Source organism: Urocitellus parryii, chromosome 2 (genome assembly GCF_045843805.1).
Source record: "Urocitellus parryii isolate mUroPar1 chromosome 2, mUroPar1.hap1, whole genome shotgun sequence".
Classification (NCBI taxonomy): Eukaryota; Metazoa; Chordata; class Mammalia; order Rodentia; family Sciuridae; genus Urocitellus; species Urocitellus parryii.
The window spans coordinates 82,531,245-82,819,602 of record NC_135532.1 but is presented as its reverse complement, the minus strand read 5'-3'; the positions used below and the strand labels follow the sequence as shown (position 1 = coordinate 82,819,602).

General features: G+C 37.5%; 2 protein-coding genes across 6 annotated transcripts; one reads left to right on the top strand and one right to left on the bottom strand.

The window, feature by feature from the left end:
- The first annotated feature begins 78,329 nt into the window (after positions 1–78,329).
- On the top strand, positions 78,330–155,897 carry Sacs (sacsin molecular chaperone). Of its 5 annotated transcripts, none has more exons than XM_026394967.2 (11): positions 78,330–78,890; positions 108,435–108,585; positions 114,398–114,485; positions 116,305–116,390; positions 119,674–119,785; positions 124,655–124,801; positions 127,065–128,559; positions 129,447–129,538; positions 139,323–139,349; positions 143,382–143,627; positions 155,620–155,897. In XM_026394967.2, exons 1-11 carry the CDS (start codon positions 78,871–78,873, stop codon positions 155,700–155,702), a joined length of 2,547 nt encoding a protein of 848 aa, XP_026250752.2. In that variant the 5' UTR covers positions 78,330–78,870; the 3' UTR covers positions 155,703–155,897. The 5 variants fall into 5 exon arrangements, with proteins under 5 accessions (XP_026250752.2, XP_026250751.2, XP_026250748.2 ...); XM_026394966.2 differs by having other exon boundaries at positions 143,382–143,632; XM_026394963.2 differs by having other exon boundaries at positions 143,382–155,705.
- A 5,188-nt stretch (positions 155,898–161,085) lies between these two features.
- Sgcg (sarcoglycan gamma) lies at positions 161,086–241,308 on the bottom strand. Its single transcript, XM_026394928.2, has 8 exons — positions 241,166–241,308; positions 217,360–217,554; positions 203,551–203,652; positions 198,458–198,545; positions 183,409–183,528; positions 172,617–172,689; positions 164,970–165,093; positions 161,086–162,122 (listed from the first exon to the last, which is right to left on the bottom strand). The coding sequence occupies exons 2-8, from the start codon at positions 217,552–217,554 to the stop codon at positions 161,949–161,951; spliced, it is 876 nt and encodes a 291-aa protein (XP_026250713.2). The 5' UTR covers positions 241,166–241,308; the 3' UTR covers positions 161,086–161,948.
- Between the last annotated feature and the right edge of the window lie 47,050 nt (positions 241,309–288,358).

Sequence of the window (288,358 nt, the reverse complement as noted above, 5' to 3'; positions counted from 1 at the left end):
CACCCCCAGGTTCTCCTGATGCTTCCTCTTCTCTAATGTGGCCCTTCTCCCTTGTCCCAGCCTCACCCCCAGAAATACAATAAATAACTTCATTTTCCTGAAGCCACATTCAGAATCTCTTTGTGCAGTGATTCTTGGGTTGGAGTCAGGAATAAAGATAGCTAACTTTGTGAACCAAATTCTGTGTAATGGTTTGTGACACCAATTTATATAAACATGCAAAAGACTCCAAACCTATTTTCACTTCAAGATTAAGTTACATTTTAACAGTGTAACCTGACCAGGAAAGATTTTGATGAGCCGATAGTAAAAATCCCTGGTAACCGGAAGGCAGCACTAGCATCAGGGACGACCGCTGCGTAAGCACCATTTCAACTGAGTGCCTGAAAACAACAATCATTGACTTGCTCGTGATTCTGCAGAGTGGGCAGGCTGGGACCCCCACCTGAGAGTCCAGGAAGGTCCAGGGTGGCATCAGGCTCCTCTGTGAGGCTTCAGCTGTGGGTGGCAATGTCTAGTCTCCCACTGGACCTCTCCCCGCCACACCCCTGGCCCTGCCTTCTTTCTCCCTCTCCATATACTCTTTCCAGGAGGTGGCTGAGCCTCTTTCTATGAGTTCTGACAGTGAAAGCTGTCCTGAAGGCTGAGGCCTGGCCCTGTTACAGCTTCATTTCTGAGAAAAGCCCACAGGTCAAAACTCAGAAGAGCAGCCCAGTTCCTGGGAAGGGTGAATAAACTCCAGTTCTTGTTGGGAGGAGTAACTTAAAAAATGTGGCCACGTTTAATCCCCCACAATGTTTGTGCAGGTAAAGTTGGACAGTCACTCCAAACCAGAGAGAGGAAGTTCGGGGGTGGGGGGGGGACTGAGAGTGATCTGAAGATAATTGTGCCATTATTGTTGTTGGTTTTATTTTCAGTTTTGCAGACATCCAAGTAAGTTTAGGCAACCACATGTGTCTCTGTCCCGATGCTTAAATCTGGCCATTCACAACATCTTTAGCGTCTGTGTTCAAAAGTGTAGAATAGGAGTGACAAACTGCAGCTTGCATGGATGCCTTTGTAAATAAAATTTTATTTGAACCCTCTCTCCCCAGTCATTTACACATTGCTTGTGGTTGTTTTTGTGCCATAACAATGCAGTTGAGTGATTTTGACCAAGATCACGTAATTCACAAAGCCAAAGACGTTTACTTTATGGTGTTTTTGATTTGAAAGTCTCCTACTGTAACAAAGCACCATGGACCGGGTAGTTTAATCAACAGAAATTTCCTGTCTCACAGTTCTGGAGTTCACAATATGTTGGCAGTTTTTTTTCTTCTGAGGACTTTAAGGGAAGGAAGGATTTCAAACCTCTCTCCTTGGCTTGTATGCCCAGTTTCTTCCTGTATCTTCATATCATCTTCCTCTGTGTCTTTCTGTATCCATATTTCCTCCTCTTATAAGCATACCAGTCATATTGGATCAGGAACCTCATTTTTAACTTGATTACTTTCTGCAAAGACCCCGTTTTACAGATTCATTTCAAGCAATGAAATTGTAGATGCCATCAAAAGCCTACCAAGAAAGAAGGGCCCAGGGAAGGCCAGATGGATTCTCAGCCAAGTTCTACAAGACCTTCAAGGAAGAAATAAGGCCAATTCTCCTCAAATTATTCCACAAAATAGAAGAGGAAGGAACCCTTCTAAACTCATTCTATGAAACTAGTATCACCCTAATATCAAAATCAGACAAAGACACATCAAGAAGAGAAAATCTTGGACCTATATTCCTAATGAATATAGATGCAGAAATTCTTTAGAAAATACTGGCAAATGGCATACGAAAATATATTTTAAAGATAGGACATCATGACCAAGTGGGGTTCATCCCTGGGATGCAAGTTGAGTTCAATATATAGAAATCGATAAAAATAATTCATCACATCAATAGACTTAAAGACATGAATCACATGATTATCTCAATAATTACGGGAAAAGCATTTGACAAAATATAGCACCCCTTCATGTTCAAAACACCAGAAAAACTAGGGATAGTAGGAACATACCTCAACATTGTAAAAGCTATCTATGCTAAACCCAAGACCAATATCATTCTAAGTGCAGAAAAATTGAAAGCATTTCCTTTGAAAACTGGAACAAGACAGGTGTGCCCTTTTTCACCACTTCTATTTAACATAGTTCTGGAAACTCTAGCCAGAGCAATTAGATGAAAGAAATTAAAGGGATACAAATAGGAAAAGAAGAACTCAAACTATTGCTATTTACCAATGACATTATTCTATATTTAGAAGATCCAAAAAAGTCCACCAGAAAACTTTTAGAACTAATAAATGAATTCAGCAAAGTAACAGGATATAAACTCAACACCCATAAATCAAACACATTCCTATATATCAGTGGTGAATCCACTAAAAAAGAAATTAGAAAACTAAACCACTCACAATAACCTCAAACAAACAAACAAACAAAAAGAAAGAAAGAATCAAAAAACAAGCAAGCCAAAAAAAAAAAAAACCCCCAAAACAAACAAACAACAAAAAAAGAAAACTTGGGACTCAATCTAAAAGAGGAGAAAGATAGCTATAATGAAAACTACAAAACACTAATAAAGAAACTGAAGAAGACCTTAGAAGATGGAAAGATCTCCATGATCTTGAATAGGCAGAATTAACACTGTCAAAATGTCCATAATACCAAAAGCTTTATATAGATTCAATGCAATTCCTATTAAAATCTCAATGGCATTCTTCATAGAAATAGAAGAGCAATTATGAATTTCATTTGGAAAATAAGAGACTCAGAATATCCAAAGCAATCTTTAGCAAGAAGAATGAAACAGGAGGCATCACAATACCAGACCTTAAACTATACTACAGAGTAACAAAAACAGCATGGTTTGGCACCAAAACAGACACATGGAACAATGGTACAGAATAGGAGACAGAGACAAAGACACATAAATACAATTATCTAATACTAGAAAAGGCTCCAAAAACATTCATGGGAGGAAAGATTTCCTCCTCAACAAATGGTGCTGGGAAAACTGGAAATCCATATGCAGCAAAATTAAAATTAAACCCTTATCTCTTACCCTCCACAAAACTGAACTCAAAGTAGATCAAAGACTTAGGCACTAAAACAGAGTCCCTGCACCTAATAGAAAAAAAATGTTGGCCCAAATCTTTACCATGTCAGCTTAGGAAAGGACTTCTTTAAAAAGACTCCTAAAGTGTGAGAAGTAAAATCAAGAATCAATAAATGGGATGGACTCAAATTAAAAAGCTTTTTGACAACAAAGGAAACGATAATGTGAAGAGAAAGCCTATAGAATGGGAGAAAATCTTCACCACATGTACCTCAGACATAGCATTAATCTCCAGGATATATAAAGAATTCAAAAAAACTTAACACCAACCAATCAACAAACAAACAAACAAATTTCTCAATCAATAAATGGGCAGAAGAACTGAACAGACACTTCACAGAAGAAGAAAGACAATCGATCAACAAATATATGAAAAAAATGTTCAACATCTCTAGCAGTTTGAGAAATACAAAACTATTCTTAAGATTTCATTTCACTCCAGTCAAATGGCCATTATCAAGAATACAAACAACAATAAATGTTGGTGAGGATGTGAGGGAAAATTCATACATTTCTGGTGGGAATGCAAATTGATGCAACCATTATAGAAAGCAGTAGGGGATTCCTCAGAAAACTTGGAGTGGAACCACCATTTGACCCAGTCATCCCATTCCTCAGTTTATACCCAAAGAATTTAAACACTGTAGTGTATGTTCAGCATACTACAGTGATGAAGCCACATCAATGTTCATAGCAACTCAACTAACAATAGCCAAACTATGGAACCAACCTAGATGCCCTTCAACAGATGAATGGATAAAGAAAATGTGATATATATACACAATGGACTATTACTCAGCATTAAAGAAGAATAGCATTTTCAGGTAAATGGATGGAGCTGGAGAATATCATGCTAAGTAAAATAAACGGATCCCAAAGAACCGAAGGCCAAATGCTTTCTCTGATATGTGGATGCTAATTCACAATAACGGGTTGAAGGGAGGGGAGGGCATATTGGGGTAGGAATGATAGTAGAATGAATTGGACATGATTACTCTATGTGTGTATATGATCACATGACTGGTGTGATTCTACATCATGTACAATCAGAAGGATGAGAAGTTATACTCTGTTCATGTATGATGTGTCAAAATGCATTCTACTGGCATGCATAACTAATTAGAACAAATAAAAATAAATTTTTAAAAAGATGAAGATTATAACGTCTGATTTTACAGGGAGTGGGTTACAATGCAATCTACTGTAATGGCCCTGTAAGAAACAGTGTACTACTGGGCATGGTGGCATGCCTATAATCCCAGGGGCTCCAGAGGCTGAGACAGGAGAACTGAGAGTTCAAAGCCACCCTCAGCAAAAGCAAGGCACTAAGCAACTCAGTGAGACCCTGTCTCTAAATAGAATACAAAATAGGGCTGGGATGTGACTTAGGGGCTGAATGTCCCTAAGTTTAATCTCTAGTACATACCTACTCCTCACCTCTGCCCACCTGCCAAAAGAAAGCAATTGGGGAAAGTCATTTAAGAAAATTCTGATTTTTTTCCCAAACTATTTACATTCTGAATAACAATCACCATCAAAGGAAAAGTATGCAGTCAGCTCATTGATAAAAGTTAGCATAAGATATGAGATGGTGAACTTGGATAATGTTACCAATTCTTAGAAAGTTAATATCTTTATCCCAATAATATTTTTTGTGGCATGGTTTGGTTTAGGTAAAATATATATTCATCTGGCATTTGTTTTTCCTTCTAAATGGATTTTTATTTAAAAAGGGTTAACTGCTCATTTTAGACATAAAAAATTAACATTCATCTCTTGTCTGCAGAGGGGTTTGGGGTAGGAATGATAGTAGAATGAATTGGACATGATTAGTCTATGTGTGTACGATCACTGGTTGGCTTCCAGAAACACATTCTTGCTCTGTTATTTTGCAAAAGGCAAATTTGCATAGCTGGGCACAGAAGAAAACCAGACCTTTGCTGTATTCCACTAATACGGCATCCTAAATTCAAAAGTGAGGGGCTTGGACGCAACTCAGTGGTAGAACACTTGCATAGTATGAGTGAAGCCCTGGGTTCAATCCCTAGTACTGGAAAAAAAAAAAAAAGACAAAACAGGGCATTAAATTCAAAGAGTATGTCTACTTTCAGACAGCGATACTCTCCCCGAGTAACCCATCAGCTCTGAGTTGGACATGGTTTCCTCCCCACGGAGGACGCCCCAGGCATGCTGCCTGCAAGAGCATGCCACCTGCAAGAGCAGGCCTGATGTCTGACGACTCCCTCTGCAAGTCTCAGCCACTTGAGGCAGCTGATTCCAGCTCTGCCCAGGACTTCTTGCCACAATACTCAACTACAAAGATCTGTGTTCCTTATTTGACATTCTGGAATTAGTGACAACAGAATTTAGTCCTTTGATGATTAACATTTGACTTCTGGTGTTTATAATCTACACTACAAAAAAAATCACTTCAGAAACAACTGTAGCATGTGGCTGCATTTATAATTTTATTAGGAAAAAAATCTTCAATTGTTTAAACCAAAGACAACTGCTTCCAAACTTGGAACAATATATATATATATATATATTTTTGTACCATCTTCAAGCAACTTAGTGAAAGCTGCAATTCACCTCACTAATAATATATGATCGCTCAAATGAACATTCTCCTTGCTTTTCCCAGGCCTGATATAACACCAATCAGAAACATTAACCATACAAGTTACAACAATCCAACAACAAGATGCAACAAGAAAGCTGATTATTGCTAAAGATATTTTTATAATGGCCTCTGTAGTTTGAGAAAATAAAACAACTTTCAGGAAGGTTCCAAACTTCCATTTTCCATACAGACCTTGTTAAATTATTAAGCGTGGGCAAGCTGGGCATTTGAAATAGCCAGGAGCCAGAACACAAAGGGGGTCCTTACTCACCTGAAAGAGTTGCTAACAAGGGAAATGGGCAGGTCTGAAGACTGTGCAGAGGCCCTTCTCAGTGGTGGACATAGATCCTGCTATTAAACCTATTCTCCTGCTAAGCTAAAGCTCTGAACTTGGTAGTCAGCCCTCCACCCAGGGCCACACCATAGAGATATGGACTGAAAATTCATACCCTGGCGTCTAGATCCCCAATGTTGTAAAAGATGGGACTTTGGGAGGTGATTAGATGATAAAGGAAGCACTTTTATAAATGGGATTAGTGTCCTTTACACTAAGGTGTTGAAGAGACCAGAACCACTCCCCTGACTCAACACATGAGGACAAAACGAGAAGACAACCATCTGCAAAACAGGAAGTAGCCCTCAAAAGACAGAATATGCCAGCACCTTGACCTTGAACTTTCCAGCCTCTAGAATGGTGAGAAATAAAACTCTGTTGTAAGCCCCCTACTCTGTGGTGTTCTATGAAAGCAACCCTAGCTGATTAATACAGACCCTTTGCTTCTGGGGGAGTCAAAGCAGAACTTGACTGCCTTGGGAGAGGAATGAACAATTCTCCTGCTCCTGGGACAAATGCATCACTTCATGACTTCTCTGGGAGAGAGGAAGTTTGTTTCCTTGCCTCTGGAGGAGGGGCAGGATACATTCTTGAGCCCAGGATCTACACAGTGCAGAGTTGGTTACTGCACTCAAAGGGTGAACTCTCTTCCTACCTCACCTGGATCCAAGGCAGGGTTCATTTTCATGGGGAACACAGACAGGACAATGGGAAAAACCACCCCATCCCAAAGCCCAGGTTGAGGGTCTGAGACAAGCCCACCTGATCCTATACCAAAGACCAAGACATAGTGTCAACCCCCAGAGGAGACCCAGGCGCATAGGGAGAGACCCTCTCTGTGGCCCAGGTTTCTGAGGGTTGCTGGAAATGGAGAGTGGAGTGGGAACCCTGGAAAAACCTTCTAGCACACCAGACCCTACTCTAAACTCAGGTAATAGCAGCCCACAGTGAGAGGTACTTGGAGTCTGTGAATGGAAAATATTGAAACATCGAACAACCCAAGGATGTAACCCCACACAACAGCCAGGCAGAAGAGGAGTTGTGAACATTTCTTAGTCTGAATACAGCACAATTCACCACTGTTTTCACTGTTCTCCCACCCCATGATGTGCAAAAACAAACAAACAAACAAAAAACCCCAATATATATGTGACACATTTAAAGGCAACAGAGTGTCTTCATAAAGATTTAAAGGTGTTACAGCTTCAAAATTTATTCTGGAGAAATTGAGGTTCATTGATTTACATTTTCCACTTATTTAACTTAAAAATAAACAGATTGAAAACAAGAACTTTGTGTTTTCTGTGTTAAATGCACTTTAAATGAGTCAAAGAGGCAAATATTTTAAAACTCTGGTTTGTGATGAAATAGGTTATGGCTTCATTCTCAAGAAAACCAGTATGATTTGAAGTAACCTATAAATCTGTGATTTTACTTATTTAATAACTGCTATCTTTCTAAATTTGAGACAGCTCAACATAAAATATAACTAACCAATAGGCTTGATAGGTCAAAATCAGAGAAGAGGCTATGCTTGTTAGGAGGACTAGAATGATTGTTGATGGAGTATAACAATTGAACATGGATTTGGTTCTGAGTTTGACAGCCAGGCAAAAACAATCTAAGTTTGTGGGCTACATAATTCTAATGTAGGATGTTCACATATTCCTTTCTGTTTTGGAACTGGGGAATTGAACCCAGGGCTTCATGCACGCAAGGCAAGTACTTTGTCACTGAGATAACTTCTTGATGCCAAAATCTGAAGGAATCACGTTAGATTTCATGCAAAGGGCCTTGGGTGATAAAATCGTGTTGCTCACTTATATCCACTTTTTTCTTCAATGAGTGTTCATCGAAGCACCTATCATGGGCAAGATGTTGAGAAGGAGAAGCCAAGATTCCTGCTCCCCAGGACCATCCAGTCTAGCCATTAGGAGAGTTCATGATCTGGTTGCCATGTGAGGATGAAAGACCTCTTGTCATAAACATTCAGAACATTCCAGCAAGCGTTCTTGCTAAACTAGAAATATACAGGGTGAGTTATTAAGACCAACTCTGCAGGCAGAGTTGGGGTTTTCCTCAAAATGAAGCCTTGAATTCAGCTGAATGTTTAGGTAAAAAGTAATCTGAGCCTGTGGAACTCTAGGAATAGATAGGCTTCATTGTATGTGTGCTTGGTCACTTGTGTGGTCATCCAGGGGCATGTCTGTTCTGAACTCCAGGTTGTCTGATAGGATAAATTAGTTGTGAATGAGAGACATAAAGAGCGCCTCAGAATATCAGACTGTGGGCAAAGGACTGGGCAGTTCATGTGGGAGTAAGACCTTTCAAAACAAAACAAGTAAAAGCAGGTATTCTGGTTAGGATAAAACTGAAAATTTGTATTTGGTAAGAATGAAATAAGATGCTTTGGGATGCTATTGGGTGCCCAGTTACTTGGGCTCTTGAGGAAGAAGGTGAATTAGTATTTTTAGGATGTTAGGTTTAGTTCTTTGTCCCATTTCCACAATTGTGAAGAAGGCCTTGGATAGAGAAACATCTGCTGTGATTGGTACTTCTCAGTCACTATGTGGGACTGGATGCCCAGGGATGGAGGAGTGTCCTCCTGCCTCATAAACCATTTTCCAATCCTTGAGAAACAATCAGAAAACACCTCATTTAGCAAATTCTCCTTAAATTGGCATGGCAGAGATTCATTAGGATTCATTATTATAGAAAGCAAAAGAGTTATAACAACTGAGTTATAACAACTGGATAAATGATCATTATTCTGAATCAGTTTGCTGCCTCCAGAAAGAAGTGCCTATAGAAGCATTCAGTGTGTCGTCGGTGCCATTAAGGACTTGGCGACTCATCAAGAAAAAAGGCACCATTCGTGGGGTTGAGCACATAGTTACCATTCACCTACAAACACCCAGACTCATTTCCCATTTCAATACCTCACTTTTTCATTGTACCTCAAATTATCCAAATAATTATTAGTTGAACTTTTTAAAAAGAACTTTGTGCATTAGTCAATACCTTTTATCACTTCAGAGAGCAAAATTTCCCATGGGCAATAGTATGAAAATTATTATGGAAGCAGATGACTATCTACAGGGCTTCTGGAATGTCTCCTGGGGCAAATTTATCAGTGATCTAGTCATCAATAACTCATTTAGCTTATTTTTAGTTCAAAGAAATCACAGTCCTTTTACATGAGCTTTCATTTATGCAACAGCTCGCCAGTGAGCTCACATGGCAGTTACTTTGCTTCCTGGAGGCTGAGCTGGCTTTAATTCAGTAAAGCAAATGGAAACAGCCAGATGTTCATTTCATAAAACAAAGCAGAAAGGTTTGCATAGTCTTTAGCAACATAAACTTTTAAAGAATGGTTTGTAATTGAATTAAGACTCAAACTAATGTTTTTTTTTTAAAAAAACCTTTATTTTAGATACTGTAGAAAGTATCAATAGCTCTAATAGATATTTGATCTTTAATTAAGGTGTTATACTTTTGAAATTTCTGGAAATTAATATTGTTATGTCACTATTAACTAATCTCTAGACTTTATTCAAATTTCAACATGTTTTCCCATTAATATCCTTTTTCTGCTACAGGAACCCATTCTGGTCACCACAATGCATATCACTGTCATGTCTCCTTGGCTCTTTTACTCCATGACAATGTCTCAGACTTCCTTTGTTTTTATAACCTTAATGGTTTTGATGAGTATTCATCAAGTGTTTAGTAGAAGAGCCCTTGATCTGAGTTTTTATGATGGTCTCAAAATTGAGTTGGGATTATGGGTTTCTTGAAGGAGCATCACTGAAGAGAAAAGTCCTCTAATACCCCATGATGTATCCATGACATGCTGGTGATGTTAACCTTCTCATCCTGGTTCAGGTAGTGTTCGCTTGGTTTCTCCGCTGCAAATTCATTTTTCTATATTCTTGGGAAGTTAAATACCTACCCTCCAGGGAGGACAGTTAAGCCCTCCCTCCCAGAGAAGGGAGTATTGGCATATATTATTTGGAATTCTTCTGTAAGAAAGATTTGTCTTTTCTTCCTCATTTATTTATTTAATGGCTGGGAGTGTAGCTCAGTTGTAGAACTCTTGTCTAGCATGCATAAGTCCCTGGGTACAATCCACCAAATTGTATTGGGCTGGGGCAGGACATATATAAAGATGGGACTGGAGAATTCAAGACTGCTCTCTTGAACTCCTTTCTTGACCTCTTATCCCTTCCTCATATCCCCCCAGCCTTAATAGCCACTTATCTTTCTAGGTTGTCAGGATTTGACCTAATCTTAGGAAGAAAATAATCTGCTTAAATGAATCCTGCCTTAGGTGTGAATGATAGAATAATCTAATAAGATGAGTGGTTCTTGTAATTTTGCCTGCAAATGACCCAATCATTGACCAGTTGAAAATACAACTACCCACATCCCTCATTCCAGGCTGAGTAGGAATCTTGGGGCGGGTGTGGGTGGGTCGGTATGCTATTACCTCCATAGTTTGGTGACCTAAAGTGTTTTGTGAGTATATGTAAACTTAGATCACTTTAATGACACAAGAAATATTAGTGTGTGTATGTATTAATCTATTGCATACACACACACACACACACACACACACACCTTCCAGTTTCTGAAAACTCCATTTCAGGCGTGGTCAAAATCGACCTTTTTTGGTCCAAATACCAGGTGTGCTGGTTATTCCCATTTTCCCATCTCCCTCTCACATCCTTCCCAGGTCCATTCTCCACTCTGTCTGAATCTGGAAAAGTATTCCCTCGAGACTTTGTTTTTCAACCTATCATCAGCTCGCTTCCAGGTATAGCCAGAGGATGGAACTCAAGTAGAGAGAGAAGTTAGGACCATTCTCTCTTCCCTTGCTCTCCCTGAGTTGGTAGCACAATTTGGGTGATAGCTGTGTCCCTCCAAGATTGTAGTTACTGGCTCTGCCTACACTTGCTTCTCCTTGCTCTTACAAGACTTGGGACCATAATGGCTTCCCAACCTTGCTCATCTCTGGGTGTCTCAGCATCTTGAACATTGCCAATGCGACCCACATCTCTGTGAAGAGTCCCTGCATCGCGTCTTATAAAGCGAACCTTGTGAGTGAACATCTGTTTCTTACAGGGAGCTGGTACACAAAGAGTTAAGTGTGCCCCTTCCATCTGTGAAGACCGGTGTGGCTTTTGGGGTCAGAGGAAAAAGGCTGAGACTTACTGTTTTGGTTGAGAAGCCCAAACATTAAGATTTGTGAAAGATTAGGCTAGGGCATACATGCTTTACAGAAAAAAAAAATGTTTTATTTTCCCTTCTTGGTGTTCAGAGGACAGGGTTAGGATTTATAGCCCAATTTTATAGTTGCAGTTGACTTCATCTCAGACATATAATTAAATCAACAAAGAACCTAGTTGAGCATTTCTAATGACATTATCTCTGGATAACCTGCTATAGAGTTCTTGAGATTAGGAAGTTGGCCCAGGAAACTCTTTCCAGAGCCTTTTTGGACTGTGATGCTTCTGGGAAGAAAAAGTAGAGATGCTGTCTTGGGAATCTCAGCAATATTTTATCGAAGGAGTCAATCCTGGCTCAAGTGTGTTGGCTTTGAATTTCTACAGGATACGCCTTCACTGTTTCCATGAATTAGTTTATTATATTTTCTTCCTGATTACCCTGCCTGCCAGAGACGGGATGGGATTGTTTTTACGCACTTTCCCAATTTGCTGGCAAAGTACAAATCAGTAAACCCAAACAGATGGGAGCAGAATGCACTGTCAATCATTGTAGGGCTAGATTTTTATCTCTGCTGTTTATATCTTGTTTCTACCACCTTGTGCTAAGGTACTGCATATCTGATCTTTTCTTTTGGATTCCAATTGCTTAGTGGTTTTAACTTTTTCTTCTCAGACACCCTGGTGATTGCTTTTCCTGGGAGAATTTTTTATTGAATCTCCTCTATCATCTGTGCCTCTCTCTAGACAGTCTTTCTCCTCATTGAATTTTCCTTTCTTGAAAACTGAGGGTAAGAGCTTCTAGGCATTCCTGGAGTTTAGATCAAGTCCAATCAGAAATTATAAGTAAATTGGAGAAAGATCAAATATGGTCTTCTTAATATGTGGGGACAAGGTCATTATCTACTATAGATACAAATAACCTGGAGCATGATTCGCCTTCGTGAAAGCACTTGTGCCTAGACACGGAGGCACCAACCCACCTAAAGTTTCAACTCATATTTTCATAAAATCATTTTGAGTGCTTTAAAGTTGACTTTGGATTTCATACTATGAGCTACCTTATTTTCTACTTCTGTTTCTTAATTTTTATTGGTTCCAAAGTTTATAATTCTAGAAAATTCTAGCATTTTCTAATTCCAATGACTTTAAGTATATATTTCAAAGTCTTTTTTTTCTCCCCTTCCTAATTGAATCCAGTTTGGAGAATAATTTTGCCAGTGGAAATTCCAGCTTTACCCAATTTTATGGTATCAGGAGCAAATGCTCTGCTAGTTTGATTATTTTTGCATGTGCTCCTTTTAGTTTTACTTTTTATCAAAGTCATATATGCCTGTAGTTTAAGCCAATGAGGTGGTTGTGAAAAACAAAGGCTTCATGTCCTTTTCCCCTCATCTTCTTTCTGGACACCCCTTCTTCCTCTTTTAGCTGATGTTCTGCAACAACTTCTGTTTCTCTGCATGGCATGTTTGTAGTCCCGCATTTCCCCTTCCCAGTTGCAGGTTATCTTCCCACTGGTTACTTAACTGTTTCCTCCTCCCACCTATAGGCTCCTGCAGACCCTCCGGAGTCTCCAAACTCCCCAATAGTTACTTTGTAACATAGTGAGCTCAGTTTTCAGTACACCATTGTACACTATGTAAATGGTATTCACAGCTGAACCATGCTGCAGTCAATTTTGATTGCTTTTTCATTTCTGCAAAAATTTTGCTTTTCCTGGAGTTAATAATCTTTTTTTCTCATTTATTTTATGTCATTTTATTAATCTGATTCAAAATTCTCACAAGTTATCTTAACTTTCCCCTCAAGGCTTTCAGGTACCTTGGGCATTCTACCAATTTCATTTTTTTCTGGAGAAATCTCTTTGACTGCTTTCCCATTTCCTCTGATCTGGATTGTGTGTCCTTCTTACTCAGGACCCAGCTGTCTTCTGGGATCTCTCATAACTTGAATTTTGCCTTTTTCCATGCTGATTTCTTATTTCCTTTCTTCCACATCTTTGTGGGTTAGCTCCTTATGGAACTCATCTTCTAGTACCTTTTTGAGAGATGCTATGCCAGACAGGAAAAAAAAAATGTTTCTGAGGACTTGTACATTTTAAAATACCCTTCTTATGTTCTTACACTTGATTTACAGTTTAATTCAGGGTCTAATTTGGGGATGGAACACATTTTCCTTTACAATTTCAAAGGCATTATGATTCCATTGACTACTGGCTTCCACTGCTGTTGGTGAGATGTCTCAAGTGGTATGCCATTTTTTCTTTTTTGTTTTTACCTCAGAAAATTTTAAGATCTTCTATTTGCCCCATATTTCTGAATCTTTTTGTTAATGATTTTTTTTTAAATTAATGTTTGTTTCTTGAGTTCTTGGCTACAGGGTGGTTCCTTAATGGAAGAATCTCCTGACTCCTGACTCTTAGTTCTGAGAAAACTTATTGTGTTGAGTCTCTAGTAAGTCCCTTTCTTCCATTTTCTCTGATTTTATTTTTATTATTTATTTACTTTTTTGTGTGTGCAATTCCAACTTTTAACTTTTAAAGGAAAGCAGAGAGAAGGAGTGTGTCGGATGCTTTCCTTATTCTGGAGGTTTAAAGACGTAAAGGAAATGAATTGGTGGAACAGAGAAACTAAATACCAGTGAAAGCCAAGCGAAGATAATGGAATCCAGGGAGAATGATAACTTACATATTCTTTTCTTTTCTTGAAGAATAAAGTTATTTGACTGGAATGAAAGTGAAGAGTGATTTGGATTATCTTTCTGGGACTTTCTATGGGGTTGGAGAGGAGTGGAGCTTCAAGGAATAGGATCATATTCTTCACCTACCTCGGGGCTTAGAGGTGCCTGGTGTGCTCCCCGGGAACTTGGGCAGAGTAGGCTGGTGAACTGTCAGGGAGTCCCACCCTTCTGGCCTTGTCCACGGTGAGCTTGCCAAATGGTTGATTCAAGAATCACTTAAACCTGGCCCTTAAGAAGATGGGACATATCAGCAGATGGGGTGGGAGAGAGGTCTCTCCGTGAGTGAGAAGACAGCGTGCTCGTCAGGCATCCTTATTCATTTTTTCTTAATTTTTGTTGGGTCAGATGTGCAACATCACTACCATCTTCTCAGCATGCATACACGCTGATGGGCTCACAAGCCCAACACCAAAGAGAAATGGAACAAAACTCAAGGTCCACATGTTTCTATAGCACACGGGGACTGTTAGGTTTGAATCTGGAATGTCCCCCCAAAGCTCATGTGTTGAAGGCTGGGTCCCCAGTGCAACAATGTCCAGAGGCAGGGCTTTTGGAGAGTGAGGGCTCCAATGTCATCAGTCAATCAGTCAATTTGATGGATCAGTCATTTGAATGGACTCCTGGGAGAGAGCAGCAACTGTAGGCACGAAAGGCATGGGCAGAGGAAGTGTGTCACTGGGGGACATGTTCTTGGGGACAGATATTGTCCCTTTCTTTCCCTGTCTCTGTATCTGCCTCTCTGTCTCTCTCTGCTTCCTGGCTGGCTGCCATGAGCTGAGCCCCTTCCCTCCGCCATGCCCTTCTGATACGATGTTCTGCCTCATCTCAGGCACAAAGCAATGGTCGGGTTGACCATGGACTAGAACCTCTGAAACTTGGAACCAAAATAAAATTGCAGCCTCTGAGTTGTTTTTCTTGGGTATTTTGGTCACAGCAATGCAATAGTGAACCCAGGAACACATATATTTATCTCTGACACAGTTTTCTATCTCTGTTATTATTTACCATTTTGTTAATGAATCTGGTATAAATAAGCCATCGAGGGCTAAGACATTGCTTTATGACTCCTTCAATGCTCTATACCAGGGCTGGTACTTTCCATGTATACACCCACAAATATTTGTAGTTGGTGATGACCCTTTTACATTTTCTCTTTAAGTCTGAGAGAAAGCCAGAAGGGGATCGCAATACCCAAGTAGTGTGTCAACCAGATTTCCCAAGAATCAGTCACAAGGAGCCTTACCTGGGAACTAAAGATAAGTCTCTTAGTCCATGCTGTGTTACTATAACAAAATACCCAAGGCTAGGTACTTTATAAAGAAAAGAGATTTATTTAGATCACAGTTCTAAAGTTTCAAGGATATAATGCTGGCATTGGGTTCTGGGGAACCCCTCCCTCACCTGATGCATCACAGCATGGCAAATGGTATCATGTGATGGGAGCTAGTGAGCAAGAGAAATGTCACTGGATGAGACAGGAAGCAAGCCAGGAAGGGGCCAGGCTTGCTCCTTTAGAGCCAATTCACTTTCTCAAAAATTAACTTGGTCCCATCCAAACTACCTTCATCCCTTCTGAGGGTGGAGCCACCTAACCTAATCACCCACCAGGCCCCACATCTAAAAGGCCCACCAGCTCTCACTACTGTTACCTTGGGGACAAACCTTCCAGTACATGAACATTGAGGGGCACAAACCACATCCAACAGCAATTCTTGAAAGTGTTCTTCCAAGCTGGATGACTGTCGCTAAGGAAAGCTACTCACCAGAGGAAATTAGTTGAGAGACGTTCTTTTGCAATTCATCACAAAGTTTTCTCGGATTTCTTGGGCATCCGCCCACCTCCTCGATTTCTACAAGACTTCCACAAACGGATCCCTTTGGTGACTTCAGTCAACCATGATGAGAGACTGGTTGTGTAAAGAATTCCCTCTGGAAAGTTAAATCAGGATAAAAAGTGACATGAGCAGTTGAAGGAGTGGTGGGTGGGAGCACAGAGGCCCGGGGGCTGTCAGTGACAGCAGCAGATGTGGAATGCCTGCATTCCGGGGCTTGTTCTGAAGCCAAGAGAGGCCCTGAGCCAGGGAGCAAGCCAGCACAGCCTTGGCCCTGAAAAGCAAAGAAAAGCCTGCAGGCACCCCGCGCTCCCCATCAGACCCAGGGAGACAGCAGACTCCTGCTTGCCTGCCCCAGAGCTGGCTTTGGGCATTATCATTCAACTTCAGATCTGGCTGCAGGACGATTTTAAGTAGAAAGAGAGTTCAGGACAAAACAACGACAACGAAATCCAAGCACACAGCCACCGTTATTAGGCAAAAGCATCTATCCTAATGACAAACTTTAAATCCTATATAAAAAACAGACTGCTAAAACTTAGTTTCCGGTATTTCACTAGAACTACATTAAAATGGTCTTTTTTTTTTTTCCCTAAGAAAATAAGCATTTTCAAAAGTAGCTTCAAAAAACAATTCCCACTTTAATGTAATAAACACTTGGCTTTTGAAAGTTTATAGCATCATGTTCCACATTTTAGTTCAAAGGAAATGGAGCTAATGGAGCTGGAATTTGTTTCAATTCGACTGCCAGCTCTTGGAAATAGACAGGCCGTGGGCACCGGGTGCCAGCAGAGTGTTTGCTGCCTCTTGCCACTGGAAGGACTGGAGGATCCCGCAGTCTCTCTTCACCTCTTAGCAACAGCCTCCTTGTTAAAGTGCTCTTGTCAAGATGATTGACAGATACTAACCAATAATAGCAGGGAGTAGGCTACACTCTGTCCTAGGCACTTTCCTTACATAATCTTACATTATCTCATTTAATCCCCACGCACCGGACTACTGTCATGATCCCCATATCACAGAGGAAGCTATCTTCCCAGAGTCCCAGAGTTTAGTGACTGCTGAAGCTGGGATCAAACTCAGGACTTAATCCTCACAGCACTTCCAGACCCAACAGGGGACGGCATCGAAACCTGGCAGGGAACAGTGTCTGTTGTCTTTGCTGAAGGACATTTTCTGTTACCTCACACCCAATTCTACAGAGTTCTTTCCTTCTAGTCCTTATGTAAACCTGGCAATCAGTGCTCACTTTGTAAAAACAGACTCTCCATCTTTTCTTTTCAAAATTTCCATCATCATTTCTTCTTTATTACAGGGTACATGAATGGGGCAATTTTACTACTCCAAGAAAGCTAGGATGACTCAGAAATGTAAGAATCAACATCATCCTCAAGTTTCATAAAAGAGAAAAAAAAAAAACTCAGTAAGAAATTAGAATACCCAAGAAGCCTGCCAAGATTTAGATCTATTCCTTCACCTGTGACTAAACCCTCTTAGAAGCATCATTTTTATATCTGTATTACTGTTACATGCCTCACCTTCTAGAAAATACAGTTTTCCCCATAGTCTGGATTAAAAGGTCCTAGAAATGGAATAAATTCAAAACGGATCATTAAAGACTATGTGAACATGTGTATGAAGGCTTCTTTTGATTTTTTTTTTTTTTTTTTTTTTTTTTTTTGCAGTACTGGGGATGAAACCCAGGATCTGGCACACACTGGGCAGGGGCCCTACCAATGAGCTGCACCCCAGCCCTACGCCTTCAGTCTTGAAGTAAAATAAAAGAAAGGGCTTAAATAGCACAAAAGCCAATGACATCATAATACAGGAGCTAATCTCCACCGAGTGCTCTCTCCTGACCAGGACTTTTCCAAGTACTTTCCATAAATTAACTCACTTGTTATGTAAAACAGCCCTCCTATCTCCAGTCTGCCTTCAGATCCCAGCTTTGTGACCTCAAGCTTTGGGACTTTAAGACACTCTACTTCTCTGGGCCTCAGTTCTCTCATTTGTAAAGTCTGAACAATAACGAAAGTAACTACTTCTTACTATGTTTTAGAACTGTGCTATTTATTTATTTATTTGCAGTGCTGGGAATAAAACCCAAAGCCATGCATGTGCCAGGCAAGTACTCTATCACTGACATCCCCATCCCTGTGCTATGTTCTTACAGATGTGCTGTCCTTTAATCTCAGGTACAAGGTGGGAGAGGTGAAAGTTTAAAGACCCCCAGGTAGGACACTACAGACAGTAGGTGGCACATGTAGTAGGCCACCCTGACTATACTTGAAACTGCATGTGGGCACACTCAAGCATTAAACATCCGGGTGAGGATTTAAGTAGTCTGCTGAGTACAGTAAGGCCAGAGCAAAGGCTGGTACAAGCTGGTCTCCATGAGATGTCCCTCAGAACTTCTCATGACACTAGGATTGAAAGCAATGCCCACTTCCATTTATTAGCTCATATGTGTCTATTTCAACACAATGAGAAATGTTTAGGGATTTTATTGGTAAGAAATTGTTTCTTACAAGATTCTTTAGTCAATCAATGTTTGCCTGATGAGTATTGATAGTAATAGAAAGACTTGCAGGTTGATTTTATATTTGTATTTAAAAAAATTTTTTTTTTTTTTTACTTAATTCTTCATCTTGGAATATTTGTCTTACTGTAGCTCTCTCTTCCATGGACAGAGCCAGGATGTTTTTAAAATTTCACTGAGTCGTATTGCCTTAAGGAAAAGGTGCTAGTCATTTTTTTCTCTCTTTTGTATTTTTTAAACACCATATAAATAGTAAATGAGAAATTTATTAAATCACTTCCATTCTTGTCTGGAAGGACTAGACAAAGTTCTCCCCAGTCTTTTACATCTTGGTTATATTTCCTGCCTCATGGGATTTGTCTAATGACTCCATGCCTGGGGAATGAGAAGGCAGGGGTGTGGGCACAGCCTGAGGTGGGAGCCCATCTCTCACCATGAATGCTATTGGCCCACTCCTTTCCAGAGGAAGGACCTGGGAGATATGCATATGATGGCCTTAAACTTGATGGCTAGTAGGCTCCCTATTTGCATATCCAGGTAATAAGATGAAGGAAGCCTGGAGTACATCCATCCACCCATCCCTGGGTATCCTCAGGGAATGGGATCCAGGACTCCTTACAGACACCAAAATCCACAAACACTTGAGTTCCTTTTATAACATGACACAGTATCTTCATGAAACCTATTCACCACTTATACTTCCAATCATCTCTAGACAACTTATCACACCTAATACAATGCACATGCTTTGTAAATAGCTGTAATATTGTATTGTTTAGGGAGTAATTCTAAGAAAAAAGTCTGTAGGTGTTCAGTGGAAATGCAGATTTTTAAAAACTGTTTTTGATCAGCAGTTGGTTGAATCAGAGGGTGTGAAACCCACAGATCTGGAGGGGCCACTGCATTCAGTTCAGGAGGCTCAGGCGACAAAGCCAGGGAAGGCCTGGTTTCAATTTTCTATGGGAAATATTTGGTTGGGTGGATATGACCAAAAGGCAGTCCTAGTCCTACTTCTTGTTTGCTTACATTCAGAAAAACTGTGCAAACAGTGTGTGTGCCTGACTGCCTGGAAGCTCTCCAATTGGTTTATTAGCCCTGTTCATGCTCACTTTATTTAAAAGGGGGTCCATGTCTGAAAGCTTCCTGAGTGCCCAGCAGAATGACTCTGAAAACCCCCATGCACATTGTAGTAATGAAGATACACGGGTTATGAGACCAACAGTTTGGTTGTCAGCAGGCAGCTTGAAGTCCTCAGGTTCCTTACATTACTTGGAATCTCAAAAACTTCTTACTATGTATTTTCCACAGCCAACAGTCTCTCATCAGCCACCTTATCAGGTTAAGAAGGTTGTGTCATGAGGCTGAAATGGTATCGATGGTGACTTTGGCAGGGTTCTTGCACAAACAGATGACGACAGCTGATAACATTAGCGACTTCACTTGTCATCTTTGTCATCTCGTTTTTGCTGGGGCACCTGCTTCCCTGAGAATTATTTATGTTTGCTGTATTAATCCATGGCAACCACTTAACACAGCTGTACCAAATGTCACTGCTGACATGACCAGTTGCTTAGACTCCTTTCCATGGTTCTATTTTGGGGGTGGCATGGACTTTTGACCATGCCCAGTTGAGTTCTTGCTCCCATCAAGTTACCAAAGTGGCTTGTAAAAGAGTTTTCCACTTGGCCTTCGTCTTTAAAAGAAATAAATTCTGCTCATTTCCCCAGAGGGCACTATTACTCATATTTAAATTCTAAAAGATTAAAAACAGGCAAGGTTTCTTCCTGCATCAAGAAACTTAAACATTTAAAACACTTTAATAGTGAATTGCAGTAATACATTGCATTTTTGATACATAGAGTCAAAAAGTGTATAGAAAAGGATAAATGCTAAACAACTGCCTCTGTTTCATGCTTCTTCAACTTCTTCCATGGTTCCTTTATGTTCCTTCACAAAAATAATGACAAAAAAAACCTGAAAAAGTCAGAATGAACTTTTTAATTTCTGTTGAAATTAACCAAAGACTTTCAGCCACATGGGAAACATTTATTCAAGAAAAAATATCTGAATCTAAGTAAGAACAGTAATCTGTATGGCATTTTAACTTACCCTAGCCCCATATCCCATTCTCCAACTCAGCAAAAGCCTAGAAAAATAAGAATGACATTCTAGATATTGAGAAATCAGAACAGAGCAGGGGCCGTTCATTCCCAAAGACTTGTCATTATTTGGCCTATCAGGTAGATCTATGAAAGATAGTGGGATGATATTCAAAGGAAAGAAAGAATGAATGAACTATGGGGGATGGTAATAGGAAAGACTGTAGAATGAATCAGACATTACTTTTCTATGTTCATATGCGAATATATGACCAGTGTAACTCCACATCACGCACAACCATAAGACTGGGAAGGTAGACTCCAGGTATGTACAATATGTCAAAACACATTCCACTGTCATGTATAACTAAAAAGAACAAATACAAGAATTTTTTTAAATAATAAAAATAAAACACATACAGAAAGAACTGCGCAAATAATTCTATATTCACCAAACCAACCTCCAAAATGAGAGAGAAATTGAAAAATTTCTACATAAATAAGAGCTGAGAAGACTTGTTGCGAAGATACCTACTCTATAAAAAACACCAAAAGAAGTTCTTCTAGGGCTGGGCTTGTGTCTCAGTGGTAGAGTGCTTGCCTAGCATGCATGAGGCACTGGGTTCGAACCTCAGCACCGCATATCATTAAAAAAATAAAGATATTGGGTCCACCTAAAACTAAAAAATAAATATTTTAAAAACAAACAAACAAACAAAAAAAACCCCAAACAAACAAACAAACAAAAAGAAGTCCTTGCTCTGGGCCCAAGGTGAGGCAGAGAAAGCCTGGCAGAGGAAGGCTGCTCAGGACACAGCAATCAGGAGCAGGGGGAGAGGGCTCTGTGCACCAAGGATGAAATAGAAACCTCAAGAGCACAGCCCCAGTGGTCCACTTTCTCTATCCACACGATCCCTGCCTAGATACCGCCCAATTAATCAATATCAGTGGACTAATCCACCCATTAGGTCGCACCTCTCACAATCTAATCATTTCACCTCTACACATTCTTGCATTGTGTCACCATGAGCTTGGGCAGATACCACATGTCCAAACCGCAACAGAGACTATATACCAGGGTAAGTGTACTTTTTACTTGTAACTTACTTTTTCCTTTCTATATGATTTGAGAGGCCACCACATAAAGCAATAATTATAAATCCACATTGATGATTACACAATGTATAATGATGTAACTTGTGACAATAACTCATATAGGAGGGATAAATGGAGTTATATAGGAGCAAAGTATTTGTATACTATTGGAATTAAAAGTTGATATTATTTAAATAAGGTTGTTAGTAAGTAAGATGCTACTGGTAGTCACATCTTAACCAGTAATTTAATTAACTCAAAACTATAGTAAAATAATAAAAATTAACATAAAAAAAAATTAAAATGGCACATTAGAAAACATGTTTAAAACAAAGGAAGTTGAGAATGGAGAAGTGTAGGAACAACAACAACAATAGACTAACAAATGTAGAAAGCAAAAAGTAAAAGGGAAGATGTTAATCCCAATTTACCATAAATGATGTTAAATGTGAATGAACTACGCATTCCAGTCAAAGAGCAGAGATTGGGAAACTAAATATTGTCTGTAAGGGACATGGCTTAGGTAAATAGATAAATAGTTTAAAAGATCAAGAACGGAAAAAGATGTGCCATGCAAACAAAAAGAGAGCTGAATTTATCATAATATCTGAGGAGCTAGGCTTTGAAACAAAAATTGATACTAAAGACAAAGGCATTTCATAATGATAAAATCATTAATCCATCAAAAATATATAATAGTTATAAACATATATGCACCTAACAGAAGAGCTTCAAAATACATGAACCCAGACATTGTAGCAGATTTGACGTGGGAAATGAATATTTAAGCAAAGTAGCTGAGATATTAACACCCTAATTAATAGAAGAACTAACAAGAAAATCAACAAAAAAGTAGAAAACTTGAAAAACACTATAAGTAAATTAAACCTACGAGACATCTATCTAGCCAAATAGCAATAGCAGAATACACATTCTCAAGTGCACTGGAACATTGTCCAGTATATACCATACGTTAGGGCATTAAAAAAAGTCTCAATCGCTGAAATCCCAGCAGCTCAAGAGGCTGAGGCAGGAAGGTCACAAGTTCAAAGCCAACCTTAGCAACTCAGTGAGGCCCTAAGAAACATAGCCAGATTCTGTCTGCAAATTAAAGTATTTTTAAAAAGATCTGGGGATGTGGCTCAGTGATTCAGTGCCTCTGGGTTCAATCCCTGGTACCAAAAAAAAAAAAAAAAGTCTCAATAAATCTAAACGAGCTAAATCATATAAGGTATATTCTCTGACCACAATGGAATGAAACTAAAAATCAATAAGAAATATGAGGAATTCACAAACATGTAGAAATTCATCAACATACTTATAGAAGAAAGCAAAGGAAATTAAAGCATAATTTAAGATGAATGAAAATGAAAAATTAATGTACTAAAATAGATGGTGTGCATCTAAAGCAGAACATAGGTAGAAATTTATAGATGCAAATTCCTATTAAAGAGAAAGGCCTTAAATCAATAGCCAAATATTCAACCTTAAAATGCTAGAAAAAGAAAAGCAAACCAAGTCCAAAGCAAACTGAATGAAGTCAACAATGGAGCAGAACAGAAATGAACAAGAGATACGGAAAAAAATAGAGTAGTTAAGTAGAATCAAAAGTTGGTTCTTTGAAAAGGAACAAAATTGAGCAATTTTTGCTAGACTCACCAGGAAATAAAGGGACAAGACTCAAATTATTAAAATCAGGAATGAATGGACATTATTATGAATCTTCTACAAATATAAAATATTAAAAAGGAATATCATGAACAGTTATATGCCAGAAAAATTAGATATCTTAGAAGAAATGGAAAAATTCAGAAACACATAAGCTCCAAAAACTGACTCAGGAAGAAACAGAATCGCCATAAACCTAAAATGACTAAAGAGATTGAAAACTTTCCACAAAGAACATCTTAAGCCCAGATGGCTTCACTTTCAATGTCTGCTACATGGATTTTAAAGAAGAATGAACCCTAATCCTTTGTAAACCCTTATTAAAAATTGGAAAGGAGAAAATACTTCTTAACCCATTCTATGAGGTCAGTATTATCTTGATACAAAACTAGGCAAAGATATCACAAGAAAACTATAGATCAGTATCTTTTATGAATATAGATGAAAATCTTCAACAAAATACTAGAAAAACAAATACAGCAATGTATAAAAAGTGTTATACACCATGACCAAGTAGGATTTATCCCAGTTACACAACAGTGGCTCAATACATAAAATCAGTCTGTGTAATATGCCACATTAATATAATGAAGGAGGAAACCCCATGATTATCTAAATATAATTAGACAAAAATTTGACAAAAAAAAATTTGGCAAAAATCACACCCTTTTATGATTAAAAAAATCAAAAAATTTACTCATCTGATAAAAGGTATCTATGAAAAATTCGTAGTCAGCATCATATTTATTGTTAAAAGACCCTTTCCATTTCAGAGATAAGATGCTATACTAGAAGTTCTAACCTGAGAAATGAGGCAAGAAAGTTAGATAAAAGACATATACATGAGAAAGGAAGATGGGAAACTATCTGTATTTGCAGTTGATATTATTTAGTTACAGTTACAGAATAACATAAACATACTAATGTAATGATTATCTGTTTTAATGACCTATGTATGCACTTTCAATCAATGTGCACTATTTTTGTAATTCTTTTCTTCTTTCTGATTACACTTATTGAAATGTAATCTTTTGGTTTCTGAATCTGATAATAAAATATTAGGATTTGTGTTTTGTGAGTCTTGCTTTTTAAATTCTACTTTTCTAGTAACTTATTTTTTTTACTGCATTTTAGAAAGTAACAACAATCAATTAGAATTTTCAAATGACTGGTCTTTCACTGCAGATGATTCAGAAGCACTGGCATGATTCCGTTTTGTTTGACATTGTCACACTTTTTGATTAGACACCGTGTAAGTGTGTGTTACAGTGGTATCTCATTGTGATTTTAATTTGCATTTTTCTAAGCACCAGTAACATGGAGCAACTTCTCCTATGCTGATTTGTAATCCATAATGTATTCTTTGGTGAATTATCTGTCCAAATCTTTTGCCTATTTTTTAATAAATTGTTTGTCTTCTGTTATGGAGTAATAAGAGTTCTCTATTCTAGATATCAGTATTGGCTGGAAATTACAGAACAATGTTAAATCATAATGAAATCAATAGGCTATTTTGTTTTAGATTCTCACAGAAAGTTGGTTACTACTAGGAAATATATTTCATGCCAAAACTATAATTTGACATTTATTAGAGTTTGGGGACATTTATTACATATAATTTGACATTTATTTAAAATCTTTTTAAAAATTGATTTTATTTTTTTTTAAATACATAACAGCAGAATGCATTACAATTCTTATTATACTATAAAGCACAATTTTTCATATCTCTGTATATAAAGTATGTTCACACCAATTCATGTCTTCATACATGTACTTTTTCTTATTTTATCTTTTTATTATTAGTTTAATGTTTATTTTTCAAAGAAATGAGTGCTTTCTTTGCCTGTCCTGTATATTTGCTTTTACACTAATAGCCATTTCATGATGCTCAAAATTATTAAAATGTGATGCATTACAATAATAAATTTCCCCAATATTATTCCATCCTTCAATCCTCCAAATGAATTCTACATAGCCTTATTTTTAATATAGCTTAAATATTTATGTAATATTTTCTTTATGATTTCTATACTTATATTTGTAAAAAGGTTAAATTAAAACTTAATATCTATTTTAGGTTTTTATGTTTTGTTTTTATAATTGATCTTCATAACATGAACCCAGTTGCTTGCTTTGTCTTTTTTCCTCTGTTTTAGTAGAGTCTATATGGCTGGTAAATTACGTATTTCTGCAAAATTTAAAGGAATTTATTTCTAAAACCCCATAAGACTAGAATGCAGGTTCTCAAATCTAGTTGCATATTAAAATGACATGGAGAGATTTAAAAAATCTCAATGCCTGGGCCATACCACTGACAAATGAAATCAGAATCTCTAGGTTAGCAATAGATGTCAGCATTTCAAAATGCAAAATAAAAGGAGAGGCTCAATGATTTATAAAGTTAGTGCTAGAACTTATATTTTGTATCTTTGTCCATAACTGGTCCAGTAGTAAATACTGATTCATCTGTAATCTTCTTGGCATCAACTGATAGAATCCAATGGTCATAACCATAGCAATTGTATAAACTAGCTTCTCTACTTTTACCTTACTTTAATCTTACACAAATTTAATAAGTAAAGCAGATAATATAATCACTGTTTTAAAAGCAAATAAAATTGGGGCTTGGGAAGGTTAAGTGGCACAGCCTCTTGACTCCCATCATTTTGGTATTTCAATCAATAATAGTCCAAGGCCAAACAATAAAACAATGGTTAACATACAAGAAAAGAAATACGAGCTCATTAACTAATCAGTAGGTCTCATTTCCAAAGAGTAAATCTGATTACATTGCTTCCCTTTAAAACCCTTCAATGGCTTCCTTATGTCTGAAGGGGGAAAAAAATCCAAATTCCTTTGTGTGGCATAAGAGGTTCTTTGTATGATATAAGATCTGGCCCCTCACTGCCTCTCTAGCTGTACTTCTCAAAGAACTCTCTTGGGCTCCCTATACTCAGTCATGCAAAATGTTTTTCAGTTTTCCAAATGCTTTGGCTTTTGCTCAAATAAAAGCCTTTGCTCAAGTTATTTGCTCTTTCCAAAAGGTCCATCTTCCAAAACGTTCTTTTCCCTCCCTTATCCCCTCCAACTCTGTTGACTATATTAACTTTAAAAATGGATTCAGTTTTTGGGCTACCCCTTCTGTATGCTTCTAGAGTTCTCCAATAAAAACAGTGCTGCCTGAAGGTAACAACCACTGGTTAATTATCTTATTCCTAGAACAAGGCGATCATTGGTGCTTAGTAAAATTTATCAAATGAATGAAGACTGGTCATTATCAGTCTTGATTCCCTGCAACTGAAATATGTAAAAGATACAAAGGGCTGGGGCTGTAACTCAGTGGTAGAGTGCCTACCTCCAATGTGTGAAGCACTGGGTTCAATCCTCAGCACCATATAAAAATAAATAAATAAAGATATTGTGTCCATCTACCACTAAAACATTTTTTTAAAAAGATACAAAGTAAAAACTGTTATAATTTCCGATAGTGGTAATATCAGGGACTGTAGGGATCAGTAGATTGAACTCCAGGTCAATCTCAGCTTTTGACCATATCTGCCCCTGGATTCTCAATGAGTCTTAACAGAATTGGTAGGTTGATGAGACTGGCAGCTACCCCACCACTGATATGTTGTTTTGGTAATTCTAGCACTTACTCCTTTCCTCAACAGTAATAATAAAACATGACAACTAAATGCAATGTGGGGTCCTGGATAGCATTCTGGAAAAGGGAAAGAATATTATTGGAATAAATGGTGAAATTCAAATCAGGTCTGAGGCTGAGTTAATAATAATCATATCAATGTTAATTTCCCATCCTCAATAATTGTCCTATGGTCAAAGAAGTTGTCAACATTAGTGAAATATGGTGAAGGACATAAGATCACTCTTTAATTCTATTTCTGAAACTTTTGCAAGTCTCCATTGAGTTCAGAATAAAATTGGTTTAAAAAGTGATTATAAGTTAGGAAAATCAAAGTACTCTTCATGAGGGAAAAAAAACTAAGCATTTCTTCTTTAGTTGATTGTTACATTTTTGATGAGTTGAAAGTTTGAACAAAACCAGAGTCACAAATGCTGTAATTGTTCTTGTCTGTTAATAACCGCAGTAGACAATTTGATTGTGAGTGTGCAACATGCCTGTGAGCTAGTTTCTATGTGCTGTGTTTTTAGTCACATACCCACAGTTTGCAGGACAGCTTCACATATACCGGGTCAGGTGTCCATGAGGTGGTCAAAGCTGTGTAAAAAGCCTGAGATGTAATTCTTCTGCACAAATTTACACCCTGGGGTGCTGCCCCACCCTGTTCCCTGTGTGCTCTGTGGCTACACACCTGCCTGAGGACAGGATTAATGATGATGAGAAACGTGCCTGTTTCCCTGCACCAAAGATGATGTTGGAGTGGAAAGTCGCCAAGGGAGGATTAAAAGCAAAAATGTGAGAATGTGCTCAGGAATCTGCGTGATGAAGACGATGAGCTTGTGAGCCGATGTTGGCTCTGTGAGGGTCCAAGTGTCTTATTCACTGGCAAGATTATTTTTCTCTTTGTTCAGCCTTCAACAATTCATGCAAAGATTTCAAAAAAGATCTAACAGAAACCAGGAACAATGGTGAAATTTGAGGAAGTCGATTTAGATCTGAATAAATATTTGTCAGGTTGGAGAAAAGAAGAGAACAGTGAGACTCGTTGATATTTCTTCTTTGTCAAAAAAAAAAAAATTATTATGCTAGTGAAACACCATGATCACTCTTCTCCAGGATGGTTCGTCTTTTGTTGAGTTTAAAATTTAAAAACTGTAGTATCTTTGGGAATAGAAAAATAAAAGTTCATTTTATTTTGTAGCCCAGCAGTTTTGTGTTTGAGTTTGGAGTCCAGACATATTAGAATCTGATACACAGGTATTCATTGGTATCTTACTTTTCCATCACTATGACGGGGATAATCAACTTACAATGCAGAAAGTTTTTTTTGGGCTCATGGTTTCAGCAGTTTAGTCCATGATCCCTTGGCTCTGTTACATTTGGGTCTGTAAAATGGCATAGCATATCATGGTGGGAATTCTTGGAAGAGGAGGTCTGTTTACCTCGAGGCAGCTGGGAAGCCAAGAGAGGAAAAGATGGAATTCCAATATATACTTCAAGGTGACTCCTCCTGTGACCTACCCTTCTACTACTAGTTCCTACCTCCCCAGGGGTCCACCACTTCCTAAGCCTTGAACATATAGACCTTTGGGGGATGCTCATCCAAACCCAGAAATTCATGAATTTATTACAAATGCTTTAAAAATAAAGTAATGGCTATTATTTAAAAATAAAACCAAACTGTAAAGAACTTCTTTTAGTTAGTGAAACTTTTCCATGGATTTTTTTTTTTTTTTTGGAAGGAGTAGGAAGGCAGTGGGCATGTTGGGTTTCCATTAGAATGTTTTGCTGCAAAGAAGAGAGTCTTAGAAGATAAGGGAGTGGGGAAGAAGCCAAACTAAGCTGATTTTTTAAGTGCTTATTTAATTTCAAAACACAGCATCTTCCATTTCTTTCTACCTTTAAAAAGAGAACAATGCACATCTGCTCAAAATTCAATCCAGAAATGCAATTATGAAATAAAGCTGTGTTACATAGGAACCATTCAGATGTCCTCTGTTCATGCATAGCGTCTACCAGATGACACACTGAAGTGGCCTGGTGTCTGTATGCAAGATGCTGCCAAGGGACCAGGCAAATGGCTAATGAAAATCATTTATCATTTTAAATCAGAGATGCTGAATTCTTGCAGACTTCTGTTTTGAACAATGCCATTTGAGTTTACATTGGAACAGGCTGTCTTCAACATTTAGGATTGGCCTTGGTCCCAATGACGTAGACAGAAAAGGCATCTCTTTCTCCACATCTCCATTTGTTGGAATGTTTAATAAATTGTGTTTTCAGAAGTTTATTCACCTCCCACAAGATTAACTTTACTGAGTCGAATCTTATTATCAATTCTTATCTCCTTCAATTGGTGCAAAGACTCAGATGGGAGATATTGTTCATGACTTTTTTACTTAAAGCCATACATATGAGTTATTACAGAGAACAATTCGTTTTAAATTTGGTTTCTGGGGAAAAATATTTTAAGTCTGCATTATCTCTTCTGTAGGCTAATGATAATGCACATTTATCTTGTTTCCATTTTGGCCTTGGTCTCAAAAAAGATTCAAAGCTACGTTTGATACTTAAATCACAGAAACTAGGTCAAGTGTTAGCATTATCATATTCATTATTTTCTTTTCTCTTGATCTTTAGTTCCCATTTCCATTCTTTTTTAATTAAGCCTATCGTGGTTTTCTTTTGTTGTTGTTGTAGAACTATATCAAAACCACCCGCATTTACACATACGCATTTAAATGTGAAATTGTTAGACTAAATGTATTAGTGAATGTGCATGTTAATTTTTATATTGTGATTGAAACTATATTTAGTTATTATAATTCTGTGTTGTAGAAAACAAAACAAAAAAACACTTAGTAGGGAAATGATAAAGTGTAACTGTCTTTTATTGTCTAGCTAAGTGAGCTTTGTTTTAGATTATAGGCCTCTAGAAGAAATCGTCTCTTTAATTAAATGAGAATCAAGCCACTTGCTTCTTCATGAATTTAACTATGAATTCATCATCCACATCAATACAGATGTCTGATATCTGACCAGAATTGTGATTGATAACTGGGAGATTTATCTTACACATTCTCCAATAAAACTACCACTAAGTTAGAATTACCACGATTGAATAGAGCAAAGTTGTAATAAAATGAAATAAAGAAGATAAAATAAAATAAAAGGAATTTTCCCCGTGAAATGTTGAGGAAGTGCGGGCCCAGGTAATCAGTATTGAGATCTGTGGGTAGGTCTGCTTCAGGGTCTCTGGCTTTGAACTTGATGGTTGCCCAGTTATCTCAGTGGGCAGCCCAGGTCCTTCGGAGCTCAGCTTTGAAGAGGACCCTCCTCCAGCCACGGGCAGACAGAAACTCTGGACTGACATAAGTGGGAGACTGACTCCTGAGTTTTTCTCGGATGCTTCTTGAAGAGGGCTGCTCCAAGTCTCTCCCGTCCTTTCTTCATAATCGTTTAAATCAGATCCTTCTTCCAACCCTGAGTGGAGAACAGAAGCTACTTTGTCAATTACCAGAGGAGAGGAGGGCCAGGGCTGGAAGCCAGGGATCCCTACTGGAGACAAAGGCGGCCGCAGGCGTTCTCCAGGCCGGCTCAGCGGGCGCTGGTGCCACCGGCTTCACTCAGGACACCCGTGGGCCCTCTGCCTTGCAAGCTACAGCTGCATCGAGTTAAGCACTTCTGAGGACCATGTGTTTCTGTGAGCGGCTCTTCCTGTGCTTTGTACTCTTAAAATTTTCCTATGACATCAAGTGTTCCTGAAATACGGGGACGATGCTGACTTTTCATTCTGTGACAGCAGTGGGGCTCCTGTTTCCCCCTCTGGTGTCCCTGCTGAGCTGGAAGCGCCCTGCTGTCTCTCTCCCTGGCTCTGGTGGAGTCCTGCTCGGATTCTTGGGAGACAGGATCAGGGCAGTACCAACCACTTGTGCACCTTGGGCAAACTCCCTGGAATTTGTCTTCTCCTTGGCATAACGAAGGGATTGGAACAGCTTCCTAATCTGAACGATCTCATTTGAGTTCATATCAGAACAATCTGTTATTTAAAAAAAAAAAAAAAAAAAAAAAAAAATCCGTGGGTCTATTCCCAGCCGCTGCAGTGAGGATCGTTTTTTTAACGGTACCGCGGCGCCCTCCTGTGGTTGAAGTGAATATGCCTGGGGTCAACTTGCAAAGAGCCATGCAGTTTATAGACAGAGGGCTCTCGATTTCCGTGGCTTCTGCATGTGCGAATTCCACTAACCCTGAACGGAAAATATTTGGGAAAAAAATTGCTACTGAACTGAGTTTCTACGGACTTTCCCCTTGTCATTATAGACAATTGACATGGCTTTTATATGGCATTGGGTGTTACAAGTGATCTAGAGATAATTTAAACTCTAAGGGAGAATGTGCATAGGTTCTATGCAAGTAGGACACGGTTTTATATAAGGGACATGAGTATCGGTGGACTTGGGTATCCTCTAGGAAAAGAGGGAGGGCCCTGGAAGGCATCCATCCCTGGTGAATACCCAGAGACAACTGTATACACCAACTATCCAGAAAGCACAGAGTTGCTGTGTAGAGGGTTGCCAAGTGTAACTGAGAGGCTGGGCTGATACTTTTGAATCTCTCTTTTGCTGGCTCGTAGTAGGAAAGTTCTGGTTACTCCAGTAGAGTCCTTCCACAGGCTGCCACACTGCTGAGAATTCTTTGACTGCTACTGTCATTCTTCCCTTTCCTTCTTCCTGTGCTGGGGATGGAACCCAGGGCTTTCTGCATGTGAGGCAAGCACTCTACCATTGAGCCCTAATCCCCAGCCCCACTTCATTTTTCTTTTAGGACCAGTCGTCAGGTAAGCCCCCAGGCAGTCTTGGCTACTGCTGCCTGCCCCATCCTGACACCCAGCAGTCTTCTGTAGGGCCTTCTGAAATCCTGTTTAGGTGGCCTGTGGAGCCTCACCTGTGCATCCCCATCAGCCATCCATCTGCCATGTCAGAGGAAGAACAGCCTTCCTGGGAATGAGGAAGGCTAGGAATCACAGGAGACCCTGAGGTGTGGAGGAGGAAGCATCCACTCTGTGCCCTCAGACTCCCACTTGGCCCTTCACAGGTGAGCCTCCCTCTGTGGGATCGGTAGTCCAGCTCTGCCAGCTTCTCTTTGCTCTCTTGTAAAGACCACTTTGATCATGATGTTTGTTGGGAGGCTTAAATTAAATAACCACACTCTGAATTCTAGGTCCCCACTCAGATCTCAAGGTATAAAGATACATTTTTAGACTTGTTCGGTGCAACACAGAACTGGGCATTAGTGGAAAGGAGGGACTTATTGTCTTAGTGCATTTTGTGCTGTTATAACAAAATATCTGAGACTAGGTAATTCCTAGTGAAGAGATATTTATTAGCTCTCAGTTCTGGAGACTGAAGCCTGAGAGAGCAGACAGAGCTGCATCTGGGGAGGGCTTTTGTGGTGAGACAGAGAGGAAAAGGGATCTGAACTCATTCTTCATAAGGACCCCTGTCTCATGACAATGGTGTTAATTCATTCATGATTCCTAATGGCCTCTTTAAGGTTTCTCCTCTAAAAACTGTTGCCCTGGGGATTAACACATGATTTGGAGGGCATATCTGAACCATAGCATTTACCTAACTTAAAGAATGAAAAACAAAATGGTGGACTGAAAAAAATTAGAGCTCTGCATTCTAGTCAAAGTCTAAATACTCAGGAAGTGATCTGACAGACATTCCTAGATGGTGAGAAGAATGGCCACTCCGCCAGTGTCTATGAGTCCCCATGAGCTGCCATCAGGAGATAGAGAAAAGACGAAAGAACATTTGGGTTCTTGTTGTCATAGATGAATGTTTGCTAAGCACTTACTCTCTATAGAGCAAGGTGATAGATGTGGGGTAAATTAATAAGAGAATAAGCAAGGCAACCCTTTTGGGGTCAGGAGTTCACTCACTCACTCACTCACTCACTCACTCACTCCAAGAGTTCTTTCTTGCAAGGTCTCTGTACTGGTCAGTCTCTGAGCCCTGACTTTGGATCATGCTATAGATTTAAGACGTGATTTCTGGACGAAGAGCTTGAGAAGAAGATTTACATTAACAGGGATGAGAGGTGGGAGGGAAAGGAAGTGAGAAGGGAAATCGCATGGAAATGGAAGGCAATCCTCAGGGTTATACAAAATGACATATAAGAGGAGGGGTAAGACAAGATAATACAAATGGAAGAAATGATTAACAGTAGAAGGGGTAGAGAGAGAAAAGGGGAGGGGAGGGGAGGGGAGGGGAGGGGGGATAGTAGAGAATAGGACAGACAGCAGAATACATCAGACACTAGAAAGGTAATATGTCAATCAATGGAAGGGTAACTGATGTGATATAGCAATCTGTATTCGGGGTAAAATTGGGAGTTCATAACCCACTTGAATCAAACAGTGAAATATGATGTATTAAGAACTATGCAATGTTTTGAACGACCAACAATAAAAAAAAAAGACGTGATTTCTGCCTCCAAGAGATTTATATTCTGAAAAGACAAGGAAGATATATAAAGAAATAACTAGCAGCTGAAATATTTAAATTTTTAAGTTGTGTTAAAACACAGCATAAAATATAGCATCCGAATCACTTTTAAGTGTATCGTTCCATAACATTAAGGACATTCACATTGTGGTGCAACTAGTCTTCAGAAATTTTCATTTTGCAAGTCTGAAACTCCATAGGGACTGAATAGCATCTTCCCATTCTCCATTCCCCCGGCCCCTGACAACCACTTTGTCTATGAATTTGACTTCTCTAGGAAGCTCATATAAGAGTCATCTAATAGTTGTCCGTTGGTAACTGGCTTATTTAACTTACCATAAAATCCTCGGGGTTCATTCAGGTCACAGTATGTGTCAGAACTTAGTTCATATTTAAGACTGAATAATATTCCATTGTATAGATATTTCACATTTTGCTTATCTGTTCATCCATCAGTGGATTCTTAGGTTACTTCCACTTTTGCCATTTGTGATCAACGCTGCTAAGAACAAGGGCTTACAAATATCTGTTCTAGTCCCTGCTTTTGGTTCCTTTGGTGTATACCAAGAAGATCAAATGTAATTCTATGTTTGGTTATTTACTTTTTTTTTTTTTGCATTCCTACCAACAGGGCTTAAATGTTCCCTAGACGTTTTTAGCCTTTAAAGAAATCTACAGAACACCTTCAAGAAGAACACAAAGAACACTCCTATTTCTCTTGCCCATGTTCCCCAAATTGAGCATTTGCCACTTTGCTTTCATATACAAATATATTTGTTTTCTGCCATGGTGCTCATCATCTCTAAAGACCTCAGTGTGGACCTCCCTAGAACTAGGGCATCCTCCTAGGTAACTGCCATGAGAGTGCAATCTGTCCATATGATACCTGTTCCCCAGGCAGCTCCTCAGCATCTGTGTGGCCAGAGTTCTGCAGTCCTCCCTGCCCCACAGCTGAGATCAGTTCTAAATTTAAAGTCTCCTTGACAGAATGGTTTCCAAAATTGGAAAACAAGTTTTCCATCCCCTGTTCTAGTTAAAATTCTCCAAGTGTTTTCTGTTCCAGTTTCCGAGTTTTGTTTTTCAGAGGAAGTCATGCTTGGACTTTCCGTTTCAGCCAGCCAGTTTGAGGAGAGGATGGGACTCACTGCTTTGGAGTAAGTACTGACCTGAACATGCAGAATTAAAGTAAGCAGTGGAAAATGAAAGTCAGGGAAAGAATCAGCTTCTTACACAGCAAGGGAAGAAGGACCAGAGCACAGACAGCACAGGACGAGGACATCAGAATATTCCTGTTTTCTACCTAAGAGGAAATTCAGCAAGTGTCTCTTGAGATCAGCTATAGGTTGAGCTGGGAGCTTTCGGACTTTAAACATCTTTTGAAGTTGATATTTTTATCTTCATTTTCCCTCCAAAAAAGTGCAGCTCAGAGATGAAGTAGGTGGCCTCAAGTCATTTATTGCGTCAGTGCTGGGGCTCAGATTGAAATCCCCATTTGTCCTCTATCTGAAGACCTCAAGTTCATTTTACTGATATCAGGCTGAATACTATTTTTTATTTGAAAATTCAACTTTATTTATAAAAATTATCTTATCAACCAAGAAGACATTCTACCCCTTCAAAATAACTGATAATTTAAAAAAATCTACATAGTTTTTAATCTTTCTACATAAAACTGTTTTATGGGATGAGCAATCTCACAAGATGCTCCAAGACATATAAACAACAACAACAACAAGAATGAAAAATAAAAAACAACATCTAGCATGAATGTTCTATTGACAGAATGAAGACTTAGGAATCACCCTTTTTAATGTGTGGCTCCACCAAGAAATGTAAACATGATAATACTTTGGGAGGTAAAGGTTTCATAGTAAACAGTCTTTTCACATAGGATAGTTTAATTGTGATTGGGTAGGATTGATATTGCAGGCTAGTATTTCTACTCATTTTATCAAGTAAGTCTTCATCATTGTAAAAAGGGCACAGACATTTCTACATAGATTTTTCTCACAATGAAAATATGCAGATACTGGTTTGGTCTCATTATTCAGAGCAATTAATAACCAATGCATAAAAAGAACTAAAAAACAATCATCAGGTGACTGACTTACAAAATTAAAATTTTCCCTGAAATCAGAGTATTGTCCTTTATAGTGTGTGAGTATATATATATATATATATATATATATATATATATATATATATGCTGAGAAATGAATGTTCGGGCTGAGGATGTGGCTCAAGCAGTAGCGCACTCACCTGGCATGCGTGCGGCCCAGGTTCGACCCTCAGCACCACATACAAACAAAGATGTTGTGTCCGCAGAAAACTAAAAAAATAAATATTAAAATTCTCTCTCTCTCTTTAAAAAAAAAGTAATGAATGTTCTAGTAATGACTTAAGTTATATCTTCCACTGGCATCTCTTCTTCTGGGTCTCCCTTTGTCCCACTGATGTTTGCCCAAATAGTAAACACATCACCAAAGCAACTGAGTTTACTATTATCAGTGGTGCTCATGGCACATTTCTTACAGATGGAATAAGGCTCATTCGCTGAGATTTAATTCCTGGTTCCTCTCTGAATCTGCCAATTCCCTGGTGTGTGATTACTCACTAGGATTTGAGGAAATGTGTTTCTCAGTTCCCCAATACCATTTGACAGGATCTCCTTCCATTTGATCCTAGTGCTGAGGGTCAGTCAGTGAGAGGCTGTGCTGAAGGCTTGTTGCTGGAGTGAGAATACAGACTCCTCTCCCACAATTTGACATTGAGTGCCTCCATTAACCTATGCGATCACCAGTGTCCTCGTTATAAAATGGGAGTTATATTTGCTTCCTAGAGTTGTAAGGGTCAAATGAGATAATATATACAGCAAGCTTATAATAGGGCCTTGCAAGTGGTAAGTACCCAATAAAACGTTATGGTTTGGATCTGAAATGCCCCCTCACAGGTTTGTGTCTTGAAAGCTTGGTCCCCAGAGCAGCCACATTCAGAGGTGAGGCCTTTGTGAAGGTGATTAGATCCTGAGGGCTCTGACCTTATCAGTGGATTAACCCCCATAATTGGCATTATTTGGAAGTAATAGGGGCGGAGGCTAGTTGGTGGAAGTAGGTTACTGGGGGCATGCCCTGGACACTTTTTTCCCCCTGGATTTCCTGCCTGCTCTGAGCTGAGCAGCTTCCCACCGCCTGTCCTTCTGCCATGATGTCCTGCCTCATCTCAGGCCCAGAGCATCAGAGCCAGCTGACAAGGGACTGGGACCTCGGGAACTGCAAGCCCAAACAATTCTTCCCTCCTTTAAGTTATTGTTATCAGGTATTTGTCACAGTGGCAAAGAGCTGGTGGCACAACTGTGATTACTGTTTGTTAAATGGTCTGATTCAAGAATGCTGATTAACTTATCAATTGGAACCCGACATGCTGTTCCCAGGAGGTGGCAGAATTCTTCCCTAAGCCAGATCCTACTCCATAGCTGAAATGGGACTCTAGTGGGTGTGCGTGTGAGCCACATACTCACCACATTGAGGGTGATCTGAAGCTGGGAGCTGGGGGGCTGTGCACCAAGTGTCTCTCATCCTACTCTCGCGACCAGCCTCTTGGGATATATATATTTTTTAATATTTATTTTTAGTTGTAGTTAGACACAATTTTATTTATTTATTTTTACATGGTGCTGAGGATTGAACCCAGGGCCACGCATGTGCCAGGCGGGCACTCCACCGCTGAGCCACAATCCAGCCCCTCTTGGGATCTTTCCTCCTCTGAGCTGTTCTTGTTGAGTATTTGGGTCGCAGTGACTAAAATCTGACAGATACAATCGTATAAAGAAGAAACTAGACATATTTTGAATTATTTCATGTGATAGATCTCAGACTGATGTTTTAAGAAAAAGAGGATTGAAATCTGAATCAGAAAAAAAAAATCACTTTTTACCACTCTTTAGCAGTTATGTGACCCTGGCTACTGCACACAACTTCTCTGTGTCTCTATGTCCTCATTTGTTAAGAAACAATAATGTAAATGAGTCAGTCTTAATGGGAGGGTTAAAAGAGATAGGTGCCTGTATAAAGAAACAGACCTAATAGATATGTACAGACAGGGAGAGGATCTGCTATGGGAATTGGTTCATGCAATTGCACAGACCAAGAATTCCCAGTGTCTCTCAGTTGCAACCTGGAGAACCAGGAGAGCCAGGAGCATTGTTCAGAGTCTAAAGGCCTCAGAACTGGAGGAGCTGGTGGTGTAACTCTTAGTCTAAGGAAGAGGGGTGGAGATGGAGGACGGCTGTTATAAGTCCTTGAATCCAAAGGCTGAAAAACCAGGGTCTGATGTGGAAGGGCAGGAGAAGATGGATGCCCCTGTTCAAGTGGAAAAAGAGGAAGAATTTGTTAGGGTCTGTAAACAAGTCAGGGTGGCGCCTGGCATTTTGCAGAGGGAGTGTTTTGTGAAGTAACGCCAGCGAGCCATTAAGTGTGGAGACTCCTTTTTGGTTGACTGCTGTATCTAGTTTATGTTAATTAAGATAAGTTGTGTGGAATGTATATATACCCCTCCTGTCCTACAATAAACGGCTCCCACTCCTGCTGTATCAATGTACACAAGTTGTTCGTCGCCCCCCGGTTAGTTTGCTGCAGCCGGACTGCGGCAAGAATTCACCTTTGGTGTCTTTTTCTCCCCACCCATGCTCACAACTGATTGGATGGTGTCCGCCACATAGGTGAGGACGGATCTTCTTTACTTAGTCTGGTGATTTAAATACTAATCCTCCTAGAAACACTCTCACAGACACACCCATAAATAATGTTTTACAAGCCATAGGGACATCCCTTTACTCAGCCAATTGGCATCTAGGATAAAGTGCTGTACACTTCACGTATAATAATATAGTGTCAGGTTCCTGTGTGATTTAGGATAATGGCCTCAAGGTTTGGAATGGCTGCTTGGGGGAGGTCATGAGACTGTCTAAGCTGGTTGGAGACTCCTAGGAGTCTCTGGCAAGGATGTGTGGATTTCAGGCAATGGGGGGATCCTCCACCAGATTAACTACCCAAGTCCCTTTCACTCCAGGCCATCTGCAATTCTGCTGAAGAGAGAGTGTGCCAACTGTAATAAAGAGAAAGCACTGAGTAGCTGCAGATCTTATCTGTGGCCTGGGAGGGTGATTTAGGACGCTTGAGTGAAAAGTCCTAGAAAGGGCTGTAATTTTATCATCCTAGCAACTGTTGCTAGGTGCTGCCTCCCTTAGGTCAGAACCATGCCCATTGACCTGCCATTCCACCTGAAATATTACACTTATTCCCCAGATTCATTCCAGGGAGTACATGTAAGTGAAAGAAATTGGCTGGGTGGACACTGTGTGAACTGAATCCAACTGAAGCCCATTTAGAGAAAACGACCACTTCTCAACCTTAGCTAATTGTTGACCACTGGCCATTTGAGAATGTGGGTCATGAGTTTTCAGGCCTGTCAGTTGTCAAGGGAAGCCAGGAATATGGGTTACATGGGAATTGTCCCAACTTCTAAGGATTGAAAAGTTTTTTAAATGTTAATTATTTGTTAAATACTGGGCTACCCAAATAATGTGAGGGCCAAATGATACAGTTCTCAAGTAGCAGTTGTACTAGGGGAGAAGCAAGGGAGAATATCAAACTTTCATATTCTATATGCAATATAGAAACCATCTTTTTTGTGGTTGGGATCATAGAACGTTCTTGAAAACATAGGCAATAAGTTTGCACGTTGGATTTTAAGATTATGATCAAAAGAGTAATTACTAAAAAGGCATTAGTTAAAGCTCTGTGAAAACTAAATGTCAAAACAACTAGAAAAGATAAAGGGTAACATATTTAAAAAAATGTTGTAATTATTTCCCCACAATCCTCTGGGAAAAACTTTCTCAGCTTGCCTGTCAATACCCGCCACTAATGTCGTAATGTGACTCGGTTTATTTAATATTAGTTTAGTCTTTTCCCACCAAAGAAAGAAGTACAGAACTCTACAACACTTTGATTAACATAGATTAAGTTTTATGGGAAGGAGAGAATAAGCAAGCGATTAGCCTGGAACCCAGAGCCTAACCATGAAGATGGCAAGACTCACTGGGACATCACCAATATAAGTGTTGAACAACTAGTTCCCTGAAAGCCCTTGTTTATGTCATCTGCCTAGTTCCACTTTGCAACCATGGCTAATTCCAATCCACCAGTGTGATGTCACCAAAAGTGGGATGAGAGAGAGATGGCACAGTTGGCTTCATTTTCCCTCTGGGCCTATCGCAGTGGGATCTTGCAGCAGAGTGGAAAGTAAGAAGGCACAGGTACTAGACAGTGGGTGGGAGGAGATCCCACTAAGCCCAGTCCAAATACCTCCTTCTGCATAAGGCCTTATCAGAATCTTCTATCTGTGGAAGGTATATCCTTAACTGATTAGGATATCAAACACAAAATTTAATTAAGTAATGTCGTATCCTGATGGGCAGTTATAGATGTCCATGAATAATGAAAATAATTAGTTAAGGAGATGAATCAAACCTAGGCACAAAATTGTGGGCTCCATGGACATTCCTTTCTATCAAATATAGAATCCTTTTTTTTTTTTTTGTGGTTGGTATCACAGAACAATCGGTCTGGATTTGTGGAACCTCTGAGCTCTGGTCTCGGTCTGTATCTCTGGATGTTAGGTAGCCTTACAAGCTGGTTAACTCCAAAATTGTTGCAATCACATAATTATTCTTTTTAGAGGGTAAGCACCTTGGGCCTCTGGGAGAAGCTTTGAATTAAATATAGAAATATTGAAGGGATCAAACCCATCAACTTTTTGGGATTTATGGATTACTGTTGAGAAATAAATTGTGCACATTTGGTGTTTTAAGTATAGTCATTCTTCAGTCTCCAGTAGAGAGTAGTTCCCTGTGGATACTAATATCTGCTTATGTGCAAGTCTTTTCCATGGTGTGGTATTTGCATACATCCTCCCACATACTCTCAATCATCTCTAGATTAAATATAAAGCAAAATTATGTAAATAGTTGTTATGTTGTATTGCTTAGAGAATACCGACAAAAAAAATCTGTTCATGTTCAGTATAGATGAAATCATTTTTCCTGAATATTTTTGATTGCTAGCGATGATCAACTTTTTTTCCATATATTTGTTGATTGATTATATATCATCTTCTGAAAGGTGTCTGTTCAGGTCCTTGGCCCATTTATTGATTGTTTTTTTGGTGTTTAGTATTTTGAGTTCTTTATATACCCTAGAGATTCGTGCTCTATCTGATGTGTGAGGGGTAAAAATTCGCTCCCAAGATATAGGCTCTCTATTCACCTCACAGATTGTTTCTTTTGCTGAGAAGAAACTATTTAGTTTGAATCCATCCCATTTATTGATTCTTGATTTTAATTCTTGTGCCAAAGGAGTCTTATTAAGGAAGTTGGGGCCTAATCCCACATGATGGAGATTAGGGCCTACTTTTTCTTCAATTAGACACAGGGTCTCTGGTTTTATTCCTAGGTCCTTGATCCATTTTGAGTTGAGTTTTATGCATGGTGAGAGATAGGGGTTTAATTTCATTTTGCTGCATATGGATTTCCAGCTTTCCCAGCACCATTTATTGTAAAGGCTACTATCTTTTCTCCAATGTATGTTTTTGGCACCTTTGTCTAATATAAGATAATTGTAATTTTGTAGATTAGTCTCTGCATCCTCTATTCTGTCCCATTGGTCTACCAGTCTGTTTTGGTGTCAATACCATGGTGTTTTTGTTACTATTGCTCTATAGTATAGTTTAAGGTCTGGTATAGTGATGCCACCTGCTTCACTCTTCCTGCTAAGAATTGCTTTAGCTATTCTGGGTCTCTTATTTTTCCACATGAATTTCATGACTGCTTTTTCTATTTCTATGAGGAATGTTATTGGGATTTTGATTGGAATTGCATTAAATCTGTATAGTGCTTTTGGTAGTATGGTCATTTTGATAATATTAATTCTGCCTATTCAATCTATAATTGGTTAATTCCACAAATGGTTAACCCATAATTGGTTAATCCCACAGATGTGGTGGACCAACTATATTTGTATTGTTTAAATAAATTGGAGTCAGAGATTAGCCTTACAAGTCTATTAATATTATTAAATAACTCACAGTAAGTTGTGGCTGTTTAGCTCAGCTGGTTGGAGCATGGTGCTAATAACTCACATTAGTTTGTTTTACATTGTAGTCTTTACATAAAGGTCTTTCTAAAATGACACACATTGATGGACGTCATTATACAAAGTACATGTATGAAGACTTGAATTGGGTGTCAACATACTTTATATACAAATAGAGATATGAAAAATTGTGGTATATATGTGTATTAAGAATTGTAATGCCAAAAAACCCCCACAAAGTACATGTATAAATGCATGAATTGGAGTGAACATACTTTATATAGAGAGATATGAAAAATTGTGCTCTATATGTGTAATAAGAATTATAATGCATTCCACTGCTGTCGTATATTTAAAAAATAAAATCAATAAAATATTTAAAAAATGACATACATTTAACATAATTTAAGAATATTACATTCGTAAGTTTATTAGATTTGTAGAGGTTTTTTAAGCACTCAGGAAGATTTTGCTTATTAAATTACAGTGCTTGAAAGGAGAATTAAATACTTTATATTTATAAGTAAGTTTAAATTATTTATGATCTTCTAATTAAGTTGTAAATATATCCTTAGTAGGGACTGCTGAAATTTGCTAGAGCCATACTATTCATTTTATAAAATAATAAGATTCATAAATTGCATTAAAAACTAAAGGAAAATTTAAAATTTGTAACCTAAATGAAATGAATATTAATTCTGGAAGCAGAAATAACCCTTGAGTAATATTTTGGGGCACAAAAGCCACTCTTGGGAGTATCCAACAATCTTTCATTGTCACTTAACTCCCACGGGCAGAGTTATTTTCTGCCTCCCTGTGCCTTGTTCCCCAGTATTTGTGCAATGCATTCAACTGTACCCAGGCCACACTCACTGTGTTAGTTTGCAAGATTCCCTTTCTCATGAGACTCTGTATTCTCTTGGAACAAGTGCAAGACTTGGCGCTAGGGGGAAGATTTCTAAATCTAAAAGAAATATTTGCTAAATAGTGGGGAGTAAATAGTGGGGTGAAGCCTGAGAAGGGAGGAGAAAGCTGCCCTAGGATGGACTTGGGGCAGGTGTGTGGAAAGGAGGCCAAGGGTTGACCTCCACTTGCCTTCATAGCCTGGGCTCTCGCATAACTTCTCTTTCAAGCTCCATGTGATTCTGCAGCTGTTTGTGTATCTGGGAGTTGGGCTCCATGTTTTGATAAGTGGCTCTTCTCCACATTCCAAACACTCATTCAGCATGAGATTATGCCAACACTTGCCCAGTCGTCATTTGTAGAAGGATTCACTGAATTATGTCATCCCATGACCTGATGCAGCTGTTCCAAGGCTATCAGAAGTCACCGTCTCCTTGACAAAGTGGCCTCGGTGAAAGCAACAACTGCTTTTCTTGGTCCATTTCCTGTTGCTACAGCTTAATAGCACAATCCGTGTAATTTATAAAGAATAAAGGTTTATTGGATTCTGAAAGCTGGGGAGTTCAAGATCAGACAGTGTCTCTGATGAGGATCTTCTTGCTAGTGGGGACTCTCTGCAGAGTTCAGAGATGGTACAGAACATCACAGAGGAAGATAGAGCAGCCTAGCTGAGGTCTTTCTCCCTCTTCTTATAAAGCTATAGTCCCATTGGATTAGGGCTGCACTCTTATGGATTATTTTACCTTTGACACCTCACAAGGATGTCACCTCCAAATATCATAATCGGATTAAATTTTCACCTGTTAATGCTCACAATGGGGATTAAATTTCAACTTCAGTTTAGATAACAGCATTAAATCCAGAGCAGAAAGTAAGGCCAGCTATTTGGGCATTTAAAAAAGTAAATGGATTTGTTTTAGCTATAAGAGTAAGAGAAAATTCAGAATCTTGGGTGGCTATGTTTTATCCGTCTCTATGATTCCACCTTGAATAGAATCATAGAAATGAAAGGCACATGGTAGACATTTAATTATTTGCTGCATGAAGAAATAAGAGCATGGATGAATAAAGAAAGCATGACTCAACAAAAGGAGCTGAAGTCTATAAAGATACTTTCATAGATGGTGGTGGTAACTGGCAGCTCTTCTATCTGTTTGCAATAGCACCCCCTCTTCCTTAGGAGCACTATGGATTCAGGTATGATTAGGAGCTAACCTCCTTCCTCAAATCCCATGCCCAGGCTGTGGGGATTGGACAGAGCTGGGCACCTGAGCCAACCTGAGCCAGTCTGAGTTCCCCAGACATTCCCAGGGAGCCCTTGTCATTCAAGACCTCCCAGGATTAGAATAGAGTTGGCCAAAGAGTTAAATACAGAGAGAGAGAGAGAGAGAGAGAGAGAGAGAGAGAGAGAGAGAGAGAGAGAGATTAAAGGCATTAGGAGTTTAGTCATCCCTGAGGTCTATTTTTTTGTTTTTAGTTTTATTTTTGCCTAAACCAGTTTGAGGTAGTATTTTTGAAATGCAGAGTGTATTAGAATAATGGGCAATGATGGTGCCAATAATAATAGTTTAGCATTGAGTACCTTCTGGGTACTGAGTACTTTATTTAGAGTAACATAAAGCTGACACAGATGCTCTTGCTCTTGTTCTACCTGGTGATCGGCTCTTAGGAGGAGTCAAAGAGGAGGAAGAAGAATACTTAGAACATGATTATTGGAGTAAGGGAGACTATCAGGTGAGAAATGACAGAATATGGATGAGGACGGTGGAAGTGAGGATTGATTCTGGACTCTCCGTCTTGTGAGATGCAATAACAGCAGGCAGAGGTTAGCAATGGCTCCCCTCTGAGGGGCTTACAAGGCTCCAGGCTCTGTCCCGTGGGTTTCACATGCATTAAATGGCTTAATCCTCACATAGGACCTAGAGGTGGGAACTGCTGATAACCCGCTGCTTCAATTGTACCTAGGACTGAATTTCTGGAGGTGACTGACAACACAGAGAGGTCAATGCCATGGAAAGAAGTTTATTACAGATTCAGAGGAAAAGGTTTGCCATCACATGCAGGGCCACAGTGTCACAGGGAAGTACTAGGGTCATTCAGGAGTCCGAGGAGCAAGGAGAGTGCATTCCAGAACCTTTCTTGTGGTTTTCCTGGGAAAGAATGAGTGTGGTGGGGTAGGTGCGTTGAGAAAATTTAGGATTGACTACTCTTTGAAATTTTTCAGTTCATGGTAGACTGAATTGGGTGCCCTAATTTTTGGTACCTGTTCCAGGCATGATTTAGAATAGGGGAAATTTTGGTTTGGTGTGTGAGAATTAGATAAAGAAGGTTGTTGGAGACATAGGCTTTGAATTGGTTGGTGTGTATATGAAAGGCCAGCTGACAACTAAATGGTTGGCTATCTCTAGGCATTACTTAGCCTCAGAAGGGACAGTCTCTTCATGGCCTGCAAGATGTCAAGATATCAAAGCATCATAAGGTATAGAAACTTAAGCCCTTGCCCCTGGCTTGATAGGCTAGGGAATTCTGATGAAGAGGGATGATTAGTTTGCACAAGGTTACCCAGCCAAGTGGTGAAGCTGGAGATTCAATCAGGGGATGGCCTCTATGTTTAATCATTGTGATAATCACCTCCAGAACCATTTAGTCTTTCTAAAAATGGTAACATGCAAGAGTTCAGTAACTCTGGAAAACTTTTACACATAGATAAAAGTTTATTTTATGGTATGTAAGAATATTGGAGACAATTTTTCAATGTTCACATGAACTTATAATCTGCTATTGCAACTTGAATAAATATGTTTCACTTTTGTGATCAAAGGAAATACGTTGTCATGGAGCAGAATGCCTTCCAGAGTCCCAGAGGGCACGTTTGACTCCAGTGGCATTTTTGATTAATAAGGAGCAGGTGGCATGAATGTGGCTAGGCCAACATTCATCTCTCAGGGGTGGTTTAGGTTTAGGCTGGACTGAAACAGAGAGATGGTCCTTCATGACCTTTCAAGGTTTACTGGGGACATAACATAATTTCTTTCTAGTTTCCTTATCTGGCTAATCCACAGTTTTCTCCTGGTTTTCACAAAAAAAGCCAAATGAATTAATTATTCAAGTCACTTCCATATTTTTCAAGTAAGGTAGACTAGCACAGCATTGTAAAATATCTCTTCACCTTGCTTTATCCCTTTTACAAAATGTTTAAGTGGAAATACATATTTAGATGAAAATTGTGAATTCGTAAACCTCAGTTATTTCTTTTTGTGAAAAAATTATCATTACTTTTTCCCAAATATTTTTATTTCAAATAATATTTCATTCATTTGCTCTTATGTAAAAAAAGGACAAAAACTCACAAGTAAACCATAGCACACATTTCTTGTATAGCTGTGGCATATAAGGTTTCTTGCTGCAGGCTATTATTAAAATATCTTATTTTGATGTCTTGTTTATAGATGTGTTACCTTATTGAGCTCACATAATAATTCTGCTGAGGCAGGCAGGATGGGCTACAGACATGATGGTAGGTGCTGTTTTTTGTCTGAGGAGCCACATTTCTTATCCTGTGAATAACAAGAACCCTCATTGGCTTGCCACCAGGGAGGTCCAAATGCTTTTGGTACATAACCAAAAGGTTAGGGGCCTGTAGTGGTTGACATTGGCTTGACTGCACATTGAAACCATTGGGCACTCACCTCCTTCTACCTTTCCATCCTTAGTTGGCTCTCCATACTTATGGCTGCTAAGGTGCAAGCTCTTGTTTAAATTTTACACAGAAAACACTGGTAGGAATTGACTCAGTTTGACCCCTTCTCACTGTGCAATAACTCTTTTATTTTTAACCTTGAAATATATATATATATATACACACATATATACACACACATATATATATATACACACATATATATATATACACACACACATATATATGAATATATATATTTATAAATGTATATTTTATATATTAATATTATATTTCAATATATTTATATTTAAATATTTTAAATATACATATTTTATACATATTTTAAATATACATATTTAAATATATTCATAGAAAGATAGATATAGATAGTTGTTCATGGATCTAAAACATTAACTGTACAAGGTTATACTTGCTGGGAGAAGGAAATGAAGGAGAGAAAATTATCTTTTCATTCTTTAGCTGCAAAGTTGACTACAGAGGGTGGTGAGAAGAATCAGATGATTATTTTTACATTAGCTTTTTAACACACAGCTTTGTCACATTTTCCCTGACATCCATCTCTATTCTTAACCAAGTTTTGGTCTTGTACTCCTACGGGGACAATGAGTCATAAGGTCTTGGTCAGAACTTTTGGAAGGAACAGTAACTTCTGAGTTAGAAAGCCAGGGGACGGGCTGGTGGCATATGTCAGTGGTGTAGCAGTTGCCTAGCGGTGTCAAGGCCTGGGTCATATCCCCATCACCAAAAGGGTCAGGGGAGCCAGAAAGACATTGTGAGAGCACAGATTCCAGCTCAGCACCACTGAAGACTCCCCTAGAGTCATACTTGGGAAAGTATGGTGGTTTTTCTGGTGTCCAACTTGGTGAGATGACCATCCCTGTTAATTAATCCCACACTAACCTAAACCTTGATTTGAAGGTATTGTGCATATATGATTAAAGTCCAAAGGCAGTTGACCTTAAATAAGGGAGATGATCTTAAATAGTGTGGGAGGGCCTAATTCAGACAGTTTTAAAGTCCTAAAGGCAGGGCTGATGCTTTCCTGAGGAAGAAGAACATCTACCACGGACAGCAGGCTAGCCAGTGCTCAGGTTGCCCAGCCACCCTCCGGATTTCAGATATGCTTAGCCAGGCCCACACTCAGGTGAGTCACTTCCTTTCAACAGATCTCTTAATAAATGTCTTCCACTGGCCTCAATGAACCTTGGTTTAGACAGATGGTATTACTTGATAACTTGAGAGAGTGAGAATTTCAACTCACTAAATGAAGGTTTCTATTTGTATTGATTTTTAATGGGTCTGTAATTGTATAAGGAATGGATTCTGATCATCTGTGACCTCATCAATCTGATTTTTTTTTTTTTTGCAGGAGTCACTACTTTTAAGGTCACCAATAATGTTGAAAACACTTGAAAAGATGGAGGTATAAATATAAAAATAAGCATGAATATACATACAAATCACAATATGTTTATTCTTCCATAGAAATTAAATTTTATTTGATGTTAAAAATATAGACTATATCCCCATGTTGATTTTTCATTCCACCTTAAGAATAGAATATTTAAAAAAATTAGGGTTGTCTTCTCTGCATAATTTTGACTTTGCTGCTGTTCTCAAAAGCAGAATGTAAACCTCCCAAATTTGGAATGCTTAGAGGAAGAAAAACAAGGATTGCATTGGAAAAGGCAGAACCAGAGTGAAAAGCCAGTGTAAAGACAGAACGCTCAGTTCTGACTCTGGCGAAGCCGTGGGTCGCCTTTCCAGGACTTCTGTCCCCTGCCCTGTCTCATCCTGAAGCACCTGTGCCCATTTGCTTAGTAGCGGGTTTCAGAGATTACTTTTTCCATCCTTGATTCCTCTCCATATCTTTTCATTTTCTCCCAGTAAAATTAATCAATATGTACATACATCTTTTTACTTGTCACCATCCTTATGTTTACAACCGGATTTCAAACCACTTTCAGTTTTCACCTGAAATGATTCCAAAGCTCTCTGTCTGAACTTTCTGCCTTCACACTTGCTGAGCTCAAAGGGAAACCAAAGTGATCTTTCTTAAGGATCAATTGGACCCAATGTTTTCCAGTATCATTAGAACAAAGGTTGCTGTTTTCCATGCTGACTAGCCCCTCTGTCACCTGGATCCTGACTCCCTTCCTAACCCATCTCTTGCCACTCTCTCCTCTCCTCTCTGTGGTCTCCAATCTGCCACCCCTTTACCCACCCCCCATTTCAGGATCTTTGCACAGGACACTCCTTCTGCTCCGAAGGTTCTTATTTGGCAGTTGCTTTATGCAGTTGCTTCTGTCTTAGCACAGAACTCTTATCATTAGTACATAAAGGGCATGTACCAGGGGCAGGGATGTGGCTCAGCGGTAGAGCACTCGCCTGGCACAGGCAGGACCCGGGTTCGATCCTCAGCACCACATAAAAATAAAGGCATGGTGTTGTGTCCATCTACACCTAAAAAATAAATATTAAAAAAAATAAAAATAAAGGGCATGTACCATGGACCCATTAGTACATAAAGGGCAGAGAGACATTGGCCATAATCTTATGCCCAGTATTCAGGAAGTGTCCACAATGTATTTGTCAAATTTATCAAGCCAGCTAAAATAGTATTTCCTTGGTGAAACTTCTCTTGGCATCCTATGAAACCTCACCCATCCCAGTTACTTTTTGTCATAAAATTATAAGTATGGAAATAAATTATGAATTCATTTTAATTTTTTTGTTATTGACCTTCCCCAAGCTAATGCAGACTCAGAGAATTTAATCCCAAAATAGGTTTAAAGTATCAATAGGATAAATTTGCCTATTAAAAAGTACTAAAATAAATAAAATGCTAAATTCAAACTGCAGACTATTACATAAGATACAGAACTAAAGAGATTGTCTTTGGATGATCAAGTGAATTATAGGGAAAAGAGATACTGGGATGGTGATATTAATACCAGATAAGATTGAATTCAAGGCAAGATCTATTAACTGAGATAAAGAGAAACACTTAAAAATTAACAAAACAGTGTACAATAATGAAATATCTTTAATCTTTATGCAGAAAAAATACCATAAAAATACATAAATCAAAAACTTCAGGAAATTCAAAGAGAAATAAAAAGAAATATAATAGTAACAGAAAACTTAAATTTATCTTTCAACCATAGCAGAGCAAGTAGACTAATAATAAGAGCATAGTTTTAGTCCATTTTTGTGTTGCTATAACAAAATACATGAGGTTGGGTAATTTGTAAAGAAAAGAGGCTTACCTAGCCAGAATTTTAGAGGTTCAAAGTTCAGGATTAGCAGCCACATCTGGAAAGGGCCTCATACTGTGTCATAACATGGTGTCACATGGCAGGAGTTGTAGGTCAGGCCATGAGCAGCCTGTGTGGAAGATCTCACATGGTGAGAGAGGAAGAGACTAGGTGAAGTCAGGCTTGCTTTTTTATAGTAACCCACCATCATGGGAATTAATCTACTCGTGCGAGACCTAACTTACTCATGAGATAAGCACTAATCCCTTCAAGAGGATGATCATGACCCAAACACTTCCCACTCGACCCCATCACTTAAATATCCCACCACTGTTCAGTATCATCACACTAGGGAACATGCTTCCAACGTAGGGGCTTTTCAGAGACAAACAGCGTACAAACCATAGCAAACATGCAGGGTCAGAAGAATCTCATCAACTAGGTTGTTGTCACAATCACATGTTTAACATCATAGTACTGTAACAGACCATGCACAGTCTTTTATTTAGACGCATAAATTAATAAAAGTTAAAATAACTTAATCCATGATATCTGACCACACATTTTTAACACAAGTAGAATAAAAATGAATGTTTGCTACTTGGAAATGACAACATTTTTTTTTCTGAACATATGGTTCAGAAAAAAATAATCCAACAACTCTCAAATACCTATCTAATAATGATGATTAAAACATTATATGTCAAAATAGAAGAATTTGTTAAAGTTGTACCCAGGGGCGCATGCATCATCTTAGCACATATATTTATTTAGAACTAAAAAAAAAGTAAGTGAATAAAGTATTCAACTCAAAAAGTAAGAAAAGGAAAACAAAAAATCAAGGGAAAACCAAGAAAAAATAAAGATAATTACAGAAATAAACTAGAATGCAGAAAAAAAGAACCAACAGATCCAATAACTAGTTCTTTGAAAGATAATACAGATAAACTTCTAGATAGTAACCAGTGAAATTGGGGGTAAATCACAAATACCATAATTGAGATAGACCAAGGGAATAAACAATATCAATAAGAGAAGTTAAAACATTTATGGAACTATCTTGCAAAACTCTATGCATTTACATTTGAAAACTTTTATGACCAAACACCACAATTCAGCTTAAAAACTGCAAAAGAAGAGATGCCTATTGTATGTTTCAGTAAATATTGAGTACATAATATCCCCGTGTTGGCGCTGGAATAAAGAAAAATATCCTGGATGAGGCATGATGCAGTGCAGGTTTTAACCAGAGCTTTCAGGAGTCCTGATGCTTGTTAACTGTCTTCTCCTTAGGACATCACAAAGTTTTTTTGTTCCTCAGTTTTTATTGTCTATACAATGAAGAGGTTTGTGATTCGATAACAGTGAGCCTGAAGAAACCCAAAGCGGGAAATACAACTGCTTTTCAAAAATGTGTAATGAAAGGTTATTCTATTATTTTACTGCTTTAGCAATTTCTTAATGAATGATGGAAATCCATCATTCATTATATGACTTCAGACCTAACTAAAGATTAAGTGAAATGCATTGATGATGTGGGGGTTAAATCTGGAAGTGGCTCCCTTGAAGAGCCAACTGGTTTGACCAGGAACATCTCCATGCCTTGTGAGAGAGGTCAGGAACAGAACCAGTTGGCATGATGAGTGTTCAGCCGGCATGAGCTGGATGTGGATGGGCACAGAGGAAGCAAGTGTTCAAACAGAGCTTGAATGTCTAATGTCAAGAGAGGTGGTACCTGAGGCAGGGAAAAGGAATGAGAATATTCCATAAACACTCATTCGAGAAGAACGTGAGGCTATGTGCTGAGAAGTGACAGCATTCAAATATCCTGTAGGCAGAGATGGCGGCTGTTCGTTTGGATGGATACAATTTTCGGAGCCTGGGGTCTGAGCTCTGGCTCTCCAAGTCACTCCATGTGATCTTAAGCAAGTTTATTTATTTATTTTTTAACAGTTCTGACTGAACAGAGTGGTGAACCTACCTGTCAGATGTTAGGAAGTAGCAGGACTGAGTCTGTATGGTTGGTTATGTTGGATTTGCCTTGTGAAGTATGTGGTTGAAAATTGCATCACACATAAAGTCCAAGTAAGCCTCCAACTGTGTAGTTTATCAGCAGTTTCTATGGTATTAATTTCTTAAAGCATCTAAGGCCAACATCTGTAGGAGGAAGCAATCCTGAAGAATCCTCCGGAGAAGGCTGGATTGATGTGAAACATCCCACCCATGTTATAAGGTTATTTAGTGAGCCCTCCAGGATTCTAAACTTGGTACCTGGCAAAAATAAGCATCCCCACAGCTTTCTGCACTATTCAGTCTTGTTTTGCATTGCTCTCAACAGACTATGTGTTTGTTTTTCCTCTCTGACTTTGCTGACATTTGGAGACGGTCCTGGGTATCAGGCCTGACTGGCTCTAAGGTCCAGTTTACATCTCTCATTTGGCAGCAGCTCCACACCCAGGTCTGCCCAGGCTGGGACCCCTCACAGTGTTCTCAGGTTGTCAGCTTCGTACAACTGCAGTGACAAGAGGCTGGCTGCTCCAAGGAAACTGGATGCAGATGGTATAAAGCACAGGGTAGTGTGAGACACAGGCTCAGAGAGATACCTGGACCAGGGAAATCCCTGAGAACCAAAACAGACAAGGAAGCTCCCCAATTATGGCAGTCATGTACAGAAAAGTGTCTGAGTGAGGTGTCTTCCTGTGGTCACAGACGACTACACTGCAGTCAACCCCAGTGAGGACAGCAGGAGAACTGGCTGTGGATCCACACACAGATCTGCAAGACCACATACCTCATTCACCCATCTTTGTAGTCTTGCTCATTATCCTCTTTCTACAAACATAGATTCCTATCCTGTTTTACTAAAAATAAACTTTTTATCACAAAAGTAACAGAATGAAAATATCATGGAGGAGTTTGCCACAACTCCATGATCTAACCACCTTAACATAGCTATTTTAGTTATTTAAAGTACATTCCCAGATTTTTTACGTGTGCATATTTATTTTGTGTAATTATAATCATGCTGCATTTATTCACCTATTCTGCTTACCATGTAGTATATTACTCAGTTTGTCTATTAGGAATGGCTAAATGAAGTCACAGAGGGTTCCATGCTTAGAAGGTCGCCTGCCTTAATGCTCTGTAGTTACCATCTCAAAATTCTTAATAATTTTGAACAAAGTACACAATATTTTAATTGGTAGTGGGACCTGCAAATTATATAGCTGGTTCTGATTTCTATTTTATTTTGTTTTTATTTTTAGGACTATATTATTTTATAATTTATGTGATGCTCAGACATTCGAGCTGTACTCTTGTATGGATAGTCTTGCAAGAAGATATCTAAATTTCGTTTTGGTAAGTTAGTTATTCAGGATAAATTCTAGGCATGATCAGTGTGTGTGTGTGTGTGTGTGTGTGTGTGTGTGTGTGTGTATTTTTGTGTCACATGTTGCCTTGTGATGTAACACCTCATTCCTTCATATTATTTATTGAAATAGCACCATGATCTCACTTCTTTTGAGCCAAGAGGATGATCACTCGGCTTTAGATCTCTTGAAGAGAGCCCCCACCTTGTCTGCCTGCTCATCAGCCCTGGGATAAGGGACATGTATAGGAGATGCCACTGTTCGCTGCTCACTGTGCCTCCTGGGAAGGAGGGTGGTGGTTACAGTCACCTGGGAGGGAACCCTTCTGGACTCAGCCTTTTCTAAAAATGGAGGGTCAACTGAACAATTATTTTGTGTGGATTAGGAAAAACATTATAGTAACCTAATGCCTGGAATAATAATGCCTGGAATGCTGTTGATGCAAAATTCATGCTAGTTTTCCATTTCTCCTTAAAATCAAATTTTTCCACTTATTTGCTCCAGTACTCAACAAAGCAAAGACTAAAGAGACTCAAGCTCTTCCTCTCATTCTGAGCTTTTCTGAATTTACATAGACACATGTTATAAAAATTGGCTCTGTCTCCTCTTATTTGATATTCTTTGAAGTTTGGTTACATTTTTCTGCTTTTGACCCTTTTCCTGAGCCCTCTACATCTGTTTCAATGATGAGATTACTTACTCATAAGATTTTATATATCCCCAAAGTAAGGTTAATAAAAAACATTAAAATGACAATAAAATCAATATACTAAATTCATATGCCAATAGTACCAGTATTATTCTAATTGAACATTTACTCAGAACAAAGGCCAAAAGGCAGATACATGATCATACAGTTGGATCAAATATATTTGGAAAAAAGTACTTGTAACTCATTGCATCTGTGTTGAACATGTACCGTCTTTTCCCCATGTCATTATTTTCTAAATATTATAATAGCTAGTTACACAGCACTTACTTGTATTAGGTATTATAATCATTTAGAGATTATTTCAGTTATTCAGGAAGCTGTCTATAAGTTATATGTAACTCCATTTTACACACATTATATGTAACCCCATAAGTTATATACTACCCCATTTTATATAAGGACTTGAGTGCCTGTAGATTTTGGTATCTTAATGGTGCTAAAACCAATCTGAAACCTGCAGATACCATAGAATGACTATATAATCCCTCTGCTGACAAAACAAAGCACTCTTTTAGCGAACAATCTTCCTAATAAATTCTCCAATAAATTTGTCACATGGATGAAAATACTGTCTACTCACTTACTTCATAGAAAGTAGTCAATAAGTAAGATGAATAAGGAATTTTGGACATTTTTGCATCTAAAAGTAAGCATGGAAACAGGAACAGTATAATAACTTGTTGCTAATATTTATATGAGAACCAAACTAGGTGTTGTGCAAAAAACTTTAGCTCATTTATTCCACACAAACACTCAATAGGGTATGGTACCATCCCCACTTTACATTCCAGGGAACTGGGGCATGCAGACAAGTCGTGCCTCAAGGGGCCAGTCATAAGTGGGCAGCCAGGGCTTGCCAATCTGTGCATTCTCATAGCACCCTGCCATGTGGGGTACATCATGCTGCAGGGCCCCTGCCCAGGTAGAGAGTTTTCCACCTTCACAGAAACTTTCACAATTGAGTAAAACTGGAGGAACACCCTGGATGCTCTATAAATGAATGTGATTATTCCCATACTCTGCTGTTGGAATTGTCTTTCCAGAGGGCCATTTGGCAAGTCTTGTATAAGATGTCCTCAACTTATCCATCCCCTTTGGCCCAGTATTAAACTTCAAGGAATATGGTATCAGGAAATGACACCTATGTATACACAAGATTCATAGACACAAATTGGATATAGTTGAAATATTCAACAGTAGAGAAGTAGTTGCAAACACTATAATGGAACCAATGAAGTGGAATCATATGCCTCTATGAGTATTTTTTTACAGGACCTATAAATACACTGATAAATGTTCACAGTATTTTGTGAGGTGGGAGAAAATGTAGCCTCAAGATACCTCTATTGTGGTTCTAATTTTGCAAAGGATACACAGTGTTTTAATAGATAAAATCATTAGATAGTATATATTAAAATGTAAAGTCCTATGGTCCAGTAGTTTTTCCCCATATTATCACCCATAGGGCCATAATCACATGAACATAAAAAGTTAAGTATGCAGATGTTAATTGCCATCCTATCTTTTAATAATGAAAATTGGAAATCACATTATATTTATCAAGAATGAAAGAGTTAAATACATGGAAGTTCCTGACTGTGGAACACTATGCAAAAGTTAGAAGGAATGGGATACAGGCATGAAAATAGAAAGATACTTTCTAGCAGAGTATAAATTTTGTTTTTGTTTTTGTCTTAAGATGAGTCTTGTTGAATTGCCCAGGCTGGCCTGGAACTTATAAGCTCTTGCCTCAGCCACCTGAGTAACTGGGATTACAGGTGAGCACCTTGGCCCTTGGCTTGGTTATGTTATTTTGGTGATTCAATGCAATATACTGCTATGTTTATATGAATATGCATTGTTGAAAAGGTTTAGATTTTCTCTAGAAGAAGAATGACTGATGATAATGGTTACTTAGTCTGAGATAATAAATGGGAGACATGCTATTTATATATGTAAGATTTGTTTTAGCTATAGTTTTTGATCATTTGCAAGAAGAATACAATAATCTGTTACTTATGTAATTTAAATTCACCGCTCATACACTGAGTGTGAAAGAAAAACAAAACTAAGTATACAAAAATGTTGAGTGCTGTCTTAGTATTTGATTTTGCTTTGATTATTGTCCATGTTAAGGTCATTAAATTGCTAATTTTAATTCTAGTTCTAGGTCTGAAAATGCCATACTTTATAAGACTTGCATAGGATAAATGTCTGATAAATAATTTTTGACAGAGCTGGCTGTTTGTCGAAACTAGCATATTCCAATGTCATACTGCTATCTTCTTCCTTTACTTGATTTTCTTCTTAATATTATTGTATAACATTTGACATGTATGTTTATTTGTGTGTGGTTGGTCTCTCCTTGATAGAACATAAGCTCCCCTAGGCGGGCCCTTGCTATTTGATTTATTGCTATTTGTTTTCTGTGGTGCATAGCATAGGGCCCTGAACAAAGAAGGCACTAAATAATTAAATAAATAGTTGTTTTTGCACATATATGCCCAGGGAAGGGCCTGACATGATTTACAATCACTAAAACACTAATAGTGTTTTTCCTAGTGGTAGGGTTATTGGATTTTTATTTACATGAAATGAGCTCTGTTTAAAAAAATGTTTTCTAAATGTGGGGGCTGGGAGACTGATCTAAAATAACTGCTCCTTGTATAGAGTCTGTTTATCTTGTGGCCTCAGGGAAATTTGGGTTATTGGCATAGCCTTCCTTTTATAGTGAGTGGATGATTCTGTAAATTGATGTGCACTTTTTTTTTTTTTAGGTGACCACGTGGCCTCAAGCATTACTTTAAGAATCAATGATTAAAAAAAAAAATCAATGATAATTTTGCCTACACCACATCATGTGGCAGAAACTGGGTATGTTGTAATTAAGGCACAGAAAGCCTGCAATTTTTCTTTGTAATGTGATTTGTATTGTGAAGCAGGGACAAAAGGAACTCAGTTTCAACTTTGTATGAAGAGCTCCTTATGAGGAAGCTGCGTGGGGATTGTCTCTGTTTGCCTCTATGTCTGTGCCTCGGAAACTGCAGGGGATAAATCAGAGATGAGCTTCGGGGAACCGACTTCTTAGAAGCAGTTCAAGGAACCCATAGCAGGCTTGTTAACACTGTGAGGCCTGAGGACAAAATTGGCTTGAGGAAGTGAGCTTTGCCTTGAGTCTCCTCTGTTCAGCTGGTCTTGGCTGTGCACCTTCTATATGCCCACCCAGGACTACAAGCTGGGGGGCTGTGTCAGGGATCTGTTACATGCTGTCACCTGCTGGCCCACCTCTACTGAGAAGCCACAATGCGTGTGAGGTCTTCTTTCTGTTGATAACCGAGTACCTCTCATATCTTCGGGGACTGTAAGTTCATCTTTCGATATGCAGTGGAATTGTTTGTTGCTATTGTTAGAAATGTAAATGAAAATTTCCTGAAAGATTTAGTTAAAGGACTTCAATGTTTATTAAGGAGATGTCTTGTCCCTTTCCCTAAAATCATAATTTTTAAATTAGAAAAATGTCTTAAAGTAGAGAAAAACCTATATACCAATAAACTGTTATTTGAACCCTTATGTGCCAAACCCTAGGTACATCCACACGAGAAAGCACTATTCCTATTTCACAGATAAAGAAACGGAAGGTCAAAAAAACATGACTGACTGACTTACCGAGACATTTACTAGCTTACAGAGACGGAACTCCTGGCTTTCTATTTACAGCCAAGAGTAGTTACTGAGATAGAGAGTGCAGGCGTGAGATGCAGGTGAGTGAACAGAACCTTCAGGAAAGGTATGAAAGCTAAGAATCTAGAATGGTCAGTATATGCTGAGATTGAGTTGATATCCCTTTGGTGGAACTGTGGACCTTTCTGAGTTAATAAAATGTAACACTTAAGCAACTTTGTAGAAAACAGCCAAGAAAGCCACATGGTCACTAGGCCATGAACAGAACTTCAACCATATGACATAGTTGGAAAGGAAGTCTGGGCTCAGTCTGAACAAAGGCTAAAGTGATCCAGGAGAGGAAGCCAGAGTGTGGGTGGTGCCAGCTCTTTGAAAGCTCTGGACAAGTGAGAGAGACATATCCTCTGGCTGAGCCTTCATAGTTCTGGACAATGGTGGAACCAGGTAATACCATCTTACATCAAGTTCTAAGGTTAGTTTAAGGTAGGTGAAGGCATTGTATTAGAGTTCTCCAAAGAAACGGAACCAAAAGGATATGTGAAGATGTCTGAAGTTTTGGTTCATACGATTATGGAGGCCAAGAAATCTTCTGATGTCTGATGGCTGTCTACAAGTCAGAGAACTAGGAAAGTCAGTGGTATAGTTCAATCCAAGCCTAAGAACCAGGGAAGTCCCAATACAGGAACAAAGCCGGAGAGCCTTGGGCTAGGAGAGGATTGGTAGTGTAAGTCCTGGTGTCTGAAGTTCTGAGAACAAAGAGACCTGAAATCCAAGGGCAAGAGAACACAGATATCCTAGCTCCAGGAAAAGGAGAGAAATAATTTGCCTTCTTCTGCCTTTTTTGTTGTGGCTTTTGGGCCCTATTTTTAAAAAATTTTATTTATTCTAATTTGTTATATATGATATCAGAATGCAATTCAATTCATATTACACATATAGATTATAATTTTTCATGTCTCTGGTTGTGCACAAAGTAGAGTCACACCATTCATGTCTTCATACATGTACTTAGGGTAATGATGTCCATCTCATTCCACCATCTTTCCTACCACCATGCCCCTTCTCTTCCCCTCCCTCCCCTTTGCCTTATCTAAAGTTTGACTATTCCTCCCATGCTCCCCCCATCCCTATTATATATATCAGCCTCCTTATATCAGAGAAAACATTTGGCATTTGGTTTTTTGGGACTGTCTTACTTCACTTAGCATTATGTTCTCTAACTCCATCCATTTACCTGCAGATGCCATGATTTTATTCTCTTTTAATGCTCAGTAATATTCTATTGTGTATATATACCACATTTTTTTTATCTATCTACTGAAGGGCATCTAAGTTGGTTCCACATTGATGTGGCTGTGTCCCTGTAGTATGCTGTTTTTAAGTCCTTTTGGTATTAAATGAGGAGTGGGATAGCTGGGTCAAATGGTGGTTTCATTTCTGGGCCCTATTTTTATAGGTCTTTTGTAGTAACAGATTGGATTGTTCTTTTTAACACTGATGAGAGCCAGTATAGCTTGGATATTAAGAGCATCTCCCCGCCCAAGCCTGTATGTTAAAAGCTTGGCACCCAGATTGGAGCTAATGGAAGTTGGTAGGAACTTTTAGAGGTAGGGCTGATTGGGGTCTATGGGTTATGGGGGAGTCATGGCTCCAAAGGGGATTGTGAGACCAAAACCCTTCTCTTTCTTTTCTGCTCCCTGGTCATGAGGTAAGAGGTTCTACTTCACCACGAAGCAATAGGACCAAGAGATCATGCACTGAAACCTCTCAAACTGTGGACCCAAATAATTGTTTATTTTTAAGTTCACAATTTTTTCTTTGTAAGCTGATTTTCTTAGATTTTTGATATAGTAATGGGAAGTCAAGGACAGATCTACTTTATTTGGTCTTACAATTGAAATATTAGTTTCTTTAATAAACACCCTCACAAATACACCCAGAAATAATGTTTACCAGTTATCTGGGTCATCCTTAGCCCCGTCAAGCTGACACATGAACACCATCACAGACATCTTGACCTCTGTCCTGGTTAGCAGTAGATCATCTCCCAGAACGTGGAAAATCCATGATTTGCTAATTATGCCGAAACCTTTGCTTTGTAACATTTTTAAGACAAAGTATAAATCTTTTGATGACAACACTCAAATGCCATAAATAGTGCCACAAATATAAATTGTGCTCAGATGGTTTATTAAGTGTGCCATTGTATCTGGACCAGGGCAGGGTGAAGGACTTGGGGTGCAAATGAAACCATATTCAGAAGGCACACAAAGCTAGAAATAAATCCGTGCAACTTATTGACAGTAAAAAAGCCTACACTATGCACTACTCACGAGGTATTTAAACTCTACATAATGTGACTATTTTTAAATAACCATATTTCACCGGGCACCTTTTACAGGGTGAATTGGTAGACAAAATGGTCTAACCCTTCTGAAAACACCACATATCAAGTTAGAAGTCCCCAAATAAGGAGGAGGCTGAATAAATTATGGCATAATAAGAAGGGTCATAATGCAATAGGACCAAGAGATCATGGTCTCAAGAAATAAAAGAAAAATATTTTTATTTTTTATTGTTTTTGGCAGTAGTGGGGCTCAAACCCAGAGCCTTGATCATGCTAGGCAGGTGCTCTATCACTGAGTCACATTTCCAACCCAAGGAAATATTCTTAGTATAATGTTAAGTGGAAAAACAGATTCAATAGCATATTCAATGTATACTTTATCTTTATGTATTATATGTATATAAACACACCCAAATACAATCTGTGTATATCTGATTTGTATATATATAATCTGCATGTATGTGTGTATCAGTGTGTGTGGTCAATCAATGGGTACTGGGTTAAAATTAGGAGTAAGCACAGCTGATGTGTGGTGGCACAGTAGAATGACTATATAAAACAATAAGAGTCTATGCATTTTGAAAAGCAAGAAGAAAGGATTTGAAAGTTTTCACCAGAAAGAAATGATAAGTATTTGAGGAGATACACACGTTTAACCTGATTTAAACATTATACAATATATACAAGCATCAAAACATTACATGGCACCCCTTTAATATGTATAATTTTTATGTGTGAGTTAAAATAAATTTTAAAAAGATTGAGAGTAGTTATTTTGGATAGTAAAAGTACTGCTATATTTCTCAGGTTTTCCAGTATAAACACACAATGCCTTTGTACTCAGCATAAAACAGTAACTGTCACTTAAGAAATACTGTAGCAGGCTGGGGATGTGGCTCAAGCGGTAACGCTCTTGCCTGGCATGCTCGGGGCACTGGGTTCGAGCCTCAGCACCACATACAAATAAAATAAAGATGTTGTGCCCACTGAAAATTGAAAAATAAATATTTAAAAAAGATTTAAAAAAAAAGAAATACTGTAGGGACTGAGATGTAGCTCACCAGCAAAGCAGCTTGCCTCACATTCCCAAAGCCCTGGGTTCATTCCCTGTGAGAGAGAGAGAGAGAGAGAGAGAGAGAGAGAGAGAGAGAGAGAGAGAGAGCTGGCATTGTGGCTCAGTGGTAGAGCACTTGCCTAGTATGCGTGAGGCACTGAGTTCGATTCCCAGCACCACATGAAAAATAAATAAAGGCATTGTGTCCATCTACCACTAAAAAAATAAAATAGAAAACAATTTTAAAAAAGAAAAACTGTCAACACGTAGGGCCACTGGGAAGCAGGAGCAGGGTAAGAGCTACCTCTGATGATTAAAATATTTATTTAAGACAGTAAAAATCAATTGGAATCACCTATACATGGGGTGAGGAGATGGTGGTAAAGCCGATGCAGCAAAGCGATATTACAGGACATGAAGGGCCACCCTGCAGGGTAGGGATCATGAGCAGGAGACCGTAGGCAGGCGTTCCACACTGAGGAGCTCTCTGGCCCAGAGAGCAGAGCTCCACATTCAACCTGCAGGAATCTTTTTGTCACCTGCTATGGTTTGAATGTGGTCTGTTCTCATCAAAACTCAAGTAAGCCTTAATTCTCAGTGTAGAAGTGCTGGGAGGTGGGGTCTAGTAGGAGGCATTGGGTGGTGGGGTGGAGTGCTTGTGGATGGGTTAAGCTTTTCTTCAAATAGTGAGATCTTACTCTAGTGGGACTGGGTTAGTTACCAGGAAAGTGGGTTGTTGTAAAGCCACCCCTTGTTGCTGGCAATCCTGCGTGTGCCTTCATCATGAGTTGAAGCAACATATAGTCATCGCTTGATGTAACCACACAGGTTCCAAAACCATGAGGTCTTTTCTTTTTAAATTACCCAAACTTGGGTATTTTGTTGTAGCAACAGAAAACAGACTAAGACGTAATGTAAGTATACTCAGCATTGGGTCCCAAACAGGAATTTTTTACTGAAGCTTTTTCATGATGAGAGTACTGAAGACAGAATTATATTGCACAACCCATAGTAGGACATTCTAATGTACGGTCCTTATTTCTTTCCCGTCTCTTTTCCCTCTTCTCCTTCCCTTCCTCTCGCCCATCTCTCAAACACCTGTCAGTCGCCTGGATTTTCCTATCCTGAGAATCCCTCCCTCCACTCTAGAGTTGTCACCAGCTGGGCAATCCTTTGGTGCAGCATGATGTAGCTCTTCTCTAGGCTCCTGCAAGAGACTTTTCTCTTGGCTTCTGCCTTGTGCATCCTAACACTCATACACTGAGCAAAACAAAACGGTCTCCCTTAAAACCCACTTTTCTCACTCATGGGAGTGAGGAATTATACATATTCACAACTTACAATCCAATTGTTGCACCATTAATTAATTTGGTAAGGAAATGGTACTTAAAACTGATGTAGCCTGGAAGGAGGCAGGCTTACTTACATAAGGTGCATGCCACCCAGGGCCACACTGCTGGTGGCCCATGCAGCACTTTGGTAAGAATCCAGAGGTCCCCTCAAGACATCATGCTCTCTGATAAAGTTATTTTACTTGTTATGTATCAATTTTGTTGGAAAAAGTCATTTCACTACTATCTCCCAGGAAATTACAAACAGTTCACCCTTCTTATCCATAGGTTCTACATCTATGAATTGAAACAAACACAGATAGAAAATATTTTTTAAAAAATTGCACCTGTACTGAACATGTACAAACTTTTTTCCTTATCATCATTCCCTAAACAATGCCCTGTAACAACTATTAACATAGCATTAACATCGTATTGGATATTACAAGTCATCTAGAGATTATTTAAAATGCAAGGCAGGATATGCATAGACTTATTTTATATAAGGAACTGGAGCATACCTGGATTCAAGGCTCCTGAAACTGATCTCTTATAGATACTCAGGGATGACACTACTTGAAAATGTGAATCTCAGATCTAAAAGAAAGGCTGCGAGATTGATGTATTATGCTGCAGCCCCGTGTAGGGTTAGGCTGCAGAGAACTGGGGACTCTCTTTCTGAGGACAGTGCAGACATTTGGGACCTGCTTTTTCCTCAGAGAGATGATCTGAACCTTTCAGGTCCAGAGTTGGCTGAACTGAATTAGGTATTTTCCCCAGGGGTAGAACAAAGAGGAGCTTCCAAACTCTGGTAATTCTAGATAAGCCTAAATTCTAGATTTATACAGATAAAGTAGGCAGTCATCCTGGGAGACTACAATATGGAATATAGTGTACACGAGCCCAGGAGAGCAGAGCCATAAAAACAGATGATATTGGGATTTCAGATCCCCCATTTATAGGACGCAAGAAAATAAAGATCTATTTGCTTTATTTTATTAAATTGACGTTAAAAAATACAACTGTATGGCATTTCCAAGTTCACAAAGCATTTTGAGTGAATGCTTATTTGTTTTTCACCTTTGGAACCTCATATCTAAATCCAAATAACACAAATTCATGTGGTGCAAACACACCGTGTTGTTGTGTTTTATCTGTGAGTGCATGGCTAGGATTTTTGGTTTCTTTGTAATAAATTGTGGGATCTCCTGACTGGACATTGCCTGCTCACAACTCTTCATTTCCCATGAAGTCAAGGAGACCCAGCCTGAGGTCTAAAGCCCCAGTTATTGTTTAATAGAGTCAATCTTCCATCAACCAACCTCCCCTGATAAAATGAAGAAAATTAAAAAATCTCTCAACGGTTACAATCCTGTGTCTGCAGCATCATGGAAACCTAAGGTTGATGATCTGCCTATCTCTTTAAAAAAAAAAAAAAAAAAAGGCCGCTGGGTAGGGGGAGCTACTGACTCTGCGGCATTCGGGTGCTGGGACCCAGTGCGGCTGGCTGCGGTGGCAGTCACGCTGGAACCTGCTGATGGTACAAAAGGCAAACAAAGGCACCAAGACCGTGATGCGTGATGCTGACAGCGACCAGTAAGTATCTGAGGCTCCAACGAGGTCGTGAACGAGGAGGGGACGTGGACCAGAAGCCTAGGGCGATCCCGGGCTCCGCGGTGGGATCCTGGGTCCTGCAGTCCCCCGGGAGCGCCTGGGAGCCAGGGTCGGTCCGTCTCTGCAGCCGTTTGCGGGGATCCCGGACCCCCTTCCTTAAGGTCTTGGCCTCCGTTAGAGGACAGAGCATCTTCTTAGGTGTGCGGTGCCGCTGTGAGTCATGAGTTCTTTCAAAAAGGTTCAGTTTGGGCTGGCTGCCCGCGGGTGGGTGGGTGAGGCGCCAGCTGCAGCGTTACTAGAGATCCACTCTGGTCAGGACGCGCAGACGAGCCGCTTTGTCATTGTAATTGCCACCCTGGGCTGCAGAGTGCTGTCCCCATGGATCTATTGCTGTAGTACTGTGTGAGGAGTCTTGAAACCATCAAGTGGGGTTCTCAAAGGAGCTTGTTGTTTAATTTCTAGTGGTTGTCCTCCTTTTAGACAGCCTGTCTTTAAACCATCCCAGGCAGGACTTATGTAATAATATTTGAAAATCCTTTTAGTTAAAACCATTTTTCTTATTTAATTTCATTTTGATCAGTGATTGCTCAATTCTTAGACAGTATTCCAATGTAAGCAGGAAAATCTCATGACTTCTTTCTTTTCTTCTTCTCTTCCTTCCTTTTCTTTTTTTTTTTCCCCGTAAAACAAGGCTCATGTCTCAGAGAAGAGGGTTGACGTTCTTTCTCACATAGCGATTGTTTTGGCTTTAAATTTATTCTGCCTCTGAAGATGGATGGTTCTTCCATTTAAGTAAAATGTAAAATACAGATTGATTTCATGTGTTTCTCAAGCATTAGCTTCCAGAAATTATATGGGAGGCCAGCTCTTTATTTCTACACCAACACAAATAAAAGTAATTGATGCTAAAACCCATTTTGTGTGTCACATGACAAGTAAATCTATCACTTTTTAAGCTACTCATTGATAACCCTATACATACTAGGTTAATGCCTGGTTCTTATGTTCCTATAGTATTATTTTCGATTAACCAGCTTTCATTCCTTAATCTTGTCCATGAAGGCTTACTTCATGCTATGACAAGTCTCTCTCATTCTTGGTCATTCCTTTCATCCTTTGTTTCCCTTCTCTGAATTTTTGGATGGATAATTTTTCTCCTCTTTTCCCCTGGGATCTTCAAGACTTGCTCTGTAAATCCTTCGAACAAACCAAGCCAGATTTTCTAGCTTCCCATATTTTTTTGGATATCTTGCTTGAATTCTATAAACTTTTCTATGGTTAATGCAATGTTTTATATTCTTCAGTTTTTTAAAACTAAGATCAGAAGCACATTGGGTACTATTGCTTTGTGCTGGATTTGTCCTCTGTAGTCTTGGGTTCAAATCTATGTTCTGCCATACATATTGTCACTCTGCAGTCACTGAGGATTCACTTACTTTCTGTAAGTCTCAGTTCCTTCCTCTGTCAGAGATGATGGGGGTCCTTGCTCACAAAATTATCATAGAGTTGAAACCAGAAAATGTGCATGAAGATGCCTAGTACATACTTCACACAATGTAATCATTTGGTGTTTTGACATTTTCTCATTCAATCCATTCATCTACTATCCACCCATCCATGATCCAGGCAAAAGTGGTTTCACATATTAGTTCACAAAAAGAATGAACTTCTGACTGTGTGCATCTTAATCAGCTGTGATCAGTTCAAATATACCTATTCAGTTCTTGCTACGGGATAAACACTGTTCTAGCAACTTTTACTTATAAAAGTGATGCTAAATTTCCATTTTGTCATAAGAGTATTCTGTTGGAGGAAGGAAGACCGATTTCCTTAAGTCCATTATGATAGTAGCAGTGATGACAACATTGACCACTCCCACCATGAGTCCAAGGAGGATCCTTAAATGTGATTGATGTAGACGTGCCAAATTGTAATTGGAATAATTCCGTTGCTATTCTGGTCTTGGACAGTGTCAATGGCAATGCAATTTTTGTATTTTATGTTGCTATTTTAATTTCTATTTTATGTGTCTATCTCCTTTCTCCTTGCCATCTTTTCTTTCCTTAAACTTGACATTTAGCACATTGCATTCGATTTCAATGTTTAGGATGGAGCTGTTGCACCCTAAGAGGGAACATAGTGAAATTGGAAAAAGCACTACGTTTTATTGATTATGGAGTGTGGCTCTAGCGCTACCTTGGCTTCTCTTTGTGCCAATTAGAAAGTCATTCACCCTTATCCTAAGGTAAGAGATCTGATTAGAGAATCTTCATATTTCCTTTGTGCCATGAGTGTGTGATTCTTTGGTCTATCCTCAGTTTATAAGAACTACTTGATCCAATTAGACATCTTTACCTAGGTTGTCTCTTCTGATTCTCACAGTAGCCTTATGAAGCAGGCAGTTCCATTTTTTTTTTGTAGTACAAAATATAAGATTAAGATATAGTAGAAGCCTATCCATTTTTTAGTTGTTAAAGGAGATGTTGATGAGTGTGATATTGGGGTTCACTTTTCTTGCTGAAACTCTCAGTCTAAAAACCCTGAGCTCAGTTCCTTTCTGCAGTGTCCTTTCTCAAGGCACTTAGAATTTATGGTGATTTGAAACCCAAGATGCCATGATTGCTCTTGGTTTTGTAAGGACTAATTTTGGTTTCACTTATAGCATTGCTTCATCCAGACGGACATTTGTTTTAAACATTCTACTCTGGATTAGATCAGGAGTCTGTTATCTAGGACAGTCTGTTATCTAAAGGCTTTGCAGCCTACAAAATCTTCATGTGTTCTGAAGCGATAACATTTTAATATAAGTCAAATTCATCCTAATATCGTTTACGTTTCAAAGGCCTCTTTAGTTTATTAAAGTACTAAATGCTTTAGTTTGAATTTTATAAGTATCTGGAATTTGTACATAATGGTAGATAGAAGCTCAGGTTTTCTCCTTGTTTTTAATACAATGATAAATTTAACCATTAAAAATACCAATAGATGCAAGATAAAATACAAGAAATATTGCATAAGACAAACACACTAATGAATTATTATTTATCTGAAATTCAAACTTAACCAGACACATACACTTATAATTAATCTGCCAAATTTGGCAATACTCTATAAACAAACTTCACTGATGAATTAAACGATAGTTACTTTGCATGTAAGGATCACAATTTGTTAGTTCTTTAAGTTTAACACATAAAACCAATCACTGTCAGTTTTCCACGAATCATGCCAAACACCCCACTAGTTTTTACTGTTGATGTTTTATTTTTTAAATGTTTACGCTAAGTGACCATCATAAGAAAATTCTTACCCTGAAGAACATATTTGTGTCCAACTCATGTTCCTGTTCCCCAGAGACCCTCCTAAGAATTAAAAACAAGCTGATACCCAGATTTTAAGTGAGTTTATTTGGAGTCAAGAGTTGATTTTGAAAAGTGACATACAGTATACTCATTCTGACGTTTACCCTCTTGAAGCCTCAGTTTCTTTCTTCTTACACGGGATCAAGCATGAGTTAACAATCCCAACTCAGAGGTTAGGTGACAGGTCAGCAAGCCTCTGGCATGGCTGTATAGGATGGACTCCCTCTCCTAAAGCTATTTTTTTAAACAAACGAATAAATATTATTTATCCCTCCTCAGAGCCACTTGATATCAATCATCTAATATCAAGCTAGATATATTTTAATCATAGAATTTTAATATTAATTTTAACAGCTTTACTGAGATATAATTCACACACCATACAGTTTAACCATATATTATATTATTTTTATATAAAATCTTATCTGTGAGATAAATTGAGCTTTTTTAAAGGGAAACCTAAGAGTCCAAGGAACTTCTGTTCTAGTGCAACCCCCCACAAACATCTGCTTCCCACAATTAGCTCTGCTGTTTGGTAGACTGAAATCTGAGGCTGGATCAACTGGATTCTAGATATGCTAATAAAAGAAGGTGTGTTTTTATTACTTGGAAATTGACCAAAGTTATTAAAATGTTCAGTCTCTATTAAATACCTTATGTATCCATAGTCTAGAACCTATTTGAATGGGGGAGTCAAAGATGAACAAAACATGCATGAGGGATTTCAGCAAAGTAAATGACAAAGACTTGTGTAACACAGAGGGCTTTGGAACGCTGAGGAAATAAGTTTTTTTTTTTTCTTATTTAATCTGAAACAGAGTATCTTTACTATTGTACATTTTCCATGGAAGTCTTTAATTACACACATATGCCCAATGAGTGGCACTCACTTTTAGCTTTACCTTTATGTGCTGTATAAAATGCATTTTATACACCTATTCAATCACAGGGTGTGCATTCGAGGTCACGTAATGGCTATGGTGACCGTGACCTTTTCTACAACACATCATGCTGAAGCAGTACTGCCGGTAATGACATCAGCAAGACTTACTATGCTGTAGATTCTGTCTGTCGATTTATACGTGATCTCACCTTTTCCATTTTGCAAAAATTCCATTTTAAACCAAGTCTGCCTTTGCTGACTCACGTTTTTACCCTGACTCGACAGAGGATGAGACAATCAATCTCTTGGTGATTCCAGTGGGGGCTTTCTGGTGGGCTTCAAGTCTGTCTGCATTGGACTCCTCGTTTCTGTAATGTTAGGGACTTTTTAGGGTAATTTTCCACCATATCCTAGAGGATTTAGCCATGTATGAGTTTGTTTGGTCGTAAATGATAAAAAATATTGTGGATTTTTAGTTCTCTTCTTCAGAGGAATGTGTACCCTGTTCTCAGGAAGTGGCTAAGGGCAATGCTCTTTTTTGCTGCAAGAGTTAAAAGACAGTATCTTGGGAAACAAGGCTCTCCTGATAGGTCAAGCTGCAGAGGGCTGTGCCCGGGAGCACTGCAGCACTGAGCACAGTGAAAGAGCAGGAGTTGTCTCTGCTGTCCTTCCTTCTGCCCTGACATGGCCCTTCGCCCTCCCCACCCCCCACCCCATGAGGAGGGGGTTTTACTAGTCTTGAAACAATGCATGTGGTTCTGAAATTTGACAGACAAGCAGAAAGGACATCACATTGAAGAGGGTAGATAGCTCCCGATTATATTTTTATGCCATCCCTGAAGGAAAAGCCTTTCTTGTCATTTCCTTGGGTGACAGCCAGCTGTCCGTGTTCTAGTTCTTAGGGTGTTCGCTTTGTCCTCCTTCTTTCTGCTGCAGTTCACGTCATTGTACCTCAGAATCCCCTTCATCTTCCCACATGCTTCCCCCTGCCCACCTCTGCCAAAGGGCAACTTTGAGTTAAAAGAACATCACCTATGGCTTGTCCTGCAGCTGTGTTTAAGCCTGGAGTCTCCAAGCTGTTTCTGTTTTAAAAGGAATTTTCACATCAGTGAATCAGTGGACCTGGCATGTTTCTCTTCCTACTCCTTAAATGAGATCATATAGAGTGCCAAATCCTCCCACTCTGGGTAAACCCCAGGTTGCCAAGATAGAATATTTTTGCTGGGAAGGCAAAGAGGTCACCGAGTGGACACACTGTGCTTACGATAGCCACGGGCAGCGGCTGCAGGTTTCAGAGCCAGACGACCGTTTTTGTAGTTGGCAAAGATGTATGTCCAAGCCCCATTTCCCAACAGTGACTCTATGGCTTTGATTGTTTTGGTCCCTGATGCAGGAGGCGAGGACAGGGATCAGTGGGCAGACACTTTCATGGACACATTTCGTATTATTTTATGCATTACAAAATATGATATAAGTAAAAGTAGAGGCATCCGATATGTGTACAAACTGGACTTTAGTAAGCACTTTCAGACCCAGTTCACTTTGGACTTTGTGATGATGCTGTCAATAGATAGGGCATATCCTGGTTTTGCAGGTGAGGACAGTTGGGCACTGAGAGATTGTGTGATTCTCAAGTCCTGGTGAGTAGATGGCCCATGTTGGAAGGTTCCATTATGCCTCACTGCTTCTCAAATCACATGGTAGAAAACGCTTTATCCCCCTCCTAGAGAAGGTAAAAGAGGAGAAGGAAATAATATTTGAATGTTCATGCAATTTTCCCTCGATATCTGCAGTGGATTAGTTGTTATTGGATGCTGAATCTGAGATGCCCAAGTCCATTATATAAAGTGGTACATTTTTTACACAGAACCTACACACATCCTCCTGTAGACTTTAAGTGGTGCTTAGATGACTTATAAAACCTCATACAAGGTAAATGTGCAAATAGTTGTTATACTGTGTTGCTTAGAAAATAATGACCAGGAAGAAAGTCTGTACATGTTCAGTAGAGATGCAGTTTTTTAAAAAAATATTTTTGATCTATATTTAGGTGCATCTGTGGATGCAGCACCCATGGATACAGAGTACTGTACCTGTGTCAGGCACTCAATATTGGGGAATAAGGAAAGTGCTGGGAGTTAGAGGACCTGTGTTTAAGTCCCTATATGGACTGATGCTTAATTCTTCTAGGCACCAGCCTCATTACTATAAAAGGGAATTAACAATTACCTACCCAATCATAAGCCTGTAACAAGGCTGAAATGAGATAAAACCTATGGAATCATTTTAATGAATTAAAAATAGCATGACTGGGCTGGGGTTGTGGCTCAGTGGTAGAGTACTTACCTAGCATGTGTGATGCAAAGGGTTTGATTCTCAGCACCACATATAAATAAATGTATAAAATAAAGGACCATCAACATCTAAAAAAATTTTTAAAAATACCATGACTATACCAGGTAAACTTATTATACTGCACTTTAATATTAAATATCAATAGCATTTTAACTATACATAAAATTTAGGATATACTCATTTTTGGGGGGCATGTTAATGAAATACATGAACACAAAATTTTCATGAAAGTGGTAAAAGATGCCAGACTTATTGTATCATGATTAGTTTGTCAGTCTTATTGAAGAACTGTCTTAAATTTTTTAGTATGGAGTTTGAATGTTGGTATTTCTTCCTTTAAAAAATTGCATTAGGCTGCTGTTCAATCATATTATATGCCAGAATGAAGAAGATTAGCTTTTATCTTTCAAGGTTCTTGTTAAGGATTTCCATAAGTAAATGTGTCATATATTGAAACATTCAAAAGTCATGCATTATTAAATAAAAACATTAAATATTTAAGTGTAAAAGTTCTGACTAGGATTGGGCATGTAATCAGTAAAGAACAGAAGGCATTTCTGTAGTCTACAGTGATAAAACTATAGTAGGACAAAATATGTATTTCATTACAAGCAGTGACACTCTTTGCATTCATACCTACATATCTACTTATTTAGAATATTTAAATTTAGTGCATCCGGCAATGACTATTTTGTTGAGTTTGATAGATGTGTGTACAGGGAATCATAAACTGGAAATTTAAAAAACGATTTTAATATTTCTCTTGCTGGCATTTGTTGGTCTTGGGTTAGTGCAAAGAAATCATGAGAAAAGATACAATGATATACAATAAATATTTAGTGAATGTTGATGTGCTTTATTCATTTCCTGACTATTCTATGAGAACTGATCTGGTTTATTAGATAAAGCCAAGCTGGGGGCCTGGTGATCATGTTGGAGTTGTCTCCTTCTCAGGGGAGCCCTGCAGGGGCCCAGTGTCCCAAGAGGCACTGTGGTAAGTGTTCATTCTCCCTCCCTCCATGCTGCCACCACGTGGTTATAGTTTACAGAGACTAACATTCATGTGGCACCCTTATAGACTGGCCCGGGGGATTTTTGTCACTGTGTCCCCTTCTTTTCTATGTCCTTAGGGTCTGGGTCCATCCTTTAGCCTTTTTGAGCTTCTGTCTCTTAAGCCTTAAAAGGAGGAAACTCTCTGGTCTACCTCTCTTAGAAAGTTGTTTGGATGATCGTGTGACAATGTGTGTAATTGTAAAAGATGATACAGATTTAAGAATTATTATTTAATTACTATATGTCGAATTTAGTAGTCATTAGAACGGGTTTACAAACATATCTTGTGAACCTTTGGAAGACTAAGGGACAGGTTTGGAATGATTGAGAAATACACTGTCATGGAGCACTTTCCAGGTGTTAAGATGCTGACCCCGCCTACAGAGAGCATGACTGGTGGTTCAGGAAGGGTATAGGTGCTGCTAAGGGTAAAATGATTCCATGCAATGAGGAAGTGATCCCTTCTGCCAATTCCTTCTCTCTTTGCTTGGCCTCCCTCCCCAGCCTAGGAGGAGCTGGGGATGGAACCCAGGGCCTCACTTAATCCTAGGCAAGTGCTCTACCACTGAGCCACACCCTCATTCCCCTTATTTTCTCTCTGTAAAGGCTTATTAAATAGACATTATTCCATCTCTAATTTTTTATTTTTGTTTTGTGGTACTGAGCATTGAACCCTGGGGCATTCTGCCACTGAGCTGCATCCATGGTCTTCTTTTATTTTTTTATTTTTTTGAGACAGATCTCACTAAAATTATGGAGGCTGACCTGGAACTCGTGATCTTCCTGTCTCAGCTTCCTGAGTCCCTGGGGTTACAGGTGTGCCCCACCACATCTGGCTCTAATTCTTAATCAACAGCTGTTTTGATTACAAATCAAAGATATTAAAGAGGTCACTGCATGATAAATCTGCTTTCAATACTGTCTGATATGCATGACATAATTTATAGTACAATTCTAACTTTAATTCTATTTAAATGAAAATAGTAGGCATAGAAAATAGTATATGTAAATTATAGTGTGTTGCCAATTTTCTTAGGTACTTTCTTTCTTTCTTTTCAAGAGTTCTTTCTGTATTCTAGACACAAAACCTTTGCTCATTTTTCCATATGGCATGTATGTTTTGATTTATATAGCATGCCTTGGGTGAACAGAAGTTTTTAATTTTAATGTAGATTGAATTTAACAATCTGTTTCTTTATGACTAGTGCTTTCTATTTGTTATTTAAGAAATTCTCCTCTATCCTGAGGCCAAAGAGAGATTGTGTTACAGTTCTTTCTGAAAGTTCAAGGTTTGATTACCATCTATGTCCTTAATCATCTAGAATTGATATCTGTGCACAGCATGGTGTTCAGATAAGTTTTCTGTGCTTGTCTCTCTGTTGATGAATGCTTGTCTTAGTAACATTTTTGGAATGGTCTAGCTTTCCCACTAAGCTCCCTGATAGCTCTCTTATGGATCAAGTTTCTATTGACACTTGGGCCTGACTCAGCTGACTCTGATTGTTCCTGTGCAAATGCCACACTAATTATAATAAGGCTTGATATCTAGAAAAACAGGACTTCTCCTTACTTTTTCAAGGAGTGTCTTTGTTTATTCTTGTCCCTTTGTTCTTCCACAGAACTTTTAGAACTAGCTTGTCAAGTTTTATAAAAAGTGATTTGGATTTTTGTTTCCAATTGCTCTGAATTATAAGATCAATTTTCAGTGATAGTGAGTCTTCCTGTCCATTGTACACATAGCTCCATTTTAAAAAGAACATCTTTAATGTCTTTTGTTAAGGTTTTTAGATACTTCTTCAAATTTTTTTATGTTAATTCCTTCCTGATAGTCATTCCAAGGAGTCTCACAGTTAGCTTTAAAAATATGCCTTTAAAAAAAAACCTCTTACTGGTGTTGAGTGGGGCTGGGGTTGAAGCTCAGTGGTAGAATGCTCACTTAGCACGTGTGAGGCATATTTTTGATCCTCAGCACAATACAAAAAGAAACAAATAAAATAAAGGTATTGTGTCCATCTACAACCGAAAAATTAAAAAAAAAAAGAAATGCAACTGAGCTAATATCAGTATGCTTGGTTACTATCAGTACTTTATTATTAATTTTTGTTGTCGAAATTTATGAAACTTTTCTGTGAATCCCGACAGTTTGGTTCCTCTTCTTCCTTCTTTCTTCCTCTTTGTTTCTATTTTTTTCTGTCTTGTACTAACTACCATCTCTGACAAAATGTTGCATACAAGAGGAGAAAGCAAAATATACTTATTATACAGTTAAAATTTGACCTTTAATCTGCTCAGCTGATTGTTTAGTAAGAGTTTTTGTTCTGTATTTTTGGTCATGGATGGATATTAAATTTTTCCTATGATGAATCCAATTTGATATTATCTTTATTATACATTGTTGGGTTCACCTTGCTAATATGAATTTTGAATTTTTGTGCCTATGATCTTGAGTAAGCGTGGCCAGTAATTTTCCTTTTTTTCATACTTTCCCAATCTGATTTGGACACATTTACAGCCTCATGAAATTAATTGGGACTATTTCCTGTTTTTTATATTCTCTGGTGGAATTCATATGATATTAGAATTATCTGTTTATTGAATATTTGGTAGAACTCACCAGTAAAATCATCCATCCTTGCATTTTTTTTCCTTAGGGAGATTTTAAATATCAGCGATTGAAACAATTTAGTAGGATCAACTTATTCTTTTTTAATTTTTTTTTGTAGTGTAGGACAGAATGCCTTTATTTTGTTTATTTTTATGCAGTGCTAAAGATTGAGTCCAGTGCCTCACATGTGCTAGGCAAGTGCTCTGCCTCTGAGCTACAGAACCAGCCGGGATCAACTTATTCTTTAATGAGTTTTGGTACTTTATATTTTGTAGGAATTCATCCATTTTCAAAATGTTCACATTCATTACCTCAAGCTTGTTTATAGTATTCTTCTTTATTTTCAAAAATTTTCCCATTCCCAATACATTTTAAAACTTTTTTGCTTTATGATGATCAATCTTCCAGAAATTTTCCAAGTTTAGTAGTCTTTCAGAAGAATTAACTTTTGTTTCTGCTGAAATTTTCCTTTTTGTTAATTACTCTCCTATCCTTATTTCTCATTTCCTTTGGATTTGTCCCCAAAGGAAAATTTAACCTTTTTCTAAGTTCTTGAAATGGATATTTAACTCAATTTTCAACCTTTCTTCTTTCTGAAAGAAATCACTGAAGGCTAAGCTTTCCCCCATAAGTTTACTAATCCCTACTTTTAATAAAGAAAAAGCAGGTCAAAGACTGTTTTTGGTGAGCACTTGTATCCAGTCGGAATTTAAGAATCCCTTTGCATTCATTTTAGTTATCTTCAGAGTTACCTTCTCTTTGTAGCACATGGCATTATTCAGTTTCTATTTATGGTAGAGATAGAAATTTTTCTTTTATTATATATTTATTTGAACAGAGAGTGGCTTAGTCCGTATTTTTGTTGTTGTTGCTGATAATACAATATCACAGACTGGGTAAATTATAAAGAAAAGAGGTTGATTTTGGCTCATAGTTCTGGCCCAAGGTTGAGTAGTCACATAGAGTGATGGCCTTATTACTGACAGTCCCAATGCTGCTCCAGGGCTCACATGGCAATAGACAGGGAGCATGCTTGTGTCTCCACTGTTATCTCTCCTTTTCTTATACAACTACAGAACTCTCTCATGGCAGCTGCACCCCATGATTTTACCTAATCCTAATCGCCCCCAAAGGCCCTACCTCAAAACACATAGATTAAGCTTCTACCCTCTGGAGACCGCACAATGGGGATTCAACTTCAACATGAGTTGTAGAGGGAACAAATCATATTCAACCCACGACAGAGTCATTTCAAGAAAAATATTAATAATTGAAAAAGTGCTACAAAAATTGGCCAAAGATTCCCAGAAAGGTATGTTGTAGCTCAAATATGAAAAATTATGAGAGTGATTTATCGGGGACTCTTTTTTGGGAAACTAGAGTTCTGAGGAACTGCTACCTTCCCTCATTCATATGTACCATCTTGTTGCATGTGTAATTATTCAATCATAGCCGGTAATTTCTGACAATTATGGAAAATAAGGCAGAGATGGACGTGTACAATGTTCTAATGTCCAATAAAGAGAATAATTACTCTTGAGAATTCCAAATTTTGGGTTAGATGTTAATTGCAGAAGTGTTATTAAAATTAAAGATTGGATTATTTGAGAGTGAATTCAGGAGGTATTAGAAAAGGTCACAGTGATCCAGCGTGTGTTCATCAAGAGCAAGTCATGTCATATTAAACCACTTCCCCCTTATTACTAAGACAAGATTATTTGATTGGCAGATCAGTGTAAATCAGGAGAAAGACTGTATTGTGCTTTAGTAATACATAGGCCAAAGTTATCATATACTGTAAAGTGATAGAAATAAATGTGATTGACTCTATGTTGTTTAGCAATCTTATCAAACATACTTGATGATATAAAGATAATTAATATTTCAAATCTTAGAATATTTGTTTTAAAAAAGCATCGAGAAACTGGAATTGGAGATTCAGTGAGGTTACAAAGCATGAATATGTAGTGTTCCACTGAGATCAGTACTTCTCCAGTTTCCCTCTAATGTTCCCCCAGGGCCAGGGCATGGTGAGCAGATACTCTGTACAGACGTAGGACAAAGCCCCAGAGGTTTTGCTTCAAGTATAACTAATCCCGGATTTCCCTGTACTTGTATCTTCTATCATAAAGATTCCTATAAAACCTGCATCTATTCTACAATACATTTATATTTTATGATTATATTTAAAATAACATTTTGATCAGCCAACTTTGTTTTTATTTAAAAGACCTGTTTGGAGCTTGGGGTATAGCTCAGTGGTAGAGCAGATGCTTAGCATGTGGGAGGCCCTGGGATTGATCCCCAGTGCCAAAAACAAACAGAAAGAAGGCATATGTAGGTGAATTTCTAGTCCCAGAATCGTTGAGGGGTTTTAAAACAAGTATACTTGTCTATAATTGTAGAGTTTTAGAGACATTAACAACTTAGAACACTTATTCCCGGCTCCTTGCTTTATAGATATAGAAATTGATCCTCATCTTCCACTTCCTAATACTTGACCTCTCTTATTAATCTAAATATTTCAAATGAAGAATCCAATTTTAAAAATCTATTGTCACATCAAAGGCTTAGATCCTCTTGCTGATGGAATCCTTAACTTTCATTTCTAAATTTTAAATTTAAATGTACAATTTCTTGAATTCTTGGCATGTGGCAATCAAGATGTCATTGTTTTAGTTAGCTGTTGCATGGCTGTGACCAAAATACCCTACATAAACAATTTAGAGGAGGGAAAGTTTAGTGGAGGCTCAGTTTGAGAGCTCTAAGTCCACGGACAGCCCACTCCATGGCTCTGGGCCAGAGGTCAGGCAGCACGTCATGGGGAAAGGACCCAGCAAGGGAAAGCTGCTGCACTCATGGTGGGGACCAGAGTGGGCGCCAGAGAAGAACAGCCCTTCCCAGGTAGACCCCAGAGACCCACCTTCTCCAGCCATGCCCTACCTGCCTACTCTTATCACCCAGTCAGTCAGTTCATTCAAAGTAGGATGGATTTAGGTTACAGCTCTCACAATCTAATCTGAATATTTTTGCATTAACAGGAGTTTTGGGGACACTTCCTATTCAAATTATAGGAATCATGATATTAAATTTTATTAAGATTTTGGATTGATTTGTTCTAATTAATCTTAATCACAATGCCTAGTTAAATTTTTAATTGTCAAGTTGTTGGGGAAGTGTTTTCAGGGAAGGGTGTGGGTTGAGATTTAAGTTCTTTTCTAGGGTTTTAATGAACATCCAAATACTTATAACACTATTACTATAGCTTAGATTATCATCTCTCTTACTTTTGTCCACAATGAAAGCTTGGGAGTATAATCTGGTGGTAGTATTTTCCAGCATGCTAAAGCCCTGGAGTCTCTCCCTAGCACCACCAGGTTATAGGATAGAAAAGAACCAAAGAAAAAATGAAGAGGTATTTTTTTTTCAGTTTGAGCCCATCCCTCCTTGAGTGATTTTAAACAAATTTACTTACTTTCCTGCATCCACATTTCTTTAACATATATATTAGCTGCTCTACCTCTCGTGTTCTACTTCAAAGAACCATGAATTGTAATCATGTGTAAGAGATAATTTTCAAATATTTGAAAATTATCGAGTATTTATAACCATGGCATCTGTGTGAGTGGCAGAAAATTTGTCTTATGTGTCCTACTAGTTTATCACTGTGGTAAAAAGTTTGTCATTTTCCCCCTTCTCTTTATTTCTGAAAATGTTAGGCCATTGCGGCACCAATAGTTATTAAGAACATGACTATAAGGCAGTCTTTATTTATTCCTCTTTTCCTTTTTCTTTATTAAAAAAATAGAGTTTAATTTCTCATTTTTCTAGTTATACATGATGTAGAATCCCACTAGTCATGTAGTCATATACGTACTTAGGGTAATAATGCCTGATTCATTCTACTATCCTTCCTATCCTCACATCCCCTCCCCTCCCTGAACTCCTCTCTACCTAATCTAAAGTAACTCTATTCTTCCTTAACCCTTCCCCCCACCCCCATCCTCCTTTATTGAGAGTTATCATCCACATATCAGAGAAAACATTTGGCCTTTGTTTTTTTTTGGGGGGGGGGGGTCGGGGATTGGCTTATTTTGCTTAGCATGATATTGGCTACTCTTCTTTTTTCCAAGGTAAATGTTTCTCTTTCAAACACAAAATATTGTGTGTGTCAAGTCATAGGTTTGAGTTTTAAAGGTGTTGTTCCTGAATAGAAAGTGCATTGTATGTGAGGAGAAGCACATATTTCCACTTGGAAGAAGCCAGGGAAATAGAGCATGAACCTAAATGGAGACTTTTTTTTTTTTTAATTTCTAGAGACCTCCATGTATGGTGCTGTGTGTGTTTGTTGGTTGTGTGTCTTGCTGGGAGGGAGGGATAAATGGCATGCTGGTTGGCTGTAGTGCCACCTGTGGTTTATAATTAGAAGGTTACTGGAGCTAGGAACCATGGCTGTTTTCCATGAGGAATTGCATTTTCAGTGCACTGACTTCGAGAACTTTCCCTTATTCTGGTGTTTACCCTTCCCTGATTTTCCTTTCAGGACCCCAGAAGTGAGGTCAAGATGCCCCTGTCACAAGAGCCAGAAGAAAGGCTGTCGCCAGGGAGTATTTTGTATCTGCTGAAATGAAGGGGATTAAGACCGAGTCCAAGGACTTCTATAACATCTTCCCCCTGCAGCTTCAAGAAGAAATACAAGAGATTCTCAGATGAAAAAAAGTTAATTTTGTTTTGGGGAAAAGCCAAGAACTCTTAGCCAATCCAGTGTTCTACCTTAAGAACTTCCAGGGGTTACTGGATCAGAAGGCAGTCATTATCAGGCTGGGTGTCACACTTTAAGAAACACAGACACGAAACACAAGGATGTTTTCTGACATCAGATGATGAAAGGATGTTGAAGGCAAAACCCAGCTTTTCACCAGCCAGGAAGAGCTGAACTTGGAGTGCACATTTAAAGACAAGACAAGCAAAAGACTTAAACAGAAGGAAGAAAAGTACTTTCATGGTTTTCAAGGACAAACATTTCAGAAGTGATAATGGAGACCAAGGAGAATAGGTAAATGAATTCATATTTTAGATTGAAAAACAGTTGTTTGCATTGAGATTTTAAGGCTTGTCAGGTTTTCCCAAATGAAATGTAGATAGACAAAAACAAATGCCTGTTCTCTAGAGGTAAAACTGAATTAGCCTCTATACAGAGGAACTCTCTATATAGATATACTCTCTATATAGAGATACTCCAGGTTTAAATTAGATTGCATATATAACATTCCAAGCCAAGCCAAGGATTAAAAATAATTTCTTCATATTTGTACACATAGTTTTGCATTTTTCTGTTTCCTTATGTGGCTATTCATGTTGTAGAGTTGATTAAACTCTCTTATTTTCCTCTTTCATGAAATGTATATGTTAGTATCTTGCATCAACCATATGATTATTTGGAAAATATAAAATAAATAGCTGTGAAGTACTTGAAATTGTACTGAATAACCTGATGAAGGAGAGAGAGAGAGGGAGAGAGAGAGAGAGAGAGAGAGAGAGAGAGAGAGAGAGAGACTTTTCCTTTATAAATTATGATGATAAAAGATAATGCTTGCTCCTTTTCTCAAATTGCTTATTTTACAAACTTGAGGATTAAGGTAAAAATGTAACATTTATGTATATTTGCAACTACTGCTTAAATTTCTCTGTGTTCTTCTTTTCTTTTCAAGCATATAACAAAACACCCTTTTATAATTTTTACTGCTGTATGCCAATGGCACACTCTTTAATTGAGATTTTACTGCCATAGAGACCAGGGAATGCTTCACATTTTAAGCTAATAACTATGTCAGCAGATAAAAAGGCTTTTCAAATTTGAAACATTAGGGGAAAATGCTATTTGTTTTTCTCTTTACTTTTTGAAAACAATTTTGCTCATTAGAGGAATTTCATGTTATCATTTCAGTAGAACTTGTCTCTTAGTGTATCCAGATTAATCTTGTGACTGATTTTTAAATTAATTATATGACTAGAAGCTGGGTATGGTAGTGTGCACTGATAGTTCCCAGCAGTTGGAAGGCTTGGTGGGAGGATCATTTGAGACCAGGAGTTTGGAACCAGCCTGAGCAATATAGTGAGATGAAAAAAAAAAAAAAAAAAAGAATGCACAAGGTATTATTTATTTTCTGATACTATTAGAAGTTGTCTGAGATGAATTTTCTTACTACTACTGATACTAAATTGTTTGGACATGAAAGAAATGTACTTTATTGTCTCATGTTATCTTGCAATATTGCTGTGGATTTTTTTTAACCTTCTTAAGTATTTCTGTATTAGTACTTCCCCCCACCAGTTTAAGAAGTAGATGTTTTTTCAAGTGAAAGTCTAACTCATTTTCATTTACCTTGCCAGTTAACTAATTTTTAATAATTTCATTTATACATTTATTTGAAAACTGGTGGTTATATAAAATCACTGATGCTAATACTGATTATAGGTGGTCAACAATCAAGATTGATTTGAAGCATCTAATGATATTGAAAAACCGACAAATTACATTGTCTGTACAGGCACTAGGTGATAAATTCTATTTATAGCTAGAAAAAAGTATGAATAAACTTTGCAGTTAATTCAGGTGTTTTTGTGCAGAGATTTACATTACGTGGACTTTGGCTACTTAGAATTCCCAGTTTACTTAAAGCCAAAATATTAGTGGCTGCATAGAACAACATTTTGAATACATAAAGTAGATGTGTTGAGAGTCAAAGCATCAACTTTGAAGTTTTTTTTTCTTAATAAACACTGCAATTAAGACTTGTAAAAACCTGTCCCATTAAGACCATAAATTTGTGAAATACAGTTGCCTGGTCTCCTTGTTCCTAGTGCAAGATCATTTTTAAGGCTTAAGATAGAGCCTAGGCTTGCACTCTGGGGCTTTGTACTTGAGGTTGCTGGTGTGTGTGGATGGTGGTGGCTTCCTCAGAGTCTCAGCATTAGTATACAGGACCTTCATAGGCATTGGCTTTATGTAATTTTTTTCTTTTTGCGGGGTGGGGAGAAGTTAAATTATCTATTAAGTTATATGAAATGCTATGTATATGCCAACATAAAACCAGATACATTATTGAATACACCCATTTGAAATTTTAAGTTAAAAGTTGCAATATACAGGATGTCCCTTCTTGAAGGCTGCTTTGAGAATCATCCCTCAATCCTTTGCCTTCAGGAAGACATTGGAGCAACAGTATGTGATGGTACAAAAAGCAGATTCCAGGAATGGACTAGATTGGGGGGTGGGGAATGCATGAGGGTGCCAAAGAAGAAGCAGCTCTAGCTATAGTACACTTAGGAGCATGACATATTTGGGATCCATTCAAGCTGGTGACAATGTCTAAGAGATTTCCTCTTATGGGATGGGTCTCATTTGGTAGATGAGAAAATGGAGGTCACATGATTTGCTTAAAGTCATAGGGTTTGTTAAAGAAAAAAATTCATTTAACACTTGTTAAAATGGCAAGGGAGATTTTGTTCAGGACAGGTGCTAAGACTATTGCAGTAGAGGAGAGAGATGGGGTTCAATGGGTAGTTTATAGCCAGCATTCAGAGTTAGGGTTTGGTGGATGGAAAATTACTGAGTGGACATCAGAGAATTCTTGTTAACTGGCTTGATGGAATGATAAGATATGAAGGATGAAAGATAAGGAATTTAATGAGATGTAAGTTGTGATCAAACATCAAGTTTGGGGGATTCTCACCAAATGGATTCATCAGGATGCTTGCTACAGTTGAGCCAGGTAGGTCAAAGACAGGACCCTAATTGAAAAGAGTCTCAGAGGAGACTGCCTAAAGTGTGGTTAAGGAGAGACTCTTTTTTGGTCCCTTCTCTCATTTAAGGAAAGAAGGGACAGCTTTCTTTTCTCTGAATAATTTAAATGAATTTCTCATTCCATTATCTTTAGTTCATCACTACTAGCTGAGCCTTCTGCTGAGTCTTGGTAGTACAGAACATTTGCTGGATGGTGTGAGAGGTCAGGCATTTAATGAAGGGGGATTTCTATGAAAATAAAAATAAAGAATAATCACTGGAACGGACTGTACATCCAATTTCTGAGACTAGAGGGCAGCTCATTAAAAAGATTTCCAGATATCAGCCTCAAAGCCTCTTCAGATGGTGGAGTGAGGAGGCCAAGAGGCAGTCTAATGGATTTCCTGGTTTGCATGTCCTGGAGATGGTGTAGCTGTCAGGGTCTAGTCAGGGTTCTTTCCTGGAGCAGAGCGTGCAGATGCAGGTGAAAGGCAACGTGCTGATTGAGATCACCCTTTGGGTGAGCCAGGCACTTTGGTCTGTATTTGATCACAGATGTTTTCAAGGATGCATCAGAGTATAACAAAAACTTCCTGTGGACCAAAAAAAAGACTTTAAAATGACTGTGGTTAAAGAGCAGATGAGTGCATTTGATCTGAAAATTCAGTTATTTATGTAGCATACATTTAAAAATAAAGAGAATTATGATGGATAACATTATAACAGGACTGTCAAGGATAGCAAAGTTATCAACAACTTTTCTAGGAGTGTCATACAACTTCTGAAATATTTTGTTAATGTATTTACCTACACAAGGATAACAGAGGGAAGGCTAACAATTTATTTTTTATTTTACTAAGTTTTTCATTCAATTAAACATATTAAATAAGCCCAATTATTATTATTGTTATTTGAAGGGTTATTGGGGATTGAACTCAAGTGCACTCAACCACTGAGCCACATCCACACCCCTATTTTGTATTTTATTTAGAGACAGTATCTTATTGAGTTGCTTATTTGCTGAGGCTGGATTTGAACTTGTGATCCTCCTGTCTCAGTTTCCTGAGCCACAAGAAGCCCAATTATTATTATTATTATTATTATTATTATTATTATTATTTTAAAGAGAGAGTGAGAGAGAGAGAGAGAATTTTAATATTTATTTTTTAGTATTTGGTGGACACAACATCTTTGTTTGTATGTGGTGCTGAGGATCGAACCCGGGCCGCATGCATGCCAGGCGAGCGCGCTACCACTTGAGCCACATCCCCAGCCCCCCAATTATTATTAATTAAAAAATATTTTTAGTTGTAGATGAACATAAAACTTTTATTTTATTTATTTAGTTTTTAAAATGTGGTGCTGGGGGTTGAATACAGTGCCTCAGGCATGCTAGGCAAGCGCTCTCCTACTGAGCCACAATCCCAGCCCCTAATTATTTTTTATTACCACTCTTTTTACAAAGTGAAAGAATAAATCTTTGGGGATTTTCCAAGTGCCCTCTGGGAAATCTCAAAGTCAGCTGCAGATTGAGACATTTTTAGGATTTGATTTTGAGAAGATAAAACTCAAAAATGTTAAAAGTTTTGAACTCCTGGCTGAATCAGGTCCTAGGATGCTGTGAAACAATTCCTAGCTACCTATTTAATCAAAGTGACCATAAAAGAATTTAAAAGGAGATAACACAGTTGTTTTTTTTTTAACTTAACTCTTAAGAGTGAGACTAGTCGGTCCTCTTAAATAGTCAAAGACACAATAAAAGTTAGACAGGAAATTATTCTGATAAGACAGAGAATTCTTGTTTCCTAGGTGGATTACTCAAAAAGTAAAGAAAACCTTTTAAAAATTTCTTATTAAGGGCAGACTAATAATCCAAGAAGATCCTGTTATTTAAATAGGTTTTTGCCATTAATAAACAAAAGAACAAATTATAAATAAGTCCATTCAACCTCAGTTTTGACCACATGTGATAAAATTCCTTTGGGGCTATTTTTTCATAAACTTTCTATAATTTTTCATAAACTTTCTATAACTTTTCATATCCAGTCAGGTTTTATCCTATGTTTTCCTCTTTTTATTTCTGGAACAACCATTTCTATTATGATGAAATGCTCTTTTTTTTCTTCCTCAGTAAAAACACACTTTGCATATTTTTCATAGAAAGTTGTTTCTCTTTCTCTTTATACTTTCAGTAGTTTCACTTACATATATATAATATAATATATATTATAACATTTAACAATTGGTAACATTTTTTTTAACAGAGAAAATTACGGTGTGGATAGTTGTGGATTGGCTGTCACATACCAGCATTCTGTAATTCTGACTGCAAATTTTATGAATGTACCTTCTCAAAATTTTGGCAGGCATGTGCATTGTAGTACAATTTTTCATATTTATTAACAGACCAAAATATATTTTGCCTCTATACACCATATAAAAATAAGCCAAAATTTTATCAACTTAAAACTTGTGCTTAGTAATTAAAGTGCCAGAAGTTTATCTTAGTTAGAAATTCTAATAAACATCTATTACCTAACAGAATTCTAAGGTTTCAAGTTACCGAAAAGATTATGGAAACTTTTGAGTAGACATTATAATATTAAACAAAGCTAGAATCTTCTCAAGTTACTTCCCTGTTAAGTATTTTTAGAGCATCTTCGTGTTAGGCAAGTATCATAAAAAGCAAACAAAAAAAATAAAGAAAGATAAAGATAAAGAAGACAAGAAAACCAAAAACTTAAAACACATGGGTGTTGTTTGTTTTACCTCTGTGCTTGATATATGTCCAGTGACAGGTATTAAGCATTAAGCAATTCATCTTTACCCTCATCATTTTCATAGGTTAAATACAAAGTTTTAAAAAGAATTTAAAGCATTTGGTTATAATATTAATTTATTTGATTAGTAAATCCAAATATAATGCTTATATTATACTTATTGCTGAAAGCTTAGAACATATACCCATTTTCATTGAACAATAATTCTTTTTTCTGTAAAATTTTTTAGTTGTAGATGGACACAATACCTTCATTTTATTTATTTATTTTTATGTGTACTGAGGACTGAACTCAGTGCCTCACATGTGCTAGGCAAGCACTCCACTACTGAGCCACACAACCCTAGCCCTGAACGATAATTCTAAATTGACTTTATTCATTAGAGATTTACTCAAAAATTGTATGAGCTTGCTTTGGGGTTAGTTTCTATTTTTCCTGGAGTTCTAGGAATGCTCAATTCATGTAAGTGCTTATTTATCACTGAGCCAATTTGAATAGAACTCCTTTAAGGGAATTCATAAATTAATTTGGTGATGCTTTCCAGAGGTAGAAAAATATCACGTCTATCTAAACATCCTAAGCAGACAGACAGACACAAAGAGAGACCTCATAGCTTTTGTTCTATAATTTTAAACAGGAGTGAGGTAAACACAGTAATACAAAACTCACCGGTTTTTATAAAATAGTTGACTCTTGTCTTTGCCTTAGTCTTTATTCTATCTGCCTGGGGTTTGCGACAAATAGAGTAAGTCAAGGTTACCTGCTCTAAAGGAGAGAATGTTTTCCACCAATGTTTATGGAGGAGACTTTTAGGTGTTGATATCCAATTGCTTCTGAGGGTCCCCGCGTCCTTTGTGAGCTCCTCATGGGGGAAGAGGGTCCAAAATTTAAGTAACTGTGGGGAGTTGAGAGGCTGGAGTGGAAAGGGAAAGTTCTGGCAGGGGTCAGAGGAGGTCAGGGTTGGAGGGCAGCCTACCTACCAAAGGATTCAAAGGAACTGAAGGGACCACCAGAGGTGGGTGGTAAGAGGAGGAAGACAGAAGTGAAGGGGAGGGGGGGTCTTGGAGGAGTCAGCTTAGGAAAGTTCTAAATTATCCTTAGTGAAATCAAGCCACAAGAAAGAAAAGGTTCAGAAGTAGGGCTGCAGCAGTGAGCCCAGGGTCATCAAATATGGGAGAGGTATGGGTAGATGGGGAATTCAGTCATGGAGAAGTGCCCATCTTCTTAATTCACGATACCTTGCAAACATGGAAGCCTGGTTCTCACAGCCAGCCTTGAGAGTATACCCAGAATCTTAGGAAACCAAATCTCTCCTGGCCATACTTCTATCAGCTATCATCAGGGTCCTGGCTTGGGAGTTGGACTCCCCAGTGGATTCCAGAGCAACCAGTCAGAAGACAAAAGCTTCCAACGTGCGCCATGGCTCCTGGATGAGTGGTCTGGGGTCCCGTGATGAGTCTGATCTTAAACAAGTCACACAGCACCGTGTGTGTTAAAGAAATAATTATTTGAACGTTTGCTAAATCAGTAAGGAAGACATTATTCAGGATGATTACAGCAGGCATGAAGACTATCATGATGGAGGGAGGGGTTGAGTTCAACTGAAATACAGTGAAGACAGCTGGGAATTATGTGGAGACATGGAAGATGGAGGGCTTCTTGCTAAACTGATTTGATAGGTTTCTTGTGGAAGGCCAGGAAGGGTGATGGGATGGGGAATTCTCACCAAACTGACTTAGGGAGTTCCTGCTACAACTCGACAAAGATAAGGGCAAAGACAGGGTCTGAACATGAGGCCTACTGGGAAACAGGCCTCAGAGGCGAGTTCTAAAGTCTGGTCAAGAAGAAAGAATTTGTCAGGTACAAACTGAATCATTCTGGACTGGTCTCTCCTGTCTTCCTGCAGGTGTGCCCCGTGTGTTTGGCTTGACATCTAACCTGGGGATTGATTGCAGTGCGCCATTGTTAGTTAGGATTCTGCCAATAATCTTCTGTTCATAAAATTATTCATCCAAATAGCACGTATTAAGCTTTTATTTTGTGCTGGGGACTTGGAATATATCCAGGAATGAAACGGATATCGATAACAACTTTTGTTGAGTTTTTCATTTTCACAGAGCAAGACAGAAAACAAACAGTAAATCTAATAAATGACCAAATGATATGGCATATCGTATGATGAAACAAAGGGAAAGGTGGACAAGGAAAATGTGATGGGAGTTCGGTGAGGCTACGTGGGAACGCATGTTGCTGTTTTAAATAGTGTGGTCAGGATAAACGTCATGGAGGAGGTGAAATTTGAGCAAACCCTTGAAGGCGGTGAGGGAATTGGTCATAAGCTATTAGAGGAAGAATGTTCCAGACAAAGCCCCTCAGCGAGAGCCGCCTGGCATGTTCCAAAAACAAGGAGGGAGCCAGCCTGGCTGGGGTGAAGTGACTGAGGGCCAAGGAAGTCACAGACGCAGGGGAAGATGTCAGCCAGGCACCAGATCACTGTGGAGGAGTGATATGATCTGACTTGCCTTCTCAAAGTATCCCTGTAGCTGCTCTGCTGAGGGGCAAAGGTAGAAGTGGGGAAACCCATCATGGGTTTTGTAGTAATTCAGGCAAGAGATGATGGTGACTGTGGCCAGCGTGGTTGGGGGTTGACGTTACTTGCCTGATGGCTTTGTGCTGATGTATGTGTCTGTCTCTCCAATGAGAATTCATTTCCTTACCACCTGGCAGTGTTGGAATGTTGAATACACTTAGGACAAATTTCAGCACCCTGGTTATTATAGGTGCTGTGTTGTTTTCCAGAACCACATATCCTCCAGCCCTCCAATACTAGTTGGGTATCCAACAATTCCACTGACTACCTAGAGATAACTTAGACTCCGTAGGTGAAGGGCTCAGTCCCACCAGACTGCTCCTCCTTCAGATGCTAGCTACAAATGAGGCCTCCACCTGCAGTTCTTCCCAGCCAGCCACAAATGAGAGAGTTCCCATGACTCTTCCCACCTCCAGGTTTGACAAGTTGCTGGAATGACTCAGTCTTCAGGAAAGCATTTTCCTGAGGATTACAGTTCATTATAAAGGACATAATTCATAGTCAAATGGAAAAGGTGCAGAGGGGCAGATGTGCTGAGGTGGGCAGGTGTGGGGCTTCCAGAGCTTTCCTGAGCAGACCAGCCTCTCAGGATCTTGATGTCTTCACCTCCCTGGAAACTTCCCTCATTGTTTCAGAATTCATATTAAAGTTTTATTACATAGAAATTATTGATTAAGGCTTTGGCCATTGGAGATTGAATTCAATCTCCAGCTCTTCTGTCCTCCCTGGAATTCAGAGAGTAGGGTTGACATTTCTAAACCCTCTAATCCCATGGTTGGTTTGGCAGGCCACCAGCCCCCATATTGAAGCTATATAGGGGGCCACCCAGAGTCATCTCTTAGAATAAAGTCAACTGAGATGAAAAAATGAATCCTTAGGAATAATGAAAGAAACTCATCACTCAGGAAATTCCAAGGCTTTTCAGTGCTCTGTGCCAGGAACCAGGGGCAAAGATCAAAAAAAATATATAGATATATATATAATTTTTTTTTATACAGGGAATTGAACCAAGGTTGCTACTGAGCTACATTCACCAGTCCTTTTTTAAATTTTGTGACTGCCTCAGCCTCCCAAGTCTCTGACAATATAAGCATGCACTACAAATATGTATATATTTTTTTGTGGTACCACAATGGAAGTAACAAAAATTCATATATAGGAGCAGAATCAGTCTTCAGGACAGCAGGCCGAGTAGCAGAGTCCAAGCATATGAAAACAAACTCAGGGGAGAGCAGGTGGGCAGGAGCCGGCCAGGAAAATTAGCCAGCCCAACATGTCTGATGAGGGACAGAAGTAGATGCAGGCCTGAAGCCATGACCCAGTGGCAGTAACCCAGAAATAGAGCCAGGGTGCAAAGACTGCCTAGGTTTCAGGAGTTCATGGGTATAAGCAAGGTCAAGTATTATTTACATGCATATCTCCATGGCTCCCAATCTTCGCTTGTTTGTCAAGACCTTCAACCCCCATGCTACTGCCCTCTGCTTAAATTTTTCCCCAGCTATTTCTGGGCATTCTCAGGGCAGTGATGTCTCACAAGCTCTCAGAAACAAGTTTGCTCTTGTTCTTTCCACTTGAGCCTCTTGGTCTGGAGGCCTTGTGGTGTTCTGCAACTGGTGCCCTAGGTAAGATGTCATTCACCTGCACCCAGTGAGTCCCTTGAGCAATGTTGGTGGAAAGGGGGGGAGGTGACTGGCTTCTTATCGAGCCTGTACTAATTGTATTCCCTGACCTTTCTTATGTTGGAAGAAAAAAATGACTAAATGCAGAGTCATAAAAGAACAGATTTCAGACACTAATTTATTTGTTCTTTTATCTGCATGGAGAAGAATAGAAGCACATGTGTCATTCCAAGAGAATAATGTAGTGAATACCTCTGTGCACCTACACCAAACTTTATTTTAAGTAGGGAAGGCTTAGCTCCGACCTTCAGTTCAGTTCCAGAATCACATCTTTGTAAACTAAGAGAGGATAGTGTTTGGCCAAAGAGCATGTGCTTTGTAGAGATCATGTTAAGTGTAGAGGCAGCTAATCGTTTCTTTCTGCCCATTGATCAAGGCCACTGTCATATTCTTTTGGATCATGTTATAACAAGAGATTGTTAATAGCCGTCACTTCCTGTTTTGGAACAGGGCATTGTTACTGTATGTTAAGAGTAAATACCACTAATGTTTCCTAATTTAATCACATAGTGAGGGCTGATAAGGGTTAGTTTACGGCTCCTTAGCCCACTGCTTTGATTCATAAAGTGGATTCTCTGTAGATGAGGTTGTAAACCCTTGTCCAAACCATGCTTAGTCTTTGGTGGTTTATTTTTACCTTAAGGTCTAGTAAATAGAGTGGCAGTTTCCAGTTGATAATCTTTCATATGAATTGTCTCATACTACAAAAAGGTTAGATTTTGTAGACCTTGTTTTCACAGTTTAAAAGTTACTTTAAGTGGATTTCAAACTTAAATGACAAATTAAGTTGCAGGTTCATGCTCAGGAATAGCATTCTCTGAACTGTGCTGTCCTCTGGGTAAACTCCAGAAATGCTTCTCCTAAGCTGCATTGCCTGAACCAAACCATCACCCTATGCAGACAAATGGTGCCTTCATAAAACAGCCGTTCAATGTCAGCCATACACAAAACCAAAAAAAAAAAAGTTTGGGGGAACCAGAGCGACCTAATCTCCAAAATGTCCTAGAATTTAAAAGTATTTTCTAAGCTGTATTCTCTTACTCTAAATGTTTTTTTTTTTTAAATTGGTGAGCTCTTTAAGTAAATTATTTACCCATTCTGACAATTATAGAAATAATGAAATAGCATATGATTTTATTTAGACATATTTTTGAGTGAATTCAGAATAAAAATATATAATTTGAATATTATTATTTGCTTTACCATTTAAAAATTCTGTCCTTAGTGTTTCAAATCTTTCATTTTTTTAAATAATCAATAAGTAAATAGACATCTTTTTCAATTTTATAACTAGTGTATCCAGTGAAATTCTTCCAAGAGAAAATCTAAAATTGTTTGGGAAATGAACAACATGTAGGATTTTAACAGATGAAGTTTCTATTCGATTGTAGTAATTATGTAAAATCCATTCATTTTGTTTTTCTGTGGATCCATTCCCAATTTTCCTTTATAAAACTCCCTTGACCTATTTCTAACGGGCGCTCTCTTTGTGTCCCCTCCAGTTGTGGGTGCCTGCCAACCACTATAATTGTTCTACAAGACAGGAAATGTGTGTAGCCATTTATAATGTCTTCTACATGAGGAAGGCTGTAGCATGCTTCTCTTTTAATAAAATACAGAGAAAAACATTCTTTTCAAGTCTATAGATTTCATAGATATGTTAGTTTGTGGGAATGGTTTCCAGAATTCATCTTTTGAATTATTGTAGCATTGAGTGTACAGAAATAATAATGATCCTTTGAAATGTTCATTGACAATACCACTCTGAATTCAGATACCTAGAAGGGAGATGAAAAACCTGTTTTTTAATTTTTCGAAACCTGAGTGAGGGATGGGGAATGCAGCTCAATGGTAGAGTGCTCATTTAGCATAATGTGAGGCCCTAGGTCTGATCCCTAGCACTGCAGAAATAAACAGACAGCTATGTGAAAGTAAGCAAGAAATATTAAAAATAAATATGAAAAAATCCTAAGATTCCCATTTATTTTTCACAAATAAACTCATGTTTCTCAATTTCTTCTGGCCAGTGGGGGTTAATAAAAATGTAGTCTAAGGATTCCATCTGATGTATTATTTTGGAATTAAGGAAATATATTTTAAGAAAAGGAACTCAGTTGCTATAACTAACTGAATAGAGTAGACAACTGTAGGGTTATTTTTGGATCAGCAGATAGTTGTAAGATTTTTGCTGAATGCTTATACCTCTATTCTGCAGTTCATATTTATGTATTCTATATATTTGGTATAGGTGGAAGATCTTCAACTCCAAAAATGTGAAATTGAAATGCTCCAAAATTTGAATTATTTTGAGAATGACAGCACAAGTGGAAAATTCCATCCCTAGCCTCATTCACATGAGGCAACAGTCAAATGAAGGTGCACCAAAAATATTATATAAAATTATCTGTAACCTATATTTATAAGGTGCGTCTGAAACATAAATTAATGTCATGTTTAGACTTAGGTCCCATTCCCAAAATATCTCATTATGTATACCCAGATATTTCAAAATTTGAAAAATCCTAAATCTAAAAGTCTTCTGAGCTCAAACACTTTGAATAAGGGATAGTCAATCTGTAGAATTGTTTTCCAGCATGTATGTGTGAGGGCTCGGTGCTACCTGCATCCAACCAGTCTCTAAAATTGTCATGTTCTTGAGATTGTAAGATTTCGATTAGCCCTTAGGAGATATTTTAGGACCCTGTGGTCCCTAAAGAATGCTGACCATGATCTTCAGAATCTCAAGCAGAGTGTTGATTCAATGTCCTTACCTCAAAGTAGGGAGCAGGGCAGCACAGGAGAAATAGAGCAAGACTTGGGTTCCAAAACTGATTTGCATTTACAGGGAAAGCTTAGATAAATTACTTACCCTTTCTGGATCTTGAATTCTTATTATGGTTGCAGACATAAATGCGGATCCAATGTCTTCCTTGCAGGGTTATCTGAGAATTAGACATGATAGTGTGGATACATGGATTTTGTACATATTTAGAGACAACTGATTAAAAATGAGTATTTTTCTAGTTGTTGAAATGTTTTTCTTTAGAGTGAACCAATATTTATATGTATCTAGAGCCACAGATGCTTTTATACATGAAAGTCATTCTCCCATTTAATCTTAGACTCTTCCCCTGGACTCATGTCTTAGTCCCTTTTCCATTGCTATGACAAAGTACATGAGACCAGCTAATTTTAAAAGAATAGAAGATTTATTCAGTTCACTATTCTGAAGGCTGGGAGGTCCAAAGTGGAAGAACCGTAGCTGGTGAGGGTCTTCCTGCAGAGTCCCAAAGTAGTGTAGGGCATCACAAAGAGAGGGGTTTATATAAGAGACAGGGCCAAACTGACTTTTATAGCAGACCCATTTTAGAGATACCCCATAAACCCATGAATACATTGGTCCATAATGGATTGACGTATTCCTGAGGACAGAGTCATCACGACCTAGCCACCAGGTCCTATCTATTCCCATCTCTCAACCCTCACAATGTAGTTAAATATCAACGTGAGTTTGGGTGGGAACATTCAAACCATAGCAACTCATCTTTCCTCCAGGGTAAACTTCTTTAGTGATGTCATTGACAAACCCATATGGGGACATGGACTGTGATGAAAAACCCAGGCTTTGGCCCCCCCCCCCCAGGACAGGGTGAGGTCTTATCCTGTGTGAGGTTTTGAGCAGTTACGAACTTTCTGAATTTCTCCTCCACCATCTGTAAAATGGGCATAAAATGCTCCATAGAATTGCAGTGCAGATTACATAAGAGAGCATTTGTAGAACACTTAAAAGTAAATAAGCATCTGGTGTCAACTAAGTTGTTAATTAATGGCAGTTATTATTATATTATTGCTAATGTTAGGTATGTTTTTGAGTTTCTCACCCTCTTAATTATTGCTTTAAATGAACAATTATACTCACGATATGATTTCAGAGGTAGTTGAGGGCTAACCTTTTCAAAATATGAACCCCATATTCCACATAGCAGTAGAAATTAAAATCATCTGTTAAAACATAAATACATTTGAGAGTAGTATTGGCTATTGCTTTCCTTTGTGAAGAAGCAAGCAATGATCAAAGGACACCACCAAAGCCATTAAGAATAAGTACTGTTGACAGGTACTGAGTCTGCCTCATCTTTTCTAAAGATCTAAGGAAATGGAAAGAAAGATGCATTCTTGTAAGCAAGCCACATGAAGTGAAATTTTACCAAAGCATTGTCTAGATGGGAAGTATTATAGAATCAACGACATACCTGATAGATATTCCTGGGTGATTAGCTGTGTAGTATTCTTGGGAATAAAGATTCAAAAAAATTTATCCCAGGTATAAAATCAACCTCAAAAGGCAATCATTATCCTGACTGGGGAATTAGCCATGGTGGTAGTTCCGAAAACCCTGTTAACAAAAGACAGCCTCTAGTCATTTAGCAGTAACTATTGACTTGGATAAGTTCTTTACTTCAACACTTTCCCTTTTATATCAAAATCATGTTTATTAAATTTGCGTATCATCCCTTTCTTTGAGCTCCATATAGGAAGAGATGTTACATTTGATTTCTCAGTTCCCGGCAGAATGCCAACAGGTAGAAAGTACACTGCTAATATTTCCTGAATGACAGAATTGAGGAGGGTGTGGAGGAAAGAGTAGGAAACATCAGGAGAGGAAGGTAAAATTATCTTAATTGTCCCCTCAAGGTATATGTGTTATAGACTTGTTCAACGGGGTGACACTACTGAGAACTTTTAGGAGGCGGAGCCTCGTGGAAGGTCTTTAGGTTACTGGAGACATGCTTGAATAGGGTTGTGGGACCCAGCCCCTGGCTTTTCTCTTTTGCTTCTGGCCACAAGGAAAGCAGTTTTGCTGACTCCCCATAGACCCCAAACAACAGGACTAATCAGATACCAACCGAGACCTCTTAAACTCTGAGCCAAAATAAACCTTTTTATTTTAAGTTGATTATCTCAGGTATTTTGTTACAGTGAGGGAAAACTAACATAGAGTTTAAGATGTTTAGGATATCCTTTGCCTACTTTTCATTTTTTTCCCTCACATTGGCGTTGACTGTGCAGATGACAAAGCAAGAGAGAGGGAAAGGAAGAGGCCAAGGGTGAGGAGAATAGAGTATGGAGTCTGCCATCTTGTAATCCCTTCCTGATTACCATTACCCTGAAGTGGTGTGATTCCTGAGCCAAAAAACTATGTTTCTTTTTCACAACACCAAAAGGTACCTCATTTTTTAATTATATGAATAAATGAGCACCACTTAGGTCAGGGACAGCCTTATTCCACTTCACAATAACCTGGAAGGAAGCTGTTATCCGTCTAATTGTACTGGTGAAAAGTGAGTTGAGAGGGGTGACTTGATTTTCAGCTGTAGGTGTGAGACCAGAAGTAGAGGAGAGAGAAGAGGAGAAAATAAAGAACAATGACTCAGGAAAATAAAGGACAAAGCAGAAAGACAATTGACTGATTGGAATAGCAATACCTGGAGACAGAGAAAAAAGGAAAAAGTTCACCGTGACATTCTATGCTCATGTTATTTCCTTTTTTGTGTGTGTTTGATTTCATCAGTTTTATAATGGAATATTTCAGGTGTTTATGTCATAAGTTTCCTACCATTGTAACTTGGGCTGAGATCCTATTATGACACACTGTTAGCATCCAATACGTTTATTTTTATGTACTACCGCTGTAGCCAACTCACTGTATTCCCATATTTTCTATCAATGTTGCAAAAGAGGATGTTTAATAAAATATTTTAACCCATGTAAAAGGAATTCGCACCTGGCTTTAATAGTCCCCGAAATGGCCAATACGACTCAAGAGGTGTCACTTCGCAATATCTGAGGGCTTGACATATGTTTTTCCTTTCTCATGCAAAGTCCCCTTGGGTCACTCAGTTGAAGTATGTAAGCCTGACTACCTTTGAGACCCTTGCGGGTTAATTCTGTTTTAGCAAAGCTGCCTTCAAACAACCTAGGATGTTTGGTAACCAAACAACCAGCTGTTATGAAGTTGAACAGTGGGAAATGGATGGAACTGGAGGACATGATGTGGAGAAAAATGAGACCGACACAGGAAGACAAATATTCTGAGAGTAGAGGAGGGACTGTTAGACACAATAAAGGGGTTATGTGGGGGGGGGGGCGGATAGAGAGAGGGAGGAAACAACGGTAGAAGAAGAGTGGAGGGACGGGATTAGTGCGGTGTATGCCTGCAGGAAAATATCACAATGAATCCATCGATTTGTACCATGAAGATGAGTTGAAAATTATAGCAAAAAAAAAAAAAAAAAAGAAAGAAAATTGACAGCAGAAGGGCCAGGCATGGTGGTGCATACTTATAATCCTAGAGTCTTGCGAGACTGAGACAGAAGAATTGCAACTTTGAGGCTGGCCTCAGCAATTTAGCAAGGCCTTCAACAACTTAGTGAGACTCTGTCTCAAAATAAAAAACAAAAACGGCTGGAGATGTGGCTCAGGGGTGAAGCACTCCTGGGTCCAATGCCCAATACCAAAATCAACAAACAAACAAACAAAAAAACCTACAGACCAATAAAAAATCAGTACCAAAACCTCATGTAAAGTCTGTATACTCCTATTTTATAACTTTCACAGCACTCTAGGAATGCGTTCTCTGGAAGTAGAAAAGGCAGAAATGCTAACTCAGAAACATGACATTATTTCCCAGAGCATGTTTAATGAAACTAAAAATAGAAGTTCACCAAGTGTATACAGTTAGTGCCTAGAGAGAAGGGAAGTTTTCTCACTTGTCTGGCCTAGTGGAGGATGACTGTGACCTGTTGCAGGAACTCCATCTGGGTCCACAGCCTCTCTGGGGGAGGAGTTGGTCTTCCCTGGAAGGGATTGCTGTGTGTCAGGTTTGGATAGAGGAGCTGGTGATCCAGATGCCCTCCCTTGGACAAGCTCCTGGCATAAGGAAGGGGTGGGAGATACAGATGAAGTAGCAGAAATGAGGTGGCTTTGATGACATCTCATGAGGCATCAGGTGTCCCCAAAAGGACACGTGGGTTGAATCTGAAGGGGGATGGAAGCCGAGGAATGGAGGAGTGTGTGCAGAGGCCACCTGAGCAAGCTGGGTGAGTTAGAGGTACTACACGGAGCACAGTATTAAAGGGGAAGAGGGGATGTCCCTGGTGGGTGGAGAATGAGAGATGACAGTGAAAAGAACTCGGATGTTCTGATGCGTGTTGTTTTATTCAGCTTTTTCACTGCTGTGACTAAAGGATCCGATCAGAACAATTGTAGATGAGAAAAGGTTCATTTGAGAGCTCATGGTTTCAGAGGTCTTAGCCCTAGAAGGCCAGTTCCATTCCTTGGGGCTTGAAGTGAGGCAGAGGGAAGCAGCTCCCATCATGGTGACCAGAAGGCAGAGAAAGAGACTCCACTTACCAGATACAGATATATACCCCAAAGCCATGCCCCAGATCCCTTCTCCTCTAGCTATACCCTGCACTCCAGTTAATCCTATCAGGGATCAATTCTCTGATTAGGTTCAGGCTATAACCCCATCATTTCTCCTCTGAACCTTCTTGCATTGTTTCCCAAGTGAACTTTCAGGGGGCCACCACATCTAAACCATAACGTGTCTTGGGAGCAAAGCTGCTGTTTCTCACCCTTCTGGTAGTGGGCTGAGAGCACTGTACAAATACAGTTCAACAAACTTGGAGCTCCCTAGCAAGGCCACATTCAAATGTTTTTGTGCCTAGAGGATTTTTACACATGGTGGTCTTAGAAAAACCTTTGTATTCCTGTCAGCTACCATGCTTATTCTTTTTTTTGTTCAATGTAAATTATCGGATAATTTACATATCATAAAATGTGCTGTTTAAAGAGTACAATTCAGTGGGTTTTTTTTATTCACAAGATTGTACAACTGTCGCCACTAACTCTAGAACATTTTCCTCATTCCCTAAAGAAACCCCATGCCCATTAGTAATCATGCCTCATTCCTACTCCCCGCAGTCTCTGGGAACCACCAATTTGCTTTCCATCTCTCAATTCTGGACATTTCATCTCAACGGAATCATACAGTGTGTGGTCGTTAGTGACTGGCATGTTTCTGAAGGTCGTTCTTATAGCATGACTCACGGCTGCATACAAGCATACAATAAGTTTATAGTTTTTCCACAAAGGAAACCAAGACTAGGGCAAAAGGAGGAGGTGGCACAGAGGCACAAATACCCTGGGTATCAGGTCTGGGAGTTCAGGATGCACCAGTAATGAGCATTCAGTTATTCAGCAATATTTATTAAATACCTGTGGTGCTGTGGACTGACTGATTGTTTCCCCTTAAAATGCATGTTTGAAGCCCTAACCTCCAATGTGATGTTATAAGGAGATGAGGTGTTTGGGAGGTAATTAGGGTAAGATGAGGTCATGAGGGTGGGGCCCCAAAGATGGGATTAGTGCCCTGTAAGAGGAGACAACAGAGAGCTTGCTTCTTCTCTCTGCTCACAGTCACACACCCAAGAGGTTATGTGAGCATAAAGCCTTCCAATGAAACCACCTCTCCTCTTTCTTGATCTTGGGCTTCAAGCCTCCAGGACTGTGAGGAGTCAATGTAATTGAAGTCACCCTGACTCTGCTGTTTTGTCATCGCAGCCTGAGTAGACTGAGATTATGGTGTCATGTCAAAAACCTGTTGTAAGTGCTGGGAAGAAAGTAGTAACTTAAACATGTTCACTTTGCTCTCTTGGGGCACAAGCATAGTTGTCGATGGACATTGTCCAGATAGACAATTGAATATAGATCTGTAGAAAAATGTGATGGAGCCAATACAATAATTTAAGGGGGATGAAAAGAGGTGCACAGCATGGGGGGCGTTGCCATTTATATAGGCCAGTCAAGAAGGCCTCCTGGAAATAATGACACCTCAGCACAGATGTAAAGGAGATGAGAGGGCGAGAAATGCCCTCTGGAGGATCAGGCCAAGCAGGGGAAAATCAGCAAGTACAAAGACTCTCAGGCAGGGAGCAAGCTTTGATGCTCAAACACTTGAAGGTGCCAACTGTGGCTATGAGAGAGCTGGGCAAGATGATGTCAGGGATGCTGGGGGAACAGGGAGCCCAGGGGAGATGAGGCCATGACAGAGCAGGGATTGATCACGATGGGTTTGTTAGGCTAAGTTCACTGACTTTCACTCTAAGGGACACAGAGAAGCCATTGGTTCATGACTTTTCATCCTGAGTTCACACTGATTTTGCTCTAGTTCTCTGTCCACTTTCTACTAGACCCTGACTGCCACCTGCAAGTCTCCGTCATGCTTCTCAGATATTGGGTCTCCAACTCATTTCACGTGTAATCATGTTCTGAACTCAAAATTGTTTGTCCAAATGGAATTTGTACCTGAATATTCACTCCCAGAGAGGCCCGAGGGGAAGGGAAAGGCGATGCTGGTGGTGCCTCTGCGGGGAGCAGATGGCAAATCGAGGGCTTTGGGGAGACAGAGGGCAGGTGTGGGAATGCCCCCAGGAAGCCTCAAGAGAGCCTGATGGAGAGCCAATGAAATCCATGTGGGAGATGCACTTCTCTGTTCTTTCAAGTTCAAGTGTATCTGATGAGAGGCTGCATGGCGGGGGGGGGGGGGGGTCTAACAACACTGAGGTTAGAAACTCAAGGATAAGGAAGGGAAGAAGGTCCAAGAGGTAAGCATCGAGATGTTCGGTTTTGTGCTAGATGAGGTAGAAAGTATTATAATGGCACCATGTGGTATCATATTCAGTCCTGCTGTCTTGGATCTGGGGTGCTACCTGCTGCCTTTTCCCTCTGCCAAGACTGTATGAGGAATTTCAGGCTTTCACAGATGCCCACGGCACTTGCGTAGCCTCTGTGCACACATGGTGGGAAGTCCTGTGGTCAGTTTCCATCGGTGGTAGCAGTTCATTATGGCTCAGAGTCATGATCACTCATCGTGTGTTAACAGAAAGGGACAATTGTTTTCTATATGCCCAAGCACACGCATACCTCACACACACCAGCTGTCTTGTAAGACTATAAATACAAATGAAGTGCTTCCCCCTTAAAGACATAGTACCCAGTGAACTTAAAAACAAAAGCCAGTATTGTACAAAAATATCCATCCGTTTGAAGAATGCCTCAATTAAATAGGTTCTTTGATTTTAGAAGAGATCTTTCATGTCAAAATTTGCAGTGGGTAGAAAATTTGATATTCCATGTAGAAATTTTGTAGCAGGTAGGATTCTGATGTGAGTGTCATCTCAATTTTAAGTACTTTATGTGGAAATTGTGGCAATAAGGAGAATGACCTAGAATAGCTTCATTTCCCTTTTATGGAGAAGAAATCAAAGATCCTTGCACTTGACATTGGGGTGAAGATCATGTCTCCTAGATCCCCAAGAGCATCCTACTGTTTCCTTTGTGTTTTTTTCCCCACATGTTTGGTCCCCTTCTCAGTTGCACCTTATATTGTAGCACACTGACCCACATAATTTTCTAGTCCTCTGCCCATTATATTTCTTCATAGGATTTACCTCTACTTCGTATTTCATATCTCTATGCATATGAAAGTGGGAGTCTTAAAGAAGCTGGGGGATGTTTTTTTAACTCCCAGATTCTGGTGTGTGGTTGGGGTTTGAACTATAAATTGGTGAAGTACATATGGTTGCACATATGGTTATTGATTGATATATTATTTGTATGCTTTTCTCTCTTGGGTTCTATGAGAACACAATTTGAGTTGGAACATGTGTATTTAATATAAAAAAAAATTTCGATGGACTTATACAATGAAACTACAAAACCTTGATTCCCGAAAGAAACTTAAAAAGACATACATCAATGGAAACACATCCCATGGCCATGGCTTGGAAGATTTGATATTATTAAAATGTCACTGTTCTCCAAAGTGATCTAAAGATTCAATGCAATCCCTGTCAAAATACCAATGATACTTTTTATACAAATAGATAAATTCATCCTAAAATTCCCATGGAATCTTGAGGGACTTCAAATATCCAAAGTGAATAAGAAGAACGAAGTTGGAGAACTCATATTCCAAATTTCGAAACTTACTATAAAGTTTTAGTAATCAGTACAGTGTTCAGCTAACATAAAGTCAGGACAGTAGAATAGAAAAAAGAGCCAGGAGATAAATTCTTAAATACATGGTCAAATGATTTTTGACAGGGGTGCTAATACCATTGAATGGGCATAGGGCAATCTTTTCAACAAAGAGTGCCGGGCAAATGGTGCAAAAGAATGAAATTGAACCCTTAACTAACACCATACAAAAATTTCAATGAATGGATAAGCAAAATACATCCTACCATGGAATGTTTTTCAAAAGAAATGAAATTTGGGGAACTGGAGATTTAGCTCAGTGGGAGAGTGCTTGTCTAGAATGTGCAAGGCTCTGGGTTCAATCCCAATACCACACACACACACACACACACACACACACACACAAGAAAATTTTTGCAGTATGCTACCAAATGAGTGCCTTATGTTAAGTGAATTAAGGCAGCCACAAAAAAATCAAATAGTGTATGATTCCGCTTATATGAGGTACATAGAGTCATCAAAATCATAGAGAAAGAATGTAGAGTGTAGTTGCCAGAGGCTGGCAGGTTATTATATAATGTGTACAGAGTTTCAGTTTTTACAAGATGGAAAGATTTATGAAGATGGATGATGGTAATTGCTGCAAATTTTGAATTTATTTATTGCCACTGAACTATCTATCAAAATGGTGAAGATGGTAACTTTGAAGTTCTATATATTTTACCACAATTTAAAAATTTTGAAGGAACAAAGTACTAGGGGCTCATGTATAGCTAAGATAAAATATGTTCTAAACAAAAATGTGTCTTACTTTAATTTTGACAGTAGATACTGTATACCAATTTGTGGGCGGGGGGGGGGATGACAAATCCCTCCTCATGTACACTATTTATAAAACACCTCAGAGCAGAGATGACACTGGAACATTTGAGGCAGAAGTAAGACAGGGAGAGGAATTTTGTAGAGATTTTCTTTTCTTTTGGTCACAGATGTTGCTATAGACAAGAGTAGAGGGGAGTTACCTCCTTCACCAGGCCTGGTGAACCACAGACTCCCAGGGGCCCAGGTCTGACTTATGCTGAAGCTAAAACACCCCCAGGAGGCAGGGAGGGGTGGCTGGACTATCCTTGGCTTGTACTGCCTGAGCTTGTCAGGTGAGGGATATGAGAGAGCCTTGTCAGGTAAGGGTATTTTCTGCAGACCACACCTGAGCCAAGTGGCAGTGCATCAGAGATGGGTAGGTTTGGAGTCTCTTCTATAGGGTCTTCTTATGGGGAAGAGGGACTCCAGCAACAAGAAGTGGGAGGTGATATGGAATGCCTGGAGGTGTGTAAGGAGACACAAGTGAACATCAGATATAAAGATGTACTTAGCAGGGTCCACAGAGGTCCTGAGTGGTAAGACTTTCTAAAGACTGCCGTGAGAGGAAGGGTGAGCTTTAATCACCTGACAGAGACCCACAAGGCTCAAAGCCATCCTATGATTCTTTCCCATATTCCTAGCTTTGACCTGGGTGGGATCAAATAGCTGGTAACTATTTGGGGGAACAGCAAAAGAGCAGAAACTCTCATAACTCCTTCATGGAAGAGGAACTCTGGGCAGGAACAAGGACAGATACATCTTTGAATGGAGATTGAAGGTAGAAATTTTATTTTATGACTGGCTATACTTGATCCAATCATAAAATTAATATGATTTTTTTCTTAAATTTAAAGTGATCTCCAGACTGTCATTAAATGAGAATGAACAGAAAAGACATGGGATCCGCCCAAATTCCCATCCCAAGGCAGAGAAAAATTACTTGCATGAGATATCCTTCACTAATAGCCTTTAAAAAATATCTTTTGATTATGTTACTAGCAAGCTTTTAAAACTTAATAGTTGTTGCTTTCTAATATTTCTGTGGACACTTTAAAATAATTTTGCTGAGTAAATTAGGGCGATGATGTAGATGACATTGTTGGATGATCCAATAGTTACTCATGAATCTCTACTCTCTTGCTGAAACCTTCCATTGTAAAGGCTTAGAAAGGTAAGAATTCATATTCTCTGTTTTCCTTGCAGCTAGAGGTGGCCGTGTGATAAAGTTCTGGCCAATACAAAAGAAATAGAAGTCTAATGGGAAACTTCTTGTTTCTCTGATAAAATAGACTGACGTTCTCCCTCTTCTCCTTCTTCCTACTGAATTGTTCATTCAATGTGAATACAGTAGAGCTAGTTAGCCTTTTAGGACAAAGAGAGAAAGACATAAAAGGTCACCAGGACTCTGGTCCTGATATTGTTGAGGTATGTCCTTCCTACAGACTTCTTGACACATGAGGGGAAAAAAAAACCCAAAACCCTTATCAGCTTAGCTATTGCTAGTCAGGCAATCAGTTACTTGCAGCCAAAAGAATGTCTAATAGAACCAAAACCAAAATAGAACCTTGTTGACTAATGTCAAGATTAAAGTTAGTATTCACCCATATGAAATCATTCATTCAAAGTCTCATGTTTTAGGTAAATTTGTTACCTATTTCTTTGTGCTAAGCCTTTAAGATACAAAAAGGGATGTAAAGGAATTTTTATTGCAAAAAATAAAAATTAATTATAATTAATAAAACTGTGATATTTGCTATAATACCAACGTAAAGACAAATTTTATAGAAAATTCATGGAGGCATAGAGGCAAGCTGTGGGAGTGGTGGTTCTTGCTTGAGGACTTAGGGATTTATCAGATGAACAGTGATGGGAAGAAGATGGTAGGTAGGTGGAGACAACCCATGTACAGCATGGGGCTAGACAGACAACAGGGAGCAGTACTGACAGATTAACATTTACTATTTCATAATTTGACACTGGGATTGGGTTACCTGGGCTCAAATCCTGTATTTCCCATGGATTATCTTTGAGAATATAGGTAGGATGTTTAGTCTCATTTTTCTTATCTGAAAATTGAGGTTGCATATACTTCTTGGGATTGTTGGGGAAGAGAGAGTGAGCTAAATCACAGATGGGTTTTGATAGGTGCCTGACACATAGTAAGACTCCATCAATGTTGTGTATGGTTATCAGCTGGTTATGGAAACAGAGTGTATTATGTGTATGACCTACAAGAATCCCACAGGATTGATGGGGGTTAAGTTGCAATGGACCTTTCATGCCATGCAGAATAACTAGAACCTGATACTAGTCATTGGAAAATTCTTGAAAGTTTTAGAGCACAGAACTAAGCCAATGATAGCCTTCTAGTTGTCAATTCCTATGTGTAGGTGATATCTGTCACTGCCCATTCCTTCTTAAAGCTTTTCTCTAAATCTCATGGAAACATCTTTTTCTTGGTTTTATTCCTATTTTATATCTTTTCTTCTTCCAAGTAAGCCTCAATATCTCTGCCTGAGGAATCTTTGTAAATTGTTGACTCATTAAACAAAGGAATAATAATTAGCTCTACTTTTGTCTTCGTGTAACTAGTGAACATTCACCAGAAGGGATGACTGATTGATCCCCTGTGATAAAAGACATGCTATGAGACACATAAAATTACCAAGCCCTGTTACTGGAGAGTTCACTCTCACACACACACTATTCTTTAAAACTGCAGGCCACACCAATTTGTGTGACAGAGAATGGAGGGAGGGTAAAGGGAGAATATCAGGGTAAAGGGATCCTGGTAGCTATTTAATAATTTTTATATTGGACCAAAATTATTACTCAAGATAGGTTTTTCAGTTACTAAAATAATTACTAAAATAAGTTCATTTTAGGGATTAGAAGAAGCTCATCATTAGAGAATGATGAGAACTTGGATTCCTGACAGATATTTCATCCAGAAATGAGGAGAGAGAAAAGCAACTTAAAATGTGGATATCATGAGAAGGACTAATTTTGTTTTCTGCTTCAATCCTGTGGAGTCCAGCTTGTGCAGTAAATCAGTTGTATTTGCTTCTCTCCACAATTGAAATGGGCTTACTCGGATCTGGGGTTATAGCTCAGTGGTAGAGCATTTGCCTAGCACATGTGAGGCACTGGGTTCAATCCTCAGCAACACATAAAAATAAATAAATAAAATAAAGGTATTGTGTCCACCTTCAACTAAAAAATATATATATTTTTATAAAAGGCTTACCAAGTGGTACAGTGCCTTTCCATGGCTTATTGGTATGGACTGTCTCTTAAGGAAGGGCCTAATGTTTTGATGTCATACTGTTGCACTTGAGAATCTGTTTCTGAAGAATGAACTAAAAGACTTAAGTAAACATTTCTTAGAACATGTTAGTTTTGCAAATTTCCTTCTCATCGGAGACAGTGGTAAAAGCAATGAACCAAAATATTTATTGAAGTGTTCAATTTTGAAATAATAAAGTGAACACTTTAGGTAGACCAAGACATTTCTTCTCAGTGGAATATTATGCAGAAATTAGAAATGAGGTTTATACAATGATAAAATGTTGGAAGATGCTATGTACTCATGATAAAACTGCAAACATATTTAAAAATCCTTACAGTAATGGCAATGTACAGAAATGTACGTAGTGGTAGAACTACAAATAATATATGAACTTATTTATTTCTGCCTTTTTATGTTTTCCAGATGCTCTTTCCTGTCTCTTCTCCCTTCTTTCTGCCCTCATCCTTCTCTTACTCCCTCCCTTTCTCCTTCCACTTCTTTCCTTTCATCCTTCTTTCCACCCTTCTTAATATTTCCTAAGCAAGCACCTCTTCTCAAAGACCTCTTTATAGCTATAAGAAGCCATAAATTACAAAATATAGATATCAATTCTGAATCTGTTGTTATCATAGGTTGGGAATGAATTGGAGAGGAAGTAACTAGAGATCTCTGACAGGGTAGGGATATGATGCTACCCATTCAGGTCAAAGATGATCAGAGTGTGAACTACATTGGTTGCTCTGAGTTTGTTTTCTTCTCACTTTCTTTGTGCAATCTCATTTTATTCAGGCCTCTAATTAAAGTCCATTCTCAGAAAAGTATTCTATAATATTCTGTCTTCTTTGCTTTTCTATCTTGCTCTGCACACCCCCTCCTTCTATAAATAGTATTTATCTGATATCATAGGAGGAATTCATACATTATTCATCTATTTATTTTTGTTTTCCTTTCTCAGAATGAAAGCATGAAGTTAGAGACTTTGGATTTATTTTTTATTCTTTAAACATATATTTATTGGTTTTTAATAACTACCACCAGTTTAGCCCATTCCACCTTGGAAAGAGCCTGCTGTTTGGAAGCAGACCTATGTTCCAGGTATGGCTCTACCATTTCTCATCTATGTGACTTTGACTTTGGGAAAATCATTTCAACCCTCTACTCCTTAGGATTCTCACTAAGTTGGAAGTTAGATTCTGATTGATTTTTTCTTTCTTTCAACTCATATGTATTCATTGATGGCTTTTAATGAACTAATCCTGTCATTTATTTAGATAACATACTTTAGAAATCTTCCTTCTACACAGGAACACAAAACCTTACAGAACTTGAGGTCTCTCCTTCACTAATATCAATTATGATATTAGTGCTCATATTTTATCACTTTTGCCTCATTCAGGTACTAGCTGTTCATCTTTGTTCTCTTCCTGGCCTTGACATCTTTGGCAGCTTATTGTCACCTGCCAGCCAGGGTATAGTATTAAATGTCTGGTTGGTGATGTGACCTGCATCATAATTAGCCTACAGCCTGCCCTCTAGCTGCCACCAGCACCAAACCTTGGCAGCTCTTCTCATCAACTCCTTTTGTGTTTCTGAACTACTTTAAAAAATATTTTTTTATTATAGTAGCATGCACATAATCCTAGATTTACCATCTGAGCCATTTAAAATGTGCAACTCTGTGATATTAAATACATTCATAATGTTGTGTAACACCATCCATCTCCATATTCTTTTTTCATCTTGTAAAACTGAAACTCTCTACCCATTAAACTACTTGGAGACTTTGTTTTGTTCACTGTATCCCCACCATTGAGACCTGTCCATTGAGAGTCCTATAGCAATGCAATACATATTATCTTAATGATTGAATAAGTGTTTCCAAAATCTAACTAACCCTTCAAAATGTATCCCAAGGACACTTTGAGCTCCAGGTGTTCAAAGCATCTTCTGACTAGCCTCTTCGCCTAGTTGAATCTCCTTCACTTCTTGTGAACTCTTGGTTGAGGTCATTCCTTTGTCTCTCAAGTCTTCAGCCCCACCCCTAGGTTCCATTGTCATTACATCCTGTTTGGCTTCCAAAGAGAGAGCATAAGGAAAGCTGGTAGAATGAAAGTTTTACTCTGAAGTCTTTTTTTTTTTAAACATATTTATGGGAAACCATGTGGTATTTTGATTCATGTATGTATTGCATAATGTTGAAATCAGGTCAAACATTTATCTCTGTAAACATTTATCATTTTTTTATGATGAAAGCTTTCAACATCCTTTATTCTAGCTTTTTGAAATATACAGTCCATTATCATTATCTATAGTCACCCTATAATGAAAGCATGAAATTAGAGACTTTGGATTTATTTTTTATTCTTTAAACATATATTTATTGGTTTTTAATAACTACCATTGGTTTTTAATAACTATTGTGCAATAGCACATCAGAATTTCTTTTTCTTATCTAACAAACCCTACAATATTTTAATCAAAGGATTTGTCCTGAATTCTGTGAGTGCTGTGACAGTGTAGCAGGGGCTGAGTTTCCAGGTATAGGAGACTGAAAATGGTGCTTGGACCAGAGAGAGATAATAGAGATAGATAGAGATGGACATGTTACTTGGGAGAGATATTAGAGATGGAGATGTTATTTGATAGACAAGAGCTCACATTTTTTCCACTTGTTGATATTCTAATATATTTGTTTGCATATACTCATCTGATGAAAGAAGTGGATAATTGTCCATGAGAGTTTTTTGGCCTGATTTTTACATTGAATTACCATATTCTCCTCCAATTGACTGAACATGCTTACTGTCTGCCAAGTAGGAAAAGACCAGCATCACTTATATCACTTTCCCTTTTAACTACATTAAGAGACAGGAATGGAGAGCTGTAAGGATATACTATGTAGTTATTGCTAATGATGAGTTCTGCATAATTATGTTATTTTGGGAGAAGGATAGAAGTGGTAATTCAATTTATACCACTTTTTTTTGGGTCCACTCTAAAATTCTATTCTATTCAGGGTGTTTAAACATGCAAGTTTACTTATTCATGATGTAGCTTTTGAATTGCCTTAATAGATGTTATCCATACCTATAAGAAATAAGCCAAAGGAGGGGCCTGTATTCACTGAAGCCTTATCAAGCCCCCTACACTTGCCAATTACCAGGCAACTTTAATTATAACTAAGGGCGATTCCATTAACTAGGTCCTGCTCTCAAGGAGCTTGCAGGTGCTATGGGGAGACTCAGACTACCAACGATGTAAGATAATACCACCAAAATAAGTTATCTAAGTTTTTAACATATCATAGGATATATTTTTTAACATGTCATAGGATATATTACTTTGCTGCTGGCTGTCTTTCCTTGGGCAAACTGAATGACTGATTTTACTTCTGTGCCTTAAAAGCAAACATGAGGAGCTGGGGTTGTGGCTCAGTGGCAGAGCTCTTGCCTAGTATGTGTGAGGCACTGGGTTCGATTCTCGGCATCGCATATAAATAAATAAAACAAAGGTCCATGGACAACTAAAAAAATAAAAATTAAAAAAAAAAGCTACCATAAAATAAATACACATAAGACATTTGTATTCTGCAACCACAGCATTTCCCTTTCATGCCTGAGGCTACTGTTAATCTTATTTAGAAATGCTTCCATCGGAGTATTAGAGTTGAAGAAGATGACTTCAGTCTACAAACGTCTAGTTCTGCCTTTTAAGACACTGCTCAACTATCAGGGGGAACGTATCTCTTCCCTAGAAGTACATTCCGCAAATACCGTTGCCCTGAGTTGAGGTTAGGGCTGCAGAGAGACGTCTGGGCTAGGCGGGGCGGGGCCGGGGCGGGGCCAGGATAGGGCCAGGGCGGGGCCAGGGCGGGCGGGGATCTTCAGATGGGGTTGGGTTAAATGTTGCATGGAGGCTGGGGCTGGGCGCGATCTTCAGTTACAGGTTGCGTGCAGTGGGGCGTGATTTGCTGAGGCGGTACGAAGCCTGGAGGAGGGGGCGGGAGGCTCCTCAGCTAGTGGTTCTGGTTGGACTAAGCCGGGCTTGGAGGGCGGGAACAGGCGGCTCCTCCGCTCAGGGTCGCGCCTGGTTGGGCGGGGCTTCAAGGATGGGGCGGGGCATCTCCTTAGTTAACGGTCCGGGCGGCCAGGCGCGTGCCCGCGGGCGGCGCCTGCAGGGGCCCGGGCCGTTCTGGAGCGCGCCGCGGCCGCCTAGGTCTGCTCCTCCTCCGCCGCGGCTTCCTCTTGCCTTTCCATCTCGCTGGGGCCCCAGCTCCCCCGGCTGCGGCTGAGTCTCCCCGCGGCGGCGCCCCCTGCGCCATGAGGATCCCGCCCTCGGGGCCCGCTCTGGGCCTCTCGGTGTGGCGGCGTTGGCGGTGACCAGGCGCTGGTGCTGGGGGCGGACACGGGCCCCGCGGCCGGGATCGCCCGCCATGGGGGACAGGTAACCAGCTCCGGCCCGGCCGAGGGCCGCGTGGGGGTTCGGTGCCCGAGACCCGCACGCTCTGTGGACTCGGGGCGGGGCCGGTCCTCCCCACGTGGTCCCCCTGAGAGTCCTTTGCCTCTCTTGCAGGTGGGTCCGCGTGACCGTCCTCCCTGGCTGTGTGGGCTGCAGGACAGTGGCGGTGCCGGCCTCCTGGACCGCGCGCGACCTCAAGGCGCGCATCTTCGCTGAGACTGGCTTCCCGGTGTCGGAGCAGCGGCTGTGGCGCGGCGACAGGGAGGTAGGCGGCCGGCACTAGCGCCGCGCGAGGGGCGACTCCAGTCCCTGAAATCAGGGCCGGCACTGGGCTAGGATGTAGCACACCACCTCGCTGATATGGAGCGAAGGGCTTTACTTAGTGTCAGAGAAGACCATCACTCAAATTTAAAAGTGCTTTGTAAATTTCAACATTTGTATTGCCCCCACCACCCATTTTTTTTTTGTCTGAGTCTTCACTTACTGAAATTAATATGATTTTTTAAAAATATATTTTTAGTTGTTGTTAGACCTTTATTTTATTTTTTTATATGTATTGCTGAGAAACCAACCCAGCGCCTCATAACATGCCAGGCAAGTGTGCTACAGCTGAGCCCCAGCCCCCAAACTAATAATTTTTTAATGGGCGTTATAACCTGAGTAGTTTTTTTTTCTTTTCAATTTAGAGACATCATTATGGAAGTGACTTAATCATTACTCACACTTTCTATTTATGTTTTAAGTTTAACTGGAAGATTATTGAATGTCTTCACAGTAGATACTGTGAAAGTTTTCCTCCGTTTCTGAATTATAGGCATCTAGGACTGAAAAGGATCTTCAGACATAACTTACTATTACATATTACAACTTCTAATTTGGAAGAGAGACCTTACATTAAAACTTTTGAAGTGCTAACAAATAACTTGGTAGAGCAAAACTTTGGACAAAAGGAATATTTCATATTGTGATCTGTATTCTTTAAGATTGGTGAAAAGTCTGCAGTTTTCTTAAAGAGGGAATTGAATACATTTTTACTGAAAATTCACTTATTCAGTTAGTCTAATAAGGGTCTTCACCTTTTTATGTGAAAAAAGAGCATCATTTTCAGGATTTGAAAGAGGCAAAAGGAGTTGAGCAGATAGACAAGAAGTACTTGAACAATACTGAATGACGTTTCTAGCACTGGATTTGCTTATTACAAAATACAAATAATAAAGTACCTGCTCCTGATGATTTTTATCCTTCAATGTAGTCTTGACTTTCCATGTACCTAGGTCAGTTTTTTTGCTTATTTAGATATAGGTTTCTGATTGATCTGTTCTTATGCTCCTCTGTGGGTGGACTCAATCCTCATTGTCAGTTCCCTCTAGTGTTTCTTGGCATGCCAACATCGACTTGATTGAGGACTTTAGACAAAGTTGAAAAGGATCAAACTCTTATCATTCCTCTCTCTTTTTCTGTGCCCACCCCTATCCCATAACTTCCCTATCCTTTCTACTCTCCTGGTTCTCTGCCCACTTTTTTGGTGGATCCTTTAGTTCTACTTTGTCATCTTGTCCCCTAGATATGATCATACCTCAAGGCTCATTTGTGGCACCATCTTGCCATTGGAAGTGTTTGAGCAGATGTGTGTGCAGATCCTGGGTATGGGATGATAGAAGTTGTAGTGGCATAGTGTTTAGGATTGAGTAGGTGGGTGAAAAGGGTCTAGGTAGGACACTGTCCTGATATGAGGCCACTGGGTTCTAGACTGGTTGTGAAGGTGAAACTAAGATTTACAGGAGACTTTGTAGAAGAATATGGCAATTTGGTACCAAATGGGTCACCAGGATTTGAGGATGGATGTAGACTAAATAAGGCAAAAACCTTGTCAAGGATGTCACAAAACCTAAAGTTAGATGAGGAAAATAAGGGTTCACTTAGCAGAGATAATAAATACAGAGTTAGGTAAGGAATTCACTGGAGGTGACCAGTTTGCTTTTAAATATGATTTAGCTGATGGTGAGACATAAAAGAAGGATCTAGGAACATGCACACAAGAGAGAAAAGAGTGACCTAGACCCTGTTTTCTATTTTGTCAATGTACATATATAACAAATGCCAAATGAATTCATGTATGAGGCTCTGCTTTTTTATTTCTAATAATAATACAATAAAACTAATTCTAACCAATTCTAAGGTCACCACTGGACAGTGAAATCCAGCAGGTAGCTGCAGCTCTCCGACTAAAACTCAAGGGTGAGCCAAGGTTCAAAGAGATGAAGTATCAGGGCAGGATTTGAACCCATGTCTGCTTGATTCCAATGTCTATGGACTTTTTACTGTTCCATTCTAAAGATTATCTATTTATCTGTTGGGGATAAATAATATTTAAATGCAAAACTCTGTAAAACAGGGAGGAAGGATTTGTACTATTAAAATATGAACTTTAAAAGTTAAGGATGAAGTTCATGCAGAAAATAAGTAGAAGGCACAGTTCTGATTCAAAGAGGATGGGCTTATGCCATCCAAAAGGGACACCTATATACAAGCAGATCTTTCACAGAAGTGTAATTTTCTTTTCCTTTTTAGTTTAATTTTCTTTTTCTTTTTATGCTGCTTAGAACTTTTAGATAAGAATTATTGATGAGAATTCTGAATACTTAAGGATAGGCAGGAAGTTAAAGCTGTTAACAACTCCTTGTCTATGCTTTGGGTTGGTATTAGACATTGTCAGCAATAAGCTCTCTTAGTTCTTAGTTGGTCATCTATTATCTTCTTTCTCTTTGTCTCTGTTTTACTTTTTCTGGCCTGATAGTGGAATTTGTAAATGTTTCACTTTAACTCCTGGTCCATGGAGAGACCAAACCTGTAAATTATAGCTGTGCCTCTTCCTGTCCCTTTTTGCTCTTTACCAAATGTGTTTGGGCCTCCAATATTTGATGTATTACTTACTTTTATTTTAAATGATCATGAATGCTGCCCATACCTCCCCTTCCCTAACTTTTTACTCTTTAGCGTCTTCTGTCTTTGAGAGGTGTTGGAAGATTTAGACAGTAGTTTATATTGTTTGCTTAATAATTTGGAGAGTTATTGTTTCCTAGTAAATGAAGATGAACATCTCTGAGATCTATAAGACACATAATGCTGGTAAGGCCAATATTCAGAGGTTCACATTGTCTTATAATCTCTGTTTTAAAAACAAATAGTTGAAATGGGCAACTTTTAAGATTTCATATGGCACATTGCTTGTAGGTTTAAATAGGACTAACATTCTTTGCCTGCTTGGAGTATCCAGGGAAGGGAGAGGCCTAAGCAAAACTCCCAAATCTTGTCAAGCTCAGTAAGAGATGGTGCTGCTAAAGGTATCTTTGCTGCTTGATTGCTTTTTTGGACAATCATTTCCCTGTAGTTGGGCCACAGATTGTTGATTGCCAGACCCATGTAGTCAGTTACATCTCTTTGGTGTGGTCCTATTTGGTGTCTTCTTCCTAAGTCTTCTTTAAGACCTGGAAACCCCGTATAGTATAGATTTACTTCCTTCCTGCCTACCTTTCTTTCTGTCGGCCTTTCTTTCAGTGCACCTCAGCCACACGAAATTGAAATAATCCTTGTTTTATGCAGGGCTGTCTTTTAGTAATTCATTAGTTAATTAACCAAGAGTAGAATGAAAATCTATGATAACATTATCCAGCAGAGAATTAAAACACTGTCCAATGGCTTATATTGATCTCTGTATGTCATCTTCCTAGCCTGTTAGCCTGCCTCTCTTCCTTTACCTTTATGTGTGTATTGTTCTGTTGCCTCTTGGTGTTGTTTTAATGTTCTATAAGTCTATGTTTTTATATATACATATGTGAAAGTGTATGTGAATATGTGTGTGTGTACCTAAATATATAACCAAAATAACACACTGTTTAGTTTTAGCTGCTTATGAACTTTTTTTTTAATTTAAAAATGTTTTAATATTAACATAATACATCATTTCAATAGGTCAAATGAAAAACTCACAAAATCATCTTCACAGATGCCCACAATGCTTATGAACTTTATAAGAAACTTATTATCCTAATGTAGTAATGTTGAACTAGGTTTGTTCATTCAAAATTGTTTTTTAATATTCACCCAATTGTGTGCAGCTTAGTTAATTCATTCTTTACTGCTCTATGTCATAGAATTTAGGTTGCTTCTAAATTTTCTTGTTAGAAACAGTCCTTCTATTGATATTCTTATCCATGTTGCTGAAGCACCTTTGCAAGTGGTAAACTAGTTTTTTATAGCACAGCTTTAAGATTCAGTGGGAATATGTGCATAAAAGTACTCTATAAACGAGAATAGTAACAGTGTGCTCAGATTTGTGTTTTTACATATGGGAATAGGATGAGCATGATGTACAGGAAGGAGATCAGATAGGGGAGATAGTTATAAAAATTGAAGAGAGATGCGGAGAGTCTATGTGAGTGGGAATGGAAAAAACAAGTTAATTTAGAGAGATTGGGGGATGGACATTCTGGGATCTAGAAGTTAATTGGAAATGTGGTTTGAAGAGAGATGTTCCTCCAGCATTGTTGACTGAGATGAAATAAAGATGAGAGAGGGTTTTGGAAGGATAGTTAGTGACTTTGCTTTTTCACAGGTTAAATTTCAGAAATCTTGGAGGATATCATGTGAGATGAGTGGTAGTCAGTTAGAAATATTGAATGTTTAAAATAGTAAGTAATGTCCTCCACCTTATTTGTGTAGTGCTAGGGACTGAATTCAGGGATTCATACATGCTAGGCAAGTGCTCTACCACTGAGCTACACCCCTAGCCCACATATACAGTTTTAAATGAATCAGATCATTAACATTGAAAATCATTCTTTTTATCAACATACGTTAAGTATATTTATTACTCAGAACATAGGTCCACTAAACCTAACCAGATAGCAGAGTACAAAGGAAAACCTTTTGTTTTTAAATTGGTTGGAATAATTTACTTTTTAGGGTATTTAACATATTAATATGTATGGTAAATTTGTTTTTCTTGGTTCTGTTTTCTTGTTTTCTTGGATATTCTACCCAGGGGCACTTTATCCTGTCAGAGAAGTGTATACTGGGTGAGCTTTTGATTAATGTTGTACACTATTGACCTTTACAAGGTCATTCCATATTAGGAAGACTCAAGAGTGGATCTGGTTGATCTGACTTTAAAAAAAAAATCTCTCTTATGGATCATAGTAGTAAATCTTGTACTTGATTTTATGGTATAAAAATTGCCAAAAGGGAAGCAAATATCAAGACTTTTCTGGGAAAGTCAATGTCATAGATGTTATAGACCTGATTAGCTTCAGGAGTTGAAAGGTTCATTTGTCCCTTTGTTTCACACCACACCTTTTTTTTTTCTTTTTTTTTTTTTTAGTAGCAACATCTGTGACAATATTTTCCAAAGTGTGTTTCTGTAGGAATACTAATCATATTGGATGCTCTTTGAAAGTAAAATTTTATGAAGTGCTGCTAAAATTTGGGAAATACTATGTAATAACTCTAAGAAAGTTACCATGTGAGAGCCGGGCACAGTGGTGCATGTCTGTAAACCCAGGGACTTGAGAGGCTGAAGTAGAAGGATATCAAGTTTGAGGCCAGCTTCAGCAACTTAGCAAGCCCAAAGCAACTTAGTTAGGCTCCATCTCAAAATATAAAATAAAAAGGGCTAGAGATGTGGCTCAGTGGTAAAGTGCCCTGGGTTCAATGCCCAGCACCAAGAAAAAAAAATATTAATATATGGTAGAGCACTTGCCTAATGTGTGTGAATCCCTGAATTTAGTCCCTAGCAATGCATGAACAAAAGTATCCACAAAAATGTAAATTATCACCAGCAGAAAAATGTGTAATCTATTTCTAATTATTTAAAGAAGCATCCTTAAATCTTAAATTTAAATCTTTCAACTTTTTTGACTTTTTGTTTTCTGCAATCTTCACTACAGAGGAAAATATTTCCTGATAAAAACAGTTAGCAATCATTATTTCTTAAGTGAAAAATAATTTGTGGTAATGTTTTGAATTTATAGTAATAGAGATTATGTTGCTTTTCATATATCTTATCTTCTTCTTTTTAGTTACCTGACTGGATCAAGATCGGAGATGTGACTTCCAAAAATTGTCATCTTTTTGTAAATCTTCAATCAAAAGGCTTAAAAGGGGGAGGTATAATATCGACTTTACATGAAGATTGTGTTTTTATGTAGAAATGGGAGAGTAAAATGATTGCAGAGGCTGGGGGGAGGCTTTGAGTAAACTGCACAAAGTTTCAGTTGGGCAAAGTGAATGAAATCTGGCAGTTTACTTAGTATAGGGCTGGATTATGATTAGGAATACTGTGTTGAATACTTAAAAAATATCCAGGAAGGTAGATATTAAATTAAGAGCTCTTCAACAAAAGCGGGAAAAAAGAAGAATGGGAAGAAATTTTTGAACGTGAAGGATAAGTTTCTGGGATTGATGGTAATGATGGTTTGATAGTTTCACAAGTGTGGTGTATTTGTCTCCAAATTTCTCATGTTGTGTACATTAAATATCTAGCTTTTTGTATGCCAATCATGCCTCAGTAAAGTGGTTTAAAAATGATTATGTTTTAAAAGTGAATTGAAAGCATATAATGTTGGGATGTAATGACGGGATACCAGAGTTAAAGGAGAACAAAGGTGGGTGGAGCTAGATGAGGGATGAGTGAGAAAGAGTAGTAATAATCTGTGGAATTGGTCTTGGTCTTGGTGGATAGTTGTACCAAATTGTGCAAGTAAATGTGCACAGGTTGAGTATCCCCAGACTGTGAATACAGAATGCTCCTAAATCCAAAACTTTGTTGTGAGTACCAACATAGTGCCACAAATGGAAAGAAAATTCTATGCCTGATTTCATGTGACAGTTCACAGTTAAAACAGTTATACTAAAAATATTGTATAAAATTATCTTCAGAGCATTGTGTATAAGGCAAATATGAAATGTAAATTAATTTCATGTTTAGAGTCGGATTCTATCCTCAAAATATTTCATTAAGCATATGTAAATATTGCAGAATTTGAAATCTGAAACAATTCTTGTCTCAGAAACACTTCTGGTTCCTTATCTAGTTGATAAAGAGAACTCAGTCTAAAGTAATGACTTAGTTTTTTTTTTTTAAAGTGCCAATTACTTTTTACTTATATACAGATTTTGTTTTGTTTTGTTTTTTGGTACCAGGACACTTGACCACTGAGCCACATTCCCCCGCCCTATTTTGTATTTTACTTAGAGACAGAGTCTCACTGAGTTGCTTAGTGCCTCACCATTGCTGAGGCTGGCTGTGAGTTGCAATTCTCCTACTCAGCCTCCTGAGCCACTGGAATTACAGGCATGTGCTATGGCACCCAGCTATATACATATTTTTAAAATTGTGTGCCTCTGAGGAATTACTTCCTTCTTACACATTCTTGTAAATAACTTCCTGTTAGCTATTAAAGGTATCCTTGTTAATTGATGTAAGAATATCTAGCATAGGCAAGACTACAGAGTAGTTAAACTAGACAACCATGGAGATAAGGACTGCTGAATTTCAGAATTATCAGAGCATTGGTTGAGTTTGAGAGTATTAAGAATGTGACACAAGGCACCACTGTCTCTAGCCAATAATATATTGGCAAAGTAATGACAAATAGCACCATTTATTTAGTTTTCTTTGGAAAATAGCAACATTTCCACACCTATTGTGCTCTTTATTTTTGAATAAGTAATCTTTTTTGATAGTATATTTAAAATATTTTTGTAACCTAATTTGTAGCTCAATTAAAAGTCTTGAGATTTGATAAAATTGAGTTTGCTTTACTTCATAATGAATTGCTTAGGTAGATTTTTGAACCAGGGTCCTGCTTGAGATATATGAAATAAACTATACTATCTATAGTTATCTATGTCATGGAACCAAATCATATGGCTGATAAATCGAAGATATTTATCTAAATCATTTTAAAGGTATTCTGTATTTTAGGTCGATTTGGTCAAACAACTCCACCACTTGTTGATTTTCTCAAGGACATTTTAAGAAGATATCCAGAAGGAGGACAGATTCTTAAGGTAGGGTATGTGTTGTGCTCATGTTTAATTTCCTTTGATAAAAATGAGACACCGCAAAATTTCTTAGAAATCTTTTAGTGTTTAAAGTTTTGAAGTTTTGTCTAGATTTAAATGGCTATATTTATTTATTTCTGTGACTGCAGTGTATAGGTGGATGGGATAAGTTTGAGAATGCAGTCGGTGTGAGTATGTGAGTTTACCAGGGCAGAGGAGCTTACTGAGCTGCTGTGACTGTCATTAGGCACAAAGTGTTGCTCTAGGAAATTGTGTAGAACATGGTGCAGGAGCATCACACAGCAATCAAATTACCAGCCAACCAAACTAATATAAACTTCATGTCAGGGACCAGCAATATATTTACATTTGGCTTTTGGATTTAGAAGTTTACTTTTTGGGCAGGTTTATTTAATAGGATAATTATTTATTTATTTCTACTGGCTGATATTCTTTTTTAATGTACTCATTAAAAACAAAGGGGTGTGGCTCAGTGGTACAGTGCTTGCCTAGCATGTGTGAGGCACTGGGTTCAATCCTCAGCACCACATAAAAATAAATAAATAGAATAAATGTATTATGTACATCTACAACTAAAATAATTAAAATAACAATAGCAATAATAACAACCCCCTCCCAACTGAACAACCATAAAAGAAAGCAATAAAGGAAGATATTGCAAAAAGTAGATTTTGTGTTTAATAACAAACCTCCTTAATGAATTATAAAACAGATCAATTATTATGTCTTTTTCCTTACTAATTTGTTTAGTATTTGTTATCTTTGGTATCTTAGCCCTCATTTCTTTAGAGATGGTTAGGACTGGGTCAGTTGAGCTCACATAGTAATGTTCAGTTAGGCACTCAGTGAGCGTAGTGTCATTCTTTAATGATGGTCATGAGATGAAATACTGAAGGAATTTCAGAATGGGCACCAGTGGTTTATAGAAGGTTAATTCGCAAACTTATTATATTGATTAATTAGGAAAATGGACCTGGGAAGAGTATGGATATGGGATTATTATGGGGGTAGAGAGAAGTGAACAGAGTGAATTCAGAATGAAGATGCAGTTGTGACAGGAAGTAGGGTCTCATCAATTCATTAGTGAGTGATTCGGATCATTGCTAGGAAATGAGGCAGTGGTCTGAGCAAGGTGTATTGCAAACAGCTGGTGATTGATTCTTCTCCTTTGCTTGTTGTGTATATTTATTTTGTAGCCAGTTCAATAGAATTTTGTTTCTTGGATATTTTAGTGCTAGATTTAATAGGAACCTTAAAAAAACTGCCTGTACCTCAGCTAATACCTTTTGTGATTTTTTTTTTTTAAAAAGGGTCCGGATATTTTAGTGACCTGCCCAAGAGCAAATACAAAATTTATTGCTTCTGCTTCTCAGAATCAATTTATAAGTGATTCCCTGAGGAAATAACTGAGGAGAAAGTTTCCCATCCTCTTTGGAGCCGGGGACTTAATATTTTATCTTCATTTTTTTTCCATTTCTGCTTCCTAAAATATATACAAATCACAGATATCTGAATGAAGACAAGATCCAACCTCTAAAATGCTATCATTTTGTAAGCTTCCTATTGTTTTGGTAATTATTTCATCCTTATTTTTCATTCTGTATGTTGTATCATAATATAAATAAGGTTGCTAAGTTTTAGAGATTTTGTTAGGTTGAACAGAATTAAAATGGGCTTAAAAAATAAAAATCCTATGAGAAATGGGCAGTTTGTAAATAGGAGGAATTAATAGCTGACAAGGATGTAGTAGAAGGGTGTGGTTCAAATACTCAAGTTTGGGGTTGAACAGCTTCTCAGTTCAGCACTATTCCTTCAGTATCCTTTCAGTTGTTGTATTTCACATGGAAGTGTCTCCTGTCTACTCTAATTAAGGCTTTCCTCTCCACACTGCTATGGTATCAGTGTCAGCTCTCTTAAATTCTTATTCATCCCTACCTCTGATTTAGTGAACCTAAGGTTTTGGGGAGGTAAAAAGGTACTATATTTCATTGTATAATTGTTGCAGATTTTATGCCAATTTTTTGGTAAAAAAGTGGGGTGCAACCATTATGTGAAGTTTTTTGTTTGTTTAAATTGTGCTGGTGTTACTTAAAAATCCTGTCTGAGAGGCAAGATTAGGATGTACTCCTGAATTAATGTCAATGTGGTGGTGACAATCATGCAGTGAAGTATAGTATTTCTCCTCAAAGTCAGGTTCCTGAGTATAATAATACAGAGTGATTTATTGTGTTTGTAATGACCTGCCTATTTAAACAGAAGCCCTTGATTGGTTTGGTCTTAAGTCATAGCTCATTTGGAAAATTATCATCTATTGATCTTTCCTTACTTTAGACAAGATCTGAAGAAAATAAACTAGGGATAATGTCTATGGAGTTCAGATCAATGTTTTGATGATTATAGCCTGACTTTAGGAGTTAAATCTTACAATGAAGTTTCTTTTCAACTTACCAGGGCTCAGCAAGTTTTGGTAGATGTCCAGAAGTGGTTGGGGTGGTTGGGGTTGGAAGTTTTATTGAGGCCAGTGATGGGTATAAATCTTAAATTTTCCTTTCATTTCTACATTACAGGGGTCTTGTCACCCATTCACTCACCCACCATCCACCAAGGGAACAATATTATTATCTCCTTTGTGAAAGGACTGAAACAGTCCCAGTCATCACACTTTGTACTTAGGAGAATGCCATGTTCATGTGTCAGGCTCTCAAGAATGTAGCATATGAAAGGGTACATATAGATTGATACTACTTGGTTCTTTTTTTTTTTTTATGAGAAGGTAAGTGTGGTAAGCAAACAATAACCAAAGGTCTGTTTTTGGAAATTGCTCAATAAGCATGAGATACTCTTACAGAGAACAAGATGTGCAGCTTTTGGAAATAATTTCTTTTTAAGGAAGATAAAAAGTTTTAGGTAGATTGAAGAAACAGTTGAAAATAGTTCCAGGATTTGTATTTAGAGGTTAAACTTAGTAATGGTGACTTGAAAAATGTATATAATTGGAGAAGGACTTTTCAGCCACACCTTCATATGTATGTAGCAATTACTATTTTTGGTAACCTCACTAGAGCTTAAAGATAATAAGTAGTTGATTTCCTTATATATATGTACTTTTAAAAATTGTTGTAGGTAAATACAAAGTCGGGCAATAAATAACTATATTATTGAATTGTATATTATTTAATGTATTTCTATACATTAAATTATTTTGTAACATGAACTATATTATAATGTATTATAATGAACTATATTATTTAATGTATTTCATGTTTAGGAATTAATTCAGAATGCAGAAGATGCTGGGGCCACAGAAGTTAAATTTTTATATGATGAAACTCAATATGGAACGGAAACTCTTTGGTCAAAAGATATGGCACAATATCAGGGTAAGAATCAATAAATAGGAGCAAACTTTATTTTATGCAACAAGTGATTTTTAATGATGTATGATTCTTTGTTTAATGAACAGTCTAATTATCATTTGCATTTCATGTCTTGGAATGTTTAATTACACTTATTCAGGCACTTTTCTCTGCTTTTGGTTGGAAAATGTCTCTGCCACTTGGTAATTTTAGAGAACAAAGAAAAAGCAATATAATTACATAAGTGTTTTATTCTATTCAATCACTTTGGATTTATATTTTTACTAAGATGATGGGATACCCTTTCCATATACATAACATTTTTTGAATTTTGGAAAGAAGGTTGTGCTTTGTGTGTGTTTTGTTTTCTACTTCAGGGGTACTTTACACTAGGAGTGAGAGGAAAGATTGAAGGGGAGGAGGAAACAGGAAAATGAAAGAAAAGATAACAAAAGAGCCATAGCCAGTAGATTACTCTGAGCATACTTATACTCTGAAGCAATGTATTAAAAAGAGTGTTCATAACTTTTAGTGCAGCTCTGAAGTTGATAGGGTGATTGTAAATGACTATAAATGAAAAAGAAGGTTCGGTTCCCTTTGCTCACAGATTTTCAGAGAGATGAGTCATACAGTTTAAAAAGATGCTTTGTGATTTAGGAGGGTGATCACCATTGGTAACTAAGTATTTGGCATAGTCATAACTTAGATGCTTTGTGATTTGGAAGTTGCACTTTCTTTATTCTTTAAAAAGAGACGTATGAGTCCTGGTAACATCAGAAGGCTTGCATTTTGGATCTGAGTTCCTGCCACTGTGCTGATTTATGGTCAGTCACATCAGAGGTCATATTGTTTCAAGCGAGGTTTAATGTGTAAGATTTCTCGACTCTTAAGTCTGTGACTGAAGGTAATCATGTGGCAAGACGTCCAACTTGGATTCTAGGGACCTCAGGCTATGTCCTAGACCTACATGGGGCTACCATACTGTCAGCTCTTCAGGCACAGGTGCACCAAGTGGCACCTCTGATCCTTACATTTATTCCTGCTCACCTACAATTGGTAACAAGGGCAAAATCTGTCTCCTAGTTAGTTTGATGATTAAATAAGATCATAGACATGATAATGTTTGTGTCTGGTATTATTCTGATGTTGTGTATGTACTGTAGAACCATAAAGGTAAGATTGTAATGAGATGTTAGAAAGATTTTGCTTCAAAATTCTGCCAGATGTCTGGGATATTTTGCTTCCAGTCTTTTTACCTCATTAAAAAATATTTTAAATAAGATTATTTAGTTGAGTTGGTGCATATTTATGGATAGCCTCTTTAAAAGCATTATCCATTTAATCATTTTTAAAACAAAAGTCGAGCCAGGCGGGGTGGTGCATGCCTATAATCCCAACAGCTTGGGAGGCTGAGGCAGGAGGATCATGAGTACAAAGCCAGCCTCAGCCAAAGTGAGGTGCTAAGCAACTCAGTGAGAGCCTGTCTGTAAATAAAATACAGATTAGACCTGGGGATGTGGCTCAGTGGTGGAATGCCGTTGAGTTCAATCCCTGGCATGCTCCTCCCCAGAAAAAGGTGACATATAAAAATAGGTGACAGTGATCTTTATCTGTATTTTAAAAAGATTTATTGAAGATTCTCTGTGCTCTTGCATATTTGGGAATGACTTTCTCTTGCCTTTAGACATGAGCAATCTTCTTGGATCACAATTTATTTCTGTTTTTTTTTTCCTCCATGTAGTGATATTTAGAATTTATATGAGAACTCTTCTGTATAGCTTGTTTTTATTTCTTTTTATATAATGAGTTAATAGAAGGCTAAGATGGTAAATCAGATGCACCAGAGTAAGAGATCTTACCCAACATTGCACTTAATGAGTCTTTCAAAGATAAGAGTTAAGACATACAGGTGAAGGGAACACGGAAAAGTCTGGGACTCCTCTTACCTATCTTCAGGTTCTTTGATGCTGTTAGGACACACACTGGCCTTGGTTTAACAGAAATGGTCCCTGAGTTGTACATGTGGATGGATCATAACTTAACATAGGAGCTATTCCAGTCATAAAACACACTCATATTTTTCTCTGATAATCACAAAACTATGACATTTTCAAGTGGATTATCCTTCATAAATGTATAAATTCCAGATGTTTTTACAATAAGCTGCCTTTTTGAAGCTATCCAATAGCTAAGGACTCTCCTCCTAGTAAATACTGCGAGTTTCCCCAGAGATCTGTCATCAGCATGTTTACAAGGAGACTTAGCTAGGCCATCTCTTTCTTGAGTATTCCCTAGGTAAAGAAGGTAGGTTGCAGGCCTCTGCTAATTTTTTTCTACTGAAATGCACATTTTCTTCTTTCGGGATGCTTTTCTCATAAATATCTCATTTTTGGAACTAAGAGCACCCCCCTTTTAATCAGGTGCTGATTTAATAGGTGGTGGAGGTTAAATTGATCTCAGTGTTAGAAACAGAGAGAGATCCAGTGAGACTCCCAAGTTGATTGGAGCAAGGGAAAAATATGTGGTCTCTCCTAATTCCAGGATGAGTATGATCAGAATTAACCCTTGAATTAAAGACACTGAGAATTGACAAGGCTTTTCTTGCTGGATGCATAGACTTGAGAAGGGATGTATCTGGCCCACTTTGACCAGTTCCCTGTGCTGCTGTAGGGTCATGTTTGTCTTTGGTTCTGTGAACAGACAGGGTGTAAGGAAGCTCCGGTTCCCAAGGCCTAGGAAAGCTCTGCTTATGGGGTGGTTTTCACTGTGTTCCTTCTTTTAGGACCTATAATAGCAATTTGAATACGTACAAAAGCCTCCGAAAAGAGATGTGAGGGGGAAATTATTTTTCAACAAGCATTTTATTTGAATTTTCCAAAAAAAGGTCCTGTTGCTTTGTAATTTAATGAATGTTTTAAATAGGCAGTCAAGCAGTAAAGAGTTGGCTGCCGGCTTTCCTGTTAGTGGGAGGGATGGTGGGTCTTCCTTTGGGCTGGTGGTCTGCTGCATTCCTGGTAATGTTTTATTCAGGGTGTGTCCCCTGCTAAATTTCTTAATTACCTTCCACAGGCCTTACAGTTACATGAGTTCTTTGTAGTTTTGGGTAAGAAGATCACTCGGGCCTGGTGTTCAGTGTTGAGTTTTTGTGGTCCTTTATTCTGTGTCTTCATAGCTATTTTTAATGGACATGGAGCAGGCAGAACCAGGCACTGCTTTGTTAGATTCCATTTTAAATCAACTCGGGTTAACTGTTGTACAATAACAATATGTGTTTGTTACTATTCCTATGATATTGTGTAAAATTATATATTTTATCATACTATGTAAAGACTGCTAGCATTATATTAAAGACTAATGGTATCATATGCTGATACTGATTACTTTAACACTGACACTTTTAGGTATGTTCTCTCTCCTGGGTGCTGTGCTCAATCTCTTATTTGTATCATCAGATCTTCAATGCTTCTTTGTGGGTAGCTACTATTCTTGTCCTTGTTGCCCAGATGAGGAAACTGAGCCTTCTGACTCTGGTTGATAATGGTCAGGCTGGTGACATCCAGACTTATTTAAGTCCAGAATCCTCTCACTTGTCCTTTCCAAAACAACCTTTGCAGTTTTAATTTATTATTATCCTGATTATTTTGAAATTAGAAGTGACCATTTTTTTTGTAAAACAAAACAGGCTGTCATCTTCATATCTGGGCTTAAATTTAAAGGAGCATGAGGAGAACCATTTGAGGGTGCTGAGAATTGCCTAAGTTCATTTTCATAGTGTATAAATACACATAGCATAGCTTTTTTTTTTTTTTTTTTTTTGTACCACTGAGCCACATCCCCAGCCCTTTTTTTGTTTTTTGTTTTATTTTATTTAGAGACAGGGTCTGGTTAAATTGCTTAGCCTTGCTAAATTACTAAATCTGGCTTCGAACTTGCCTCCTGCCTCACCTCCTGAGCTACTGGGATTACAGGCATTTGCCATCACACCTGGCACACATTATTGTGTATGTGTTATTAAATAACTATTTTTAAGAGAAAGCATGTTTAAAGTATGAGTTAATACAGTTGAATATTTAAAAGAATGTTAGAGCTTCTCAAAATAGAGTCCCAAAAATATTGGTGCAGAATTATAAAAATAACTTTTTAAAGAAGCTACTTTGGGTACATGTATGAAGATACAAATTGGTGTCAACATACTTTATATATAATCAGATATGAAAAATTGTGTTGTATACATGTAACAAGAATTAGAATGCATTCCACTGTCATTTATTTAAAAATTATAATAAATAAACAAAAGAGAAGCTACTTTGGATATAATTCTGGATCACATATTTAAACATTTGTCACATTAATGACTTTTTAAATTTTATAAGTAATACCTTATGTAGAAAACAAAAAGCAAAACTAAAAAAAGGCAAAACTCCAGAATTTTTTTTTTTTTAAAGAGAGAGTGAGAGAGGAGAGAGAGAGAGAGAGAGAGAGAGAGAGAATTTTTAACATTTATTTTTTAGTTCTCGGCGGACACAACATCCTTGTTGGTATGTGGTGCTGAGGATCGAACCCGGGTCGCACGCATGCCAGGCGAGCGCGCTACCGCTGAGCCACATCTCCAGCCCCAAAACTCCAGAATTTATAACATGATTATTAATAGTGAAGAATTATTTTTCATTTTATTGAATAATACATTAATAAGGTTTTTTTGGTCAGCAATAAATTCTTGATTTATTCAGCTGCTAATTTTTACCATTACATTCTTTTTACTGTGAAAATAATTGAAATTATAATGAATTCTGAATTCTGTCACTGCATTCACTTCTCTCCATTTTCCCTTCCAAAAAAAAAAAAAAAAAGTGTACTACTTTCTGAATATCTGCCTTGCATTTTAACACCTAGGGTCAGCTCTCTATGTGTACAACAATGCGGTTTTCACTCCAGAGGACTGGCATGGCATTCAAGAAATAGCAAGAAGCAGGAAAAAGGATGATCCATTGAAGGTTGGAAGATTTGGAATTGGGTTTAATTCGGTCTACCACATAACAGGTGTAGTATTTGACTTTTAAGTCTTGATAATGGAAGATATTTTAGACTAAATTGTATAATTTATTTGGTTAATTTTAGAAATGATACTCTTTTAAAGACATCTTTCCCACATTCTTCTGTCAGTAGCAAGAAGTATGTTAATGAATATCAGTGTTCCAAAGTTTCTAAAATCATCATAGTTAATTGTACCCAAATTGTGCTTCATTATGTCATGTTAAGAGTTAAAGTTATTATGATTCTATGGAATCAGTGTAATATATTGTTATATTGTGTGTGATTTAAATTGTAGCTTTTGAAGTATGAAAATTGTCATTATGAAAATTTGTTATGCTAGAAATCTCTAAGAGTTAAACTGATTCATATAGATTTCCTTGTACATGTTTGCACATATCAGAAGGTTAAAGAGAAAGTGTAGTATCTCATTGGTACTGAATAACTGAAAAAAAACGAAGGTCTTTAAATTGGTTCTGATATCTCTCTCTATTTTTTTCTCTTGAGTAAACATGCTATTCTTCTTAGATTTACCAGTATTTTAGAGATCACTTTGAAATCATGTTTTGAATCTGGAAAGAACCTGAGGTTTCTAGAACATAGATAAAATTGGAAATGCTTGAAACTCTTAGTGTAGACATTTCTAAGAGTAATGTCTGATCTTCCAAAATCACAGCTTTTAGTGCTTACTATAGTTGTGCAATAAAAATTCTTTGTTGAATTGGTTCTTACTATAGTTTTGTTTGAAATTGATTTTAGGAGAAGGAGAGACTGAGTAGGTAGGGCTGTGACTATAGGTAGGATGACCCAGTATTTTATCATTGAAATTGGAACATGTTCAGGAGTAAAGGAGGGTGTTATTATTTTCAGACAATTAGCCTAAATTAGAATTGTCCTGGGCAAATGGAAAGTGGGATCTTCCTAACTATACCTGAATTTTACTAAACTGTTGCACTTACATTAATATTGATCTATTAAATAACATTGAATGTCTCGTATATGAAAATTACATTAAATTATATATTGGAGTATATTACATATGAATAATAATATTCATGTGTTCACTTATTCACAAGTTAGCCCTCAGGACTGCAACATATGGTGGTTTTGAAGTGTTATGTAGTATGTATACGAATCACACAAGTGTGGAGACTATTCTGCAGGAATGAACCATGAAGTTAGAACCAGGCTGATAAATCAGCATTTGTATCTCAATGTGGTTTTGTTAAGTTGACAATGAGCACATTTATGTGGGACATTAACTGGAGAGAATTCTCTAACCTGAGGATTTGAGAGGCTGTAGGTAATGCTTTTATAGTGTCAGAAATCTCCTTAACCTGATTTCAGTCATGGGTATTTGGCATTGTGTAATGGGTATACAGACAAGTGTGTCCTGGACCGTAATGTTGCCACGTGGTTAAATCCATCCATTTGCTATCCAAGAGCTTATGAGTTTGTGATTGTGACAGTTAACCACACGTAGATATTAAGGGTTGACATCATGGCGTTACTTCTTGGATGAAGCTTAGGTGCTAACATCTGCATGTGAGACCACATATATCAGAATTACCTTGGGAATTTCACCAAAGGGCATCATGGATAGAATTTCTTTTAATACAGTAGGTCTGACACATCTAGTTTTTTTCTACCAGTGTTGAAATATCACTCAGTCTTTGATTAAGAATCAGTTGAAGCAATTTTCACTTCAGGGCCATGTTATAGAAAAAATATGTGTTTCTAAGTACTATACAGGCTCAGTGTGGTGAGACTCTTCCAATGTGAGAAGCACTTTCACCTGAGGGAGCTCACTTCTTATTCACTAGAGGGCCTGTGCTTGTTAGTGACATGGTGGGCAGAACCACCTGCATTATAGTTCTCCTCCCATCTTCTTTTCATAGTATAGAGTTGAATTTTAAATTTTGAGCATAGGTTGTAACTTTGTTAATTGGGTTCAGTGTGGCTGTGGGGGCTGAGTATAAATATCAAATGTTCTTTATATCCTATGTTTAATGACTTTGAATATACAGCCTAGGTTTTCACAATAATTATGGACAGTTTCTGGGCCTGGAACTTGTTATTGATTAGATTGAATCAAAAGATAAATCATTTTTAATGTTCAAAGCATTACTTTTTCAATGCCAAATTAAGTCAGTTTTTGAATCATGTTTTTCAGGTGCTAGATTTTGATGGTAATTTTAATCTTATTATAACCACTTATTATCACAGTGCATTAAATTTCAGAGTTGATCATGACTTTAATTTTTATTTACAGATGTTCCTTGTATCTTTAGTGGTGACCAGATTGGGATGTTAGATCCTCATCAAACACTTTTTGGCCCCCATGAATCAGGCCAGTGTTGGAATCTCAAAGATGACAGCAAGGAAATTAGTGAGCTTTCAGACCAGTTTGCACCTTTTATTGGCATTTTTGGAAGCACCAAGGAAACATTTATAAATGGCAATTTTCCAGGAACTTTTTTCCGTTTCCCTCTTCGCTTACAACCTTCGCAGCTTAGTAGCAACCTCTATAACAAGCAGAAAGTTCTTGAATTGTTTGAATCTTTTAGGGCAGACGCAGACACAGTACTGCTCTTTCTGAAAAGTGTGCAGGATGTCTCTTTACATGTGCGAGAGGCTGATGGGACAGAGAAACTGGTGTTTAGAGTGACTGCCAGTGAAAATAAGGCCCTGAAACATGAACGGCCAAATTCTGTAAAGATTCTGGAAACTGCAATAAGTAACTATTGTAAGAAGATTCCAAGCAATAGTATCACCTGTGTAACATACCATATAAATATAGTTTTAGAAGATGAGAGTACTAAGGATGCACAGAAGACATCTTGGCTGGTGTGTAACAGTGTGGGTGGGCGAGGGATTTGTAGTAAACTTGACTCTTTAGCTGATGAATTGAAATTTGTCCCAATCATTGGAATAGCCATGTCTTTGTCATGCAGAGGTGACGAAGAAAAAGGAGCAATATCTGATTTCTCAGGAAAAGCATTTTGTTTTCTTCCTTTACCTCCTGGTGAGGAGAGCAGAACTGGGCTCCCAGTCCACATCAGTGGGTTCTTCGGCCTGACTGACAACCGCAGGAGCATAAAATGGAGAGAGCTGGACCAGTGGAGAGATCCAGCAGCCCTGTGGAATGAATTTCTTGTTGTGAATGTTGTCCCAAAAGCATATGCCACCTTGATCTTAGATTCAATAAAACGTCTGGAGATGGAAAAGAGCTCTGATTTCCCTTTGTCTGTGGATGTTATCTACAAGCTTTGGCCTGAGGCCAGCAAAGTCAAGGTGCATTGGCAACCGGTATTGGGGCCTCTGTTTAGTGAATTATTCCAAAATGCTGTGATTTACTCAATCAGTAATGATTGGATCAAGTTGGAACAAGCCTATTTTTCAGAACTTGATGAAAGTTTGGAATACACAGAATCTGTGCTCAACTACCTCCAGAGCTCAGGGAAGCAGATTGCCAGGGTGCCAGCAAATCTGGCTGCTGCAGTTCAGCTCAATGCTGTTGCCTCCTCCAGCTCCACGCCTATGAGGAAGGTGACACCTGCATGGGTGCGGCAGGTGCTGAGGAAGTGTGCACATTTGGGCAGTGCTGAAGAAAAGCTTCACCTTCTGGAATTTGTGCTTTCTGACCAAGCCTACAGTGAGCTGCTTGGGCTGGAGCTGCTACCTTTGCAAAATGGAAATTTCATCCCCTTTTCCTCATCTGTGTCAGATCAAGATGTTATTTATATTACCTCAGAAGAGTATCCAAGGTAGAGATGATCATACCTCTCAAATGCTTGTTTACTCTGGGGCTTCCTGCCCCTCCCCGCATCTTTTATTGTAAAACATATTAGTTAGCTATGTAGATTTTGTGGTTGGGAAGGTTTTTTGAAGAAATATTTTGTTAAAATACTAAAGGATATGTTGCACATTTTAAAATGCAAAAGGGTGCCAGTTATTTATCATTTAAAAAATTATCTAAAAGCTGGGCATGGTAGCATACATCTGTAGTCTCAGATACTTGGGAGGCTGAGGCAGAAGGATTATTTGAGCTCAGGAGTTCAAGGCCAATGTGGCAATAGTGAGACCCCATCTCAAAAAAAAGTTATCCAAGTAGTTATTTACCTTAAATTTGAATAGCATCCCTGAGAACCATGATTATAAAGTGCTAGTAATAACTAAGTCAGATTAGTCTCTATTGAGGTGTTTTGATGTATCTCTTTATAACTGAGGGTATGTATTGACATTTCAGAAAGGAAAACTGATTTTATCCTATGGTGTTTAGAACATGTCTGAATTATTTTTTAAGTATTTTTCTTTAGTTGTAGATGTACACAATGACTTTATTTATTTATTTATTTTTATGTGGTGCTGAGGATTGAACCCAGTGCCTCACACGTGCTAGGCAAGCGCTCTATCACTGGGCCACAACCCAATATGGTACACAATACCCTCATATTTTAAGCCAAAGCCTAGGTAATAATTGGTCAAAAGTACTCAAACTTAATTTCATCTGTATACTTTATGTAAATTTAATCTTATCATTTTATGTAAGACAAAAATAGTAGGTTTAACTGGCTTGAAATTCTATGGTAGAATATTTTTTAATTTTAGAATTATTAAAAGATTATAATTGCGTGTGCCTTTCATTTTCTAGGTCCCTTTTCCCAGGTCTTGAAGGAAGATTTATTTTGGATAACTTGAAACCTCACCTTCTAGCTGCTTTAAAGGAAGCTGCCCAAACCCGAGGTATTGTAGTTGTTTAGAATTTTTTAAAAAAACAAACCTCTTGCTGGGCATGGTGGTGCATGCCTGTAATTCCAGTGGTGTGGGAGGCTGAGTCAGGAGGATCACAAGTTCAAAGCCAGCTTCAGCAATTTAGAGAGGGCCAGAGCAAGTTATCGAGACTCTGTCTCAAAATAAAAAGGACTGGGGATGTGGCTCAGTGGTTAAGTGCCCCTGGGTTCAATCCCTGCTACCCCCATGCCCCCCCAAAAAATGAATCTTACAAGGATGTAAATAGGTTTTGTAAGTTTTCTATTAATAATTATTCATTTTAGACTTGTCAATCAATGATTGTATATGGTTCAGCCTAACAGTATTGCTATATTTTAAGATATTTCAGAAGTCATTCTAGCATCTAAAAGAATCCAAACATAATGTATGTAAGAGTCTCTCCTGTCATGGTCTGATGGTGGCTATTTACAGAATCTCATCTTTACCAGTGTAGGGCTTTGCATTTTTTTCTAGTGCTTTTCATTTTGACATTTGAGCCTCTTCTCCTCACACCTTGCAGAGCCTGTGTAGTAATAAGGACAGTAATTATTAGTTAAGTGGCATGGATAGGAATAGAAAGGTTAATAAGTTCAAGGACATTACAGAAGTTCAGGTCTTTGACCTTGCCCTCCTTGTTTCCTCCAGGGCTTCTTGTGGTTATGCTGGGTTTGCATTAAATGTGATCAGCTTCCTAGAAATGTGAGCTGGTACATTGAACCCCATAAAACTTTTCACTGAAGTATAACATACATACAGAAAAGTGCACATATCATGAATGTTGGCTTAGAGGAATTGTACAAACTGAACATACCTATGTCACCTAGATCAGAAAACAGGACCAGAGTCCCTCTCTTTCCTTTTCAGTTCACAACTCAAGGGGCACAGCAGAAATTAACTTAGCTAGTTATCATCCTTTTAAAAGCAATCATACAGTATGTACTTTTTGTTTTGCTTCTTTAACTTAACTGTAGTGCTACTGAGATTCTTCCAATCATTGTATGGTGGTATAATTGCTCTTATTGCTATAGTACTTCATTGTGTGATGGATTACTTTCTTTTGAAGAGAATATTTGGTTGGTGGCAAATAGTTTCTGATGTGGATATGGATTTACAAATCAGCTGAAAGTTATTCAGAGCCAAATTAGGTGAAAAGAATAGAAGGCCAACAGAGTAATACTACTTTGGCTTGGAATTTTTCAGATATCCTGTTGTATAGAGTGTGGCCAAAGTTTGCTTTTCTAGTCCCAGTGGATTGGTTGGGGGAGAACACACTTGGTGTTATATTTGTAGGAGTGAGTTAAATTTATAAGTTAATTTTGGTAATTTGATATCTTTACAAAGTTCAGTCTTCCTACTTTACATATTTTCTCTCTCTCTCTTTTTTTTTTTGTTCTTAGGACTTAACCCAGAGGTACTTTACCAGTTAGCTATATCCCCTATATCAAAAAAAATATTTATTTTTTTGAGACAAGGTCTTGCTGAGTTGCTCAGGGCCTTGCTAAATTGCTGAGACTGACCTCAACTTGCAATCCTCCTGCCTCAGCCTCCTGAGTCACTGGGTTTACAAAGTGTGCCACCATGTCCTGCTCATTATCTCTTTTGCATGTCCTGTTATTTCCTGGTCATACCATAAACATTGTGTTTTGTCTCTTGTTAATTTATCTTTTGGTTAATTTTTTTTGAATGTTAACTAGATGTTTATTCAAGGCTTTCTTTTGTTTGTTTTTCATCATCCATCATGTGTACTTATGGCAGCCAGTGTCCTGTTCTTCTATTGAGCCCTAGAATTAAATGCAGTAACTCACAATGTAGTTATAGGCAGCATTAGAAAAACCACAGGCTTCTTTACATGTGTCCTGCCCCTGCAAAATATGGAGGAGCTTGCTGTAAGAAACATACTGAGAATGTGCAGATTCTCTTCCTAAATTTACCAATTGGGTCATTCTACCTTTTGGAGGTGTGGGGTATATGAGTATGAGAAGAGAGAGGCCGAAAATATCGTTTGTGGAGATCTCTTCATGTGGTAGGAAACACCAAAAATACATACAACATTTGGTATTTTGTGTTCCAAGTAATGGTTACTCCATTGTTTTGCTGACAGAAAGCACCGTGGACTCTCAACTTGTGTTTACCTGTAAAACTGCTCACCCAGTCTTGAAAGTACTGCTGCATGAAATTGAAATGTGAGGTTTCTTCCCATGCAGTGGATAGTTCTCTTCTACTTCTGTAACTCAAACAATTTCTCTTATTATTTGATAATTTCTCCTTTTACTTATAACACATTTAAATTCTTAGTCAAATAGTAATTACTACTTGTATTTTCAATGTTTACATCTATTGTCCTTTTGTCATTAGCAATTGAACATGTTTCAGTATCTTCTATTTCAGGGAAAGCAAAAGAAACCTTGACTTTGATTTCAATTCTTGAATTCTGTCACAGTCCAGTTTCTAAAAGAGTAGTCTTATTACTCTGATCATTCATTATCACTGTAAACAGACTTTTACTTCTACTATCATTCCTCTGAACGCTGGTTGAAGTCAACTATTAATAATTTCTGTGTTATTATGTTTAGTGTATTCTTTTTTCCCTTTTATATGATCTGCCTGAAGATCTCGTGCTGTTGCTCACTACTTTATACCCTCTGCTTTTAAGCTACTATTCTTTCTTTTATCCTCCTATATTTTTGACTATTCCCAGAATTATTTGTGAATCCCTGTTCTTTAGTTAACTCCCTAAATATGAGTTAGTTCAGGGGCTCCTTCTTCAGCTATTTTATTTTATTCTTTATTTTCTTTGAGTATATTTATTTGTGTATTAATGACCTCCATAGCAATCCAGTCTCAGGTGTAATGTAATGAAACAATTAAAAAACTGGCCTTATAGTCACATAAGTCTGGGTTCAAACTTCACTCCTTGATTTATTGTGTGACTTTGAACAAAATCATCACCCTCTCTGAACCTCTGTTTCCTCTTTGATGCACTGGTATCCTTCCATAAGGATGTATTTGATGTCCTCCAGTTTTGATTACATGGGTTACAGGAATACTGCTGTATTGTGAGGTTAATGAAATGAGAATAAAGATTGAGTGGATGGTGGCACCAGTCACATGTTACCAACTGAATTTTATCCAGATTTGTATAAATTACAGTAGGACAGATTATTAAGAAGATTTTTTTGAGGACAAAATAATGTATACAGAATCTATCTATCTATCTATCTATCTATCTATCTATATTTGTCTATTATGTATGTTGCTTAGCTCAATTCCTAGCACATAGTAGATATTAATAAATGGCATTTATTATGAATGATCATTTTACACTTGGAGTTTCATAAGTATTTCAAAAATAAAACATTTTCAAAAACTTTAGTCCTCACCTGAAATCATTTCTTCTTTTGAATGACCCTGTTGAGAATGATGCCACTATCCATGGGAATTGTTCTAGATGAGTTCTTGTTTGTTGTCTTTTTCTGCAGTTTGCTGGTTGTTTGTTTTAGTCAGCTTTCTCACTTCTGTGACCAAAGACTTGACAAGAGCAATTTTGGGGACGGGGGGAATGTTTATTTGGCACTTAGGATTTCAGAGATCTCAGTGCATAGACATCCAGCTCCACTGCTCTGTGCCTGAGGTGAGGCAGAACATCATGGCAAAAGCAGCTCAGGACATGACAATCGGGAAGCAGAGAGACTAAGCTCAGCTCACTAGGGACAAAATGTATACCCCAGAAGCAGACCCAGTGACCAACCTCCTCCAGCCACACCCTGTCTGCCTACAGTTAACACCCAGTGAATCCATTCAAGTGGATTAATTCACTGATTAGATTAAGCTCTCATAACCCAATCATTTAGCATCTAAACCTTCTTGTCTTTTGTATTACATGAGCTATAGGGGGACACCTCATATCTAAACCATAACACCCCTGCTCCAGGTTTTCCAGTAGATACTGATTTAATCAAAAGAGATCTAGACTTGTTAGTATGTGCCAGATAGTGTTCATGATTCTGAATTATTTCATAATTGTGAAGAGTATCTTAGTGACCTTGCTCCAATCAAAGTTACTCTTCTATTCTAGTCATACAGGCACATACAGCTTGACAGACATAAATGATCCCTTAATTATATGAGAGCAGCAATACCAAGCAGATCTGTCACCACCATGTAGAACAGTGTCTACTTCAAGATAGGTGCTCAATAATTTTCTTAACTGAATCAACATTTTCTCATATCTGTACTTTTGTATATGGTATTTCTTTTGTGTAGGATACTTTCTTTCCATCTTGCATTTGCCCAGGCAACATTTGTGTGTGTGTGTGTGTGTGTGTGTGTGTGTGTGTGTGTTTGTGTGTGGTGCTGGGATTGAATGCAGCACTTGCATATACTAGGCAAGTGCTCTACAAATGAGCTACAGCTCCAGCTTCTAACATTTTTTTAAAATTAATTTTTAAAACTGATACATAAAAACATAAAGATTTTGCATGTTTTGATATATTTATAAATTGTATAATATTTTAAATCAGGTTAAACATGCCCATCTTCTCAAACATTTATCATTTCTTTATGGTGAAAACATTCAAAATTCTTCTAGCTTTGTGAAATACACGGTATATCATTGTTGTATGCAGTCACCCTGCTGTACAATAACACAGTTGGAATTCTTATTCCTGTCTAACTATAACTCATTACCCATCGATGAACTTCTTCCCACCCCTCTCACTTCTCTACTCTCACCATTTCCCGTAACCAGCATTCTTTCAATTTATATGAGATCAACATTTTTACATTCTGTGTATGAGTGAGATCTTGTGGTAACTGTCTTCTGTGCCTGGCTTATTAGCTAGCATAAGGATCTCTGTTTTCATCCATGTTGTTGTGAATGACAGTATTCTATCCTTTTTTATGGCTTGATAGTATTTCATGGTATGTATATACCACTTTATCCATTCATAATATGATGGATACTTAACGTTGTTTCCATTTCTTGCCTATTGTAAATAGTGCTATAGTAAACCTGGGAGTGCAGATGTCTCTGACATGTCAGTTTCTTTTCCTTTAGATATATCCAGGAGTAGTATTGCTAGATCATTGGTAGTTCTAGTTTTAATTTTTTTTGAGGGAACTGCATACTGTCTTTTATAATGGCTGTACTAATCTACATTCCCACCAACAGTGTGTAGTGTTGCGTTTTCTCCACATCCTTGCCAGAACTTGTTATCTTTGTCTTTTTGATAGCAGCAGTTCTTAATTGAATGAGTTGATACTTTATTGTGATTTTGATTTACATTTCCCTTATGATTAATGTTTTTGTGAAGTTTTTCATAAACCTGTTGGCCATTTCTGTGTCTTCTTTTGAGACGTGTCTGTTTAGGACCTTTACCCATTTTTAAATCTGGTTATCTTAAAATCAGCATACTATATTGACGCAGCCACATCAACGTTTATAGCAGCTTAATTCACAATAGCTAGACTATAGAACCAACCTAGGTGTCCCTTAATAAATGAATGGATAAAGAAAATGTAGTATATATACTCAATGGAAAATTACTCAGCTTTAAAAAAGAGTGAAATTATGGTTTGTTCAAGAGTGTAAGTTGTTTAACTTCCATTCATTTGTATAGTTTCCAAACCTATTGATTTCTAGTTTTTATTGTATTGTCATGAGAAAATTTACTTGAAATGGGTTGTGTATCAGATTTATTGATTTGTATATGCTGAACCGTTCTTGCTCTGGAATGAATCCCACTTGATCACTGGGAATCTATTTAGTGTGTTGGTGGCTTCAGTTTGTTAGTATTTTGTTGACAATTTTTATATCTATGTTCATCAAGGATATTGGCCTGTAGCTTTCTTTTCTTCTATTGTTGTGTTCATATCTCATTTATGTATCAGAGCAATTCTGGCCTTTTAGAATGAGTTTGGGAGAATTTCATCTTCCTTCAGGTTTTTTTTTTTTAATAATTTAAGAAGAATTGGTATTAGTTCTTTAGTATTTGGTAGAACTAAGCAGTGAAGTTATCTGGGAGACTTTTTTATTACTGATTCAAACTCATTACTCATTAGTGGTGTATTTAAGTTTTCCTGTTTTTTCATGATTCAGTCTTGCTAGGGTGTATGTGTCCAGAAATTTATCCAATTCTTCTGTCATTGAATTTGTTGTATGATCCTTTGCATTTCTGTAGTATCCATTGTAATGTCTTTCTTTTCCTCTCTAATTTTAATGTATTAAGTCTTCTTTTTTCTTATTTAATCCAGCTAAGGACTTGCTGATTATCTTTACGAAGAGCCAGCTCTACATTTGTCTACTGTATATTTGTTAGTGCTTCCCTTATTTCTGCCCTGATTTTTATACTATTTTTACATCTACTAAATTTTTTTTTTGTACTGAGGACTGAGCTCAGGAGCACTCAGCCACTGAGCCATATCCCCAGTTCCATTTTGCATTTTATTTAGAGATAGGGTCTTACTGAGTTGTTTAGCACCTTGCTTTTGCTGAGATTGGCTTTGAACCCGCCATCCTCCCGTCTCAGCTCCCAAGCCTCTGGGATTACAGGTGTGCACCACTGTGCCCGGCGCCTCCTAACATTTTAAAGTTTTGTTGTTCCATTTTGCATCTTTCCCTGTTGTCTGCTTCTACTATTGTTAACATAGTTATTAAGGTCTTCTTTTTGTTTTTAATATTCATAATAAAGATATGAATTGCCTACATACTGTGTTCTGAGCATTCTGAATTTGTCTGTGTAGTTACTTTGACCAATGCATTGTATACTCTTCAATGTTTTCCTCTTACTTATTAACATCTCTTTTTTTTCAGTTTGAAGAACTCTTAACATTTCTAAACGCATGTGTGGAGGAGATATATTCTCTCAGCTTTTGTTGTCTGGGAATATTTAACTCTCATTTCTAAAGGATAGCTTTGCTGGATACAGCATTCTTTGTTGACATTTTTTTCTTCTTCATTATTGTGAAAATTCCTTACCATTATTGTGAAAATTCCCTCTTTCATTGCCTATAAGGTTTCTGCTGACAAGTCTGCTATCAGGCAAACTTGGACTCTTATTTGTTAATTATTTCCTTAATTTTGAGAATCTTATCTTATACCTTGAGAGCTTGATTGTAATATGTCTTAGGACAGACATGGTTGAGTTAAATCTGACTGGTGATCTTTTGACCTTCCTATACCTGGATGTTTGTTTTCTTTTTAGATTTGGGAAGTTTTCTGTTATTATTTCTTTGAATAAACTTTCTCTCCTTTTGGCATCCTCAAGATCCTTTTAAACCTCCAAATCTGAATAGTTGCTCTTTTATTATTGTCCCGATGTTGATATTAGCTTTCTTCTTTCCTCTTCATTTTTTTTTTGACAGGTTGTTGCTTCCATCTGCCAAGTGAGGCCTGGATTTCAGGAACAGGACTACAAAAGGATGTCAATCATGTCATTTTCCTGTGATTTAGTATTTCTTTCCAAATTAGTGTCTTCTGTTACAGTGTTTTCCATTACCATGAGATAATAGCCTATATCATCATCTCCTTTTGAGAAGCTCAAAGAAATTGAAGGATTTAAATGATTTGCTTGAGTTGTAGAATTGGAGCACAATTCTATTTATTTTTTATTTGCAGGTCTAGGTTATTTATCTATTAAAAAGTGAGTAAATGGGTTAATTCAGAAATTGGGGAAGAAGAGAAGAGTTAGAAGAGCAGGTAACTGGACACTGAATGAAAGGAAAAAGCAATTAAGTGAGACAAATGCTTAACATAGTGGCACCAGGATCCTATTTGTATACTTTTAAATTTTTATATTCATTTATCAGGCATGGTCCTATGCCTTGTTTCATATCATGACCAGAGTCTTCCATAAGTGTTAGTTTCAAATTCCCATATATACCAGGCATCATGCTAAATGAGATTAATATACATAGATGGATAAAATTGAAGAAGTTCACAGTGGAGTGAGGATCCTGATGTAAAAATCATTACTGTCATTTAGTTTGATGGGCACTTAATCAAATATTGAGAATAGAGTGGGTCTATATTGAGGTGGGTGGCAAGTCAGGGAGAGCCCATGTTCTGTCTTGCACATGTAGGGAAAATTCTAGCCACCCCCATAGCTATTTGTTGGATGGAAAGGACCATGTATTAAGAATGGTCTCTTTTACCCTTCCACTCCACTCTCACCCTCACCTTCACCCTCATTCAGGCCACTGTCATCTCTCCTTGAAATGGGGAAATGACCTCTAGTATCTCCCCGTGTTCATTCTTACCCCTCAGGTTGACTCAACGTGCACAAGTATCATCTTTCTAAAATACTACTTTCCTACCACTTCTCAAAAATCTTTCAAAGACTTCCACCTTTTCCTTACAAAAAGGCCTAATCCTTAACCTTTTAACAAGGCTGTTTATTACCTGGCTGCCGCAGCCCGGCTGGCTGGGCAAAATAACCCGGGGGGTGACCAGGAACTTGTGTAGATTGATACAGCAGGAGTGGGAGCCGTTTATTGTAGGACAGGAGGGGTATATATACATTACACACAGCTTATCTTAATTAACATAAACTAGATACAGCAGTCAACCAATAAGGAGTCTCCACACTTAATGGCTTGCTGGCGTTACTTCCCTCTGGCAAAATGCCAGGCGCCATCTTGACTTGTTTACAGACCTTAACACCTGGCTTTGTTTTCTGGGTGTCATAAAGATGCCTGAAACGTGGAAGTCCTACATAAATCTTTGGTGTTATTCCTCTCCTTCCTTGATTTCTTTGTTTCTTGTGATCTTCTCATATTTGGGGAACAGTATGTTCTCCTTCTCCCTTAGGTGTGGGACATGTGGCTTTTGTCTTTGCCATCCTCCTTCATCTTGCTACTTGGTACTCCTCTTGCTTGCCGCCACCTGTGCTTCCAGAGCACTGGGCTCACCACAGCACTACACCGGTACTTCTTGTTTGTATGTTTTTCTAATACCTACTTTCCTCATTAGACAGAGACAGAGTCTGGGACTACGACTGGCTGTTATTTTCTGTGTCACTAGCACTCAGCTGATTTGCCTGACAAATGCCTGCCCTTAAGGTGATTTGAAGGATGTTTAGAAGATTAGAAGAACTTAAATTCCTTTGGTTAGACCTTTGGTTGTCTTAGCTGCCAGGTTGAGCCTAAGATGCCCAAATACACAAACATTTTATCAAGTTACAGCAATCTGCTTGATCAAATAAACGACTTGCCTAGGCAGGGAGGGGTTAGATGTCAATGGAGCAGTTCTTGGAAGTATGTAATTATTGGTGGTTGTCTAAGCAAGTGGTGGGAATATTTGATAAAATTTCCCTTTCTTTTTCATAAACTCAGAATTGTACCTTTACTTTCTTTAAGTATTTAAAAATTATACTTCTCTTTCTCAATTGTTTTCTAGAATCTCTGAAAGTTATATGATGCTAACCTGTGCATAAAGCCCATAAAAGCTTATCAAGTGACTTTATGTGGATGAAATGCAATTGATGCATATAAACTACATGCTTCTTACTTCTTTACTTTGTTTCTGAACTAAAACTCCTGACTGTTATGTAGTTTGGATTAGCTTGCATTGAAATGTCTTTAAAATTTTAAATGTATATTCTGCTACATTAAGAGTTTTGTTTATGTCTTGTCTTTTACATATGATGTGTAAAGATTCTATAGACAGCATTGTCTTAAGATACCAAATAATTGTTACAGCAGTTATGTGAAAATTGTGACAATTTTGGCTTTTCTAAGAATGGATTTAATTACATTCTAGCACAACAACTTCTCTGGGGATATTCAGGTAGGATAACTGACTAAATGTTGTGTTCTTTTGAAGCTTGATGTTTGTGTTCATTTGATTTTTGAATCATGTGTTTTCTTTTATCTATGTAGTTAGAAATTATACCAACAGTTTTTTTTCTTTTGGTGGTAATAACTATTAAAGGAGAGAGGAAACTTGATTAATACAGGTATTTGTTGTTGCACATAGTATAATAAAACCATAGTTAAATGACTTAGAAACAGTTCATTTCACAGGACATTTAGTCTCAAACGAAAGATCACGCAGAAATTTTGTATTTTAAGCTGTGATATTTAATGGGAAAGTGTAACAGTGAATGTACCTCTGTTATATGTACACACAGATATTCAGATGAGAGTGTAGGAAGAATGAATTCTGAGATCTCTCTCACTAGAAAGTTAGAGGCCTCACAATGAACCATTTGATTTTGGCTTAGTGCTGAGGCTGGTGATAGTGGGAGCCCTGTCCTGGGCATGCTGAAGAATCACACCGTGGCCCATCTAGTTTTCATTAGGGACCATTGACTAACTGTCCTCATAATGCCTATTTTGTCATTTTACTGATATATATATATTCTTTATATATATATATATATATATTTTTTTACATAAAACCAACTTTATTCAACTTGTGGTTTTACTTTTCCCAAGTTCATGTTTCACTTAGAAATTTAAAAGATGCAATATTTCCTTTATAGAAATTGTTTCTATGATAAATGTTATTCTTTGAAATAGACCATGCATATAAAATCAGCTTAGAAATCAAATCATTATTGTACTGATAATTGATAATAGATATTAGATTTGGCTTCTGATTTATATTAAAAGTACCTAATTAGTCTGAACTACTATTATAAAAATTTTCCTAAAGCTTTATCAATATATCTTACATTTTGTAACATGTAGTCAAATCAAAGAGGAAAGGAAAATCTTGACTAAAGTAGGCTGCATAGTTAACACTTGCCCTGAGGACTCTACCAGGTTAGGTATAGTTCTTTAAATGCTGTTTCATCTCCTATTCTAAACCAAAGCCTGGAAATCGGTGGCAGAGCATCAGTGTTGTTTAGGAGAATAAATTTGGTCATTGGGACTAATTTTGAACCCCCTTGGCCTGCTGCATATAAAAGTGGGACATTTGTACTTATCCCCGATGCTTAGCAGTGCTGCCGCTAGACTTGTGGCATTCCTGCTAGAGTCTTAGCTGTCAGTTAGAATCTCTTTCCTTTTTGTGTTTGGTCTTTTCCTTTTCTTTATTTTAATATATATGTATACACACATATATACATATATATATGTGTGTGTATACATATATATATTGTATGTATATATACATATATATATTATTTTTGAAGATTTGACTGGACCATTTAATTGGACCATCACTATATCACATATTTATTTACATAGAGATTTTAATATGTTTACACAGTGGAGCATTATTAGAACTCATTAAAGCTGCCATTGCCATGTATGCCCAAAAGTATAAAAAACTCACCTGTACTTGAAGTCTCAGATCAGCACTGTAGCCAGTTGGGTGTGATTCTGGAGGAGTCTGATCAAATGTTGTAAACTTCAGTTAATATTTGGGAATGTGATTTTTTTTTTGGTTAAGTATTTTTTTTTTATTTTAAAAGTGCTTTCCCAACATATAATGATCTTTACAACATTCAAGAGAGGTACATAAATAATACAACACTTTCAAAGATGGAAAAACTCAGGCAGAGATAAGTAAATTATATTGAAGGGCATAATATGTAGCACAATTGGGAAAAGAATTTTAAGTAGACTGCATTATTTCCATTCTTGTTGAACTTGTCTTCACTAAGCATAAACATATAAATAAACATAGACATTAAAAACATAGTTCAGTCTTTGAATAGTGATTCATCCTATTGATGTTGTTATTCTCACCATGTAAGGGATTAACTCATCTATAGTGAAGCAAAATTGCTCATAGAAGAGTTATTCCAAATTCAGTGATCCTACCAGATAATAGTGTAAATAACTGTTACTTTCTCTAGGAACAGATTCACTTCTCTGGTTAACTTCTTTTGACATTGTTGCAGATTTTCAAGGACATAGAACTCACATTTACTAAAATGTATAAAAATTATTTTATTGATTCTATTAGAGATGCTTCAGTAGATTTCTAACCCAGGACATGGAGACTTTTTTTCTTTGTTGAAATTTAGGTTAAAGGCTAAATGTCTTTAATACAAAGTAGATAGAACTCAGGAACTCAGATTGAATCAACTTAATGTATTTAGAATTGGGTCTTACTACATTTTCTCTCTCCTTTATTTTCTATCATGTTTTTTCAATTGAGCATGACTGGTGTATTAGTTGCATGCTATATGTGATGTGTGTGTATGTGTCTTGGCATTTTATTTACGTATTAATATCAGGAAATTTTCCTGAAGGTAGGTATCTTTCATACCAGGATATTTGGTAGGATATCTTCAAAATGCATGTCTTATGGCAATTAACATAGAACATAAAGTGGTGCATATTTAATTTTTTGTTCTGTGTGTTCTGAATTTTTAACTTTTTTATATCTGAAGTATTATATCCATGCTTTACTTACAATTTAGATATCCCATAACCATATTTTAAGAACATTATTGAAAATTATATTTTAATGGGGTTCATAGCTCAAAGAAGCTATACTGGTTAGACTGCTCTCAAGGTCTTATAATTTTAAAAATATTTCTACTTGAATGACCCTAAATCATACAGTATAGAAAATGAAAATATTCTGAATCTGGGTATTGTCACTCTCCTGAAGTAGCGAAAGTGTGCCCTTATTTAAATTTCTGTGAAAGTAATTTTGAAATGTCTTATTGTAACCTGACAGATAATGTTTGGTAGAAGATAAGGCCATCTTCCTGCTGTGTTAAGCATTTGAAAGAAATGCTTCTTCCTTGCTTAAGAAATAATGATTTAAAAAATTACCAAGGGCCTGAGGTACACTCTCTTTTACAATGTTTTCCAGAATTGCTTTTTTAAGGGTCTAGAAGTCATATATACAGGGAGAAAACTAAATATTGGTTTCTACAAAATTGAATTTAAGATTCTTTTTATTGTCTCTGTGGGCAACTATATACCTCTAGGTATGTAGTGTTATTTTTTTCATTGTGTTCCTACTGATATAAATACTATAAATATTCTGAAACACAAAATGCACTTAGAAAGAAAACATGAATTTCTAGACCAGTGGTTAAAATCATCACCCCACCCTCACCACCAAAAAAAACCCACATTATTTCTCTCCTAGTTCATGAACTTACAGAAGTAAAATTGTTCTGGTGGGAGACAACCCCTGCCTTTATTGCACATCCATTCCACTTTCTCACTTTCCTGGCCCCTGAAGCATTTTTGCAAAATCCCAGGGCTCTTTAGAACACACTTTATAAATAATAAGTAGTGCTGAAAAAGTTGTGACTATGTTTTGTATTTGGCATATACATAGAACAGTCTTTATACCAAGATCCTCATCCTTATTGTTTTACCAGATGAGAGTTTTTCAAATTCTGGAAAGAATAAATAATTCTAAATTACATGTCTGGTTAGTGGTTGAAAGGAAACTATGTAAGTCTCATTGTTGCCTGAGCTTCAGAAAATGTTAGGTACTGAGATGAATACTCAAGCTCTGACTTCACATTCTTCTCTCCATCCCACATAGCCATGTCGCTCCTTCATGAGGGAACATGAAGTAACACAAAAAGATATTCCCACTTGAGGATTCCATTTGTAGAACATCATAGGATACTTTTTAAAACACATTTAATGTGTTTTATATATTTTCTTAAAATATGAATTTTCTAGAGGGAATTATTTCTACCAAAGGCTATTCTAAATATGGAATCATACATAAATTCTCTATCATTATTATTTAAAAATTACCCCAGGTGTACTGAATTTTCACATCTACTTAAAACTCCTATAATTTTCTAGTACTTTCTTACCTGTGATAATAGAAGGCTGTTACAATAGAATAATGTGTATTTATGATATTTCTGTGTATGATTTACAGGAAGGCCATGTACTCAGCTGCAGCTTCTAAATCCAGAGCGATTTGCACGTCTTATTAAAGAAGTAATGAATACATTCTGGCCCGGCAGAGAGTTGATCGTTCAGTGGTATCCATTCAGTGAAGACAGAAATCACCCATCTGTTTCATGGCTTAAGATGGTTTGGAAGAATCTCTATATACATTTTTCAGAGGATTTGACTTTATTTGATGAAATGCCACTTATCCCAAGAACTACACTAGATGAAGGTCAGGTGTGTGTAGAACTCATTAGACTCAGAATTCCATCTTTAGTTATTTTAGATGATGAAACGGAAGCACAGCTTCCAGAATTTTTAGCAGACATTGTACAAAAACTTGGAGGGATTGTTTTGAAAAAATTAGATACCTCTATACAACATCCACTCATTAAAAAATACATCCATTCACCATTACCAAGTGCAGTTTTGCAGATAATGGAAAAGATGCCAATGCAGAAATTATGTAATCAAATAGCTTCTCTTCTTCCTACACACAAAGATGCTCTGAGGAAATTTTTGGCTAGTTTAACTGATACTAGTGAAAAGGAGAAAAGAATAATTCAAGAATTGACAATATTCAAACGAATTAACCACTCATCTGATCAGGGAATTTCCTCTTATACAAAATTGAAAGGTTGTAAGGTCTTGCACCATACTGCCAAACTTCCACCAGATTTGCGACTTTCTGTTTCAGTAATAGACAGTAGTGATGAAGCTACCATTCGCTTGGCAAACATGTTGAAGATAGAGAAATTAAAGACTACTAGCTGCTTAAAGCTTGTTTTAAGAGATATGGAAAATGCATTTTATTCACATGAAGAAGTAACACACCTGATGTTATGGATCCTTGAAAATCTGTCCTCTCTTAAAAATGAGAATCCAAATGTGCTTGAATGGTTAATGCCATTAAAATTCATTCAGATTTCACAGGAACGGATGGTATCAGCAAGTGAGCTCTTCGATCCTGATATAGAAATACTTAAAGATCTCTTTTATAATGAAGAAGAAATCTGTTTCCCACCCTCAGTTTTTACCTCACCAGATATTCTTCACTCTTTGAGACAGATTGGTTTAAAAAATGAAGCCAGTCTCAATGAGAAAGATGTTGTGCAAGTAGCAAAAAAAATTGAATCCTTACAGGTCAGTTCTTGTCCAGATCAGGATGTTCTGAAGAAAGCCAAAACACTGTTACTGGTTTTAAATAAGAATCATACACTCTTGCAATCTTCTGAAGGAAAGATGACATTGAAGAAAATAAAATGGGTTCCAGCCTGCAAGGAAAGGCCTCCAAATTATCCAGGTTCTTTAGTCTGGAAAGGAGATCTCTGTAATCTTTGTGTACCACCGGATATGTGCGATGTGGCCCATGCGACTCTAGTGGGCTCATCACTTCCTCTTGTTGAAAGTATCCATGTAAACTTGGAAAAAGCATTAGGTATTTTTACAAAGCCTAGCATCAGTGCTGTCTTAAAACACTTCAAAATTGTTGTTGACTGGTATACTTCAAAAACCTTTAGTGATGAAGACTACTATCAGTTCCAACACATTTTGCTTGAAATTTATGGATTCATGCATGATCATTTGAATGAAGGGAAAGAATCTTTTAAGGCCTTAAAGTTTCCATGGGTTTGGACTGGCAAAAAATTTTGTCCTCTTGCCCAAGCTGTGATCAAACCAATCCATGATCTGGACCTTCAGCCGTATTTACATAATGTGCCTAAAACAATGGCAAAATTTCACCAACTCTTTAAGGTCTGTGGTTCAATAGAGGAATTGACATCAGATCATATTTCCATGGTCATTCAGAAGGTGTATCTCAAAAGTGATCAGGATCTCAGTGAACAAGAAAGCAAACAAAATCTTCAACTTATGTTGAGTATTATCAGATGGCTGTATAGCAATCAGATCCCAGCAAGTCCCAATACACCAGTTCCTATACATCACAGCAAAAATCCTTCTAAACTTATCATGAAACCAATTCATGAATGCTGTTACTGTGACATCAAAGTTGATGACCTCAATGACTTACTAGAAGATTCAGTGGAACCAATCATTTTGGTGCACGAGGACATACCCATGAAAACTGCAGAATGGCTAAAAGTTCCATGCCTTAGTACAAGACTGATCAATCCTGAAAACATGGGATTTGAGCAGTCAGGACAAAGAGAACCACTCACTGTAAGAATTAAAAATATTCTGGAAGAGTACCCTTCTGTGTCAGATATTTTTAAGGAACTACTTCAAAATGCTGATGATGCAAATGCAACAGAATGCAGTTTCATGATTGATATGAGAAGAAATATGGACATAAGAGAGAATCTTCTAGACCCAGGAATGGCAGCTTGCCATGGGCCTGCTTTGTGGTCATTCAATAATTCTGAATTCTCAGATTCAGATTTTGTGAACATAACTAGGTTAGGAGAATCTTTAAAAAGGGGAGAAGTTGACAAAGTTGGAAAATTTGGTCTTGGATTTAATTCTGTATACCATCTCACTGATATTCCCATTATTATGAGTCGAGAATTCATGATAATGTTTGATCCAAACATAAATCATATTAGTAAACACATTAAAGATAAGTCTAATCCTGGAATCAAAATAAATTGGAGTAAACAACAGAAAAGACTTAGAAAATTTCCTAATCAGTTCAAACCATTTATAGATGTATTTGGCTGTCAGTTACCTTTGACGGTAGAAGCACCTTATAGCTACAATGGAACTCTTTTCAGATTGTCCTTTAGAACTCAACAGGAGGCAAAAGTGAGTGAAGTAAGTAGTACCTGCTATAATACAGCAGATATTTACTCTCTTGTGGATGAATTTAGTCTCTGTGGACATAGACTTATCATTTTTACTCAGAGTGTAAATTCTATGTATTTGAAATACTTAAAGATTGAGGAAACCAATCCTAGCTTAGCACAAGATACAATAATAATTAAAAAAAAGTCCTGCTCTTCCAAAGCATTGAATGCACCTGTTTTAAGTGTTTTAAAGGAAGCTGCTAAGCTCATGAAGACCTGTAGCAGCAGTAGTAGAAAGCTTCCCACAGATGCACCAAAGTCATCTTGCATTCTTCAGATCACAGTTGAAGAATTTCACCATGTGTTCAGAAGGATTGCTGATTTGCAGTCACCACTCTTTAGAGGTCCAGATGATGACCCAGCTGCTCTCTTTGAAATGGCCAAGTCTGGCCAATCAAAAAAACCATCAGATGAGTTGCCACAAAAAACAGTAGATTCTACCACATGGCTCATATGCACCTGCATGGATACAGGAGAGGCTCTCAAATTTTCCCTGAATGAAAGTGGAAGACGACTGGGGCTGGTTCCTTGTGGGGCAGTAGGAATTCTGCTGTGTGAAACGCAAGACCAGAAGTGGACTGTGAAACCACACATTGGAGAAGTGTTTTGCTATTTACCTTTACGAATAAAAACAGGCTTACCAGTTCACATCAATGGGTGTTTTGCTGTTACTTCAAATAGAAAGGAAATCTGGAAGACAGATACAAAGGGACGATGGAATACCACGTTCATGAGACACGTTATTGTGAAAGCTTACTTACAGGCTCTCAGTGTCTTACGGGACCTGGCCACTAGTGGGGAACTAACTGATTATACTTACTATGCAACATGGCCTGATCCTGATTTAGTTCATGATGACTTTTCTGTAATTTGTCAAGGGTTTTATGAAGATATAGCTCATGGAAAAGGAAAGGATTTGACCAGAGTCTTCTCTGATGGATCTACTTGGGTTTCCATGAAGAATGTGAGATTTCTAGATGACTCTATACTTAAAAGAAAAGATGTTGGTCCAGCAGCCTTCAAGATATTTCTGAAATACCTCAAAAAGACTGGATCCAAAAACCTTTGTGCTGTTGAACTTCCTTCTTCAGTAAAATTAGGATTTGAAGAAGCTGGCTGCAAACAGATACTGCTTGAAAATACATTTTCAGAGAAACAGTTTTTTTCAGAAGTGTTTTTTCCAAATATTCAAGAAATTGAAGCAGAACTTAGAGATCCCTTAATGAATTTTGTCCTAAATGAAAAAGTTGATGAGTTCTCAGGAATTCTTCGTGTTACTCCATGTATTCCTTGTTCCTTGGAGGGGCATCCTTTGGTCTTGCCATCTAGATTAATCCATCCTGAAGGACGTGTTGCTAAGTTATTTGATATTAAAGATGGACGGTTCCCTTATGGTTCTACTCAGGATTACCTTAATCCTATTATTTTGATTAAACTAGTTCAGTTAGGTATGGCAAAAGATGATATTTTATGGGATGACATGCTAGAACGTGCAGAGTCAGTAGCTGAAATTAATAAAAGGGATCATGTTGCTGCTTGTCTAAGAAGTAGTATCTTATTAAGTCTTATTGATGAGAAGCTAAAGATAAGGGATCCTAGAGCAAAGGATTTTGCTGCAAAATATCAAACAATCCCCTTCCTTCCATTTCTAACAAAACCAGCAGGTTTTTCTTTGGAATGGAAAGGTAACACTTTTAAGCCTGAAAAAATGTTTGCAGCAACTGAGCTTTATACAGCTGAACATCAAGATATAGTTTGTCTTTTGCAGCCAATTCTAAATGAAAATTCTCATTCCTTTAGAGGTTGTGGTTCAATGTCATTGGCTGTTAAGGAGTTTTTGGGATTACTAAAAAAGCCAACAGTTGATCTGGTTATAAACCAATTGAAAGAAGTTGCAAAATCAGTTGATGATGGAATTACATTGTACCAGGAAAATATCACCAATGCTTGCTACAAATACCTTCATGAAGCAATGATGCAAAGTGAAATAACTAAGGTATCAATTACTGAAAAATTAAAGTCTTTTAGCTTCATCCTAGTTGAAAATGCATATGTTGACTCAGAAAAAGTTTCTTTTCATTTGAATTTTGAAGCAGCACCATACCTTTATCAGTTACCTAATAAATATAAAAATAATTTTCGTGAACTGTTTGAAAGTGTGGGCGTGAGGCAGTCATTTATGGTTGAAGATTTTGCCCTAGTTTTGGAATCCATTGACCAAGAAAGAGGAAATAAACAAATAACAGAAGAGAATTTTCAGCTTTGCCGACGCATAATCAGTGAAGGAATATGGAGTCTCATTAGAGAAAAGAAACAAGAGTTTTGTGAGAAAAATTATGGTAAAATATTGTTGCCAGATACTAATCTTTTGCTTCTCCCTGCTAAGTCCTTATGCTACAATGATTGTCCGTGGATAAAAGTAAAGGATACCACTGTAAAATATTGCCATGCTGATATACCAAGGGAGGTAGCTGTAAAACTAGGAGCAATACCAAAGAGACATAAAGCATTAGAAAGATATGCATCCAACATTTGTTTTACAACACTTGGCACAGAATTTGGGCAGAAAGAAAAATTGACCAGCAGAATTAAGAGCATCCTTAATGCTTATCCTTCAGAAAAGGAAATGTTGAAAGAGCTTCTTCAAAATGCTGATGATGCTAAGGCCACAGAAATCTGTTTTGTGTTTGATCCTAGACAGCATCCAGTTGATAGAATATTTGATGATAAGTGGGCCCCATTGCAAGGGCCAGCACTTTGTGTGTACAACAACCAGCCTTTTACAGAAGATGATGTTAGAGGAATTCAAAATCTTGGAAAAGGTACCAAAGAAGGAAATCCTTGCAAAACTGGACAGTATGGTATAGGATTCAATTCTGTGTATCATATTACAGACTGCCCTTCTTTTATTTCTGGCAATGACATCCTGTGTATTTTTGATCCTCATGCTAGATATGCACCAGGAGCCACATCTGTTAGTCCTGGACGCATGTTTAGAGATTTGGATGCAGATTTTAGGACACAGTTCTCAGATGTTCTTGACCTTTATTTGGGAAACCACTTTAAGTTGGATAATTGCACAATGTTTAGATTTCCTCTTCGTAATGCAGAAATGGCAAAAGTTTCAGAAATTTCCTCAGTTCCATCATCAGACAGAATGGTCCAGAATCTTTTGGACAAATTACGCTCAGATGGGGCAGAACTTCTAATGTTTCTTAATCACATGGAAAAAATTTCTATTTGTGAAATAGATAAAGCTACAGGAGCTCTAAATGTGCTGTATTCAGTAAAGGGCAAAATCACTGATGGAGACAGATTGAAAAGAAAACAGTTTCATGCATCTGTAATTGATAGTGTTACTAAAAAGAGACAACTCAAAGACATACCAGTTCAACAGATAACATATACTATGGATACTGAGGATTCTGAAGGAAATCTTACCACATGGCTAATTTGTAATAGGTCAGGTTTTTCAAGTATGGACAAAGTATCTAAGAGTGTTATATCAGCACACAAGAACCAAGATATTACTCTCTTCCCACGAGGTGGAGTGGCTGCTTGTATCACTCACAACTATAAAAAACCTCACAGGGCCTTCTGTTTTCTACCCCTCTCACTGGAGACGGGGTTGCCATTTCATGTGAATGGCCACTTTGCACTCGATTCAGCCAGAAGAAACCTGTGGCGTGATGATAATGGCGTTGGTGTCCGAAGTGACTGGAATAACAGCTTAATGACTGCATTAATAGCTCCTGCATATGTTGAATTATTAATCCAATTGAAAAAACGGTACTTCCCCGGTTCTGACCCAACATTATCAGTTTTGCAAAACACACCCATTCATGTTGTAAAGGACACTTTGAAGAAGTTTTTATCATTTTTCCCAGTCAACAGGCTTGATCTGCAGCCAGATTTGTATTGCCTAGTGAAAGCACTTTATAGCTGCATTCATGAAGACATGAAACGTCTTTTGCCTGTTGTCCGGGCACCAAATATTGATGGCTCTGATTTGCACTCAGCAGTCATAATTACTTGGATTAATATGTCTTCTTCAAACAAAACTAGACCATTTTTTGACAATTTACTACAGGATGAATTACAACACCTTAAAAATGCAGATTATAATATTACAACACGCAAAACAGTAGCAGAGAATGTCTATAGACTGAAACACCTACTTTTGGAAATAGGTTTCAACTTGGTGTATAACTGTGATGAAACTGCCAATCTTTACCACTGCCTTATAGATGCAGATATCCCTGTTAGTTATGTGACCCCTGCTGATGTTAGGTCTTTTTTAATGACGTTCTCCTCTCCTGATACTAACTGCCATATTGGGAAGCTGCCTTGTCGTCTTCAGCAGACAAATCTGAAACTTTTTCACAGTTTAAAACTTTTAGTTGATTATTGTTTTAAGGATGCAGAAGAAAATGAGATTGAAGTTGAAGGATTGCCCCTTCTCATTACATTGGACAGTGTTTTGCAAACTTTTGATGCAAAACGAGCCAAGTTTCTAACAACATACCATGAATTGATCCCATCGCGCAAAGACTTGTTTATGAATACACTGTATTTGAAATATAGTAGTATTTTATTGAACCGTAAAGTTGCAAAAGTGTTTGACATTTCCAGCTTTGCTGATTTGCTATCATCTGTGTTGCCTCGTGAATATAAGACCAAAAATTGTACAAAGTGGAAAGACAATTTTGCAAGTGAGTCTTGGCTTAAGAATGCATGGCATTTTATTAGTGAATCTGTAAGTGTGAAAGAAGATCAGGAAGAAACAAAACCAACATTTGATATCGTTGCTGATACTCTCAAAGACTGGGCATTGCTTCCAGGAACAAAGTTTACTGTTTCAGCCAATCAGCTTGTGGTTCCTGAAGGAGATGTTCTGCTTCCTCTAAGCCTTATGCATATTGCTGTTTTTCCAAATGCCCAGAGTGATAAAGTTTTTCATGCTCTAATGAAAGCTGGCTGTATCCAGCTTGCTTTGAACAAAATCTGTTCCAAAGAGAGTACATTTGTTCCTCTTTTGTCCTGTCACACAGCAAACATAGAGAGCCCGACAAGCATTTTGAAAGCTGTACATTACATGGTCCAAACTTCAACATTTAGAACTGAAAAATTGGTAGAAAGTGATTTTGAAGCCCTTCTAATGTATTTCAACTGTAATTTGAGTCACTTGATGTCCCAAGATGACATAAAAATTTTAAAGTCTCTTCCATGTTACAAATCCATCAGCGGCCGCTACATGAGCATTGGCAAATTTGGAACATGCTATGTCCTTACAAAAAGCATCCCTTCAGCTGAAGTGGAAAAATGGACACAATCATCATCCTCTGCATTTCTTGAAGAAAAAGTTCATTTAAAAGAGCTGTATGAAGTGCTTGGTTGTGTTCCTGTAGATGACCTTGAGGTATATTTGAAACATCTTTTACCCAAGATTGAAAATCTCTCTTATGATGCAAAATTAGAGCACTTAATCTATCTTAAGAATAGATTATCTAGTATTGAGGAATTATCAGAGATTAAGGACCAACTTTTTGAAAAACTAGAAAGTTTATTGATCATCCATGATGCTAACAGTCGACTAAAGCAAGCCAAACATTTTTATGATAGAACTGTGAGAGTTTTTGAAGTTATGCTTCCTGAAAAACTGTTTATTCCTAAGGATTTCTTTAAAAAACTGGAACAGCTTATAAAACCTAAAAATCAAATTGCATTTATGACATCCTGGGTGGAGTTCTTAAGAAATATTGGGCTGAAATACATACTTTCTCAGCAGCAGTTGTTACAATTTGCTAAGGAAATTAGTGTGAGAGCTAACACAGAAAACTGGTCTAAAGAAACATTGCAAAATACAGTTGATATCCTTCTGCATCATATATTCCAAGAACGAATGGATTTATTATCTGGAAATTTTCTGAAAGAACTGTCTTTAATACCTTTCTTATGTCCTGAGAGGGCCCCAGCTGAGTACATTCGATTTCATCCTCAATACCAAGAGGTAAATGGAACACTTCCTCTTATCAAGTTCAATGGAGCACAGGTAAATCCAAAATTCAAGCAGTGTGATGTGCTCCAGCTGCTATGGACATCTTGCCCTATTCTTCCAGAGAAAGCCACACCCTTGAGTATCAAAGAGCAAGAAGGTAGTGACCTTGGTCCACAAGAACAGCTTGAACAAGTTTTAAATATGCTTAATGTTAACCTGGATCCCCCTCTTGATAAGGTCATTAATAATTGCAGAAATATATGCAACATAACAACTTTAGATGAAGAAATGGTAAAAACTAGAGCAAAGGTTTTAAGGAGCATATATGAATTTCTCAGTGCAGAAAAAAGGGAGTTCCGTTTTCAACTCCGGGGAGTTGCTTTTGTGATGGTAGAAGATGGTTGGAAACTTCTGAAGCCTGAGGAGGTAGTGATAAACCTGGAATATGAATCTGATTTTAAACCTTATTTGTACAAGCTACCTTTAGAGCTTGGCACATTTCATCAGTTGTTCAAGCACTTAGGTACTGAAGATATTATTTCAACTAAGCAATATGTTGAAGTGTTGAGCCGCATATTCAAAAATTCTGAAGGAAAACAATTAGATCCCAATGAAATGCGTACAGTTAAGAGAGTAGTTTCTGGTCTGTTCAAGAGTCTGCAAAATGATTCTGTCAAGGTGAGGAGTGATCTAGAGAATGTTCGAGATCTTGCACTTTATCTTCCAAGCCAGGATGGTAGGTTGGTAAAGTCAAGCATCTTAGTGTTCGATGATGCACCCCATTATAAAAGTAGAATCCAAGGGAATATTGGTGTGCAAATGTTGGTTGACCTTAGCCAGTGCTACTTAGGGAAGGATCATGGATTTCATACCAAGTTGATAATGCTCTTTCCGCAAAAACTTAGACCTCGGCTTTTGAGCAGTATCCTTGAAGAACAGTTAGATGAAGAGACTCCCAAAGTGTGTCAGTTTGGAGCATTGTGTTCTCTTCAGGGAAGACTGCAGTTACTCTTGTCTTCTGAACAGTTCATTACAGGATTGATTAGGATTATGAAGCATGAAAATGATAATGCTTTCCTGGCCAATGAAGAAAAAGCCATAAGACTTTGCAAAGCCTTAAGAGAAGGCTTAAAAGTGTCCTGTTTTGAAAAGCTTCAAACAACATTAAGAGTTAAAGGTTTTAATCCCATTCCCCATAGCAGAAGTGAAACTTTTGCTTTTCTGAAGAGGTTTGGTAATGCAGTCATCCTGCTTTACATCCAACATTCAGACAGTAAAGATATTAATTTCCTATTAGCATTAGCAATGACACTGAAATCAGCAACTGACAATTTGATTTCTGACACTTCATATTTGATTGCTATGCTGGGATGCAATGATATTTATAGGATTAGTGAGAAACTTGATAGTTTAGGAGTGAAATATGACTCTTCAGAGCCATCAAAACTGGAACTTCCAATGCCTGGCACGCCAATACCTGCTGAAATTCATTATACTCTGCTTATGGATCCAATGAATGTGTTTTATCCAGGAGAATATGTTGGGTACCTTGTGGATGCTGAAGGTGGTGACATCTATGGGTCATACCAGCCAACGTATACATATGCAATTATTGTACAGGAAGTTGAAAGAGAAGATACCGACAATTCTAGTTTTCTAGGCAAGATATATCAGATTGACATTGGTTATAGTGAATATAAAATAGTTAGTTCACTTGATCTGTATAAGTTTTCGAGGCCTGATGAAAGTTCTCAAAGTAGAGACAGTGCTCCTTCTACACCAACCAGCCCCACAGAGTTCCTCGCCCCTGGTCTGCGAAGCATTCCTCCTCTATTCTCTGGTAAAGAAAGTCACAAAACTTCATCCTCAAAACACCACTCCCCCAAAAAGCTTAAGGTTAATTCTTTACCTGAAATCTTGAAAGAAGTGACATCAGTGGTAGAGCAAGCTTGGAAGCTTCCAGAATCAGAACGAAAAAAGATTATTAGGCGGTTGTATTTGAAGTGGCACCCTGACAAAAATCCAGAGAATCATGACATTGCTAATGAAGTTTTTAAACATCTGCAAAATGAAATCAACAGATTAGAAAAACAGGCTTTTCTAGATCAAAATGCAGACAGAGCCTCCAGAAGGACATTTTCAACCTCAGCATCTCGATTTCAATCAGACAAATACTCATTTCAGAGATTTTATACTTCATGGAATCAAGAAGCAACAAGCCATAAATCTGAGCGGCAACAACAAAATAAAGAAAAATGCCCTCCTTCAACTGGGCAGACTTATTCTCAGAGGTTCTTTGTTCCTCCCACTTTCAAGTCAGTTGGCAATCCTGTTGAAGCACGGAGATGGTTAAGACAAGCCAGAGCAAATTTCTCAGCTGCCAGGAATGACCTTCATAAAAATGCCAATGAGTGGGTATGCTTTAAATGTTACCTTTCCACGAAGTTAGCTTTGATTGCAGCTGACTATGCTGTGAGGGGAAAGTCCGATAAAGACGTAAAACCAACTGCACTTGCACAAAAAATAGAAGAATATAGTCAGCAACTTGAAGGACTGACAAATGATGTTCACACATTGGAAGCTTACGGTGTAGACAGTTTAAAAACAAGGTATCCTGATTTGCTTCCTTTCCCACAGATCCCAAATGACAGGTTCACTTCTGAGGTTGCCATGAGGGTGATGGAATGTACTGCCTGTATCATAATAAAACTTGAAAATTTTATACAACAAAAAGTGTGAAAGTATTTAAAGAAAAAATAAAGCAGAGCCAGATCTTGAATGTGTTGTAGCACAAAACAAATATGAATTGCTGTACTTCGTTAAGCTTCATTGCCAGTTATCTAGGAATTGTGAAGCACATTGCAAATTGTTCTGGAAGAATTTTGGAGTTATTAGTATGAATACCTATAGAGAAGTTTAACTGAATCTAAAAGAAAATTATTTTGAAGATGGTTGTCAACCGCAAAATTGCTAGAAGTATTTGAATGATTGGGATGGCACATTATTGAACTGCACTTTATATAACCAAAGCTTAGCAGTTTGTTAGATAATGAGTCTATATATGTCTCTGGTTAGGATGAAATCAATTTTGTTTTTAAACATGGTATTTTTGAAGGAGCTAATGAAACACTGGACATATCTTTGGTTTGAACATAAAAGGGGAATTAAGTCTTTGAAGTTTATAATTTTTAAATGGATATTCTTGGATGCATTATTCTTATCAGCTGGATCTGATTATGAATTTGTTGCAATTTTACATCTTAAGTACTCAGTATGTTTAAAATGGTACAGTATTTTAATCCTGAATATTACTTGAGTAAGAGTATGAAGATAGTATCTAGAGTGCACTGAGTGCACTTTACATCTTTATTTTAAATGTTTTTTTTTTTTTTTTTTTTTTTTTTTACACCTTATGTTTACAGGCTTCCTATTTCATGAAGATAACATATGGAAAAACTCCAAGTGGTGGCAGTTCTCATTACATGATGTTAAATATTGTTTCTGAAACTGCTTACCAAATGACATTTATCAGTGGTTAGAACATTTGCTTTATGTTTGTGTGTACGTATTTTCCACGAATGTCATAATTTATATAGTGTGGTTGAACAGGATGCAATCTTTTGTTGTCTAAAGGTGCTGCAATTAAAAAAAAAAAACAAACCTCTTTGTCTTTCAATATGGCACTTATTGAAATTTTTTATTTTAAGTTAAAAATTAAAATCATGATGATACTAGTAGCTTATAAAAAATGAATTATTAGCTTGCATTTTCTTCATGAATGATTCAAAACTGACATTTAATTTTCATCATGTTCAGATGTCCTACTTATTTACTTTAACATATTTTGTTTGCAGAATGTTAATGAAAGAAAATAATAGTTTATATAAATGTACTGGCTGTAAATGATGCTAAATATAATATTTTATGCAATTAAGGGCTTACAGACCATGTTAAAACTTTTTTACTTTTATTGGTAATAAGGAATGTTTGCACCTCCATGATTGTGTTGCTTTTGGATGTGAAATCATGTAATTATTTCTGCTGTTAATAGTAAGTGCCATAATTTTAATAAAGCAAATGTACATATGAAATCATTGTAACTGGTATTTCTTGAAAAATAGTTCATTGGCAATTAAACTTAATTTCTTCCTTATTAAGTTGTGATATGCATATTTATGTGCACTTATTGGAATACTGGAATAGGATTGTTCTGTGTTTTTATGTTGGAATTAGTAGGTTTCTTTTTCATGGTTAGTTGAATAAGGAGTATATGGTAAATATTATGTTTATGAGGTGCTCATTGATGTAGTTAAGAGTGGAGTTTACTTCAGCTTTTTAGGGAGTAAGATTATTTGATATGTATGTTGTATAAACGTATTTGAAAACAGACACATCAAATATGGGTCTCCTTTAGATGTAGAGTTTGAATTGATAGTTCCTTGCCTTGGCTGCATGTCTGGGGCTCATTCACACTTAAGCTTACCTGATAGAGAATGTTCATCTTTATTTATTTTTATTTGTTTTTATAAAGATATACATGGATGTAGAGTATATTTTTACATATTATACATACATGAGTATAACTTATTCTGATTAGAACCCCATTCTTGTGATTGTACTAAATGTGGAGTTTCTGGCCATGTATTCATATATGAACATAAGAAAATTATGTTAAATTAATTCTGCTGTCTTTTCTATTCCCATTCCCTTCCCTTTGTTCCCTTTGTTTAATCCAGTGGACGTCTATTCTTCCCTCTCTCCCCACCTTATTGTGTGTCAGTATCCACATATCAGAGAATATAGTTGGCCTTTGGATTTGGGGGATTGGCTTATTTTACTTAACATGATAGTCTCTAGTTCCAATCATTTACCAGCAAATGCCATAATTTCATTCTTTATGTTTGAGTAATATTCCATTATGTATATATACCACATTTTCTTTATCCATTCATCCGTTGAAGGGCATTTAGGCTCGTTTCATAGGTTAGCTATTGTAAATTGAGCTGCTGTAAACATTGATGTGGCTGCATCACTGTAGTATGCTGATTTTAAGTCCTTTGGATATAAACTGAGGGATGGGATAACTGGGTCAAATGGTGGTTCCGCTCCATCTCCATCCTGCTTTCCAGAGTGGTTGCACCAATGCATTCCCACCAGCAATGTAGGAGTGTGCCCCCCCCCCACCACATCCTCACTAACATTCATTATTGCTTGTATTCTTGATAATTGCCAGAGAATGTTCAACTTGTAACTGAAGCACAAAGCTAGGTGGAGGAGGCCTAACAAGCTTTCTCTTCTGGGGTTTCCCAAATTCTCTCTTAAGCTTTATTTAAAAAGTGCTTGCTGCTTTGAAGCTCAGAGTCAGCACTTAGAACATTTTTCATTGCTTTGCAGTATTAAAAATCACACAGAAAACCTTGTTTGGCTTTATTGATAGTTAATTTAATTCGATTTCTGTGTTTTTTAAAAAACTTTTAAAAAGCTATATATAAGTTCATAATCATGTTTATGAAACACTTGGATCCAAAGGAGTTTCAGAAATTGATTTTAGAATGTTAATATGAGGGCATATCTGTTTGTGATGACTATAGGCAGCACCTTGTGATCAAATACTAATATTTCCAGAAAGCCTATGAATATCCACACTTGAATACATAAGTCTGATAAATCATAGAGATTCAGGTCAGGTTTTGCCACCAGTAGTTTATAGCAGATATATTTGAAAATATTTTATTTTTCAGATTTCTTTAGATTTTGAAATAGACAAGGAATTTTGGCTCTGAATTCAATTTATGTATTTTACTATTTTATGCTTTTAAAAATCCCCCTCCCCCTTTTTTTAAGACAGTGGAACACAGGTGCTTCTGAGTAGCAGGGATGGTGCAGGAAGGAGGGCATCTCTAGCAAGATGGCCAACTTATACATAGTCTCCTTGCCGAACTGGGCAAGGAACCTGCATGGTGCATCTAGTTAATGAAGCAGGGGTAGGGAGCCCAAGAAAAGTTTAAGTAGAAGGTTGTTATAGTGTTCAACAAAACAATGGGAAGTTGTTCACAGGTCTGAACATCTTGGGGATGGGTGGAATTTACTTCTTCCTTAGTGCCAGCTGACACTTACTGTACTTTAAGTGTTTTGTAAATCTCCAGAATGATGTCTAGTGCTAGTAGAAATCAGCAGTCATAGAAGATTTTTCCATTCAGCCATTTTCAATCCAGATTCTACCAGAGAAACAACAGTAGGGGAAAAGAAGAGGGAGGAGGGGAGAGAGGGATAGATAGATATTGATTTAGTGAAAAAATTGTCTTGTGATTGTGGAACTGGCAAGTCTAAAATCTATTTCTGCAGGCTAGAAAGACTTGAGTAGGAGCCAAACCTGAAGTCAACAGGTGGAATTCTTCAAACTTTGGCTTCTAAATTTGGTTTTCATTTCTCTTGTTTTAAGAGACATGACTTAAAAGTAGTGTCATTCATTCATTTGAAGCAAAACCCAAAAAGTAAAACATCTCTGAGCACATTGCAGGTGTTATATATGCTAGGTGTTGGGATATGATGGGCACATTCCATTCCATGAATCTAACTAGCCTGATATGATTTATCTACTAACATGAAATCAGTCAACTTATATTCTAAAGCCAAATTAGTTAAATTTTATTTATTTTTTAAATAATGAGTCTAAAATGTTTGCTTTTGGGGGGGGGGTTTGTTTTGTACCAGGGATTGAACTGAGGGGAACTTAAAAGCCACATCCCCAGCCCAATTTTCTTTTTTGTTACTTTGTTTTGAGATAGTAGCTTGCTAAGTTGTTGAGGCTGACTTTGAATTTGTAATTCTCCTGCCTCAGCCTCTTGAGCCATTGGGATTACAGGTGTGTGCCACCACACCTACTGGTCTCTTTTACAGTTGACACGTGGTTCTGGAAGTACCCTCCTTTACCCTGAATACAAAAGCTGGCCTCTAGGGAGACAGAATTGAAGTCAGTGTGTTTATTTAGTTAAAAATATGTTTTTTTACAAAATTTATTTGGCTTTCAAACCTCAGCAATAGTAAGTGGCATTTAAAATTTGGAGAAGACTGGTAGAGCCAAGTAAGAAGCAATGCTATTTGTGGGAGGGAGGGTACCAGGGATTGAATTTAGGGGTACTTGACCACTGAGCCACACCCCCAGCCGTATTTTGTATTTGGAGACAGGGTCTCACTGAGTTGCTTAGCACCTTGCTGTTGCTAAGGCTGGCTATGTACTCGCAAACCTCCTGCCTGAGCCTCCTGAGCTGCTGGGATTATAGGCATGGGGACACCGTGCCTGGTCAAACAATGGTATTTTTAAATCAGGGGAAAAAAGGGGATGAACGGCCATATGAAACAGACACAAAATAAAAAACATTAGTGTGCAGGGTTTCAGAACCTCTGCCTTCATTCACTCTTCCCTAAAGAAGGGAGGCTTGCCCGGTATGTGAACTGGGGAGAAGGGCCTAGAATATGCAGCTCTAACCTATTAGTGTGAGTTTGGTGGCCTTTAGAAAAGGTGGTCTTTCTTTCCATTCTCTATAGGGAACCATGAGAGTTGGGACACTGCAGTTCTGCCTGTGATCCCAAAGTTTTTTTTAATTCAGCTGTGAAGTCCTTTTTGCAGCAAACCCAATGTCTTTACAATTAAAGTTTATATTTTTATTGTCTTCTTTTTGATTCATGTGTCTACTTTTCAGTTTGGTTCATAAAAGAAGTCAGGGTTTTTTTTTTTGGGTCCCTAAAACATCAACACTCCATTGTCTACCACCACTTTGTATAATGAGTCTGTCTATGCACCTTGTTAGGTGTGTTTATCATCATGACCTTGGACCTTCAGTGAAAATTTAAAGTACATCCTATAATGTATTAATAATTTTAGGATACAGACCATCTAATTTTTTCAATCTAACAAGGGGTAAATTCCTTATTGTTGGAGAATGCAGCTATCTGTACAGCTTCTTTCAAGATGATTCCACTTAACTGAAGAGGAAAAAAAAATCAAATTTAAACATTCCCCATATTTCTCCTTGATTGTTTTTCTTGATCTACTGTCATCTGAACACCATCTTTTGGACATGTACTATGAGAACCAAGCTAAGTTGGTGATCCTATGTTAGGTCAACAGAGCTTAAAGACATTTGTTTTTCACAGATATGGTACAGGAAGTAAATATGAGAAAATAGCAGAATGGTTTACTATGACCATAGGCATGTTGTGTTAAGAAAGCAGTATTGATTTTAAAATTCAGGATTTAACTTAATGGAAAAGGTGAATACCAATTTATAATTAGAAGCATACCCCCCCACCCTGAAAAACTTTAGGATCATTACATTTATAGAGTTTTCTCTTAACGGCTTTGGGAGCATTGTGTTTGTATTTGCAATTGAATGTGTGTATGTATACTCACTACTTCAAAACCAGGGAGTTGTGAGCAGCACTGTTAAATTAGCACCTCATTAAAGCAGCACTAGAAATAGTTCTTTCTCTTGATTCTGAGACTAGAATAAGAACTTGAACTTGGTATACATCCTATAATTAGGATGTTCCAATGCTCTTGGTCTTGCTGCATCTTTAGCTGTTTGGTGATTCTTATTGTAGCACTGTTTATAACAAAACAAAAGCAAATCCCACCACAGAAAGTGGCGACATCTTTCAAAGTAAGTTCCAGGCCTCTATAAAATGGACCTGCTTTCATAGGCTCAGCATCCCAAGTGTTTTAATCAACCCACACAATTACTTGCCACACTAAACTTACTTTCACCAAAGGTCAAGAGGGATTTAGAAGGCAGTCTCCAGTCTCTGTGGTATAGAGGGAAGCATGCAGGCTGAGCAGGTAGGAGTCCCACCACTCACTACTTGATAATGGAAGATGAAAACAACACTTGGGGATTCAGTTTCTTTATTTGTCCAATTGGCACTGTCTCATTTGTACAGTTGTCATATAGTCTGGTGTTTGGGATAGAATGGGAATATATCAGTGTTTCCAGAGAAAACAGCTATGCAAAATTTGGGTCATAGTTTGGGTCAATTCCAGTAGTTCTCTGTGACCTGTGACTTGCCCTGAGTCTTTGTCATCAGTACCTTGAGGGAGAATATTACTAACCTCAAAGAATTGTTTGTAGGGATTAAAGAAAGTAAGAACCATGGAGTCTGAAATATGTAGGTTGATTTTTATTGCTAATTGACTATATATATATAAAATAACTTATTTTTTGTAATTTATTCAATTGACTACATATTGTAAATCAGATCAACCTCAAATCACCATTGAAACCTGAATATTTTCTTGTGAAGCCTGACACACTGTATGAAGCTGCAGGAAGAAGGAGACGCTGTATAGAACTTGGGACATTTTTGTATTGACCAGTTCTACTTTTGTGAAGAGTTAGATATCCACTGTTGAACATTATAAATTAATTCCACACCAAAATTCAACATTTTGTTGAACATTGACATGTATGAGAGATGGAGAAGAGGGCTAGGAAAAGTCCCAATTGTTCTGATGAAAATGAATCCAGTGGAATAAACATTCTTCTGACATTCTGATTTTTTGTATCTAACATCCACAGGTCACCTGGAGATCATGTTGTTTTGTTTTTGGTGCATTCCTCTGGAAAGCCTGTCCTCCTCCCAGTTCTCATCCTGTCTCAGTCTTGCAGGATGTCTGGCTGCCCCCTAAGTGGAAAGGTTCAAGGCCACACTTCTCAGGGAAACAAGGCAGGCGGTCTGTGGAAGAGGCAGTGGTTCAGAGACAGACGTGGCTGTGTTCCTGGCATGTGGTATCCACACCAGCCACAGACAGATAGAGCTTCCCATCCGGACACACACAGATTTCATAGAGTCCCTCCGGGCCACCAGAGGGACTCCAAGTCCCCTGTACCAACTTGGGTAGACAAATGGTTTCAGTATCAAGCACCAGCTGTTTGGAAGAAAGAAAGGGATGGGATGCTAAGGAGGAATGAAATGGATCAACAGGAAATTCATATTCTCACAATGTTTCAAGAAGATTAGTTTTTTCTCATAGAGAAAGAAACAGGCACCTGACTTGAATTAAGCCACATCACAATTATCTGTTGATTTAAAAACCTACTTCACATTTGCATGCCGGCAGGGGCCAGACAATTCCTCCTCCAAATTGGAGGGAGGCCGCTCTTCGTTTTTTTGTCCAGCTGGAAAAACTGACCACTCCTGACACCATGCTATGCCCTTACAATTTGTGTGTTTAATAAACTGGATTGCTTTTCAGTACTATGATCGACACTCCTAAAAATTCTTTTCAGAATTATTTGACAAAAATAACACAATTCTTTGTCAATTCACATTTATCTTGTGAGCCACTTTGACCTCATGTTAAATTATCTCCTCATTAGGATGATGTACAAATCACAGAAATAGATTCATCTTGATAATTTTTACCTGGGAATGTTGGATTTATCCTGATTTTATCTGTGATTTTGTTTTCCTATGAGAGACAAATTACCCTTGTTAGCAATCAACCATCGCCCTAACATTGTAAGATTGTTTGAATTTCCACTTCTAGATGCTAAAAACAATAGATTTACTGATGAAAGCCAATTCAAATGCGATGAAAGTGACTAGACCCGTCTGGTCATATTATAATTTAGTTAAATTGAAATGCAAAAACATAGCTATTGATGGAGGCTTGGGAACATTTTTAATAAGGAAGTTAAGAATCATCACACTGAGCAGGAGCATCTAGCTGATCCTTAGCCATCCCAGTATGCTTACTGGAGGGAATTAAAATAGGTTGTGGTTGGGCATAGTTTTCTTCCTTGCTGACAAGGTTAGGTCCTTCGTTTATTTCATGTAGCTGTAACCCTGGAATTGCAATCTTAATCAACTGGTGTCTGTCTGCTTTCTACCTTCTCCCTGAGACACGGGCCCTGCTGTGCATGGTGTGAGCAGCGTCACAGGCAGAGCTTGCCTTACTTACGTGGCCTGGCACATTGTTAGAGTAGAGGAAATCAAACGGAAATTATTGTTTGAAACTCAGGTGTCCAGTACATGAAGTTCATTGGGTCCTTGCTTTTCCCCAGTGTTTTTAACTTGTTGGTTTCTTTCCCTTTCCTTGTGGTTAATTGGACATTTTTTTTTCTAGTTGTTTTCTAGCTGTTATTTCTTTTCCTACACTTTCAGCAAACGGTTATCACTGGCAGCCCACATACCTCTTCCTTGCTCATTTTCATTTGCTCTTAGGGGACAATATTTGGTTGGGGGGGAGCTGAACATCTACCACTTCACTTTGAACTAGCTCCTAGTAATAAGAAATATCAACTTAAATTATGGGTCTGATCATGTGCTACTTGTAAAAACGATGCCTTAAGTGACACCATTTCAACATTAAGATCAGTTTAATGTTTTTTGAGGATTATACATTTTAAGTGCATAATGATGCTATGACTCAACAATGGGATTCCAAAATTCTTGGTTTCCATTTCTGCTTTATCTGTTCTTTGTAAGCTCCAGGTGCAGGGGGTTCTCCAGGTGACATTTATGTCCACCTGTAGGCAGCTAGCTGTTAGGTGCTGTCCACCCACCCTGTAACAACCTCTCATGGCCTGTTTGAGGACAGTACATGTGCATCTCAACTGCACCTTCCTATTAATATTGATGTCATTTCAAAATATTGTATTAATGTTTCAAGACACTGTGACATTGTTAAGCAAATATTTTCCTGCTTCATAAATGAGGACCGGGGAGAGCCACTGAACTTTTCTGAACTTGGGTAATGATCCTGACTGGCAGCTAAATCCTTAGGCCATTGCACTGTGCTATCTGTGCAGGGTCTGCATGTTGTCACAGGTATGATGGTCCGACAGGGCTGGGGAAGGAGTGTAGAGATCCATATACCCCCTCCTTGTACCAACAGCTTCCACAGACTGATTACATGCACTGGAGGCATAAGCAGTATAACCTGCACCATTCACTGCAAATTGTAGTGAAGTTGGAGCTGTTTAAAAGAAAATCCATGGATCTGTGCCTTATCCTAAACACATGAAAATACCTAGGGACAGGTGAGAGAAGATGAGATCAGTTGTTTGTGCACATTTGTAAGACAGTATCATGTGATTGGAATCAGCTTTTCTGCCAAACCCTGGGTTTTTTCCTAGAGCTTTAGGAACATCCCTAGCATGCCTTATTTTCTGGCTGACTGAAATCGAGTTTTTCCTTTTAAAAATAAACAGTATTCCAACAAGTGACATCGAGTGACATGTGCTCCATTGTGTCATTATGACTTTGACTTCTAAGAGTGGTGTTTTATTTCTAGACTTGAAGTCCCAGATTATATCCCTATCGTAGTTGACTTTCAAAAAATGCTCTTATTTTTCACCTTTCATTTTCATTTAAACTTAATTCTGTGTTAGTGCTCTGGGCATTACCAGACAATGATTGTCATTTATAGATAACCCCCAGTGACAGCCAGCCTGAGAGTAGCTGGGTCACTAGGAAACGGCAAATGATATTTTCTGTAAGCTCTGAAAGTTGGTAATGTTTTTACAAAGTTGAAAAAAAATAAGAGATTGGGTAGCACAAATGCCAACGAAAGCTGTCCTGATCTAATGTGGAATAATTTTCACCTTTCTTGGCCCTTTCGTTGCTGAAGTGTCTTTTGCTTTCCTTTCACATTTTCTACAATATGGATTTTATGATATTTCATTAGAGAACAACCCAAAATTTAATATCTGATACCTTGATGGACATGGCTCAGGAATTTCATCACAGGACATACGTAGGATGAACTCACCATTCCATCACTGCTCTGAAAAATGATGTCCATTTGAGAAAGTGCCTCGATTTTCCCAGCATGAGCTTTAATATGAAGCCCCCTCGGGGCATCCATGCTCAGACTCCGTGTGGGGGATTCTAACCTGAAGTGAGAACAATGAGAAAAAGAAGCCAAGAAAAGTTATTACTTACAAAGCCACCCTGGAGCCAGGTGTAGTGCTGGGCACCTGGAGCCCCAGCTACTTGGGAGGCAGAGCCAAGTGTATCACTTAAACCCAGGGGAAGGGAAAGGAAAAAAATAGCCACCCTAGCAATCCCTCGAGCAATGGCTTATCATAGAAGGTACAATTAACCAGGGATATCGGATCTTTGAGTCGTTCTTAAATGCCGACATGCTGTGCATTATTCATTGATAAATCAAAAAATAATGTGTAGTAAAGAAAGAAATGTGCTATCCACAAGACCCTCTGTAATTAGTGTCCTTTAAAAATGTAGACAGTCCTAATCCTGTGCAGTGTTCAGCTGGTATGATTAAACTTGGAGGCATTCCACACCAGAAGAAAAATTCCATTGTGAAGGACTTCGTAAAACTATTAGAGTATTTATTTAAAACACAAACTTATTTGGAAAACAAAAAATGGATTCAAGATCAACACATGCATTGGGCACATGTTTGGCCTAGGTTTTCTTTCTCCTTCCTTTTTTCTTTCTTTCCTCCCTTCTTCCTCTTTCCTCCCTTGTTCCCTCTCTCCTCCCTTGCTCTTTCTCTTCTCCCTCCCTCCCTTCCTTTCTTTAACTTAGAAAGATGGCAGGGCAGATGAAAAGATTTCTTTTGGAACAAGACTGAAGTGATTAAAGTGAATAGAAGAGAGTTGGCCTCAGCTGGCTTTGTTTTAGCAAAATTTATTACAATCTGATACAGGAATATACAATTCAGAAAATGTTTTATTTGCCTCTACCTGGAGAAAAATAAATTTCCACCAGATGGCACAATGTGATCACTGGAATATTTTTTTCAGCTGTTTAGCCCAAAAGTTTGAAAAGCTCAGTTCACGCTAATGTGTTAAGATCAGCGAGAGGGGGCTGGGGTTGTGGATCAGTGGTAAAGCACTTGCCTAGCACATGTGAGGCCCTAGGTTTGATCCTGAGCACCACGTAAAAAATGAATAAACAAATAAAGGTATTGTGTCCATCTACAACAACAAAAAATGTTTAAATGCTGGGGTTCCAACTCAGGGACTCACACATGCTAGGTAAACGCTGTACCACTGAGCTACTCTTGGTAGAGGGTTTTTTTTTTTAATATATTTAAAATTTTTTTTACTTATAGATTCACATGATATCTTTGTTTATTTATGTTTCTTTTTGTTTATTTATTTTTACGTGGTGCTGAGAATTGAACCCAGTGCCTCACGCGTGCTAGGCAAGAGCTCTGCCACCGAGCCAACAACCCCAGCCCCTTGGTAGAATTTTAAATCAGATGGATACTACCTTTAGTTGGAAAATTATTTACCCATCACTATGATAGAAGACAGATTTCATTTCTGTACATATATCAGAGCGTATAAAAATTTTACTTGCCCCACATTTTGAAATCTTGAATATGAGAAAACTCTTAAAAGACATTTATGGAATTTATTGGTCATATTAGGTTAGGCTCCACTTATGGGGAAACACTTTGGTGTATCTAAATGTACTTGCTCTGGGGGCTGGGCTTGTGGCTTAAGCGGTAGCGCGCTCGCCTGGCATGTGCGGGGCGCTGGGTTCGATCCTCAGCACCACATACCAATAAAATAAAGATGTTGTGTCCACCGAAAACTAAAAAATAAATATTAAAAAATATTTCTCTCTCTCTCTCTCTTTAAAAAAAAATGTACTTTCTCTGGTCCAGCTTGCTAGTTTGACCTCTGCTAATTGCCTACACTTTTCCTGTCTGGGTGGAAGGGAAGGAAGGAAGAGCACATAGGCAACTCTGAGAGGCCTGGCTCATTTAAGCAACCCATGGGTGCCCTAGGAGGTCCCAGTGAAGTTGAATGTTTCCAAGACCAGTTACTAATTAACAGCAATGAGTTCAAAACGACCATTTACTACTGCATGGGTGGAAAGATGTGATACCTTTTCTCACCATCAAAAAAGTCCCCGCCAACACTCCTCCTACAATACACAGGTTCACAAGAGAGAAGCATAACAGATTTGTTTAATCCAAGTTTTACATGGCACGGGTGCATTCAAGAGGGGTGTCCCCAGACCCAGGGAGACCTGTCCGTTGTGCTTAGGTGTAATGAAGAATGGACAGCCATGTAGAAACGTGGCTGAGTGACAGGGTGTGACGCAGTGGTCACAGAGTGTACTTACACAAACTAAGATGACAATGGCCTCAGCAGGTGATATAAGCTTTTCTCCCCCACCTTCCTTTATTAGTGCATTATAGCTGTTCAGAATGGTGGGATTTGTTGTTACATATTCGTGCATGCACATGATATAATAATAGAATTTGGCTAATATCACTCCCCAGCACTTCCCCCTCCCTCCCTGACTAGGTGATACGACCTTATGGGACCACCACCACATACACAGCCTATTCTTGACAGAAATATCCTAATGACTGTTAAGAACTATATCCATATGCTTACATGTACATCTCTGTGTGTGTATTTATTTTTTCTATATCAAATATTTTTGTCACTTCACAGCAGTTTTGTTCTCAGAACATAAGACCTTGACTTTGCTTTCAGAATTTGACTTACTCTCTTCTTGTTAATTCAACCAAAGATGTCTGTGAAAGAGAAGTTGGCTTTGGGAGACTTCACAGTTGATTAGTATCACACACACACACACACACACACACACACACACACACCAATTGGTATGATTTACTTCTAATGCAGATGAGTTTTCAATTGTGCTCGTTTTAAAATAAAAATAAATAGAATTCAGTAATTTCCCAAAGCTTTGTTGATATTCATTCATTCATGAGACTGCCCCAACACAAAGACATGATGAGTGTTTGAGGAGGTGGAAATGCTAATCACGCTGATCATGTTTCTAGAACACGGCTAGTCAATCATGTATGACTTTAATATGTATTCCTTATGTCTTGTAGTGCCATTCAATAAAAGGGCAAAAGTTATGGGAAAATATGGATGATATTTGCTTTAAACATTTCAAACTTAGATTAAGCCCAAGTTTTGTAAATATGATAGAGACCAGGAAGCACAAATACAATTATGATAATAAAACAGATTTTATTTGGGGGAGGGAGAACTTCATGGGTCTATCAATGGCTGAATGCCAAGTGGGTAATTAAAAGGAGGCTGAATCCTGGCATCTGTGCCTTCATTTTGTATCAGTCTCCTTCGCCTTAAACTATGAGTCAGATTCCTGCTCAGTTCTGCATGAGGACATGTTAATCACTTAAGGAGTACCTAAAACCTGGTAGTCCTAAATTTTTTCCTAATCTATCTCACCCCCCTTCAAGTGAAAGACATCAAGATAAGAGTAACTAAGTTATTTTCAAGATTTGCAGGGTCATTTATCTGCCAGCTTTTACGACGTTCTGTCACAGACCCCCTGGAGTGGCACCTATACTGGTGACATATAATTTATTGATTCCAGTCATTGCTCTTTTTAAAATTTATTTTTATTTTTATTTTTAATTGGTTGTTCAAAACATTACAATGCTCTTGACATATCAAATTTCATACATTTGATTCAAGTGGGTTATGAACTCCCATTTTTACCACCTATACAGATTGCAGATTCACATTGGTTACACATCCACGTTTATACATACTGCCATACTAGTGTCTATTGTATTTTGCTGCCTTTCCTATTCCCTTCTTCTACCCCCTCTCCTCCCATCTTCTCTCTCTGCCCCATCTACTGTAATTCATTTCTCTCTCTTGTTTTTTGGTGGCGGGAGGGGAGGGGGTATAGGAAGGGAATAGGAAAGGCAGCAAAATACAACAGACACTAGTATGGCAGTATGTATAAACGTGGATGTGTAACCAATGTGAATCTGCAATCTGTATAGGTGGTAAAAATGGGAGTTCATAACCCACTTGAATCAAATGTATGAAATATGATGTGTCAAGAGCATTGTAATGTTTTGACTGGCTCTAGCTCAGCGGTTCCTTTGACACAGAATTTACAACCAGTCATTGCTCTTCACCTGCAGTCATCTTGGATTCCAGAACAACAGAGCCCAGTAGAGCACCATGATGAGAGTACCACCCCTCAAAGGAGAGCAGTTTCCCACAACAGGAACTGAGACTGCCCCAACACAAAGACATGAGGAGTGCTTAAGGAGGTGGAAATGCCAATCACGATGATTTGAACATTCTACACTGTGTATATATATGAATTGAATTATCACATTGGACCCCACAATTAAATATCATTAAAAGAAATAATTGCAGTGGAAATACTACAAATATTTCAAAATCCTTGTCATTTCCACTTACTTTATACATCAGTTATTTAATGAATTCATGTTTAGTTTTTGAACCATGCTTATTTTTTTTCATTATGTCTTTACTAGTGACACCTAATTTAATTGATTATACTGGTGACATATGATTTAATTGATTCTAGACGTAGGACTGCTGGGGATGACTCTATTGGACACAACTGTTTCATAGGACCAGGACTTAGGAGTTATCTCAACTCAGGCTTTTCATGCACACTGAGCTGTCGCTTGGCATCTCAATCCCTGTATCCCCATTAGAGTCCCAGCCCCTAGTCTCTGGAATTTCCCAAGGGTACCTTGGTTTAGCTTCCCATCTGCTCTGACCATGAGCTTCTTCTTTATTACTGGGACCTGGGAAATATTCTTTTTTTGCTTCTAGTTGAGTTTAATGTCTGTAAACTCTGATTAAATAAGCGTCAGTATTTACAAGTATTTGCAAAAGCGCCAATGTTTCCATGTTTGATCATTTATTTATCTGATGAAGACTCTGTAGTAGACATTATTCCCAGAAGTTTACACATACTAACTTGGTTGACATCACATCCCTATGTGGTTGCAGAGGATTTAAATGCTTTCTTCTCTGGGATGTCACTTCAGATCACTCTGGGAGGTTTTATGTTCATCCTTCTGTACCCTTACTATAATTTGCACTTTTATCAGAGCAACTAATTAAACTCTCAAATTTGTATTCATGTTTCTTTTCCAAATTGATTGTTAAATCACTAAGATAAAAAACAATGTCTTTGATTCCATACAACTAGGACTTATTATAGATTCTGGTATCTAAATATTTCAATATATTTTTGCTGATGTTTTTGAAAAGAATAAATTATATTATGTATGAATGAAAGCCAGCTTTAAAGTAACATCAGAGTTTCTATTTACCTGTGAATGATTTCTCCACAGGTCATATAAATCTAGCTTCCATACAAGTTGTTCATTTTTTATTCAAGAATAATAATAACTATCTTCTTTCTACGACTAACATTGAGCAAACAAACTTTAAATTGTAATAAATCCATATATTTCAGAAACCTATTTATAAATGCAGTGTGATCTAAACCTTCCAAAAATCATATTAAATATTTTATTAGGTCAATTAGGATATTTTGGAATCTTTTTCAGCTACTCATGCAGGAATAGTAATGCAACTGGATACAGAAATAAAAAAGTGAAACAGTTTAAGAGTTTGCAGAAGAAAATAAGACCATCATACAATCAATCATGGAAAACTGATAATAAATAAAAGAACAAATCTCAAGGGTCTATTTGGGTGCTGGGCACAGTGATTAGGATATACATGGGCTCTAGAACTGGATCTGAATTTGAACTATGGAACAACTACATCTTTAGTTTTGTAACTTAGAACATGGTACTACCTTGATCTCATTTTCTTCCTTTACAAAATGGGGATAATACTGTTTACATTTTGAGGCTGGGTTGATGATTAAATGAGATACATTATGTGAAAGCCCCAGGCATAGTTACTGGCAGTCACAGGCATTCAATAAATTAGTTAATACCTTCCATTCTTACCAATGCCTCAAGTAATTCCTTGCAACATCAAGGAATATATCAAGGAATACTCAAGTAATTCCTGAGTATTTGCTCAGTCTCTTTGGTTATAACACTTGGATTATATAATTTTATGTATCACCTTTTAGAAAGCAATGGGATATTCTTTTGTCTTCTTTCTAAATAAGAGTGTGGTAAAAGCTAGCAGGTTTATGTCCTAATGGGAAAACATAGAGGAATTAATTTTGAGAGCTACATATTTTAACATTTATTTTAAAAAGTGCTTTAACATCTCCAAAAGTTGTATTATTTTGCTATTTCAAAATAGTGTTAATGGGATTACTTTTAAAGATATTGAATGATTTTCCTGTCTTCAGAAAGTAAAATATTTTCTTCCCTAACTATAATAGTTCTTTAATATCAATCTTATGGTCCTTTATAAAAATTAATGAACGTTGGAGTACTTTAATTATAGCCACACTTTATTTTTATGTTACAAATGTTCTGTAAGGGATATGATAAATTGAAGTTCTATTTGCCTTTAATATTGATTTCAATATTAAATAAAAGGAAAAAAGTTTGAATTTCCTAACTCCTATTAGTGTGAATACCTATTTAGTATAATAACAATAATAAAAATGATGGGGATTAGTATTAATATTTAAAATACCAATTGGATGAAAAAAAATCTCAAAAAATTAGTTTGACCAAGGCTACCTGGGTGGTCCATGTAAATCTGGGATCCCTACTGTACCTTATTTTCCCTATTGTACATAACAGATTATAATATGCTAATTGTCCTGTATATACTTCAACTTTTAAAAGTGATTTACAGTGATATATTGGACTTAAAGATCATTTATTTTAAAGGCTATTATTTGGTTTTTGACATGAAACACATATATTATTGGAATCGACATTACCATGTGACAGTCAGTAGTCTGGGAGAGGTGAAATACACACTGGCACACAGACTCTGAAGGTGAGGAAAAAAATCAAAGTAAACTCACATTTTTAAGAATGCCTTTGGCAAATTTCAAAGTCCATGTATGGGCACCATTCTCTTCCACTAAAAGGAAGAGAAAATATTTTGCCTTGGTTGCAGATGGTGTTGAGATGGATGGTATAGCAAGAGAGGCCCTCCAGCCAGTTGGAACAACTTGTGAGAAAGTATGGGGTGGAGGGCATGGCAGCCACTCAAGTCTGGGAGGGCACATAAGAAAGAGACAGCTGCCAGGCACAGCCTAGAGCACAAAAGGCCATGAGTACCCCCTGCAGGGCTTCTAAATTTTCCTATGGTTGAAGCAGAATCAATGAAGTATTTTTAAATAGTTTGCAATGAGCAAAGTCACTCTGATACCAATGTGAAGGGCAACTGGAGAGGAATAGGCTGGAGGGAGGAGTAAGCTGTTGGAATAGTGCAGAGCCTGAGGCAAAGCAGTGGGGACAGGGAGAGTGAAGAGGCCTGGAACTCAGAGAAAAGAGTCGTGTGTAATCAATAGAACTTGTGTCTTGTTTTGGAGTTCAATTAATAATGACTGGTTAAGTGCAAAAAATCAATGAAAACAAAGTCAACTAATGCAGTAAGAAATAATCTGGTAACAACTGCTGACATATTATTGTACCACATACCCAGTTATCTTCTGTAAGAGTTTGTTTAAATTGGAAAAAAAAAATTCTTACCTAAGGTCTTGAAATGGGTCGGCTCTGACAAGGGGTGTCTCCACCGAGTGTTCAAAAAGAGCTCCTTCAGGCCCTGAAAAAAAAAAAACCAAAGATGTGTTCAGAACCAAAGCAAAATTAAATGGCAAAATTAAGAAATAAAACTTTCATTCGACACAGGTTGAGCATCCCTAATCTGGAAATCCAAAATACTCCAAAATCTGAAACTTTTTGAGCACTGACATTGGTGTCACAAGTGGAAATGTCTACACTGGACCTTATGTGAGAGGTCACATGCAAATCGTATAATGTTACCTTCAGGCTATGTGTTTAAGGAATATATGAAACAAACAAACAAACAAAAAATGTGTCTTCAGACTTGGCTCCCATCCCCCAGATTTCTCATCATGTATTAATTTTTTTTTTTTAAAATCTGAAACATTTCTGGGCCTAAGCACTTTGGATAAGGGACACTCAATCTGTAGATTTTGTTGTTTGTTGCTGAATTTGTACAGATGTTTCAGTCACAGAAAAAAAAAAAGGCACAACTTCTTCTTTACTTTTCTAGACTACAACAACATCCTATCAATGAAATGTGATTTTCAAAATGATTCAAAATCAGTGGGTTTATTTTTAAACTAGAGTATGGCACCTGTATCAAAATGAAAAGAAATAATTCCTGTTAAAAAATGCATTTGCATTTATGTTGTAGGCAACGATAAGTTAACTAATTATCTAGATTTTATGTGTAAAAGTTGTGTTGTGCATTTATTTCTAATGCATAGAATAATTAAAAATTAAATATTCAAAGTAGACCTGCTAATTTCTAGCAATTGGTACATTACCATTTTCATTAGTTTAAGAACTAATTGCATGCCAGACATTCTGTCATTTGGGGTGCAGAGATATTCAGTTGAAAATGACACACTGTTATGTCCTAACTTGTTTAATACTTTGAGCCTTATGAAGTAGATAATATTTTCCCAACAAGGAAACTGAGGAACAGAGAGGTTAATTTGATTTCCTAGGTTAAGACAGTTAAATGCAGAGTTGTAATTTGAATTTAAAGCCCACATTTTAATCTATAAGCTGTTGGATTTCTCATACAAAAATAAACTATAGATGTTTGATAGAAAGCAATGTGCCAGGAGCAAAGTACAGCACAGTTATTTTGGTGGTCATTGGCAGGGAAGAATTACTTTACAAGAGCTGGAAAGACTTGATATGAAAAAAAAAACATTTAGTCTGAATCTTAAAGGGCATGGACATTTATGAATGTATGTAGCTCATGGGCAAGGACTGCAAGATAAACTGTAATCTGGGGCAGGAAAGTGTTATGAGTGCACATCATGGAAATGTAAAAGATCCAAGATGTAAATGCAATTTCATTGTTCATCTAAAATATTTCTCCTCTTGAATTTTATGGATAGACATGTCTGCATGCACCTGTCATGATTTACCTTGGTGGCGGGAGCCTGGCTCAGGCCCTACCCCTAGTTCAGGCCCTGCCCATCTCAGGCTTCCTCTGGTTTAGGCCCCTCCCTGTTCTTGGGCTGCTGCTGTAGTTCACAAGTAATTTTATCTCCCTCTTGATTCCACAGGGATCTCAGAACTCATCCTCACATGGTACAGACTTTCTTCTATAGGAAACCCTGCAACAATTAAAATGTTTATTTTCTAATCTATCATTGTACTGGTTTTGATATTGGGCATGCAAAAACAAATGCATTTGTGAAAGTTTCCTGGACTAGGTTGAGAAATTATCCTGGGCTAAAGGTCTCAGCAGCAGCCCTTGCTAATTTAAAGATTCCTGATACCTTCACTTTTCTTTTTTCTATGATGGGGACCAAACCCAGGGCCTTACACGTGTTAGGCAAGCACTCTATCACTGAGCTACACTCCCAGCCCCCAAAACCTTCATGTTTTCTCCACAATAGTACTAACTATATTAGCTTTGCTATTATAATTACTATTTTCTTTGTGATTTTACTTAAATGTGAAGACATGACAAAATATCACATTGAAAGCTCTCATTTAAGAAATAATAGCTTATGGTACGTAAGTAAAAGAGATTTAAATCAGCACAAAATGAAATTTTAAAATTACAACCAGATTTAGTAGCATGATTTACATAAAAACTAGCATCAGCTGAAATAAAGGAACACATAAATGAAGGTTAATGGTTCATGAAAATTATAATTAATGCAAATTATATTCAGATGAGAAACAGATCCCAGTATATTCTATAACAAGTCACATCTCTTTAAAGTACCACTTAAGCAAACCTAAATGATAATGGGGACCATTATGTAAAGTAAGGCTATACTAAGCATTGGAGTTTCCACAATGAATTGTGCCAATCAAATTTTATAGTACAACGTTTGGTTCTCCTGAGTGTAGACTACATTTTGTGTTTGGTGGAGGCAGAAAATAATTTAACTCAGGAATTTGTATGATATTTGTACATCCTCTTTATTTTTTTTCTTTCCTCTGCTTCTTCTGATTTGCAAGATATAAAAGAAAAAGTAAAGAACACCACAAATCAATCATTAGGCAGAGATATGCTAAGCATAGTTTTATATGAGAAGCAGATTTTTGTGTGGTTTAAATATCATCGTTGAGACATGAACAGTGCTTTGTTATGAGAGACCTAGGATGAGCTTTACAAATACAGATGGTCCCCAACTTAGGATGGTTCTTTGTATAATTGTTTAAATTTATGCTGGAGTGAAAGCAATATACATTTGGTAAAATCAGTACTTGAATTTTGTTCTTCCTAGAATCATGATATGTGGCCCCATGCTCTCTTGAGATGTTGGGCAGTGGCAATAAGCTGCAGCTTCTGGTCAGGCCTGTGATCACACGGTTACTGTGTGTAAAATAGGCTGGATGTTAGATGATGTGGACTAGCTGTAGACTCATTTAATTGTTCTGATCACTTTTCAGGTAAGCTAAATTAATCTGGGAAGCTCGGTAGGTTAGATGCATTGAAAACATTTAATTTGTAATATTTCCAACTTATGATGGGTTTATTGGAATATATTGTAAGTCAAGGAACATATATAATTCAAAAAATAATTTCTTTCCATAACTAAGTAATAGAAATGAAAGGAATATGGACCTTAAACTCTTATGTCATTTTTTATCTATTTTTATATAAACAAAAAAGAAGTGTCAAAACATTTTAATCTCTACAAAAATATACCCTTTGTAAAACCAAACTGGAAACTGTAGTGTATTTCAATTGCACAAGCAATTTTTTTCCTGGAGTAGGGATTGAACTCAAGGCTTTGTCTACCACTGATCTACACCCTCAGGCAATTTTTATTTGAGGATAGCTTCAATTCTTTTCCCCCTAAAAGCTGAAATTATTCAGTGTCAGTGGCACTATTTTTCAAAGAAATATAACTCAATAATGGGTTTTTACATACATTGCTTTGAAATTTAAAATTTTCGTTACTTCTGATACGATCATAATTAGTGATATTGTCACATGATGGTAATGTACATATAGGCAGATATACAACCTTTAAATAAGAGCAGCAGTTTCTCTATCACTAAAATTGTAAATGCCCCCATTATATGATCTTAATTATGTCATTACCATTTAGCCTCAAAGTATATATACTCCTCAGAACCTATTTGCATATAATAAAATGAATTTCCTTGCATGACTTCATAAAATGATTCTCAATAAGTGGTTTTTCATCGTCAATGTAAATATATTTCCTTTATTTTTGCACTCCAATTTCAATATTCCCAAACAAAATTTGATCAAAAATATAATTGGCAAAACACTTGTTCCTTGTAGAAAATAAAACACATTTATTTGAGATCATATAACCTAAATTTTATGTAGGAAAAAGAATTCTACTATAAGATAGATGACATTAGTTAACCCATGCATTAAAGTAATTCTCTTTAAAATGTGTATTGTTAATTCTGGAAAGTACAACCTAAAATGAAAAAAAAAGTACAAAAGACAAATCCTTGTCTTTATAATGCTAACTTCTTAATTTTTTAAAAGAATATGTCACCGAGATTAGACATGATAGATGGTCTGGTCATTTCTACAGGGAAGTCGTAGTATCTATATAACATCATTCTTCTCTTCTGGATTCTAGAACATTTTATGATAAATGACACTCATGTGGAGCTCTGTATGTAGTAAGACTGTGGCAGAAGATGTTTTGAAATGGTGGTGAAAGCAGGTGAAACATTCATGTAATAGTGTCCAGCAATCAGGGAGTTCATGGTCAGAACCCAACTGGGGGGGAAATGGCTCCTGTTTGCTCCATTCCTCCTAACATGCTGCTATTTCTAGGTTCTTTCAGTTACAGGGAAAAAAACAACAACCCAGAATTTATTATTAATAATTCTATTCAAATAGTAGGTAATATCCACTCAGATTTTTGTATCTAAACTGATAACTATTGAGGTTCATGCCACATATTCACTGAACACTTCATGGACTGATACGGGCTTTTCAGTTGAAACAAAATAATACCATTGCCCGCCTCAGTGCCAAACTTCCACATAAACGCTCTACTACCTCCCATTCTACTCACATTATAACCTTTTCAGCCATCTCTGGCCTTTCATAAAAACGCTCTTGTCCAGATAGCAGTGACTTCCATGATGATATACCCAAGGACAGTTTCTGTCATTTTCTTTTGGTTCCACATTCTGGGAGCATGGCCTCTACTGGTACCAGGAACACGGCTACCAAGATATCCCTTCCACCACACTGTCTCCCCTTTTCACTCCCCCACCCCCCACGGCTCTCTTCTTTATGGCCTCTAATGTCGGCATTTTTTTAGAGCTCAATTGGTGCAGGAAGCTCCTTTGTATCTCCAGCCTCGACTTTTGCTCTGAGCAATAACTAGATCACATACCCAATAGCTACTAAACTGACACATCCACGTGGCTGTTTCATAAGTATCTTCAACTTACATACCTAAAATATGAAAAATTAATGCCTTCTGCTGTGCAAATGTATTCTTCTCCTCAGGCTTAGCCATTTTCCAGAGAGTAATGCCATTATCCAACAAAAAATATCATCTTCAATTCTCTCCTGGGTTATCTGCCACCCATTTGATCTACTGACAAGCTCTACATGTCAGATTTTAATTTGGAGGAATTCACTTCCCTCTATACCACTGCTACCATCTAGGCAGGTCACCATCATGGATTGTTTGTACTACAATTAATGTCACCCTGTCTTAATGCTTTAATTCTTGCCTTCAAACAATCTATCCACCCTGGCAATGATTAGATGGATCTTAAAATGTTTGATAACTCAAGGGGTATGCGATTCAAAACAGTTCAATGTTTTTTCATTGCATTTGAACAAATCCCACATCTCTATAATGACCAACAAGTCCTTCCATGATCTGATCCCTTTCTGTCTTCCCTCACATCAGGCTTATTTCAAACTCAAACTCCATATGATTAAAACATAAAGACCATGAAATAATTATTACATAGATAAACTCTAATAGAGAAGCTATCAAAATGAATATGAATGTCTTCAAACTGTTTTAGATTGGGTTCACAAAATAAAATCGAGCTAAATGCCCTTACAAGAGAAATGCAAGCAATTGAAGATGAGGAGAATTCTAGGCTAGAAGTATAACATAGAGACCATTTCACCACTGAGGTCTTCTCATAGATATTTAGATGGAAGTAATTACAGAGGAAGGTGATGCTTGGAGCTGATAGAACCATTTTGCATTCACAGAGGAATGTCAAAATAGTTCCGAGAGAAAAACATGGAATCAATAAATTACTCAGCCAGGAGCTACCCTTTCCAGACTTCTTGAGGCAACGTATGGCCTTATAGTTTGAGCCCTTTTTAATTGGATCCTGTGGCAGGAGGTTCATCAGCTGTCCACAGGCTGCATCTCAAAGTTTCTGGTTATCTTGGATATAGGCTTGAAGGATATGGTGATCTTTAAGAACCTTCCAGATGTCTGCCTTCATGTCTCTTTATGGGACCAGGACCTATCCATGCTTATTTTCACTTCTTCAGCCGTTGAAATCTTCCTTCTGTAGGTCTGCTTTTGTTAGTCGTAAAGAATTTGTGGGAGACTCCAGCATTTCTACAGGATCACTTTGACTTAATGTAATCCTGCTCATCTGCTCAGAAAGACATAAAGAAGTTGCACTGAGCCTATCACTATAGCTTATTGTGGTGGGAATTGGATACTATTACAGGACCTTCTTATTTTAAACTTAATGATGAGGAACAGAATCAGCCTACCAAATTATTATCAAGGTGCTAAAAAATACACTTGGGTAGCCTAACAATTTATCATCTGGCTGAAGTCATTTATGGCAATGGTATGGAATATTTCCTTTTGAAGACAAAATTTTGATGTTATTCCTAGAATATGCTCTGTAACTGGGGTTAGGAAGAGAGGCACACTAACTTTGTCACTTGGCAACCAATTCTATTTTGAAGGGGGGATGAAGCCTAGGTTAATCCAACTGAGCTGGCGAAAGTATTTAATTTTCTCTATACATCTTACTTTAAAAACTATTCTGTAGCTTCCTAGTTGACTAAGTCTATGGCAGGTATTTACGAATTAACAAGGAGTTTCATCTTTTTCTTTGGTATTACTTGAATAACAGAGACAAATACAATGGCAAGAAAATGTTTCTGAGTCCAGTGAGGATTTACTATGAGTTAGAAGTTCAGAGCGCACTGTGTTAAATTTAGAGCACTTGACCCCTCCCTTGCAGCCTCATGCTGAGAGCAGCTGTGCCGATGAGGAAAGTGAAGCAAAGTGTTCCATTTCCTTCCCAACCCCCACAGTGAGGCTCTCTCTCCTCTCCTACTGCTCCTCTTTCCTTGGCTGTCACCTGTTGCTACTTTTGCAGATCTGAGAAAAATCCAAAGGCTCCTTAGAGTCAATCCACTTAAATAAGGATCAAACTCTCAGAAGAAGTAGTGGAGAAAAGTTTTTGTATGAGTTTATCTTGAGGGACTTAAGTTCATAAAAGCATTCTGTTATACTGAACAAAACTTGGTCATAATTGTAGGGACTGTGAAATTACATAAGTAAAAAATAAATCAAACTTTGTTTTGTTTGGTGCTATTTCCCACCATAGTTGGAATGGCATGAAGGATGCATTTTTTTTTTCTATTTCTGTGCTACTAATCATGACAAACTTAGCTGCTAGAAACCATAGAAACCATGCCCATTTGTTAGCCCCAGGTCCTGTAAGTCCCAGGTCCTACTCAATAGGTTTGGCTGAGTTTTAAGCTTGGGGTCTCTCTGGGTGGCAGCTGGAAAATGATCTCACCTGGAGGCTCCAGGCACGAGGCTGCTTCTCAGCTCATTTAGGTAGTTGGCAGAACTCAGTTCCCTGTGGTTGTAGGGCAGAGACTCTGTTTCCTTGCTGTCTGCCCTGGTCCTCTCTCAGCTTCCAGAGCCACAATCACCTTGACACAGAGCCCCCTCCATCTTCCTGAACAGCAGAGCAATGAATCCTGCTTGCTCTTGAATCTCTCCGGCTCTCCCTTCTGCTACCAGGCACAAAAACTCTCTGTTCCTGAAGGGTTCATGAAGTCTGATTAGGCCACCCGGATTATTTCCCTCTTGCCATGTAAATGACACAATCACAAGAGTGACATACTCATGGATTCCACTTTCACTCGCAGGGGAGGGAATCATACAAGGGCAAAGGTCATCCTGAGAATTCTACACAATACCACAGTGGCACGATGTGGCTTTGTTCACTTAATATCTAACGTTGGCAGTAAAACAATAATAGCCATATGGAGAGCGCCATCAGTCATCTCAAGGGTGAATATCAAACTGCAACATTAAAATGATCACTCCTGGAAGTAGTGCCTGTCAGGTCGTCATCCTTGTGGTTGATTCGTACCTACTTCTTCAGGGCTGGCAAGTCTAACTTTCCAGTTCTTCTTTAGTTGGTGGTTTTGTCAGTGATCACATCATTTCTACTCCAGTTTTGACTTCCTAGAACCCTGCATCTTAATGTGACAATCAATTTTTGTGGGATGCTACACAACATCCTACTACCAGTGATCCCTGGATACTGATGTTTGTAGTGTGAAGCACTGAGGGAACGTACTCACTCAAGGTCACATGCCTACTCACTGGAGCAGCTAGGATTGGACTCAGTCTGACCCTTAAAAAGTTAACCATTGATATATTTTTTTTTACCAATTATCTATTAATATCCATTCGTGCTCTATATTCTGCACGGAATGATAACCCTTATTTTTTCTTCTGATAAACTCGTACCCATCGTTCTAGAACTTCTTTTTCCTTGGGAAATATTTTCTGACCCAGTTTGTCTCTATTCCCATTACATCCTGGAAGAACTGACTCCTTTCTCTGGGTTGCTCCCAAATTCCTTTTTCCAGACATCCTTTATTGCACTTAACACAATATATCCAACAAGTTAACTCGTGTTTCCATCTCCCCAGCCCCAATCTAAGCATTGTTTACAATGGAATTTAGCTTAATTAGTAAACACTAAACAAATGCTAATGAATTCCAGAAAAACATTATAGATTTAGGGTAGACCAGAGATTCTCGGCTGAGGTTGATTTAACTCCCTTTCTCCCTGAAATTTTTGGCAGTGAATTGAAACATTTTTGCTTGTCATAAATGATGCAGTGAAGATGCAATTGGTATCTAGTATATAGGAGCTAAGAAACATTCTGCTGTTAAACATCCTGCAATGCTCAGAACTGTCCCCTTATCCACACCAAAAGCACCATCCAACTTGGAATGTTAATATTGTTATTGTTGAGAAAGGCTAAGCTACACAATACATAGAGAGTCAGACATCGGAGAGAAACAAGAAAAGTCAGAAATGTGGAATTTCTTGGTTTTCTTTAATTACAGGGGAAGCCAAGAACATATTGTTGAGCTGAGAAGAGGTAAGATCTGGTCACCCAGGTTGCCAAGGCAACAAGAACTTCATATTAGTATAATATCATAATGACAAGGAAGTTACATAGTCGGTAAAGTGGGGGTATATCTGTTCTAGTTTGCTTCACTGGAAAAAAACTGAGGATTTGGGGGAGAATTTTCTGCCTTGGACCAAAAAAAGAAAGAAAGAAGAAAAAGGCTTTGATTTATTTATTTTTAAAGGATAACTTGAGTGTATCTTCTAGAAAATGTCTACGTGTTGCTGACCTGTTGCTTTTTCCATTGACTCTGATCAAATTAGCATAGGGCAGTGGTTCTCAGAGTGTGGTCCCTGAAACTACAGCACCAGCATCATCTAAAGTGTGTTCAAACTGCAGATTCTCAAAACCATTCCAGACCTACTGAATCAGAAACTCTGGGGGTGAATATAATAAATATGAGTATAATATAACAAAACGTCAAGGTGGTTTTGATGCATGCATGCCGGTAATAAATAATATAGTTGCTCTCAGTTTTTCTCATCTGTTCCACTAATGATGTTATAGTCTGACATGAACTCTGGGCCGGGGAAAGTTGACTTTCCTAATTCTCTGTGAAGGATGGCGTGGGGCTGAGGCAGTGTAAGCTGATGTGTAGATTGTTTTTCCCGTGGATTCTATTGCTCTGTTCTGCAGTAATACTCTCCCCAGAACTCTGTTCTCCTTTGCACACATCAATCCATGTGATTCAGCAGTAATAGAAGAATAAAGATACTGTTAACAACCCACTCATAAAAGTGAGGAAACAGCCAACAAAGACAAAATAATTTCTTGAGGTCATGTAGCTAGTAGTTTTTGAGGTAGGAAGAGATTCTAGATCTGCAAAGGCTGTATTTCTTATATAGAAGCTCCTTGATTTGTGAGGAGTTATATCCCAGTAAACCCTTCATAAATAAAAATACTCAGTCAATACTATTAGCATATAGTGAACATCATAGTGTAGCAACAGAGTACACAGTGTCAGTTGATCGTCCTCGTGATCATGTGGATAGCTGGGAGCTCTGGTTACTGTGCTGCTCAGCATCACCAGAGAGGATCCGACTGCACACTGCTTCCCAGGGAGAGAAGTGGAACTTCAACCCAATATGTATTGCTTTCACCCCATCATACAACTGAAAGCCTGTAAGTAGAACTGTGTAGGTCAGCGACATCTGTACCGGGCAATAATCAATTTCCTTTAATACTCTTTCTAGTGTCATTCATCTTGTAATATCAGAGACATTAATGCCTAGAAAATACTGCAATATTACATAATACTGTATTAGGGCTGGATCTACTTTCTAGGTCAGAAACATCTCGTTTTCATTTGAGAGTTTGGTAATATTAATAAGAGAATAATGTTGCTATTGGTTTTCAGAATAAGAAAGAAAAGTATGGAATAGATTCAATAAGTATCTGATTGTTTATGCCTTCTACTATTTACAGAAGTTTAGCAAGTGAATTTAGAATATGTCCTGAAAACAATCTTTTCATTAAATTTCATCTTTTTGTTAAATGTGAGTACTATGAGAACTTATTCTACCTTTTATTCACCAAAAGTGTTTTCTTTCCTTTTTCTTTTTTTGTAGAAATGTAGGAAATCCAAATACCTGATATAATGGGAATAAAATTAACCTGAAAAACAGATAATTAAATTATACAAATGTTAGAGGAATATATGATAAGCCTTTGGGTTACACCAATTGGAAAGAGAGAAAGGGTAGAATGTGGTGGAAGCCAGGAGGGGGAAGAGATTTCACTCTCCTAGGAAAGGATTCAAACTATGTTTTCTTATCTAATAAAGAGTCCAGAATAAAGTTGCCAAAAATACAAATGCAGAAGTGCAATCCATGAGATATTGTCTTTCTCAGGGTTACTACATACCAGTCACCCGAAGTTTATCTGTGCCAACCACAACTTCCTTTTCATCAACAGTGAAGAGTGGCTTTCCATCTTTGGAGTTGATCTGAAACTGCTGACTCTGGACTTCTACCATTTTAGGACCTGAAGGATCAATTAAAACAGTTTATTATAAAGTATTTACCACAGGCAATGTTGAAATCCTTATTTTTTACTATGCCATGTCATCTAGTACCAAGTAACTAAACATTTAGGATTTGCTATCAATAGTTTTATTGATTCTGTGACTAAAGTTTGTAAGTCTTAAGCTTAAATCTATAATTGAAATTAATTTGTCAAGCACATGCTAATCAATATCAAATAGATGCATGACCATTTAAAAGATTTTTTGTTCATATTTATAACATTATAATATGATTCTTCTACTCGTAATTAAATTTGTATTTTTATTAACCAGCTGAGGGCTTTGTATTCTCAAGTGCAAGGTTTGTGAAAGACCATCTTACAAACTGCTCACTTGAGGGGACCAAGTTCACCCAGAAGACAGTCAACCTCGACTCTCTCCTTTGCCATCATTCTTAGAAGAGGGCTTGCCCTGCTCCAAACACTGCCATGCAAGAACTCCCTTGCATTTTTGCCCTTCTTCTGCTCTTAGGAAATTTTTGTCTTTTTCACGCCCTCTTTCTTTTCTGGTCCACTTTTCCTCCAACCTCAATCCCTTCACCTGGCTCTAGACCCACCAACTTCCAGCTCATTAATTTATTCCACAGATGACTAACTGGAGCCCACTGTGTGCTGGACACAGGAGACGCTGTGCCCTCGGGGTGGATTCCCTTATATTTAATTTTTTTTACCCCTCTCATGCCTATGCCCAACTATGAATGAACCCTGGGCACTCATTCTTGCATGTGTGTGAGTGTGAGTGTGTGTGTGTGTGTGTGTGTGTGTGTGTGTGTGTGTATTTCCCAATTTCTGTGCTTCCAGTCTTTCCAATCCAGGTATCACCATGGATCCTCTCTAGAACATAGTTTTATTATTTGCTTAAGAAACTGTAAGAATCCTCCAGTTATTTTATGCCCCTTTCATATTCTTGTCTATAAAAGGTAAGTTTATTGAGCAAGTATATTATATCTTATAAACTTTTTGTGTGTTCTCATGTTCTTCATAGTATTTATGAATATTTGGGGGTAGAAATGAAGTAAATCATTTAACTTAATGTATTAATTAGTCTTAGACATGATCATCAGAGTATTTTTATATAATTTTATTGATTCCTACTTCAAAACTCTCCAGTAATAAATAATAAATAAATGGTTTTGATAAGAGAAGTAGTTTTAATTGTAAACTCATTTCCCCCTATCTCCTGTTTTTTAAGGAAGCCTGATAATTGAATGTATTTTTCCTGCTCTAAGACTCATGGCCAGTATTTCTCATATCTGGGTCACTGATATATGTCTTACATATTTATTATATGAGGATGGATTTGTATTAAATGATAAATACAAACTTATCTGATATGAAATCAAGGAAAGAACTGTAATAATTTACACATTACAAGTTCACAGTTTTGGTTTTCAGAAGTTCTTATGACAACTCTAGGAAGTTCTGTTGAATGTCAGGGATTAAATTTAATTAATATTTTTTCTGAAATAATAATTTCCTATACATTGATAAATACCCATCAAATGAATCTAGCTGCTTATTATTTGAATGGCAAAACCATATAAACCCTTACTCAAAGAAAATGCAAGAAAGTTAATCTATTCCATTCAACTCATTTATTGCATACTTTTAAAGATCCCATGCTAAGAACTGTATAGATGAATAAGAAGTAACTCATAAATAAGAAGTAACTCATGACCTGTAGGAGTTCCTAGGCCACTAAAGAGAAAAGCATTAAGCCTAATGTCAGGACAGTCCGGTCAGTGCTGGATACAAGCATGGGCAGTGTTTGATAAGGGCCTTGAAAGGAATGCATCCTCCATCTTCTGAGATCAGAAACGGCCTCCAGGAAAAGATGAAGTCTGAGCTGACCTTGAAGGAGTGAGGAAAGGACACTGTAGTAGGAGAAACTGCCTGAGCAAAGGCATTTGGGAAAATAAAGTTTCATCTCCATTTCATTAAAGAAAATGTTGGCATCGGATGTTTAAATTTAAGTGTTTTCCACTTCAGAAAAAAAAATACTGTTCTCCAAGTAATAATAAACCCATGATTACTGAGTTTGTAGTTAATCTTATACCTTTCACTACCTTTCTACCAGTTTTTATGAATTCATTGGGTATTGATTAGATCTGGGCAAGTAATCATCTTTTGTAGAGAGATCTTAAGAAATAAAATTCTACCTTGTTGATAAAAAATGATTACTAGTATAATAATTTTAATGGAAGACTCTTATACAAACGAAGAAAAGTTAATAGTTTTATGATCTAATTAATTTTAGTGAAAATTCTTCCTTAACACCCAAAATGCTTCATTAGCAAACATTTTCCCCCTTGCAACATCTTTACTAAGATATCATCATTGAAAACCAAATATCAGAAAGTCCTTTAAAAAAAGAAATGTGTATTCTGTTGCTGAAAATATGGCATTATAAAGTACTGGACAAAACTATGATAAAGTTTGCTCTCTACTTTTTTGGTGTAATCTTGTTTTTATTTATAACATTATAATATAATTCTTCTACTCATAATTAAACTTGTATTCTTATTAACCAGCTGAGGGCTTTGTATTCTTAAGTGCAAGGTTTGTGAAAGACCATCTTACAATCTGCTCACTTATTTCATTTCACTTTATGTCTGACATTAATGATCCTTTAAAATAACCCAATAAAGTGAAATAACATAGAACCAGCCTTGAGAATTCTTTGAGCAGACAAAACCAGTTGATCCATGCAAGTGAAAAATAACTTATACTACTTTTTGTTAATGTATCTGACAATCATAAACACAACTTAAGTGGCTTTCCAAAAAGGGTGAAAGATGATCACTTCTAACCATCCTCTGCCATCTGGAAACCCGCCTCGTAATAGTCCAGCATTGTATAAGGTCTAACATCTTCACTGTTGCTCTAAATACTTAAGCCAGCCTGTAAGGCCAGCTTCTGAGCTTACTCTTATCACTTCCTGGTTGGGCAATTGTTTTTCATATGCACAATGCGCCTTTTAAACTTGATCTGATTTATTTTTGACACCTGTTTAGCCTGACCCAATTCTTGAGGCCAGTCCATTATATCCCTGCAATGTGAACTTGTGGACCCACATTGACTAGGCAGATGCTCCCAAGCTGTTCACAGGAATTGCCTTGGAAGAATTTCCTTTCCTTTTTCCTGACTTGCTTTGTTGAAGTTTGACCATCTGTCTTTGTTGCAAAATCTTGGCTGTGTTTCTCAGTCCTGATTCTCACTATGACTATAAATACCTCAAAAGGCCATGGCTCAGACCTGCCCCTGAAACTTTTTCCACTTTGGACCACCTTGGATAGGTCACCTTGCCTCATCTCATCTATTCCAAGTTTAAACTCAGTTCATCCCATCATTCCTCCATTTATTACAAATATTTATTGACTGTCTACTAAATCTATAATAGTAGCCTGAATTAAGAATTGTGGCATTAGCCAGATGAAAAAAAAACATGTTCAATATTTGAGTATTGTTTAATCATATTATTATATACACGAATTCCTTGCAACATTACAGAGCCATTCAAATAATGCCATGAAGATGTTTTATTAAATTGGAAAATGATGAATTTCTGGGTAGCTGAAGACAGTGGTGGCTCTGCAATAATCAACTTCCCCAAAATCTTCTCTCCAAACTATAAGGAATAGCTTTCCCAGCTATAAAAAATTCTACACAGACCACACCCTCAGCAGGATTTGAAGAGAAGCTGAAAAATAATGGAATCTAAGGAGAAAAATGTCCAAGTGCCAGGACCACAGCTGCGGAAACTCTTGCACCATTCTGGCCCATCACAGGCTTCCTGGGAGCCTGGGAGCACTGAGAAGCCTATGGGGAAAGCAGAGGAGCTGCATTTGTGAAGGGCTTACAAGAGATGGGCAAAGTAACTATAGAAATGGATGCAAAATAGAGCTGGGATAGAACTTGTGATATCAAGGTGCAATTCAAGTCAAAAGCATTAAACATGACAAAAAGGACTCTTTCAATGCTGAGATCAAGTGGATTAAAAAATAAGGAGATACAAGGTCTAAAAGCACTATCAACAAAGCAACTCTCACAGATGTATATTGAAGAATGAATATTGAAAGTACTTTAAGAAGCAAGTTTCACACGGATATACTTAAAGAAAAAGATAGCACAAGGGAAACTATAAACTACTATTATTCATGAATGTACAGCATTTGAAATGGTACCATAAGGAAACAGAATCTAACATTACATTAAGAAAGTAATATACCGTGACTAAGTGAGATTCATTCCAGGAATGCAAGATGGGTTATATAAGGAAATGATTAATATCATAATTAATATCATATATAATTAGTAATTCTAATAACAATAAATCACATTATCCCCATAGATGTTGGAAAAGTCTTTGCAAAATTCAACACACATTCATGATAAAAATCATTCAAGAAAATAAGCACTGAGAGATGCTTTCTTAACATGGTGAAGTATATGTACCTTAACCCTAAGGACAATGTATTATTTAATATAGAAAAGTCAAAAGCATTTCCACTAAGATTGGGAACAAGACAAGGATATCCATTATGTTTATTACTTCTCAACATTGGATTTACTATAGTTCTGATGTTGAGTGTCCGCTAAAGGTCCAATATAAAGGCTTGTCACCATGCTGGTGGTATAGGGACATTCTGGGGAACCTTTGAAAAGTGAGATCTAGTGGGAGGTCCTTAGGTCATGGAGACCTGATCTCTTGGTCCCTCTGCTTTCTGGTTCAAAAGTGAATGCTCACTCCAACATGCACTCCCACCATAATGTACCACCTTCACCCCAGGCCTAGTCCAACAAGGCTGCCTGATCTTGGACTTGAACCTTCAGAACCATGAGTAAAAATAAACCTCTTTTTACTTCATAAGTATCCTGTGTCAGGTATTTCATTATAGTAATAGTGGTATTAGTCAATGCAACTAACAAAGTAAATCAACTAGAGGCATATGATTGCACAGGAAAGTAAAATTACAGCTCACTGGCAGGTGATACGATAGTACATCTGGTAAACCCCAAAGATCCTGCTAAAACAACTAAAACAATTTTTTAAAACTCAGCAAAGTACCAGGATATAAGAATCAGCATACTTTTTTCCACTTATCATTATTTTATTTTTTATTGCTATAGTTATTCTACTTTATTAGTACTTATTCTTTTTCACATTTTTATTGGTACATTATAGTTGTACATAAGGATGGAATTTGTTGTTACAGATTAATACATGCACACAGCATAATCATATAATATGGTCACTATCACTCTCCAGCATTTCCCACCCCCTCCCCTGCCTCCCACACCTTGGTCCCTTTCCTCTACTGATCTCCCTTTGATTTTTAGGAGACCCATCCCCACCTTTCTTTTCCTTTTTCCTCTTTAGCTTTGACATGAGAGAAAACACATGACTCTTAACCTTCTGAGTTTGACTTATTTTGCTTAACATGATGGTCTTTAATTCCATCCAGTTTTCTGCAAATGCCATAATTTCATTTTTCTTTTTGGCTGAATAAAATTCCATTGTGTATTTATACCACATTTTCTTTATCCATTCATCCATTTATGGACACCTAAGCTGGTTCCATATTTGTCTATTGTGAATTGCGCTATTATAAACATGGATATGCATGTATCACTGTAGTAAGATGACTTTAATTCATTACTGAGGAGTGGTACAGCTGGATCATATGGTTTTCCATGCCTAGTTTTTTGAGGAACATCCTTACTGATTCCCATAGTGGTAGTCAGTCCCACCAACAGTGTAAAAGTGTTCCTTTCTCTTCATATCCTCTCTAGCATTTATTATTATTTGCATTCTTGATGACTGCCATTCTGACTGATGTGAAATGAAATCTCAATGTAATTTTGATTTGCATTTTCCTAATTGCTAATGATGTTGAACAATTTTTTCCCATGTATTTATTGGCCATTTGTATTTCTTCTTTTGAGAAACGTCTGTTCAATTCATTTGCCCATTTATTAGGTTTTTTTGTGAAAAGTTTTTTGAGCACTGGATACATTCTAAATATTAATCTTCTCCCAAAGAGTAGCTTGCAAAGATTTTCTTCCATTATGTAGCTTCTCTCTTCACATTTCAAATTGTTTCCTTTAGCATACCTCTTAAACAAATGGTGTTGGGATAATTGGCCAGGGCTTCCTGCATGCTAGGCAAGAGCTCTGCCACTGAGCCATATCCCGAGCCCAATAATTCCAAAATAAGTGAAAACACATTCTATTGGTAAGGCTGTAAGGAGACAGGCATCCTCTTACATTGCTGGTGCAGAATGCCTGCATTGCCACAAACTTCTAGAGGAAAATTTGGCAAAACCTGACAAAAGTAAGTATACACATATTATCAATCCTACTTCTAGCTACCTTGAAGATTGCCTCTAAGAAATCAAAATACTTATGCAATGGACTTAAGTTCAAAATTCTTAAGCAAAAGTATGCAATGGACATACTTAGTGGCAATATTTATAATAAAAAATATTGATACCTGCATATATGAGTAGATGATTGAACAACTATAAGATATCTGTACAATGGAGTACTAGGCAACTATTTAAAAAAACAATGAGGAAGAATCTATGAATTGATATAGAGTAATTTCCAGGACACACTGTTAAATAAAAAAAGTAAAGCGTAAAACGTTATCTATTGCATACTACTTTTCATGTAAGTATGAAGGTGATATAAGAAAATACACAAGGACCTTCTCATTTTTACAAAGAAAGGGTAAAATCAAAACTAGAGACTGGTTACCTACAGGTGTGGAAAGGAGGTCGCATTGAGTGCAATAGCTTGTGCTGATAATCCCAGTGGCTTGAGAGGCTGAAGTGGAGGATGGTAAGTTCAAAGCCAGTCTTAGCAACTTAGTGAGGCCCTAAGCAAGTTAGCAAGACCCTGTTTCAAAATAAAAAGGATTAGGGATGTGACTCAGTGGTTGGGTATCCCTGGGTTAGATCCCCAGTACCAAAAAAAAAAAAAAAATGAAGTCATACTTCTCTGACCAGATCTTCTTGTTTCGATATGACTTTGCCAACCACAATGTTACACACTCTCACTCTTACACATGTCCTTAAAAAATAAACATTGTGTTGTCTTTAAAGTAAATTCCTGTTTCTCTCTCTCTTCTTTTCTTTTCTTTTTCTTTTTTCTTTTTTCCTTTTTTGGTGCTGGGGATTGGATCCAGGGCCTTGTGCATGCAAGGCAAGCACTACCAAATGAGCTGTATCCCCAGCCCCCTGTTTCTCTTTTTTGATTAGATTTTTTAAAGTGCAATGCTTCTGAAATTTTAAATGCAAGGAGGCATTTTTTGGATTATTGTTTTTCAGAGCAATTAAAATTTAGCATTATCCTTGAAGTGGAATGTAACTTCATTCTATCTCTTTTTCACCCCAAAGTCCACCTTATGATGCCAGGTGCTTTCTTCTGAAAGAGAACCTATATTTGATTGGGTATTCTGGATATAACACAACATCATAAAGTCATATTTATTTGTGGAACTGAAAAATTGACTTATTTTGGTTTTCTTCCTTTTCTGTGGGTATTTCCAGTCACTGCAATTGCTAGTCTTGTATTCCTGTCAGTCCTGAGATTTTTTATGCCAATGTTCAAAATTTTTAAGCAAAAATACCTGTATCTTGTGTGTATATTTCTGTTTGGGGACTTTCCTGGAGCATGCCTGAGTATATTCCTTAAATGTACTGGGTAGATTTTCTGCAAGTCTTCATGGGTTCGAACTCAGCTAGTGCTGAGGGTGGCAGCCCCTCCACGAACCTGCTGCTCAGCTTCTTGGAAAGTTCTTACTGTTCTTCAGGGAACAGTGCTACACATCCCCCCAACCACATGGGCATCCTCCTCCTCCATGACACTGGCTCTTTCCCACTGAACTTTACCCTTCTCAACATTCTCTTCCTCTTTTTCAACTTCCAGAAATTTTCCTCTTTGTAATACTTGGCATCTCATGCTCATATTTTCACATTTTTGCTTCTACCAAAGTCTTTGTAGGCTTGCCCCCCAAATTTCCTCCATAACATCTGAGGCTTTGATACTCAGAAGAGCTGAATTCAAGTTCTAGCAGGTATCATCTCGTTTATGTTTGTTTGTTTTAGACTGGGGCAATTTTTGAGGGGCCTTTAAGTCATGGTGAGAACATCTAGATGTACTTTTTTAGCATTGATTCTTCCTGTCATGCCTTCTCCAGAGTTCTTGTCCATAGAAAAACTGTTGGCCATGTTCCTAAGCCATAATATGTGGGTGCAGTATAAAGAAGGCTCTTGGTTACTTCTCTTTGATGGAGATGCAGAATTCTCTGCATAAGGTGATCAAAGCTGAAGAAGAAAGACTCACGAATATCCACCAGTCTGAAGACAAGGTCAATTAAAATCATCCTCAGTTCATACTTCACCTTAGAATACTCTAGCTGCTTTAGTAATTTTTCTGCAGAACCTTGAATGGTTAGAAGTTTAGACTCCTTTTCTAGAGTTAACTTTTTTTTCTCAAATTCTTTCAAAACCGGTTCCAAACTTGTGCTGTGTTTGGAGCTCTTCTTTCCCCTGTATTCTTCACTAGGAAGGTCTTTCATTTTCATATTCTGAGTTGCCATACTTTCTTTCCTATTTCTCTAGAAAGGATTTCAAAGCAGTAGCCTATATCTTAGTGACTTTAGAGATACATACTGTGATAATGCTTGACAGTTCTTGCCACATTCCAAATGTTTCTTGCATTGAGTTCAACTATTTTACCCAAAGACATCTTTATAAGTTGCGTTGCTGTTCTTAACATTATATGCATGAAATTCTGCAATACTATATTCACCTTATAATACTTACGTTTTACATTTATATCAGAAACACTCTGAATATATAGTCTTTCTTGAAAGCTTACCACAATAATTCTTTGAATAGAGAAGTTCAATGAACTCTAACAAACTTGATGGACCAATGAGATTCTTATTTCTCAGTAAGACCAAAGCCTTGAAAATGTCATTGAAGTTTTGGATCCAAGACTGTGACTGTAGCAGAGCAGATATTTCAGTATTGAGGAAAGTGATTTAGGATTTAGATTTCTGGGTGGCATTAACTAGTTTAGTCAGTGTTGTCCAGAGAGACAGGACCAGTCAGGGACACACACACACACACACACACACACACACACACACACACACGTGCAGATTGATAGATAGGAGGACAAGATAGATATATGAGGAGGAATTTATTATGGGAAATGGTTCATGATTACAGAGGCTGAGAAGTCTCACAACAGACCATCTGCAGCTGGAGACCCAGGGATGGTCAGTAGCATGACTTATCCCAAGTCCAAGGGCCTCAGAACCAGGGATGCTGATGGTATAATTCTCAGTCTGAGGTTAAAGTTCTGAAATACCAGAGGGGATGCTGATGTTAAGTCCTAGAGTCCAAGACTGAAGATCCTGGGGTCTAATGTGCAAGGGCAGTAGGATGAGGGCATTCAGGAGAGAGAGTGAATTCATCTTTTCTCTGCCTTTTTTGTACTATTCAGGTTCCCAACTGACCGAATGGTGCCTGCCTAAAATAAGGGTAGATCTTTTCTATTTAGTCTGTCTAACTGCATACCATCACCTCTGAAAACCCCCTCATAGATACACCTAGAAATAATGCTTTACCAGGTGAAGGGGAATCCTTTAATCCCATCAAGTTGACATTTAAAATCAACTACCACAAACATAAACATCAGCAGCTCCCCTACTGTTATGGGTTGAATAAGTGGTGTCCCCCAAGAGCTTATGTGTGAGGCAATGCAGAAATATTCAGAAGTGAAATGATTAGATTATGAGAACTTTAACCTAATCAGTGAAAATTCATTTGATTATTAATTTTAAAGGACTTCTGTACTGAATGGTAAATATAGACAGTTGGGGTATGCCTGGAGGAAGTAGGTCACTGAGGGCAGACTTTTAGAGATTATATCTGGTCCCCAGGCTCCTCCCTCTCTCTCTTTGCCTCCTGGCTACCATGGAAAACAGCTTGCCTCCACCATTCCATTCTGTCACGATGCTCCACATTACCACAGACCCAGAGTGATGGAGTTGGCTGACTATGGACTGAAATTGTGAGCTCAAAAAAACCTTTCCTCCTCTAAGTTGTTCTTGTCATGTATTTTGGTCACCATGATGATAAAATGACTAACACACAAATTGGTGGCAGGCCAGGGTTGTTGCTGTGACTAATCTGACCATTTGGTTAAGAAGATTTTGGAACTGGTTTGAAGAAAGAGTTTTATATTCTTAATTTTTTTAATTTTTATTTTTTTAAAGTTAAGAGATTCAGGTTGAGAAAGTCTTAAAATATTGTAAACAGTGCTTAGTAGGTGATTCTGGTTAGAACTCAAGAGACCAAAATGCTGAAGGAAATGTGGATAGTAAAGACTGACAAAAAGACTTGTCTATATTTTGCTCATGTGCTGAGACTTTCTGTAAAGCCTAATTTAAAGGTCATGAACTAATCAATCTGGCAGAGAAAATTTCAAGACAACACAACATTCAGGTGGTGGTGTGGGTATTGCTGACAAAATTTTATCCATTTTACTGTAAGAACCAGGAGCAAAAAACAGAAAAATAAATTTAAACACTTGCAGTTTAGACAAGAATGTACATATAAAACTGGGGCCATAAAAGGTGGGTTGTTAGAGAGATTACTTCCACTAGAGAAAAGTAGACAATGCTTTGAGGGCTTTTCAAAAATCAGCAAGACCACACCCATCATGGGGTCAAAGGTGTAAAAGAGAAAACTCCTTTTAAAAGACATTATGGGAGCACCCTGGGTGCCTAAAAAGCTATTTCTTAAGAATCTGTTTTCACAGTGCTCAGTCTCTCAGGGATTCAAAAGCCACTATGGCTGTGATCCAAGGTGGGTGGGGGTAGCTACTGCTCAAGCAGGTGACAAACCTTGGCATTGCTCATGTTGTGCTGTTTCCTTGGGAATGCAGGATGCTAGAGTTAGAGCATCATGGAGGCTTCCACTGAGATTTCAAAGAAAAGGCTTAGAAGGTTAGGCAAATTGTAACAGGGTCAAAATCCCTGTGGGCTACCCCTGAGAGGGTGACACATATAGCAGTCAAGGAAAAGCTGGAGCTAAAATGGAGACCCTAGAAATTAAGAGATGCTAGTAATGTGGACTGTCTCCCAAAATGAAAAAGCTGCCGGCTCTGGAGAGAGCTAGCCTGAGAGAGGCCAGGTGGGCTGCAACAGGCAAGGCCATAGGAGCAGGAGCTCAGAAATGTTTGTAGATCACATCTCACTGCCATGTGCCCCGATGTCAAACATGTTGCTGTAGGAACTGATGTTTGCCTGGCTGGTTTTGGTTCCATCTCTTCTTTCTATTCCCTTCTTTCTCCCTTTTAAAATGGAGACATTTACTCTGTGCTATTGTATGTTGGACATATGGAATATTTTTTACTTTTATGGGGGCTCACAACCAGGAGTTTGTCTTGAGGCTCAGATGTGACTTTAAATTTGCACTTTGGGGCATTGCTAAAACCGTTAAGACTATTTGGACTCTTAAAGATAAGACTAAATGCATTTTGCTTTGTGAGATAGACATTTAATTTGGTGGACAGGGGATGAATGTTATGGATTAGCTATTAGGTGTCCCCCAAAGGCTCATGTGTGAGATAATGTTGCAATGTTCAGAGGTGAAGCTGTAACCTAATTGGTGAATTAGTACATTTGCTAGGTTGATAATTGAAAGTTTGACTGTTCTGGATGGTAACTATAGGCAAGTGGGGTGTGGTTGGAGAAAGTAGGTTACTGGAGGCAAGGCCTTGGAGATTATATCTTGTTCCTTGGCTCCCCACCCCTGCCTACTCTGCTTCCTGGCTACTATGAAGGGAACACTCTGCCATGCCCTTCTTCTATGATGCTCCACCTTACCACGGACCCCAGAGCAAACTTTTCCTACTCTAAGTTGTTCTTGTTAAGTGTTTTGGTCCCAGTGATGAAACACTGACTGACAGCTACTGTGTTTACTTCATTGTAATTTGAAGATCGCAGGACATTTGTAGTGATTAGACTGTCTAAACTGCAGACATCCCTTGAGGTAGAGGCCAGGGACATAAGTGGGGCATGTTTATACCTAGTTTTGTTGGTTGTTTCTGTAGGACACATTGGTTGCAGCCTGGCTCAGTTCTCAGAAAATTCATCTCTTAGCCCTACCAACTGGGATAGGTGCAATTTGCACACTTCCTGATGTGTCCTTTATTTTTAAGCTAACTCTGATTGATTTTTGCTATTTGAAATTAAAGGAAAATTAGCTCTAGTAGCCAGAGCTGCATATACCTCTAGTAAGACCTCCTTGTTGTTGCTTATGATTTGGCATCATTTAGTTCAAAGACTTGAAATGCCAGTTCCTAGTACACGCTTTGTAATGTTTGATTCCTTTGGAATTTCATCAGTATTTTTGGTTTTGATTGTATTGTATGTTATTCCCCCCCAGTGGTTGAATAGAAAATAGCTATTCCTTTAATTAAATAGGATTAAATTGGCTGCTTCCCATAAATTACAACTTAATATCCAAACTGGCTCAAGTTTACATCTTCCAAGAAATATGAGGCTGGAAGGATTTTGACTGTGGGAAGTCATTTACTGAAAAGGCTCTTGAATTTGGAGAGCTGAGTGACACTTCCTATCTCAAGGTCCTCAACATAATAGACTTTCTGGACAAAGGTTTAGGATAAGTCATGAATTTAGAAACAATGTGGCATGAGTTTAAAACTAAAGATTTGAGGTTTAAATTTTGGACCAAAGTAATTTCAATGGGTAACTTAAAAACAACAACAACAACAACTGTATAACACCTAGTCATTCCTTGGTGATAGAAGTGGAAACTATGTTTGCAACCAATAGAATAGTTACTGACATGTAATTTCAGGAAATTGATGGGCAGGAGGACTAGTGGAAACAGCCAGCTGAGAGAAGCACTTCTTGGGTCATTCCTGTTTTGACTTTTCAATTAAATGGCTATGTGTTCTTGAAAAAAATTAGCTTTTCAGTACTTGCATTTGTCTACCTATGAAATGAGAGGTATGTTTGTATTATTTCTGAGCTCTTTGTTTGCTACATGTAAACCCATATTTAACAAAAAGATACATAAGCAAATGAGTATTTATGCGAATTAAATTTTACAAGAGTAAATAATTCTTCTACTTTTGGTGCTTCTAAGTAATAATTGCATATTCTTCATATGTTATGATAAAACAGCATGTAGAAACATACACAGGCATTCAATATGCGTTTTGTATGAATGTGAAAAATTAGCAAAACCTCCCATAAACATTTAAAATCTAGGCAGCTAAGGATTTTAAAGAAATGATAAAAATTGTAATACTGTATAACTCATTAGGAAAATAGAATTTGATATCCCAAGTTTCAAAAATATGGATGTTAGGTCAACTTAGGTCCATTTCTAGAGCAACTGGAAATTTCACTGGACTGAGTGATCAAACGTTTCATTTTTAAGTGAAAGAAAAATGCAATTCATTATTCAGAATATGCTATAAAATTTAAAACAACATAAAAAATGGAACACCTTGTATCAGTATAATGAAAGTCATCATCTGGTTAATGTATGCTGTTTACAGTGCAATAGAAGTTATCAGCTTGCGTTGGCAGTGTACCTTTTATCTACCTCCCGATAATCACAAGGGCAATCCAATTTCCTAGATTTGACAGATCTGTGTAGGATTGCGGTATAGAGAATGACATGCATTCTTTCCACCAGCTAGGTGCTCTTTTGTTATTTCTATCACCTACAGTTGCTTTTCAGAATCCATGAGGAATTGGTTCCAGGATCCCCATAGATGCCCAAATCCACAGGTGCTTAAGTTCCTTATATAAAATAACACAATATCTGCATATAACTCACAATATTTCTCTATGCTTTAAATCATTCTTATGACTTAGAATACCTAATACAATGTAAATGCCATGAAAATAGTTGCTATAGTATATTTTTTAGAAAACAATGAGAAGAAAATAAAGTTTATACATGTTCAGAATAGATATAATTAAAAATTAATTTCCATTTGTGGTTGGCTGAATCTGAGGATGAGGAACCCACAGATAAAGAGGGTTAAGTGCATATTCTTTCTTGTTGGTCCTTTTTTCCTTCTGCTAGCTTCCATGTGACCTCATTCCTAGGGGACCTTATTCTATGTCGTTAGCTGATTGGATAGGTGTGCATAGCTGACCCAAAGGCAGTTGGTTGAATGATTGAATTGGGTTAATTAGGGGACTTTGTTGACATTTTAGAATTTGTATAATTTGAGATTACAGTGGTTGATGCTGAGAACAACAGAACCAGGGAGGCCCTGCAGGATCAGTAGAGACAGAAGTGATGAAGCCATATACCCAAAAGGAACTGATGGGTGGAGATACCCTGAAAAGGAGGAGAATGGAGTATATGGGTAGAAGGAGAGAGAAAGAGAAGTGAGAGAAATGGAAAGAGTAACATTTGAGGAAAGGAGGAAGAGAATATGTATATGCTTTTGGCACTCAGCTCTGGTTCTGTTTTCTTGAGAACAGCTACTTTAGTTCTTTTACTTTGGTCACTAAGAGGTGTGTGTATGCGCATGAGCTATAATAAATATTCTCTTCCTTTCACTCAGTTGAAAGGTCTTATATTTCTTGGAAACAAAACAATTTGGGTTAAAGCATTTCATACTGTGCTTCCAGCTCCTTTACCCCTTCCTGTGGTATTAACCATTCTCTGTGGTCAACACATTTTATAATTTAGAAAAATTATGATTTCTTACTCATAAATAAGCTTTGAATTCCTTAGAATAAAAATTAATTTATCTGTGTAGCACTGCTCATGTTCCTCATGCATACAAAGTGCTGAGAGGAAGTTGGACTCACCCACTTTCAACCTGCCTGTGACCTCCCCTTCTGAGTTGCGTGCATTGACGGTAACATTCTGAGTTGACTGCAGAAGCAGAGAGGAGTCCTAGAAAGAGATTTACCAAATCAGCTAAATATATCATATCTTCATATCTGTAGAAAGAGCCAGAGTTATATAAAATTTCTCCATTGCCACCGATCCTAGGACCCTATAAATTTTTGGCTTAAACTGTGAAAAATCCTGGATTACATTATGTTAAAGAAATAAATGTATAAACTTTTTTTCATAAACTATAACAATTTTATGGGTTTGTAATACTATGCGTACTGTTTACAATGTGCCCATCAGTTTTCAAGATAAATGTCTAATATGCTCAAGTTCAAATTATTGCTTTTTCTTTTCCAAGGAATTCAAATCCTTTTGCTGTTATTTATGTCCAAAGAAGACATATTTTAAGGAGAGAAATTGGAAAATAGGAAGGTGGGTGAATGGGGAGAGGCTGATTGATGGGTATCAGGTTAGAATTAGGCATAAGAAGTTCTGGGGTGCTATTGCACAGTAGGGTGACTATAGATAACAATAGTATACTGTCCATTTAAAAAGGCTGGAAGAAATAACTTTGAATGTTGTTGCCTTAAAGAAATGATAAACATTTGAGGAGATAGTTACATTTAAGCTGATTTATTTATTTATTTTTATATTGCTTCTTATTTTAAATTTTTTATTGGTGCATTATAATTGTACATAGTGGTGGGATTTGCTGTATTTGTACATGCACGTAATATACCAATATAATTTGGCCAGTATAATTATCTAATATTTTCTCTTTTAACCTGATTTAAACATTACCTAATGTATACATATATCAAAACATCACACAGTACTACATTAATATAAATAATTTTTATGGTTTTATGTGTCAGTTAAAAATAAATTTAATTTTAAAAAGTTTTAACAATTTGTTGGGTGTCTTTGTTTTTGAAACTTTTTGTTGGGAATTAAAGTCATGATAAAGTAAGTGTTTTCTGGGTTATCATAATTTTGAATGATTGCCTCTGTTGTGTAGAAGATTTCTTGCATTTATATAAATAATTGTTTTCAACAGGACTGCAGTAATCTGACTGTGGGACTCAGGGGTTATTGTTTCATGCAGAAGAACTGAATATCCTCCCAAAGAATAGGGAATTATGTGATCTTTCAAGTGATGTACATTTTGCCCAGTGATGTGACCTCAATACTTGTTTTTGCATTGTTGGAAAATAACTATCATGATTAAAAGAGTTAACTAACACTTTACCAATAGTTTTAGCTGGGATTCCCTCATTTCATCTTCTACGTTATGAAGTAGGTACCTATTATAGAGATGAAGTAATTGAGTTCAGAGAGAGTAAATTACTGCTCATCCAAAGTTATACCTGGCAATGACAATTCCAGGATGAAATGAGATCTTTAGATGCCACTGCCCAGCCCCTTTTAGAGCAGGGATCAGTTTAGAGCTGTAAGATTCATTCCCTTGTCTATACAAATTCGGCCCTTGTGGGGTTCACTTTTGGTCATTTGAGCCAACAGGCACTCTCCAACTCTTTTACTGGAAAAGGACTGCCTTCCACTGTGAAGGCAGGGAACTAAATGCTTGTTTGCCCATCCTGTCTTACAGCTAAGGGTAGCCAAGTGACAAGTCTGGTCAATGAGATGTGAGCTGCAGTCTGCTGAGGGCAGTGCGGGAGTTTCTAGGCAAGTTCTTGCTTTCCAATGGAAGGCACACAGGTACCAATATGGCCCAGTGCTCTGCCATGGGCCGTGGATATGGTCTAGCAGTAGTCTAGTGAAGGGGCAGAGGGAAGCAGAGGATGGCAAAGATGCTGGAGCCAACCTTTGCTGAGTTCTGAACCAGTGCTGTCCTTGCCCCTCCTGCTTCTTGTTAGTAAGAATAGAAAAACTTTTGCTAGTTTATGCCACTATTGGCTGAGTATCCTGTATTTCTGTTTGGATCCCAAGGTCTCTGGGTCTTACAGTAGTGGCTTTGGGCTTTGGTCCTCAGTGACATTCCAATCCTGGCCTCCTCCCCACAGGTGTGCAGCTTTATTCAAGGGGGACGGGCAGTAGTTACAGCTATTTTCTGCCTTCCTCACTGTCTCATGCAGTGGTCTGGCTGGAGTCTCATCCATGTAGGTGACATTTTGATTCTTGTTATTCTGTGGGCTTTGGCTGTAGGTTACCTGCTTCTTTTCAGAAATGTGAATCTCAAAGATAATTATTTTGAGTAAATCATTATCACCAGGTGTTATGGTGTGGTTATGAGATGTTCCCCCAAATTTCAAATGGAAGAATTCTTAGATGTGAAATGATTAGGTTATGAGATAATATAATTGTTGTGTAAATCTGATACGGATTAATGGGGCCGTAACTGTAGGCAGGTAGGGTGTTGCTGGAGGAGGTGGGTCACTAGGAGCATGTCCCTGGTGAGGGGAACTCTCTCCCTCTCTGCTTCCTGGCTGCCATGTCCTGAGCTGCTTTCCCCTGCCATTCCCCTCTGCCATGATGTTCTGTCTCACCAGGGCCCAGAGCTATGGGTTCAGTTGACAGTGCACTGAACCTCTGAAATCATGAGCCAAAATAAACTTTTCTTCCTCTAATTTGTTCTTGTTGGGCATTTTGTTCAGAGCGATGAAAAAGCTGAATAAAACTCCAGATAGTTCTGTCTCATTTCTGTTTGTTCATAGTATGTTTTTAAATATAGGTTGAGCAGTGCTAATTTGAAAATCCAACACCCAAAGTGCTCCAAAATTTGCAATTTTTTTGAGCATCAATATGATGCTACAAGTGGAAAATTCCACACCTGATCTCATATGATAGGTTACAGTTAAAATCCAGGTGCACTACAAATATTATATAAATTACCTTCTGGCTATGTTTATAAAGTATTGTATATAAAGTATAAATGAAATTTCATGTGTAGACTTGGGTCCTATCCCCAGGATAGTTCACTATGTTTAGGCAAATATTTCAAAATATTTTTTTAAAAAACCCAAATCCCAAACACTCTGGTTATTAGAATTTAGATTAAGGGATATTAAACCTATAAAGCCTTTTTGTCTTATCAGAAATAATTTTTATGTATTTGGGTTAATGGGCAGAGTGAGTGGATTTAAGGCATTATTTCAGTATTGTTTTCAAGGAGTTATTGAATAATCAGACATTAGAGATCAGAGCACCATGCTGATTTATATTTATAATGAAGAAATTCTTTTAGTCCAGCATTGTAGATAAGTGAATTATGTGGCAGATTTTGCAAATTTATAAAGTAATTTATGTTTTGTAATTTTATGTAAAATTTTTTTCTAGACTTACCTTTGAAAAGAAAACTAACATATCAGTGCATACAGAAGTGGTGAGACACAGTTTTGTTTGCTGGCTGCTACTGTTGGAAGGTCAGATTAGTTACAGAATTCTGTACCGCTTTGTTATCAAATACTATTTAAATTGTTCATGTAATTTATGTGTTGATTGACATATCCATTAATACCACATTATGAGACTTTAATATGTGCTTATCTGAAATATTTTTGCAATTTTGCTCCCTGTTTTTTTTTAAAGTATACCGGAGATGAAAAAGTCTGATAAAATATTACTGAAAGTTATTAATTCCAGAATATTACATTCACTCTGAGTTAGTCACCTGATTTCTATCATCAGGTTATTCTACCAGTCCTATCTATTCCAAAATATGGAAGAAAAAAGGATATGTTCTGATATTTGAATTCTTTATTTATGTTGATTTAATTTTCCACGTTCCTTTATGACAGGTCTATAACACCCTGAAATGTCATCTGATTAATTGTATTGCCAGAATAAGCTCACAGAATCAGACTTATGCATGTATCATTTGTCTACTCCTACCTCCAAAAAGATATTTCTAGAAGTGATACTGCATAAAACAACCTAGATGCTTTGCATTCTCTGGTATCTCATCTTTCTGGTATTTAAATGTAAGTTTTATGCTGTGTCTACTACTCTAGCTGATAGTAAGAGCTGGGTAAAGGGTCCAGTATCTACATTAGGAGTGTTTTTTTTTCTCAGCGAGATCTGCTGTTTCTTAACAGTAATTCTGTTATTTTCTAATTTCTCTATAGCAGCTGTATAGCCTCTGCAGGCAGGAGATACCAAAAGATCCATTCACATTTAGAAATACAGAAGGAAAAGGAAGGCTGTACTCTTCAAATATTATCATTTATCAATAAACTATCAAAATGATTATGTTTACTACACAGTTTATGGTCTAACAGAAGAAAAAATAGAATATATTACAAAAATCATTTGACTTTTTTGTATTTTATTTTTGACTTTCCTTTTTATGAATTCGTTGGAGGTGAATAAAGAAAATTTTGATTCATTTTTATTTTGGGGGGAGGGGAACTAGAGATTGAACTCAGGGGCACTCAACCACTGAGCCATATCCCCAGCCCTATTTTGTATTTTATTTAGAGATAGGATCTCCCTGAGTTGCTTAGCACCTCACAGTTGCTGAGGCTGGCTTTGAACTTGCGATCTTCCTGCCTCAGTTCCTGAGCCACTGGGATTACAGGCTTGTACCACTGTACCCAGCTTGATTTACTTTTAAAGTCACACAATTATTTAATAATGATGTTGCACCCGATTATGGATAATTCTATAATTATATATAATTATATATCCATAATTATAATTCTATAATTCTTAATCTGTAATTAGAATAACTAATGCAGAACATACTACATGGAACTAATTTCTCTAAGATAATTTGAATGCCCTGAAATTGCATTGATTAAAGCTTAAATGGTGTTTGGTAAAAATTTTCATTTCTAAGATCTTTAGTTAATTATGGCCTAAATTACTGAGGTCATCACATTCAGATCCAAAGCACATGAAAATAAAATCTTTATAGAATATAATATCAGAGATGAGTTCCACAACCTAATAGCCAAGTTTTTTATTTTTTTAAATAAAGAGAAGACCATGAATGTATGGACATGTATGCTTTTTAAAAATTTCTTCCATCAATACTGAATACTTAATCATTATTTATTTTTCACAAAGAACAAATTATTTAAATCTTTCATCATTTCCTTACCACTCTGGAGCGTATTTCTTTGGCATATAATGGTAATAAAAATTCTGATTCTCCTTCCAGGCGAAGTCCATCATTTGTTACATGCAAATGACCCATTCCTATCTGTTAAAAAATGAGATAAATAGAATTTTTTATTACTGTCTTTTTCATATTTCTATATTGACATATATCTCCACATATTTACAAATATATCTCCATATATTTCCTTCCACATTGTTGGTTATTTCTTGTAAGTTCCTCATTTAAAACTTTAGTTGCTTTTATTCAATATTCAAGTTTTTAAAAATCTTGTGTAAAGCTGCTGGGCACTGCGGCACATGCCTGTAATCCCAGTGGCTCTGGAGGTTGTGGCAAGAGGATCACGAGTTCAAAGCCAGCCTCAGCAACTTAGTGAGACCCTGTCTCTAAATAAAATACAAAATAGGGCTGGGGATGTAGCTCAGTGGTTGAGTGCCCCTAAGTTCAATCCCCAGCACCCTGACCCCCCAAAATATCTTGTATAAATTCAAGGACTATTTAGAAGATACCTATAAGACTTGAAGAATCATTTTACAATAAACATCCAAGACCTCACAACCATATATAAGAAAGAAACTTTACCATTAATATTTCTTTTTAGTTTTAAATAAAGACAATAAAATAGATTCTTGTGAGGTATAAAGTTCTATGAGTTTTAATACATCTACAAATTTGTGAAACCACAAGGATACAGAGTAGTTTCATCACATCCCCCAAACACCATAAATATATTTATAAGGCTTCAAGTGTGTCATCTGAGTTCACTATGTTCACTACATAGTAAATATTTATTGGAGAAAAGCAAGAACAATTCAGGAGGATGGAGAGCTCTGTTCAAGGAACCTTTGATTGTTATGAAGGGTTACCAAGCAGACGTCAAAATTCTGAAGGTCACCAGTGACTACCATGCTATCAAATCTTGTGGGCATCTTTAGCTTCTTTTCTTTGCAATCTTAACAGCATCATTTAACACTGGGACTATTTCTCCCTGAAAAACCATCTTCCTCTAGTTTTCATGACTTCCTCCCACCCCCAGAATTGCATTCTCAGTTTCCTCCTCTTGTCCTTCTCTATCTATCTTTGACAGCTGGCTTCCTCAAGCTCAGTCCTGTCTTTTCCTGTGTTGGCTCTGTAACTCCACTTCCAACCATCTCAGTGGCGAAAATAGGGAAATCATGCCAAGTGTTCATCCATAGATATAAATGGATAAGCAAAATGTGGCTTGTACACACAATGGGATTTTATTCAGACTTAAAAAGAAAGAAATTCTGACACATGCTACAACATGAATGAACCTTGAGGACATTGTGGTAAGTGAACTAAGCCAGTCACAAAAAGTAAAATATTGTATGATCCCACTCAGATGAGGGACTTGGATACAGAAAATGGAATGGTAGTTGTCAGGGCCTTAGAGAAGGGAAAAGGAGGAGTAGTTGTAGAATGTGTGTACAGTTTCAATTTTACAAGATAAAAAGTGCTCTGGAGGTGGATGTTGGTGACAATTGTACAAACTGGATGTGGTTTTGGCCTTTCAATACCTAAAATGTTGAAGCTCCAGGCTGTTTTCTGTAGAGACAACTTGCTCCTGTGGGAAGCAGTCCAGGCTGGTCGGAATAAAGACTCTTTGATTTAAACAAATCTGGGACTTGGTGTGTTTTATGAGTGACCTGCTGCACAACATCAGAAAACATCCTGAATGGAAGTCTCCTACATTCTATTTGGATGCCGTAGTGATATAGTCTGCAACATACTGAGCAGTGATGCACTATGCATCTTGAAGCAGTACTCCAAGGTTACCATCATCAGTGCCATCACCCATATCACCATAACCATCAGTTACTACTACCTAAGAATTGCATTTATCGGAATGTGCGTCTCAATATATTTCCACACAGTGTAGTGGCACTAGGACCAGATTATTTCAGCAGAATCTATTTTGAGATTAAAGCATAAGCAATCATGATCAGCTGAAGAAGTCTATGTTGAATCTATTGGTCCCTATTGTTTTATGCACCTAACAACTGAGAACTATATTAAAACATAATTAATGTCCTTGACACTAATCACCTGGATATTAGATATAAAGAAAAGTCAATATTAGATGATAAATACCTTTCAGCAAATTTTGGGAAGCAACAACTATAAGAATGTACATATTTTATAGATCAATTTATTTAGGTGCATTGGCAAAGAGATGAGAGAATTTGTGAGGAAATTTTATGGTCCATTAAGTATACTCTTAACAAAATAATAAATTAATGATATTTGGATTGTAATCCTGGGTCCATCAGTCTGTTGGAAAAATGCTAGAGAAATTTTAACCTGTCAATCCAGTATTAAATTTGTGTCATTCTTTCTTGATCTTTGCTAACTTCATAATCACACATACACCTGACAAAGTCATCTTTAATTCCTACCTGTGTTTTAGAATTATAAAATATTTACTGGGTACATAATTGTGTGCAAGTCACTGTAATATGGCTGGGGATTCAAATCAGTACGATGCTCTGCCAGGAGCTGTGGCACATGCCTGTAATCCCAGGGGCTCAGGAGGCTGAGGCAGGAGGATCTTGAGTCCAAAGCCAGCCTCAGCAACTTGGTGAGGCCCTATGAAACTCAAGGAGACCCTGTCTCTAAATAAAATACAAAAAGGGCTGGAATGTGGCTCAGTGGCAGCGCCCCTGGGTTCAATCCCTGGTACCAAAAGAAAAAAAAAGTACAATGTTCTATTGGTCCCTTAGTTTCTCTGATATAAATAGACTACTCGTATAGGAAACTTCAAGAATTTACAGTGGGGTTTTGTTAAAGAGTGTTGGAGAATTGGAGAATGTGTTTCAGAGGATGCAGGGCCTGCACTGAGCCCAGCTAGAAGGGGAAGTCTTTAGAGATTTAATAGAATGTCAGTGACAAACTTTGTCATGGAGGGTCTATGCTGAGGAAACATGTTCAAGATTCTAATAGCTTTTGTTACGAGGAAAAGATAATTATCTTCTTCAATGTATCTAATTTTTAAGTGCTGTCATCTTTGAAATTCTATTTAACATTTTGTGCTGAAATTGGTCTGAGTTCCACATTTGAAAGTTGTATATAATTTCTTCCTCTTTCCCTTCCCTTCTTCTTAGTACTAGGGATTGAATTCAGGGGTATTTTACTACTGAGATACATACCCAGACCTTTTTATTTTTTATTTTGAGATAGGGTCTCACTAAGTTGTCCAGGCTGGTCTTGAACTTGCAATCTTCTTGCCTCAGTTTCCCTCAGCTGGGAATATGGTATGGCAATGGTGATTACTGAAAAAGTAGGTCTTGTTTTAGTTATTTCTTGAGTTCCATCTCATTATATTAACATCTCATAAATCATCTGAGATCCATATTTTACAAATGGGGTAGTGGTTTTTGTCTGAGTATGACTACTTTTTTTTTTTTGCACTGGGAAGTTTAATAGGGATGGCAGGTACTTTAATGTCATATTGGAAATAGAACAAATAATAATTTTGGCCAATGGACTTTATAATTTTATGCCAAGCATTAACTGAGAATTTAATTAGTATAAATACGGGTTTTTTTTTTTTTGTATCCATGGGAATTGATTCCAGGACCATCCACAGATACCAAAATTCCTGGGGGCTTAAGCTTTTTATATAAAATGTCATGATATTTGCATAGAACCTATGTACCTCCCCTACATACTTTAAAATCATCTTTGACTTAAAATAGAGATGAATTACTAATTCGATGCAAGTATTATGCAAATAATTGTTATATTGTTTAGAGAATAAAGACAAGAAAAATGTCTGTATAGGTTCAATATAGATGCAACTTTTATTCTGAAAATTTCTATTCACAGTTGGTTGAGTCCATGGCTGCAGAACCTGCAGATAAAAAGGGCTGACTGTGATCATATATGTTTTTGGTTTTGTCTGAATATGTGTGCCATCAAAGATTCATGCCTTCAACATAATCCTAATGAAAACTTTTACAGTATCTTAAAGTAAGTTTTGTTTTATCAAATAAAATTGAAGTCAATGAGATTTGGTTGGTCTATAATTTCCAGACATTATTTTCATTAACATTTGTGAGAGAAAACAATTATGTTAATGGAAGACATTAACAGTTTTATATTACTCTTGGGAAAGGAAAGAAATCGAGTAAATTCACATTTGAAGCCCATTACTTTTGTTATAGTAATGCTCCACATGACAGGGATGTGAATCACAGTTCCAGTTCAAGCTGATGAATATCACCACTTGCAAGAGCCTGTGGCTTATGAGACGATGCATGCTTCTGCCTTCTTTATTTGTTATAATATGGCTAAATCACTCATATTAAATGATAATAAGAGGAAAAATTGAAGGCATAGTCCTAGGATAAAAATTAAAACTATACTGCTATTTGTATCTTTAGACACCAGTAATAATAGGATTTGTATCACTGATACCAGTGACAATGAAATTCCTCTGAACTTGAAATAGCTCTAGGTTTATCTTTCTCCTCCAAACTCAGTCTTAGAAAGAAAATGCCATTAAGCTAATACACTTTCCTGCTGTCCGTGACTTCTGCTTCAATACCACTGTTAGAAGAACATATAAATCAAAAATTTCAATTTGGTTTTTAGACTGGAAAGCACTGATAGAATATAATACCTTTTAGAAGGGTATAAATAATTTGAGAAAACTTCCAAGGTACTGGTTAAAAAATGCCACAGTGTCATATTTTTCTCTAATCAGGGTTTCCACTAGTCTGAAAAGCATGGGATAGAAAGGTCAGGAGTGTAAGCCAACAGGTCATACCAAGGAACGTCTGAGGATGATGAGGGCTGGGCACGGGCAAAGGTGGGGTCACAGGAGAAGCAAGGGGACAGGCTGCTTCTTGGCACTAGGCACATCCCCACCAACCCCTGGCAAAATGTTGTTCCATGAAGACATCACACAAGTTGATAGATACAGTGAAGAAGAATGGCTTCCTTAGTCTCTGTGCCAGATTCTGTCAACTGCCTTCCATTCTTATATGTTGCTTTCCATAAGTAGCAACTGTGTTATTTTGTGTTTCTTTCACAACCAATTTCACTAGAGACCTCTCTCCAAATGAGGATCCACTGCCCTTCTTCAGGAGCCATACTAGAGCCAGCCTCTGAGAGTAGAGCAAAATCACCACTGGGCTGAGTGAGAAGACTACTCACGTATGACGGCAAGTAGAAACAGAGGCACCAAGATGTGATGCCAGTTCTTATGAAGAAGAGAAGCAAAGATTTCTTAATGTATAACAAAATCATTAAAATTATGATATTGTATTTTTTGTATAATTATTTATGTAAGATTTTATTACAAAATAAAATCACTATTCGAGCAGCCTATTGAATAGTCTAATAAGTACTTTAGTAGGAGTAATCTTGGTTTTGGTTCAATTTGATCTCCTAAGTCCAATAAGTGAGCAATGATTGACATAAAAAATAGAATTTCAATAGCATAGATGTCATTTTTTTTCTTTCATGAAGGAATCTTATAAAATATAATCCTATTCAATGTATTTGCTAGTATGACCACTACGGAGATATGAAAAATGAAATTGCACCTTTGAGAAAATTCAGTGTCTTGATTGTGTGATCTCATTCAGGAATATACCTTCAATTTCCATTTACCCAGTGAAAGCCCAGAATGCCTCTAATACATATCATATCCACACTGTCAGCATAAAACATTATGAATGAGACAATAGAGAAAAGAATGAAATCTGGTACTCCATGCAAATCAAGTTGTTTTTCAGATGACCCTAAGGTAGCCCTCTCCTAAGATAGTGTACCTAACCTGCATCCCAGACTTCCCTAAGACCCACATATACTTGGGTCCAACCAAGGTTTCCATAAGGTTAAAACACATTAATATTTTAGATTAAGCTAAAATATTGTTAGCTTTTTGCTGCTTCCCAGCAACTTAGAATATCAATATCCAACAATATATTGAAACTTAAATATTTTTTTTCTATTAGTAAATTGCCAAGAATAGGGTCATCTGATAAGTTTTTAGAAATTTTCTGTTTTTTTTTTTCTTTTTGTTAGTGTACATCAGAAGAGAAACACTTCTTTGGGTAATGTGGTACCATTGCATTTGTTTTATATTGCCCTGTAACAAATCAGCACAAATTTAGCAGCTTTAAACAATGCACAGATCTTATTTCAACTTTCCTGGGTCAGGAAGAGCTTAGCTGGGGCCTCTACTCAGAGTCTCATGTGACTTCAATCAATTAATTGCCAGCCAGGCCACGTATTCAGTTCTGGAGCTTGGTGTTGTTTGCCCAGCATGTGTGACTGTTAGAATTTAGTCTCTTGCAGAGTAGGGCTGAGATCTCTTGTCTTTCTGGCAGTCAGTAGGGGTCACTCTCAACTTTTAATGGCCATCACAGCCTGTTGTCATGAAGTGACACAGACCCTCTCAACACAGGACGTCTGCCTCTTTAAGACCAGCAGGAAAATTATGCCCCTTACAAAAGAGCATTGTCCCCCTTTTAAGGTCTGATGGGTCAGACCTACCCAGAATAATCTCCCCTTTGATGAATGAAAAACTTAGTGATTCAGAACCTTAGTTACATCTGCAAAATTCCTTCACCATGTAATTGGAATCTCACTGAAGAAGTGACAACCCTTTATCTATTATTGGCTGGAAGCAAACCCAGGTCCTGCCCACACTCAAGGCACAGGGCTTAAGAGTACTCAACTCCATGGGACAAAGATCTCGAGACTTAGAATTCTGCTTATCACAGACATAAGCCAAAATAAAGATTAAAAAAAAAAATTAACACTCTAAAGGCATTTTTGTTATCATGATTGCCATCAAATCTTTTTATAATACAGTCATTATCATGAAGTTAGTATGCAATAGTATATTTGTACTTACCCAAAGCAGAAAATGTTTTATAAGATTATGAATTTTCTTCTCAAAAAGTGAGATAATGCAACTTGCCTAAAATCCATGAGTAAAGTATATTGGACATAAAATTATCAGTTTTTACATCAGGAAGGACTTGAGAATCATTTGTTATAAATCAAGTATTTTAGAAAGGAAGAAAATTAAGCCCATTGAGTTAAACAATGTCCCTTCAAGTTTTCATACGGAGTTTGTATAATTTTGTTTTCAGATTTTTAGAGTTTATAAGATGTGAATGGAGATTTTAGAAAATATCATTACAAAGGTGATATTTTGATGGCTCTTCCTGAGGACCGTGCCTTTAAGAAAGCCTGTAGTCCCTGCTCTGTGGCATTCTTTTCTGACTGAGATTTTAAAATTCTTTTCAAATGATTATATAATCACAGGGCTAAAGTAAAAGTCATTAAGATGCCATCTAACTCCATTTTCCCCAGCTTCCTATGAGTGATCACTGACTGCTTAATGACAAAACATTTATCTAAGGAAATATCTGCAGAGGCTGTCTAATAAGGCTTTTACTCACTTGCCAAATGAAAGATTCTTAATGGGATAGTCCTTAATGGAAGGTTTCTAACGGCTGGTTTCCAAAATGAATTAATATCAAATCCTTGTTAAGGATGAATTCACTTGGGGTTTTTGATCTCCTAAAAAAGGGCATTGCTACCTATTACCAGAGTAAATGAAAACAAACAAAAATTGCCAACAAAATGTTTCATAATCCTACAATTATAATATTTAGTAATATTCAGTATTATAATTCTGCTTTCATTATTTATTCCCCTTTTCCCCAAAGTACTACCAAAATTTAATACAGTTAGCTTAGAATCATTAATCATACTTTGCTAAACTTATACCCAGTAAGTGCACTGAACTATTATGTGTGTAAGAAAATATTAGTAACTAAAGTTTTTGTGAAGTATTTGTCATTTAAATTAAAGATGTCATTTAAATTTAACATACTTAGAGATATGACTTATATACATTATCCTATGGCCATGAGCGCTGTGAGTAAATTAATATACACATGAGCTTTGTGGAAATGAAATAGAACAAGGAAAAATATAATAAGCCACTTTGTTGCACTGATTTCCAGTTAATGTCCTCTTTCCTAATTGATATAATGAAATATTCTAGAAACTTTATGCTCAGCATCAGTTGTAACAACTTCCTAAATAGTTTTTAATTCTAGGAATAGAAATAAATTTTTAGATACTGGTGTTTTGGGTCCTTTGTAATCCCAGGTGGGTAGATTATAAAACCTGGCTCAATCTCATTTGAATTTAATCACTTCTTGTCAATATTGTCCTTATGTCTCCTGTTCTTTCATCTCTTTGAAATCTCAGTGTTCTTTGGTGTCATTATGTTTTCATTTTCTCAATTTCTCTTTGTCTTGGTGTTGTTGAATGTCTTATTGATAGTTAGCTTTATTGCTTTCTACTGTGAAATATTGAAGCATGATGAGGTGAATAACATATTATTGATATATTGTTGGGGATCAAAATAGAGAAAGCCATGCTAAATTTTGCTCATAAAATTCCCGTTTTCCTCATGCTTTCACTAATGACTATGTGGGTGGTAAGCTATTACCCTGAGGTTAGGTAGAGAACTCTATCTAGTTGGTCCATGTTCAAAATTTTACAGCTCTCAGCAAATGCTCAATGCCTTACATAATGTTACCATTTGATAGTTGAGCTCTCCAAAAGGTTCCTTTAAAGTCATGATACTTCCTTGGCATGTCTACATTCAAGAAGGGACCTTGGTTTATATATGAATAAAATAAAAAGAAAAATGATTTCCATTCTTTTGGATAAATACCCAGAAGTGAGTTTTAAAGAAACCTTTATACTGTTTTCCCTAATGGAAGCACCATTTTGCATTCCCACCAACAGTGTGCCAGGGTTGCAAGTTCTCCACCACATCCTCATCTCCACATCCTTATCACGAATTGCTATCTTTGTTTTTTTTTCTTTTTTGAATAATAATCATCCCGACAGGTGTGAGGTGACCTCTCATTGTTTTCTATTTGCATTTCTCTGAAGATTAGTGGTGTTGAGCATCCTTTCAAATGCTTATTGGCCATTTGCAGGTCTTTCTTGGATAATTATCTATTCAGGTTTTCAGTGGTTTTAGGTTGCAGGAATTCCTTATATATTTTGGAAATTAACCACTTATTAGATATATGGTTTGCAAATATTTTCTCCCATTCTGTAAGTTGTCTTTCACTCTACTGTTTTCTTTACTGTGCAGAAGCTTTTTAAGTTTGATGTAGTCCCATTTGTCTATTTTTGCTTTTGTTTCCTTTGTTTTGGGGCCATATGCAGTTTCTTAATCATTGCTAAGACCATTATCATTAAGCTTTTCCTCAAATGTATTTTTCCTAAGAATTAGGCAGTTTCAGGCCTTGAGTTTAAGTCTTTAATTTAATTTGTGTTGATTTCTGTATGTGGTAAAAGAGAAGGATTCAATTTCATTCCTTGACATGTGTTAATGCAGGAATATTCAAAGGTAAAATGATTGGATTGTGAGAGCTGCAATCCAATCAGTCCATCCTAGTTTGAATGGATTCACTGTGTGGTCACTGTAGGCAGGTGAAACATGGCTGAAGGAGGGGAGTCACTGGACGCATGTCCTAGAAGAGTTGTTCTTCCTGTGGCCCTTTGGCCCTTTCCTCCCTCCCATCCTCTCTCCTCTTCTACACCCTCTCCTCCCCCTGTCCTGACCCCTCCATGAGCTAAGCAACTTTCCTCCACTGAACACTTCTTCCATAATGTGCTCCCTTACTTTGGACCCAGAGCAATGGAGTCAGTTGAGAATAGACTAAATATCAGAAGTCATGAGCCAAAATAAACTTGCCCTCCTCTAAGTTGTTCTTGTTGGGTACTTTGGTCACAGTGAGGGTAAATCTGATGAACACAGCATGTGAATTTCAATTTTCCTCGCATCATTTGTTGAGGAGGCTATATTTTCTCCAACATATACATTATACACACTTGGCACCATTGTCAAAAGTCAGTTGACCACATATGAATAGAATTATTACTGGAATATGAATTTTGTTCCACTCATCTATGTGTGTGTCTTTATGCCAATACCACAATTCTTTAATCACTATAACTTTTTAATATATTTTGGAATCAGGACCTGGGAGGCTCCAACTTTGCTCTTTCTCAAGGCTTATTTGGCTATTTGGGGTCTTTTGTAGTTCCACAAGAATTTTTGGATTTGTTTTCCTTTTTCTTTTCTTTTTTTAAATTTATTTCTTTCATACATGACAATGGTGGAATGCATTACATTCATGATTATCTATTCATAGCACAGTGTTTCATAACTCTGTATATAGAGTATGTTCATGGCAAATTATACCACTATACATGAGCTCTCTTATTGATTTTTTTTTTCAAAGATGGTGGAAGGAGATGGTCATCATTATACAAAATATATATATGAAGATGTGAATTTGGTGTCAACATACCTTATATATAAACAGAGATATGGTAAATTGTGGTATAAAGGTGTATTAAGAATTGGATTTTGTTTTCTACTTCTGAAGAGAATGCAATTAGTAGTTTAATATGCCCTGAATGTATAAATAACTTTGTATTGTATGGAAAATTTAAGAGTGCTAAGTCTTCCAATCAATGAACATGAGACGCTCTCTCATTTACTGTATCTTTAATTCCTTTCATCTGTGCTTTGTAGTTTTTAGCACACAAGTCTTTTACCTCCTTAATTAAAATTTTTCTCTGAGATATTTTATTGTTTTTGGTGCCACTTGAAAATTCGATTGCTTTCTTAATTTCATTATCAAGTACTTTGCTGTTTATCTGAAAGAACAGAAATCAGGATCTGGAAGAGATATCTATACTCTCTTATCAATTAAAACCCAAGTCATGATAGAGAGGATGCGGAGACAAACTAAATGTCCACGGAGGATGAATGGACAAATAAAATGCATACAATGAAAGATGCATATGAGGAAATATTATTTGACATTAAAAAATAGAAAAGTCTGCAGTATGATGCGACATGGATAAAACTTGAGGATCTCATGCTAAATGAAATAAGCCAAGTACAGAAGGACAAATACTGTATGATTACACTTCTACTAGGTCTCTAAAATAGTCAAACTTATAGATTAAGAGTGGAATTGAATGGTGGTTAAAAAGGCCTAGGGAAGTGAGGGAAATGGGGCATTACTAATAAATGGGCATAAAGTTTTACTCAAGCAAAACGAATAAATTCTAAAGATACACTACTGTACAAAGTTATTATTTATGCAATTGTACTGTACACTTAAAAACTAGACAATAAAGTAGATCTCCTGTTGTTTTCTTACTACAATAAAATGACATTTAAAATAAATACATAAAAGAAGATAAAATGTGGTGTATTAGTAATTTCAAGTCAGTAAAAAGTTAAAGCATAAGTTAATATGCAATTTGCAGTCTCGTATGTATATAATATTCATAAAAACAAGGAATCAAGCTTGTAAACATATGAAAATTACATTGTTGATATTATTCCACTTTGAGAATAATGACTCAAAGTCTATTCAATAATTTTAGGTTAAGGCCTGGCACTTTCCATAGACCAGGGCTTTTGCATATCTTGCCTTATGATCCCATAAATATTAGTGATAGTTTTTCTTATTTTACTAAAGGGCAGCAGTAGGGAACCCTGGATACTCACTGTCAATGTGCATACGCACTAGAAATGGCAGTTGATGTCTGCAGCAAGCTGTTTTGCATTGGTAAATGGACTTTGCGGCTGGCACAGTTTAATTTCACCTGAGTTTATAATGCCTAAAAGTTGTTTTAAGTGCTATGATATATGATAAAAGCACTAACTAAATGTCACTTTACATTTATGCAGTTTTCAAGTTAATCTACACATATTTCTAAAATAAGGAACATCTTCATTCATTCAAGGTAAAGTCTGGTCTCACCTAGACCTTGCTGGGCTGTGAGATGGTTTCCTTCAGGTCCTTCTAGAATCTGCTTCCTAGCAAACCATCTCTCAACTCTGCATAGCTGATGGGATTTTAGCAGGTTGATGAAGGGCCATCTCTTCCCTGTTTATAATTTGAGGACTTCAACCTTGAGTTTATTCCCACAAATTAAAATTTAAAAATCCTAAATGTAAATGATAAAGTCATATATGATGTTCAAAAAATGCATGCTGCATGCTGTGCTGCTTCATGAAACAAAGATATCCAATGGAGGTGAACATGATTATGATGCTATAGAAATATTATTTTTATAAATTTTAACCAAGAAATAACAACTTAAATTTGCTACTTAAATATATATATATATACACATAGAATTTATAATAATAATAATTTAATACATATTATGCATTTATATTATTACATACTGAGTTATTAAATACACACATTTCAAAACATATTTTAATTTGGTTGGTATTCTAACTCTTTGCATGTGTGAAAATATAAATATTTATTTGTGTCGACAAAATAAATAATGTGTCTTTGGGATAAAATCTTAGCAGGATAAACATAATTAAATAAAAATGAAGGGTACTGTCACTGGAAGGCATTACAGACCAAAAGGTTACAACTTTTGCTTTTAAAAAGAGTCCCTTCAGATGCATGCAAGGAATATATTGATTTACCTATGATCTTCTCTGTAGTAGTATTTTTATATAACTGTAAGTATCTTGCAAAATTAAGACAATCTACATTAAATGAGTCATTTTTTTTCCCAAAAAATACACAAAATAGAGGCCAGAGATGTAGCTCAATGGTAAGTATTTGCCTAACATGTGCAAGGCCCTGGGTTAATTTCCCAGCGCCACAAAAAAAAAAATAAAATGTATACAACATATCATCAGGGAATATAAAACTATGCAGTTGTCTTTAAAACTGAGGATGTTTAAAATAGAATATGAGTTCCTTAGGACTGCAAGTATTTCATTTACTAAATCTCCTGTGACTCGAGTGTAACAAAATGTGAAGATAAATTTATTGCGTATCAAAACAGAGTCTTTAAATAATCACAGAGTGGAACTGCTACAGTTTGAATATGGTTTAGGTGTGTCCATCCAAAGGTTCACAAGGTGGAGAATTGGTCCTCAAGGTGGCGACCCTGGAGATGGTGTGGATCTTTAAGAGGTAGGGCCTTGAGGGAGGTCCTCAGGTCAGTGGGGACATGCCCTCAGTAGAGAGGAGGTGTTTCTCAAGGGGCACTGGCTATTTCTCCAGAGAAGGTTGTTATGAAAGCCTGAGCTGGGCCCTATCCAGCCTCTCTACTTCCTGTCTGGCTTCCTATTGGTTGTGATTTCTTCTTCCTGTATGCATCCCTACCATCCACAATGAGTTCATCACTAGAGCTGAAGTGCCATGCCCTTGGACTTCCCAAAACTGTGAGTTGAATAGACCTCTTTTATTTATAAAGTTAGCCTGCCTCAGGTATTTCCTTATAGTAATGCAAAATAGGCAAATACAGGCATCTTAATTATAAATATTTATGAATTAATGAAATGGGAAACCATTGATGTCTATAATTCAAAAAAATGATGAATTTAATAATCATGGTCATCTTGACTCAATCAACCACAAATTCAAGATTCCAGTTTTCCCACCAAATAGAAATAATGACAGTATCCTTAACAAATTTTTGTAATGAAAAAAATCATGGTAGAAACAAACAAAATGAACACATGATAGTTCACAATGAGGTAAAGAAGGGAGAAAAATATAAATATTACATACACATTTTGCTAGTGAAAATTCTGGGGCAGACAGGAAAGAAACAAATAGTACATTAGAGGAAACTTCTATCAATACAGTCTAGATGCACGGGATGCAGTGAACACAAGCACCTACTAGCCAGAAAAATAATAATACTTACTGGAGAAAACCACATCACTCTAAGAATCCAAATCGTAAGAGCAAGATTCACAACAAGGATGATGAGTAAGAGAAGAACGAATAAGTAGAGGCAACGCTTTCTCCAGCCATAAATGCCAATTTTGTAGACACACTGGTTCTCGGGCCTCTCTATGGGGGTGCCTTCTGTGGCGGTTGTGTACTGTTCCCGCACCATCTGCCATGGGAGGTGTGCAGGAGGAGAGAGAGAGGAAGCAGGGAGGGGGAGGGGGAGGGGGAGAGAGAGAACTTATTTGTCAATACTGGTTTGCTACCAGTGGAGGAAAAAAGTTTTTAACCACAGTAATCAATTTCCAGAATTAATAGTTTTTGAAAAAGGAATGAAATATTACTTTGAAATGCATCACATGTTTTAACCACAGGGAGATATTTAATCTATCATTTAAAATATTTTAGATATGAGAAATTCATTTGAAATCCAGTGACCATATTTTCAGGTTTTAATCAATAAACACAATACACATATACAGCTTTTAAAATTCTGCAGGGTTAAACTTGGAATTGAAGCATCGACCTGCAATAATCAAGTTATCAAGTTCAGTGGGAAAAAAATCAAACTGGTATCTATCTATGTGTGTTTGTTTGTGTGTGTGTGTGTGTGTGTTCCAGTTACTCAATTTTATGCCAAATAATTAAATTATATCTTCCTTCAGTTAATTACTCAGAATTAAAAAGCTCTTTTCAAGATGTCTAACACACCAACCTTTGCCTATAATAAAGTTCTCAAATATTTACCCACTTTAAGACAGATCAGAATACATTTTATATACAAATGTTTACAAATACTCATTGTTTACACAAATTAGAGTAAGAGTTTTAGCTCTATGAAGAGATTTTAAAAAATCATTTTTTCCCTTTACACAAAGAATAAAAGAAACTGCTTTTTTTCCATAAAGGGAAAATTAGAAATTATGAAGATTTTGTAAATGTGGTGAAGTGATGAAACAGAATATAGAATACCCTTGTCTGGGATGTTTTTATGCAGAGTTTTTATGTTTATTTTTAGGGATGATTGGGATGTGTCCTTATTGAAAAACAAGTCATGGTCTAAAATAAGTCTTTAAATCTCTTTCCAACTTAACGATAGGCATTTTCTCATGTTGTAACTGACTTTATAAAATTGTTTCCACTAGTATCCTCAAGTTCACAGGACTGACCTTGATGATGATTTCATAAAGGCGTTACTTAGGCATTTCTTTGACTTCCTTCAGTCTTCTCTACATTAGACAGTGCAACACTATCCACTTAGTTACCCAAGCTCAGATCCCTGATGCTAATCCTCTTTTCCCTTCAGCCACACCTTAGCAGGTCCTATCAACTGCCCCTTCCACATACATCACTGGCCTGTCCACTGCTCCACATTCCCGTTGCTATCACACTAGTTTGAGCTGTGGTGAACTCTAATCTGTGTTGCTGCAAACTCCATTCTTTCCCCCGGAGTCTGTTTTGCAGTGATGCAGACCAGGCACCCCACCTCCCACTCCATAATTGTAATAATTAAGCTCTCTCCTGGCCAACAAGATCTTTATGAAGAGCATCAATAGGCTTTCACAGGAGTTCTGCAGAGAGTGCAATGTGGTTTAAAGCTTCCTCTTTCTTGTAAATGCCAGGTGTGTAGACATAAGGTGTGATAGACTGTCTCAAGAGAGCTCACTGTACAAGTTATGTCTCTGTTTTCTGTGTAAAAATGTGTGAGGCCTCTGCCTCGCCTAAAACTATGGGACAAAGAGTAACTGTTGAGTACCCACCCATAGTCATGTAACCACCCCACTGAGTATAAATCTAAAAGAATTTTCAGACTCAGGGTCCAGAGATTTTGAGGCATTAGTCCTTGGATTGCTGAAGCTTAAATAAACCTGTTTCCTGAAAATTCTTCCAGTATCCTGCCGAAGTCCGGCTGCAGCAAAATAACGGGGGGGGGGGGGGAGGGGGCGAACAACTTGTGTTCATTGATACAGCAGGAGTGGGAGCCATATATTGTAGGACAGGAGGGGTATATATACATTCCACACAGCTTATCTTAATTAACATAAACTAGATACAGCAGTCAACCAATAAGGAGTCTCCACACTTAATGGCTTGCTGGCGTTACTTCACAAACCACTCCCTCTGCAAAATGCCAGGCGCCATCCTGACTTGTTTACAGACCCTAACAGTATCCAACCTCGTCTGTCCTATATCAGCAGTACTGACATGATTAATAAAACTAGCAAAGTTTTCCAAGAGTGTGGGTATGTTCCTAATTCTATATGTTCCTATTCCTGTACATACTTTCTTATTGTTGAACAAATTATCTAAAGTTTAGTGACTTAGCACAATACAACTTTATCTTATAGCCCAAAGTCCCCAAATATACAACTCTATGACCAAAATCAAAGTGTGGGCAGGGATGCATTTCTGTAGAGGGTGTAGGTGAGAATCAGTTCCTTCCTTTTCCCAGCTTCTAGAGGCGGCCTGAGTTCTTAGCTCTAAACTATATCCTTGTCAAATCTCCATCTCTGACTCTGGCTTTCCTGCCCACTCCTCATAAGGAACCTCATGATTACACTGGGCACCCCACTGTAAATCATCTAATTTAGGATGATCTCTCCATCCCAAGAGCCTTCACACAATCACATCTGCAAAGTCCCTTTTACCAAGAACGTACCCACAGATTCTGAGGGTTAGCAACATGGACATTTTTGGAAGGCATTGTTCTGCCTACCATAAAATGCTTTTGTTCATACATAAAATTGAGTATATTGGTATTCACTTATGACAATTTTGTCTTGGGCTGATTGCAACTCTGTTACTCAGGCCCCCCAAGTCAGTGATGGGAAACTGAACAGTTTATTTGTTCATTTGTTTATTTCCTCTCATTTTTTAGAATGTAAACTCCACGAGAATATTTTATGCTTTATTCATCACTAGATCCTTCATTTAGTACAACAGCAAATAATGGGCACAAAATAAAAACTCTAAATGAATGAATGAACTGTTGAGTTTGATAGATATTAATTGAGCTACCTTCCAGGAATGATGCTACAAATGGAGGCTAGATTGACAGCAGCAAATCCTGTGAAGTATATACTAAATAAAATATTATTGATTTATGGGTATGTTTGATCTGTTAAGAAAAGATTCAGTACTTGTTCTTAAACAATTATTAGGAACGAGGTATTAATCTAAAGTAGGATGCAGACTGATGGAGAAAAATAAAATGTCTCTAGTATTTTAGATATGAAAAGAATATGAATGAGGATATACTATACCAGATTAGATAAACAGTTTAGAAGTGTGCATGAACCACAGTCAATGGCCTCCTGAGGGCTGAGGTCATGCACACTGCATGTGTCCTGGAAAACAGAAGATGCTTGCCGAATGTTTCCAGCCCAGCCCCATTTCTTCCTCTTCCTTATAGCAAAATAACTATGGTCAGTTGATTATACTCAGTGTCTCTTCAATTCAGTTCTGTGACTTGCAGTATCTCCAGAACCCACATCCAGACCTACCACTTCATTGAACTTGTCCTTGCAAAATCACTGTTGACTTCCACATTGTTAAACAAGATGTTCATTCACAGGACCTGCAGCCATTTCCTCCTCCTCCTTGAAATGCTTTTTGTACCTGGGATCCAGAAACTTCACCTGGCTTCCTTCTCCCTGCAAAGACTTCTTATTCTCATTGACGGTTTCTGCTCATCTCCTTACTCTGGGCTCAGTTTTGAACTTCTCATTTTCATAGCCACTTGCCCCTATTATAGATGCACATTTAAATTGGGGATTCCCTTATGTATATTCCTAGGCTGGAGTCACCCTGGACCAAGATCCCCACCTGAACCCCAATATCCAACTGGGGATCTGAAACTTTGCAAAACTCTTCTCCCTGACCTATTCCTTGTAATATTTTTTTTCCATGTAACTAATGGGAACTTCATCCTTCAAGCTGTTTGAGCCAAAAATCCTAGAGTTGCTCGTAGTTCTTTTTTCTTTTCCATAGCACATCCACTCTATCAGCAAGTCTTCTAAGCACCACGAAGTCTAGAGTGTGATTTCTACCATCTCCTTTCACCTGAACTATTGTAATGGCCACGGAACTGTTCTCAGCCTCCATCTCTAAATCTTTTACTGTCAATTTCCAACATAGAGGCTGTCGCTGTTATTTTAAAGCATAATCACACCTCACTTCTGCAAACAACAACAAAAAAAAACCTCTCGGAATAAAAACCAAAAATCCTTATTGCAACTGGCATGGTTCCTCCTGCCTCCACCCCCGTCACCACCTTCCCTGACCCCTATGGCTCTAGTTCATACTCGTCTATTCATAGGTGTATACTCAAGTGTAACCCCACTTCAGGGGCTCTGATCACCATTCTCTCTACATGGAAAGTCTTCCTCAAATCTCTGCTCCAAGTTCTCTTATCAGTACAGCCCCTCCACCAATGCCACCACAAAGCTGGCTATGTTCCCTTCTGCTTAATTTTTTTTCCCCATGACACTTAACTGTATATTACACACTATATATTTTCCTACTCATTTTCCTGTAAATGCTCATCCCAAGAGGGTAGAGTTTTGAACTGTTTGTTATTTTGTTATATCTCCAGCACCTAAACAATACCTGGCATATAGTATAGGTAAGTACTTACTGAATAAATGGAATAAAAACATTGAATGAACAAACAGCCAGGTTACTTATATAAATTTAAAGATAAAACTAACAATAAGATAAGCTAAGAGTTACTTCTGAGTTTCCTTGAACTTGTATAATTAGAAAGTGAAAACCTACTCACAATGGAGAATATTAGGTTGATTACTAGTTTACTGAGGAGACTCAGCAAGCTCCATTACAATCTGGCAGGTGCCTTCCAGGGAAAGGGAAACTGGGGGTTGTGCTTCCCTGGTTTGTGAGTCACCCCACATATGTGCACTTTCTTTTTGACAGCTTGAGTAAGAGGCTGGACCACTTCCTGAGTAGAACCCATGGAGGACGTGCTGACTGTTGGGGGCTCATGAGTTGCTTTCTAATCCTTCCTTTCTGAGCTGCATTTACCAAAATCATTTCTATTTGATCACAAACATGTTTTCTTTTAGATTTCCAGTTTTATTTCTTATTATGTCATGTTTTATGGTTGCCTTTTTATACTACTCTGGATTTGTTAAATTGCCATCTACCAGTGTTAACTGTTGTATTAAAAAGGCCTTAATCTAGGTAAGCAGGAGCTAAATGAGTAGCTATATTCAATTTAAACATCTTTAAAAAGTTGGTTTTGTTTTTTAATGTACATTTATTATTTCTCACAACTCAAATTATTTTTTATTAGACATTATATAAAATATTTCTAGATCCTCTCTGATTTAGTGAGCTTTCTTCTGATATTTATATAGTTATCACTGGGAAGGAGGCCAATTCTTCAGCACTTTGAGGTCATGTAAATTGATATTCATGTTGGCAAGAAATTGTTCTGACTGGAACAATGCATAGCACTTTTGGACCCATTTCTAACCCTTTGCAAAAAATAATTACAAAGCAAACATTTTAGAATTTAACATATATGTTCCAAGATAAAATATTTTGAGATTTAATATATATTGGACAGAATTTGATTTTATAGACTCCTTCATTTTTAAAAATAATTTGTTATATTTGAAAGATTATACATCTTCCCCTGCTAACCATCTTTCAAAGTATGTTGAGGCTATGCTTAATTATAATTGGTTTGAAATGCATCTGTCGAATATAGTTATCAATCTTTTAATGGATAAGGATTCAGACATGAATCATTATAATATCTTTTGCATAAATATAAACTTTAATATACTATGGAAGTCATGATTTTGTATTTGTTATTTAAAACAAAATGATCTTAAGAGTAGGTATTCTGCCTTCTATAATCACTAATTCTTGTCATGGCACTTAGATTGCAAACAGGCACTGACTCCTCCCCTGGATAAATTAACTCAAGATTGTTAAATAAAATTATCAGAAACTTTAAAAATTTAATAGAAAATGAAAAGGTGTACCATTAAAAAAAACTTTATAGATGTTTTTTGAAGGAATGAATGAACTGTTGAAAATAAAAAATGGTAAAAACATGTACCAGAAAAACATTGAAACCAAAAAGTGGGATACCAAAGTCAACATGGAACAGAACAGCTTTCAAGGTAAAATAGACTTTAAAGCGAAAACCAAAAATAAAACAGGGAAAAAAACCACTTGGGATTACAGTAAGTGAAGCCCACCTTAACATGGTAAGTATGGCCCCTAAATTTCAACTTTGTAAAGACGGAGGCATGAGGCAAAGTTAAGGAAATCACTCAGGTGAACACATGTAGGCTATGGCCCACTAGCAAGGATCTCACAGAGGGTTTCAATCCATCTTTCTCCAGCAAGCACTAATGTTTGAGTACCTCTGGGGATGATCCTGAACCCCAGATCTTGCTCAGAGATTCTAATAGGAAGTAAAGGAGGGTGAAAGGGGCACTATTCCAGTCGTCTCATGGTTCACAGAAGCCTGTTTCATTAGTCTGTTCTGAGTTTAGATTACTGGTGTTAGGGGTCCATCTTAATACCCTCTTTGCAGTCATTGCTTGTTTCCAATCAGATGTGTTCATTATACCATGCCATTCTGCATGCTTTCCCAAAGAAGATGTAACTTCAGCCACCCCTTTCTCTTGGGGCAGTCATTTATGTAATGTCTGGATTCCCATAATTATAGGATACTGATGAGGTATTACTATACTACTTAGACATAAAATAAATTCTCCAGGAGGCTATACAAATTCTAGACTTATATTCACCTAACAACATATCCTGATATACCTACGTCTATCCATCTACTTAAAGAAAAGTCATTTTCAGAGTGGAAAATTTTCATAGTGGAGAATTTTAATACCTCTATTACTAGATCAAGTCCACCTACATGAGAAGAGTGCAGAGAGAACACAATTAACTGACATTGAGAAATTCTTATATTTTTTGAGCACACAATGAAAAATTTACAAAAACTGAGAACATTCTAGGTCACAGGAAGTATAAAGAATGCCAAAAACACATCTCTCACACAAACCTTTTTCACTGGTCATCATAGAGTTAAATTAGAAACTCATACCAGAATGATGAATAAAATACTATAGGGCTGATGTTGATACTGGATGATAATGCTAACTCTGATTTATGTTTTCTTGCCATATTCAATAGCTTAATTTATTAAGGATAACTGCCCTGCAGGAGGTGGAGAAGGTTCACAGTGTACAACTTCTCCAATCTCCCTCATTGCTTCATGGGAAATTCACTTGAGTGTTAGGGGTGGGATACTGCCTGCTTCAGATAAGGTCCTGCCAGGCACTGGTTTTTCTGACTGTGGGCTTCTGTATAGTTCTTACAGCACCTATAATATGAAACTCCCAGAAAATTATTTTCCATGGTTTCAAAAATTGTCTTTCATAAACCATATCACTTAGCTCTAATGTCAAAAAAGATATTTTGTTACTACATAAGTGTAACCATAATGTCACATCATCCATCAAAAGAGCCAGGCAATCTACATGAGAAGCTAATTACAACTATATGACTATATAAGGATGCCAAGTATGGATTATATGTACATAATAGACAATCAATGAGTATTTGCAGAATGCCAATCAATGAGTATTTGCAGGATGAATGAAAGTTTTGGGAATGAGCTTATCCTACAAAGAAACCAGGAAGTTGTTAATGATAGTTTCCCTCTTACCATCTACCTTATTCATTTAAAATAATAATTCCCAAATGTTTTCTTTTTTTTGGATTTATAGAATATATATATATATATATATATATATATATATACACACACACACATACATATTTCTTTTAATACTAATAAATTTATCATACTTGACCCAACTTTATGACTACATTTAAGATGGTCAAATAATTTCAAGAACATTTCTGCTCTATGTTTTAAATTACCCAGAATGATGTACCTAAATACAGAGGAAAGCAAATGGATCATAATTAAGGATTTTATCCAAAGTTCCAATCACCATAATTTTCACAATAGTACATAGCCTTATCATAAATACACATATACATGTGTGTATGCACCTACCATATTAAAAGGTCATGAATCTGTTCTCTCTCCTTTACAGTGGAACTGATTATTAAAATAAAATAAAAATTCTAATATTTAAAAATATGCTGAACCAACAGAATTAAATGATTTTTAAGTTTTTAACAAATCTGAATGGGGAAGAAGGAAAGAAAAAAATGCAATCCCATTGGCATAAAAATATGCTTACAAAATCATGGTTTTATTTTTTTGCTTTGCTATAGGCTCATATTTATTTATTTATTTATTTATTTATTTATTTATTTATTAAAGAGAAAGAGGGAGAGAATTTCTAACTTTTATTTCTTAGTTTTCAGCAGACACAACATCCCTGTTTGCATGCAGTGCTGAGGATCGAACCCCGGCCTCACGCATGCCAGGTGAGTGCGCTACTGCTTGAGCCACATCCACAGCCCTAGGGTCATTTTAAAACAGTATTATATTTACAAAAGTAGGCACTTCAAATATTCTACCTTTCCCCATATTTTGTCCTGGTTTTAAAGTACATTCAGAAATCTGAAGCTTTCATATTGTCATTAAGGAGTAACGTTAGCATCAGGTGATTCAGCAGGCAGAAATGATACAGAATGATACAGAAGAGCAACCCATCAAGAGAACAGCACTTAGGTCAACTATAAGTGCACATACTGAAGTATCATAACAAAGACAATGGTGTTTGTATCCCTAGCCTCTTAGCCAGATCCAGGTGCCACTTGGTACTGAATTTGCTCCAGTTCTTGGCACTGTTTCTATCTACCATCAATTTCTGATTTAGTGTGCATATATCAAAATGGAACCAGAAAAGTTAGCAGCTGGTTGCAGTGAGAGTTGAGTTAATGCTAACAGAGTCCTGTACTGATGAGCTGCTGGAAGATGCAACTCCTTGTCTGCTTCTGTATCACATGGTAGTGGCACCTACTGTTTACTTCTGTATTGATAGGGGCCTCTACTGTTATTTTCTGTTATCAGATGATAGTGAGTGCCTACTGTTTTCTGTGTCATATGATTAGTGGGCACCTACTATTTTCTTCTGTATATTATAGTTTTATTCTACAACATATTATACTGGGCACCTAATGTCTTGTTTTATATCATATAATGGTGCCCACCGTATTCTTCTGTGTTATATTATAGTTGGTGCCTCCTATTTTCTTCTGCATAACAATTCAATGGGCCTCTACTGTTTTCTTCTGTATCACAATATGGCAGGCACTGACTTTTATGGTCTTCCTCGGGAACACTCCTCCTCACCTCCATGTTGTTGTGGTTCAGCTATCGGCAAGGTAAACACAAGTCCAGTATCACAGTTGTGTATGTGACATAGGCAGAGCAGGTAGGATGTAGCATTAGTGTAGACATGGAAAATGGCATTGGGACATCATGGAATTCAAACAGCCACTCAAAGCCAATTGTTCCAAATTGATTCAGATGTTCTGAGAGTATCTTGCCTCTGGCATCAGAAGATGATGGCTCATCTAACACTTACCAGCCAACACTCCTGTTTCCATCTCTTGGAGAGAGCTTGCCAGAGAAGAAACCAGTAAGAAGGGAAGAGAGTGAAAGAGTGCAAGAGTAAATATTTAGATAGAAGGATAATTTCTCTAAGTGTTATGCCATCATATTTAGCTTTGGCTAACACTGAAGAGATCATAAAACCTCTTTGTTTCTAGGTCAAATGTTCACTTTCCTTTGCTCATTTCCCTCATTTTATTTATCTTATTTTATTTTAATGCTTAGCTATTTCTTCCTAGAAAATATTTCCTCTACCTTCTCAGATTTTTCTTAATCTTCTCTCTCTAGCCTCTAAACGTCAGGCTTTGCCTGAACTTTACTGGAACCATCTCTTCTCCTCTTCCCTTAGTCTTTCAAGGTGACTCTATTCATAATCATATCTTTAAATACTATTTATTGGTTTATGGATCCCCAAATTTACAATATATCTAAAATATCTCTAGATTTATGTCTGGTTTGATGTTTCTACTTGGCATATCAAATACATTGTTACAAAAAAGTAACTTTTAATAACTTTACTCTCTGCTCCTAACTCTCCTCTTGGCCTTCTCTCATCTCATGTCAGCTGTTTCCAGTTGATTTTCTCAGCAACATGAGTGCCATCCATGATTTCTCTTTGCCACCGCTGTGTCTCCTTCATTAGCAAGTCGTGTCCACATCTCTGACCCATTCTCCCCTGTCCGCTTACCCGATCTGTATTGCCACGGGACCCCTTAATCCAGTTCTACACATGGCAGCCCAACGATGACCATGAGTTTCCCTGCTCAAGGTCACTCAGGAGTTTTCCATTGTACCTAGACCCAACATGGTACAGCTTGTCTCTCCAGCTCCATCTTATCCCATTCTGCTCTTTTCCACCATGGCTTCCTTTTGTTTCTTCACACTGAATCAGCTTTTCCTGTGTTACATAGGCTTCTCCCTCTGCCTGGAGAGTTGGTCTGTCCCCCATGTCTGCCACTTCTGACCTCCTGATGCCAGCCTTCCATGCTCACTGTTCTGTGTACCTTTTGGGGTGGAAAATATGCAATCTGTCCTCTTTCTTTCCTCTATAACTCTTTACAGGAATATATATATATATATCTATCTTTGTTTACATTTTATTGCCTATTCCTCTTGGGACTCTTCTCCATGAGGAAAGGAAGGGCTCCTCTTTTATTTATTATACAGCTAGAACCCTAAAATAATGTCTGGTGCACAGTAGGGGCTCAAACTGTAAGCATTTGCTGAAGACAGCAGAATGAAGCACGTTCTTATCTGCAATGATTTTGTGGAATAGATTTTCAATGTTAGGCTATAACATTATATTTAAAAACCAAATCATTCCATCTTTACTGATATTTCATGTAACTCTTATCCCCGTTCTTTCACAGAAACCCTACCAACTTGAATACCAATTTCTTTAACAGCTGGGAAAAGAACTTGAACTCATTGAACAAAAGAGGAAAATTATATATTTACATATTATTATTTTCCAGACCCTTTTGTTGTTGTAATGGTGTGATAAATGCCTGGATGCCTATGTGTTGATTCATAGGCTGAAACTTCCCTCATTTCACATCTCAGTGGTCAAGCACACTGCTTCATTTTCTAACATGAATGTTAATCCCATAAGCATTCTTTGTCTTTGAACTGTGCATTTTAAAGCTCAAGATCAAAGAAAGTTCTACCGTCATAAGATGAAATGGGTTGGATCTAGGAGGAAGATTAGCATCTGAAAAGCACTGTTTCTACTTCTGCTTTTCAAATCTAAGGGAATTCTCTTTTGGTTTCATGTAAGCCAGCCTGAATTTTAACAACCTATGAATGATAAAAGTATGATGATCAATTCTATCAGCTGATCAAGTCAAATGGCCTGTCCAGCTCATCCCCATAGCTGGTGGCTTCTGACCACCCCAGTTCTAGGATGCATCCTGATACTGGTTAGAATGCATTGGAAGTGATCTGCTGCAGAGTTCTGGGTTTTTGACCCCCTGGTTCTGAGACCTAGAAGTGGTGCAAGAAGCTATGTCTCCTTCTTATCCCTGAGCTCAATAGCTTAACATTTGGCATTCTCCTTGCTGTTTCTCCTCTTCCTTTCCTTCTTCAGACTGCCATTTCTTTCCCAACCTACTCCAGTTGAGGTCTTAGTAGAGCTCTGGGAAGACTGTGAAGATTTACTCAGGGACACTCAGTCTTTTAACATTAAGACTCCCTCAATAAAAGTGTCAGATTAAAGGTATAGTATTCTTTGATCCCAGCTTATCTGTTTGTTTTTAAAGCATATACTTTTTTGATTTAGGTGTCAAATGAACAAGATGGCTTATTTCTTAATTTAATTTGCAGTCTTTAAAAAAACATGTACTTTCTAAGGTTTTGTTGTGGATTTTGAGTTCCAAGTCCAAAAAGTATCTTCATGTTGCTCAGTAAGTACCTCTAAAGATGTGGGCTATTTGATTGTACAGGTGTTCTGAAAGGTATATCAACAAAATAGTTGTTATCAAGTATAGTTTCCAATTATTCAGTTGTTCAAGAATTTTTTTAACACATGAGTGTTTTATAGGCCTGTGGCTTGGTATCATAAAGGGTTTTCCAATATTGTGAGTGATATAATAATTTTCTTCTAAATTCCCCTGATTCTCTAAAGGAGGCTTATAGCCGGGACTCTCAAAGTTCTTATGGTCAATTTTTCTGTACATGGTGGTTATCTTTCTCAAAGCAGTTGAATTGCAAAACTGCCTGGTGAATTACATACAGGATTTAACATCTCAAGAACTATAAGTTTCATAAAGTCTATTATGCTTCTAGTTATTATAATTCTTTCAAAGTCACTTTATTATCCCTGGTCATTAATATTTATAACCAATCTAGTTAACCTTGTAAAGGCTGTGTTACATCCTTTAAAATATTTAGGCATCTTACACATCTGGAGGCTTCTAAAATTTGTCAGTTCCAAATGTAAAATAAGATGCTCCTAGAATAATGTTTAGCATAGGGGAAACATTATACTTGCTGTTATTGTATAGTAAGTATGAAATTCATAGTTTCTTATGGTAGGTCATCTTAATGTTTCAAAGATTATATATTTATAGAATGTGATGATGCTACTTCTTGACAAAGTTCTGGAAAATATTACTACAGACATTACATCAAATCAGAAAAGCTATATAATGTCATTAATAAAATTAATCAAGGCCATCTGGGCAAGGATATTTTGGAGAAGATGCCAAAGTATTGGTAACAACAGCAAAAGTAGACAAATGGGATTGTACCAAATTTAAAAGCTCCTGCACAGCAAAGGAAACACAAAACAGAGTAAAGAGACAATCTACAGAATAGGAGAAAATATTTGCAAACTATATATCTGATAAGGAGTTAATATCCAGAGCATAAAAGGACTCAAACAATGAAATAGTAATAAATTAATTAATAACCTGATTTAAAAATGGTCAAAAAACCTGAATAGGCATTTCTCAAGGAAACACATACAAATAGGCAATAGGTATATGAAAATATCCTCAACATTACTAATCATTGGGGAAATGCAAATCAAAACCACTATGATATAGCACCTCACACCTGTCTAGAATGGCTACACTAAAATAGATAAATTTTGGTCAGAGTGTGGAGAAATTTAAATCCTTATAAATGGTTGGTGCTATTAAATTTGTATAGACATTATGGGAAAAATATGGTGGTATCCTAAAAAAATTAAAAATAGAACAACATATGATCAAGTAATCTCACTGCTGGGTACATATCCAAAGGAAATGAAATTAATCTGTCTGCTAGTTATGCTTTGGATATGAAGTGCCTCCTGAAAATCTCATGTGTTAGGCAATGCAGGAATGTTCAGAGGTTAAATGATTCGATTATGAGAGCTGTAATCTCATCAGTGAATTAATTCATTTGATGGACTGATAATTTGAGAGGACCAGTATACTGGGTGGTAACTGTGGGAAAGTAGGGAGTGGCTAGAGGAAATAGATCTATGGGGACATGGTCCATAACTACATACAATCATTATGTGTCAGAGGTAAAGATGTTCAAATACAAAGTTGCTAAAATTATTATATAAATTATTTTACATGTTTATGTACTTTCCATGTATAGTCATACTAAAATATTTTAAATAGAGCAATTATATAAAATTGCTTTTTGAATCAAAGTAATCACCAAAATAATGAAACCTCTAATATGTCCATGTTGAGAATAAAGAGACAATTATTTAGCTGTCCTTTGGCACGTCCCTTTGAGTTTAATTACTATTAGGCAGAATTTGTGCAGGGCTAGGCTGGGAGGTTAGATTTGGGGGCACTCAGTTATGTTGGTAGCTCTAACCTGTTTATCTACTTCTGAATCCAAGAAAATTACTTTTTTTTTGGTTTTGTTTTATTTTCTAGTCTGGGCATTGAACCCATGGTTTAAATTATTCTTAATGCAGGTTTTTCTCCCCAGTCTCCTCTTTCCTAGATAACTTAACACTCAAAACAAAACAAAAACCAAAACCCAAATGTTGCATCTGTGTTCCCCTATTATGTTTTTACCTCTGTGAGGCCAAGATGACTTTTCTTCCTCTGTGGCCAATCTCAGAGTCTAGAACTCCTACCAATATTTGTGGATTGAATGTGTAAATATAACGCAACAAGAAAACTGCCATCAAACACTATTTTTTAATTGTCCTATCAGATTGCACTTTGGTCATAACTACAGAAGTAAAACAAGTCAGGAAACAAAATTATTTTCTAAAAAACCAAGGAAAAAAATCATAGAAACAAAAATCCTAAACAATATTGCTACAGAAAATGCTAGAGTGTGCCACCCAGTTCTTCACCTCCACTTTGCTTCCATTTTCACCTAAATGCATTCACCCAGCTCCCAGGGTTGTTTCCTGCTCAGAGGTCATACCTCAGTCCCTATGCTGGAACTGAACAGATTTGACTCCCCCAAAGCTCCTTGGACAGCCAACCACTAGCCAATAGTGAGAACAAGGGCTTGGCCCCTGCCTTAATCCATTGCCACAGTCTGGCTGGGCACAATTCAGGAGCCACTTGTCAAAAGAAACTAACTTTATTTTTAGAACCACACAGGCCAAACAAAACAGCTCCTCAGGAAAAAACCCTCAGAGCCCAACTGCCACCACCGGCTTCCACAAGCCTCTCTCACAACCACAAGCCTCTCCACCTCCCATAATCCTTCTGCTCTTGAGGCCGATTGGCTGGGTCACGTGGGTGGAGCCAAAAAAGTCCCCCAATGAGCAGCTCCGTGGTCTGAAAGGGCAGGGAAACAGTCCAATGAGCATCACCGCAGAGGAGCCAATCAGCTAGAAGTTGCTGGGCCGCTGTGAGCCAATCATCAGCTGGCAGTCTGAAAGTTTGCTGGGGCCCCTTTGGCTGTGGCTCTCAACAATTCATGACATCTCTGAAGGGCTAGTCTGTCTCAGAAAGCACCCCCAACAGCCCTGAAGGATCAGCTGGGTCCTCTGTGGTCCCCACACCAACAGCTCAGCTTCTTTTCCTGTTCAGCCTGGATTCCTCCACTCCCTTAAATTTGCTCTTCCCCAGAGCTTTCCTCAGTAAACTTCCCCCATGGAAATGCTCGTCTTCTGTGTTTCTCAGGGAAACTGATGTAACAGGGCTGGTGGTCGGAATAGTCTGGAAATTAAATCCAAAACAGCATCTGGCAACAGGATCACCCATCGGTGACTGATAATAAGGACCATTTCCTGGCAGTAGGTGGAGTAGTCCATGACACACAGTCTGGCTTCGTTGCTAAAACTGTCACTGGTGGTGAACCAAAAAGAGATACCAGTGGAAGGAAATTGACTATTGGGTGCAATAGATAAGGTGTTTGAGGGTTTCTATGAAGTGTTATCATGAAGGCAATGGAACTGATGTCTCTGCTGAGCTCCATCCAGGCACTGGAGGAAGAAGATAGAAAGCTGAGATGATGAAGGCAAGCTGTGAAGGTCATAGGGCTTTGCCAGAGCTTTTGCAGAGATGCTTACCTCCCTCCACTGCAGGGCACAGCAAGCAAGGGATCTGGTTCTTCATGAGAGCAGTGGTATGACAATGAAGATGGAGTTCTCAGTTCTTGCTGAGATTGTCTGCTCTGTCAGGATGAGGGCCCTTACAAGGGAGGAGGGGCCCTGAGACTTGGGATGAAACATCTGGGACAAAGCACTCAAGAAACTGGAAACTCCTGATTCCCTAGAGCAGACACGACCCACTCCCCCACTCCTTCCCACTTAAGAAGATGTGACAACATGTTCACCACTTCCCCTCCTGGCCACCCAGTGAATAATTAAGGCTGAATAACAACATAACCCAGGTGGGGAAGTTCTGGACGGGAGCAAGGACAGCAATATCCAGTCCAGTACATTAAGGAACATTCTTTGAGGATATAAGATTTATCATTTGGAAGGATCTTGGGAGACGGATCTCTATCAAAGGATTGGAAATAGCTATGGCTGAAGCTTAGTGACAGAGAAAAATCAGAACTGCAAGGCTGTTACTGAGGAGGGCAAAGATGGATTGACATCCAACAAGGGGATGATTCAATCTATCAATCAAAAGAAATCATCTGAGTGTGGTGGCACATGCCTGTAACCCCAGTGTCTTGGAAGGCTAAGGCAGGAGGATTGCAAGTTCAAAGCCAGACTTAGAAACTTTGAGAAACCCTGTCTCAAATAAATAAATATTTTAAAATAAACAAATAAATAAATATAAAAAGGGCTGTGAATGTGGCTCAGTGGATAAATGCTCCTGCTTCAATCCCCAGTACCCTCATACCCCAAAAATGAAACTAATGAGCTTTCCTAGTAGGCTCAAGGCTACTACCCCCATAAAAATTACAACTCTTTGTTTGATTTTCAGATTAATCCAGTCTCCACATCTGGAAATTCTTGACTGAGGAGAGGCCAGGTCACCAGAAGGAGGGTGCCTTGCAACATCAATAGCAATCAATGACTACCATTGTCCCCAGCCCGTCCCCAAGAGAGCCAAAACACATTTAATTGGGTTATAGTACACTGTAGAAAAGGGAATACTCAATATTTTGAGGACACTGGACATAGAAGCTAGCTTGACCATTAATACTACGGACTTGAAAAGCCATCATGGTGAGGACATATGAGAATCACGTGACAAATAGAATCCTAGCCCCAGTTTGGCTCGTATTTGGTCCTTGGAACTACCAAATGGTCCTTTCCCCAAAAAACAAATATAAAATTGGGATGTACATATTTGGTAGTTGATAGAAATCTAATGTAGGGAGTGCCTTGGGAGAAGAACATGACAGTGAGAAAAACTGAGAAAAGTTCCAAGACTGCCCTGCATTCCTTATGTATCCCAGGAAGAATGGCAGAGAAAAGTGCCCATCTCACAGGACATGAGGTTAGGCGTTAAAACCACGTTCCCACTTAAGTCACCAGTTGAATCCTAGAAAAACCAGATATTTCCCAGAAGACAACTAAGGCCTGCTTCAAATCCAAACTGGTAGATGTTTCTGGAGCTGGTGTGCTGAGGGTGTCATTCCTGCTCATGCAGATTAATTTAGCCCCATATATAGGCACAAAGCCACTGGGTTGGCAAATGCATTCCCCCCACTTCTCTCTTAGCTGAGGACAAGAAGTGATTCACAGTCACATGGGCTTGACTACAGTATTTACTTGCTCCATGGTCATGCTTAAATTTATTTCCCTCTGTCTTCATGTACTCAAAAGGGCTTGGGCCATCTTGGGCATTTCTGGAACACAGTTGTTTGCTAGGTTTATGGTACTATGGTAACTAGGTTAGGGAAATGGATTTGACACATACGTTGGAGAATGTAGAAGGTAAGAGATAAATCCTACCAAGATTTTGGCACTTGACAAGTTAGTGAATGTTTTGGGAGACCATTGCTCCAGGACATTCAGGAAAATCCCCTGAAAATAAAGAGTAAATTATTGTAGCTTGTACCTACCACTGCTGTAAAGGAAAAATAATGCCTCCTAATCCATGTCAGGTTCTGAAGCTGGCCTCTTCTATTGTTATAATGAAAGCTGAGAGCCTTGAGAGGGGCCCAGAATAGGACTTGGCAGCAGGTGCAGGCTGTAGTGTGGGCATTCCCGATGATTAGGCCATACATCCTTGCCCCCTTATGGGATGAGATATCTCTGATAGTAAAGGATGTAATGTGATATTTATGGCAAGCTACAGTGGAAGAATTACAACATAGACTTCTTTCTGGGATTTTGGAATAAGGCCATGACATCTGCAGCAGAGAACTATATGCCATTTGAAAAGCATTTTCCTAAGTTCTGTTTGGCCTTAGTGGAGATAAGGTACTGATCATGGGATATCAAGTAACCAGGAATTCCTGTGGCCAAGAATTCCCATCATGACCTAATCTCTGTGAGGCCTTCCATGGCATAATGTCAGGAGGCCCAGGGGCAATCCATTGTAAGCTAAGAGTGGTGTACCAGGGACGGGAGCAGGCAGAGGGATACAGCAGGCCACAGGTGCAGGAGACTTGGAATCCATGTCACTCTAATGTACCTACACCTGTTCCCAGATTATCCTGCTTTCTGGCTACCTGGGGGTGTCCCTTATGATCAGCCTATGGGGAAGAAAAAGGCCAAGTTTGGTTTAAGGGTGGGTTGGCCCAATGTGTTGGTGCAAACCATCAAAAGCTTGCTGCTTTTCTACAGCCCCAACTGGGGTGATCCTGAAAGATGATCATGAAATGAAACTTCTTCAAGGATAAGACTACAAGTAGTGCATTGGCTCATCCACTTATAGAAACAGAAATCACATGAGTTAGAATACACACAGCCCATGGATGGTAGTGGATGACTAAGCTGGTCCATTGGGGCCTGGAAGAGGGGAATTTGGAAAGACAGAATTCAGGGAAAGAGGTTTGTGGATGAGTCTTTTAGTCACAAGGGACTCTCTATATTCCCCTTTGTAACTTTGTCAACTTCAGAGGAGGCACCAAAAAGTCAGAATGTCCCTCATGACCCACTCCAGTTCCCCCACCATGGACTCTTATAGAGTATCCCAAAATGGTGTGGGATCAAGATCACGCATGGGCCCAAAAGCAAAGGCTTCCTTCAGCAAAGCTGATCTAAAACTACCCATGACAGATGCCAGTGCTGAGCCTGGAGACAGTGCTATCCTTCAATAAGACCAAGCAGCCACTCAGTGGCCAGCTGAGCACATCATATTGACTGGAACAGACTCCATGGCTGGGAGTGGAATAGTCTGTCTATAAGACCTCAGCCAGCATTTCTATCCAAGGACTTAGAGAGCATTTGCTCTCCATGAAATGGCAGTGAACCAAGTGGCCCACTATTCTTATCCTATATTGTATTTCCAAGGAACTGCCAGATTGAGGGGTCCTTCCAATTTGCTATTGGGATCCCCCCTTGGAGACCTCTTGGAGGAGAGGGAATACTTCAGGATGCTAAATCAACATCTTCATGGTGCTGCTTTGTGGTGGAGAGAAAAACCTGTCTCGGAGCCAAGGCTGAGTGTGGAAATGGTCATGTTTTCTAGCATCACTTTTTATGACCAGTTGGAACATGTGAGCTTCCCATCCCTACTCCCATGGGCTCTGTGTAGCAAAGTCCGTTCTCAGTGAGGAATTCTTCTACCAGGGAGCACAACATTAGTTCCATTAGTCTTCAAACTGCTATTCAGACCATTAGCCCCATGACAAGATACCACTAGGAAGAATAGGGTGTACCATTCTGACAATAGCTGTTAGGAAGAATATCTCTGTCACCCAGGTAGACCAACAGGGCATTTCTGGGTGTTCTCCTGTTTTGACAGTAAATGAGTAGGTGCCACAAGTGTACTGGGCTGATAAGGATATGGTGATAAGCTCAGACCGCTCAGAGATGGATGTCAAAGTCACTTCACCAGGTTGGCTACCTAGACTAGCCATGGTGTCATCTGACAGTGAGGGGAATCTTGAGTGGGTAGTTGCAGGTAGTAGTTGATAGAGAAAAATGATAAGTATTAGTTGCAATCCTGAGGAACAGCTCACAAGTAGAGTCTGTAGTTCATTCAATTAGCCTTCTTTTAGTAGCCTTCTCAGAAAAGAGACCAATCAGAATCCCAAATTAGGTATATGAAACAAGAGAATCTGAGTGATGGACTCCAACAGTTTGCTACCATGGTCATTCCTGAGAACTAAGATTCTCACTTCTTAGCTGTCAGCAGTAATAGCAGAAGACAAGAATGGCTGTCGACTGTTGAGTTGCCTTACCTGGGCTACATCTATCTAATGTCAGATGAAGGTACAGGTGCAAAATTCTAGCACTTCCTTCAACTTGGGATACAGTCTGGAGGTCCATCCCAGCTCCATCACATCTACATTGCTATTTGGCATTTCCTTTGGTTCAATTTCACTGCCTTCTTTCTCCTGCAGGTGTTTTTTATTGAAGGTGTGCTTAACTGAATAAACTGGCATGTAGATTGCAGCTCAGAGCCTGGTTCCTGGGGATCCTGTCTAAGCAATTGCTCTTGGAAAGACAGGGGCACAGTATGATCAGTCCCTCTTGGAAAGATAGGGGCACAGTATGATCAGTCCCTCTTGGAAAGATAGGGGCACAGTATGATCAGTCCCACTGATGGACTTCTCAATAGAATACTGTTCAGCCTTATCTTAAGCCAGGTTCTCCAGAAGCAGAGAGTCAGATGAGGACTCTTATATAGATAATTTATTAAGGAAATTCTCTCAAGATAAATTAATCAGCAACCAGGAAAGCAGGATAGGCGTGTGTGTGTGTGTGTGTGTGTGTGAGAGAGAGAGAGAGAGAGAGAGAGAGAGAGAGAGAGAGAGAGAGAGAGAGAGAGAGAGCGCCAGCCAAAGACATGGGCTGAATCCCAAGGCAAGTCTCCAGAGAAATGTGGAAAATTACTGGCCATTCAGTAGCCAGTTAATATACCATCTTTGTAAGGGAGACCAGCATTGAGGCAGTGCCATTTATACTGTATGGTTATATCCTTTAGGCTTCACTATTTATAAAGAAAGAGTTTAGAAAAACCTTAAATTAAAATAACTCATGAAAGCTGTGCTTAATCAAACAGAGAATAAAGTAGCCTGTTATCTAATTTATCAAAACTTTTGTTTTTTTATACTGAAACTGAAATTTTCAGCAAATCAACCCAATTCCCCCCCCTTAAAAAAACAAAACAAAATAAAACAAAACAAACCTTAATTTGGCTAGGCCCTAAAAAGAGCACTTAACTAAATTCTGAGAAAATTAAGAACAAATTTTAAGAAAGTTATTTGAATGTATCAGTTAAGCTGAATTTTTTAGTTGCAAGACTCTAAATGAAAGATTTAAAGCCAAGAGAATTCTTGAGGTAAACATAATTAAGGTTCTTATCAAAAGTGCATATACAATTTTCCGATCGCCTTGACAGTTTATTAAAAAAGTTTCAGAGGTCTTCAGGGCCATGATTCACTTCTACCCTTATCATTACCTTTTCTTCAAAATTGGAATGGGATGATTTAATGTGACTTTCAAATGGTGCCAAAATATACACATTCAAATGCATTCTATGTTTCACCAAGATTAACATTTCAGAATATTTGATATAAAGGTTTCATTAAGACCTAAAATGTTTAATGAAAGGAAAAATTTCATAGGAATTTTAAACAGTTATTTGATTTTCTTGTTTTTGTTGTTGTTGTGGCTAAATTCCACCATCAGAGATCGTCAGCTGCAGAGAACTTAAGCAGGGTTTGCTATTTGCATCCTGGAATGTGCACACCACTCCTCAGTAGCTGTCTCTGCAGGCAGAGAACATTCTCAGCTGGAGCAGAAATAGCTTCAGCCTGGAATCCTCTTCGTGGTTAGGGATTATTCATGGAGCTGTTTTAGAGGATTGGAGAAGCCCGGTAACCGTTTTAACCATTCAAAGCCATTCTCTGAAGTTCTTCCCTTATTTCCTGTCAGTGCTAGTTAAGATAAGAGGTTATGTGTTTTTTTTTTTTTTATGATAAGGATGATGGGGACAACAATTTACTCGGAATTCAGAAACTTTATAAGTGCCTTTTGTGGACTTAATGCCTCCTTTTACACATGAAGAAACAGGCATTAGAAATTTAGTAATCCACAGGAGATCTTGTGGCTAGAACACAGCAGTCTGACTTCACAGCCTAAACTTTTCACCATTTATTGTTACAAAACTGTGATACTTTTCAAAGACATTTCCCAAGAAAAAGTGAAAATTTAAAAATTGAGTTAAAATAGTCATGAAGGTGAAGCTAGATTTCAAGGTATCCCTCACTTCCTCTTCCACTGCCGTAATTCATTTTCCATGGCAAAAAGGGCAATTCTTACAAATAATAAGTAGGACTCACAGCTCTTATGTCATAAATGTTCCAGGGGCTTCCTCTACCTTAGGACGAAGCACCAATGCCTCTGATGGAAAGAGAGCCCTCCCTAAGTCCTCAGCCTCACAGTTCCTTGACGATATGCTACCCACCAGGCAGCCTCAAGTCCAGTAGATGTTGGTATTTCAAAGGGATTTTGAGAGAAGTCTGGAGACCTTTGCAAAGTCAAAAGTTAATAAATCCTCCTGTACCAATCTTCCCATAAAATTCTCTATAGCACAACACATAAAATTAAACAGACATTGGAGTCTATAAGGACAAAAATACAGTGGGGGATGGATTCTATAATAAGAACATCATGAATTTTTCTGCTCTGTGGCAGGTCCAGAGAAGAATAATGCCAGAGAGATGCTGATAAGGCTGAGAGAAAAGGAGGAAGGATAGAAAGAAACATGTGGGGAGGCTCAGGCAGGTTTCTGAAGCAAGGCGGACATCTTCAGTGCTCTGCTGCGTTGCGCCCCGCACCCCCCCCACCAGGGGAAGCCACAGCAATGATGGGCACAACTGGGAAGCAGCAGCGGGGTCACCATGGGCCACCGAGTCAAGAGTAGAAAAAGAACCGCAGCCCTTCCAAAATGCACAGCACTGAACAGATTGGACACCACTAATAATTCACAGTTAGCATTTAATTTCCACATTCCTTCTAATAGCAATTTAGTTTAATGACCAGAAAGTGTATTTTTTTTTATAGGACAATACGTGACAAATTTATTTTCAGTATTTTAAATGCAAGCTTAGCCAGCATCATTTGGAAACTTGTACTTGTGAATCTTTAGAATTGTATATCTAACTATACTGAAATGCTACTTTTCATTTGGCTTTGAAAGAAAATCTCAAATTCTAGAACCTATAAAACTAACCCCAATTTGAACCACTAGTTCTGAAATTCCTGAAGTGTGCCTCTTTGTTCCTCATTGTAAAACGTTTTCAAGAAACAAACAAACAAACAAACAAAACAAACAAACAAAAAAACCCAAAGTAAATGTGGTACATTTTGAAGTTTCTTTTTTACGAGTGAGTTACTCCATCCAGTTGATGAATCATTCAGGCAATTGAGTTTCATTTTCCCTTATTATTGTTCTGTATTACTTTCTTTAAAAATTTATGTTTTCCAAACTACCACATATTAGGAAACACAGAAAAGGGACCTACAAGTTCAGTAAGCAAAAGCACTAGCACATCTTTTCTTTTGCCCTACTTATTTTACTTTTTTCATGGATTTTGAGCAGCACTTAAGTCTTTTTTCAGATTTAGGGAGGGAAACATTCCTCCTATGGTGCAAGAACAGTTAGGAGCCAGGTTTATATTTTTCTCTTGTTTTGCTTATTCCCACATGATAAAACCACTTGACTTTTGGTCTCATTAATTTCAGTCTATTTCTTAATATCCCTAACAAAACTATCAATAGACTCTAAAACAAAAATAATTTTATCACAAAAATTTAGAGTAGAATTAGAAGAAGTTGATCTTAAAGATTATACTTTGCCTAAACTAACTACAGTATACAACTTAAATGTCTAATAATATGGCAATGCTATCATATTTTACAAAATGAAAATATGAGAAATATGTGATTATGCTAAAATATGTAGCATTTTAGTAATCAGAATAATCTAAAGAGCTGAAATGAGAAGCTAACTTGATTTTGTTAAAATCAAAACATATTTACTAGAAATAATTAATTTGTTAGCTTAAATTTAATTTAAATTCATCAAGTAGTTTTCTACCTAGGAAGAAAAACAAATCAAGAAGCCCTAATAATTCTTTGTTTTTTTAGTTATTCTTTGAATTATACAAAATCCAACTTAAAACAGTTACTTACCTTAGAAATTTTGACAAACACACGAGAATTAGTGATAGCTGGTCTGAGCTCTACTGGAGTGAGAGTGTTTCAAACTTTTCCATTACTTACAGGACGAGAAGGAAGGAGTTGGGCTTCACCAACTCTAGCCAGGGAGAAAAGGCGCTCACGTGTTTGGCTTTGGCTCGTGTTTCAGCCGCTGGTACTAGCAACAGGCCCTTCTAATTTTACTCAGTGACATAAACAGCTCAGGCCACACTTGAAATTGTTCGGGAACCACTTCCAGCATGCAATTCTCAGTGTGCCCAAAACAAAACAAAACAAGCCCAAACTGTTCTTACAAAACCAACATTCCTACATTTAAATCCTGAATTATGACTGTTTCATTTAATTATAACTTTCTAAAATAAACTTTACCTTAAATGAATAACGAGAAACTTCTGAGACTAGTTTCTGGCAGAATCTAGTTAACATACAGTGTTTAGAACTTGGGACTTTATTAATATTATATGTGTACTAATCTCATCCAAAGAAATTGCAAATTATCAAAAATAGTCACTCTTTAAAAATCACTTCCCTTGCTGAGTGCAGTAGTATAGGCCTGTGATTCTGGTGATGAGGGAAGCTGAGGCAGGAAGACTGCAAGTTTGAAGTCAGCCATAAAACTCAGTCAGCCCTGTCTCAAATTAAAACAAAACAAAATAAAAAAAGTGCTGGGGATTTAGCTCAGTAGTAGAGTTTCCCTGAGTTCAATCTCCAGTAACACACACACACACACCAAAAAAAAAAAAAAAAAAAAAAAAAAAAAGAAAGAAGGAAAGAAAAATAAATCACTCCCTTTTGCCTCTTTTTAAGTGAAAAAAGTAGATATTTGAGCAGAAAAACCTAAATAATGATTAACATAATAAAGAAAAGGTAAATGAAATCTGTGTGTTAAAAGTGTGACACTTATTTTCCAGCCCACTAACATTTATATTACATTTAACAAAGTATGTGAATGTAATTATGTGATCTTAAATTGTCTTTAAGATCAGTTAAATCATCCATTTTTTATAAGGGGCAAATAAAATAAATATCAAACATTTGGATACTCTTAATTTTTTATTTTGCATTATTTTAATGGAGACTTGATTGCAGCATGAATTGAAACAATCTAAATTATGTATTTGAAATTTACCTTTTTAGAACTAAAACTTGAATATAAGCAGCAATGCAGTGATCATCCACATGCTTAATTTTCATTTTATTTTCTTCTTGGGGGGACTTTTTCTTTGGTTTATTCATACCCTAACTTCTCTTGAAATTTGATGCTTCTATCTCACCAACAGCTGCAGGCCTTAAATTAAAAGCTGGTACAGCTTTAATTAATTATATATTTATAAGGTGTTTAAAAAAATCTTTTATGAATTCTCAGCACATTATTATATCTTCCATATGGCAATTTGGTTAGATACAAAATTATAACATAACTGTAAATTCTTAACAACAAAAAATGATGTACTGAACAATGATGATATGAAATGTAATTTTATATCAGTATGTGTCTGAAAAGTAAAAGTTTGAACTCTATATTCTGATATTTGAATTCAAAATCCTAACTTTATATGCTGATTGAAATGTCACTTATTTAAAGGTAACATCAAGGGACCTTGTCATCAATCAGTGAATCGAGTTTGTAACAATGAACTTTTCAATATTTGGGGGACTGCATTATAAAAACAGTCAAGATTTCTGTGTGATTTAGATTCACTAAATACTATCAACATTTTTACTTTTAGTATTGCAGGAGAATGATTTAAATCAGTTTTAATTTTATAGGTATGTTAGTCAGCTCTTTCTCTCTATGGCAAACTACCTGAGAAAAACAACTTAGAAAAGGAAAGGTTGATTTTGGCTCACAGTTTCAAGTCTATGGTCTGCTGGTTCCATTGCTTTGGGCCAGAGGTGAAGTAGCACCATGGCAATAAGGGCATCACAAGCAGCCAGGAAACACACCTCTTTTTCTCTCTCTCTCTTACACACACACACACACACACACACACACACACACACACACACACACACAAACACACACACACACACACACACACACACATGCACACACACAGAGGGAGATCTCACATTCTAAGTTTCCATCACCTCCCAATAATGCCATCAAATTCTGAATCCACCAATCCTCCAGTGGGTCAACATTGATGAGGTTAAAGCCTTCACGATCCAATCGCCGTTTCAAAAGCCCCACCTCTGAAAACAGCTGTATTAGGGAACAAGTGTTACACATATGAGCCTTTTCAGGGAAGGTTCTAGATTCAAACTATAAACAGGTTAGTTTAAATGATTACATCAAGTCCCACCAGCATGTTTAAGTTTATCTTCCCCCCACATCCTGGCCAACACTTATTGTTGTTTTTCTTCATAATAGCTGTCATTCTGACTGGAGTGAGATGAAATCTTAGAGTCGATTTGATTTGCATTTCTCTAATTGCTAGTGATGATGAACATTTTTTCATATATGTATTGATTCATTGTATATCATCGTCTGAGAATTGTCTGTTTAGGTCCTTGGCCCATTTATTGATTGGGTTATTTGTTTTTTTTGTGTGTGTGTTTAGCTTTTTGAGTTCTTTATATACCCTAGAGATTAGTGCTCTATCTGATGTGTGAGGGGTAAAAATTTGTTCCCAGGATGTAGGTTCTCTATTCATCTCACAGATTGTTTCTTTTGCTGAGAAGAAACTTTTTAGTTTGAATCCATCCCATTTATTGATTCTTGGTTTTAATTCTTGCACTATACGGGTCTTATTAAGGAAGTTGATCACATGATGGAGATTAGGGCCTACTTTTTCTTCTATTAGATGAAGGGTCTCTGGTTTTATTCCTAGGTCCTTGATCCACTTTGAGTTGAGTTTTGTGCATGGTGAGAGATAGGGGTTTAATTTCATTTTATTATTTTATTGCATATGGATTTCCAGTTTTCCAAGCATCATTTGGTGAAGAGACTATCTTTTGTTCAGTGCATGTTTTTGGCAACTAATATAAGATAATTGTAATCTTGTGGGTTAGTCTCTGTGTCCTCTATTCTGTACCATTTCCATATTGGCTGCAAATTAATGCAGCCAATATGGAAAGCAGTATTGAGATTCCTTGGAATATTGGGAATGGAACCACCATTTGACCCAGCTATCCCTCTCCTCAGTCTATACCCATACTACAGGGACACAGCCACATCAAAGTTTATAGCAGCACAATTCACAATAGCTAAACTGTGGAACCAAACTAGATGCCCTTCAGTAGATGAGTGGATAAAAAAAATGACATATATACATAATGGAATATTACTCAGCAATTAAAGAGAATAAAATCATGGCATTTGCAAGTAAATGGATGGAGTTAGAGAAGATAATGCTAAATGAAGCTAGCCAATCCCAAAAAACCAAATGCTGAATGTTTTCTCTAATATAAGGAGACTGATTTATGGTGGAGTAGGGAGGGGGAGCATGGGAGGAATATATGAACTCTAGATAGGGCAGAGTGGTTGGAGGGGAAAAGATGAGATATGGGGTTATTAATGATGGTGGAATGTGATGGACATCATTATCCAATGTACATGTATGAAGACACGAATTGGTGTGAATATATTTTGTATACAACCAGATATAAAAAAATTATGCTCTATATGTGTAATATGAATTGTAATGCATTCTGATGTTATATATAAATAAAAATTATGAAAAAAAATGGAAAAAAGCGATTACAAGATTTTCAAAGTTTTAATGCATGTCTAGCTTACATTTGAAACTCATATACACATATTAGATATGTGTTCAATGAAATCATAACATTTTAAGCTGTGAGAGATGTTAATGAAAACCTAGTCTAACACTCACCTAGGTACAAGTAAGTATTCTGTGTTACAAAGGTAATAAAGTATGGTCAAAGTGGCTTTAGTACCTCTTGGGTATTTTGTGTTCCACCTCTGCTGACTTCCAAGCACAGCCAGAGTACCTCTGAGGTACATTCTAGAGTTCACCTCATTCTCCCTCTGCTCTGATTCCTGATATTACACTACAGTCCTTGGTGAGCTCTGTCCCCTTCTGGCTCCTCTCCTTGTCCTCCATGGAGAAAGTGTGACAGTAGGGAATGAGATAGTTCAAATCTTGAAAAAACCATAGAAGTTTAAAGTACTTGCTGTGAAGGCCAGGTTTTAAATTCACTAGTGAAAATTATCAGTTCAGCTAAAGTTGAATACAGATGCTTCTTTACCTAGGATGGGTTGCATCCCAATAAACTCATGGAACGTTGAAAATATGGCAGATTGAAAATATGGTAGGTCGAACCTGCCCACCATCCTATTTTTAGCAACAGAGGGCACTGCAGTGTGGTTGCTTTTCCTTGTGACCACAGGGCTGACTGGGAGCTGTGGTCACTGCTGCTGACCATGACAGCGAGGGGGAATCAGATTCCCTAGAATTGAAATTCCATGCAGTTTCTAATGAAGGCAAGGCACTTTTGCACTATTATATATATAAAAAAAATTCTAACTTGAACCATTTGTTGGGTTGAGATATCATAATTGAACCATCAAGTTGAGAATTCTCTGTACATGGGAGCCATGATTTAATAGTTTTAATAATATTATATAGGTTGTATGTCCCTAATCTAAAATCCAACATGCTTCAAAGTGCTCTTTGAGCACTGGATTGTCAGATTAAGGATGCTCAATCAGTAAAGTCTATGCAAACATTCCCAAATCTGAAGAAACTCTAAAATCTGAAACACTTTCCATCGAAAGCATTTGGGTAGGTAAGGGATGCTCAAAATGTATGATAATTGTAGCAATAAGTTCTTGTAATGAACTCCCCTCAAACTATGTGAGATGTTCCTACAAAACAAATTTCCTGGTCTCCCCAAACTTGCTCTTCTGTCCATCTTTTCCTTCTTGGCCCCCCACAATGTCAGGGAAGATAGACTTGGGAGTCTCCCTCATTCCTCAGGCAGCCAGTCACTAAATCCTGGGAATTCCCTTCCCATAACTTCTGCTCTGCCTGCTCTTTCTACCGTGTTCCTGCCTGGCTGTAGGGACACATCTTCTCTGGTTTGTTTGTTGTGCCAGCCACGTGCCCGCCCCCTTGTCTTCCTCCGCGTTCCATCCTACAGTCCTGGGGACTGCCAGAAAAACCTCAGGAACAAGTAATCTGTCCACATCACTCCTCTGCTCAAAGTACCAAGTTCTTGATCCGACACACATGCCTTTAAAAGGGATTGGGGTTGTCCGTCTCTGGGGCCTCTTGTCCTCTAGATTCTGTGAGACAAAAGTCACACATACTGCTGTATTATTACTGACTTTGTCTCTGACTACAGGCACCTCCCATCTCTTTCTGCTGGTGAACTGCTATTTAATTTTTTGAAGCTTGCTTAGATATCACTATCAGCTTTTCTATATGTCTTTTCAAATACAAATATAATTATTTGTATTTACATTGCCATCACTTGTTTATGTACCTGTCCTCTGCTAGACTAGCAGCCATTAGCAAGGGGCTACATACAGTGAGACCACAAAGGGGCCAAACTCTGAATAGTTACACCAGGCTTTTCAGTGCTTTGTGGGTTTTTTTTTTTTTTCTTTTTTGGTGTGTGTGTGTGAATTTCATAGAGCATCTTAAAAAATAGAGCTAACATATGACCCAGAGGACATTACAGGAATTATCCAGAAGAGGTCAGTAAACAGCAGTGAAAGTATGTTTTTCAGGATAAATTAAATGTGAAATCAAATGAATTATTTTGTAATTTGATAAGCTAAGATTTAAAAAAAAATAGCGTGTCAAGTATTTCTTCTTCAATTGAAATTACAATCCTCAAAATAAGTATAAGCAAAATTAAGTGACCAGCGACTCTACACCTGACCGAAAACTTCAAGTCTTCACTTGGTTTTCATTACATGGGTGATTCTCACCCATATTCTTTGGTTATTTTAAAACAGGATCATCAAACAACACATTTTAACAAAGACAATTCTGATTCCCTAGATGTTTACTAGATTATTAAAGGAGTGTGTTATATGGCTTTTACAGTATTTTGAGAGAATTTACTTAGTATAAAGGGCTAATTTAATGTTCTCAGAAAAGGTAAAGGGTAAAAAACACATGGAATCTTTGTGATGTTAGAAAAATAGGATACAGTAATAAATTCTCAAAGGAAAAGAAAACAGATTTCAGGAGAGAAAATGGAGTACTGGGTTGGGGTTGTGGCTCAGTGGTAGAGCGCTTGCCGAGCACATGTGAGGCACTGGGTTTGATCCTCAGCACCACATTGAAAAATAAATAAACAAATAAAATTATGTCCTTCTACAACTAAAAGTATATATATATAAGTAATTGGAGTACTAACTGAAATTTCATAATATCATGCCTTATTATTGGCAATTGCTGAATTAGGTCTTAATATCCTAAAATTATTTCTCCACAAATATATGACTTTGCATAATTTATAGGCAGCAGATGTTACAACTCCATCAAGTATTGACTTCTGGGGTGTGATTCTCATTTTAGGCAGGGAATGGAAGTGTGGCATGTGCATATTAGGACCACAGGAAATACATTAAAAATAATGATCAAAGTAGAACTTGCACATGTTAAGGAGGAAATTGATCAGAAGGGCTCATAATAAAAACCCTGCTGTTTCTGCTTCTGCCCAGACCACCTTCATCTGCACTTGTGTGAGGTCCCTACTTAGATCTTCCTTTTTATAACCTTTAAAAGACTTCTTATTGCTGTATCTCAGTGTTGTAACTTTGGACATTATCCATCAGATTAGTTCATGTTCCTTATCACCTAGTGCACAATATGCTTTCCTCAGCATATCCTAGCTGTATGTCAGCTTTTATTAATTTAATCTACTATTTGTAATTAATTCCATTTTTCTTCATGAAATTCTCTTGCCTTCATTTTCTAATTTATATGTTTCCTGTTATGCTTGGATCTTAACTTTCTTGTGTAGCCAAACTCCATTTCCCTTATTTTCTAATTGTCTTCCTTTTTACTTCTTGCATTCACCACCTCTGTCATATCCTCCAGTTCTTGTCCAGGTTCCAATAATAACCCCATTGTCCATGATATCCTTTTTCTCCGGCATCCATGTGCTTGGGGCTTTTCTGTCCCCTTCTGGTAGACTGAGCCTTTGCAGAGCTGCAATCTGGATTGGTGTCACTGTTCTCCTGAGCTGAGCTAATTACTCCCTGAAGTTTCTCTCATGATTTTGTATTTACTCTCTTGCCATGATGAAGTCCACCCTCAAATAATTACTCAGAAAGACTGTTTGGAGAGTAGATTGTTTGAGTCTTCTTATGACTGGAAAGTTATCTATTCCGCTCTCTAAAATAGGTTAGTATCATTTTCAGTTAGCCTAGAATTCTGGATTGAAGTAACTTCCTACTGAAATCTTTCCCCACTAACATCTATACTCAGGACATTCTGCAAAGCCTGGCCATGACGTAAGCCTATAATACTAGTGGCTTGGGAGGCTGAAGCAGGAGGATTACAAGTTCAAAGCCAGCCTTAGCAACTTAGCAAGGCCCTAAGAAACTTAATGAGGCCCTGTCTCAAACTAAAAAATAAAAGGGACTGGGGACATGGCTCAGTGGTTAAGTGCCCCTGGGTTCAATCTCATATTAAAAAAAAAAAAAAATTTGCAAAGAGGTGTAGTTCTAGTCTGATTTGCCTTTCTAGTTTGTACTGAGTAAGATATATTACTGTGTCAATATATCTCTGCCTATATCTTGGTAAAATTCAAATTAGCCTCAATTTATTTCCCTTTACATTCATCTGGCATTTCATATATCTGCATGTGATCAAAGAGGATATAGTATGCATTTATAAAACGTAAGTACATTTATTCTTATTGCAAAGTAGCAAGGATCAATAATACTCAAGACACAGTCATAAATGTTCCTAAAATTTCTTTACTGTGATCAGAAATTTCTGATCAAGGATTACAAAACAGATGATGGTAGAAATTTTGAAAAGAAGAATAGGTGATATAAAATAAGTTTGAAGGAAGAGAGCAGGATCGATAAAGAGAATATTGGAAGTCTGGATATGGAGGAAGTCTGGGGGATCTGTACCCAAGGAATTTGAAGAATGCTAACCATTGAAGATTTGTGACAATGCTGCTCATTTACATAAGGGAAACTTACTCTCTTTCTGAGAATTCTCTTTCCATTGTACAATATTCCTGGACTCTTTCTATAACCTTTACTCATTTCTTCCTGTGGAAAGTGGATGTTTACCTCTCATCAGGGAACTGGAATGGGAAAGTGAACCTGCACGGCACAGCTCCTGTCTCTTCAGGGACCTGACTTCATGCTTGCAGAGGGTACACATTTTGCATTGATCTTTTGTGCTGAAAGTTGAAAATGCAATCATTTAGAGGTTACCTGAGAGGCTTCAGCTGCCTGAGGTCAGTGAGTCCTTGTGCACCCTGTACCCTTAGGAAGTCTATTACTGCTGCACGCAGAGGATGCATTCTTTAACAGCTCTCTTTAGAACAAAGTCAGAGCCTCATTTGCCACTTTCCTTGGCCTGTCTCAGAAGGTGGGCAGTAAATAGAAATATGATTTTTCTCAATCCTTTCAAACTAGGAAACAAAACAATCAAAAAGCAGCATTTAGCAACTACAGACGTTTTGTAGAGGATCTGCTATGTAGGAAGGGCTATTATGTAGCCTTCTCCAACCCTCCCTTCCATTCTGGCCCAGCATCCTGTTTTCTTCCAAGGTTGGTGCCCTCCTACTAAGTATTCCCCAGTACTCAGGGCATTCAGCATAGACTGATTCCTAGCTGTTTACTTGTCTCTCTCCTGGTGATGGTCACGTGAGTTTAAGTTTGACCCCAAGGATTGAATTTTGATGCATCTATTTCCTTAGCCTCTAGATACTCATTAAATTTTGCTAAATGAATGGATTGATAAATAAGTTGTTTCCTCTGCTTAAGTAGTTTCCTTCCAGCTGAGAAGACAGCTAAATAATTACTGAACAATGTGGTTAGTATGACAATCAAGATATAATCCAATGGCTAGAGAAAGAAAACCTTAACTCTATTTGAAGAGATCAAGTGGTAGTTAATTTTCTGTTAGCACAAACCATCATTAACTCATCCACTTAAATTTCCCAATGTTTGAATGTTTTAAATGTATTTATTATATTGGTTTTCATTTCCTTTATTGTTAATGATGTCGAACATTTTTTCATATATTTTCTGGCCATTTGTATTTCTTCTTTATATTTCATAGATATAACTTATTAAATGTATAAAAGTCAATACATATTGAGAGAGATGCCATTCTTCTAAGTGATATGATTTTTATTAACTTACCAGGAAGTTGAGAGATCAACCACCCAAACCTGGAAAGGAATCAACCAACTTAGCTCCTTGAAAAGAAGACTGCAAGAGGGAAGGAAATGCCACCTACTTAGAGCTTGTTAGACACCCCCCTGGTGGCCTCTTGGAACACAAGTACAATTCTGAAATGAAACATTGCACATGCTTCAGGGAATGGAGGTAGATGTAAGGCTGGGTTAATCCATGAGGAAGAGCTGGGATAGAGAACCTGAGGGAGATATTCCAATTCAAAGGCAATCTTCCCTCAACAGGAAATCGGATTCCCTTCGATATACGCCTCAACCTTGACCTTCCTACTTCTGAATTTAATCTTTGTGTCAGTGTCTTAGGCTCAGCCTCCTAGATCTGATGGCCTTTTCTATTTGACAGCTTGACCAATATCTTCTATTCTGATAAAAAAAACTACATGATTATTAGTTTAAATTTTTTTCTTACTTTCTTTCTCCCTAGAGATCATAAAAATGCTCAGAATCCCAGGCGTTGGAGTCAGCTGAGCTTTAAATAGCTATTTAACTTCTCTTAGTGGCTAGATAATGTAAGATAAGTTATTTATTTTTTAATGGTCAATTTTCTCCTATTACTGTGGGGGAATCATACCATCTCCCACTTAAATTTAGTAAAATAATTAAATGAGATCATGTATAAAAGGTACTTGACACATAGTAAGACATTCATTCAATGATTAGCTATTATTACAGTCATGCTTAAATTTTCAAAAGAAATAAGATAGATACATAATAGATTATAATGCAGGTAGCCTTTATGATAAAGATATTTTGACTTCCCTACTGAGTGATATGCCTAATCTGATAACATTTGATTTAATGTTATACCCGATCCTTCATGTGCTCAATTAGTAATTAACTTTCATAGGCAGACTATAGGATAGCACTTTTGTAAAATCAAACCAAGTTATTTTTCTTTTTTCCCCTTATAGTTTAGCTTTTGAATCAAAATCATCTGTCAATAGCTGCTCTTGATATGATGTTTGCAGGTTGACGACCTTGACCAACACACAGGGATGTCTTTTCCCTTTCGGAGGTAAAGATGCTGGAATTCCCAAGAAGTTGGACCTGACTTGCTTCTGAACTTTGTCCCTCCCGCTCAAGTCACCTCCTGAGAGTCCTTGTGCTCCTGACCTCTATTCCTCACCTAGTGTGGAGTTTTTAGAATTCTCTTCTCTCAAAAGGTATTTTACAGTGAACATGAGTACTTGGATTCTAGAGGGCCCATGTCAACAGGAATCCTGTGCCAAGAGGTCATAAGGCTGATGGTCATAAGGTGATTATGTTAAGACATGGGGGAAGACAACAGTGAAGAGGTGACCAGAGGAAGAGAAGAAACAACAAATCTGCTTCAGATCCCTCGTGTCTGAGGACTTACAAATATGGACATTTAAAGTCATCATGTTGCAAACTCAATATATTTTCATCATTTCTTTCTCTTTCTCTCCAAACATTTTCTCTTCTTGGCTGTTGGTACTGCTGTTTGCCATTTGGCAACAGCAGACATCTTACATAGTTTGATTTAAATCATTTCAAGTAATGTGTGTATTATTCCTACAATAAGCAAATGAACATTTGTGTACACGTACTTAATTTTTGAGGTCCACTTATTTAATTGGAAATGAAGAATTGAAATTAAAGGGAAAAAGAAGAATAATGTTGACCTAAGCACATCATATCCATGATCCTACCCAGTTCCTTAACGTGAAGAAAAGTTGTGTGATATCAAGCATTGATTTTGTATTATATAATTTCAGCAATATGAAAGTGTTACAATTTCACAAAGTTCTACACATAGCACAAACGTTCTATGTTCACTAATATTTTGAAAAAAGAGAAATGTTTTCCTTTAAAAGTGAGAGATTAAAAACTTCAAAATGCTTACTCATATATTTCCCAACATCCATAAATTCCACTTCTGATAATGACACTTGGATTTTCTTTTTGGTGAATCATCACTGCACATACTTTTATTCCATATATTTTGTTCAAATCAGATCAACACAATTTCCAGGTGAGTGGAAAATCAGGTGGCTCAGGCCTGGCCAATCAGAACATGACATTCTTTGCCATAGAGGTTATTTTAGAAGTACTCAAATCAAGCCAATTAGGCTCAAGCAGAGCAGTCTCACTACTTTTGTTTCAGTGACTGTGAAGATGCACTTTCTTTTCTGTCAGACTCGAATTTGGAAGTGCTGTAAAATTGAGTTTGTTAGCTGTTATGAGAACAAGCCAACATAGCAGAGGCAGAGCTGAGAGATGGAGAAACATGTTTGAGGCCACGGATCAAGACATATCTAAGCCAGACCTAATCTTGTACTTTTCACTTACACTAGTCAATAAATTGTCTTTTGTGTTCAAAACTGTGTCGTTGGAGTTTGATAATTTCTAATATAATCTAATGCAAGTTTTATCTAAACCAGAGCAATGATCTAAAAAACATGCCTATCTATAATTAATTAACTAATTAATTAATTATTGTACAGGTGGAGTTTGTGTAAAAAATATATTCAGTTTCAAACAAATGGAAGAGTGAGGGACAAGGTAACATAGAAATGAGTATTGAAAATAAGGTGGCGAACACAAATGTGCATGATTCCCTACCATTAGCTATGCTGAAAGAACTTGTAAATTAATTACATACAAGAGGAAGTGAGGGGAAAGGAAAAAAAAACAAGGGGGAGAAATGAATTACAGTAGATGGGGTAGAGAGAGAAGAGGGGAGGGGAGGGGAGAGAAGGGGGGATAGTAGAGGATAGGAAAGGCAGCAGAATACAAAAGTCACTAGTATGGCAATATGTAAATCAGTGGATGTGTAACCGATGTGACTCTGCAATCTGTATACGGGGTAAAAATGGGAGTTCATAACCTACTTGAATCAAAATGTGAAATATGATAAATCAAGAACTATGTATTGTTTTGAACAACCAACAATAAAAAAAGAACTTGTAAATTATGGAAATCCACCATCTCCATATTAGCACATATAAATAAGAGGAACTGTTATCATAGTCCCTAGGGTAGTCAGTGTAAGGGTAGTGTAAGTTAAAAGGATGGAGAAAGATTACTTGATTTGGCAAGGGAAAACCAGTGAGGAAATTTAAGACTTGGACAAATTATAGACACGTTAATGATTCCAGAAACTTCATGGAAAAGCCTTTGACTTTGTCACATCCTATAGCTCAAATCTAAGACTGACAACTGTAAGAAAACCATTACTTTTATGTTACTAAGAAAGGAAATACTTCTGTAAATTGTGGTATATCACTAATTATAATATACATCCCAATTTCAGAGCTATTAAAATTTGAGAAAAATTGGCATCTGAGATTTGGTGAAATGGAATAGTTGCACAATGGACTGAATATTAATAACTGCCAATCATGCTCTATTTAGATAATCTTCATCAATGATTATCTCTGGCATATTACCTGAGTTTTTTTGTTTGCTAATTTTAAAGTGTTTGTTGCTTACATTTAAATATATAAAAATAAGACAATTTCTCAGCAAGAAGGTTCTTAAGAGAATCAATAAGGTGATTAGCAGAATGTTTTATATATAATTGTCAAAGAAGGTCTTTCTTTGACACATGAGCTGACACCCAATTAATGAAGAAGAGCCAGTCATAGGGAAAAACAAAACAAAACAAAACAAAACAAAACAAAAACCAGAGCAGACTTCCAGCTCCCCATGCTGCTATCCTAACAAAATCTGAACAGAAAAACCAGCAACTCTTCTAGGATCCAAAAGAGGAACAAGATCACAGGGTCAAGTTCCACTCCCAAGTTGGACAGAGAGGCAAATACAAAGAATCCCAGTCAGAACTTGATGGAGCAGAAACCTCTGTAGGAAGCAGTGCTGGGCCGGAAAGACCTGAACTGAAACCCACCTGCTGTTAGAGGCTCAGTGTGGACACTTCAGAGTCAAAACTCCAGGGGGACCCAGTCCTAGGGCTAGCCCCCATGGTCTTCTGAGTTTTATATCCAGGATCTCAGCTAGAACAGTGAATATTGGAGAAAAATTCCTTGGCATTTCTGACAATGAAAGGAGGGAAAGCAGCCACTTGGAAATATGCTACAGCCCTCTGTCCTTCTTCAGGCCTGGTCTCAGGAGAAAGTAGTTAACCAGAGTCTAACCTTCCAAGTATATCATCAATTCCTAACTGAGCTGGGGGAAGGAAGGTACCCAGCTACAGCCCACTTGAGCCATTCTGTCCCACCTATGGGTGGGGAAGGAGTGAGAAATATTAAGTAGTTCACATGCCAGAAACAAAAAGTTCACCAATAGACTGAGACCTAATCACAGAACTTATGATTGGGTCATAAGTCCGGAACCTTAACATAACACCACCAAAGGACTCTTTTACACAGTACATCATATCTGATTTTCAAGAAAAATTACAAGGCATACTAAAAGGCCAAAAAACACAGCTTGAAGAGACAGTGAGGATCATAACCAGATATGGAAGGAATGTTGAAGAGGTCAGACCTGGAATCTAAAACAACTGTGATTAATGTACTAAGGGCTATAATGAGTGGAATAAGACAGAATGCTAGAGTAGATGGGCAATGTAAGCAGAGAGATGAAAATTCAAGGAAATAACTAAAAGAGAAATACTACAGATTTAAAAAAAATTAAAATAGAAATGAAGAATGCCTTTGATAGGCTTATTTATAGACTGGGCATGGCTGCTCGCTCTCCAAGTTGAGTACGATCTTAGTAGAAATCTCTGAATTGATTGATAGAACAGAATAGAGGGCTCAGAAATAGATCCACATAAATACAGTGAACTGATCTTTCACACAGGAGCCAAGGCAATGCAATGGAGAACAAATGATGCTGAAACAACTGGACACCCACATGCAAAAATAGTGACTCTAGACACAGACTTTACATCCTCCATAAAAGTTAACTCTAAATGGGTCACCATCTAAGAGTAAAATGCAGAACTATAAAACTCCTAGATGATAACATATGAGCAAATCTAGATATCCTTAAATTCAGTAATTAATTTTTAGATATAATAACAAAGGCACAAAGGAACAATTTATGAAAGAATTTCTGGAATAAACTGGAAAACATTAAAATTAAATTTTTTGTACATAAAAAGATACTGTCAATGAAAGAACAAGTTATGGACTTGGACAAAATATCTGAAAAAAATGACTGATTAAAAACTGCTATCCAAAATATACACAGCGTTCATAAAACTCAATGATAATCAAATTAACACCTAATAAATAAGGTATACAGAAAGCAAGCATACGAAGAAATGCCTGGCATTATATTTTATTAGGGAAATGCAAATTAGAAGCACTACATATCTACTATAATAGCTGAAATACAGAACACTGATTCCACAAAAATGCTAGCAGGATACAGAGCAATAGGACTCTCCTTCGTTCCTAGTGGAAATGCAAAAGGTATATCTATCTTGGAAGACACTTAGCAGTTTCTTACAAAACTAACCATTCTCTTCCATCATTTGATCCAGAAATCACACTTTTTAGTAATTATCCACAGGAGCTGAAAACTTGTGTCCACACAAAAACCTGCACGTGGATATTTTATTCATGATTATCAAACTTGGAAGTAATCAAGATATCCTTCTACAGGCAGATAGATGAATAAACAGTGGCATCACCTGTCAGTGGGATATTATTCATCCCTAAAATAGAAATAAGCGCTCAAACCACAAAGAAGACATGAAGGGATCTTAAATGCCTATTATTGACATCAGTCTTGGAGATCAGAAGTGGGTCCTTGTTTCCTGGCGTTGAAGATTAAACACCCAAGAAATGCCAAGGCAAGAGTAGAAAGGTTTTTTTTTTTTTTTTTGCCACCAGGGATTGAACTCAGAGGCACTAAACCACTGAACCATATCCCCAGCCCTTTTAAAATATTTTATTTAGATACAGGGTCTCACTAAGAACCTCACTAATTGCTGAGTTGGCTCTGAACTGGGATCCTCCTGCCTCAGCTTCCTAAACCGCTGGGATTACAGGTGGGTGCCACTGTGACCAGCAGAAAGCAAGTTTTACTTAAGAAAAAGATAGTGACAGGCTTCTCTGAAGAGAAGGGGTCCAGGAACTGGGTGTCTTTATAGACCCAAGAACCCCTCTTTTTAATTATTATCTTCTCTTTCTTCTTTGCGTACATGCCAAAGCCGCAGAGGTAATTGTTAGCAACCCGAGTGCCAAGAGCCCAACCGCAGAGGTTAACAACCCATTGTCCTCCCTGATAATGAGTCATCCTTCTCTCTTGACCCCCAACATTCATTACCTACACTGACTGCCTGACCTTCGCCCCCTGTCTCAGTTTGCTGAGGAGAGTGACATATCCTGTCCATTCAGGCCAGGTGGGGCTACAGGCAGATTGCTTTTTGGCAAAGAAATCATGTGGGGGGTCAGTACAGTGGGTCCATCTTATAGAATTATTCTCTAAACTTCATGTTCCCACCATTCTCCTCTCTATGTCCCCTTACATTACCAAGCGGAAGAAGCCAATCTGAAAAGGCTACATAATGTAGAATTTCAAGTATATGACATGATGGAAAATTGCAAAACTATGGAGACAGTAAAACAAATTTTCCAGGAGATAGGGGAGCGGAGGGATGTTTATGAAGCACAAAGGATTTTTAGGGCAACTATTCAGCATGATACTATATAGTAGGCACATGTAATTTTACGTTTGTCCAAACTTCCAGAATGTATAATACCTCAATGTAAACTATGGAGTCTGGATGATAATGTATCAATGTAGGTTCACCTATTGTAACAACTGGGCCATTCTGGTGGCTCATATTGATTATGTGGGAGGTGGTGCATGTTTAAGGAATGGAAATATGAGAAATCTCTATACTGTCTGCTCAATTTTGCTGCAAACCAAAAACTACTCTAAAAGTAAATTTTTAGACAAAAATAAAAACAAAGCAAAGTGTGATTCAAGCAGGAAATGAGAAGTGCAGTGCGGAGGCAGGAATGATCTTTGTATGCTTAAGAAGCATAAAAAAGTCCAGAGTTGGAGTGTGGTGAAGGAAGAGGACAGAAGGTCAGAGAGAGTTGGAGGCTTGGTTGTGAAGAGCCAGGGTCTCTTTATGAGCATCAAAGTCACCCTGGGAGATGTATCAGATGCCCCTGTGTAGGATCCCCACCAGAAATTCTGTTACCTGGTATTGATGTCATCCAGATATCAGTATTCTTTAAAGTTCCCCAGGTAGGCCTAATGGGCAGCCAGGGTTGACAATCACTACTGCAAAACACCATAGTCTGTTATAAAGGGACTAAGACTTTATTCCAAATACTAGATGCGTTAACAAACCGGAACGGGTCTACATTACCAGAAATAAATGAAAGTTCCTGTTCTATACCCTTTCACTTAGCAACGTGTAGCTAAGGATTCTTCACCTCTTTTGTGGCTTAATAGCTCATTTCTTTTTAGTGCTGAATAATATTCCACTGCCTTGATGTCCATTTTCCCCTAATGACGGAATTGTCCGTTGTCTGAATTGTTACTTTTTGTCTATCTCCCTCTTGTTCCCTCTCTCCCTCCCATCAGCTATTTTAGGTTCATGACAGGCAGAGTTCTGTTGTGATCCCACCAGAGCTTTCTTCATGACTGACAGTGTTCTCAGTTCACTTCTCAGTCTGTTTTCTTTTTCTTTTTTTTTTTTTTTTGACTTTTTAAATTTTTTTTTTAATTTTTTTATTGGTTGTTCAAAACATTACAAAGCTCTTGACATATCATATTTCATACATTAGATTCAAGTGGGTTATGAACTCCCATTTTTACCCCAAATACAGATTGCAGAATCACATCGGTTACACATCCACATTTTTACATAGTGCCATATTAGTAACTGTTGTATTCTGCTTCAGTCTGTTTTCTTTCTTTCTGTAGCAATGCAAACCCTGTCCAAGCATCACTGTTTTAGACAGACTGCCTATTGGACATATGGCTTCTCTGTGTGGTTTCTCATTTGCCCACTTCCTGTGCCTCCTGTATCAGCTTGTGTATCTCATGCTCAGCGTCATAAACATGGTGCTCAGACTTTGCGCTGAACAGTATGGACCCTTTGTGTTGCAGAGCATCCACTGGGTTTTGAGTCTGAAGCTCTGAGGTCCTCTCACTCTTCCTCTCAGAACACAGCTGCTCAATCCCCACAACTTTCCATCGATTCTGTAATTTGGGGTTTCAGTTTTCTCCTAGTTTTGCCAAAAAGTAGAATTTCAATGAGTTTTCTATTCTCCATTGTTGCTTTGGAGTGATTTCTGGAAATCAATGTGCAAATACTAACTTCACATTTACATCTTCACCGTGGAAAATCTGTCATCTCCCACATTTCAGCAAAACTGGCAAATGGGATCACTAGGTATTTGTTCTGGATCCTTCTTCCTGAAAGAATTCAGATCTTTAAAAAAACTAGGTGATCAAGAAAGGGTGTTTTACACCCTCTTTAGAGGATGTGTTAGGGTGGCCTATCAGCAGTAGAAATTTGCTTCTCACAGTTCTGGAAGCGGTCTGAGATCAGGTGTCAGCATGGTCAAGTTCGGATGAGAGCCCTCATCTGCACTGAAGAAAGCCAGTTTCTCATGGTATCTTTGGACATGACAAAAAGAGAGCAAGAGGACATTCTAAGGTTCCTCTCTAAAGGACACCAATATTTTTCATGAAGGCTCTACCCTTATGACTTAGTTGCCTTTCTAAAGTCCCACCATCTAATGAAATCACATCATGAGCTGGGCAGGATTTCAGTCTATGAGTTTTGGGAGAACCTAAACATTCAGCCCACAGCAGAGAGAAGTTGTGAATTCAGCACTGGTGAAGTGAAGCCTTACACTGAATTGAGGGTAAAAATAAAGGTGACCATTTGTGGTGTCAGGCTAAGCCCGACTTCTGGGATTCCTGATTTCTTTCTAGATCTCATCCTGCTCCAAACGCCTGGCAGTTCAATTGCCCTCTTTTGGAATGACACATCTTCAGTTTCCCTTTATGCCTGAAAGCATGACTGAAGGCTTAGTCATTTTTGACAGTTGGTTTAAACCCAATAGAATGTAGTCATTGCTTTCGGTTCCAAGAGTGACACTCTTTTGGGGGGTATATTTCAAAGAAATTGTTATTTTTTCCTCCACATCCAGGTTGTGATATGCAAATATATAATCCATATAAATGACACTAAAAAAAAATTTGTTCAGGTGGGCAACTTAGAGTCCTCCCAGAGACTGTGACCTTGTCCTGTTATGCTGCCCTTATTGATAGGAAGAATCTCCTTCTCTGATCAGGACTATGATAGGTTCCTTCCTGTCAAAATAGTCATTTCACTTGTTTTCTCAGAAAAGATTCCTTATTCCTTGGACCTATTCTGAGCATAACATTTTCTGATAAATTTTTGGTGTAAAGAACTGAAACACAGAAATTATTCTATAAATAACGTTTAGGTCCTGGGAAACAAGGGATATGAACATTATTATTTAGCTCCATTAGGGTTAAAATATTTGCAGAATATCCTTAGAACATAACAGTTATGATACTTTTCTGTGGAAATATATTCAGATTTGAAAACACACTTCTTAAAACATGGCCAATTTTGGGGATGGAAATGTACACTTGGAGGAATTTAATTCCCAGTTTTTTCATTTTTGTATCATAAAAATAAAACATTTGGCTACTATTGAATGGTTTTAGGAAGGTAGATCAATTTTTTTATTTAAAAAATCCACTGTTCATTCCTCAATTCTGTTTTTGTTCTTTACTTCATCCCAATATTTGTACTCTGAAATTTAGTCCAGGAAATATTAGGCATTTATAATGTGCTGCATTTCATATACAATATAACTATTTAAGGTTAATATAACCATGTTCCTTTTGTTTATGCTTTTTCAAATTTCAAAAAGTTGCCTCAAAATATTCTTTGCTCAAATAGTTTAACATTATAATAAAATAAATTGATGAACAATTTAAAACAAAATGCATCAAAATGGGCATCAAATAATACTGACTTAAATAGTCTAGTCTAGACTGTTACATTTTAAGCATCCCTAATTTGAAAATCTGATCTGTAGTACTCTAAAATCCAAAACTTTTTGAGTGATGATATGGTGTCCACAAATCTGAAGGTTCAATGTACATGTGATAGTGTGGATGTTGTATATCTCCCAAAGGCTCATGTGTTAATGGCTTGGTCACCGAATTATGGCACTATTTGGAGATGGTGAACACTTTAGGCCTAGTGGGAAGAAGTTAGGCTACTGGAGGCATGCTCTCAAGAGGTATATTGGGATTATAGTCCCCTTTTCTCTCTTAATTTTCTAGTTACAATGAGGCAAGCAGCTTCTTCTATGGGTCCCTACCATGATGTGCTGCCTTGTCATAGGCCTGAGCAGTGGGCCATGGACTGAAACCTCTCCTTATAAGTTGTTATCTCAGGTAATTTGTTAAAGTGATGGAAACGCTAATAAGCACACTACACAAACTTTGTCTCATGAATAAAATTATTAAAAATGTTCTATTAAAATGTTAATTCCCTGTATATGAGATGTATGAGACATATAAATGGATTTTATGCTTACAACTTGGGTACTATCCACAAGGTGTCTCCTTAGGTATATATAAATATTAACAAAATTTTTTAAAAATCTGAAATCTGAAATATTTTTGATCCCAAACATTCTGGATAAAGGGTATTCAATCAACAATAATTTTCCTTTTTTTTGTCTTTAGTAAACTAGCCATTTGTATAGTGACCATCTCTCTCAAAAATTCTCCCTTTTAGGTAATCCTCAACTATATATCTATTTCTGAATTAATCCATAAATTAACTGGATGGTGCCAGTGGAGGAGGGTTATGGAAAAGGTAATAGTTGAATAAGCAAAGGAGATAGCATAGGGAAGGGTCAGAAAAGTCTGCCTGGAAAAGGGAAGAGTGGCCATGCACACTGGTTAGGGTACATCTGGGGACAGCAGAAAGTTGAGGCAGTTCCCACCTGAGTGTCCAAAGCTTCAATAGAATAGGAGGAAGGTCACCGTGGGTGAGTGGATCCAGCAAAGGAGATGAGAACAGGAAAGGAGGTGATGGGCAAAGGAGTCTGTATAAAACAGAAATGAGGCACCAGACTTCTTTAGGGTGCTCCAGAGATGAAAAGGAATTAGGGCACTGGAAGTTCTAAAACAGTTTTCTATGCTCATAGCTTAAGGGTATCGAGAACCTTATGCTGAGTAATCCAAGATGGCGGTGAATTCCACATTACCGTGTAAAGCATCATAAGGCAAAGGCCACTGGGGGACTGTGTGGATCAAGATGGATGAGATAATACCAAACCAGACTGTTTTAGTCACTTTCCATCACGGTGGCAAAATGCCTCAGATAATCAACTTATTATAAGGAAAGTTTTATTTTGGCTCACAATTTTGGAGTTTCAGTCCATGGTTGCTTGCCCCCCTTACTTTTGGGCCTGCGACAAGGCACAATATCATGGCAAGAGCACATGGTAGCTCACCTCACAGTAGGCATGGAGAGAGAGAGAGAGAGAGAGAGAGAGAGAGAGAGAGAGAGAGAGAGAGGAAGGACAGGGCTGGGGTCTGCCTATCTGCTTCAATAGCCCCTGTCACCTAACCACTTTACACTGGGGTCTACCTCTTAAAAGTTCTACCACCTCCCAATAGCACCACATGCTGGGGACTAAGCCACAACACCTGAGACTTTGGGGAACAAAGCAAGATTCAAACTATAGCATGGGCGAAGTGTGCCCAGGCAAGGTTTGATCCCAGGGTGTAAAAGAATAAGAGTGGAATGAAAATCAAAATGAGCCAATCAGAGCCAGAATGGTTCCAAAAGAACAATGATACACTCCACTGTGGACACATGAATGATGTGGTATGTAAGGAATGGCTGGACGGAGACGTGAAGTAAGCAGCTTGAGATCAGGACCGCTGTGCTCTATGAACTTTACAGCATATCACCAGGTGATTGTTAGTGAAAAATCTGGCCTCCTTTTTCTGAAGGCAGGGGATAGTCTGTTTAATGGAGGCCAGGATTGACAAATGATGTCAGCCCCATTTTGGATATAGCATAGAAACTTTGTCAAAAACTTATCAAAAGGAAAATTTTCCTCTGCTCAGTTTTTATGGTATATTATTACTTACCTAATAAGCACAGAAGTAATTGCCACATGGTGACAATTTTTCATCAACCACCAGGTCTGAATTAATTTGCCCTTGGAACAATAGTCTCCTCACTGAACTTAGAGCACTGCATACCTACCCTACTTCTATGACCACACCTTGGACTCACTTTCTAAATCTAATAAAAATGATTACTGAAAGATGTTTATTTTCAGGGAACTACATTTAACAAATGTATGTAGGAAAGAAAAACAACAATGATGGCAAACACAAAACCCTTTCCTGTCCTTACCTTTGGGACATTTATTTTATTATGAAAACAAATTTATAAATAACCAAAATCTGCAAATTGAAAAAAATAATACCCCAATTGTTTATGGGTAGCAAATAAAGGATAACACCACTTTTAAATATATGGTTACTCTTTTTAAAGTTAGGCAACAAAGGGAAATCTTCACCTCTTTCCAGTTTGAAGCTAAGAATATTTAGTGAAATTGTGAAAGTTTTTAAATGTCAGAAGGGGCATGCTTTATAAAATACTCTTGTTTTATTTCCGTATCTCTCATTCATACAAATCCTACTTATTTTTTAAAGAAAATCATCTGGCTTATCTTGATTAATAAAAGCTGTAATAGAATTATAAAACAATAACCATGCCTTCCAGAGTGGTTGCACCAATTTGTAGTTCCACCAGCTATGTATGACTGTACCTTTCCCCCCACACCCCTGCCAACACTTATTGTTATTAGTTATTGTTATTGACATTCTGACTGGAGTGAGACAGAATCTCAGTGTAGTTTTAATTTGCATTTCTAGCAATTTGTAATTGCTAGAGATATTGAAAAGTTTTTCATTTATTTGTTGACTGATTATATTTCTTCTTCTGTGAAGTGCCTGTTCAGTTTCTTTTCCCATTTATTAATTGGGTTATTTGGTTTTTTTCTTTTTTCTTTCTTTTTTTTTTTTGGTGTTAAGTTTTTTGAGTTCTTAATATCCTGGAGATCCATACTCTCTCTGAGGCACAGGTGGCAAAGATTTTCTCTCATTCTTTAGGCTCTCTCTTTACATTCTTGATTGTTTCCTTTGCTGTAAAGAAGATGTTTTAGTTTGATTCCATCCCATTTGTTGATTCTTAATTTTACTTTTTGTGCTTTAGGAGTCTTGTTAAGGAAGTCAGTTCCTAAGCCAAAATGGTATAGATTTGGGGCTACTTTTTCTTCTATTAGCTGCAGGGTCTCCAGTCTAATGCCTAAGTCCTTGATCTGCTTAGAATTGAGTTTTGTCCTGGGTGAGAGACATGGGTTTAATTTCATTTTATTACATATGGATTTCCAATTATTGCTGGTGAGACTGCAAATTGGTGCAACCCTTCTAGAAAGCAGTGTGGGAATTCCTCAGAAAACTGGGAATGGAATCACCATTTGACCCAGCTATTTCACTCCTTGATTCATACCCAAAGGGCCTAAAATCAGCATACTATTGTGATGCAGCTATATTAATGTTTATGGCAGCTCAATTCACAGTAGCTAAATCATGGAACCTGCCTAGGTGCCCCTCAACAGGTGAATGGATAAAGAAAATGTGATATGCATACACAATAGAATACTGCTCAACCATAAAGAGACATGAAATTATGGAATTTGCTGGTAAATGGGTGGAACTGGAGACTATCATGCTAAGTGAAATAAGCCAATCCGCAAAAATCAAAGGCCAAATGTTTGTATGTGGATGGTAACTCACAATAAGGAGGTAGGGGTAGAGAAGAATAGAAGTACTTTCAATCAGAAAAAGAGGAATGAAGGGAAGGGAGGAGGAATGGGAATAGGAAAGATAGTAGGATGAATCGGACATTAATTTCCTATATGCGTATGTGATTACATGGCCAATGTAATTTTACATCATGTACAACCATAAGAAGAGAAGTTATATATATGTATAATAAGTCAAAATACATTCTACTATCATATATAACTAATAAGAAGAAACAAAAAAGATCTTTTTGCATCTATATCCATTAGAAAAAATAACTGCAAATTATCAAGGTTTACTCACCACAAACTTTCCACACTTAAAATATGTTACACACGTATATTTCCCTAATTCTTTACATTTCAGGTTGCTACATTTGGTTTAGTGATGAAATAGAGGATAATTCTTTTTTTTTTTTATTGGTCGTTCATAACATTACATAGTTCTTAATACATCATATTACACGGTTTGATTCAAGTGGATTATGAACTCCCCCTTTTACCCCGTATACAAATTGCTGTATCACATCAGTTACCCTTCCATTGATTGACATATTGCCTCTCTAGTGTCTGATGTATTCTGCTGTCTGTCCTATTCTCTACTATCCCCCCTCCCCACCCCTCCCCTCCCCTTTTCTCTCTCTACCCCTTCTACTGTAAATCATTTCTTCCATTTGTATTATCTTGTCTTACCCCTCCATTCCTCTTATATGACATTTTGTATAACCCTGAGGATCGCCTTCCATTTCCATGCACTTTCCCTTCTCACTCCCTTTCCCTCCCACCTCTCATCCCTGTTTAATGTAAATATTCTTCTCAAGCTCTTCGTCCCCACCCTGTCCTTGTTAACTCCCCTTATATCAAAGGAGTCATTTGGTATTTGTTTTTTAAAGATTGACTAGCTTCACTTAGCATAATCTGCTCTAATGCCATCCATTTCCCTCCAAATTCTATGATTTTGTCATTTTTTAATGCAGAATAATACTCCATTGTATATAAATGCCACATTTTTTTTATCCATTCATCTATTGAAGGGCATCTAGGCTGGTTCCACAGTCTTGCTATCGTGAATTGAGCTGCTATGAACATCGATGTAGCAGTGTCCCTGTAGCATGCTCTTGTTAGGGCTTTAGGGAATAGACCGAGAAGGGGAATAGCTGGGTCAAATGGTGGTTCCATTCCCAGCTTTCCGAGAAATCTCCATACTGCTTTCCAAATTGGCTGCACCAATTTGCAGTCCCACCAGCAATGAACAAGAGTGCCCTTTTCCCCGCATCCTCTCCAGCACTTATTGTTGTTTGACTTCCTAATGGCTGCCAGACTTACTGGAGTGAGATGGTATCTTAGGGTAGTTTTGATTTGCATTTCTCTGACTGCTAGCGATGGTGAGCATTTTTTCATGTACTTGTTGATTGATTGTATGTCCTCCTCTGAGAAGTGTCTGTTCAGGTCCTTGGCCCATTTATTGATTGGGTTATTTGTTATCTTATTGTCTAATTTTTTGAGTTCTTTGTATATTCTGGTTATTAGGGCTCTATCTGAAGTGTGTGGAGTAAAGATTTGTTCCCAGGATGTAGGCTCCCTGTTTATCTCTCTTATTGTTTCTTTTGCTGAGAAAAAACTTTTTAGTTTGAGTAAGTCCCATTTGTTGATTCTATTTGTTAACTCTAGCGCTATGGGTGTCCTATTGAGGAATTTGGAGCCCGATCCCACAGCGTGTAGATCATAACCAACTTTTTCTTCTATCAGATGCCGTGTCTCTGATTTAATATCAAGCTCCTTGATCGATTTTGAGTTAACTTTTGTGCACGGCGAGAGATAGGGATTCAGATTCATTTTGGTGCAAATGGATTTCCAGTTTTCCCAGCACCATTTGTTGAAGATGCTATCCTTCCTCCATTGCATGCTTTTAGCCCCTTTATCAAATATAAGATAGTTGTAGTTTTGTGGATTGGTTACTGTGTCCTCTATTCTGTACCTTTGGTCCACCCGCCTGTTTTGGTACCAGTACCATGCTGTTTTTGTTACTATTGCTCTGTAGTATAGTTTGAAGTCTGGTATCGCTATACCGCCTGATTCACACTTCCTGCTTAGTATTGTTTTTGCTATTCTGGGTCTTTTATTATTCCATATGAATTTCATGATTCTTTTATCTATTTCTACAAGATATGCTGTTGGGATTTTGATTGGCATTGCATTGAACTTATAGAGAACTTTTGGTAATATCGCCATTTTGATGATGTTAGTTCTGCCTATCCATGAGCAGGGTATATTTTTCCATCTTCTAAGGTCTTCTTCTATGTCTTTCTTTAGGGTTCTGTAATTTTCATTGTATAAATCTTTCACCTCTTTTGTTAGGTTGATTCCCAAGTATTTTATTTTTTGGGGGGATATTGTGAATGGAGTAGTTGTCCTCATTTCCGTTTCAGAGGATTTGTCGCTGATATACAGGAATGCCTTTGATTTATGCGTGTTGATCTTATATCCTGCCACTTTGCTGAATTCATTTATTAGCTCTAATAGCTTCTTTGTAGACCCTTTTGGGTCTGCTAGGTATAGAATCATATCATCTGCAAATAGTGATAATTTAAGTTCTTCTTTTCCTATTTTTATGCCTTTAATTTCTTTTGTCTGTCTAATTGCTCTAGCCAGTGTTTCGAGGACTATGTTGAACAGAAGTGGTGAGAGAGGGCATCCCTGTCTTGTACCAGATCTTGAGGATAATTCTTAATGCATTGCAATGTGTAAAATAATCAGTGATGAATCCATAAAAATATTAATTTTCCAAAATAAGGAAAACACTGCTTTGTACCAATTTTTTCAAATTATATTTGGTTTACAAACACTACCTTACTCATCTTGGAGTTTCAGTTTCAGAGAGGAAAACAATGTTTTAAAGTTTGTGACGGATAGTTTTCTGAAGCTTAATAGCAGGAAATGAGAAGACAGAGAAGATAAACAGGGACTAATTCCTTTTTTGTCAAATCTTCTCAGTATGATCATATCCCTATTTTATATCAGGGAAATTGTCAAGATGTAACATTTATTTATATTATTTATATTCCAATCTGTGTTGGAAAATATTTCACAACTCAGTTTTTACTTCTTTATTGATAATTGCTTCCATTAGTATAGACCAATGTTTGGTAAATGATGGCCATTGGTCCAAATAAGGCCTGTCACCTTGTTTTGTAAGAGGAGAATTACTGGGACATAGTCATGCTTACTTCTGTAAACATCTGTATGGCCACTACTAAGCCAGACTTGAGTTTTGTGACAGTGACTTTATGGCCTGCAAAACCTAAAATATTTACTGTCTGGACCTTTACAAAAATGTCTGCCAGTCTTTGATACTGCTCATTAGAAATAAATTATTTTGTAAGATATACAAATCAGGTTTTACTATTTTAAAAATAAATTTATTGTGTCTACTATTATTAACCAAATAGGTCAATCTGATAATTATGTTCTGATATCTCCTCTGCTCTTCCTAAAACTAAAATTAACTGGTACTTAATTAGAATCACAAGTTCATACTCTTCTGAGTTTTTATATCATAACAAAAAATGAAATAACCAAACCTTAATTTATTGTAAGCAACCAACTTCGTAAGCCCTAATCCAACATTATTAAATAGTAACAAAACTGTCTTGATGTCCCAGCTCATTTTCCAACTAATATTTGGAAGAAGAATCAATAAAAAATTTAATTTCAAAGGTATAGGCAGGCCAAGAGCAAATACCAACAAAACCCAACCGATAATACACAGACTACATAATCAGCATAAATTACCAAGAATTATCTTTCATACACATTCAATATTACTTAATATTGTATTTGCCATTGTTATTAATTTTAAAATTCCAGAAACAGAACAGCAGTTTGGTTTATTTAAAATTTGGATAATTCTGTATAAAATGTAATATTTTGAAAACACAGGGCTCTTTTTAAAATGGGAAAGAATGAAATATTCCCAAGGGTCAGAAACAAGGATGGAAATCAAAACTGAAGAGAGCTGGGAGGTCATGCCATTCATAGTGTTACAGAGATTAATAGAGCCCCTCATGAGCCCAGAGGCTGGGACTGAATCTTAATGCCTAACAAGGACAGGGTAACTGGCCTGTGGCCAGAGCAAGACCACAGCCCCAACACACAAGGCAAGCAGTAGAAGAGGCACTTCCTTCTCTATGGCTGTGGATGGTATCAGAGTCAGAATGGGACACCCTCAAGTATGGCACCTTGGTAAGCTGAGCACTTCAAATCAAAGGGGTGTTGGAAAGATCTCAGAAGGAAGATCTCCCTTACCTTCTCCAGTCCTCCAGGGTCCCACTCCTCTTTCTCTCTCTGAGTTGCAGAATCCTGAATTCCTCTTTCCCAAAGAGAGTCCTAGAAACCAGAACCCTTCTTCCTCAAAGCAAACCTAAAATCTACAAAGGTCACTCCCTGAAAACACTCATTCCACAACGGGTCTTGACCCATACAAAGAAGGAAGGACTGGCACACAGAGAGATGGAGAAGAATTCAGATAGAGAAATCTTGCTGGGTTTTCCCTCTCGTCTACCACTAGAGGATCATACCTTTTTGTCCAAATTAATTTCCACATGATTTTCCATTTGTCATCAAACTGAAACTTGAAATTAGACAGTGTTTCCACAGTCTTTGGGTCTTCCTTTTTGAAGTCTGCCATATCAGACAAAACTATGATTAAAAAAAATGTATTATCCTTTTTCCTTGTTAACCTGTCTACTGTTATAAAGTGTTGGCTATGATCCTTAGAATGGGAGAAGAAAGGAATCATATCTTTCCATCTCTCAGTGGAAAGATGACTAGCTGGAAGGAAAACAGTCACAAACTTGCAGCAACCAAAATAATATGCCCTTGTAGGTGTGGGCTTGTAGCAAGAAGATTCTAAGTTTGAGGCCAGCCTCAGCAATTTAGCAGGTTGTAAGCAACTTAGCAAGGCCTGTGTCAAAATGAAAAATAAAAAGGGATGGGGATGTGGCTCACTGGTAAAGCACTCCTGGTTTCAATCAATTCCCAGTACTCAAAAAAAAAAAGAAAGAAAAGAAAGCCAAAACCACTCTTAGGGACATCTCTACCCATGGCCATTGAACCTAATGAGGTCATAAAAAAAATTACAAACTGTTTGCAAAAATAAACTATCATGATACAGAATATTGGAATCAGCAAGCCAAGAATAAATTGAGGATAGAAATGAGAAGGTCCAACATACTGCAGTGAGAATTAGAGAGGGGCGTGGGGAAAGCACAGTACCTTCTACTCTTCCTAAGCAGTAGGTAAGAAGAATCACTAGCAGCCTGCTATAGTTCTGTTCAGGAATGTCCCCCACAGGTCCATGCACTGATAGCTTATTCCACAACTTGTGGAACTCTTGGGAGATGGCAGAACCTTTAAGTGGTGCACCTCAGTGGAGGTCTTTGGTCGTTGGGGGTGTGCCCTTGAAAGGTATTGTGGGATCTCAGCTTCTTGTTCTCTATCTTGGCTTCCTGGCTACCGGAAGATAAGTAGCTTGCTCTACCATGTGCTTCCTCCAATACTGTGCTGTCTCACCTCAGGATCCAAAGCCATGGGGCCAAGTAATCAGGAAATGTCAACTCCAAAACTGTGAGCCAAAATAACCCTTTTCTCTTTATAAGTTGATTATCTCAAGTATTTTGTTAAAAAAAAAAAAAACAGAAACCAAAAAAAGAAAGCTGACTAACTTATAGCCCCAAGCAGAATATATTATTTCTAAAAGAAACAAACTCTAAGACAATGACCTTTGCTTGAAATAGGTCAATGGAAGGGACTGGGATCTTTATTTTACGACTTCAGTTGAATCATTGTGCCAGAACTCCATTCCCTATTCATATATAGATCAGGGTTTGGAAATTAGGGAAGAAAAAAAAATAAAAAGGAAGAAAGACAAAAATGAGACAGTAAGATATGGTATGTCATCTCCTTAGAACAAAAGTAATAAAATTATAAAATTTCCTAAAAGGAATGCATCATTCCACTATCCTCAGCACATCTCAAGACTTGTTAATAAGCTACTATTTTATCAACATCTGTATTTACCAAATTAACTCAAAAGCCAAAGAGAAATATTTAATTAGAGATGAAGATATATAAGGAAGCTTCTACAGAATTCCAAAAAATATGTGAGATTATAAGAGCACTAAAGTTAATGGCACCTGTTCATTATACTACCTCAATTTAAGTTTGAATGTGACAGTCTTCTTTTCCCATGATTCAAATTTCTTACTAGCACTAGTCATATGGACCAGTCATTTGGGATAATCTGCACACACAAGGATGAAATGTATTTTGAGCTTTATGCCATAATGGGAAGGATAGGTTAGGTATCAGCTCTGGGACTTGACCACCTAGACAAGTCACACCCTCTTTGGTCCCAGTCTTCTTCCATATTATGTGGGATCCCAATCCCAGGGTGTGTGATGGTAGATGAAATGAAATACCTGAAGTACCTTCTAGTAGATGATAGAGCAATGCAATATGCATAATACTTTGTGGAGACCATGCTAGAACACAGAGTTAAAGGGACAAAGCTATTAGGTGTACCTGTGAGAAGCAAATTATCTGGAGAATAATTGATTGGGTATTTACATCAAATCACTTTGGACTGAGAGGCCTTATAAGCAAACTGAGTCAAAAGTCTTAAAGTCAAAGACTATAGGGGAAGAACCTAAAACATGGCTACAAAGAGGGGTCACTGTTCAGGTGGAAGAGCTGGGCCCACCAGGAGAGTGGAGGAGAACTGCAACAATCTTGTCTAGATAAGAAGTATTTGCAACTATAATGCTGCATATTTCACCAAGCCTTTAATATGCAAGAAAACCTCAACTGAAGCACAACTCATGGCATTTCATGCAAACAGGATTCAGTGATTCCCAAAAATCTTTATAAAATCATAACTTTTTTTCTTTTTTTTGGTATGAAGGATCGAACCCAAGATGCTTTACCACTGAGCTATGTCCTCAGCCCTTTTAACTTTTTTTTTTTTTTTGAGACAGGGTCTCACTAAGTTGCTGAGGGTCTCAGGAAGTTATTGAGGCTGCCCTTGAACTTGTGATCCTCCTGCTTTAGCCTCCCAAGTCACTGGGATTACAGGTGTGTGCCGATTTGCCAGGCTATAAAAAAGTTTTATATATATATATATATATATATATATATATATAAAATTTAAGGCTTTTTATGTCTGATTGCTAGGTAGGTCTTTGGCTTCAATATTATTTTAGTTAAATTTTTCATATTTTTAGTTTTCTGTTTTCTCTCTCAGGTTATTGTCTCTCTTATTTTTGAAAAGAAGGGTTTGGCAACTAATATTGAATAAAATCTACTGGTCAAAAAACAACCAGCATATTTTTACACATTGATAATTGGTTTATGTTACTTTTCTATTTCAGCTTTCATTGTATTATTATTCATATAGTTAAGCTTAAATTGAATGACTCACTCAAGGTACAGCTACCATGCCTGTCTATACCTTGGAGTCCTAATTGAGGTGATCTTAGCCATGAGAATAGAATTGGGCCTCTGCTGGGAGCTGAGTCCAAATTAGGTATTAACCTAATTGAAATTCAATCCAAATTAGGTATTAGGTCCAAATATTTTTCTGAATAGCAGATCTATAACTATCATCAGATTTTCCAAGGGGTCCATGATCTTAAAAAAATTAGCAAGAGTTAATTTACTACCTCCTTATTTTTCTTGCTGTCTCCTACTCCAGCACAAATATTTCCCTCATCTATAACTAAACAATGATAAAAATACAAGTTCTAATGTACTTATTTCATTTCCTAATTTAGAAGATGTCATGTTCATAAATGTATATGAAAATATCCTTCAAACTAGGGATACCCATACGGAAAACATTATTTGCACCCATGCCTAACTTAACCAGTTATATTTACTTCATAAATTCAACGATAGACAAACCTAAGGAAATGGCATTTTAACATTATAAAGTATCATTACCTAAGTCTGTAGATCATTAAATCTTTGGGCTGTTACACCACTATTATTGTCATGTCCATGTCCATATAAATCACTTTCTAACAATACAATCTCAGAAAAAGAAAAAAAAATGTTTTTATCATGTTTGCTGAACTATAACCATGTCCATAGATATTTATCTGTTTTTCTTACAGTACCACAAGATCTCCTGCAGGACACAGTATTAAATCATAAACATCTAAACAGGGTTTGTGTGTGTGTGTGTGTGTGTGTGTGTGTGTGTGTGCATTTGAAAAGGTTGTAAATATTCTTCTAGCCATAATTAATAAAATGCTTCTATAAAAGGGGAATGAGTATTATTACTCTCATTTTCTAAGTATTTTAATAGTTTAAAAATCAAATTATTTGTTAAAAATCAAAGATTACTTATTTTGTAATTTTGAACTTGATATAGTTCTGATAACTTTATTAAATGAATTACTCATTGCTTTTTTTTGGAAATTAAAGAGAGATGTTCTCATAGGTGACATTGTTAAACAGGACACCTGCTCTATACATATAAGCCTAGTGTAGGGTGTAGCACTCAGCATTATCGATTTATGTGGAACACCCACCAAATAATTAACTCGTTTAGTGTCTGATTCAGCAAAACAAAACAAAATAAAAAGCATTGAAAGTGAAAAGAGCACAGGATTACGGAAAAGTAAAATACTTGAAAATGTGACAATTGTGTAACTTTAAGTTTACTGTAGCTAGCTCATTAGTCACTTTGGAAGCACACTGGCATGAAAGGAAGTTTCAATACCAGGCACTGAAACTGTAGTAAAATATCCTATCCCCCCCCCTCAAAAAAAAGCAAAACCAAAACAAAACCCCAACCCCCCCCAAAACAACAACAAACACAAAACCAATAGTGCAGCTTATATATGTTTTTAAAATAATATTGTACAGTTTTTAAAATAGTTTTTGATATGTCCTCTGCTCATATAAAAGGAAAAAAAAGTTGCACAGGAAGATCCACAGACAAAATCTTTTTTTAAAAAATATATATAATTCCATTGCTTTATAAACAGACTTACCTGCTTTAGGAATCACCCAGGAGTATCAGTACAAGAATACCACATATATACATAGAACTGTGACTATAAAATTATCACTTGATGAGTGGTTATTTCACAGTTAAATTGATTGTACTAATATTTATAAACATCAACATATTCAGTAGAGATTTCAATATTTGTGACCTCCTAATTCTGAAGTGAAGGAACATGCAAATAGATAAATACCGACAACTTAGTGGGGACAATGAACACAAACAGGGTGAGGTCCATCAAGTTAGAATCCTATTGAAGATCATATAAGCCACCTGTGCTTTTAGGGAATCTTTGGTTTCTTTTTAACATGACCAAAGTAAACCACAGAGAACTTTGCATTTGGGGCAGACACTGGGCTTACTCAATGTTAATGACTGGGCTCCCCAGCAACAGAGGGCAAGATTTCTGACAAAATTAACTTACAGAGAACAAACTGACTCTTATTCTCTCACCTAAACACCACACACACACACACACACACACACACACACACACACACACGAAGTTACTTAAGTTTTATTTCAGATCACTTAGCAATCTTTCAGGCAAAGAAAAAAAAAAAGCCAACTGTCTAAAATTGTTGCAGAGCCATCACTGATGGGGCAGGGCAAGGAGATTGGTCTGGAGCAGAAATAAGCTGGGAGAAGAGGCGGTTTAGGATTCTTGTGATGGAAGGTGGTGGGAGTTGGAGATAGGAGGCCATGGTGTTGGAGGTGGGAGATCTTGGGAGAATGGCTGAACCAGGGATGAGGGAGCCTAGCAATGAAGGTGTTAGTTTAAGAGGCTGGAAGAAAAGGAAACACTAGGAATTTGGGGAACTGAAGGCTAAGTGGTGGATGGCGACCATTCTCTTTACCTGCTGTACTTCTCCGGGACCCGGAGTGCAAACAGCCAAGGCATTTCCCTTCATTCCAGATGGGGTGTCGAGACCCATGTCTTCTCTCCAGACAGCGGGCTTCGGCTCTGTCATCCTTCCTCAGCGACCGCTGCAACAACTCTGCTCCTGGGTAGGGAAGCAGCAACCCCGAGCCGCAAGCGCGCACATTCCCGACTGGGTTTCGGGCGCAGCTGGCCAGGGCGCGAAAAGAGGCGGGGGCCAGGGACCCCTGCCACCAGGTTAACGCAGGGGCTACTGCGCCACTGCCGGTGCAGCCCCCAGCCCAGGTGAGACCCTGGCACTGACAGCAGGATGAACACCTGCACCCCTCTCGCCGGGTCACTGAGCCCGGACACATTGGGTGCTCCTGGGGACTTAACGCGCCCCTCCGCCGCCTTGGAACACCCGCAAGTCCCCACACTGTACAGCCCTTCAGACGTTCCCCAGAGCACCCCTCCCAAATCGCCTGCAACCTTCTCGTCCACTGCACGACCGCTCTCTCCACCCCGGGTCCCTCCAAGACCATCACCGCGCGCCCCTGCAGATACCGGAGGTGTAGCCCTCCAAATTCCCTTCCCGCGACTGGCCGTCCCCAGCCGGTCCAGGACTCCAAATGCCCCTCCAAGTCCATTAGAGTGTGCCCTTCCAGCACATCGGAGCCTTTCTACTGCCTGTGCGCACGCCTCCATTTCCACCAGACGCCCCTAGCTCCCAAGTCCCCAAAGCGCATCCCTTGGAACTCCCGTTAGGATACACTCCTGCCCCAGCCCCACCCGGCTTCTCCACCCTCAGTGCTCCGCTCGCTGTCGAGGAAGTGTGCGAGTCGCTGGGCAGCGACACTTCTCAACGATTGCAGCTCCTGCTACCAAGCTCAGGACGCCTTCTACCCATCTCTCCTTACTAGTCCCCTTGAGGCTGCCTACATGCGTCGTGGGCTTGGAGCGAGGGTGCCCAGTTACCGATCTTCCCACCTGGTCCCTTATGATCTGAAAAGTCAGCACCTCCCTATTCTGTGGCGTTTGGGGACGTCCCTAGAGGAGAGGGACGTTTCCATTTCTGAGGTGCTGAAGTCTTTCCACTCAGCCTGTTATTTGAGACCCCCTCGGGCACCAGAAGCAGTTTACTCTGATTATCAAGTTCCTAGGAAGCAAGGTCCTTGTCCTGCCGCCAGGAGGCACCCCTCGCGTTTTGCCGAGATGGCTGTGGCAGAAATAAGATCGCACGTTATTTAGTTCTTTGACTTGGACTCGGACTTTGGGAGTGCTGACCATAAGTTCTACGAAGCCGCTTCACTATGATTTTGTCCAGCTATGGAAAGATTCTCCCAACTCCGATTATATGACACAGTTCCCCAAGTAGTGCTTGTGTATTTCAGTCATTTATTTACTCCCCGACTTACGCACGCATCATTACAGGAGAACGACTTGTTTAGCAGCTTCATGTGAAAAGGGCATTTGAAGATGTTTGGCGAGTGTGCTGAGGAGGCAAATTATTTAAAAATTCCAGGAAGGATCGTGCTAGTGGATTTTATAATTTTGTAAAATGGAAAAATGCTACCATTTTGGAGTTAAGTGGAAACATAAATTTGCTGGGGACTATTAGAAACATTTTTCGTGTAACAGAATGGAACATTGAGAGGCAGAAATATTTACAACTTTTAGATTACACTTTTTTTTTAAGCAGACTTTTTCAAAGGTAAGAATAAAAATCGGGAAAGTCAATTTCCCAGAAAAGTCCTATGGAATTCTTTCCTAATTGCTTCTCCACCTAATAGATGATAGTGATGACCTTTTTTTCAGAAACTTGCACTTCACAAGATAAATAAAATAGATGTATAGATAAATTCTTAAGAATATATTGCTACTTTTCTACATATTACATAGGAAACATGATGACAAAAATTGTGATTTATTACTCTAAAAACATCCACACTAATCAGTAAATGTTATAATTTATATATTTCTGTCAAGGAATTTAAAAGTTAAAACTAACATGATCTCAGAGCCAGAGTTTTTTTTTTTTTTTTTTTTTTTTTTTGGTTAGCTTAGAAAGAAACAACTGGCAACAGTTCCATGCAGCCGATGGTGAGAACTCTGGGGATCCGGAGCACTAGCTATGATTCCTGTGATGGAAAAGCTAAAGATACTCAAACTGCTATGTGGTAAAAAAAAAAAAAAAAAGATGGGTGTTATATACAAGGTGTGAAGTCTGCAGACTGTTTTGATTGAGCGCCTTACTGGTAAAAATAATTCTAAGCAGAACATGTGGGTTTGTAAATTGCATGCATTGATGAATATGTTGAAATATATGTGCATAATATCAAGCTATTGTTTACAGTATAAAACAGGTACACACTTCAAAAGGAAAGATAAAAGCACATTTAAATAGGAAAAGCATTGGCATGTTGATATGAAGATCTCTGTGGAGGCTTTCCCCAATGAAACAATCATGAAACCTATTAAAAAACAATCATTTAAAGTCTATGGAAGTCATCCTAAGGGCACACAGCTAGTAGGGAAGTATTTTTCTTGAAAATCTACTAAATCTCAATAAGAACAGTGAGCTTGTAGCATTTGAACTAGGACTCACTCTCTCCCTCAGCCCCAAGATCAGTATGATGAAAGCTCTACTACGAGCAAGCATAGCTAAGAAGATGGACTGTCTCTCCCCCAGTTACTAGGACAAATTTTTGGTTTCTCTAGGGGGTGGAAGGCCTCCAGCATTCTTACTCCCAGTCTACAATCTTTATACCAAGCAAGTGTGGAACAGAGATCTTAGCTCTATCCAGCCATCATTACCACTGTATCAGGTTATGAAGGGCTATCAGGTTAAGAATCAAGTCATCCTCTGCCTTAGCTCATGCAGGTAGAAAAGATCAAGGGTTTCTGTCCTGCTTGGAAAGCAAGAATGTCACTCTAAGAGAAGCAGGTTGTTCTACTTTCCCAGTTTTGAAATAGTGGGGCAAAGATTCTGCCCACAGGGAGACACACACTGTCAAAATAGAGAACTTTATGGCTCTCTCTAGAAAGACTAATTTTATTTGGAGTAGAGAGCATGGAGAAGTTCATGCCCAAGGACATTGTCAAAAACAATAGAGATCTGGGTGATAAGCAATTAATAGGAGGCTGGTTGTTCCACTAGAAAAAAGCTAAACAGTAGACAGCTAGAAATTTATGTGAGAGGATCGGGAAGAAGAGTCCTGCTGAACTTAGAGAGAGCCTCAAGGAGTGGCCTGGGAAGACTATCCCTGAAAAAAGGTTAGACTATAATTATATCTATCTATAGAAGAGTTTATGCCTCAGTTGTCAAGGATAATAAGCAATCAGCTTGCAATTAGTGGGGCCTGAGAACTAGGTATAATGCTAATAGAGGAGGCCAGTCAGAAATTTACCAGGAAAATTAGGGAAAGGGACAAGTCAAAGAGAACCCAGCAAAAACCATAGTTATCATAGGAAGGAGTGGTCAGGAGTATTGTATGCATGCCTGAGGATGCATCACATGAGGGGTGCATTTTACAGGCTGCTGGCAAAGGAGGAAGTAGACCTTCTTGAGTCCAGCAGAGTCATTAAACAGAAAGGCAAGTAAAGAAATAATGAAAAATAGGAAGGGGGTAGGAAGGATCAGAATCCAGGGTTGCTATATAATGTAAAATGTCCAGTTTGTAAGAAAAAATGATAAAATACGAAAACTAACAAATAAGCCTGCAAAACATAAAATTTAACCCAAACACAGGAGACAAAGCATGTTTTTGAGATGTTGGACTGAGTGCATGCAGACTTCAAAGCAGCTATTTTAAATATGTTGACAGAACTAAAGGAAACCATGACTAGGAGTCCACAGGAATGTATGATCACCATGTCACACCAAATAGAGAATATCAATAGGTTGAAAATATAAAAAAGGGCAAAATGGGAATTCTGGAATTGACAAGTATGCTAACCAAAATGGAAGATTCATCAGGAAGCTTGGTCATATATTCTGACTGACAGAAGAAAGAATAAATGATCCTGAAGACAAACTGCTAGAGATTATGCCATCAAATAACAGTAAGAAAAAAATGACAGGGGAAAAAATGAAGAAAGCTCCAGAGATTTGTAGGGGACCATGAAGCACACAAGCAGATACACAACAGAAGTATTTGAAGAAGAGGAAGAGAGAAAGAAAAAACATCTTAAAATTAACAGCTGAAAACTCTCCATTTTTGATGAAAACCATTAATTCCATATCCAATGAGTTTAATAGACAATTAAGATAAGTACAAATACATCATAGTCAAAATGGTGAAAGCCAAACATGAAGAAAATCCTAAAAGTAGCAAGAGAAAAATGAGTCACCAGGTACAATGGAATTCCGGTAAGATTAAAATCATGAAGTCCAGAATGCAAAGAGATGATGTATTTAAAAGAAAAAAGAAAAAGAAAATAGGCTTGTCAATCAAGAAAAATAATTTTTCAAAAATGAAGGCAGAATTTTTTCCAAATAAAATCTAGTAGATCCACCTTTCAAGATATATTAAAGTACTTCTTCAGGCTTCATGTATGATATAATTCAAATACACACACACACACACACACACACACACACACACACACACACCACTACCACCAGTAGATTAATTATGTGGATAATCATAAAAGGCAGTACAATTGTATATCTCTTCTTCTTTCTTCCTTGTTATATAGTTGATTTACAGTTCAATTGCATAATACAATATTTATATAATTGTATTTTTGAACCCAAAACATAGAAATGCAATATATTTGATAATAACAGCACAAAGGAGATAGGTGGGAAATAAATACTTTGAGGTAAATGAAAACAATATATAAAAACATAGAGTGCAGTTGAAGCAGTTTTTAGAAGAGAATATTTTTAGTCACAAAAGCTTATATTGGCGAAAAAAATCTCAAATCTATAACTTAAACGTTTACATTAAGAAATTTTTTAAAAAGCAAATTGATCATAAAGTAGGTGAAAAGGAGGGAGTAGTATTAGAAATAAATGAAATAAGCCAGGTGGAGTGGCACATGCCTGTAATCTTAGTGGCTCAGGAGGCTGAGGCAGAAGTCTCCAGAGTTCGAAGCCAGCCTCAGCAATGGTGAGGTACTAAGCAACTCAGTGAGACCCTATCTCTAAAACACACACACACACACACACACACACACACACACACACACACACACACAAAATGGGGCTGAGTTCAATCCCCAGTACCCCCACCACACACACACAAAGAAAGAAATGAAATAAAAAAAATAGAGAACATCAACAAAGCAAAATTTGGTTCGTTGAAAAAATCAAATCCACAAAGGTTTAGACTGACAAAAATACACACATAGATTAAAAAAAGGAGAGAAGATATTCAAATTGCTAAAATCATGAATGAACAATCATGAATGAACATAATTACAAACAAAGAAATAAAAGGATTATAAAGAATACTATGGACAACTGTGTTCTTACAAAAAAGATATCTTAGATGAAATGAAAACTACAAAGACACAAATCACTGAAACTGATTCAAGAAGTCAAACTCTGAATAAATATATAACAAAATACTATAACAAAATATGTAACAAAATACTTGAGGTTATGTATAAAGAAAAAAGCTTTGCTTGGCTTACAGTTCTAGTGGTGCAAGTTTGAGGGCCATGTCTGGTGATAGTCTTGTTGGCAGAGTCCTGAAACATTGTAGGGAGACACATGGTAAGGGATTGGGAGTGTGTGTGTGTGTGTGTGTGTGTGTGTGCGTGTGTGTGTGTGTGTGTGTGTATCCCTCTCTGTGTTATCTGGTCTCTCTCTTCCTATAAAGAAACCAGAATTCAATCATAGGGGCTCCACCCTGATGATCTTATCTAATCCACTTCCCAAAGGCCTTATCTCTAAACACCATAGTTTTATAAAATTTCCATACCTCACAATGGGCATTAAATTTCAACACATGAACCCTTGGGAACACACTCAAACCATATCAAAATCATAGCAATTATTAATTGAAAAAGTCTAGAAAGAAAGGGTCCTGTTCATATAACATTCCTGGTGAATTCTCCCAACCATTTAAAGAAAAATCAAAACAAAAATTTTCATAAGTGTTTTAAAAATACAGAGGAGGAGGAACACTTATCAAAACGAAAACCACATGGTTATTTTAATAGTCACAGAAAAAGCATTTGACAGAATGAAATATCCTTTTCTGAGAAAAATTCTCAAAAAACTATGAATAGAAAGGAACTTTCTCCTCATGATAAAGACCATCAATGAAAAGTCCATAGGTCACATTGTGGTTAATGGTGAAAGACTGAACACTTTCTTCCAAATATATGGAAGCAGATGTCTAATCTCATCATTTCCAGTCAACATTACATGGAGGAGCTTTTGCAATGAAGTAAGAAAAAGAAATAAGTTCATTCTGGTTAGACAGGAAGAGGAAAACTATTTACAGCAACATGATCTTTTCTACAGAAAAAAATTAAAAGTTCATTAAAACTTTGTAGAGCTAATTAATGAGTTCATCATGGTGGCAGGATACAAAATCAATATACAAACTCAATTATATTTCTCTATAGTTGCAATAAGCAATATGACATAAAATTAGGAAAACAATTCCCTTTACAATACCGTTAAAATATTCTGCAATGAATTGAGCATATAAGTACAAAACATATACACTAACAACCCTACTGATCATTCTACTATCAGGTTAGCTGTTTTTTTCCAGTGTCCTCATATGAAAGAAAATATATAATACTTGTATGAATCTGGTTTATTTTACTTAACATGATGCCCCACACTTCCACCCATTCTACTGTAAATGACAGGGTTTCATTCTTTATGGATGGTTAATACTCCATTGTATATATACACTATATCTATTATTTATCCATTCATCTGTTGACAGGCATCGAGCCTACATCTGTATTTTGGGTATTGTGAATAATGCCTAATAAACATGAGCATGCAAGTATCTTTTTTTGTCTCACTTAGTTCCCTTTGGATATATCCCCAGGATTGGGATAGCTGGATCAGATGGATCCTAGTTTTAGATCTTTTTCTAGGAATTTCCTTATTGTTTTCCTTGGTGTCTTATTAATAAAAATTCTTATCAGTAGTGAATAAGTGTACTTTTTCTCCATATCCTCGCCAGCATTTGTTATTTGTTATTTTATTCTTTTAGTTTGGAAATACCACTTCACATCCTCTAGAAGGCTGTAACAGAAAAAGTTGTGCTGTAACAAGTTGGCATGGATCTAGGGAATTGGAACCCTCATGTATTGCTGTATTGTTGGAGGAAATGGTACATGCCACATCCATTTTGGATAACAATTTAGTGCCTCAAAATGCTAAGCATAGCATAGTCATATAACTCAGACATTTTTTTTCTATTTATTTATCCAAGAAAAATAAGTGTATTTCCATACTAACTCTTATATACAAATATTCATTAACAGAGAACATGTTATGAGTTAGATATGAGGCGTAGCCCAAAAACTCAGAAGTGAGACAATAAAAAATTTTCAGAGGTGAAATAATTAGGCTATGAAAGCCTTAGCCTAATCACTGGATTAATCCACTGATACAGATGAACTGGTTGGTAACTCTAGGCAGAGTGTGGCTGGGGGAAGTAGGGAGGTATGTCACTGGGTGCATGACTTTGAAGTTTATAATTTGTTCCTGGTAAGTGGAACTGTCTTCCTGATTTTTATGTCTTGAGCTGCTTTCTCCACTACATTCTTCTGCCATGATGTTCTGCCTTATCTTGGGCTATGGAATCAGCTGATGGGACTGAATTTCTGAAATCATGAGCCAAATGAACTTTCTTCCTCTAAATGGTTCTTGTCAGGTATTTTGGTCACAGTGACAGAAAGCTAACTAAAACAGATAAAACATCCTTAGGGGTAATAAATATGTTTTAAATTGATATTGTGATTATGGCTTTGTGACTCTGTGAGCATAAAAGTAAGCATTTTAATTGTATAATCTAAATGGGTGAATTTGTATGCTAAGTGAATTTTATTTCAATGAAACTGTCACAAAATACGTATAAATAAAAATATTGACTTTTTGTCTCACACTTTAATGTTGAGCAGAAGTCAGAAAAGAGATAGGTCTAGGTTGCCATCATTTCTGTTTTTATCTTTTTAATCTGTGCTCTTTTTTTTTTCCTTCAGGAATTAAAACTAAATGAGAACAAGTTGAATCTATAAAATGTGTATACTTTTGGACACATTTTCTTTTATGTTGATGTCCATGGTCTTTTCTTTCTTTCTTTTTTTAATCTTGAGTGCTGCATTGTTGTAAGACTGTAAGCCAAGGGCTCTTCTGTGACTGCTTGTGTGTAAATTTGTACAATTCATGGGTTGAACTACCACTTCAAATCTGTGACTTTAAAATTCAGTTGAACTGGTACCACAAGGCAATGGACAAACCTTGCACTTTGTGCTAGGTGTACTGGTTAATCCAAATTCTATTCCTAGATTCAGAAGTCTTTTCTATGGTGAGAGCTATCTTTATGGGCCCGAGGTTTCTCATCAATGTTTGAAACAGTTACCAAAAGTAAACTTAGTCTTTTTTTTTATGTCCCTGAGTGTTTCACAAGAAAGACTAGAGTTTGAATGTGCCTTTTTTTTTTTTAATCTGTAGGACCTGAGGTTTCACCAAATCTAAAATGACTGTAGTTTTAAATTTAAAATGTGTTATTGAATTCACAGGTTCTTTTCCTACTCAATATCATTTGCAAATAACCAGTTCTAGGAGCATGAAGAAATTTTATTCAATGGCCAGTGAAAAGAGGAGAACTTATTCTGTAAAGATACCTTCTCTCCAAACAGGTGTGGGACCTGTGTTTACTAGCTGGGCAGTGAGGGTCTTGGTATGCATGTTGTCTTCAGAGTTTTTCATTGAGAAAGAAAGGGATTTACAGGAGTCAGGGTGCCTCTTCTTTTCTTCCTTAATTTGTCATAGTTGGATCTATGGGAGTGCTTTTTATCATTATAAGGAGCCCACGTTTGTCTGGAGTGTCACCATGGCATCTAAATCAGGTCTGGAATTCTCTGTAGCTGGGAGGATGTGATAAGTTGGTGATGAGCATCTGGGAGCATGTGATTATCAGCATTCAGATTCTAAGGTTTGCCAACAAGTGGCACCTAGGACAGGGCAACAGTCAATCAGCAATTTCAAGTTTCAGACGGGTGTCCAAGACTCTGAAAATTGACCTTCTGATTATGTAGAGGTCATAATGTAAACATACCAGATACTTAGAGGCTTCTTTTGCTTGGCTCACAGAGGCCCAACTGGTAACTCAAAGCAGGATAGTAAGGCTTGGCATCTCATTTTGTATCATCTCCTCTTGCTATCTTAAACTTTGGGTCAGATTCCTGCTCAACTCCACTCATAGGCATATTAATAATTTAAGGAATGTCTGTCTAAACACTGACAAAGTAAGTTTGATTAGCCTTAAATTTATTTAATCTCTCTTTTCCCTTTTAAAGACTGACGGCACCAAAATAAGGGGGAAATATAGATATTTCCAAGGTAACAGGAATAGTAATTCTTGTGGGCAGATCAGTCCATGATGACACTACCCCTTCCAGGAGGAGTAATTACCCCTTGAAGGAAACCAGGCCTGCCCCCCTAAGGGGGAGCAATCATTTCATCATGGGAACCAGATTGTCCCCTTTTCCCCTCAATTGGTAACTACCCCTCTAGAGCTACCTTGCAGAACCAGACCTAAGACCATGACCAACCAGACTGTAGTCTGAACTATGCATACCTCTTGCTCACTGCCCCAACTATTGAAATCTGAAGTGCATGTCAGTACCCCCAAAGAGCTGAGGACACTGGGCTCCCTGATTTCCCAGTATGGCTAGACTGTTTATTAAATTTTTTCATGCTCTTCACTATTACTTTTTCATTTGATGTTTGGAGCCAGAGGCTGGACCTGGTCCTAGCAAGAGCTAGGACCCTTCTGGCTCAGGACTCCAGCGATAGAGGGTTAAAGGTCTCTCTGGGTCCAGAATCCATGGGCTGTGATCTCTTGCTCTTGATTATTGTCTGATCTTTAGTAAAATATACTATTTATGCCTCTATTTCTTAATCTATAATACAAGGATAAGAATTAAGATTTTAGTCATGGAATGTTGTGAGAAATCTCTCTCTCTTTCTCTCAGGAAAGGCAACATCTTTTGTTTTAAAAAATATGCTTGATGGTATGGGCCAGTTTCAGTTAGCAGCTCCAACAGAAATTTGATATTAAATGAACATATTTACATAAATGTTCTAACCATTAGATAGAACCACTAGATAGAATCATTCCTTCTTATCTGCGAATGACTGGTTCCAAGACCCTCTTCAGGTACCAGAATCTCAAATGCTCAAGTGACTTACATAAAATGGCATAATTACTTGCACAGAACCTCTTGCACATGCTCCTGTATATTTTAAATAATCTCTAGATGACTTATATAATATAATGTAAATGCTATGTTCATAGTTGTTATGTTGTCTTGTTTAGGGGATAATGATGAAAAAGTCTGTATATTCTCAGTACACATGCAGATTTTTCCTTGAATATATTTGATCAATTGTTGGTTGAGTCCATGAATGCGGATTCTTCAGATGTAGAACTCAAGGATATGAAGGGATGACTGTACTTGTTAGGAAGGGTCTAATGCTCATATATAACTACAATATTTATATACCATTACACACTAATGAAGGGTAGTACTTAAAATATATGTGTTGATGTAGAGTAGACTTAAGGGAGTAGTGTATTCTTTGCAAATATTCTCAAAAGTTTATGAGAAAAGTTATATATATATACATATACACATATATGTATATACATATGCATATATGTATACATATACATATATAAAATTGTTGTATTCTGGTTATACAGGTCAGAATTTAGGATTTCTCTTACAGCAAAATTTCAGTTGAACATTGTAGGGCTAAATATCATTTTTCTTTTACCAAAAGGAGAATAGGATGACAATTTCCAATCTATTTAATTCACTATTCCTAATATTTTATTAAAAATGGATATTTAAGGGGCCAGGGTTGTGGCTCAGCGGCAGAGTGCTCACCTAGCACGTATAAGGTGCTGGGTTCGATCCTCAGCACCACATAAAAAAGTAAATAAAATAAAGGTATTGTGTCTAACTTACAATAAAAAAAATTTTAAAAAATGAATATTTAAATATTCAAATGTACTAAATAAGTAATTTCAAAGAAAAGTATTTTCCTTTAACTTAAATTTTTTTCAGAAAAATTAGTTTCCCTTGATTAAAACAAAAAAAATTTAGTCATGCATTGTCAAAAAGTTCCTCAAGGCAAAAACTGATGAAACTATTGAATAGGTACTTATGGACTTTTAGGCTTAGGTACCTGAATGACAAGGGGTGGCGGTGGGGGGCAGCCACTTCCTCTCTGCAGGGATCCCATTAATATTCTGGAGCCCAGAGGATCAGAAGCTTTGAGAGAATGAGTTTTGTTGACAAGTTCACAACACATTGAGAGCAAAAGGTTGTCACAGGGACAGCAAGAGGGTGGGGGTGGGGTGGGGTGGGGTGGGGTTGCTGGATAAGTGTGAGTAGGGCATCTCTGAAGGGTTTCCAAGAATGGCTGTTGATATTTGTTGGGTTAGAGTGGAAGGCTTAAATGTAGTTACAAGTTGTAGACTGTCTATTTTGGGGCCATATATTTTGGGGGTCTGGGTAGTTATATATAATTCATGTCCGATTGAAACTTATCTGCTTTCTTTAAAATGTCAAAAGAAGAAGTTTGAGTTATGAAAATCAGACTTTCATTTTATTTCTTCCAGAATAATTGGCATAGGTGTTGTTTGACAAAGTAGTTGATGGGGGTTACCAGGTACAACCTGGACATATTTGCAGTAAATTTTAATATTGGTTTATTTTTTGTAAAACGGAGACTTCAAAAGTATGCACATTTCTGTCATGCTATGCATTAACCTTTGCAATTTGGCTTTTGCTCTACTTTATGGCTTTTTTTTTTTTTTTTTTAATTTGGGATGCACCATTCTTATGGGAAAAACCAAGAAAGCTTGTGGAAGCACACAAGGTACTTTAAAGCTTCTGTTTCGATATGGCCTATGTCAGCACAAGTATGCTCAGATGCCAAGCCAATCTGCTGTGCAAGCCAAATAGCAACGAAGCCTGGCTGTATTTCTTATCCGGCATAAGATACTGTCGATCACTTGGTTCTTATAATCCTCTAAATTAATTTATAAACTGAAGGTTTGGGGAAATAAATAGTTTTGAACAATAATGAGGTCATCCCTACAGGTCACTATACCAGTTGTGTTCTCAAGTTTACTGTCTTCACTGATCAACCAAGTTTACATAATTTCAAAACAAAAAGATTCATGTTTTGTCATTTAATTAACTAATGAAGCATGACAGCTTTGTTTCCAACAATTATGCATTCTTTCTTTTGCTAGGATGTTGTTTTTTAAACTGGAACACTGCTCCTTAAGTTTATAGGTCACTTGGATATGATTCAGAAATACAGTTCTCTAATGGATTGGTGGCTATGTAAGTGTGTGCATTTTGCATTGTTTTCTTGTTAGTTCTATACATATGATTATTATAATTCAAAGGGATGGAACTGTGTTTCAGGTTAAATACTATTTCTGGGGCATTTGATTAGTGTAACAAATATATTAAAGAATAGCAAGGTTGCTTCAAAAATATCCCTACACATATCAGAGATGTAGAGATGATCCAGATGGCCTTTACACACACTTAATTTTTATAGCTAAACTTGGAATTATTTCAAAACATGACTTTCTGCTATCATCAATGAAATTAATGAGCGATCATAGAAATTTGTTTTAAGGTTTCTATAGGCCACAGTTAATAACCAATATTTTTATGGCAATGACTGTGTGACTTCTTTTTCCTTTTATTCGGTTCAGTTATTTTGTGTAATGAGTTTTGTCTTTTCCTTTTGAAATTCATCCCTTCATCATAGTAGCTTTTGATTTTGTATAAATAACATTTTCGTTTTCAAAGATTTTATATCATCTTTTTTACCTCTATGCTAAATAACGTTGTTAAATGGTTTGTTATGGGGCAATAAATTTTGAAGTCACATTGAAATATATTCTTAGCTTTATCTAGATTCCTTATATTTTATTTTATATTATTTAATTCACCTAATAATTTATTTTATCATAAAACTTAATGGTGCAGATTCTTCCAGTGCATAAACATTAGGATAGTCAGACATGCTCCGCAACAGAAGGACTCTCATGCCACTAATACCATTTGTGAATCACTCTTTCAAAATATTAAGTGTATATCTGTGCCTAAAAGCAATTATTACGATTTAGAAAAATGAATTTCTGGACAACTTTTTAACCAATAAAATTATATATCTTCATTATTTTCTTTTTAGTTCTTTACATTTGTTACTCTACTTGCTATTTCCATCAACTTTCTCATGGAGAAAATTTTACCCATCTTTCAGATTTTGTAATCTTGATTTAGAGGAGTTAACATTATTCCATGGTCTCAAAATTTTAAGGTAATTTTAAAAATTTCTTTTCTTTATTTTTGCCTCTCCAACACTTTTTATTTACTTGTATTCTGTGTGTGTGTGTGTGTGTGTGTGTGTGTGTTTGTGTGTGGTGCTGGGGATTGAACCCAGGGCCTTGTGTATGTGAGGCAAGCACTCTCCAACTGAACTATATCCCCAACCCATATTATTTGAATTATTGATAATTGCCATTCTTGACTGGAGTGAGATAAAATGATGAAATCTCAATGTAGTTTTTATTTGTACTTTCTTAATTAATAGATATTCAACAATTTTTCCTTGTACTTGTGAGTCAAAGTCCTCAACCACTGAGCTATAACCTCAGCCCTCATTAAAATCTTTATGTGTCTCTAATATGAGAAACAGAATGAGAACTACAAAGTCTTGTTTGTGCTTCCTCATGGTTTAGATATGAAGTGCCCCCCAAAAGTTCATGTGT

Bases quoted from the DNA above. Each gene is read 5' to 3' on its own strand.
- Sacs (XM_026394963.2), top strand. From the start codon at position 78,871: ATGGAGACCAAGGAGAATAG. The intron at 108,586-114,397 runs GTAGGCGGCCGG...TCTTCTTTTTAG, and splicing joins TGTGGCGCGGCGACAGGGAG to TTACCTGACTGGATCAAGAT. The intron at 128,560-129,446 runs GTAGAGATGATC...TTCATTTTCTAG, and splicing joins ACCTCAGAAGAGTATCCAAG to GTCCCTTTTCCCAGGTCTTG.
- Sgcg (XM_026394928.2), bottom strand. From the start codon at position 217,554: ATGGTGCGGGAACAGTACACAACCGCCACAGAAGGCACCCCCATAGAG. The intron at 183,529-198,457 runs GTGAGTCCAACT...TTGATCCTTCAG, and splicing joins CACAGGCAGGTTGAAAGTGG to GTCCTAAAATGGTAGAAGTC. The intron at 172,690-183,408 runs GTATGTAGTAAC...TTTTTTTTTCAG, and splicing joins AGATAAACTTCGGGTGACTG to GGCCTGAAGGAGCTCTTTTT.